A 236,640-nucleotide genomic window follows, 5' to 3' on the forward strand; every position below is an offset into this window, starting at 1 on the left:
CTAGCTTTAGTCTACTTCGCCTCGAGGATTATTACTCTTCTTATATCTCTTTCTCTCTTTCTATAGAGAAAATTATCCTGCAGATATATAAATGAAATGAGAGTGAAAGAAAATTTCTAGAAGATAAACAGTGGATTCTGGGTTTAATATATTTTATTTCGATATCATTGATTATAAGGTCCGTTTTATCTTTCTTCCTAATGTTTCATTGTTCTATGATATATTTATATAATTAATCTCTAATCAACTATATAATTAACCCTTAGAGTATTATAGATGCACATATGCATTTGGTAAAAATTACCAGAGTGGTCTATCGACGCATATACGTGTATGTTAATACTAATTTAAAATAGTTATTGTAAATTTAATTAATTATTTATTTAATATATAATGATATAAATATTGTTAATATTATATTATTTATTTTTATATAAATATTATAAATTTTATATTATATTATTTTATTTTTATAGAAATATAAGTATTTTTATTATTTATTTAATTAATTATTTTATATTAAATTTAATATTTATATTAATTAATTAAATTATATTCAAAAAGAAAAACTTTTATTATTAAATATAATTTATTATTAGAATCTAGTTAATAATAAATTAGTTAAAAGTATTCAGTACTCAAAGGGTTAATTATATAGAACAAAATATAAACTTTTATTAAATATCGTTCATTTTTTAGAATGTATTTTTATACATACTTTATATGTTTGAATCTTTTATGAATCGATAAGAACTCGTATTGCAAATTTAACGTTTGATAAAATGAATGAAAAGAATAAAATTCAAAGTTTTCTATCCGAGAGAGTTGTTACATTATTCGAAAATAAAAAAAGAAGAATAAAAAAATATTAGCATTATCGTAGCAAGATGTAGAATGATTATTCATCGGACGTGTATGTTTAAAGTGCAAAGACCAGGGGACTGTTTTTGCGTCCAGGTGTACGACAAAGTTTTATGGGTTTTCTCGCCGAGGAAACGGAAAAAAAGAATTCACGGAGACGGTCATAAATGTTATGGTGTTAGTTCGCGTTATCCATTACATCGGAAAATATCTACGAATTTGTAAAATCTTTTTTCTAAAAATAAAGAAAAAAAACTTCTTGATTAATTATAAGCATAAGAAAAATTGCAAATTATATCGCAAATCGACTGAAATCTTGTACGACTGATAAGTAAAAAATAGGATAAAGATCTTATACATGAAAGAACCTTAACCTTGGATAATTAAAAAAAAAAATTTTTTTCTTTCTCTCACAACCAATCTATCGATCGATCTACACCTTGATTTATAAGATGTACGAGTCTTATACGAAGTTTTTATAATTTTCTTGTATCGATCAATCGATCAATCGATGACTATGTTGAATAAAATTCATCAGACATTATATGTGTGTGTATGTGTGTGTATGTGCTATTAAATTTTCATCGAACTCATTACTCATTATATCATAACGTATGACATAGTAATCTATAAATATTCATATAAAATATTATAAGATACATTGTAAATTTTAATTTACATGTATGTATATATTTACTTGTATCGTTTTCACAATAATCAATTCTATTTAAAAAAATATTTAATTTATATTTATATAATTTATTATATATATAACGTTAATATATAATATATGAATAATAATATACATAATAATATATATATATAATATATTATATATAATATTAATATAATAATATTGTATATTATATTAATTAATATTTTAATATTATAAGTCATTAATATTAATATTAATATTAATGATATAATATTATATATTATATATTATATACTTTATATTAACGTTATATTATATATTATTAATTTTATTTTTATAATTATTATTTTATATAATTTATTATTATATATAGTAACTTAAATGAAAATTGGTGAAAGTAATATGAGAAAAAAAAAAATTGTTGAAATAATCTTAAAATCTTGAAAATTAAAATAGGTCTACTGTCTGAACTGACCTGTATGGCAAAAGAGGAACCTTCGAATAACATATAAGACACAGCATGTAGCATGCAAATGATGCCGAAGTTCGGAGAATCGAATTCTATCTAAACAATTTTTTGACTACCCAAGTTGATACACAACGCGAAACGATCTCTCGTTCTTCTTCTCCTCATTAAATAATTTTTTCTCAAAGCTTCTTTTCCTCACGGCAGGAGACAACAACGTTGTTAAAGTTCTATTCGAGTTGAGTGGTCTATCGTTATTCATGAAAACTTATTGCTTGGATCTACGAAATAAATAAAGATAGCTTATCGTTAAACATTTAACTAATAAAGATCTCAATCATTTTTAATTACGAAAAAAAAAGAAAAATAGAGAGAGAGAGAGTTCACTGGACTAAGTTTTTTCATCAACGTCGATTAAATTGAAGAATATTAATATTTACCAGAAAAAAAAACATACAACTCAACTATTAATTCAAACAATTTAATTTATCAAGACAGGTGATCGATTTTTAATAGTGTGTTACGTTATTTTCTAACGATCGTTTTTTTTATTTATTATTATTTAAACTCCCATTGAATTGATTATTACATGATATTAAATTGTTAAAAAAAAAAAAAAAAAATACAAGAAAAAGAAAATACAACGTTTATCAATAAACCAATTCGTTTAATTGAAATGAAATGTCGATAGATTTCGGTGTTAAAAAATACATTTCGTTGATTTTTATTTTCATTTTCTTTTTTTCGTGAAAGAAGTTAAGAATAAAACAACCAAAATACATGTATGTAATAATATCTTTTCGTAATATGCGTAAAGAGTTGTAGTAGTAATACTAGTAGTAGTGCCAAGAAGATCAAAGGCGGCAACAGAGGTAACGGCGGTAAAATATAATCAGTCGAAATAGCGGAAACTTTCACAAAAATTTATGAAAGAATACACAAAAGGATACTAACCACTACTATTACTACTTACACGTATATAAAATAATAACGGATATTTAGCAATATCGTTCGGAATATATTGGATTTTAAAATTAAAACGCTCGCATAAACACAAATTTCTTGTTTAAAAGTACTTCAAAAAAAAAAAAAAAAAAAAAATACTTCAAATTAATTCGTAACAAAAATGTCAATTTCTTAAAAATAAAAAAATCGTATCTTGAAAAACATTTATAAGATCAATCGAAAAAGATCGTTCCAAATATAAAAACTTGCACTAAAAACAAAAAATCCGATCTGATTGCGAAAGTCGAAAAAAAAGTGGGGAGTGGGGTGGGGGGGGGTAAGTTCGTTAAAAACAAAATGGTGAGCACTCTTTGATGCGAGACGATTCTTTCGTCTTAATTAAAGCGCAATCCCGAAAAGCCGTTTTTAGCCGGCGGCAAACTCCCCTCTTCCTTCCTCCTCCTTCTCAATGACTGAAAATGGTGGAAAGTGGTCGCGAGAATGTGAGATGATAAAAAGAAACAGAGAGAGAAAGATTGAGAATGAGCTAGTGGGATAAGAAAGAGGAAGAAGGTTGGGTGGTGGGAGAGAAGGGTAGCGATGAAGGGGGGGGAAAAAGACTGGGTGAGTACGAAGGACGACTAACGAGTAGTAGAACGAGACGCAGGAGTTTCGCGTTAATGAGTCTTGGCGCGCGCCACAATATCGTCCAAGCGAATCGTATGGGCGCGTGCGACAGAAAGAGAGAAAGAGAGAAAGAGAAAGAGAGAGAGAGAGAGAGAGAGAGAGAGAGAGAGAGATGAAGTTAAGAAGAAAGATAAGAAGATGGAGATAGAAAAAGAGAGAGAGAGAGAAAAAGGCTCGTGGCTCACCTACCACGAGAAAGTGAAGAAAGATAGAGAGAGAGAGAGTAATATAATGAGAGAGAGTGAGAGAGAGATAGATAGATCTCACACGCACATGAAACGACGAACGGCAGCTGCAACCATACTCTGCCACGCGCCCTCCAACCCGGTTCTTCGTCGAATACCATTTCACAGGTTCGTGTTCTCTCTCTCACTCTCTTTTTATCTATATATATATATATATATATATATATATATATATATATATATATATATATTTTTTTTTATAATACTCGCGAGAGCCCGCACGGTCCTCTCTTTTCATTTTTTTTTTATTTTTTTTTTTATCTCTTTTCGATCTGTCCCGTGCGCGAGAGTTCTTCTTCTTCTTCTTCTTCTTGTTCGTCGAGCCAAAGAACGTCATCTTCCTCGTATACGGTGACACACACATATACACTCATGCGTACGATCCCCTTCAAATCGATACATACGTGTTTATATATATATATATATATGTTAGTTAGTTGAGCCCCCGAAGAAGACCACCGGACTCGTCACCTGCGTCTTAGCAGACTCTACCTCCTTCACCTTCTTCATCTCCTCCTCCCCTCTTTGAATGGTTGTCTCTACGGTCTCTCTATCGACACCTTGACTAAATTTAAAGCTTTTGCTTTAATTACTATCCGACTGATTTTTTTTTTTATCAATACTGTGCTTGATGATTTGACATTTTTATCTTATCGTTAACACGAGAAATGATTTTTTGATAAAAGGGTGGACAGATATCATGGATCAACGAGAGAAATTGTTCAATTTTGAAGAAAAATTGCAATTGAATATATTATTATTATGATATATTGGGATTAATAAGGTACAATCTTGTTTTCAAATTTATTATCTCGAGAGAAATTTGATCTAACTAATGATAATAATTAAAAATGATTTGTCATATTTACTTGTACGTGACAAAGAATTAAGACGATTAAACTTGTTCTAATAATATTTATGGAAACTTTCTCATGTTGTGAGAGTTAGCGGGAATTCTCGTTTAACAAGCGTATATAATACATAACGACCTATAGAGAAACGTTTTAATTTTCGATTATTAACTTTCATAAAAATATTCTTTTATGTTATTATTAAAAAGTCAAATTCATAAATTTGTTTATCCTTTTTTTTTTTTTGGTCTCTTCTTACATGTATTCTTTAAAAAAATAAAATTTTTCTACAAATTAAATAAAAATGAGGAATATTTCAACACAATATTTTTCAAGTACTTTTAATATAACGTTATAAAATTAATTAGACACTTTAATAAATTCAATTACAAATTACTATTTTAACCCTTTAACCTCTCGAGGATTCCGCTACGGAGACAATAAAAAATAAAATAACAAATAGAACAAATTGAATTCAGTCTACAATATATCAACTATGATTTTTCTTTTAACTTCACATATGTCATTTATTTATAATACGTGAATATGATTTTTTTTCTATTAAAAATGCTTTGTAAGTTGTTGATGATATGTGAAATGAAATTTCTCGATTCCCCATTCAAGTGCAAAGTTTTACACTAAATTACAATTACGCTAAAACAATCAATCCAAATAAGGAATAAAAATATAAAATCTGCAGAAAATAATAAAAAAAAAGGGAACATAACTTCCTCCGTGAAAAACAAACAACGTTTAACAAAGTTCGATCTTTGACACATAATTTTCTTCCTTCCCAGCTCACCATGAATCGTTGCACTATGAAAGGACACCTCTAGAAGGATCGAGATCATCGAGTTGCAAGCATGCAAGCATGCAAGCAAGCATGCACGAACGCACGCACGCATGCACGCACGCGCGAAGAAAACTTGTACCATCAGGAACCATCTTTGGGCCCCGATACACCTGCCACCTGCCTGTGGGCCAGGAGCTCGCTTAATGTCACGCGTTACGTCACACAGTCTTCGGACTTAAACGTGGCCTTCTTCTTGGGTCTCCCCTTTTCTCCCTAACCTCCCACCACCTCCTTCTCCCTCTCCCTTCATTCTTCTGTATTTCTCCCGCTTGTTGAAGAAGAGACACGCGCACGACACGTGTAAATAGTTAACGAGGTGATTCCCACACCCACGATTCTTTGAATGAGCGAGAAATTGCGTTCGCGTGTCCGTTCTTTCGAATCCATCCCCACTTCTTTTTCGTTTTTCTTCGTTTTTCTTCGTTTCTCTTCGTTTTTCTTCATTTTCATCTTTATTCTGGTCGTAATATTTCGTATTCTCTAAATGTTCTTATACCATCGATCGCAATGACGATTGCAAAGATGCGGGTCTCGAAAATCGCTGGTAACAGCAACTGCAACTGCAACAACTGCAGCAGCAGCACCAGCAATGGCGAGTTGCAAGCAAGAAGGCAGGCAGCTGTATCCAATCGTTCGAATCGTTCACTACGTACCTATATTTTTCGTTCAGTTATGTAATTTATATATGTACTTTTATTTTATTTATCTTTCGAGATATTATTATTTATTTTTTCGATATATCTATCATTATTTTTTGGATCAATCAATGATTGGTCCTTTTGGCTAATTTTTTTTATTTCTTTAATGTATGTATATATACATGTATGTACTTTGATACATTTAGAAGAATGTTGTTTGTTTTTTTTTATTAGCAATTAGTTTATAAATGAAAAGAATTTATTTGTTAAATTCAACGAAGGGTAAATTATGATATCAAAAATTTGTCGTTTTAATTAAAAAAATAGTACGAATTTTTATTCTATTCTATTCTGTTCTATTCTATTCTATTATTTGATAATATGTTTTTTTTTTTTGGTATCATGGCATATCGTCGAATCCTATATGTTAGTTAGGCACTATTTCGTTCCTTGTAAACAGCTATAAATTTCGAGCAAACTTTCCACCTGCCGTTGCGTTTCCAAGTCGAAGTTTCTTCGTCGTCGCTGTTGTCGTCGTCGTCGTGTGTGTGTTTTTTTTCCTCACTGGTTAAAGAAAGAGAAGAGAGAAAAAGAAACATACTCTTTCTGTCTCACTCTTGTATGTGTATTTTTTATTAACTTTTCTTATTTAACTTGTTCATATTTATACATTTTCTATTGTCTGATTCACTCGTACAATCATCTTTTACTGACTTAGAAAATAACAAAGAATTTTCAAAGAAAAAGATTTATGGGATTTATATAAGAAAAAAAAAGAAGAATAAAAGAAAAAGAAAAGGAAAGAAAATTATGTGGGAAAATTTGAAAAATAATTTTTATTTTACGTTCTAAATTCTTTCAACTTCATAATCCTTAAATAATAATTAATTGTATCTCGTAAAATAGAATTATACCATAAACAAAAATTGGTAATGTTATTATTAAACATTAAATTATATTAAAGAAAGAATAGGAAAAAGGGAAAAATAATCTGACTTAAGTTAAAATTTCACCCTTCATTCAAGAAGAATATTATATATATATATATATATATATATAATATAATAATGTGCGAAAATAACATTGTAACAGGTCAAGAAAACAAGTGTTTACTCTTAAACGTGACACAACATGGAAAAGGATGAAGGGTATGGTGGTGGTGGTTGGGGGGAGTATTGTACAAAAGAGAAAAAATAAAAAAACATGAAAAGAAAGAGAAAGGTATTTTCAGCCGACCGCAGGTATATACACGAAAGTCGTGAAAAAGAAAAGAAAAAAAAAACGTGAACGATTCCTCAGGCGGTGGTGGCAATGTTGGGCATGAAATGAAACCCAAGTGTTGGTTGGGGATAGTAGGATGGGGTGAAAGGAAGATAAAGGGGGAAAAGCCACGAAATTCTTTTTGGCTAATTTTTACGGGTGCCAAAAAAAGAAACAAAACAAAACATCAGGACAATAATTTTTCTTCTTCTTTGGTATTGCAAAGTTGCCCATTTGTCCTTTACAAAAAAAAAAGATATAAAAAGATGGGAATCTCTTATTTTTTTATGGTGTTGGAAAGAATAATATGAACCCGGAATTCGATGGGAAACGAACGAGTAATGGAAAAGAAAACTGGGAAACTGGGAAAATGGGAAAATGGGAAAATGGGGTAGGGGACAAAAAAGTAAAAAAGAATATGGGAAAGAGAAATAATAAAGAAGAAGAAGAAGAAAAGGAAAAAAAACCATAGAAAGAGAGAGAGAGAGAGAGAGAGAGAGAGAAAGAAAAAAAAATACATTAAAAAGATTTTGGAGATAAAAGCAAGTGATCACGCGTAAGTGCTTTGATGTTTCTCCTTTTTCCTTTGAACGTTTTTTTTTTTCTTATTTCGTTTCTACAGGGCACTATGATTCCCTCGCATCGAAGCGTCGTTAATTACACCTTGACCGACCGTAATTATCCCCCGAGAGATAATGAGTCGATTACCAAAGAAGACGACGAAGACGACACAACGACTTTACGTTGCCGCTACCACTTCGTCATCGTCCACCATATTAAACTAGGGACGATTCATTCCTTTCGATATGTGTATGAATTCACAGCTGCGTCATAAATTCAAATCAAACTTTTTCTCTTTTTTTTTTTATTATTATTTTTATTTTCCATGGTATACGTCAATTCTAACCTTTTTGGTAAATTATTCGAATATTCATAATTATTATCTATAATATAACATATATATATATATATATATATATATATATATATATATACGTTATTATTAAATAATTAATAAATAATTTAAATATATATTTTATTAATATATATTTAATAAAAAATGTAATATTGTTAAAAGTAATTAATAAATAATAATTATTTAATTTTAAATATATTAATAATATTATTATTAATATTAATATTATAAATACTATTATAATAATATTAATATTATTAAATTAATATTAAAAAATTAACTAAACTTAATTAATTCTAAATTTTAATAATTAAAATAAATTATTAAAAAAATTATGAAATTAATATTAATAATAATAAGATTAATAATATAATTTATTATATGAAATATATAATAAAATTACTAATAATTATTAAATATTAATAATATAAAAAGAAATATATATATAATGTGTGTTATAAATTTAGTTCTGATTTATTATTTTTAGATAATATTATTTATGGTAGAAAAGTAGTGTTTATGATTGAAATTTACAATTGGTGACATCTTATTTTAGTTTCCTTTTTTTAGAAACATCTGTAACTGTGTTTTTTTATGTTCTTTTTTCTTGTTTTCCAAAGGAAATTATTTCGTCACGATTTAAACATTTAAGTAAAGACGATTCCAGAATTGTTCCAAATTGTTAATAATTCATGTAGGATACTAATGATCAACGTTGATGTACTCTTCCCTATCCCATTTTCCCATGGAATTTCGGACACGACCTCACGTGAGTCGGCATATTTCATGGGAAAAAAAAAGGTAAAAATTATTTGCGAAAGCGTGAAATTGCGCCACCCAATTAGAGGACGACGGCACACTTGCTTAACGCTGTTATTCAACACAACCCCTTTTGCACGCTTTGATAAGTAATCTTCCGCTTTTCTCGTGGTACAATTTGGAAAATTCATATTTTAAAAGGACCACACTAAACCACAAAGAACCATTTAACATATTTTCTATGTTAAATTAGACATAAATTATTATACCAAATCGTTTGATCAATTTAAAGTTAAAATTGAAAGATAAAGATAAGAAATATATAAATTTATATTTCAATGAAATAATCAATAAATATATAAATATTTATATAGATTAATATTATTATAATATTAATATATTAATAATATAAAATAATTTATATTATCATATAATTATTATATTAATTAATTTATAATTATTATATATAAAATAATAATTTATATTTAATTAGTTTATATAAATATTATAAGTATTTTAATTAATATTTAATTGTTATAAAAAACATTTTAAAAGTATCTATAATCATTTATTAATAATCATTCAATTTATTAATGTATTAATATTCATCATGTAAATTGATAACATACAATTGGTATTATTACATTAACAAAATGTATTACACGATAAATCATAATGTTTTAATCACAATAGTAAGTTTATCTAACAAGGAATATTCAATTAATCGACTTACGATATCCTTGTAGAGAAATAAATGCGAAAACGTGCTCAAAAGGATTACGATAAGTAAGCGGGATCAAAAAAATTTACCAAACATCTGCCCGTTCTCTTATTTTGATTCCTTCAATGAATAAAAAACCAAAAAAAAAATCACAGTAAATACGGTAGGATGATTACACTCACGTTACGCAGATGGCTATAATCTGGATGATACTGCGTGATTATTGAGAATAAAAAATACAAAATTTTCTTCGAGAAGATTCACCACTGAATACAATTTTTCAAATGTTAATAATCATTTATAAATATGAAATATATATATATATATATATATATATATATATATATATATATATATATATATATATATATATATATGTATAAATTTTGTAATTATCTACGTCTTATATCAAATTTATTTCAATAATATTCCCTCGTATAACATTTAATAGCAATCCTACGAAAAATATTTATATAAATATATATATTTACAATTTATATAATATTTTTATATAATATACAAATTTTGTAATTATCTATATCTAGTACAAAATTTATTTAAATAATATTCCCTCGTATACCATTTAATAGCAATCCCACGAAAAATATTTATATAAATATTATATATATAAATACAATTTATATAATATATTTTATATAATATATATAAAATAAACAAATTTTGTGTGTGTAATTATTTACATCTAATATAAAATTTATTTAAATAACATTCCCTGTAGTATCTACATGGATACATTGTATCAACAATCCCACGAAAAAAAAATATATATATATATATCATATCTTCTATAAAGTAAAACCAAGATAAAAAATATAAAAAAATGAAAGTAATGAATAAAACAAAAAACCTAAAAAAAATCGAATAATAATGAAAAGAAAGAAAGATTTTGGTTTTTACTACAAACGAAATGAGTCGAAGAAGAAGAAGAAGGTGGAGGAGGATGAGGAGATGAAGGTGGAGGTGGCAGTAGGGTCAGACTGTAGGATGGAAGGTCGTAGGTCAGGAGAAAAACAAGGATTTCGCTCGCGCGCGTACGTCCTTGACCCGAAGGTGAGACCTTGACATCAGTGCGATTATCCCGACCTCTCAGGGTAGACCACATCATTTTGTGAAAGGATAGACGGGACTGACCCGCACATATGTGTGCCGGTGAACACTTATAAAACGTTAAGTCGCCTGTCCCGCCTCTGTTCATTTTTTTTTCTTTTTTTTTCTTTTTTAATTTTTCTTTTACCTGTATGTACTTCATTATTCCAATATCTGATTCTGACATCGACAACGTTAGGGGTCAGTCTGGTCATCCAGGATCGAACGATCGAGAAAACATGAAATATCGTTACTGAAGTTCTACGGTTCCCTTTTCTTAACTTTCTTCTTCTTCCTTCTTCTTCTTCTTCTTTTTCTTTACTTCATCATTTTATCAAAGGACCATTTAAGTAACATAAACGAAAAACATATTTATTGGGTACAGTACAATATATCTCTGAAAATATTAAATATTCAATATTTCTTATAGGATTCATGATTAACTAATGTTTTCTTTTCATACGAAAATCAATTTTCAAATTTTTAATGAAATATAAATGTGTTCGTTTGTTTAAAGGTAATATATTTTATTTAATATGAAAGAATATTTCATTTTGTTATCTTAGATTAATACTTGTTAAATCAATTTGTTTCAATATTTTATATGTGATAATTGTAATCAATGAAGACAATAATTAAGTATAATAAAGAATAGAAAAAAATGAGAAAAAAATATGTAAAGAAGATTGAATAGTATGAAACATGTACATTTGTTTAATTGTTTAAAAAAATGAGATATAATTTTTTTTTTCATTGCAAATAGGCTTACAACACAATATTTTAAACGTGATAATTGTAATCAATGGAGAAAATAATTAAGAATAATAAAGAAAATAAAATAAAAATAAGAATAAATATATAAGGAAAGATGAATGGTATGAAACACGTATATTTGTTTAATTGTTTAATTGTTTAAGAAAATATGAGATATATTTTGTTTCTTATTGCAGATAGGTTTACAACACAATATTTTAAACGTGATAATTTTAATTAATTAAAACAATAATTAAGAATAATTAAGAATAATGAAATAAAATAAAAAATGATAAAAAAAATATGAACAATTATGAAAAGAATAAAGAAATAAAAATCCCCCTCAAAAAAACAAAATAGAAAAGATAGAAAAAGATGTACGAGAACTTAATCAACAACATAATAGACACGTTTAACCTATCGATTTGTCGAAAGAAGATACGTCCACTTACGATAGTCCGATTTTGATCTTGACCCTATGACGGGGTTCGTGTTAAGGTTATTTTCAAGTTACGAGCTTGTATGCGATTGGACACAACCTATTCGTGTACTTTATTATCCTCTGTAGTAAAATTCCTTTCTCTCTCTTTCTCTTTCTCTTTTTCTTTACAAGCTCCGATGTTAAAACCGTTAGCGCAAGGTGTTGTTGTTGCTACGTTCACATCCCCGAAAGGAATCTTCATCATTCCAATGTTCGACGATTATTCTTAGCTTTCACGAAACTATCTAACGAAAAAGAAAAGAAAAAAATACAAAAATCCAGTAACCAATGACAAGCAACCATTCGATATTATTCAAGATTTATTCGATTTTTTATTATCTACTAATTGATTATAAATTTCTTTGCTTTTTCTTTTCTTCTTCGTATGAATATTTTGTAAAAGTATAACAAAAAGATAAAGTGGACACGTATTATACATACGTAAGATAAAAATATGTATTCTTAAATATTTATTTAAAAAAAAGAACAAAAAATAATTAAATAATATGTGCTCCCATTATCAGTTTTATTTTTTTAACGAGTATTTAAAAAATAATATTATTTATATAGAAAAAATTTCAAACTTGTCTTTTACGTACGTGTATTAATAAAAATATTTATTCTATGATATTTATTAAAAAAAAAAAAAAAAAAAAATTAATAATCTATGCTCCAATTATCATTTTTATTTTTTTAACAAGTATTAAAAAAATAATATTATTTATATAAAAAAAATTTCAAACTTGTCTCTTACGTACGTGTATTAATAAAAATACGTATTCTTTGATATTTATTTAAAAAAAAAAATAAATAAATAATCTATGCTCCCATTATCCTTTTTATTTTTTTAACGAATATTTAAAAAATAATATTATTTAAATAAAAAAAATTTCAAACTTGTCTTTTACGTACGTGTATTAATAAAAATATTTATTCTTTGATATTTATTTAAAAAAAAAATATAATCAAATAATCTGTGCTTCCTTTATCATTTTTTTTTAAAGAGTATTTAAAAAATAATATTATTCTTATAAAAAAAATTTCAAACTAGTTTCCTACCTATGTGTGTATTAATAAAGAAATTTGTTTGGTTGCAGGATCGCGTGATTTCATTTGAATGATCGGATCCCGACCAATATGAATTTAATTATACATATGTAGATGTTAAAATAGAAAGAGAGAAAGAGAGTGAACGTTGAATTTACGTTGGTAAAAAAAAAAAAAAAAATAAAAATACAGAAAATCAATATATTCAAATATTATAAGTAGACCATTTATCATCACTTTGAAATAACCTCGATCCACAATATAGACTTAAACTCGATTTCACTAAGTAGCTCACAAATCCGTGCTAAAGATTTACGTAACGAATGCATGCTGTGTCAATTAATAAATCAGGCCCAGTTTATAACGTTCTCTACCTTTTTATATAAATGTATTATACTACTTTTGACATATGTATGTACAATGCATGAAACACGAATACGAATGTATGTAAAAAGAAATTTCTTTTTATTTTCTTTTTGTCTTTTTGTTTTTTTTATTTCGAATCTCATTGCGGTTCATTTTCGAACGATGGGTAAAATTTAATGTATTCAAGGTTCCTTTTGGATTTACTTTGGATACATTGACGCATAAGAACATCGTGACTTAATTTTTCAACGTCCCATGATACACCTGTTGCTTGAAAAAAAAAGAAAAAGATTTGAAAAATAAAAATAAAGATAATGGGATAGACAACGATTGCCACCAAGGTAGTCGGACTACTACCCTTTCCCTTTTCCCTTAATACTTGACGCTTGTAATTAAGTTTATCTCGAATATCTTAGATATTTCGGTTAGCTCATCAAAGATCACTAGGCACCGTTTTTGGTGACAATTTAGATAACTTCGTCAAAAAAAAAAAAAAAAGAATACTTTAATGATTTTCTTTCATCGAATAAATTAAAAATATGTTTAAAATATTTTCTTTTATTTTTAATTCACATCGTTTAAATTATTCTATGCAAAATGTATTTAATTGTTAAAATATAATTAATTTATTATCAGTGAATTTTATAGTCACTTTAAAAAAGAAAAAAGAAAAAAGGAAAAAGAAAAAAAAAATGCCTAGAAATGTTTTGATCGTTCGTTTTTGTAAACGATTGGGAACCTCAGAAATTCTCAGAAGGAAATAAGAATTTGGTTATTCACCATTTTAAAGGGATGGACCTTTAAATTCAATCCGAAACACCACAAATATCTTTTATTCTTGACTTTATTGGGACGTAAGTTACCGTTAAAGATGTTTTTTTGTCATGCATGTTTTGACATATTTGTTAAAAAGAAATTTTAGTCAACAGTTAAAACACCCACATACACACAGTAACCGAAACTTGATTTTTAGATTTATTTATGCGACCATGACCTTACCCAATCCTTAATAGTAATGGCATCTACTGTTACCAAAGTTTAAACTTAACTTCCATTCTTTGAATGCAAATGATCACCTTTTTCTAGGAATCTAGGAATGAAAGGACACCTTTTTCACAATAAGCTTACAAAACCTTATATATAAGTCCGTTTTGTCAACAAAACTAGTGTAAACTGACCCATTTATACTTTGTCATCTATCTTTTTGCTACGATATACGCAAATGGAACTGTACAATGAATGAATCTGCGTCTTAAAAGAAAAGAAAAAAAAAGAGAGGTAAAAAAAAATTTTTAGGTGTAAATCGAAATTTAAAAATACAAAAAAAAACCTGAAGATATTTTTCCAGTTCTCTTTCTTACCATTAGTCACAACTTCCAGGATATATATCTTTATCTTCCTTTTAGATTATGGTCAGACGAAGATAAAAGTATGATGCACAGGAACATCGTGAATGGGTTCGTTGTTATTCGGATGGCAAGTACAGAGTAGGGTGGTACATAGAGAAGCCCTTTATATCGTGTTTCTAATGCACACTTCGATAACAAAGTAGTACACACACTCGTGTATTACGAAATTTTATATTACGCTTTACGAATATACGTACGTTACGAATTACGTTACGTTTAACTCATAAAAAATAATATAACAATAATAATAAAATGTTTTTTAATTATTTTATTTTTTAAATTTTATTATTATTATATTTTTAAAATATTTTAATTTTTATTTTATTTTTCAAATATTTTTAATTATTTTACCTTTTATTTTATTTTTAAAATATTATTATTATTATATTCTTAAGATATTTTAATTTTAATTTTAATTTTTTTTAATATTTTCAATTATTTTAATTTTTATTTTATTTTTTAAATATTTTTAATTATTTTTATTTTTATTTTTTTTAAAGATATTTTTAATTATTTTATTTTAATAATTTTAATAATTATTATATTAATATAATAATTTTAAAATAAACTAATAATAATTATATTATTAAAAACAATGAGTATCTAGTGTTAATAATTAATTTCAATAATATTACGAAAATGAATTTCAAAACATTGCAAAAATGTATTTTAATCTCGCATTAATTTTGTAATTAAAATAATATTATACAATAATTGTTGATCTAACAACGAGTTAGATTTTTTATACATAAAACTGATTATTATTGATAATTGTTATACAAAATAATCGGAAAAATATAAAATAATTATTCTGTATAATGTTGGAACTTTTGCTATTACAATTATTAAGTATTTTCTTGCTGCAATCTCATCTTCTCGACTACTCACGCGATCTATTTATTTTTTCTTTTTTTATTTTTATTCTTTTTTTCCACCAAATGCAGAAAATCTTCTTCAAGTTTCTCTGGCCTGCCAAGATGAACTTCTAAGAATTTGCGTACACTTACATATTATTTTGAGTTTCGTGCTTAAAATTTTATTACACAAATTAACGTAACTCTTAGAGGGTACCATCATACTAAGAATAATAATGTTATTATTCCGATTGTGCAAATTACTCTTCCTTTTTCTTTTTCATCTTTTTCTTAAACAGAAAAGTAAGAGTGAGAGTTGGCACGCGATGCGAGATACGAGAATCACCTTCTATTCACTCTTCGAAGGTATGAAAAAACGAGATTGCAAATGTTAAGAAGCATAAAAAAGTTAAATTACGGGAATTTTAATAAATAATAATAAATAATAAATAATAAATAATAATAATTATATAATAAATAATAATTTTAAATAATAGGGAAAATTTATTTTTAAAAATATTTTTTTTAAATATATAAACAAAACATTAGTTATATATATTACAAAATATGTTATAATTTATTAAATTTTATTCTATTGCATTGTTATTATAGTATATATATATATTTAATTATTTTATTATTATTATATTTTTAAAATATTTTAATTTTTATTTTATTTTTAAAATATTTTTTATTATTTTATAATATTTATAATAAAATAAAATAATTAATAATAAATTAATATTAATATTAATATTATTTATAATTATTTTATAATATTTATATGCGGCGACGCGCGCTCAGCAGCGCCGCGGCCGGCCGAGAAAGGCGCCGCGTCGGAGGCCCGATCTCGCCGGGCCGAAGGCTGCCGATCGACCAGTTAGACTACGACGATCTAAGAGAATACACGCGAAACCTATTGACCTGTACTTAAAGCAATAAACTTATATCTTACTACGCAATTCTACACGGCTATACTCTTTCCTAGCGATCCGGAATTTCTCTTTATTGGAGACCGCACCTCATCCTCTCCAAATATATATATATATATATATTTTATTTATATATTTTATTTATATATTTATTTATTTTATATTTATATTTTATTTATTTTATATTTATATTTTATTTATTTTATATTTATATATTTTTATTTATATATTTTTTATTTATATATAAATTTATAATAAATTGGTTATACATAAAAAATTGTTATAAATTAAAAAATATATATTTAATAATTATAAATTAAATTAATATTATTTATTAAGTTTAATTTTATAAAATTAATATTATATATTAAATATTAAATAATAATAAATTAATTAAACATAATTAATAATGAAATAATAATTAATTAAAATTAAATATTTAAATAATTATATATTTATATATATTTATATATATTTATTTATATTTATTTATATTTATTAAATATAAATTTAAAAAAATAAATAAAAATAAATTTATTACGTAAATCTGTTTGAATATCATTGGAATACAATCGATAATAGAAATAAATTGAACAATTATAATAGTTGTCTACCCAAATCATCACGTAAAATATACAAGAAAAGTTCACAAAAGATCTTCACACATATAACAATAATTCCCATAAGATTGTTATGCTTTATCAGTGAATAGTAATGATTGGTGAAACGGTTTGAAGGGAGAGGAAAAGGGTCAGTTGGAAGATCCTCACAAGGGAATCCTCACAAAAAGTCTAAGTCCAAATACCTCTGCCACCGTTTTCCCAACCTTTTGTAAGATGGGTTCCCATTGTGAGTTGCGTGAAGAAATGATTCATCCGTTTCGTTTCGTCTCGTGGGAGTGGAGAAAAGAAAAAAGAAACCTCGTAAGATTACATGATGAAGAAAGAGGAGGAGGAGGAGGAGTATCGCAACTTTGTAAGGATAAATCTTTGTAAAGTAACAATGTTGCAACCGGGGTATAGTAATCGCATCTTTTCCTCGTATGCACGCGATCGAAACAAACTATACCCTGACAAAGATAAAAAATCGATAAATTTCGAAATATAAACTTCATTTCTTCTTTTTATTTTTATTTTTTTTTTTTTTTAATATAATTTATTGATATCATTTTAAAACATTTTTCTTTTTTTATACCACCTCTGCAGAAATTGTGTCTTATTTTTTATTTCTTTATTTTAATGCAACATAAAGACTTGTGTGTATATGTATAATGCGTTAGAATTATATTATTTACATGGAGATATGATAGTAGAACTAAAAATGATAAATAAAAAAAAATATATGTACGATGTAATAATAACCTATGCATTAACAATAACATTCATAATTGATGGGGTTCGAAAGGGAAGACAACGATCGTTTGTCATTCACGATATTACGTAGCGCCTGCACCAATCGGATTGTGGCGGCGTCGGCGGCGGTGGCACCTGCTCTTGGGCTCGTTAAATGATTCTTGGCTTATTTTCTTCTCAATGCCGTGAAAAATTTCCTTAAAATTGGCCCGAGATGTTGCTGAATGTATAAACGTAATTTTGAATAAAATTTTTTGATTACGAACCCTTCCCCCCCCCCCCAAATAAAACACAGATGTCTTTAAATTATATAAAAACAAATTATGCATATATACATATATAAAAAGTACTACTTTGTAAGAGTGTGTTTAAGGAAGAACATTAAAATATTATAAAATATTATAAATTATAAAAAAATAATAATAAAATAAAATAATATAATAAATAAATTAAATATATTATTTTATATATATTTATTATATATTAATTTATTGATTTATTATTATTAATTTATATTTTAATATATAATCTATATATTACATTTACTATATTATATTATAATATTATATTATTTTTATATATTATTTATTTATTTTTTATTTATAAATTTATTATTATAATTTATATTAATATTATAAATTAATAATATTATTTAATAAATTTATTAGTTATTTATTTAGTAGTTTAGTAGTTTTTTATTTATTAATATTATAAATTTATTAATAAATTTTTAATTAACAATAATATATATATATATATATATAAAATATATAAATAAAATATTAGTATAAAAAAAATATCATATATATTTATATATAGAATAAATAAATAAAACATTAACTATGAAAAAAAGGAAAGAAAAAAAGTAGTCGTCAAGGTTCGAAGTAGATCAATAAATCTTGTTTGAAGACACTTTGTTCATTCGTGTTACTGTGATCGATTCTGACGATGAACGATGACAACGAAGGAAAAGATGTCCCAAAAGGTTGATTCTTATGGTTTGCACCTGAGTATAAGAGATTGTTGTTGTTAAAAGATCGAAGATAAATCGTCAAGGGTTGGAAACATAACGCAAACGATGATAGTATATAACTATGTGTGTAACCTGGTGCCGGTATGAGAAATAAGTAGTTAGATAAGTCAAACGACCGCGTTAACGTGAGTAATAACTATGAACAATAATGAGTCTGCTAACCAAAGAGTAAGGAAAAAAAAAATGAAATAAATCTGACGGGGCCCGTGTACGAAACGACGATAATAATTTTCCGATCATATCCGTGAACACCTGTCCGCCTTATGCTTTCATGATGGACCTCGACAGTCACGAGATTAAGAATCTCGAAACATTGTGAATCTTCATCGAGAATATTTTCAAGACGTGATTCTCTCTCTTCATTTTTATTTATAGTTTTTTCCTTAATTAAAATAATTCTATCGAAATATTTTTGATTGATGAAAATTTAATTTAATCACCAATGTCAATCTTTTCAATATGTCTTATTTTACAATTAGAAAAGTACAAAGGACAGTAGTAAAATGAAGATTACTAATATAATAATTTAAATATTTTTTTAATCTTATTATATAATATAATATTAATTTTAAAGAATATAATTTTTCAAATAATTATTTAATTATATTATCATTTAATTAATTAAATAATTTTTTAAAAATTTACTAATATGTCTTATTTTACAATTTGAAGAGTACAAAAGAAATAGTGTATTAAAGTGAATATTACTAATATAATTAATTAAATATCGTAATATAATATAATTGTCATTTAAGGGAAAAAAATAAACGTTCAATATACAATGATAAATGATAGTTGGAAAATACTCGAGTATAAATATCTATTTGCAATATTTAAAACAAACGTATTGAACTCTTTTCGTTCAAAAATGCACAAGAACCTATAGTGCAATTATAAAGAAATCATAATACTTTGGGCGTGTCCAATGACTATGTTTTATCCCATATAAAATTAATGAAACACGTTTACTTGTTAAACAACATACAAAAGATTTTATCAATACCAATATCGTTTAATATTTAACACAATAAAATATAATCCTACATCATATTTGTTATCACAAATAATTCAATCTAACATACACGTGCTAATATTACAGCCATTATTAAACAATAAATAAATAAAATCAATCTATTTTAATTATTTCATCGATAACTAACTTGAAACAACAACTCTATGTACTACCAACATATAAACGAATAAATATAAGACCCTTATTCGTGAAAAGATTACAAAGAAAGATAAAAGTTAATGCGAGAAAGGAAAGTAATCAACAACAACAACAACGTCTTACAAAATTTGTAAGAGAAACACGTTCCTTTTGTGGTGTGCTTCCACGGAAAATATCTCCATATTCCTTTTACCACCCCTCCCTCCCCTCCTTCCTCTCCTTCTCTGTCTTCTCTCGTCCCTTAGAGACCCCATCTCTCTAATGCAACGTTCTTATGCACGCGAAGGAACGCATGTAGGTGCTAAACTCCTCTCCCTTTCATTTTTATTTTTATATTTTTTTTTTGGAAAAAAAAGAGCACGGGTTAGGATAAAAGTGAGAGAAAGAGTAAGAGAGAAAAGTATAGTTCGTGTCTTTGAATCATTGGTGGGTGAAGGTAGTGGTGATAAACTCGACAAGGTCGCGTGCGCATGGTGCATGGAAAACCGCACACGGTGGTTGGCTCGCGTACACATGATGCATTCAGGATCGTTAATCAACGAGCTCTTGGCGACTCGTGCTCGCCGACAACAGTCCAAAGATTCTTTAAAGAGAGAAAAGGATGATCAGGGAAAAAAAAAGATGGGGTGAGGTAAGGGGAAGAGAAAGTAAGAGAAACAGTATGATGATCATCTAATATGGTGATAGTATTTTCATTTTCTTTTTTAGTTTTTTATTATGGTGTATAATGAAGATTATACACCTTACTAATTGTAAGTAATTCCTTGTCGTAATAATTATTTTATTATTCTTTCCCTTGTCACAACTTACAATTAAATATATTTATGTCATTTATACGATTATTAAAATATATATTTTTTATTATTATATAATAATAAAATATCTCTATTTATATAATTATATTATTAAATATAAAATATAAAATAAATATAAAATAGAAAATAGAAAATAGAAAATATAAAATAAATAATATAATATAAATTTAAATTTAAATATGATTTTATAATATATATATAAGTATAAAATAGAGATTAAAAACGAATATGAAATTATAATCTTGTTATTTTAAACTATAACTTTTCAATATACCCTAATTATAAATAACAATGAAAATGTATTATAAAAATAATTACGTTCCTGCTATGCAAATAATCATAAATACTAATTACGAATGAATTAATCATTTAATTGATAATCCATCGACAAAATTAATTATTTATTTCTAATTAACCCAACAACCTATAGCCGAGAACACCTGTTGATATTAAATACAGTCTCAACTTATACACACACGTTAATTATATGTGTTAAAATAAAACTTCATATCGTTAAAGTTTGATTATATTGAAAGAGTCAATACATTCGTATATCAAACTCGAAATACAAGTACATATATATTTATATCTATGCCTTCTTTGGTAGTAGTACATTTGCACACTTTGTCAATGATAGAATCGAACCTGATACGTGTTAGTAAGAAATAACCCGTTTATATCAAAACGAAGGGGTTAAATACAGGTAAAATGTACAGGTCCACCTCGAAAATATCGATTTCCACGTGTCGTCAAGTCTCGTTTTGCCACCGGCTGGCATATGTTCCTTACTTGTACTTGTAAATACACAGGTACATTCTCTTTCTCTCTTTTTTTTTATGGGGGTTCAAAGTAAAAGAGTATAACGGCGCGAGTATTTCGTGCGTGGAGTCATGTGGGGTTATTCCAGTGTGCCCTGTCTGCGTTGTCTAACCCCCTCCCACTCCACCATCCCCCTTTGATCGACGACAACCGCATATGGTGTTTATGTGCATGCATACTATTCGAAAATGTGACTATGTGTGTGTGTGTAAATGCATGCACTTTCAGAAATACCAATGTGCATTACGACCAACGTACGTCGCATATGTTGTCACAGGTTGTCTGAATACCGACGATATTGACCTCCTGGTTTTTGTTGTGTTTTTTTTTGGGGGGGGGGGGGAGTAATTTTTTATTGGATACCACCTCACTCGTGTTCCAACTCGAAACACTGATCTACAAGGGTAATAATTACGTAAGTATGTTTTTTACAAGTGTGTTGCATTGAAAATGATTTTTTTTACCTTTATAATCTGTTTATTTATTAATCATGATGATGTTTAAGTATAAAATATATAACATTGAAAGATAGTTGTAATATCGATTGTATTTTAATTAAGAAATAATTATTTTTTCAGTTTTGTATTTTTTACAATACAAATTAATACAATTTTCGTTTATTTATGAAATAATTATTACAAAAGATAAAATTACAGGTATGATTTTAGTTCTTTGATTATTTATTGTAAATTAAATAATATTTTTAATTTTTATCCTGTTTTTTTTTTTAATATCTGATTTAAAAGTTCTATTAAAATTAGAAAACGTCGACCTCTTTCAGAATATCGTTTGTTTGTAGGGCAAATAGGAGGATTACCAGTTAGAGGGTGAAAAATGATGAGAAAAGTAATTGTTACTATTCTAAGAGACCGATTATATTTTATCTCTGTCCGAGACTAGAGAAAAAGTTTAATCTCTATGATTAGACATAAGAATGACTTAGGAATCTATTTGAGCCTAGGGCGCTTAAAACACCGCTTTTTGTATTTCCAAAGTCGAATGCATCGGAACATCTAACGATGCACCGGTCAAATATTTTGTTATCTTGCCCATGAACATTTAAAATAACAATTATTTAAAGATTTTAATATTATAATATATTAGTACATTGTAAAATGTTCCTAGACTCGATAGATATTATTAGAAAAAAAAAAAAAAAAAAAAAAAAAATATATATATATATATAGAATATTTTTAAAATAGATATTGTATATTAGAATTATTATATATAATTAAATTTAAACATATATACATTTATAATATTATATTAATTAAATAATAATTTATTATATAATATTATTATATTTGTAATTATAATTTTAAATACATATGTGTATTCTATCTGATGGGGGATTTAAATAAATAAAATTATTAAAACCTCATAAAAATATAATTTATTCTCGGATTATTTCGATCGTGGGTTGTTGGTTACTATATCATTAAAATCACGATAATAATAATAACAAATCACAAAAATATTTTTACAAAAGTTGACACGATTCGTAGAAATAATTAAAAAAAAAAATAAACATTTAAACAAGTAATACGCATGAATCCGACAGATGGAGAAAAATAATTATCTTTGTGTATTCTCAAGAAGAAACGAAAACAAAAAAGTTTTCATTCGTTAAATCCGACACTTTATTAAAACCCGATATAAAAGATAAAACATAGAAAAAAATTGAAGATTTTTCGTATGATGGTAGTGGTGGTGGAGAATAAGAATAGTAGTACATCCCTCATCTTGCCACTCGGACCGGTAGTTAATTTCACGATAATTAACAGCGCGTTGTCAGATGTAGTCAAGTATGCCAATATTCAGGAATATAATTACGGTATAAATTCTTGAGTCAAAGGTTCAAGGTAATAAGGCTATTACGATTGGTCAGAAAAACTTCTTCTTCTTCTTCTTCTTCTTTTGTATATCTTTTAATCTTCTTGTTGTATATCGTTTAAACGTTACTTATATACGTACTTCTATCCTTTTTAAATGGTCCTTCATGCGGGAAGTAAGTATGCGAATTAATGTAGCTGTACCACTGTTCCATTGGTCTTTTTATACATCTCGTTGCGTTTATCGTGATTTTATCGTACTTAAATTGATTTTGATTGTATTTGCTAAGACGACTATTACCAGTGACCATGTCCATTTTTAAACATTGAATTTGATATCTAAAAACAATTCATTTCTAATTTTATTACATCCTGTTAATACCAAACATTCCAAGATATTTATATACGATATAATATCTACGTTAATACTTTTCTATTGAAGTGAAAATTATTCAAAGTATATAATAAAATAATTAACAATACTTAAAGTAACGAAATAAACATTGTTCAATTAGTTAGATACAACACTTTTATTATTAACCAACACTGATACAATTTAGTAGATAAATATATACACTTTTATAATATAATATATTAAACCAAAAACAAAAGTATAAATAAATAAAAAAAACTATATTGCAATTATTATTATCATCATTGCTTTTGAATCTAGTCAAGAAAAAAAAATCCCCCTAGGTTTAAAAGATCAAAAAACCATTCCCTTCCGAAATCAAATGACTACGTCGGCAACGTAAGAAGAAGAAGTGAGACTTCTATCGTATTTATCACAGGACACAGCGAGAGAGAGAGAGAGAGAGACAGATATAGCCTGACTCGAGCCCTTCCAAAAATCGTCCACTGACCCTTCCTGTGCCCCCGACTTTTTCGACAGGGAGAAACAGCACCGAGAAGGATAGAATATAGAGGATAGAGAGTATATACCTGTTCTTGTTCTTTTATATACATTCACATACACACTATCTCAATTCTCAGGTACGTATCACACATTTAAAGGCAACTGGTCGCACGCAGTGTTGTACAATCTTCTTTCCCTCTTCTTTCTTTCTCAGTCCCACTTGGTGGAGCACGCGGCCCAGTAAGCACGCGTACGCTCTCTTCTCTCTCAACCACCACACATATATGTGAATATACATACGTATAGATATGTGTGTTGTGTTCACGTACATACGTACGCACGCACGGCACGGCACGGCACGGCACGCACGTTTCAAGCTTCGAGACTTTACTTTAAGAGATGAGGCCTCGAAGAACGGTGGTGGGGCAAGCAAGCCGCTGGATGGAGGTCGGCATGCGCCACCTAGTTGGGGAGGGGAGGACGGCTCGCGTCACTACTCCCTTCACCCTCCGGGGCCCTACCTTGCAACCCCACCTCTCCCTATCAAATCTTCTCTATCTCTCTTTCCTTCCTTTCTTTCTTCCTTCCTCTGCGACAACCGCCGTCGGCTTTTCGTTTTACTCTTTCTCTTTCTCCCTCTCTCACTCTCTCTCTTTTTCTCTGATGTCTGATGCGTCCGCCACGGATCTCTCTCCACCCTCTCCTTCTTTTGCTTCTCACAAACGCGTCTCGATCTTCTCTCTCCTTCTTTCACTCTTTCAACTTTATCTTTTTCTTTACTCTCTCTCTCGCTCTATCACTCTATCTAACTCTTTCACTCTTATTGCTTCTTTTTCTTCTTTCTCTTTCGTTCCTCTTGACCCATGGACCAGCTTTTCTTTCTCCCGGTAACTGTTCAAATTTCGATCCTCGAGACACAGACCAGCCGCCAGTGGGGATGTTGGTCCCTTCGTACACACTTACATCGCGTCAGTGTCTCTCACGCAACTTTGTTATTGCTTCTGTATTATCACCTAGGTACCAGGGTAGATATACTTTTGACGCTATCAATAGGATGATAACGATGATGATGATAATAATGATTTTATATGCAAATATCACGCCATTTATTCTTTCAGATTAAATTTTAGGATCATTGTATTGGTTTTATTGATAAGCCTAATTTATTGACGTTTATTAATGAAATTGATCTGATTGATTAACGTCGTCCTGTTATTGTTTTAATTCGCATCACCTTCTTTTTAACATTTAACTAATGTTAACTTAACTCAGAGTTAAAGTTAACTAAATATATTGTCTTTGTACACATATTCATACTCGCAATATTCAAAACCATTCAAAACTAAAAAAGGTTTAGGACTTATCGGAACTTGAATATCTACTAAAAAGATAGTAAAATTAGTAGTAAAGGGCACAATTACAGTGAAGATCCTCTGCAAAGAGATGAGAATCTCGGTCGTAGCTGTAGGGTCTTTGGGACCAGTATGGTGGGGGATGGACGGGGTATGAGCAGTGAGGATCGATAGGTAGAGGTAGAGGAAGAGGGGTTTAGGGCCTGAAGTAATGGTGGGGATAGGCGCGTGCCTTTCCGGCTATATAAGACCGAACCCTCCCTGGTAAAGCATTTCGGGAGCCAGAACCGTTCACTGGAGCGTCGAGGGTGCAATTTTTATTCACGTTAACGTTTTTAACAATCTGTTTATAACACGCTTATCAATATACCTTTTTTCCGGTTAACTTTTGATAAAGTGTAAAGACGCTAAATAAACGAAGATAACGAAAAGGGATAGAAAAAATAAGAAAAAGAAAGAGAAAGAGAGAGAGAGAGAGAGAGAAAATACGAACGAAAGATAAGAAGAACTAGAAAAAGAAAGAAAAAGAGAGAAACCGATTGATAAGAAGAGGGTTAGACTTCAAGCGGCAGTCTTGGTTTTCTTACGCCATTACTTGGATACACGTAGAGAAGAGATCGTTCTTCAAGGTCAGCAGGCACGCGCGAGAACTCCTACTTTCGTAGTGGGGGTATCGGATCAGATGACCTTTGTGGGATTAAGGCAGGAGAATTCGAACGTAATGCCCATCATATTGAGCGTGCAGCAACAGCATCATCACAATCACCATGGTCTTGTATCTACCGTAAGACCCATGCAAAATCATCGGAGCAATGTAATTGTTTCGACAAATAGTATGTCAAATAATGATATAAAGAGCTTGCAATTACACTCTTGTAAGAAAACAAAAATTTATGGTCAAACAACGGGTGCTTATGGTACTGTACCTCATCAGCCGGCTTCTGTGGCGAGACGTAACGCACGTGAAAGGAATCGAGTTAAACAGGTGAATAACGGATTTGCCACTTTGAGGCAACATATACCCCAAAACATCGCTCAAGCCTTGGGTGGTAATACAGCTGGGACATATGGTGGTTCTAGAGCAGGTAGCAAGAAGTTATCAAAAGTTGAAACCCTTAGGATGGCAGTAGAATACATAAGGGGTCTTCAACGTCTTTTAGAAGAGAATGATGGTAAGGACATTTCTTCGTCGCTCATCACCCCTTCGCAATCCACTACTTTATCAACGTCACCTACATCCACGTGTATTTCTTCTACCAATGGACTCAATAACGATACCAATCATCGACCTACCGAACTCAGAATATGTGACAATGAATTACAACAACATCACGCTAACCCTACTCTTACATCAGATATTCATATTCATCAGCATCTCGTGCAAAACAATAGTTCGGTTTATGGACCAACATCCTGTTCAGAATCATCGAGTTCACCTACGCCGAGCTTCAACTCAGATTCATCCTCCCCCGGTAGTAAGGGTTACGGAACGTCCACGGGTGATCCTTATGCCTCTCACTATGACGATTACAATTACAACGAGACCCTCCTAGAAATTATATGTAAATGGCAGGAAAGCTAAAACCAACAACGTTTTCCTGATGATACTTCTGTATCGTCTTCAAGGTTGGTGTCATTTAACGATTATTATTGTTATTGGGTTGGCAAGTAAATAATTGTGGATTTTGTCGATAGGTGGCTTTTTAAAATCAATAATGACTTAGTTGCGAACCCAATATTTTTCATTCTATCTATCTATATATTTATTTTATTGTTAGAGCATGCATAACACACACACACACATTTCATTTTATCATATCTTTTAATACATAAAAATAAAAAAAATAATATAAAATCATATTCGTTTGTTATAACGATAAATTTTTGAAATATTTATCATTTCAAAACTTTGTTTCTATTTTCTAAAAAAAAAAAAAAAAAATTATAATAAATCCTCTCACTCTTCTTTTTTTTTATTCGTTGTTTGATATCGGTGTCGTAAATTTTTGATATAAGTATGAACGTTTTTAAAAGAAATCTCAGAATAAAAAATATTACGAGTAAAAAATTGGTGACCTTGCCCTCTCACAATGGTCGTCAGCGAGCCCTTTTGCTAAAGCTTGAACCATTCAAATAGCAGACTCCATTCAAAGGGGGCACCGCATAGAACATGAGAGAGAGAGAGAGAGAGAGAGAGGGAGAGAGAGTGAAAAAAAAGACGCTTTTGTATTACTACTTCTTTTTCCACCTATGTATTACTCATACGCGTGAATTTAGCGTACTTCTTTCGTCGTACACGTGTGCATATATGTGTGTATACACTTACACACACGTTCACATATCAGAGTCGCGTCGTCCTTATTCTCTTATACGTTTTTTCCCCTCCTTCCTCACCTTTTGTCCACGCGCTACCGTTCCATGAACATGATTCGTTCTACATCGAACCTCCTCTCATGCAACCCCCCTCCTCTCATCCCTTGCTACCCCTCAAAATCCTTCTTCAAACGCATTCAATCTTCCTATACTTGTTTTGTTGTTTTTTTTTCTTTTCGTTGTCCTTTTTCTATTTTCTTTTTTTTTTTTTTAATGTTTTTTACTTTTGCTTTTTCTCACTATCATTTTTTTTTCCACCAACTCTCGTGCATATACCGAAAAAAAGTCAAAAATTCGAAAATCGTAGCCACGTGGAAAAATAGAAATTTTTTTTTTTAAAGAATACAACCTACACGTGCACGGGATTTAATTTTTTACAAACTTACTCGGAGATTTAAAATTTGTTTTCCCTCTATTTCTATTAAAAAAAAAATATATCCCTATTCAAAGAAGATTCCAAATTTTATCGAAAATCATTTCATTCGTTACTTTACAACTCCCATTTGTTTCCAAAAAAAAAAAGAAAAAGCTAAAAAATATCTTAAATAAAAAACCTATTCTAGTCGTTATTACATCGTATACCTTTTACTTCTCGAATATTCGATAAAATCTTTTAATCTTGATGGACGTAACTTTTCCTTCAAAAAAAAAAATCCCTTTCTTGAATGGCATAACCTCGCATTCTTTCGGAATTCTTATTTTCTTTTTTTCTTTCGAATCTTTCTTTTTTTCCCTTTAGACGTTGTCGTAGTAAACGTCATAGCTAGTTTCTTCTTTCGAATCTTTTTAATTCCACTACTCCACCCTATAAGTCCCTATATTTCCCCTGCTACCTCCACCCATTTAAAATTTTCTTTTTTTTATTTTCGTACGAAGGAACGAACCAACCCAACCAACCTTTTATTCAAAGGAACGATTTTGTTTAACGCACGTTTAACTTGAATGAATCTCTTTCAGGATACATCATTCCCCCTCTTACCAAATCCCTTCACCCCTCCTCATTCCTATCCTTCCCTACTCAACTTCTGTCGGTTTCTCAAACGGTTTATACTATATATACTCTATCCTTTCCTATTTCTTCCCTCTTTTTACCTTTTTCCTTTTTATTTTCTTCCCTCGTCAGTTTTCCTTTCGCTTATTTCAAACTCCCCTAAAAATACCTTCGTAGTCCTGAAACTTCCCCCTCCCCTCCCAAGGTTTCCCTACGTCTACTTTTCCTTTTCACTCACTACTTTTGTTCCCTTTCCCTCCCAAATCATCATCATCATCATCATCATCATCATCATCATCTTTTACTTCTACTTCTACTTCTACTTCTACTTCTACTTCTACTTTTACTTCTACTTTTACTTCAACTTTTACTATTTATTTCTACTTCTACTTCTATTTCTATTTATTTCAAGACCCTTACTGAGTACTAAAAACTCTAGTGCAACCTGAAAATCATCCAGTATCAATTTTTCTTTTCTTTTATATTTGACCTTATACCTGAAACTTCTATTTCCTTTTTTTTTTGTTCTTTTTTTTATAATCTTCCTTCTTTCATATAAAAAACATTCCTTTCCTATAATAATAATAATAATAATAATAATAATAATAATAACTGACATTTAAATAATATTTTAATATATTGCTGGTTAGGAATTTCTTTTAAAGAATTTATTTCTTGTCACTGACTATTTATAATTGAATTGAAAAGTATAGGAATATAAATATTTTTTTAATAAATTTTCCTTTTTATTACACTTTGAATATTTTTTTGTTCGTATGATAAATAGTATAACAATAATACAAAACAATTTTTACTATTGTAATATTTATTTTCTTTGCATGTTTTCCTTTTAAATAGTGTGATGTGAAAAATAATGATGCATCACGAGTTCACTCGTGATCGGTCAACAAAGTTAAAACGTGATTTTGTGAGCTTGAAATATTTTTGTTGTCTTTTTTTATAACCCCACACTTCCCCCTCACCCTTCCATTTAGTTATTATGATATTATTTTTATATGAATCGTGAAGAAATTGAATTCCTGGACTGACTGGTTGAAACTTGAAACTCACTTTTGGTATCATCCGACTTTCGGGAGACTGATCTAATCGTTGAACTATTCAACCTTTTTCTTTTCTTCTTCTTCGGTCAAACTTCTCTGCGAATGACTGTTTTTTACCTGAAATAGTAGGTGTTAGTTCTCACATGCATTCATTTTTTTTTCTACACAAAACAAATTCATGCAACATTGTTCATTTTATGACAAACTTTTCTATAATTTTTTATTTTTAAGGTTCTTTTTTCTATTATACTAATAAAATGATTATTTCTTTTTGTTACAGAAATAAAAAAGATCGATTGGGATGATTTTGTTAAAAAAAAAAAAAAGGAACAAAACAAAAATCGAGAAGTACGATACAGAAGACAAAGAACAATAACATTTGTTGAAATATCTGTGATACAAGTACAATACCTCTCCTTCTATTTTATGCACATACATGCCTTAACTTGTATTAGTTAATTAAGTTTAAATTTAGAAAAATTGTTTGGGTTTATTGTTCCAATATATTGTAAGATAAATGACGCGTGAATTTTATTAGTATTTTTAAATTGTTTGAATTTTTGACACGTATATCAGGCATAATAACGGTCTGATACTAAAATAGTTGATAACAAATTTTTAACTTATTATATGTGACGATCCTTTTATTTTATTTTTAACTTTAAGTATATTTTTTTGTTTTTCACAAAATTTAACAACAAGGAGATTTATTTAGATGATAGTAGAAATTTTATATTAAAAAAAAAACAAAACAAAAAAAAATTTAAAAAAAAAAACATAAAAAAAAAAAACTTAAAAATAACAGAAATAATTGACAGAATATAAAAAATGCAACCTGAAATCGATGTATGCATGAGCGAGAGAATGTGTGTGTGTACGAGTGTGTGAGATGCTAAAACATGTATAAATATTAGGTCTACCGGAAAGTTCTGTCCATTCTGACAAACACCGGTTCAATGTTTCATCACTAGGAATAAGACATTTAAAAAAAAATGCAATATACAAATTGTTATCAAGTTGTGGTAAGAAATTATAAATAATTATAATTTATAAATATTAATCAATTAAAGAGATATAAAAAAAATTTGTTACTTTTGTTTTATTTTTAAAAAATCGGTCAGAACTTTTCGGTAGACCTAAAATTATTGAAAATTATATAAGAAAGATATTTGTAGATATTTTTATGGTAATCTAACCGATAAAAAGGTTGTTGCTCATTCCAAAGTATTTTAAAATTTTTTACGCTTATTTATATGACCACAATCATACAATCAACTAATTAACTACTCGTATGTTATCTTAAGAATTATGAATTTTCGACAAAATTATAAAAAGTTTATTCAAATATGTTCTGGGCATAATTGTCGAAAAAAATAATTCGTTAAATATATTAACACAATGTTAAAGAAGAATTATTATGTATGTGTTTATTTTTTTAATATCTATCACAAACATCCATTCCTTTCCTTTTGTTTCTTCTAATGTCATAACAAAAAAAAAGGTAATGGTTAAAAAAATTGATGGATTATTATTTAAAAAGTTTTACCAATAATTTTAGTGTATCTTGAATAACTTATAAATATTTTAATAATATTAGTGCGAAATTTTTCTATAAAAATATTTACAAAATCTAAATGTGGTACTTCAACAAAAATTGACTGTGAAATATAATACAAATATTTTTATAAATATTTATTTAAAAAAATATATTTATTATTATATTATAATATATTAATTAATACTATAATAATATAAATAATACTATATATAATACTATTTTAGTAATATAATATATATATTATTTTATAATTTGTATTATTTATAATTTATTATTTAAAATCTATATATATATATTACATTTGTTATATTATTTATAATTTATTGTATATATTATATATTTATATTATTTTATTTATTATATATTTTATATATAATTTTATATATTATATTAAATATATAATATATAAAATATTATTTTAATTTATTAAAATATAAGGGTATTATTAAAATACCCCATATTACTAAAATATTAATTATATTAATAATTTAATATAATAATATTAAAATAATATTTTATATATTATATATTAGATGTATGTTTCATGAATGCTACATCAATACGTGGAATACATCATACAAGAAACATCATTGTAACACTGAAACACAGATAGTCTAGTTTAAATTATCCCTCAGGGTAGACACTAAATTACTAGTATATATTTTACTTCCCAAACGATTATGAGCACAACTAAAAATAGCTCAGGATCATTTTGAACATGCTCACACGATATTTTGTCTCAACTGATACATATATTGTTTGCGGTTTTCTAAAATGCAGAACCACAACCGAAACGATGTTCGACAGTTGAGATTACTGTGATTTCAACTGGTTATTTACTCAAAAAAACCACAAGGACATTTTGACAGGGATAATGGTAGGATGCAACGCCCTATGATGCACCATATCGTTACATAATTCTTTTGCTGGAAATTATATTTTTTCCAGGGACGTATATTATAATGATGTCTCACGTATGTTCATAAATAAAGCACACTTTGATGGAAAGTTTGAAAACTATCTAATTAGAACTGATCACATTTTTTTCTGAACAACCCATTTCTGTCATCTTTCCTGACACTAATCGGTTATACCCATCGTTTACTAGACAATCAAATCTGATCAAAAGAATTTTTTGTACCAAAAAATCATTTCCGTAAATTAACTTTGAAAAAGAAAAAAAAAAGACCCTTAAATCTGACTAATAATAATAGTATTAATAGTTTTAATAATAATTGAAGGTTAACATAGATAATAGTATATTGTATATTGTCTTTTGTTTATGTTAAATAAAGTTAATAATATGAAATATATTTATAATAACGAAATAAACGTGACTATTGAAAACTTGACGATATCAGTTAAATAGAATGAAATTCGAGATACATGAATGACGCATTAAAAGTGATAACCAATGAACGATCGAATCGTTGGGGACCTGTCTTACCGGTGCAACGAGTTAACAGGGCGAGTCTCTCTTCAAGGGTGCATTAACTATACGAAAGCAGATATATGTCCTAACCGGTAAGAAGAGCTTTTGCCAAAGACGAATAACGACCCTCGGTGCATATCTTGTTTTGTATGAAGACACGACGACGACAACGACGTCGGCCAAATCGGATTTAAATTTGAAGGTCATTCTACGAGAAATTCAATTAAATATATTTCAGTCTTATACGATTTTTATTTTATTAAATTTATATTTATTAAATTTTATTTTATTCTATATATTTTAATTTATTAATATATTTAAAATAATATATTTATTATATAAGTTTAATTACATATATTTTAATATTAATATTTTTTTAAATAATATATTTTGTTACATATATATTTAATATTATTATATTTGAAATTATTATACTCTACTATATATATTTAAATATTAATATATTTTATTATTTATATATATATATTATTTTAATTATATTTATTTTAATATTAATATTTTAAAAATTAATATATTTTAATAAATATATATTTAATTATATATTTGGAGAGGATGAGCTGCGGTCTCCAATAGAGAGAAATTCCGGATCGCTAAGAAAGAGTATAGCCGTGTAGAAATGCGAAAACTTAATATAAGTTTATTGCTTTATGTATAGGTCAATAAGTTTCGCGTGTAATCTCTTAGAACGTCGTAGTCTAACTGGTCGATCGGCAGCCTTCGGCCAGTCATCCCAGAGACTTTAGCTCATCTGATCGACACAGGGCCGTCAAATTATCGTACACACAGAAAAATTATCGTACACACAGGAAAAAATTTGGAATTTTGGGAATTCTGGATTTGACACTTATACATTTGTAGAATTTTTTAGATTTAAGATGTTTAAATCAGCAAAAATAGCAAAAAATAATAACAGTTCCAACTTTTACAAAGTTTTTTTTTTTTTTAGGTCCTCAAGTCTTTTTCCGTCTCCTATTTTCCTATTTTCCTATTTTTCAGGGTTTTCCTGACTTTTTATTGGTTTCCGAGCTATATTTAATTGTTACCTAGCTCTCTAATCAATTACAAACTATGTGCGCAAGGGTGCGCTGCAACCGAATCGCGTAAAAAAACAAAATCAAGGTATATCGAATATTATATTTAAATATCGAATAATCGTAAATTATCGTACAAGTTGAATTTTGGATCGTACAGGGCTTCAAATTATGTGACGCGTACGATAATTATCGTACGAATGGGATCACTGCCTTCGGCCCGGTGTGATCGGGCCTCCGACTCGGCGCCTTTCTCGGCCGGCCGCGGCGCTGCTGAGCGCGCGCCGCCGCATATGTATTTTAATATTAATATATTATTTATTTAATATTAATTTATATTAATTTGTATTATTATTAATTTATATATATAATTTAGATTAATATTAATGGATATATAACTTTTTTAAATTATTAAAAAATTAATAAATTTATTATTAAGATTATAAAAGTTATTTTTTAAAACGTAGGTCTCATTATTGCAATACAATGTTACTTTCATTTAAAGATATTTGTAGGATTATTGGGTTCTTCTAAATGAATATTAACACAAAATATAATTTTATAACCAGAAAACTTTAATATTCAAGTGTACAAGGAATAGCACGTCTTTACCGAAGGGCTGTTTCTTATAGACCGAAAAAAGGAACGAACGCTTACATACAATTAGTCCAGTCAAAATAGCCCTGAAATCGGGTTTTTGAGCTATACGGCTGAAAAAATATGGAAATTATTAGAAAAATGCGTACAATACTGTGGGCAAAGTAAAAAAGTTCTCAACCACCGGGAAAGGGGTGAAAAAAATTAAAAACTACCCCAAAATACGATTTTTGGATTATATGTTGAAAATATCAAAAAAAGTTTCAAATAAAAGTTGTAGAGCATAAAATTTTAGGCCTTAGACCATTTTTCCCCTAAAACGCACCCTTTCACCCCTACGACGGTTCAAAGTACTCAAAAAATGAAAATTCAATAAAAAATATAAAAATTGGACTTTTTAAAAATTTTTTTTTTTAATTATCTTTAAAAAACTACAAAGAATAATCGTAGGGAAACAAAAAAATTTTTTTTTCATCCCTTCTATTAAAAATCAAGGGGTGAAAACGGTTTTTGCTCGATATTTCGCTTAAAACGGGTTATTTAAAAAAATTTTCTTTTTCATATGAATTTTTAATTTATTTTTTAAATTTTGGTGTTGAATTTATATTTATAAATATTTACCTGTAGGAAATATCCCAATTTAAAGACAGGTAATTACTCCCTTAGTCCTACGCCTTTGTAGAAAGAAACAGAAAATGAAGCTATCCTGCTCTTACTCATTGTGACGTAGGTCGCCATGGCACGCATGCGCAGACTCTTAACTTCCATGCATGCAAGAGAGATAGACAACCTATTGTTAGCTTCGTCCAAATGTAAACAGTATAACGCGATGAAACCCTTTTTCTTAAATATATTCTCTTTTTCTTCTATATTCTCTATAGCTCGAGAGTCTCGCGCGCATCTGTGACAGCATGATAGATTTTTGAAAATATTTCAAAAAGTAAGCGAGATAAAGCGATTTTGTATTAATTATGTTTTGTAGACAATTTTATTTGCTACAAAAAAGGTTCAGTACTAAAATATTTTATCTTCCTCACTTTTCGAGATATATTAAAAAAATTAAAAAACTATTCCCACCTTTTCTTACATTTTTGAAAATATCTCAAAAAGTAAGCGAGATAAAGCGATTTTGTATTAATTATGTTTCGTAGACAATTTTATTTGCTACAAAAAAGGTTCAGTACTAAAATATATTATCTTCCTCACTTTTCGAGATATATTAAAAAAATTAAAAAACTATTCCCACCTTTTCTTACATTTTTGAAAATATCTCAAAAAGTAAGCGAGATAAAGCGATTTTGTATTAATTATGTTTTGTAGACAATTTTATTTGCTACAAAAAAGGTTCAGTACTAAAATATTTTATCTTCCTCACTTTTCGAGATATATTAAAAAAATATGATTACTCTCTTACCTGATACTTTTTATTAAGTTTCACCACTGACAAGGACAGCGCAAGGTCTTGCCCTCTCGGATTTTGTTCAAATTTTGCAGGATGATAGATTTTGCTTACCTTTTTACGAATATATAGTGTTATAGGAGCTACTACTCAATAATTTTTGAGACATTTGCCATTAAAAATGCTTATGAGGCTATCTAGTGTTTAAATTTACTTCTGAAGTAAGCAATGGTATATAATAGGTTTAGGATAATGACAACGATTCGGCGATTCGTTCCAATAGTGGGCCGAGTCTTTTAGGGTTCGAATCTTGGGAGGTAAATTTTTTTTTTTCTATTTTTATATGTAAAGATACATAATAGAGTTTAAATAAGTTGAAAATGAAATGTCTTAAATGACTAGAAACCTTATAAGAGTTTTTGTTTTTATTAGCATTTGTATATGTTCTCAATTCTCACTATTTTCAAAATAAATATCAATGATTAGAATGCTAAAATTTCTCAAAAAATCACGAAAATATATCAAGACTTTTCTTATTTTTGTAAATTATTAATCTTAATCAGTAATTAAGACTTTCCTTTACTCGAACTACCTATTGATTTATTACGTTTCTCATTTTAACAAGTAACTTGGTCATTTATTTTATTTTATATTTTTTATTTTTTATCAAAGATATTGTACGAGATAAAAATTATAAATTTCACACTTAATTGTTAAAATATAAATCATCGTAAAAATAACAAAAAAAATTAAAAAAGTATAATTAATTACCGATAATTACAAATTCACGATAGAAAATGTTTTACTGACAAAGGTATAAGTTTGTAAACGAACGACAAAACAGAACAGACAGAACTGTATTCGTCAACTCGTCGGTAACATTCTCTTTTACATCCGGTCGAATAATTAGTGGCAAGTTCTTTGAACAGACTTGGCATAAACGACGAACACTTTGTGTTGTTCTGTTAAAAAAAGAAACGTAGAGATCTTTTAGAAAGGTTGACAAGACTTTAGGATCATAAAAGATGATGATGTCCGTCTACTTCTCCCACCCTTCTAGTTTTGTATAATAAAAACATTTTAACAAAGCAAATTTAAATGTAACTTTCAAATCATTTCTTTAAAATCAATCTATTGACAATATTTTTAAAGTATATAACTTGATTTATACGAAAATTTCAAACTTTGCTAATAATGCAAATTTAAATCTAACTTTAAATAATATTTTTAAAAATTAAATTTAATCTCTAAACAATATTTTTTTAACACGTTTACGACGGCGCCGATTTTCAGTGTCTGCGCTGTGGGGTGGCGCTCGAATCTATGGTGCGCTTCATCTGGCGGCGCGCGATTTTTGCTTGTTCAAACCTGTATACACGTTGTATGTTTACTTATTTGTACATTGAGTGCTTATTATGCAAGCTGTTTAACTCGTGCAGTTTTTTCATTCTGTTCAGTATCAAACCCTCCGTAGACGATAAACCTTATATTTTGTTATTTTTTTTTTTTTTTAATATTCACTTTCTGTTAAACAAATCCTGCGATAAGCCTATTAAATAAAATATCATAAAATACGATAGGCAGTAGGTATAAGGTATCGTTTACTTAAAGATTAAGAAATTGTGAAGGGCCATAAGATCCGAAATCATCTAAATGATCATAAAAAAATATTGGTTATAAATTTTTTCAATGAATAAATAGAATAAAAAAATAAATTTTTGGCTTAAGATCTCGAAAGACCAGATCTGGCAACCGGCTACGCTCAGCGTATAATTTCCTAAGTTTCTTGATCGAAAGATCTTCAGTCCCAAGATCACGTGATTTGCGAAGCAGGCATTACAGGTAAAAACATATATATAATATCTGTCGAATTCTTGAAGGCTATTTGAAATTTCCGATTTCTATAGCTACAATAGTATCGGAGGATCTCATCCTTTTCCGAAATTCTCTTCCGATATTATTTTTCTTCTTCTATTTAGTAAAAAAGGAATTCTGATGATTTTACTCCTAGATTTAAAGAATTGAACTAAGAATTGACAGGAATAATACACATTCTTCTTGACCACCCACGACATACTGGGAAAAATGTAAATCCTAACCAATAAGAAGGGTTGGACCGCCCTTTTTGATCTGTCGAAATACTTTTCACCAATCATTTTCCTTCTTGCAATTTGAACCTTTTGGATTCGTTGACTCTTCCATACCAGAAGATTTTTAACCAATCGTAAGGTACTATATTAGAATAGAATTTGAAGATAGATTCGATATTGACTTGTTCAGGTTGAATAACCTCCATTCGTAAAAAAATGGATTCTGTTCGGAATTGATCTTCCAATATCCCAATGAATTCGTTCAACGAATACCTTCCTGATTTTTATATTTTATTTATTTACAACTTTTTCAATTGTTAACAATGTTTTTTTTTTCTTATTCAACCTTTTTTTTCTTTTTTCCACGTTCGAATTAAATACTGTGCACGAACATCAACAAATTTGGATTCTACGCTCGGGTAAGACTAAAGTTCAGGTTGTTTTCATATTGATGATTACAGATATTTTTTATTTTATATTTGTATACTACTGGCTATTAGGTCCAAACTCCAAACTTTTTCTCAATAGTAAGGTTATAATATACAAAAGTATTTTGAAATCCATCTGGACCTATGGTATCCAACTCTGGGGCTCATCTGCCAACTTTAATATTGAAATCCTTGAAAGATTCCAATCAAAGACACTTCGCATTATAACAAACTCTCCATAGTATGTCACTAACAAAAACATTTCTAAGGATTTTGAAATACCCTCTGTCAAGTCAGTTGTTAAAAACTCTGCTACTAAGTACTCTGAAAAACTCCAATTCCACCCTAATACCTTAGCTAATGAACTACTTAACGAAGTTCACGATTTACGCCGCTTAAAAAGATTCAAACCGATAGACAATATAACTAGATTTTAAGTATATTTCAAGTAGTCTGAGTTAAGGTTAAATATATAATATTATATTTTTGTTACATTAAGATATACATCATACAACGAGTTTTAATTATAGAAGAATGTTCCCGGAAACTTTGGGCTGTGTGTGACGTTCTACGAAACAAAATTAATCCTGCACGCTTCCTGGTGATATCAGGCAAAAAATGAGATGGCATTTGTTTGCCATCTTCTTCTATTATTTTTATCTTATATTTCTTAATTATTAATTTTTATTATTAATTATATAATTAATAATTTTATTACAATACTAAATTATAATTTCTATCTTATATTTCTAAATTATTAATTTTTATTGTTAATTAAATAATTAATAATTTTATTACAATAATAAGTTATAATTTCTATCGTATATTTCTTAATTATTAATTTTTATTATTAATTGTAATTAATAATTTTATTATAATAATAAATTATAATACATAATTATTAAAAATTATAATAAATAAGGATAAAAATTACCCTCAGTGTATTTGAAAATGAAGAAATAAGTCATCGATCGTTTAATGATCAAACCCCATCCTCTCCCTTTTGAAAATCACACACTTCATTTAAATATTTTTTAAAATTGTTGTTATATTTTAACGTGTACGGTAGTATAAGGGTCTTGAAATTGTTCGAATGGGCTACTCGAGTAAAGATTGAAAGCGAATATACCGGCGCTCGAAGCTATATTTCAGGTGTTACACGCATGCTACATGCATTATGGTTCCATCTTCTCTTCATGGGGTTTTAAAGATCCCAAAGGCGTTCGCGGTTCGTTAGGTCGTCCTATGTAAGGGCAACTGTCGTCGATCATCTTACTACGAAGCCGCGAGGAGAATAATTTTTGGACGTTCATAAAGAGGAGGCCCAACAACCACCACCACCACCATCACCATCACCAATGGCCTCAAGGTGAAATATATACATTATTCAAGAACAATGAAATCCTTAGTGTTGCTGTAATTATCGTAAGATACCCGTTTCAACGATGCTTCCTTAGAAGACTACCACATTCGAATTTTTACATTTTATTCTTTTTTTTTTTTAAATGTACGTATGTATATTAATATTGGATCCGATGAGTATAATGCCCTTTCAGATGGTACAGAGACAAAAATTAAATGGCAAATTTGTTCTAAATAATAAAAATTATAATATATAATAATATATAAAATACAATATTAATAATAAAATATTATTTTATTAATTAATTAATAAAATATTAATTAATTAAAATATTATTTAATTAATATTATAATATTAATATATTTAAAATATAATATTAGTAATAAAATATTATTTTATTAATTAATTAATAAAATATTAATTAATTAAAATATTATTTAATTAATATTATAATATTAATATATTTAAAATATAATATTAGTAATAAAATATTATTCTATTAATTAATTAATAAAATATTAATTAATTAAAATATTATTTAATTAATATTATAATGTTAATATATTTAAAATATAATATTAGTAATAAAATATTATTCTATTAATTAATTAAAATATTATTTAATAAATATTATAATATATATTATTATTTAAAATATAATAAATAAAATATAAATACTAAATATAATAATTAATATAATAAAATAAAATAAAATATGATATAATTCAAAATAAATAATATTATATTTTTAATGATTATATTTTAAATATTAGAAATAATTATAAAATTGTATCTATTGTGCGAATTTTTGCGATAAATAAGGCTAAATCTTTTATGACTAAATTTATTTAGTTGCAGTGAATTTTTTACGATCGTACCAACATATGGAAATTGTTTTATCTCAAAAATAGTTTGAAAAAAAAAAAAATTCCACAGTAAAGATCTGAAAAGATGACGGGATTGATACTCCAGTTTGAAAGCAGCAGGGATAGGATCCTGCGGGTGACTTTAGACCCTTCTCCCTTTTCCCAACCCTTCGTTCGTTTATTTCATGAAAAAAAAAAGGATTTAAAACTCTCGCACCCGTAAAGATCAGGATCTTTTAACCTAACCAAATTTTACTTTCGATCTAGAAACAAAAGTGATATCCTATGTTCTTCTTTTGGTCAAAGAACAGCATGACGTTCAACTATATAGTGAACTGCGATCGAATTTCTACAGATGACCGATAGCCAACCGCCCGTTGACATCGGTTCCTGACAGTCTACAGTTTTTCCTAAGATCGGTTGTGTGTTGACCACGGATAAATATCTACCAGGACAACTGTCTTCTTTTTCACATATTTTTCTTTCCCTCTATACTTTTTTTTTTATTATCTTCTATTCCTATTTGTCTCAAAAACGTCTTTATAAGGTTGATATTTCGAGATATTTCACTTATCTTATATCCAGTCAACGTATCTGTTGCTTGCAGTTAGTTAAATCGTAACATTTCTATTAGGTTCAATGATACTTCATTTTTTCACTTTTTCACTCTAATCGTTCAATCTTCATAAGAATTATTCAAAGTGATGATGATGAGATCATTTTTTTTTTGGTATAATAATTAGAATATAAAGTTTAGAATATAAGGAAATAATAAATAATATTATTTTAATATAATGAAATTTAGTTTTGCAATTATTGAATTATGTTTTTGCAAAAAGTGCATCCGTACGTAAAATTTTGCAATACGATTTTTGCGTATCAATGACGAGAATCACATCAGCGGTCGCGAATGTGTTAATAATTTTAGATACTCATTCGAATGATCTTCAATTACCAAAAGGTTTCCAATTAATATTTTTTTTAAATTCGTTCGACGGAATATAAAATAAAAAATGAAACTTGAAGAACCCCAAAAATCGTAAAAAAAAAAAATAAAACGTTGCCTAAAAATATCTATAGTGAATAAGGTTGTATATCTCATTGGGGGGAGAATTAAGAATCATAGAATACAAGGAAGGTTTCTTTTAGCGAACTATATAAGCTTGGAAGGTTTCCGGTGCAAGTTTTGTGTGTTAGGAGAAGTTACGAGAAGTACACTGAGGGGGGGGGGGAACACATATAACTCCAACAGTGACATTGTCTGTAGGGCAGAGACACGTCCGTTCAATGAAGAGTCAGCCTTCATTGTCACGATAGATTCATGAATGGATGGGTGTCTCGTTTAACTTCAATTACCGTGGCTCGTCCTTTCATCTTTTAGCACGTAGTGGGAGAAAAGAGAGAAAGAAGAAAAAAGACAGATATAGATAGATAAAGAAAGTGAAAAAGAGAGAATGAGAGATGTGAGTGAGAGAGAAAGAGAGAAACCATTCGCATTATATTATTGTCCTTCTCTTTATCTGCATCTCTCTTTGTTGCGGAAAACCCGTCTATTACGTGTTGAATTATCAAGTCTCGTTAAATTCTCCTTTTGATCGAAAGAACCTTTAGAAATTGGGGTACTCTGTTAGGTACACTGCTGGATACTTCAAAGAATAAAACAGGAGCAAGTCTGAGAGAGAGAGAGAGAGAGAGAGAGAGAGAGAGAGAGAGAGAGAGAGAAAATAAAAATACTTCATGACTATGGTTAAAGCATTGAAAAATTAAAAACAAAAATATATGTATATATAAATAATTCGAATTGTTAAACCCTTTTTTTTATTGCATCATATTAAATTGGATTCATAAGAGAATAATTTTTGTTTAAATTATAAGAATATATATTTATAAGAATAATTTATTTTTAAATTATTCCTCGAATGTAATAAAAGTAATCTCAAATTTTTTTTCTATTTTTATATGAGATAATAAAAGGTTAAATAAAAATAATATAATAAATGAAATGTAATATATAATTTATAAATAAAATTTAAAAAGTATAATAAATAAAATATATTTAATATATAAATAAAATTAAAAAAGTATAATAGATAAAATATATTATTTAATAAATAAAAAAAAATAAAAATAGTATAATAAATAAAATATATTATGTAATACATAAATAAAATAAAAATAATATAATAAAAATAATATTTTAAATTTTTTCCCATTTTTATATAAAATAATAAATTGTTAAATAAAAGGAATTTTTTGTTTAAAATTATTCCTGGAATATATTATAATAAAAATAATCTTAAATTCTGTCACTATTCTTACATAAAATAATAAATTGTTAAATAAAATGATTATTATTTTTAAAAGTTCGTTAATAATACTCATCGATTAAAGATAATTATTTAAATCGAATAAGGTGTTATGTAAACGATATGAAATGTAGAGGGATGGTAGGAGAAGGGGGAAGGTGGGAAGAGAGAGGGTGTTGGAGAATACATATTCGATGTAATTCGAATGAAGATCTATCGTAAATTCGTTGGCGTGTTAGAGACCAATTAAGCTTCCGTGCTTCTTTTCATCAATCTCTACGTGCTCCTCTTCATAAAGGCACGTTCATGAGCCCTCCCTTCTTCCCTTCTCTTCCCTTCCCCTTCATGCGGATCAACGTGTATATTTAGGACACGCATTAGGACGTCTCGCCGTGAACGTGCTTACTTATTACCTTTGCACCGACATTACTCTTTCGTGATACACCTCGTGATTCAAAACGTGATTCTATCCTTTTTTTCCCTCTCTTTAAAGAGTACTATGGCAAATTCAACACAAAAACTACAAATAAATAAATAAATAAAGTAATCAAGAAATTTTTTAAAGTAAGAAACAAAATATTTTATATTATATTTGGTTGAATTAAAATAACGTGTGCTTATTGTATGACTAATTGCATAATGCAGTGTTTTTTTATTTTTAAATATATATAAATATATTATATCTTAAATATACATATAGAAGATCTACAGGCTTTTGACAAGAATGTCATTGATAACAGAAATTTTATTTTATGTAATTTATTTATATTTCTTAGTTTTAAGTATTAATAATTTTAGAATGTACCAGCCTATGTACAGGTAACTATGTTTACCTCTTGTAGGATGTACTATGTATTAACCTTGTTATTACTATGTAAATTATTTCTTTCTGGTATAATAAATAAATAAATAAATAAAATATATATATATATATATATATATATATATATATATATATATATATCTTATCTCTATAAAATTCCCCGGTCACAGTGTTTGTTATTCTTATTCTCCGAAACGACTCGACCGATTTATATGAAATTTTTTGTGTATATTCGGTAGGTATGAGAATAGTTTTTCGTATATTTCTTATACCCCTGAGTAATAAGGGTGACACACCATAATTATTTTTCCTTTAAAAGGATATTAAGAAAAAAGAGAAAAAAAAAAGACAAATGATATATGCGCATATTCAGACAATGTAAAATTATATGATGTGAAGTAAGTGGTGATCTTATGTTACCGCTCATGCGCAGTTGATTCGATATTAAGAAAAAGAGAAAAAGAAGACAAATGTTGTGTGCGTAGATTCAGATCTATCTATAGGTATATTTATTAGCCACAGCAACGCGTGGCCGGAGCATCCCTAGTATATATATAAAATAAAATATATTAAAATATATTAAAATTAATATTATAGTATCGTGTACTTAAATTATGTGTGTTTATTGTATGGCAAATTGTAGAATAATTGATTTTTTTATTTTTTATTTTTAAATTTACATTGAAAATTAAATTTTAAAAAGTTTTAATTTAATTAATTAAAAAATGCCGTATATTTGATTTAACACATATATTATTTATATTATTTTATTTTATATGTATACATTATAACTCAACGTATTTATAAAAATAATAAAAAAGGTAAATTATTTAATGGAAAAAATATTGTTACTAAAAATATAATATAACCTTTTAAGAAAAATCAAATAAAGGAAAAGTTCGTAAAAAATAAAATTTCCAATGGAGAAAAAATTCGAAATATTATATTACCTATTCAACTGTGACACAATAATAAGAGAAAAAAAAATAATAACAAAGTAATATTTGAAAAGGTAAATGTAAAGAATTGAATAAAAATCAGCAAAGTATGTAAGTCATGATAAAAATTACGTCATTCTCGTACAATTGAGTTCCAGTCTGTTTAAAAATTCAATCGAGAATATTCTGGTAAGAAAACCGAGCGAGCGAGTTAGCAAATATTTGTAGTCACTTCCTGCCGATAAATATAATAAAAAAAAAAAAAAACCAAAAGAAAAAGAAAGAAAGAAAAAGCGTGGGAGGTAGACAGAAAAGTTATATACGATTTAAACGATCATTGTTATACATCATTCTATGGGAAGATTCGAATGCATGAATAAGGGCCAGAAAGATAGCTAAAAAGAAATAGGAAACGAGAAAAATAGAAAAAGAAAGAGGAGTAAAGATACAGTTAAAGGTAGAAAAAAGATACCTACATCATTTCTCCTTGATCTTTCTAACCAACTTTTTGCTGTTCATCGTCTTGGTCTTCCTAGGTACGTCGTCAACCTACCCTTCCTACCTATTTCCTTTTTCTTTTTTTTTTTTTTTTCTTTATTTTATCCCTGTTACTTCAACGTACGCAGTTTTTGTGACCTCCCAGAAAGAATTCCCCCAGGTGGGCAAAGAGATACGAGAACGCGATTTCGTTTCATAACGATCCCATTTAATGATCCCTTCTTACATTAGGTTTTATATCAACTTTTACCAAATGCTTGATTAGGATGATCCTTCGAAACAGTAGACGAATTTAGATTGGAGAATCATTTTTATCCTAAGTTGCATCATCTAAATTCTTTTTTTTTTCTTTTCTCACATTATCTCATCTCATATTTCCGATCATTGATTGAATCAGACGATTAGAAAGCAATTAGCGATGTGGTAACGATGCGTTCTATTTTTTTTTAATTTTTTATTATTTTTTTCCCTTTGGTTGTTGCATCGTTAAATACAGTGATCCCAGGACTCCCTACTGTGAATGAATTTCGAAAAAAAAATTCTATTGTTTCGTTCAAAACGAGTTATTTTATCACCAATAAAAAATCTACTACGTTTCAGCAACATAACCTCTTCCGAGATGATATTCTTTTGGCGGGAAAAAATGACTCCATCTTTTTTTCTTTTTCTGTAACTATATGTCGGAAATAACTTTATCGATTGTTTTGAAATTTTGACACAATTTAATATTCGCCATCTGTTGGACTTAGAATTTTAGTGAGTGCACGGAACATTTGAACACAACCTAACTTTTTCTATACTTTATTTTATTTTGTATTTAATCAGATTGAGCTATAGCAACTCGTGGGGGTGAGGGGCGGGGATAGCTAAAATATAAATACTAGCTGTCCCCGCCTCTCCATATATATATACTCTCTATTATATATAATATATAGCTACAACAACTCGTGGGGGTGAGGGGCGGGAATAGCTAGAATATATATACTAGCTATTATTTATTAATTATATTCTAGCTATTCCCGCCCCTCACCCCCACGAGTTGTTGTAGTTATATATATATATATATGTATAATAAAGGTTAATGTGGATTAAAATATACTTTTAGGAGATAAATTGAAGGTAAAAAAGAAGCCAATTTATTTATGTACATATATAAATGTATGTATGTAGGTAGGTAGGTGCAATAAAGTAGAGATATGTAAAAATGATGTAACGTCTGCCAAGTTAATCAAGGAAGCAATAACGTTCCCTATCATCAAGATGACGTCGTTAATAACGATCAAGAGTATAATTAATTACGTTCAACGGGTTACTGGTGAGAAAGAACAAACGCGACAAAAGGGGGCTACGTGAAAGCATAAAAAAAAAAAAGAAAAAACCAAAGATACGAATAAGAGATAGGAAAGAAAGAGAGTAGTGTTAAAAAGATCCATAAGTTATTCGAAACTTTTTTTTTCAAAACGATTTGATACGTGGTTCAGGGGGTTTAACCCTGGTAGGATGTAAGAATATGCTTAGGAAAATTGTCAAGGATGTTATTCCTTTAAAACCAAACGAGAAACCCAGGATTGCGAGGAAAAAGAGAAAGAGAATCCGCGTGGCGTGGTTTTTCATGGTATCAAGTTTTTGTAAGCACCTAAAAAAATATTATTGCAGTATCCGATTCGTGAAGAAAGAAATAAGATGAGATGAGATGAGATGAGATGAGAGTATAGAAGAGAGGTGTCATCGTCCTTCTCATATATATGCACACACATATATACACACATATCTACAGAAAAATAACATGAAAAATATTCTACGAAATAGTATTTCTATTTCCATGAAAACTACTACCACCTGAATTTGTTAATATGACCTTGGCGGACGACTACGCAGACAGAAGTGGATTTTCCTCTCGCCTGAACAAGGAATGACCAGGGGAGGGGGGTTTAGCTGATATGCGCTTCGTAGGAAAGGACGAGACGAGAGTTCAGCACACGGGTGCCGGCTCTGCTTCTAACGTCGAGAGGCGACCCTCAGACTGCAGGGGCAGGGCCGACGCCTATGGTCTATAGCAGTGCTGTCAGATCGTGGGTAAATCTTACCCTCTCCCTGTGCCACTGGGATTGCACACAATGAAAGTTTTCCATGTCCGTGTGTTTGGGATGTCGAGGAAAGCCGAGTGTAACCGAAGTTAGCGGGCACGCCGGAGTGGCACACTATGAAAGCGACTCGTGTCGTCCGAACACATGGACACGAGTCGCTTTCATAATGTGCCACTTCGTGGCCAACCGCCAACTTCGGTTACACTCGGCTTTCCTCGACATCCCAAACACACGGACATGGAAAACTTTCATTGTGGGCAATCCCAGTGGCACAGGGAGAGGGTAAGATTTACCCACGATCTGACAGCACTGGTCTATAGGCACCGTGAGTGATTGCAGCGCCATGGTAGAGCGCCATGGTATCTATGGAACTAAAAGACGCTGCTGCTGAGGTTTTTAATATTTAAACGTATAGGGCTTTGCGATAACAATTCATTTTTGTTATTAAAAACATTTTTTTTTGCATGTCAAACAACGTGACAATAAAATTTCAATCTTGTGCAATTATGATGCAAAAATTACCGCTAAAATGTAAGTATAATTAATAATTTAAAAACAGTATGAAAGCTGTAGCGTTTACTGTAGTAAATAAGAAGTTAAATTATAGAAACAGTAGATCAAACTTTAAATAATATTGGCAAGCAGATAAAGTACGATGTGACATTGTTATAAAAAAAATAAATATATATGTAGGAGAGTTTTAAGTATCGCAGATGTAGACGAAAATCTAGTATTCAGTTCTTTTCTTTATATTTTATTTTCTAAAAAGGAAAACTCTAATATACATTTTTATAAAAATATCATAAAATTAATTGTCACACGTATGTTTTGTGAACACGAAAATAAAAAACACCGTCTTTTACTGCCAAAGTTATCCACTGCGTGCGCTAGTGTCCGTTTCGGCTTCCCCTACCGTGACTTCGCACGGTGCCTATAAAATATTTGCCTTTACTTTTGCCACGATAAAAAAAAAAAAAATAATAATAATAATAAGTAGGAGTAACTTAGGTTCGTTTAAGTCCCATTCTTTACAATCTCAGAGCAGTTCCACTGGAGGAACCCTGGATTTCTGGACGACATTGACCATTGAGAACAATTCATTCTTTATAACGTTTCTTCCTATCCCTATTGTTATCCATAAAAAAAGCTTTAACCTACCTCAACATTCTAACATTTTAACTCAATTTTTAAAAGGAAAAGTTTAAGAAGATAGAACTTACAAATCAACAGCAAGGGATAATACAAAAACGAACGTTCGTTGATCGGTAGGATACAGGAGGAAAACTTCTTTCTTCTCTAAAAATTCTTTATTGTTTGGTATTTTACCTGTTCCCTGTACTGTCCATAGAATAAAGATTATATTCTTCGTTTATAGTATTCTTTCCTAAAGTTATAACACCTCTTCTTTTTTTACCTGAACATTCCAAAAAATACTTTGTGTTGGATTACGCTTAAATTTTACTTTTTCTTTCTAAAAAGTACAATACTTTCTTTTCATTTCATTCATTTCTATTGATGAGTATTAAAAGGAAAGATAGAACGAAGATTACTTATTTGTTATCTTATTCTTTGACCATTTTTTTTTTTATCTACCTCTCTCCGTGTTCAAATGGTCATGGATCGTTTATACCAATCCTATGGTTTTGTGGTTTCTGGCAAGATAAAATAAATTTAAATCTTTGGAAATATTTTACGATAGTTTTCAGAGAAAAATGTATTGAGATGTCTGGCACGGGGAGTGGTCTACCCTTCTCGTGGTTACCTCTTCTTATGTTGCTATGCATTACGTATATAAACAAAATGGAGAACAACGTTTATAAAATTATCATTTTTTCTTGTAATTAAATGAAATAAAGTAAAACTAACATTGCAAGAAATTTGTAAATTTTTTTGGACAAAATCAAGCAATAAAAATTTTGTTGATGGTGAAAGTGTATTAAATGCTGGACATGTGATTAAGTGTGGGCAATTACGAAGTCGTGATTGTAATATTATAAGTAGTTTAGATTTAGTTTACAAACTTCACATATTAAAGATGATCCACATGAAATAATAGGTGAAATATTAAAAAATGGTCGAATAATTGGAATGAGTTGTTCATACAATGCTGGTTTAAGTGGTATTTTTAAACATGTTGTTGCAATATTGCTCTATTGTAACCGGTAAGATATTTTATCATATTTACATTACCTATTGTGATTACTCTGTGACTGTAACAGTTTATTTATTATTATTGTTGTTTATTTTTTCAGAAATGATTTGAAGAGTTTGCAAATGATCACGTGCACTGTCTATTCAACAATAAATTGCTTATAATAACTATCAGCTTTCATATCAGCTTTGATGAAAATTTATTGCATTCCTTAAAAAAATTTATTTTAATAAAATAGTTTATGTGATATGTAAACACAGTGATAAACAAAGACAAGACTGAAAAATTTATACTTTTGTTAAATGTTACATTTATTATGTAATTTATAAAAGTTAAAAAGTTTATAAATTTAAGCTTGTTGACGTTCAGAGATGTAATTAAAAATATAAAAAAATTACTTATAAATGAATTTCTCGTAATTTAAGAAACAAGCTTATCATAATAAAGCAAGTGATAAAATTAAAAATATAAATATTTCTACATAAATATTGTGTAGTTGAAATCAGCTGTCCGCAATTCGGGACATTTAAACTAATTTTGAATTTAACCACCAGATAGCGTATTCAAGTGCTAGAGATCCCAATATAATATTATAACAAACTATTATGTTCTCGGTAGAGTTTCCTTTTCATAATAAAATATATAAATTAAATATTTAGTGGATTCCATATGAGTCCCACGAGTAGTCAGGAAATAAACGGTCCGTCACCACAAAGCCTGTTGCGGTGATAAGGCAAGGTACAATGGGGGGTTGCCCGGTACCCCAAGGGCATCGTTTGCGACAATTCACCCAAGTGCCATCCAGCCATCGGCACGATTGCTTCCACCTTGGCTTGGGGAGTAGTCCGCGGCGTTGCCTTCGGTCCCCTAGGCCGATTTTTACGTCAGCCGGGTCCCTTATAGTCTGTGCTATCCCGGGGTTCCTTAGGCCCCCGTGCCTGGGGTCGCAGTCGCCAATGACGCTCTATTCCCCGCCACGAGAAACCAACTTCATCCCTGGACGTCCTTTTATCCGCCACCTGAAGACGCGCCCGGTTGGCCTCACCCATGCCCTCGGACCTCTTCTCGAGGCCCGGTGAGCCCGAAAATTAAATATTTAATTATATATTAATATATAAATTAATAATATATTAATATTAATTTAATTAGTATATATTTATAAAAATAAATAAAAAATAAATATTATTATATTTAAATATAAATAATAATTTTTATATAATTTATATTAAAATAATATATAAAATAAAAATATAAAAAAAATATATAAATTATATATAATAATTAATAATTAATTTTTATTAATAATTAATAAATATATATATTTAATAAAATATATTATCATATTTTTTATAATAATATTTTATAAAATATTATTAAGTTTTTAGATAATTATAATATTATAGATTAGAAAAATTTACATATAAAAGTTATATACTTTTATATAAAATATTATTGTAATATTATTTTACAATGATAGATCAACGATCTATATTGGCAATAAAAGATTGATAACGAAAGTCACGATCGTTATATAACGATACGAATGTTCATTTTTGAAGGTTCATTTTCGAAGGTTCAATTAAATCTGTATCTACCGACACAATTAGTTATTCTTATCGTAGATCGTCTAACTTGATACAATTTTTACCGATCAACTAACATCCTTCCTTTTTTGAATACGTATCGCATGATTATTATTATAGATTTGCTGACTCAAACATCATATTTTCCATACACGATCATACTTATTCTCTTGAATAACTAATTTTAAAAATCGTACATCCTGACAATAAACAAAACTAATACTTGATGGTTAAAAAAAAAAAGATCAGAATTATTTATGAAATTGGAGATAAGATGAAAACAAAATTACAAAATAAAATAAATCACACATATTATAAATGTACAAATGTACATGCTCGATGTTCGTCTTTAAGTTTGAGTAAATACTTTCGTCTAAAAAAAAAAAAAAAAAAAAAAAAAATAAAAAAAATATCCTCAAGACTTTCGCTCGCGAACGGGAGCTTCATTTTAAAAAGAAGTAAGAAAGAGAATGCGTTAATTATCGATGCGCAAATGGACAGCAATGAGGCGTGCAACGAGCAGCATGCATCCCACAACCACCACCATAAATGGGGAGGAAAGAAGAAGAGGAGGAGGAGGAGGAGGAGGAGGAGGAGGAGGAGGAAGATGCAACGGTAACGAGCGGCAACGGACCTCCTCATCGGAAAAGAAACACACACAAACACACACAGACACATTGGTTTCACGTTTGTGGGTTCATCCTGACGTAGTAGTGCCGGAATATAAACCGGACAGGTTTCGGCAGTGCAATTATTATTGAGAGGGACCAGGATGGAAGAAGAAAAAAGAAAAGAAAGAGAGAGAAAGAGAGAGAAAGGCAAAAGACCCGGAGAGCAAGGAAAAAGTCCGAGGATGCAGAAGGTGGTCCGTCGTCCGTCCGCCCGTCCATTGCGTCCGTCCGTTCATTGCGTCCGCCTTGCTAGTTCAGAGGAACTCAATTTTTTTCTTCTTTTTGTTTTCTTTTTTTTTCTGCTCACCAACGTGTGCCAAGCTTTCTTCTACCGTAATTACGTATTTTCATACGTTTAAATAAACTAATGTTTATATAAATTATATATTAACAAATATTCCTTTCAATTGTTGCATCTAATAATAATTTTTTTTAATATCAATTTCTTTGGAAAATAATTATAACTTTTAGTTATATTTAAAATATATTATATAAAATTATATTATATTTATTATTATAATATATTATTTAATATTATTAATTTTATAATAATTTTAGAATTTTAATTATATTATTATATTTATTATAGTATAAAAAAAAATTAACTTTAAATTTTAACTATAAAAATATTATATATATATATAATTATTGTAATATATTAATATATATTAATAAATAATAAAACTAATAAATTAATATTATATTAATAATTGTAATACAAATATATAATATAATATTGCAATAATTAATTATATAATTAGTCTGTAATAAAAAGTTCGTGCATTTATTGTTTTGTATACTGCATAATGGCAGATTGTTTTTGTAAAATTTACTTTTCAAATATTTATTTAAAATTGCACAAACTTTTGGCTTAAAATTAATACAATTATAATCATACAACCATAACTATTTGAATCGTTATCTAATAATCAATAAGAAACCAAAGAAAAAGAAAGATTTTCAAATCGAATGTAGAGTGGTGCATGTGCACGTGTGTTTCCATTGGCAGAGTCTGTTGCTGACGATGCTTACATACTTCGCGGTTTCCCCCTCTCCTACTCCCTACTCCTACTTTGGTATACGAGGCTCGCGCGAGCGCACGTGAGAATGGGGTCCCACTGGCCCCGTGGCACACGAACCTACAAACGGCGTACGCTTGTTCCTGATCCGTTCGAGGCCTGACGAGAATAAACGCCTCTCTCGTTGTTTCTTCTTCTTCTTCTTCTTCGTCTTCTCCTTCATCTCTTCCCTCCCACCTTCTCCCGCTTCTCTTCTTTTTCATCTTCTTTCACCTCATCCTCTTTATCTCATCGCGTTAGTACACACGTCTATGCAGCGCGTGCTTGGCAGAATAAACAATAGCCCTTTCCATATAAGAGTTGTATTAGCAGTGTAGTAGTAGTAGTAGTAAGTTGTACTTAAGAACCCTCTGAAACCCTAGAGGTCCCATTTCAAAAGGGACACTCGAAAATTAAAAACCATTTTTATTTTTTCTTTCTTCCTCTCACTTTTTCGTTTTTTATTTTGTATTTTTTTTTTTTTTTTTGATTATTATTTCTCTCGTTGTTTCTTCGAGTTCATTTCACGCGTGCATGCATATGTGTTCTCCTTTCAATTCAACATTGCTCGGTACACTCCGATTTCTCTTAAGTCTTTTGCTACTTTTCGACCTTGAAGAGAACCTAAGGAAGGCGGCGATGGTTGGAGGTGGTGGCGGTGGTAGTGGTGGTGCACGTGATACAGCAGCCTTCCTACTCTGAGTACAAAAAGGATCCATTTACATACGATGATTTATAAACGAAATCGTCCGAAACACACATACACATATGTATATATATATATATATATATACACCAGGCTACAAACGGAGTACACTACAGCCCTTTTTCGGCTATCCAAGTGTTCCTATTTTTATATATTAATTATTAATAATACAAAGTTCAATTGGAATTCATCGAGAATGAAACAAAAAACAGGTTTAACCAAAATTTTTCAATAAAAATAAACACACATTTAAACGAAGCCATATGTTTAAAGTTTTTCGTTGACGCAGGATATACGCTTAATGCTTTAAAAGGAAACAAGAAGAAAAAAAAACATAAAAAAAAGAAAAAGAGGAAGAGAAAATAGGGAAGCGTTTTATAGGAGTGCAATAACTGTCATGTTTTATGTCGGTCCTTCGGTATGAAATACATTCCTCGATAATATATCGTTCATAACACAACAAAAGCTTATTTCACGGTTCACGAAGAAGACGAGGAAAATGATGATGAAGAAGAAGAACAAGAAGAAGAAGAACAAGATGATGACGATGAATTTATTATCTCATATGTAAGTCGGCACGCGCTAACATTCGGTAGCGATTTATATTTCACGTACATAAATATATATAAATATAAGCAACTACTCTGAACACATATACGTAGATGAAAATGCAAATACAAATGCATTTATATATTTCTTCTTTTTCATCTTTATCTTCAATTCTATCTCTTCCTCTTTCATATCTTCATTTTCTTTCTGAATTTTTCTATGTATTATAGAAATAATATTATAATTATATAATAATAAAATTATATAATATTATTATATATAATAATATAATTATATTATCATAAATAATTATATTATTATTGTTGTTATTATATTTATATTATATTATTAATATTATATATATTAATTATTAATTTTATTTGTAATTGTATTTTTAATTGTAATTAATATAATTAAGATTTATTAAAAACCCTAGTAGCACAAAATATTGAAAAATATTGAATACATGTGTATATTTAATTTAATATTAAATTTAATATTATTATAAATAAATAAATATATTAAATTTAATATTAAAAAAAGAGATTAAATGTCTTTTTAATATTAAATACGCATCTATTCAATATTTTTCAATATTGTGTACTACTAGGGAAGAATCGAAATAACCCATATAAAATTCATAATTAAATATAAATATCAAAATAATTAATAATAATTATAACAGAAATAAGGCTCACGATGTTGTCTGGAACATACAAGAGGAATGAATGAAAAAAAAGAAAAACATTATTCGTATCGAAGTTTCATCGGCTTATTCGGCATGGTCAAAAGAATTTTGAGTTGAGGCCCAAGTAAACGCGACAGTTTACCGAACATGGCTTACACCGGTTCTTCTTCTTCTTCTTCTTCGTTTTCACTTCACTCCGGTGTACCACCTCTTGGATCGCTTAGCGAATACGGTGTTTTTTTATCTTGAGAAAGAGTAAAACAGAAAGAAGGAAGGGGGAAGTGAGGAAGAAGAGTAGTAGTAGTAGTAGTAGTAGTAGTAGTAGTACTCTTGGTACCGTTGTAATCGTTGTAAGTACCATTCGACGTTTTACTCGTTTCGGCATTACCTTCTTCTTTGCCAAGTACGGTAAACGTTCTTTCTTGTAACCTGTACTTTTTTTTTATTTTTTTGTTAAGATCATACGAAATAACAGCACATGACGGCTATACGCGTGCCATCTTATCTTTTTTTTTTTTTTTATATCTTCTTCTCTCTTTTATCTTTCACCTTTTTAAAATACACCCTTCTTTTCTTTTTTTCTTTTACCTGTCCTGTTCTGTTCTGTTATTTCTTCCTTCCTTCCTACCTTACTTTATCACATTGTCAACTTTCTTTCTTTTTTATCAATACATTGTTATTTTATTTCGTGTTCAATCAAAGAATGACTTTTCTTTTTCCATACCTGGCTACTTGGTGTGTTTCTTCGTTAACTTTCATCTTTTTTTATCTTCCCCCTTTTTTTCTTAACGATGATACTTCTTTTAACGAAATTTCATTTTATTTTATACAATGTTTTACTTTTCTATTTAATATTTATAATAATGTCATATTTTTTAATTGATGCTTATTTACTTTGTTCTTACGCGAATTCTTTGAAATTTTATTTTATTTTATTTTAAATACCTTTTACAATGTTTTTCTTTTTTTCTATTTAATTTAATAATGTTATATTTTTTAATTGATACTTATGTTATTTTTTGCTTTCGCGAATTCTTTGAAATTTTATTTTATTTTATTTTACATATACCTTCTACAATGTAACATTTTTCTTTTTTTATTTAATTTAATAGTGTTATATTTTTTAATTGGTACCTATGTCTTGAAACCTATTTTTTTCTTTGAAATTTTATTTTATTTTATTTTATTTTACATACATCATGTACAATGTTTTTCTTTTCTTTTCTATTTAATATAATAATGTTATATTTTTTAATTGGTACTTATGTTATTTTTTTTTGCTTTCGCGAATTCTTTGAAATTTTATTTTATTTTACATGTACCTTATAAAATGTTTCATTTATTTTCTTTTTCACTACTTGTCTTTGAGATTTAATTTGTTTATTCACAAACTATTGTTACGTTTTATCTTTTCTTTATTTTATTTTATTTTTTTAGGTTTTTTTTTTATAGATCTTTTACACGTGCCAAATGTAGTTTTATACGGTAACAATTTATCAGTAAAGTTACATGCCAACTTTTACAGGCAGAACGAAAGTTTGTTCGTGAGTCGATCAGTTCCGGCGCACTTGCCTCGATTCAAGTTCTTGCAAAGCAAGTGTCTCTCCGTGTGTTGCAGAAATGAAAAGACTTCTTCGCATACGAAACAACACAGAGAACTCATTTCGATCTTACGAACATGGTTTAATTATTCTTAAGAGTTTCCTACCATATATGTACATATATACGAAATAAATATATTGACCAATTAAAATCAAAAAGTAAAACAGTATCAGATACTTTGATCGAATGATATTATATGAATTCACAAGATGCGAAAAGTTAAAGCATGAAATTCAAATATGACATACTTTAATAAAGTTTTATATTTAACAAGCATATGTATATATGTATATATAATTGATATAAATTTCATTAATTGACAAAATCATATGGTATAATATTTAATACACTTTAATAATAATTATATTACCAAATTTTTAATGATATTATTATTTAAAAATAAATATTATAAGATAATTATAAAAAATATAACACTTCGAAAAAAAATCCATCCTTTATAAGAAATAAAATTATTTTATTATTATATTATATATTTTATAGTATATATATATTAAAAATTATTTATATAATTTCAGAATAAAAATTACAATCTTTCTATAAAAATAAATTTCAACTTTTATATAATTTAAATAATAAATCACAACAAATTTAATAACAAAATAGAAAACGAATTTACATAAATGTAAACTCTGTAATACTTACACTTCTCAATTTTAGGAGGATCCACGGTTGAGATGGGAGAAGTGAGGGCATCAGGCCCCGCACGCGCACACGTTCACCGGCCACGCGACCCAGCCACACTAAACCTTTCATTTGTTTTCTTCACTCTTTCGTTCTTTTAACCTCTCTCTCTCTCTCTCTCTCTCTCTCTATTTCATTTTTTTCTTCATCTTCATCATCTTCATCTTCATCTTCTTCTTTATCATCTTCTTGCTTCTACAATGCCGCCAGCAATGGAATGCAGAGGACCCTATCTCGTTCTTTACCTCCACCCTCACAACGGAAAGATTCACCCTAACTGTCTACCTCTCTGCTCATCTTTCCCTCTAAACCCCATTCCACGTCCCCTTTTTTCCCCTCATCCCTTCTAAACCTTTCTTTTCATTCTATTTCTCTCTCTCCTTCTTTCTTTCTTTCTTTTTCTTTCTTAGTGTATTGCTCACTCACTCATACTAATGCAAAAGCGAGTTTTCATTTTTTTTTTCTTATTGTGAAGTTCCTCTGCTAGAGGCGGCAACACAACGGCAGCCCTAACTTCTTTAGGTTCCCACCATAGAAAGAAGAAGAAGAAGAAGATGAAGAAGAAGAGAAGCTCTTCTTATCGTTCCTCTTCTTCCTTTCGAACGACGCACTTGAGAATGGGGCTCCCTATTTTTCTCTTTCTTCTACCTTTTTTTTTGTTGTTGTTCGTTTCTTTTCTTTTCTATTTCTTTTATTTTCTTTTCCCTTCCTTTCTTCCCCTACACCATCAATTGCGGTTGAGAAGAGAAAACTGTTACGAAAAACGGGATTAAATTTTAGTACCTCGTAGGGAGAAATATAAAAAAAAGAAAAAAGAAGTTTGGTTGGAATGAAGTGTATTTTTAGTTTGATTTTTTTTTTTGGAGGGACCGAATATTCGCAAAAAAATTTTTAATTAATATTAGACTATTGGAACTCGTTGATATTATTTTTAAATTTACGTTTTTGTGTGAGTCATGTTATTAATAATAAATGTTTGAATGTTGATATGAATTATTGACAAGTCTAATTAATTTGGTTGGAATGAAGTGTTTTTTTATTTTGTCTTTTTTTTTTTTTTTTGAAGGAACGGAATATTCGCGAAAAAATTTCTAATTAATATTAAACTATTGAAATTGTTTAATATTATTTTTAAATTTTCATTTTTGTGTGAGTCATGTTATTAATAATAAATGTTTGAATGTTGATATGAATTATAGACACGTCTAATTAAGTTTGATAAATATTAATTAAATATTTAATTCATTTGTTATACATACATGGTTTCCTTATCATTGCTATCATTACGATATATAAAAAAAGTGGAAGTAATGTTAAATTTTCCATATAAAAAGAAATCTCCCACTCCATCACCGATTGAATACACTTATTGTCAGTATAAAATTATAAGAAAACAATCAACACTTTCGATAAGCAATATACATCGTCATCATATGTGAATTAACATATAATATTTTTTAAAAATATATTTTTGAATTGAACGAAGAAATGAAAGTAATGCAAAAATGTTAATAGAAAAATACTGTTGAAGTTTGACAAAAGAAAACAAAAAGAATTGTAGTCATCTATCTATCTATATATATATATATATATATATATATATATATATATATAATCGAATTGCATATACTGGATGTACGAATAAAATGATATACGAAAAGTATCTATAGTAAAATTGACTACATTCCTGTAACATGAAGTAATTCGTTCTAAATACCCAACAAGAAGGTAAAAAAGTACATCGGGTTTCTTCGATAACGCGAAATCGTTAAAAAATCGTTAAGAAAATGATGCCGGTAGCTCTTTTATGCCAAATGTAAAAAGAGAAACAAAAATGAGTAAGTAAAACGAAAAGTCAAATACGAAAGAAGAAGAAAAATAAGAATAAATAAAAAAAAAAATAGAATAAGCGAGAAAAATGCGAATGCAATTTCATGCGAAAAATTCCAGTTCGCAGACTGGCGCGAGCAACAACCGACGAGTAGTGTGTCCACTCTCTTTTTTTCATTGAACTTAAAGTTTCGTAGAGAGAAGGGAGGGGCGTCTGACACGGGCCCAGTTCGGGGGCCTATCTTCCCCCCTCTCTTGATTCCCTCTCTCATACTCAGCCCGCGATGTATCATTATGGACTCGCGTGCGCTGCCCCCGGTCATTCTCGTCTCATCTCGAGCAAACTTTTACCTCTCTCTTTCTCTCTCTCTCTCTTCCTCACTGTTACATTCTCTTTCTCTTTTTACAGGTCTCAACCTTCTTCAAGCTACTCTGCTCTTCTTCTTCATCTTCTTTTTCTTTTTCTTCATCTTCATCTTCTTCATCTTCTTCATCTTCTTCATCTTCTTCTTTTTCGTTCATCTTCTTCAACTTCTTCTTCTTCTTTTTTTCTTTCATCTTCTACTTCATCTTTTTTTTCTTTCATTTTCTTCAACTTGTTCTTCTCCTTCATTTTCTTTCATCTTCTTTAACTTCTTCTTCCTTTTTTTCTTTCATCTTCTTCAACTTCCTCTATTTCTTTTTCTTCTTCTTCTATTTCTTCCTCTTTTTCTACTTCTTCCTTTTCTTCATCTTCATCTTCATCTTTATCTTCTTCTTCTCTTTCTTCATCTTCATCTTCTTCTACTTCTTCGTCTTCTTCATCTTCTTTTGCTTTTTTTACTTTTTATTCTTTCAGTATCAGCCATCCCAGTTTCGGGTTAGCTTTCGTGGTCAAGATGAGTAAAGTTTTTTTTGTCTTGGCACCCGTGGCGAACGGACAAGGTAGAAAACCGATCGACGACGACGACAACCAAAAGACGACGAAAAGGAAGAAAGTGAACTTCAACATAGCCTCGAATATCAAAGTACGACCTAACCGAGTGCTTTAGAAACCGATCGATGTCTATCGCCTTTAAAAAAGGAAAGAAAGATCTTCGATTCTGCGTGGCCCACGTGAGTAATGACGCATCTCGATCGAACGACGTGTTAACGTATGATAAGATCTTAGAAATAATTCGAGGGCGTTAACGCTAGCTCCACTATCTTCTTCTTCATTCTTCATTCTTCTTCTTTTCCTTTTTCTTATTTCTTCTTCTTATTCATTTTTTGTTGTTTCATTTTTTTATTCTTTTACCAACTAATGAACAACTCGTACCAATATGTTCTTTAAATAATATCCTAACTATATTCAACATTACTAGGTGTCTAATTAATTGCAAATCGTTTATTAATCTACCTACTTAAATATATTACTAAATATAAAACCTAACTAAATGGTTTATCAGTTAATAATTGCATTCAGGGTTTCTAGGTGCAATAGAGTTACTATATATGCTGATAGTAAAAAAATTCAACGTTACTAGGTGTCAAATTAATTGCAAATCAATTACTAATCTACCTAACTATAGTTTATCATTTATTAATTGTGTTCAGTGTTTCTAGGTTCAATAAAGTTATTAGATATGTTGATGATAAGAAAATGTTTGTAAATGTTGATACACTAAAGTTCTTTATGACCAATGTTATTTAATTAAAGATTTTATTATTTATATAACACGTTTGTGTGTATATATATATACTAATTAAAATATATTTATATATATAATAAAATATATTTTAATTAGTAACAATAGGTACTAATAACCAATTACAATTTGTACAATAAATTTATCGGAATATTTTCTTTTATATTATCATATAAATCAATAACCACATTTTACTTCGTTATAAAAGGAAACGTAAACAAGTCGTTCGTAAGAAAATCAAAAAAGGGACCTTTACAGTCTCGTGCCCATTCATTCAAACTAAAAAAAAAATAAAAAAAGGGAGCTAAGGAAAATGATTGAAATAAGAAATAGGGAAGCATGGTGAGAGAGGATAGATACGCGTAACTGCAGAAAGCAGATTTTATCTGTGAACGCGAATAATGGGGCCCTATAGCTCGGTGGAAAAGAGAATTACTTATTACGATGGGATGAGGTTGAGGATGAGGATGAAGTAGAGGATGAGAGAAAACACTGAACGTGGGATCAGGTCTTTCTCAAAAGATCCATTTGGATAGAAAATAATGGGAGTCCGTACCTTTCCCTTTGTGTAACCTATTTATTAAATACACGGTTTCGTTCCTTCAACGAATTTGGGCCTTAATTTTCTTTAGATTCTCTCCTTTCTTCTTACATTAAACTGAGGATTGAAAATCATCTATACGAATTTCTTCACCATTTTCAATTTTAAACTATGTTATTATAATTGATTATTGCTAATTTATATATATATATATATATAAAAATTATTATTAAATTATTAACATTGATTAATCTTATAATATAATTAAAACTATAATATATTAATTGAATTTATAATATAACAATAAAAAAATTAATCATAGAATAATTAAATATTAAATAATCAATATTTAAAATAAATTTTTATTATTTTATTACATAATTATTTTCTTTTATTTTTATTTCTCTCTCTCTCTCTCTCTCTCTCTATATATATATATATATATATATATAACTTTTATTTTTATTACCCTAATTTTATTACCAATATGATAAAAAAAAATAATCCTACAAAGTATAGGAATTATTTCTAAGTTGCATTATTTTGTCGTCCTATATTATACATTGATAAATTATACTAAAAAAATAAAAAAAAATAAAATTGAAAATAACATAATTAGAAATAATTTAGATGTATCAATCATAAGATTGATTACTCCTATAATTATCCAATAATATCTATGATTCAAACATGTATTAATTTTTGTTCCAAAAAAAAAAAGAAAAATTCACGATACATTTTCTCTTGTTTTCTACCATTTCGAAAATTTGATACGTGTTTTTAGTTAAGGCCTCATAATAAGTCATGTTGTCAGTGATCGTTCGACGTAATTACGGTTCTATCTTAAATCATTAAGATTGAACAAAATGAAGAAAAAAGAAAGGAAACCTCGATAATAATAATAATAATAATAATAATAATAATAATAATAATAATAATAATAATAATAATAATAATAATAATAATAATAATAAAATAACGTTCATACTCGTTAGTTAACATAAGTCAAAGTGGCGCTAGACTTAACTCTAAAACATGAAAAATAAATAAAGGAAAAAGAAATAAAAAAAAATAAAAGAAGAGAAGAGAAGAGAAAGATCGTATTCAAAGATACGACGTCGAACTCGTTCTCATTTCTCAGTACGTATGTCGGAGAAAAGATGAGATAGCACAGTTTCTACATCGGTAAGACCCATCTTGATAATAACACCCCGCTGGTAGACAATTTGACAACGAATTCATCTTCCAACGCGGCAAACTTATCCAAGACTTTTCTCTTATTTTTTTTTTTTATCCAATAGAGTCTTTCTTTCTCACGAGAAAGTTCAATTTTGAATTTACAATTTGAACAAAACTGCATGTGAAAGAGATCAAAAATTGTACTTGCACGATTCACTAGTCTGATTTTACATGAGTATATTTGTACGATAATTTATAGTAGATCATTTTAAAGCCTAATTTCATACTTGTAAGATTTATTCTCGTTTTTTTATCCAATAGAATCTTTCTTTCTCACGAGAAAGTTCAATTCGAAAGAAACTGCATGTGATAGAGATTAAAAATTGTACTTGCACGATTCACTAGTCTGATTTTACATGAGAATATTTGTACGATAATTTATAGTAGATCATTTTAACGCTTAATTTCATAGTTGTATAATACAGTCTCGTTTTTTATCCAATAGAATCTTTCTTTCTCACGAGAAAGTTCAATTCGAAAGAAACTGCATGTGAAACATTTTCGGGATTTCGATATTTCGTACATTGAACAATTTTTATTTGATTTGAAATGAAACAGGATTAAGGGAGATGGGAGGGTATAATAGAAAGAGAAGGAAGCCGTATCGTAAAAAAAATAAAAGAAAAAAAAACACTTAAGTAAACGGTAACGAATGTTGTTACTTGGTAACGTCGTCGTCGTCGGTAAGATTTTTGTGAAATTACGAAGCCATAAAATTCGGCTTCTTTACGACGGTTGTTCTTACCGCTTTGCTCAGACGGCTTCGGACAAAAAAAGAAACATCTCTTTGGTTAGTAGTAGTTGTAATAGTAGTAGTAGTAGTAGTTGTTGTTGTTGGGAGAAAAGATATTCGAGAAGACGACGTCCTGCACGCTCAAGTGATATACGATCGGCGAGAAATCGAGATGACAATGAAAGTGGTCCTTCTTTCTTGAACGTTTGAACGTTATTACGCGAGATTCCTAAATGTCTAAGAAGAAAGGCAGAATATCTTCGTTGTTAGACATAAAAAACAACATCAAGTTAGGTTTAAAGGATAGAATTATAGGGTCATAAGGGATTCAAACTAATTCAGTCGTTTACAAGTTATAAAATAATTTTAAAATATTAATATTATACCAATATTTATATGATATAATATATATAATACAATATTATATTATAAAAATTATAAATAAATATTATACCAAAATTTATATAATATAATATAGTATTGTATCATATTATATAAATAATATAATATATTATAATTATAATATAAGTTATATAAAAAATTATAAATAATACGGTACAATATTATATTATATTATATAAATATTTAATAAAATACGATATACAATTTTGATTGGTAGAATTAATAGATGAATCTAACGAAAGCAAAAGAAATTATGTTTGATTTTTGTTTAATTTTTTTATTTTTGTGTGCTTTAATCGATATTCCAAAAAAGGGATCGTTCAAGAGGCTAAAAAATAAAAAAAAAGTGGAGCAAGTTCGTGATAAAGAGAATGCAGGTCGGCAATGCAATTTGCTTTTTACATTTGTGCATAATAATAGGATATTGGTGAGATAATTTCTGACGAAGGAAATTCTTCTTTTGCATCTTTGCTTGTATGGATCAAACACGTATATATATAGCTTGAGGAAAATAATAACAGTGATTTAAATTAATTTCACTAATTAAATTGGTCGTAAACCATAGTTTCGTCTCGGTCCATTGTCCATACCAACACCCCACCTACCTTTATACTTGATGATTATTCGTACGGTGAATAAAACCTCCTTTTTTTATCATTTCTTGCTGTATAATAAAAGCATTGAAATTAGAATGAAATTATATAGAAATACCGTCTGGACTCGATTCGTTCTCTCTTAATTATCTCTCACCGACTATATTAATTAACGTGTGGGCCCAACTAACTGTAGATATATTCAATTATTTGTCACGAGTGGGTTCATTATTTCGAGGATGTTTTTTTTTTCAAATTCGTCTCTTAGAAAATATTTTTCCAATCGTTTGAAAAACATCTTTACTAAAATCATAATGATGAGTTTATACTATAGTAATCAGAAAGACTCCTAAACATGTGCAGTAGACTTCTTCTTGCTGTAATCAGGTACTGCTATTGTTTAGGGGCCAATCTTTCTATGTTAGAAATTACAACATATACATATTATCAATTAAACTTTTACTAAAAAAAAATAATAATAAAAGATTATCATAGTTACAACCAATAAAGTCAAAAACAAACCATCGTACATATAACTAACCAGATGAACTGTAATATATTCTAAATAAAATAGTCTGCTAATTAGTTATAAGAATATACAATAAATTAATATTAATAACAATTATAAAAATTAATATCGAATTAATAGAAGAATAATATACTATCAATCAAACCTTTACTAAAAAAAAAATAAATAATAAAAGATCATAGTAATTACAACCAATATATATATATATATATATATCACTAACAATATAAACTGTAGCATATTCTAAAAAGAATGGTTTGCAAATTCGTTAAAAGCATATAAAATAAATCAATAATAATAATAATAATAATAATAATTATAATAATAATAATAATAATATAAATTAATATCGAATTAAATATAAGTAAATAAAAAAAAATATCAAATAACGGTAGATACGATTAATCTACAGAGATGACAGTGTACAAAAAGGACAAGTAAGAAAGTCAAAGAAATAAAAAAAGGAATAAAAAATTTCTTATCTTCTGAAAGATAAGAAAAGTATTGCTAGCAAACGTCGAACGGTTCGTGGTTGACTATCGTGCAGAAACGGCAGGGAGTCCGAATATTCCGGAGCGATTATTTCGTTGCCACGTGCCTCAAACTCTCTCTCTCTCTCTCTTTCTCTCTCTCTCTTTCTCTCTCTCTCTCTCTCTCTCTCTCAAACATATACAAGGATACACTTATATGAATAAAAGAGAGAGAGAAAGAGAAAATCTCTCGGCATGCGTTCCAACGCGTTTCGTAGCCGTCGTGCGCCGTTCTCGTTATCGGACGAGTCGAGAAGGACGGAAGGAAGGCCCTCGGAAGGAGCCAGAAAAGGACAGGAACTATCGCGATGCACCTGTCCTGTCGCGAAGGTAAGGTGCCGGGCCTGAAGGCAACGCTCGACCAAACGCGATACGAGTGCGTGCTCGCTTGCTTGCTTGCGTGCGTACCAGCACGCGTGCGTACGTGCGTGCGTGAGCTCGTGCGCAAGCGCACAACTCACCGAAAATTCAGCTCGTTGCTTTTGCTCATTCCCGATCATCGACAGTACCCAACTACCACCACTCTCTTTTCTGCTTGGTTACCATCAACTTTGTTCGGTTCTATAATAATACTTGCATATAAATATATATTAGGCAGTATATATATAAGTAGTTGGTTTATTGGATATATTTATATAATTTATATATAGAATTGTATATTTATAGGTAGTAGTTTTATATATATATATAATCTAATAATATTATATATTATATTATAAATATGTATAAATTAATAATTCAAATAATATTATAAATATATATATGGTAGTAGTAGTAGTAGTAGTAGTAGTAGTAGTAGTAGTAGTTGTTGTTGTTGTTGTTGTTGTTGTAGTATATATATTATAGGTTCGTTAAACTTACAATATTTGGTTTATCGAATATATTTATATACAGGATTGTATATTTATAGGTAGTAGTTATATATATATATATACGACCTAGATTAAATAATTCCAAGAGCATGCATATATGTATTTATATATATAGGTAAATGTAATATTCTTTTATCGATTCTTCGCAAACTCAATAACATCGAAAGCCACTTTCCATTCTTAATGGAACTTTAAAAAAATGTGTGCCAATAGTCTGGATTTGTAGGTTGGAACTAACGATTCGAAAAATCAGGAAAAACAAGCACGTAAATTCGATCGAAACGTAAAGGTTTTTTTAATTGATAGTTCCCTCTCTTTCTCTCTCTCTCTCTTTCTTTCAATTTTATTCGAATCATTATAGAATTTAAAACAAAACGAATTTCAAAATAAAATCGTATTTCAAATTGAATTATATATATATATATATTTAAAAAATGAATATAAATTCGAAAAGATTCGACAATTTTTCTGATTATTTAAAAAAAAACAGTCTGATTAAACCTTTGCAACAAATTTAACAATGATAATGACCGAGCATTAAATACTTCTTGTATATGTCAACGATGGTCAAACTTGCTTCCAGGCATCCCTTAATTATATCGAAATTCGGAAGTGATTGGTGGAGAGAGGTTAAAGAAGAGGAGGAGAAGCAAAAGAATCGAAAAACAACCAAAAGAAAACAAAAATATTCGACCAGAGAGACCCCATGTGTCTGTGTATCTGTGTATATGTGTCTGGCTATGTGCATATGTGTATAATGAAAATATATGTGTACGTATGTGAACATTTATATGTATGAGAAATATGAAAGAGAGAGAAAGAGAGAAAGAAGAGTGTGTAGAATGGTGAAGAGGTATAAGAAAAAGACAGAAGAAGAGAGAGAGAGAAGAATGATTTTTGAGGAGCGGCTCTGGTCATGAAGAGGTCGTGCACCTGCTGTTCGCACGCCACTAACCTTCCATCCTCTTCTCTCTTACTTTGGCTGGTCCTGATCTCCTTCTCGCTCGTGCCAGTGCACGTGCTACCGAACCATCTTTCTCTCTTGTAAACTCTTTTTATTCTCATCTTTATCTTTCTTTCTCCTTCTAATATCTTCTTTCGATACCACACACACATATACAGGTATACATACACGTAGACATATACATACAACCAAAAACCGATTCGATGTCACTTTTCTCTTTCTTTTTCTTGAGATAGACAGAAAAACTAAATGAAAGGGAACATAGTTGTTCGTTAAATTAGAGAGAGAAAGTACCTTATTATTTGCACAACATTGTTTATTATTTTGTTGTTCTTTTAACAAAGGTAAAAATAAGGTTTGTGATAACCCTTTACCTTTGAACAGCGATCGTTTTTTTAAGACGTATTTAAAAAATTTTTTTTAATAATCGCAATTTCAGAATGTTAATTAAAATAATAAATAATATTAATTAAATTAATTAATTATTATATATTATTAATATTATTATATTATATTAAGTAATTATAAATTAATAGATTATAATTAAATAATATTCGTTAAAATCATAAGATCGTAACTCGTAATTCATAAAAATATTTGTAATTGTTGCAAAAATAGTTCTATTTGGTTAATATGAATATCATTATACGGTCAATTTAATTTTTGGTTTTTTGCATTTTCGTATTATGGTGGTTAATGGGATAATAAACAACAACAAAAAAAGAAAATTTCGATAAGAATTAAAATGTGAAGAGACATTTATCGAATAAATTGAAGAATGATAAAATTTATTTGAATTATTATTCAAAATCGATCCTTATAAATCAACGAGATAAAAGTTTGAAATATCGCAGATGAGGACAAGAGAAGATGGCGATCTCTAGAAAGAAACGGTTGAATAAGGGTGGGGAAAGACGACAGTAGGAGAGGGAGAGTGAAAGGGAAACAAGGCGCGTGCCAGGATTATTCCTTACCCCTACCAATAACCCTAACCATACTTTTTCTCTTCTACCATGTATAAATGCATATACATATATACATATATATGGCATATATAAATTTAACGCGCAAATACATATAGATATTATCTTTTAGTTTATATCACCTCACCTTTATCGATATTTTCTTTTTCCGTCAAATTTAATTAAATTGCTGAAATTTTATATCCTTTCTTTTTTTTTATTTATAATAATATTATACAGTTTTCTATTTCGTTTGTAGGGTCGTAAAATATGAACAAAATAACAAATATACCGATCTTTGAATTAATAAGATAAAAGATAACGAAAAATATGATAAGGTTAAAAATATAAACAATAATTTTTATCATGGATACTTATATATATATTGAATAATAATAAAAATTATGTATAATATGTGTATCTCGCATGTATTATATTGGAAAATTGAAATGCAACGATATTAAATTACTTTTATTATTTTATAAATTATTTTTTATATTAAATTATTTTTTGATATTTATTAAATTACATATAAGTGCTATTTTGTTTCACAACCTTTTCTCCATCTTTAAAGTTAACCTAAAAAATTTCATCATTCCAGAACTTTTCAGTTATTTTCTAGCAAAAGAACTTTATGCCATCTATCGAAAATCGTCATGAACTTTCCAGACAACCCAATAATATAAAACCCATGAATAGAGACGTCTAAAAATCGATGCAATTTGTGGTCTACGATTATTTAACGTTCATCAAAATTGTTACGAAAGGAAGTTTCAATGTTCCCTTTTCAAAAACTTCAATCATCTTCTACCCGAATCGAATTGATCCTTCAGTATCCTTCTTCCTTTCTCGTGACTAACATATTCAAGTTGTTTTTCTCTCATTCTTTCACTGCATGGATGCATGCATGCATGCTCTCACTCACTCACGCACGCGTACGCGTACACGCGCGCGCGTGCTCACGTCTTCAAAACTTTTTTCCTGTTTTTACGCACCGCTCGTTTTTTCCCTTCCGAAATATAATTGGCGGTGCGATGCACCTGTCTCTCCCTACTACCTTTCCTCCACCTCCTCCTCCTCCTCTAAACGTTCCCACTCCTTCTACGAAAAGAACATCGTCCACCTCCCCCTCCTCCACCTCAACCCCCTGTTCATCTCACAGGTACCACCTCCTCGAGTAGCACGACTTCTCAACGACGCGTGCCATCTCTTACTCTCCTTTGAAAAATATCGATCGAGATACACATACACTTCTCGGTTATATATATATTTATAAGTGTATTTGTGTATGTATCGATCGATCGATCGATCAATCGATTCTTTAAATCGCTCGAACGTTTTCAATCGAAACGTGATCGTGCGGACCGATTAACTTTTCGTTATGTATTGCAACTTTCGGATCACTTTTGTCACCTCGTCTGTTTTTTTTTGTGGTGGTATTTCTCTTCTTATCTGGTTCCTTTTTTTTATCATTTTCCATTCCTTAAATGCCATTCAGTTATTTATATGTATATATGTATATATTATATTATGTTGTATAATTATAATATTATATACGCAATATTATTTATATTATAAAAATTTTAATTATTGATTAATAAGTTATAAATAATTATTAAATTATTTCTTTTATTTAATAATTTATTTATAAGTAATATTTATTTGATATTTATTATTTATTTTTTTATTATATTTTATATATTTATATATTTGTATTTAATGTTTAATATTTAAATTATTTTAATTATTAAATTTAATTATTAAAATGAAATTGCATATACTATGATAACTAATCGCGTAACTTAAATCTCTTATTTTATTTTCATTTATACTATATAAATTTTAATTATTGAGTAATTAATTATAAATAATTATTAAATTATTTTGTTTATTTATTGATTTATTTTTAAATAATACTTATTTTATATTTATTATTTATTTTTTTATTTTATTTATATTTTTTTTAATTATATTTTATATACTTATATATTTGTATTTAATATTTAATATTTAAATTATTTTAATTATTAAATTTAATTATTTAAATTATTTTAATTATTTTAATTATTAAATTTAATTATTTTAATTATTAAATGTAATTATTAAAATTAAATTACATATACTATGATAGCTAATCGAGTAATTTAACATCTTTTAGTTTATTTCTTACAAAAATATTCTTTCTACTTGTTTTTTAATTCTTACAATTATTTTTCTCCCTCATCTTCTTCTTCTTTCTCTTATTCTTCTTGTTATTATACACTTCCTTTATATTTCTTACTCCATTTAATTTGTTTACTTGTTTTTATTTTGGGGTTTGCATCTTTCGAGTAATTAAGATAGAATCATCGTAATTTGCCGTATCTCTCGAATAAGTTCCGCGTAAAGAAATAAAAAAAATCAAATAAGTAGGTCTACTGTTTCTCTCTTTCTCTTCCTCACTCTGTTTCTTCCTCCTTTTTTTTTCTCAAAGTACAACACGGTTAAGTTCAAACGAACTCGCGTGAAATACGATGCTATTAAAAATAATCGTGACGATTCATTAGGACATTCTAACGGATAGTTTGCCAAAGGTAGAATCGTGTCTCGTACCGAAATTATGTCTCTCAATGACGATGAGAAAGAATCGAATCTCTCTTTCCCTCTCACTCCCTTACGTTTTTATATGGTCACCATATAACTACGTTCTCTTACGAGGATTTGTATCACTTAAAAAAAAACAAAAAACACAAAAAAATTAATATATGTATATAAGGACTCAGGTATATGTTTTATCGTACCTCAAATCTTTCTTGGTGGAATGTACCCAAAGTACCAAAATAAATCACAATTAGCGGTTAACAAAATTGCACATCGTGTAATGAACGATGTCCCAATAATGATCGTTCGAGTATTTACCTATAACGATCTAATTTGCCATCTGTCGATCTTTTTCAATTTTTTCGAAGACGGAAGTTGGCACAGCTATGCAATCAACCCCCCCCCCTTTATCCTTGCTTCTTTCTACCATCATCTGTATGGATTAATTTTGACAAAAAGATTTTTCTCAAATGGCCTTACAACATGTTACAAAAGGTTCAGGTTCAAAGTTCAAATATAAAAATCCCATGGGGAAATTCTAAAGACGTGACCGATCCGTTAGATACATCCTATATTCTAGATATATCCTAGATATATCCCTAGATCACACAAATCAAAGAAAAAAAAAGTGTCAGTTTTTCTTATATGCCATATGTCGGTACTTTTTCCAATTCTTATGCCTCTCTATTTTTATGGGGGAAAAAAAAAGAAAAGGAAAAAGGAAATACCTCATTAAGACTTGTAATTCTCAGATTTACGTATGAAGAAGAAGAAGAGTGTTCTATGAGAAAAAGAATAACCGATTAGGAACTTTCTAACAAACCTACCACCACTCAAGGACATTATCTGACAGATCTAGTAACTATTTACATGCCGAAAGTCAAAGGGAAAGAAAGAGGAAAAAATTTTTAGGCTAGTCCTTCATCTTAAAATCTTCTTCTTCTTCTTCTTCTTCTTTTTCACAATCCAACCAAACATCAAAAAAAAAAATGATGCCGTTACCTTTTATTCTTATTTTTCAAATAAAAATTTTGTATCTATTCACGAAATAATGTCTTAAATGACAAAATAGATGAAATAATAATAAAAAAAAAAAATATGAAAAATCAAAAATATTTTTTCAATGGAAAATAAAAAGGAATATTTCCATCCATCATTTTATTTTTTTTTTTATTTATTATTTTCTTACTATTTATTCAATCACGTAAATTCTCTATTTTATTTTCACAATACGATTCAAAAATGGATTAACTAAAATACAAAAAAAAAAGGAATTTTCTCTTTTCACACTGATCCGTTAGAGGAAGCGTTGTCAGTTTTTAGGATCAAACGTGTTAAACAGTAAATACATCGTCTGTCATATATAACAGACATAGCGGTCAAAAGTTAAAAGTAAGCTCAGAAATTGTTATGTCACGTTTGTTTTGTCCAATACAGTCAGTCATAGTATGCGATCTTTTGTTCTCATTCTTCTTCTTGAAATTTTTATAAGTAATATTTTTTCTGGAAAGGACGTGACAGGATAAAACAATTTAGGAACCACTGAATTAATGAAATGTACAAACTCAACGTTACTGTGTAAATATAAAAAAGATGATGATTTTAATTTTATTTTAAACCGTGACTTTTTATAATCAGATAAACCCACAAATTCTTTTCTTCATTAAAGTACAGTCCGTGTCTAATATGGAGATTTATGTTCGTAGATAAAGGTAGCACCCTTATTATTGGGTGCATTTCAACTCTCTTTCTTTTGTATTTTCTATTGTATTTAGTCTTTTTTGTTTTTTTTTTCCTATTTTTGTCTTCTTTTTTCTTTTTTCTTCTCTTACTATTCCATCGACCGTTTGATCTTCAATTCAGTGACCTTTTTTTTTCTTCTTTTTCCCGATGGGTTACTTTTCTTGCAATCTTTCATGTAATCGAAAATTTTAGGTAGCATGAACTATAGGAAAATTTCCAGTTAAGAATCTGAAAGAAAAAAAAATGTGTTCGTCTTTTAAAAATAGGTTAAAATTTTCTGTGAAAAGAATATAGATGTGGGATTCCCCCTCCCCTGTTAGTCTTTTGAACAGATATTTAATCAAAGATAGGAAGGAATTCCGCGGTGTTGTCAAAGGTTGACATAGAAAGAAATACCTCTCTTCACGGATATGCAATATTTAATATAAAAAATAATAAGAATACAAAATAGTTGATAGTATAATAAAACGTCTTTTCTCTTTGGCCGCTAAAAGACGACTAACTCTCACTCGCTTTTCCTTAATTTTATGGATGATAGAGGTAAGGAGTAACATCTCTTATGGGAGAAAATGTGAAAAAGTGTCCAGCGTTTTCTATAAATAATAGTTCAAAAACCTTCCAGAAAAGCGTTGGTTCAGATAGAAGGTATAGTATGAATGTAGCAATTGTAAACGAATTAAAGTATGCCGAGTTATGTAATAATGTAGTAAATATACCATGGAGACTACACAAGGAGCACGAACTCAAACGTATTAATTGCACAAATCTGTCCACGCAAATCGTATATTTAAGTTTTCTTGTGTCACGACTAGGGTCGCTAATATGCCCTTTGTACTGTTTTGAATATAGTAACATACTGATGCGTGAAGTGAGCAAGCAAATAGTTCTTAACCCTAATACTTGTTATTTATAACTTAAAAAATCTTCTTAAAATATATCTCATCAAGAAAATGACGACTTCTTTTATACGCTACAACTCAGTTTTCCAAATAATAACTATTAGTACTAGTATTTTTCTTATATTTTTAACTTATATTGTAAATAATTATTGAAAAAATACAATAACCATTACTTTTGTCTGACTAAATTTTATTATCAATAAAATTTACGTTTAATACTATTTTTTTTTCTAAATGATTAGGACTTAATCTAAATTTAATATTATTATTTGTTGCGTATTGCGCAACGTGTGGTATGGAGTGTGTGTGGGGTGTTGTTTGGCGCGTTCTCGGGCGATCAAACTTCTGAATAGGACACAGGGAAGCGGGACATGCCTACGCCGATCCTTTCGAACACATACGATATCACAAGTGCAACAGCGCTCCTTCTTTAAAACAAGGTCCTCCCGCGCAGCTTAGTTTCCCTCTACGACCCTATTCTCGTCAGCGGACCATGGAGAGTGACCCGACGGTCATTGGCCAATCAATTTGGGGAGGGGAGTACACAAGCGACCTTTTCCCTATAAAAGGCTTCGGAAAATCGGCAGTTCATTCATTTTTTCAACCACGCTTCTCGCTTCACATTTACTCAACGCATCAAGAACAAGGAATAGTATATTACTCACCTAGGGAGCAAAGTATGGCATTCCGACCCGGGTTGGGATGTCATACTTTTCTCCCGTGGTGAGTATACATTTTTTCTCACACCGGTATCGAAAGTTTGCTTGTAATTAAATAATAATATACTAATTTTCTTCCCGGGCGAAAAGTGCCTACTTTTCTCCCGCTGCACCTGTAAGAAACGAAGTTGCCGCTTTCCGCCTTCCTCTCTTCCCGCTGTGTAAAACGAAGTTGCCGCTTTCTTACTATACTGTCCTAGGTATGTAATATACTATTTTATTTGTTGTCAATTAATACATTTTGCGAAGATTATGCAAATTTAACAACAAGCAAGGGGTCCAGGGGTGAAACCCCTGACGGGAACCTGGGGGCGAAGCCCCCGAAAAAGGAATCAGGGGGTTCCGGGGGCACAGCCCCGGCGGGGGTTGAGGGGGCGGAGCCCCCACTTAAAAAAAATTTAAATATAAAAATAAAATAAAATATAAAAAAACTTAGAAACAAATTTAAATATAAAAATAAATAAAATATAAAATTAGAAAACAGATTCAAGCGGGCGGGAATGTGGCACTTTGCTCCCTGAAAACGGGGAGCAAAAACGAACTTTCGATCCAGGTGTGAGAAAAAATTCATCGGCACCCGACAAAGCAGCCTAGCCACACCAGCAACGCAATCATCAGGCAGCTCAGCATCGGGGCGATAGTTCACAAGCAACAACGCATCAACGTGCTATACAATAAATAAAGGAACAACAATTATTCACACTGATTTACCTTCCTCCACAATTTCAATTATTTATACTTGAACAACCTAAATGATTACCCTTTGTTTCCTATAATAATTTGTTTTTAAATTGCCGCCTTATTCCCCTTCCATTTTGGTACAAGGTAGAGACCCTATAGGAGGGACGCGCCATACATATTGCTGGGGTTGCTATTGGCTGAAAATTTTGGAGGGGCAGCTTCCGATGCAACGCGCAGCCATGTTTATTTTTAGTATGTATTAACGGCTGTGGTTAGTTTAAGTTTGGAATACTTATAGTTTTTATTGTGATATTTATGTTTAATTATTTTGGTTTTTTTTCAGTAGTTTTCTATAAGTGTAAATTTAATTTACTCATTAAATAATTACAAGTATAAATGTACAACCTAACCTATAACTTATCGTTTGTTTACAGACTAAAATGTTTGAATCATTCGCGCGCAATCACGTGACTACATAAGTTCCTGTCCCCCAAAATTCTTTGGTGCGTCCTCCTACAGGGTCCCTAGTACAAGGCGAACACGGACGCCCTCTTATTTTTATATCCCATTTGTATACATGGAGTTCGTGCTCCTTGTCTAGTCTCCATGAAATATACCCTTAAAGAATTATTATGAGAAGACGTGTAGCTAGAGTGATTTTATTTTGTGAACTGTGAATAGTACGTTTATTGATTTTTTATCATTTATGAAAAAATATGTGAATATCAAAACAGTTATGGGTAAAATTTGTGTTGTAAAATTTGTGTTCCTTGCTTATTTCTCAATCCTACTCTAATAATATTTGGCGCTTCCTTTAAAATTTACCCTGTAGCTACTGTGGCGCCACCCTAATTGAATGCATTTCGACGGACACTTTTTATATAAGAGATATTACTCGTTACCTCTATCCTCTATAATTGAGGTTAAGGCACCAGTTGTTGACTGATTAAGAGACATTTTGATCTTAAACAGTGATAACTTATTGTATTTTTATTGAATAGTAGATCCCAATGTGTGAAGATATTCTTTAAATTTCAGAAGTCATATGAGAAAGGATATTTTTCGAAAAAAGTTGTTTTATACAAAAATTAGGGATCCTATAGGAGGGATGCGCCATGTATATTGCTGGGGGATCGGAACTCGATTTTGCGCGCGAATGATTCAAACATTGAAATAATTATGAAATAATGAATTGCATTAAATACAGAAAAAAATGAACTATATTTAATGATAATTAAAAATTTATATTAAAATAGAATTGGTTACACGAAAAAATTATTATAAATTCAATAAGAAAGACTTAATTAAATTTGATTTAATAAAAGGCATTACAGTGTTTTGAAATTTCAAAACAATTTGTAGGAATTTATACAATCTTGATAAATATAATTATCTACTATATATATTAATAATAATAATAATAATAATAATAATAATAATAATAATAAGACAAATATATAAAACAATTAAAAAACAGATTTATTTTAACATATTTTTATTTCTCAATGTGGCACATGGTCATAATTATACTCGAACTGAGATTTGTTTGCTTAAAATTTTGTAAATTTTTGCGATTATACCTACGCGATGGTATAAGGTATTTACGGTCTTGCGTAGTTCTTGTTGAACTTTTGCAGTAATTAAGAATACACTGTCGAACCATGATTATTCATCACAAACAATAAGTCTGTAAACAAACGATAAGTTATAGGCTAGGTTTGTACATTTATACTTGTAACAATTAAATGAGTAAATTAAACGTACACTTATAGAAAACTACTGAAAAAAAAACAAAATAATTAAACATAAATATCACAATAAAAACTATAAGTATTCCAAACTTAAACTAACCACAGCCGTTAATACATACTAAAGATAAACATGGCTGCGCGTTGGATCGGAAGCGGTCCCCCAAAATTTTCAGCCAATGGCACATGAGCTGAATATGAATGGCGCATCCCTCCTACAGGATCCCTAACAAAAATAAGTCAATCACGGCATCTGTAGTTGACCATTCGTGAAACTGGAGAAACCTGTAATGTCGAATCTAATTCAGGTACAGAGTAAATATTTCACCTCTTTTGCTCGTTATGATTGGTTCATTAATATGAAAAAGTATATTTTCCCATTTGTAATGTAATACGTCTGGAGTTCCTATCCATTTCCACAATCCCCCATGCTTTTGCATAGAAGATACTATAGTTGCTTTAAGTGTCAGTAACAAATAGAATTTTCCCAGGAAAATATTCACCTTAATATAAAAATATTACATGTTCATTAACATCTTTTCAAAACCTTACAGGTAGAAAAAAATAATAATCGTACGCGTGTCTCACGCGTGTTCCTGATATCATGTTGTTTACGGTACGATGCATTTGACACCACTGATCGTATCGAAAAAACAACGACTATGTTCTCAAAATAATAATAATAATAATAATAATAATAATAATAATAATAATAATAATAATAATAATAATAATAATAATAATAATAATAATAATAATAATAATAATAATAATAATAATAATAATAATGTGGCAACAAAGGCACACTTTTTCATGATTATATCAACGATATCTTTCGAAACTAGCGGCTTATTAATTATGCATGCATACACAAGGCTAATGCGAATGCATGAACCCATTGCTCGTACGAGTTTGCTTGCTGACCGGCCAAGGCCTAATCCCAATTTGCATCCCCCGAAACTACGACTCGATCCAGAAACCTGACTAGCCCTTACGTGCTCCCTTGATTTTCGGTATTCAGGTGGCATATGTCGCCCTCCCCCCGTTTGCCCAAAACTTATACGGTTTGAGATACGTACGACCGAACACGAATCGTGATCCGGCATAACTGCAGTGATCTTCTACGCTAGTGTGCTGTGTGTTGGTTCTCAACGGTTGGTTGTTTATTTTTTATTTTTATTATTCGAAACATTTTTCTTATGTTTTATATTATTTTATTTAGATATTTTGTTATTTGTTAAATTTCTGAAATGTTGAATTAGGTAAATTATAATTGTAATGTAAAGAATGATATTAATGTTATAATTTATATTCTATATAATAATATTTATATTTTTTCTTTTTATTAATATTAATATTTATAATTTATATGATTTATTATTTATAATATAATTTTAATTTATATTATATAATTTTTATATTTTTTTATTTATATTAATATTTATAATTTATATTATTTATAATAATATTTCATTAAAATATTTTTAAATAATAATATACATTCAAAGTATTTATATACATATTAAATAAATGAGAGGTTATGTTTTGAAAGAATTTTTCAAAATATCTACACCAACTTTTAATTGTACACTTCATTTTACTTTTTGTTAAATTTAAACATTTTAAAGTTTATAAATAATGTTTACAATCTTTCTTTTGTTTATAAATAAACCTGTATTATTTTACTTTACAATTTTTAAGACAACTAACCTAAAACATTTTTCCATTTAGTCATCTTCAAAAATAGTACGATTACATTAAAAAATATATCAACTTATCTTGCAAAAAATTAACCAAAAATCGTATTTATTATTAAATAAAAAGAATAAATGAAATAAAAAATAGAAAATGAATGACAGAGAACCACTGATGTAACAAAAGCGTATGTGCTGGCACTCCGCTCCAAAAGACTGTGAGGGTTACGTAGCACCCCTTGTGCACGAGTATACTCGAAGGTAGTGTAGGGCCCAAAGAAGGGTACAGCGGTGAGAAGGACGGGACACAACGCACGCGCTCTCACATATCAAGAGTAGGTATAACCCCGAAGAAGGTTGGGGAAAGGGGAGAATAATATAAAAAAATAGAAAGAAAGAGAGAGAGATAAGGAATAAATAAATCCATGTATAAGAGAATAAGAAAGAAAGAGAGAGAGAGAAAGATAGAACTATGGTGCGACTATAGGGTCGAAGGCACAAAAGAATAGCGTCGCATGCCACGAGGCACGATCCACCCCTAACATTCTCTTTCTCTTTTTCTTTTTTTTTCGTGCTTTCCTCTCTTTCCGATGCTTGTGAAAGGTTGCCTTATATCCCTCTTTTAACAAAAGAAAGAGAGAGAGAGAGAGAGAGAGAGAGAGAGAGAAAGAAAACAATCTTTGGAAAAAAGAAATGAGAAAGAAAGAAATAATTTTTTAAAATAATAATTTTAAATTAAAAAAATTGTTTAAATAATATAAAATATACTTATACCTATAATTTTGGTTTTATAAAAAATAATATTTTTAAATAATATATATATATATATATATAAACAATATTTTTACGCATATTAATAAATTGTGAAACCCTGAAAAATGTACGTTACGGAGTTCGTCGTTGTCTCTTTTTAATTTTTTTTATTTTAGGGGTGTTTTTTTATTTTATTTTTTTTTTTTTACTTTCTGTCAAAATCTAGATACGGTTTTTTTTAGATCGGTGAGATAAATTTTCGATCATCGTCGTTGTCGACGTAAAGGGAGGGATATGAAACGAGAATGGGAGTACGTTAGCGACGATTAAAAAGAGAAAAAGGACAAAAAAAAAAGGGGTACATAAATTATTCTCAATGCACGGCAAATTATGCCAAGTTCACTTACTTGTATTCTCTTTCTTTCTATCTGTCTGTCCATCTATCTATCTCGTTTTTTTTCTTTGACATTTGTAGAGGGATGAAAAAGGGATAAATGGGGTGGGGTAGGGACGGTTGAGAATCTCGCGGTCTTGTTTTGCGAGACACGATCGTTGCATTTTTCTTCTTTTTTTATTTATCTATCTCTCTTTTTCTCATACTCCCATTTTTAAAAAGCTTGTTCCTATGCAAATCTAGACAATTTTTCCCATCGACAGAAATTATATTATAAAATAAACTAACTGTACACTGGCACGCGTTAATGTAGCTGCCAAAATGTTGCGTTGCCGTATAAGATGTTTCCACTCATCGAAATCTACAACCAACAGATGGCACTGGGCTTATCCCTATCTTTTTCTTATTTTTTTTTAATTAATTAATTATTTTATAAACAAATTAATGTAATAGAAACCAAGCTGTATGCAACTGCAACATTGTCTCAAAATTTCAAGACAATCCAGTAAAATACTTCTAGAGATTATGGAGACTAGACAAGGAGCACGAACTCTACGTATACAAATGGGATATAGAAATAAGAGGGCGCCCGTGTTCTATTTGTACCAAAATGGAAGAGGAATAAGGCGGCAGCTTAAAAAAAAATTATAATTCGAAACAAAGGGTAATCATTTAGGTTGTTCAAGTATAAACAATTGAAATTAAATAAATAATTATTGAATAATCGTAAAAAAATGAGTAAATAGTAATAATAATAAATTTAGATTAAGTCCTAATCATTTAGAAAAAAAATAGTATTAAATGTAAATTTTATTGATAATAAAATTCAGTCAGACAAAAGTAATGGTTATTGTATTTTTTCAATAATTATTTACAATACAAAGTTAAAAATATAAGTAAAATACTAGTACTAATAGTTATTATATGGAAAACTGAGTTGTAGCGTATAAAAAAGTCGTCATTTCTTGATGAGATAGATTATAAGAAGATTTTTTAAGTTATTAATAACAAGTATTAGGGTTAATAACTATTTGCTTGCTCACTTCACGCATCAGTATGTTACTATATTCAAAACAGTACAAAGGGCATATTAGCGACCCTAGTGGTGAAACAAGAAAACTTAAATATACGATTTGCGTGGACAGATTTGTGCAATTAATACGTTTGAGTTCGTGCTCCTTGCGTTGTCTCCATGCTAGAGATTACCGATTATATATACATATAGATAAAGGTTAGGTTATGTTCAAATGTTTCCTGCCACTCACTGCAATCTACGGCCAGTAGATGGCACTGAACTTATTCAAGAAACTTTTGTTTACTCAAAAAAACAAAAAGAAAGAACACCTCATTTACTTAACAATAAATCTAACTAATTCAAATAATTCTAAAAATATAACTATTTTCAACAATATTTCATTTAAAAATAGTTAATTCGTATAAAAATTATTAATCGATCGAATAGGAGAAAGCGTTGAAAATCTACAATGATTTTTATTTCAAGGTCTCGTATATTCCGGACTCCACAAGTGGTTGTTGGAAATCTGGGAGAGAGAGAGAACCACTGCACACCTGGTCGATGAGTGTACGAACACTAAGATAGAAAGAGAAAAATAAAGTGAAAAAGAAAGAGAGAGAGAGAGAGAGAATTGGATGTTGGATGAGTCTCCGGATATTTTGGGGTTGGCAACAGACAAGAGCACTCTTCGTAGAGGGTGCCCCGGGCTTTTTTTTCAATCGTGCAACCGAGCGAAGGGAGATATATGAACAGTGGTGGTGGTGGTGGTGGTGGTGGTGGATGCAACTAGAAAGAAAGAGATAGAAAAAGGGAAGTGGATATACATCAAAGTAAGTAAGTAAGTATAAGTGAGTGAGTGAGTGAGTGAGAGGAGGGAGGAAAAGGGCAAGAAAAAGAGACAGAGGGGAGGGAGGGTACATGAACGAGAAGGGAAGCAAGAGGAAGCAGAAACCATCTGCCCGCATATGTTATGGGCCCACACTAACGTAGAACTTCATATATATGTGTACCTTTTTCGTAGAGAAAAGAAAGAATCGCTCATCCAAAACAACCAGGAACCTAACAGGAACAGTGTGTGAGTGGTTCCGCCCGTGCCAGGGTGTTCCTCTTTGGGCCTAAGGAAGTAGTGACACAACTCTGAGAATATCAGGAAACGACTGCTTTCGTAATTAAGAAAACCAACCCCTCCCCATCCCCATTCCTCACCGCATTTCACCTCAGTCTTCGGGGGGTGGAAACACGCGTGTGGACGACGAACACGCGACCGGATGACCACCACCACCACTCGACAGAAAAATATGAAAAAGAAGTAAAAGTACACTGGCTACATTTTATGTATCAATACGTCATACATTTGTTTTGGGAAAAGACTTACATGACGTTCTGGTACGCCATTGAAACTGTGACGAGAATTTAACTAATTAAAATTAAATTAAATTAAAATAACATTCTCGTTTATTTAAAAATAATGCGTAATTTTTATATTATTATCATAAATAAATAATTATAATAATAATTAATTATATTAATTATATATTATATATTAATTATAATTATACTATATATTTATTATATATTATAATAATTAATTATAATAATAATTATTTAATATTATATTTAATATTAATTTAAATTATCTTATAATATTTTAAAGTAATTTTCAATTAAATGTGTACCCAAAGGGTTAAAGAATTACATTGAATTTAATTTAGTTTAAAATAATATGCTGTGCAAAATAATTGATAAACTCAATTTTTTTTTCAATTTTGATTTACAATTAGACCATTTTCATAATTATGGGCACATATATATATATATATATAAATGCGTAGTGCGTTAGAATAGAATTTTATTTTTCTTCTTCTTCTATGTAGATATAGGTAGGTAAACAAATACTGCCTCACGTGTTCGAAGCGGTATATTTATCCTTGAGAAAATGTAGAAATCACTTCCCCTCACCACTACCCCGGGCCATTTAGTCGCGGTAAGAATATCCCATCGATAGCAGCGAGCAAACCATTCTACAAGTTTTAGCAAGGTGAAAATGAAAGAATAGACAAAAAACCTGTTCGCCTATACAGCGAATCCCGTTAGGTCGAAATCGTTCCTTCGGGCCGAGGATTGTCTAACAACAAATCCCTCCTGTCGAGGTATTGGACTTTTCTTCAGAACGCCAATTTTATTATTATCATTATTATTATTATTATTATTATTATAATTATTATTATTATTATTGTTATTATTATTATGCGGGATTTATGAAAAAGGAAAAAAAAGTCTTTTTATATTTTCTTCTTCTTCATTCTGTAAAAGATTTCCACCTCAAGATAAGTTAGTACAACTTTTACCTGTCACTTACGTAAAGTATATATTTGTTTTTTAATGTGATTCTATTTGTATTTTAAATAATTCAAATATGTTGCTAAATAGTGTAGTATCAAATACCATCACGTATATATATATATGCATATAATTTATTCTTTCCCGTTAATTGTTTTCTTAAAATTAATAAATGCAAGAGGGGAATTGACGTAAATGTAAATAATCGTAAAATTTTCCTTCTACTTTAATTTCTGTTAATCATTTTTTTTTTTTTTTTTTTTATAGTAAATGCTTTTAGAATGTGTAATAGAAAGTTTGTCAACAATGATATTATAAATTTGATTCTAGATTTATCGATCGATTATTCTACGTTGTTCAATATTTTTTTTCTGAATCCAGGTGTGAGTGTATACATTCTTTTTTATTTTTTTTTTTACACCTGCGTTTACATCCATAAGATTCTGCAAGTCAACAACCAGCAGTAAGTGCATTTCATTAAAAAAAAAAAAAAAAAAAACGTTCGAGCTATCTCCAAATCAGTGCAGATGACGAATCATTGTATTTTTCTTTTTATTATTACTTTCTCTGTCTTATCCTCTCTCTCTCTCTCTTTTTCATTCACATTTTTTTTCTTTTTTGATCTCGTATAAAACGTGTGTTATTACGTAAGCACTGTGTTCGTGCACAGCTTTTGCACAAACTGTTAGCGATTTTCGTATGAAATACGTATCCCCGCCTTTTTTTCGTATAGGGACAACTTTATGAAGTTCCCTTCCACATGCACATGTGAAAGTTACCAATCTTGAAATTTTGAAAGTATTGAAAATAAAATGGTAACGAAAAACATCTGCAATAATTGCCTCCATTAATGGCCAATTTACATTAGATACAATTAACAAAATATATAATTTATTTCCCTTTCTTTTTCTGTCAAATATGCTCACGAATATTTTTAACAATTAAATTTGAATAATTAATAATCAAATTAACTATTACTTTTATTACAAAATTTTACGCAGTAAATTATTTTCTGTAGTAACCTTATTTTGATATATCAACTAACCAACTAATACAGGTAATAAATATAATAATATTTATTAATATTATAATATTATAATTTAATTTAATCAAATATGAATTTTATTAATTATTTATAGCAATAATTTATAAAATATTATTGTATAATTTATAATTTATAATTTTATTTTTTAATTAATAATTTATTATTTATTTAAAATTTATTATTTATTAATTTTATTAATTATTTTTATAATATCTTATTATATATTATAAAATATATATATTTATATATATATATATAATATAATAATAACATTTAAATAAATATCGTATACCAAACTTATTGTTAGTCAAATAATTTCCTTAATTCCTAAAAATCGATTTAATTTTTAACAATGTTGTAATATTAATTGTAAGACGATGTTAATTAACAATTGCAATTAACATTTAATTATATTTTTATTTCATTTATTTAACAATTAATTTTACAATTGTAAAAGGTTAAAGAAATTTAATTATTTTAACTTTGAGTTAGGTGTTAATAGAGTCTTAATTATTTTAACTAATTATATAATTATGATTTTAATTATTTAAAAAAACAAATTAATTATTATAACTTCCAGATAGGTATTAATATTTACGTATATTATATTACGTATATATTAATATAGGTTACGTATATTTTATCGATTGAGTGCAAGTGTTTGTTGTAGGAATTGTTATTATTAATGTTAAAATGTTAGGTAAATTCGTGTCAAGGTTTTTATGCTTTTAGTATAATACTAAAATATAATTATTATACAGGTAATTTATTTAAATTCCTATTTATGCATTAACTTTTTTTTTAAATAAATTCAAAAGGGCATCAATTACCATATTGATAATAATAATAATGCAAAAATAAATTATGAATGCTTAATTAAAAGTAATTTGTTATCGTGTTTCTATAAAATTATTAATATAATATTTTATTATTAATTTATATTAAATTTAATATATTAATTTATTAAAATATAATAAATAATTAATTTTAATTTAATTTATATAAATAAATTTAATTTTAATATAAATATTAAAATATATAATATAGATTAATATATTATGTTAAAAAAAATAACTCACATAGAATAAAATATAATAAATAATAAATTCATACAATAATATATATATATATATATATATATATATTTATTTATTTATTATAAATCTTAAACATAAATAATAAATAAATATTACGAATGTTTAAAATGTTATATGTTTAATACATATATGTATATATGTATTTTAAACAAAAACCAGCATCGAGTTTGCTAATAATATTTATCTGCCCACGTGTGTGTTCATAATGCATACGAACAAAAGTGATCCCTCGTCAAGAACAAACACGTCATTGCGATTTCAACGAACAACGTCGCTTTGGTATCTTCCGAGGTTGTAACAAAAAATACATTCCAGATCCGTTGATGATGCGGGTTAACCTTTACCAAGCCAAAGACGTTCCGCTAACATTTACGACCCGACACAACTAAACGACGATACGGTCACGAAACTTGCCGTCCTTAGACGTATCGGTTTTTTTTCCTTTTTTGTTTTTTTTTCTGCTATTGCTACGACAAACTTACGACAGAAAATGCTTTAAATTTTGTCTAAACCATCACCACCACCAACATTTAATTTTTTCTAATATTCGTCATTGTTAATAACGTAATTGTTTAGTTATTTTATAAATTGATACAAATATAAATATATTAAAAATAATTTAACAATATAAATAAATATATCTATATGTATATATAATATAAAATTTATTTAAAAAAAGATACAGGTAAGTCTAGCACCATCTGTTGGTCATAGGTTTCGATAAGTGCACGAAACATTTGAACATAACCTAAGCTTTATTTATCCCACAATGTCATATTTCGACTCAGATGAGCCACAATAACTCATGGAGAGCCACAGCTACTTAAATATAAGTTATCAATACAAATAAACATATTAGAAATAATTGAACAGTGCGATCAAATGACCGTGTTCTTTAATTTGAAAAACAATTCAGTAAAAAGACATATAAAATATATAATATAATCATTTATAATTAAAATAAAGTATAATATATATTGTTCACTTTCTAATTAACTAAAAAATCTTTAATATTTAATAATAAATAATAAATATATGCTTCTTTTAAACCGGTCATTCGATTAGTGCAAACGGTAGGAACAGGTACGCATAAACTATCACTAAATTTTGTATTAAAAAAAAGAAAAATTGTTTATTATCTAATACAAACTATTTCTAATCCCTTATAATCCTACCTTCTTTTTCCAATGAAAAAAAATTTCTAAAAGAAATTATTATTCGATAGGTTGAAAACGTAGAATTCGTTCAATAGTCGAGATTAAAAGTATCGTTTACGTAACTAAATTAAAAACGGGAATGAATCTCTATTCATAGATAGAAAAAGAAGAAGATCGATTGTACGAATAATAGAGAAGGGTAGGCAGAGGAAGGAGGGGAGTAGGGAGAAGAAAAAATAGAACGAAGGGAGGGTACGAGTGAACAGTGAGCTTTAGGTGATCGTATAATTTTGCACATTGTAAAGGTTGGGTCCTATGTCGAGTAGAAGAAAAAAAAAAGAGAAAAAGAAAGAGAAAAAGAGAAAAAGACTATGATGGAAAGGGGAGGTAGAATTACCTTTTTGAAATTGAATAGAAACGCACCTACGTAGGCACGTAGAACTAGACGAGTTTGTAGAATGAACGAGCAAACGCGTAAGTGCGTGCCAAATCAGGGGTGGATTGATCTACACTAGGGTGAATCTATTCGTATATATATAAAGAAAAAGAAGAAGAATATAAAATAAAGAAGAAAAGAAGAATGGAATAGAGACACAGAAAAGAAGAAGAAAAGGTCTATCGAATCCCGAGTTCTTTTTACGTTTCTGTCGTTTGGATTTTACCAATCGTCATTTTGCTTTTGATATATCTCCGAGTTTGATCTGTCAGTTCGTCACGTTGCTTTAGTGATAAATAATAACTATGTATATAATATAATATAATAAGTATAATAAATATAAAACTTGATATTAAATTAAAAAAAAAATAAAATAAAATAGAATCGTTGAATTTGATTGACTATGTTTATTTTATATGCGAATGTTTTGTTTTTTCTAGGATGCTTAATTAATTATAAGATGTGACAGAGAACGTGTCATAACAACGGAGTAAGATAGAACGATAAAATATATTTTATAATTAAGTAAATAAGTATGTGTGTATATATATATATTGTAAATTTATATATATATATCTTATATATTTTAATATTATATATATATAATATTAAATCAAATTTTCATGTGTACTGATTTTTGTCTCTAAATATCTTTTGAACGCTTAATTTAATCGCCAAAGCATAAGACACCATTTTTATAGATCAGTTAATTTCCTACAAAAATTTGTATTGTGCACTTTTTAATAGTCATTTATTATCGAGTTATAAAACTCTTAATCAAAAATGAAATTTGTCTAAAAATTATCAAATTTAAATCTTCAATATCATTCAAATGGCGAGGTTTACGAAAAAAATATAAGATACCTCTTTCGTAGAGCATTAAATTTTCTACAAAATTCGTCTAGAACATTTTTCTGTACAATCAATAAATAATGAAGTATGAATTTTAATCTATTAGACTGACAAAAAAATAAAAACCTGCGATGCGGAGGATCTTCCTATTAAAATTAAGAGCTCATATTTGGTGCGAATTGTTTTAAGGTGTCTAGCAACCCATTTTTCCGTGGCACTTGAAAAAAAAGAAAGTCATTTTTTTGACCCATCCTAATATATATATATATATACTGTATAATATTCGAATAATTATGTTATTTTGTAAAACACAAATTGATAATTGTAATTAAATAAAATATATTATAAAATTGATCGAAGCAACAAAAAAATATAATCAAGTGAAAAAAATTTATAAAAAGTAATTAATTATAATTCTTTAATTATTTCAAATAAAATTATTAATTATACTAAAATATAATATATTCTAAAAATTAAAATTAATCGAACCAAAAATAATATAATCGAGTGAAAAAGATGTATAAAAAGAAGAAAACACCTTTCCCCCAAACAACAGAGAGAGAAAAAAAGAAGAAAAAAGTTAAAAATAATCATTTAAACGCGAATAACGAAACGAAATAAGCTTTGTCACCGTATACTCACGCGAGATCGTAATTTGAAGACTTAATGAGATCGTTGTACGTAAATAAAACGTTTCTCACGTTCGTTCGTTCGTTCGTATATTCGTTCGTATATTCGTTCGTATATTCGTTCACGTACAATTTAAAGTTTCGTACGAGTTCGTAGCGTAACAGAAGTGCGTAGGCATTGGTCGTGCACACGTGCACGGGCACGCGTCTTAACAAAGGTCCCGCACCGTCCCACCCCACCCCCTTCATCCCCTCCCAACCTCCCAGCCCTTTTTACTTTGCCCTCAACCTTTCTCTTTCTCTTCCCTTTCCCTTTACCTTTACCTTCACTTCTACTGTGACTGCTTTTCTATCCCTGACACTATCTATACACATACACGTATACGTATATATATATATATATATATATATGTATACGTGGCTACTATCCAATTGGTTAAACGGCCGAACTTGAGCATACATACTCCTGTTCCTATTAGCACTTTTTTTGTATTTTTTTTTTTTTTTTTTAAGCATTCAGATTCCCGCGGCGCCTATTCCACCATAGTATTTTTCAAATATAAAAGAACCCGAGCACGCATTAGTATCGATCGAAATAACACCGAACCCGTACACACTTTTATCGATCATTTTGACTATTTTTAGTCTGTGTTCTCTTAAAATTATGATCTTTTCGATTAAACCTGCACAAAGATTTTTTTTTATTTTATTTAGGGAACATTGAAGTATCGTAATTCATGAATTTCGAATGGGATAATCATTGTAGTAGAAATATTTCGATTTTATTGTGTTTTATGAACCATATATTTGGGGAAATTAGTATCATTCTTACAAATGAATAAACATTTGTTAAAAATTTAGGATAATGGAAATTGTTCATTGGTTGATAAACTTTTATTTTACTTTACAAATGAATAAACACTTGTTAAGAATTTAGGATACTAGAGATTGTTCATTGGTTGATAAACTTTTATTTTACTTTACAAAAGAATAAACACTCGTTAAGAATTTGGGATACTGGATATTGTTCAATGATTAATAAACTTTTATTTTATCAAAAATAATAAATTATTTTTAGAATTTCATTTTTTTCCCGTATCCTATTACGATATTTATAGAACATCATTCAGTGTAAGATAAATGGTAATGGTAATGTTTTTTGTACTCATCCTTTTTTAGTTTCTATCTTTTTTTGTCATCATAGTTTACCAGATTTTTAGAAAGGATGTGAAAATCTTTCTATTAATCCACGTGAGAAACGGATATACTAGTAGTAAAGATGAGAGACACACGCGTCATGGACTCCACGTGGCGTTAGTTAACAGTTTCGAACAGGCGTAGATATAATGGTAATTTATGAAACGAATCTGCCTTCATCTTTTATCTCGTTTCCTTCGTATTTTTCTTTTTTGAATACATACCAAAAAAAAATAATATTTTAAAATAAATCATATATAAATATAATAATATTTTATAAATAATTCTGTCTTGTATAGTATATATTATACATGTACAATATATGAAACATTATAATTTTCATATAAAAATAAATAAATTTAAAAAAAAAGGATAGAGAAATTCAATGATGGTCGTAAAAAAATAAATACTATGAAATATAAATTTAAAATAAATAATATATCATATAATAATATTTTATAAATAATTCTATGTCTACTATATATAGGAGATAATAATTGATTGATATAATAATATGAATAATGATATAATATACATAATATAATATACGTATATACGTATATTAATTATTTAATTTATTTTATAATTATTAATTAATTATTTAATTTAATTTAATTTATTATTATAATAATATTTAATTAATTATTATAATATTATTATAATAATAATTATAATAATATTTATAATAATATATAATATATAATTTATAATAATATTTTTATAATAATAAATTATAATTTATATATAAGATAAGAATTTATATATAAAATTATATATATTTATATATAATTTTCATACAAAAATAAATAATAAAATTCATTGATAGTCGTAAAAGAAAAAAAATAAGACGATACTACTTATGGTTCCAAAGAAGATATCTAATTTTTTTGGTAGAACGTAATATTATAATCAATGACAAAATATTTTCACCGTGTGCCACCTTATTCCACCTACGTAATGATTCGAATTAAAAGACACCATTCTTGTTGATCCGTATTTACGCGTGCAACATAAACGAAATTTTTAAACTTCGTTTTTCTGCATCGTCTTCTCTTCGATAAAGCCTTATGGTTCGATACGTAGGTAGTTGCATATATATATATATATATATATTACAGAATCTCGTTGTTATCCAACAGTGGCAGAAAAGTATCGATTCGATTATTATATTTGACCGGTTTCGCGGTTTTGATAGCTCATCCGCATTATTCGACTCGGTCGAGCAGAGAGAGAGAGAGAGAGAGAGAGAGAGAGAGAGAGTCTCCCGAACAAATAAAAAAAGAAAAGAAAAAATCAGTGGTGTGGGCTTTTTACGTTTCTCATTCGAACGGAGTTTCTTTTTACTGCAAGAAGGGAGGAAGGGAGGGTCGTCGTTTCAAGGTTTTTAACGATTTGCCAGGGATTTCAAAGATCGACGGTGAACTTAATCCCCCTACTCTCCCCCTTTCCCTCCCCCCGAATACATGGAACTATCTTTATCGTGGGACTCAGAGATTCTGCTCTCGAATATTCTTTCGCGCTCTCTCTCTCTCTCTCTCTCTCTCTCTCTCTCTTTCATTGCCTTCTCTTCTTCAATCAGGGCCGTCTAAATTTCAATCATTTCTTGTTTATCTACTCTGTTATAAACTACGAATTTGTTTACGAATATTATATCAAATATTATTTTCAAGATTAGTACATTAAAATTAAAATCGATGAATAGATTAAATGATTGATCAAATTTGAATTCGTTATTTTATATTTTCCATTATGTTCTTATGACAAAAAATTGGTTCAAATAAAAATAAAAATTTAGAATTAATATTATACAAATATATATAACGTAGAATTATTCAAATTTGTTACTTAATATTCGTCATAATTATTTTATGACAAAAAAATTGGTTAAAATTAAAATAAAAGTTTAGAATTAATATTATACAAACATATAAAACGTAAAATTATTTTGCGAATACTTATTTGTGTATTTTTTTTTGTTATAAAATAAATATAGATTTAAACACGACACAAAGAAATTGTTTAACCATAAAAAATTAAGTAAAAAAAAAATGTCAAAGAAAGGAAAGAGGGGTTATTTCCAACGTTAGACGTTAGGTTAAAATAAAATTAATTTAAAAAAAAATTGTTTATCGTAGATTTATTTTCACAGAACAAGAGCAGTCCCCCTTTTTTCAATATAAAATTTTTACGTACGATCCTGCCACGAACTGCCACGAGATTAAAGATCCGCAGGAGGGTTCTCGTGAGGCCTTACCATATATATATACGTATTTTGTATTATAAATTTGATCAAGCCCCCCACTTTTGGTCGCACGGTCGGCTTACGACTGCTTCTCTCTTCTCTCTTTAGATTTTAGGTATACATAGATTCAAAGAGAGTAAGAGAGATAAATAAAAGGTAAACTAGATCTAGGTCAGGTCGAATCCTGAGCCCTTACGGTTTTGCGAACAGAAGGATAACCCTCCTTTACCTAGGGAAATGTTAATGGAAAGAGAGAGAGAGAAAGAGAGTTGTTTTTTAAATCTTGATTTATAAACGACCTAGCTTTAGCAGTTGGGAAAATTCCCGTCTGTGATTTTATTATTATTTTTTTTTTTTTTTTTTTTTTTTTTAAGCTGTTAGATATACCCAAAGATTATGGGCATTCGATAAAGTTTAATTTTATGTGCAATTTTATTTTTATATTTTTTTTTTTTACAAAATTCAATCTCTATTTCGTATGACAATGACAATAAAATGAAAAATTTTTACAAGGAAGAAAAAATAAAAAAAGGAGAGAACAACAAAAGGAAAAAAAGATCTATGAAAGAATGAAAAGGACAGAAAAGAGAAAGGAAATGGAAAGAGAAAGAGAATCGTGAGATATATCTTATTTAATTGTAGAAAAGCTCCCCCCATTGGTGCGTAGAAATGTACCGCCTGGAAACACGAAACTTCCGTGTCTCACAAATCCGAAATTCATTCGTTCTTCCTGTCCTTTTTGCTGAGTTCGTGTGTTATATAAAAATGGAAGAAGAAATATCTTTATTAGAGTTAGTATAAAAAATATATATATATATATATATATATATATATGTAGTTTCTTTCTTTTTTTTAAACATAGCCGATGGTTATGGGATATGATAAAGAAAAAATCGTCACAAGTGAAAGTAGACGCGAGAAAGTAGTAATAAGGATTGGTAACGAATGGTAATATATTTTAGAATCGAGTGAAAATAAAACGAGTTATGGTTGTTATAAATTGATCCAATATTTTCGTCCAATATTTAACTTATAATTAAATAAGAATGAAAATATATTTGGACTAAAGTCATGTTTTATCTCTTCATGGTCAATATATTCGTTCGTTTACGTATCTCTAACTGTATATTGTTCAAACGATCAATAACAACGGATTAAGAGTTAATGAAAATGGCAAAGAAAAAGAACCTTTTAATCTTTGCTCTTGGATTTACGATTAAATTCCTAGAATGATCGATTGAACGATTAACGAGCAATGTCTATTCATAGTATTCTTACAATTTATCTAACGTGACTAAGATAGTATACTATAAACTTTAACTATGATGTAACGTTTAATAGAAAATGAAGTAATACAAAATAATTGAGATACAGACAAAATAAAAAATTAAATATTTAATTGTTTTTTAAAGTAATTCATAAATATCTAAATAATTTCATACAAAAATTGATTATACAATTACATAAATTAATAACACTTTTAATTAATTGTAATAATAAACAATATATAATTATATATTAAAAAATAAATTAATTCAACTAGCTACCACTAAAAACAAAATAAAAAATTACCCTAATTAACTAAACCAACAAAAATACATTTTCCAACTAGAATATTCCTATCACTCACCCCCTATTTTTATTAAAATATTTATCTCTTTTTTCACCTATATATTTAGAAGTACAATTTACAAAAAATAAAGGGGTATACATTTTTAAATAATTGTAATAATAAAGAATATAGAATCCTATATTAAAAAATAATTAATTCAACTAGTTATCACTAAAAACAAAACCAAAAATTACCCTAACATACTAAACCAAATGAAATACATTTTCTAACAAAAACAAAAAGGGGTATACACTTTCAAATTAATTATAATAATAAAAATTATATAATCCTATATTAAAAAATAAAGTAATTCAATAAGTTACCACTAAAAACAGACCAAAAACTTATCCTAACTAAAATAAAACCAAACTATTATAAAATAAACCGAAAATAAAATACATTTTCCAACTAAAAACCTTTCCATCTTCCACCCCCCATTTTTATCATAATCTTTATCTCTCTTCTCACCTTTATATTCATAAGTACAATTTAAAAACAAGGGTACCAATCTAGTACTTATTTTCTCAAGTACTCAGAATACACTCTACCAACGATAAAGTTCATCACATCCTACCCATTGGACTCTAAACATGTTTCCTACCAATACTCCTGTAAAAATTTCGATTTTTGGTGGCTTAAAAACTTGGATGTTGGTTGTGCGCGTGCGCGAGTGCTAGCGCGCGCGCCTGTGTATTCGCTCGTGCGCTTACACAAGAAGGGGCACACAACTGGCGCACGCCTGTTTACTCCCCTTGGCATATGGCGCGTATACGTGGTCCCCCTTTTTTTCCCAGTTCCTCTCGGGGGAAGAAGGAAACGTAGAAGGGGGCTGACGGCGCGTGCTCAAAATCCTCTCACCACTCACTCACTCTTGTTCTCTCTTTTACTCTTACGTGACGCCTTATTCTCTTCTCTCGCTTTATCTTACTTAACCACACATATATATAGACATACACTTATGCGTCAGACCCGTACGAGTTCTCTCTCTCTCTCTCTTTTCTTACTTCCCTGCACACAAGCAACTCCCCTTCCACTGGTGGTTTCACCGTGTCTACGACGACGACGTCGACGTATTTGCCCCAGCTCTTTCTCCCTTTTACTCTCTCTCTCTCTCTCTCTCTCTCTCTCTTTCTCTTTATATATCTCACTTTATCTTGTTCATTCTATCATTCTCTCTCTCTCTCTCTCTCTCTCTCTCTCTCTCTCTCTGTTATTCTCTCTCTCTTGTTCTCTTACTCAGGCGGTGCGGCAAAATGCTGAAACCTAACCCATCTATCGGATGTCCGCGCTCATTCTCAATGCGGACGCCATGCGTTGCGTAACGCTTAGATCGTATCCGAAGGGAACACGCGAAAATAGGTAACGAACAATATTTCCGATTGTTTTTATCTTCATTTTTTCTTTTTCTTTTTCTCGTTAATATCATTTACTGATCAAGACATCAAGTGTTGATATAGGTCGCGAAATTTTTTTCGTCTCGATCGTATTGTGCTGTAATCTTTGTTTTGAAGATAATACAATCACTGAGAAAGAAATCACATCGAGTTCGGTGAAAAAAAAGGGGGGGATATTGAAAAAGTAAAGTGTGATATCGAAAATAGTTTTCCTTATTTTTTTTTAAAATTATTCATTAGGTGTCAAAAAAGAATAATAAAAAAGAAGGAAGAGACAACAAACAGTGTGTTTACTCGTTCGGTGAAAAAACAGGGGTGGGGGGTAGTGGGGGAACTAAGAAAGTAAAGTGTAAGATGGAAAATAATCTTCCTTATTTTGTTGAGGATTTTTTATTTTTTATTCCTTTCATATAGGTGTGAAAAAAAGAATAAAGAAAGGAAGAGACAACCAGCAGTGTGTTTACTAGTTCTGTGGTTAAACTTTTGACTATGAGAAATCTCGACGACAGATGAAAAATAAATAAATCATCGTAGGTGTGACTTCTCATTCATGATTACTATAGGATATAGGATGCTCCTATAGGACAGCCAGGACAATTGGGATCTTTGAATCGGTTCGGTCAAGATCCTTCTGGGAATTCTTTCTTTCTTCTCTTGCTGATCTTCATCGATGACTCGTATACAATCCTATTGTGTAAGATCAAGGACAACTACTAGAAGAAGAAAAGTCAAGTTTTTTCGGTGTAGAAAAATCCTTTACAAATACCCATAAATAAAAGGAATATAAAATAAAATAAGAATGAGTGTGGTCAAAAAGAATTGTTGTTGTTGCTGTTGTTGGTGTTTTTGTTATTGTTGTTGTGTTGTTGCTGTTGCTGCTGTTACTGTTGAGTCAAATATTTCGTTTCAACATTAAACTCAGATACTTTTAAATCGAAGAAAAAGAAAAAGAAGATTCATCATCTTTGTTTCCGACGGTATAGTGCGTGTTTTATTTATAAGTCCCCGTTCAATTAGTCCCGTCCTTGAAAGACATTAGAGTCGATGAGCGGACCGGTCAACTCGGTCCGTTGTTCCACGCGAAAAACGTCCAATATTTTTCACCCTCGTACACATGATCGATAAAAAAAAAAAAGGTTTCTCTCTCTAACTACCTGATTCGAAAATATAAGAAAGCTTTTTTTTCCCACGAGACACGACGTCACGGTTCGTCGATCAAATTAACCTAACGTTCGTTTCTACAAGAACCCGATGATCAACGTCGTAGAATAAGGGATAGGGGAAGAAACAAGAAAAAGGTATGAGACACGAATGAAATTCTGAAACAGGAAATTAGAAAATCATTAAAGAAAGAAAGAGAAGAACAAAGAGAGAGAGAGAGAGAGAGAGGGAGGGGGGAAAGGAACTAACCCAAAAATTCATACATCGAAATGATGAACATGGGTGTAACTGTATACGATAACAGGGTTCCAATAAATGCAAATGATCCAGAACAATTGATGCTTCTTAGAACCCTGCAAGATAACGAGAGCAATATATTAGGAAATCAGCCTCATTTAATAGCTCCAAAAATTAATAATAATAGTAGTAATAATAATTATAACAATACTTATAATAATAATAATATCTATAACAATAGTACAAGTGGTGGTATGCCAGCGGTTAACGTTTTACCTTCTTACGATTCAACAAGGTTGACAAAACATGGGAAGTATGGTCAACCACCACCGGTTGCCGTAGCTAGGAGAAATGCTAGAGAAAGAAATCGAGTTAAACAAGTTAACAATGGTTTTGCACTCCTAAGACAACACATACCGAATCATATAACTGCGTCATACGGTGATAAGAGTAAAAAATTGTCAAAAGTTGAGACACTTAGAATGGCTATCGAATACATCAGAAGTCTTCAAAGATTACTCTCTGAAGCGGATTCTATTGAATACGATTCAAACTCTGCTTCGGGATCACAATATGTTCCTTCACCATGTAGCAGCATTGTATCGTCCCATCATAATTATTCTGGTGAAAAATTAACATTAGAGGACGACGTACTTATCAGTGGAGATGTCGATGAATACGAACTTGACGATGATGAGGAAAATTGTCAAAATCAAATGAATTTACTTAAGTAAGTTTATATTTTTTTTTTGTTAATTATTTATATTTTTTGTTTTTTGTTAACTATTTATGAATATTATAATATTATCTTTATAGAAGAATCAAATTACAATTAGAATAAAAAACTGGACAAACAAAAAAAATTAAAATTATATTATAATTATTAAATTATATTATATTATTATTATATTAATTAAATATTATATTAATATATAATATTTAATATATATTACAAATTTTAATATGTTATATATATTAAAATTTAAATATATATTAAATATTATTATTATATTTAATTAAATAATATTATAATAATAATAATATTATAATATTGTATAATAATATAATATATTATATATTTATTATATATAATATTATAATAATATTAATATATTACATTTATATATTAAAAAATTTATAATATATATTATAAATTATATATAAATATATTATAAATTTTATTATGTATTATATAATATATTATTATATTAATTATATGTTAAATATTATGCTATATTATTATTATTATTATATTATAATTGAAAATTATATTTTATTTAATTTGATATTTATTTTATGGTAAATTTAATTGAATAATAATAAATAAAATTCTAATAATAAATTATTTTTTATAATTACAGAATATCACCTAATCGAACAGGCATATCATCCCCTCACGATTATCGTGTATCTTCAATGAAAGAAGAAAAAGACGATGAAAATGTAGAACCACGTGGTTTATCGTCAAATAACGTTGGACAAAATGTGTCCCGATTATCCCCTAATTCCGTGGCATCACCGCCATCAGAATATTATGGACAAAACGAAGAAAACATGGAACCTAGAATACTGTCCCCTTATAGCGGTGCTGGTGACAGTGAAGAAGGTGCTACGTCCGTTTACGCGGCTAGTCCTGAAACCTTTTCAGAAGCCCTTTATTGCAAACAAGAAGTAGCTGAAACTCGCGAATTTATGGACGTTTTCAGTTGGTGGGAACAGGAACAGGGCAGACTGGTGCATCATACTAAACAACACGCTCAAAGGTTGGCACACGTGTAACTTAAAGTAAGTTTAGTAAATTTTGTTTAAATGCTAAGTGTTTGATAGTTTATTTTAACAAAATATCATTTGATATTTTTGTTTTTTTTCCCCTCTTTAACAAAAATGGACATTTTTATAGAAGCTAATATTGTTTTGATTAAATTAGTAAAATTCAAACAGTATTATAGGAAATGTTTTATAAAATAAAATATTTAGCAAATATTTCAGGGATTTACTGATAACTTTTTTTATTATATATAGGATTATATAGGATCCTATTAATAGGATTTACTTATTTATCAGATAATACTTATCTATAAATAAAAACTATTAACTAAATAAATAAATAAAATAAATAAATAAATAATAAAACCATTAGAAAAATATTCTAAATGAATCTGTGAGTGTTAATCTTAAAATAGTTTAAGAAAAAAATATAAAATATTAGGATGAATCAAAAGTTCTTGCATTTATTGTGTGTTATAAATTGCATTCTAAACTGCACAATTGCACTTTTTTTATAAAATTTATTTTAGGAATATAAATTTAAAACAAATATACCAACTTTTACTTCTACTTTCATCTTCACCATGATAAATTGATTTCTCATTGAACATATATTTCATTATTAACAATATAAATAATAAATTCTATCGGATAATATATTAGGATGGTGTATTGATACATACACCACCACCACCACCACTACCACCGTCTAGTTTTGGATATGGTCGAAGAAAGATCTCTGTGAAGCATATGGCAACCGTCCGTTTAGTTCTCTCGATCGTAATGCTACCCATATGGCTTCGTTACCCTATGCAGTTTCTTGTCGTCATTTGGTTTGAACCGAGTGCCGATACGCGTGCATACACCAACACACATATACACATACATATTATATATCTGCTGTTGCTGTTGGTGGTGCTGCTGCTGTTACTGGCTGCATGGCACGTGGTTTAGTAGACGACTCGTTTCTTCGGAAACGTTGACTTCTATTTGCGGCATGGGGGCTGCCGGCCGGCCACTGGACTTTTTTTTTATTTATATTTTTTTTTCTTATTCGATTCTCACGTAGCTAAGACGCCTAACACGTACCAATAACAACGGAAGTATCGACATTTCTTCTTCTTCTTCTTCTTCTTAGTTATTTCCCTTTTTAACCCATGTAAGCCAGTTCTAAAACTGAAGTTGAAACTATTTTTGCGAATGACGTGTAAGCTATTTCATAAGTTTTTATTTCATATGACCAATAGGATAAATTCAATTGAAATGAAATGAATAGATTATTAAATATTATAAGTATTTAACATACTTATAATGTATATACTTATAACATACTTATAAAATAACATATTATGTTATTATAGGGATATTTATGGATTATTTATGGTGTATATTTTCATTGATATGTATGTATTATTATATGTTATATATAAATAATATTTACTTTTAAAATCATATTAAATTATAATTTTTATAATATATATATATATATATATATTATATATATATATTATTATTATTATTATTATTATTATTATTATTATATATATTATTATATATTTAATATATATTATAAATAATAATTTATAAAATATAATTGTATATAATTTAATTAAAATATATTATTTTAATTATAATTTTATAGGATAAAATATAAATATAAAAAATATAATATAATAAATATAATAAAAATAAAAAAAATATTTATTTTAATTATAATTTTAAGAAATTAATTTTTGTAAAATTATATTTTTATAAAATTAATTTATTTTATTGTTATTTATTAATTTTATAAAAATATAATTTTTTAATTTTATAAAAATATAATTTTTTAATTTTATAAAATTATAATTAAAAATAAAATTAAAAAATTATATTTTTATAAAATTAATAAATAACAATAAAATAAATTAATAATGAAAAATATTACAAATTAAAAATAATAATAATTAAAATATTTCTAATATAATTTAGAATTATATTAAATACAATAATACTTAAAATTATAATTTTATAAAAAAGAAATTCCCCACCATTAACAAAACGAGACTGTTACCCATACTTAAGTTTAAAAAGCCCGCGTAACGTTTTACGATGTAATAGTTGATCCTAACTATGAAATGGATATACCCGCAGGACAAAGATAAGGGAAATGAAAGAAAAAAAGATCGTGACATTCAAGTGTCACGTCGGCAGGCACTTCGCAAAGTGGTTAGGTGCATAAAGTTTATTTTCGGGCTTGAAGCCAACGAAGCACGTGTTCAAAAGGGAAGCACCGAACACGAGTTTCCACTTGGTGGCTTCCTCTATCGCGTTCGTCACGTGCGCGCATCGCATCCTCCTCTTCCTTCTCTCCCACCCACCCTCTTTCTATCTTAAGAGTAAAAAACAAAAAACAACGAAAGAGGAAACAATTCAAGGAACACTTGTAACCCTTACAAATTAATTCTGATGTTAGTGAAATCATATTACGTACCCTTTCATTTCATCTTCATCAAATTCATTAGAAGTTTTTCGAATTTTATTTTTTTTATTTATTTAATATTGAAAATTAATTATTCCTATTGGTTAATTAAACTCGTCTTATCTTTACGATACGATTCAAATATGAAAATTATTTATACGTTTTGATATTTTAAAATGAGTTTGTGTGGAAAAATATGTCGTCGGTGTTAATTACTTTGATCTTTTGTAAAAGGATAAATGATTTTGAAGAAAAATAATTAATTATTTTATTGAAAAAGTAAAATAAGTATATTAAAAATAATAAAAATATAAATATAGTAAAATAAATTATATTAATAATAAAACTGAATAAAAGTAAATTTAAAAAAATTAATTAATATTAATTATAATATAAAATAATAAACAATGTTTTTTATAATATTATAAAAGTAAAAATAAAATATAATATTTTCTAAATAATTAATAAAATATTATTTGAAATTAATAATAAATTTAAAAGTAAAATTATATTTGATTGAAAACTAAGTAGAATAAATGATACAAAAGTAAAGGTCAATAAAAACAAATAGTTCGGTAAAAATTAACTAGAAGAAAGTGATAAAATGATAAAAGACAATTATTTGACCTACCGGTCACACAGAAAGAAAGAACTTTAACTAATGAACATAATTATTAGTTAGAATAATAATAATTCGGGGAATGAAGTAGCGCGGTATATCGTTGGTAGTTTCTGAGTCAAGTTGAAAACTACGAAATAAGAAGTCTCACGCAAAGGGAGAAACAACTTTAAACGCACAAGTAGCAAGTAATTCTCGACAATTATAAAGTGAGGTCATCTACGAAGTTTACGAGATGCGTCGTCGTGGCAAATTAATTTAATAAATTCCTTTCTTCGTCTCTACCAGTCGTGTAGTTATATATTATATCACCCTTGCTTTCGCGCCTACTTACTTTTGTGAGTGGATAATCTTTCATTTTCAAAAATTATTTTTTTTTACTGAAAAAAAAATATATATACTTCCGTACATATGCACCTTACGTTATAAATCTTTTATAATTATTTGAAATATATCAACCGAAAACTTAAATCATATTCTAAATTAATATAATAATTTTTTATACGATTATTATATTTGTCCTCGCATATTTCTTTGATGATATAATTGAAGATAATATTTATATTAAAATATTAATTATATTTGTATTTGTTGTATTAAAAGAAATATTACAAATCTATACATTTGTGGTATTCATTATACCATAAATTATTATTAACTTTAACACACATTTAAAACAAAAAATAAGTATTTGATAAACTAAATGAATAGAATTAAAATTAAAAAAAAAAACATTATTAAAAATTATTATAAAAATTAAAATTATAAAAAGACAATAGTATACTAAATTTGGTAATTGGTATACGTGACATTTTTATAATAATTTTTTATACAATTATTATATTTATCCTTGCATATTTTTTTAATACTATAATTAAAAATAATAATTATATTAAAATATTGAATATATTTTTATTCGTTGTATTCAAAAGAAAATTTACAAACCTATACTTGTTATATTCAATATACCATAAATTATTATTAACTTGAACACACACATTTAAAAACACAAAATAAAAACAAAGATAAATATTTAATAAATGAAATTAAATTAAAAACAGTACAATCTATGTTTAATTTGATAATTGGTGTGTACGTGAAAATCGAATGAGTCAAACTATTATATCAAAATACGAACCAATAATATTTGACTTTCCAATAAGATATGCTTAATATTGCAGACAATGCAAATTGAATTAAAAGTAAAAAAACACAACAAAGCATTTTACGTCAGAGTTGTGTCTCGTGGTTTTACATAAATACGTGAAGAACAAAGGAATTCAATGAGCTGTTGGATACTGACAAAACCCGCATGTTGACTACCTTACCTTATCAATATACATTACCAGCATGGTAATTCTATTGCATTCAATTTGATATACCAATCGTTTCTAGACGATTCATTTTCTTTACGCTAAGTCACACATCGACATATTAATTATTATCATTTTAACATTTTTATAAAGAAGTTTTATAAAGGTAAAACACACTTAGACGATTATTTTCATTTTTTATTAAATATATGATTATAAAATGCACATTAAATGTATAATGTTAATATTTGTATGGTTAAATGTTAATGTTTATCAAATATGTTGATAAAAGAACGAAAATTTGAATTTATGTTTAATTATTAATATTTTGGATGATGTCAATTTTGATATTTTACAATTTCGGCGTTTTACGTAACATATATATTATTTATATATGTAATAATATATAAATTTAATAATTATTATATATATAATTAAAATTATAAAGAGATAAAAATATATAAAATTTAATTTTAATATACAAATATTAAAAATTATATAATAATATATAAAAATATATAAAATTTAATTTAATTATTTTAAATATTATATATTTAATATAAGAAATTATTTAATATTAAAAATATATAAAATTTAATTGAAATATATAAATATAAAAAATATAATAATATGTAAAAAAAATATATAATAAAAATTATATAATTTTGTATATATATATAAATATATATATAAATATATATATATATAAAGTAAATAATAATAATAATAATAATAATAATAATAATAATAATAATAATAATAATAATAATATAATATATTTTAATTATACATATTTTTTTATCAATTTTAATATATATATATATATATATATATAATATATATATATTATATATATATATATATATTATATAATATATATATATATTATATATAAATATTATATATATATATATATATATAATAAAATATTATATATATATATATAAAAATATATAATATATATATATATAATAAATTATATTATAAATATATTAATTAATTATTATATGTAATATGTATAATATATTATATTGTATATTAAAAAGTTTTAGGGAGTTAATTAATACCAAGTAATCTAATTTTAAAAGACTCTTGTGGTTTTTTGATAAAATAAATGACTTTGTCGGCTTTTAAGATTTCCAAAGTGCCACTACTTCGAATTATCTTTTCTGTAATAAAACAGAATCTCTTCATAGCCACATCTTAAGTTAGAAGATTAAAAACACACGCATACATTGAAAAATTGTTGAAGATATTATTTTTCTTGTTATTCATATCAACAATATAAATCTGATGAAATCAATCTCAACGGAATTTCGTGGTTAAAGTAAAAAGCAAAAAAAGGGGAACATTTGTTAGGACAAAACTTTTTACTCGATGTCCTAGCAAGTAAGTACTTTGACAAATCTTTTGAAAGGCAAGGAAAAAGATGAAGGAAAAAAGCTTTATGTACGTTAGGGAAAAGCATTGTCCTACAGTTTCATTGTACTAGTAGATATATTCTTTCCTATCGAATGGATTCTTATTTACCTGGATTCGATAGAATTAAATTTGGAAACGTTTCTTTTTCTATGTATCTTTTGGACATTCATAAGGACATAGCTCGTGGGAAAAATGTGTATTTATAGTGAAATAAAATGGGGTGGAAATATAGGGATTGGGAAGAAACAGAAATCTTCTTCTTCTTCCTGGTATTCAAGTTTCCCTACTGGTTGTCCTTTTAAAAATGAAGAAAATGATGAAGGGAAAATATTCTTCAAAAATCAAATTCTAAATTCAATACCCTAAAATCGAAAAGGTTTATATATATATATATATATAGGTTTATATAAAGGTTTATATATAAAGAATAGTATAGTGAGATATGGTATAGTAATATTTTATTTATTATTTTACTAAATATATTTTAGGTTATATATATTTTTTTAATATTGTATATTAACCTAAAATAACCTAAAATATCCTAAATAACCTAAAAAACCTAAATAACCTAGAATATATTTAGTAAAGTATTAAATATAATATATATTTCATATATTAACCTAAAATAACCTAAATAACCTAGAATATATTTAGTAAAATAATAAATACAATATATATTTATATATTTTATATTTATTTATCGATTTAATTCGATAGAAAATTATTTCAATGCATTTCATAAAAATTTGACATACAATTTTATGCAATTCGAAATAGAAATTTATTTTATTTATTAATTTTTTTAAAATAAACTATACTAATAATATTATAATAATGTTTTCTATTACTTGTTGTGTTACAGATTACTTTAATGACTATTAGCAAGAAGAATAATCGAGCATTGCAGCAAGTTTAAGTGTCTAATGATCTCACGAAACTGAAAAAAGAAAAAACAAGAAAAATCGTCGTATGATAAAAACTTTGACGAATTATTTATAAGTACTTATCGCACAAAAAAAAAGTATTTTCTTTCTCGACCACTGCCAAAAAACAGTCTTTACTAGAAGATTTTTTTCCTCCTATTTTTGTTCTTCGAAGATATGATATTTTTAGAGAAATACATTGTCAATAGTATTACTTCCTAATATAAATAAGAAAAAAAGAAAGAAAAAATTATAACAAATGGATAATGACAATCGTTCAAATGATGACAAAATTTTTAATATAATTATTATAATAATATAATAACGAAAACTAAATGGTTTTCTTCAAATATTTCAACGTATACATAGAAAAATACATTTGTAAATGTGTTTGTTACTAAAGATATTTTATAGAAAAACATTGACAAATTTTACTTAAATATTTATAATTATAATATATAGTGAGTGCCTTAAAAGAGTGATGTACAATCATAATGATTCGTGGACCAATATTTAAATAATTAATATATATATATATTATCGATTAACCTACGATTATGTTGCCAAGTAATAATTTTTTAACTGAAATCATTTAAAATATTTGTCTTTAACATTTTAATGAACATATATGTTAACAATATATTAAATAAGAGAAAATGACAATTATTTAATAATTATTGAGAAATTTTGTAATGACTGAAAATATAAAACAAGGCTGGCCATTAAATTTTACAACATTTAACATATTCATAAGACGATATAAACAAATATAAAATAAAATATTTATTAAATACGTACATATTTAACAAAAAATAATATCTTAAAAATACACATATGACTAAATTGTTGAACATTTGTTAACAAGCAAAGAAAATGTGTCCTGGTTTTAAAGTAAAATAAAATGTTAACCCTAAGTTAAAAATATGAAAGAGAATCAGAAAAAATCCCATGTCAGATTTCTCATTCTTATGGTTAAAGGAAATATAAAAAGGGATGTGTGAAAGAAATAGGGAGAAAATTCTACAAGTATTCAAAAAAATAAAAATATAAAAGAAGAGGAATATTTGTATAGAAAAATAAAATATAAAAGAAATTGAAAAACATTACAACTTAAAAAAAATAAAAAAATAAGTGATATAAGAATCAGAATAAATAAAAAAATTCAATAAGCAACAAATATATTATATATAATATAATATATATATATAATAATATATTATTTAATAATTGTATATTATATAGTAATAATATATTATAATAAATAATGTATTATATATATAATCATTAATATATATATATATATAACAAATATATATATTATTGATATATTATATATTATATAATATATAACAAATATATTATATATGATAATATATTATATATATATATTATTTATTAATAGTATATTATGTAGTAATAATATATTATATTAAATAATGTATTATTTATATAATAATTATAATAAATTTTTTTACAGTTGTAAGAGAAATACAAAAATTACAAAAAATATTCAGAATGGGAAATATACTTCAAATAAAATAAAATAAAACCATGGACAAAGATACAAAGTATTAGGCAAGAATAATCATAAATTGTTGTATGTTACGTAAATCGATAAATTAATTATGCATTCCATTATATTGGTTTATAAATAATGCATGAAAGAAAGTTTGAAAAAGAACTACTCATATATGTAAAAAAAATGAATCAAAAAAGTGTTTGTTTAATTAAAAGTTCAATACCAAAATATATGGCAAAAATATACACAAAGTAAAACAATAAATAATAAACGAAGTTGAAAAAGAAAATGCAACGAAATGAAGCAACTAGATGCATAAATGTTTATTTATAAAATATGTGAAGAATGTTTTAATTATATCCCAAAAAAAAAATAAACCTAAAACATTTATGAACAATGTAAATAATAATAATTATTATTATTATTAATTATTATTAATTATTATTAATTATTATTATTATTATTATTATTATTATTATTATTATTATTATTATATATGTAAATTAAAATGTTTTTCGTTTACCACATAAAAGATTCTCATCAAAGGGATTCTGCTTTTATTAATCTATTATGCTGTTATATTGTGAGAAATGAACGATTTGCAGGATGAGTTCACATAAATGATGGTAAAACTGAAACTAAAGTTTAAATCATCTCTATGTATACGTTTTTAAAAAACAAAACAAAAAAAACGAGATATAAATATCAAAAGAAGAGAATAAATAATCAAAAGAATTTGTACATAAAAGTGCCTTAATTAAAAATGTAAAGAGAAAAATAATCTCTCTTGTTAGTTTATAATTCATATTTTTTTTACTACTTCCTATTTTATATAAAATTTAATAAAATATTTCAAATTTGTGTCATTTTATATTTATATTAAATAATTATATTATTACGTTGTCCATCGATTCTAATGTACAATGTTTTAATATGTATCAGGTATAACAATTAATTCAATTATTTATTCAATTTTAATATTTATTTATAATGTTTATTATATATATAATAAACATATATAATATATATAATAAAAGTATATAATATATATTTTTAGAAATAATTATCAGTATATTTTTGATAAAGTTCGATTCATCTTTTGGACAATTGTCGATTGTTTTGATAAAAAAAAATGCAATTAGAGCACTGAATTAATTATTATACCTAATACATATAAAACGATAAATATATTATATATATAGACTACGGATGTTTATACATTATAAATATATTAGAAACATGTGAAATTTGTGCATAGAAAAAAAAATTCATTTACTTATTTTTTACTTTAATCAGTATAAAATAATGAAACTTAAACTTACCCACCACCACCACCACCACCATCCAATTAAAATCAATTCTGATGAAAAGAAGAAATATTTGATAATGACATAATTAAAATATTTGATATTAGTATTTAATTTCGTATTGAAATTTTTGGGATTTTAATACGAAATGAAATACTTTTCACAAATATTTTCTTCTTCATTGATTTAATAATTTAAAGATGATTTAAATTTCTTCGTCAAATAATTTCGTGCCAATTATGAATGCAAACGATCTATCGTAATTGGCACGAGATATCGATGTATAATATAAATACAATTTTTTTAATTCCTTTGTTATAAAATCGGTGCTACATTTTTACATGTTGTAAATAAAAGAAAAAAACTTTGCCTTTTACTTAATAATTATTGTGGATAAATCATGCCATTCGATAACATATGGCTGAACTGCATAATTAATTTCTTTTATTGTTTCAAAGTATAATAAAATATGATTTCATTGTTCTGAGTAAATAACAAAATTTTCCTTTAAATTTCATTTGCAATGTATTTCAATACTGGTTTTTTTTCCTGCCTGTGGTATCATTTGATTTAAAAAAAAAAAAAAAAAAAAAAACTAACACTTTAATAAAATCGTACAATTTTTTCAATAGCATCGAACTAATTTAACTTTACTATTCGATACATGTGAAATATATTCAAAGTATAAAATGCAAAATAAAAAATAAAAATATATTCTTAATACAATTTGATTATAAAAAGTATTTGTGTTTTGTTATCTGCTTTTTTATTTTTTTTTTTTTTATAAAATTATACATTTGTATAAACATCCAAAGTCTAATTATATATAGTAGAAAAAAAATACTTCATGGAACATTTTAAATATACGATAAACAAATGTGCCCATAATTATGAAAGTGGTCTAAATCATGTATCTCTTGTTTCGAGATATTTAAGGATTTCTATTTGAACATTATATGAATTCTATGTAATATTGAAAAAATAAACATTATTTAACGATTCATTTTTGACAATATCGTGAAAATTATATTGAATTTATTTAGTTTAAAATAATGTGGTGCGTAATAACTAATAAATTCATTTTTTTTTTAATTTTGTCTTAGATCACTTTCATAATTATAGGCACAAATGTTTTGTACAAATTACAATGAGCATTGTTCAAAAATCATATCGTTTGACATTAATTAAAAAAAAAAAAAGAATACCAGATGACCTGTAAATACAAGTGCCTTATTTTAAGATTTAATGATAAGCTGTTTCATAATATATAAGTGAAAGGAGGGGGGGGGAACACACACAAACACATTCTTTGTACTTGATATTTTTTATAAAATATTTAAAATACATCTTAATTATTTATACAAATATTATCTCTAAGCGAATTTATTTGCAACAAAGAAAAAAACACACACACACCTTCCTTTAAGATTTTCCAAATAAATCTCTCTAATAAATAAACAACGGTATTGGTTAAGGTGAAATTACAAATTACGTTAATTTTTTTCTTTTTTTTTTTAATAATAGTTCAACGTTCTTTTTATTTCTTTGTTCTATCTCACTCACTTTTTTGTTTCAATTTTAATTTGCATAATTTAAAATACTCTGAGAATGATATTCAACAGTCGAGTTTGCATTTAACAAAGTCAATCGAGGTTATTTATTAATAGCATTTTTTTCTAATTTTATTTGCAAAAAATAGAAGAAGAAAAAAGGAAAAAGAAAAAAGAAAAAAGAAAAAAGGAAAAAAGGAAAAAAGGAAAAATAAATGTACGAGTGTAGTAATACGTACAAATTAAATCCACTTGCCAAATAACAAAAATTTGATGTTTATCCTTTAAACGATGATAACAAAATATGTCCTCCCCCCCCCCCACCCCACCCCCCATCCTTGTAAATTTATACTCTTATTATTTTTGTATTTTTTCTCTTGATGAATAATCATGTTAAACCGGAAACGAGTATAGTAGCAACTAACCACCGGTAGTAATAAAGGGTGACCATCGATAATTCCATAATTTCGTGAAATTGCTCTTGCCCTATCACGAAAGGGAACGAAAAGGAAATTCTTTTATTTTTTTTTTTTATTTTTACTATCTTCGTTCCGTTCATTGCGTATTATCTTTTCGTCCCTCCCTATTTTTCGTCTTCCATGTTGTTTTTTCATTACCACTCGAAGGGTTATTTTCTGACACACGCGTTCTATGAACACAGGGAACGGGGTGGTTTACCTTGCTTACATCATTTCCTGAAATATATTATTGTATGCTTCGATAATTCAAAAATCAATTATATGTTTTAATACGTTTTTCTTGACTCTTTTGAATAACAAATATTCCAACGAGGAAGGTCATAACATTTGTAATTAATTCTATAGCATTAGAATGTTGACATTAATTTCAACGATTATTTACAAAATGATGCAGCAAAGTTTTCGAATATAATTAAAAATATTTCGATTAATATTACGTATACTTAATGATTATAAATTAATATTATTTATATAATAATAAATAAATATTATATTTATTTTGAAAAGATAACAAATTAAAATTACCGCACTTAATATATATTTATATAATACAATTTTATATATTTATTTATAATATATATTACATAATTTATTAATAAAAATATTTATTATCTAAATATTAAAATAATATAATATAAAACAATAAATTAATATTATTTATATAATAATAAATAAATATTAAATTTATTTTAACTACGTAACAAGTTAAAATTATTACAATAAAATTATTACATTATTACAAAATTATTATTATATATACACATATATTTTTATAAACATACTTAAAACAATTATAATAAATAATTAAATCGGTGAGACAATAATTAAATAATTAACGTTAAATTCTAATAATTACTTTAGATTAGAAAACCAAATGAATAATAGATAGGCTTGAAATAAAAACAAAACATAAAAAAGAAAAAGAAATAACAATGAATATTCAAAGTAACATATTGTGGTATGACGAAAAAAGATATTCCATTACGTCGTTTTAAAAATGTAATCCATTGACGGAAAAGGTTTAAGTTCAGACTATAATTTACACAATAATGAATTTTGCCGTTATTTCCTAAGTTTATAAAATATCTGACGCGAATAAAGCTAGTCATTATTAAGTGCTTGTTCGGTGAGTTTAATTCGACGTTGTTGTTCGATCGCGATAAAAAGACAAACGACATTGAAAAGAAATAATTAACCATTGGATTTTTTCTTTTTCGTCGTCCTTTTGACGAAAAGTTGTTTAAACAAAATTATCTACAAGTTTTTTATATCAATAATAAACGTAATACAATTATTAATTATATAACAGTGAATAGTGTGTTCCGTTCACGTAATTTCTTTTCTTTTTTTCTTTTAAGTGTTTTAGATTATTCAAATATTTCGTTTGGAAGAAATATACAAAATTTGGTTAAAAAAAAAATTAAAAAATGGAAACAACTTCAGTTACCTCGTCATTTGTATCATCTACGGGATTTTATTCGTTGATAATATTAACAATAGTTTTAACTGCTATTTATTTCTATATGGAATCATCTAGAACAGTTAGATATGGAAGAAAATTACCAGGTAATATATATATATTGTTTTATTTAACAATACGTAAATAATAATAAAATAATTTTAATTAAAAAAAAGCGCAAATATATTTTGTTGAAATTTATCTTTAACGATTAAATCGTTCAATTATTTTTCATTTCAATCCGAACACAATAATCTTATTACATTAATTATTTATATATATATAAAAATACAGTAGAGCCTTTTTTGTGCGGAAGATAGGGACCGAATAAAAAAAATCGCATAAAAAAGGACCGCACAAAAACAGGCTCTACTGTATATATATAATATTTTAATAGTCGTATAATGATAAATAATAAAAATACTTTATATTATATGATATTATATTATATATTTCTATAATTTGTTTAAATCGTTCAATTATTTTTAATTTGAATTCGTATATAATAATTTTATTATATTTAATATATATTTTTAAAATAATTAAATAGTATAACGTTGAATAATCGTACTATTACAAATAAGATATTTTTTTATATCTTGAATTATTTTTAATTTCAATCCAAACACAATAATTTGATTACTATAACATATATTTTGAAAATAATGAAATAGTAATGAATTAATAATTAAATGTTAATAGTTTTGAATAGTCGTATTATTACAAATGAAAATATATTTGATATTATATTTAATTTTACAATAATTTATATAATAATTTTTTTCTTTAGGACCACGAACTGTTCCATTTTTTGGAAATCTTTTATTAGCATTAAATATTCATCCTAGAGATATACTATCCAAAATACTTGCATATGATATTTACGGACCCGTTGCTCGTGCTTTTGTAGGAAAGGAATTAGTAGTATTTCTCACGGATCCACGTGACGTTGAAATAGTTCTTAGCAGTCATGTTCACATAACGAAATCACCGGAGTACAGGTTACAATAGCGAATGTTAATCCATTTTTAATCATATACTAAATTATTCATTCATTCGTAGTTATAAATAATAATAAGTAATTTTAAATCAGTTATCTAATCTTTAAAATATCGTTGAAAATATTTCTAATTTTATTTTAAAATATAAAAATATTTTTTTTTACATATTAAAATGATAAAAAAAACTTATATAATCAAATTCTATATAAAAAAAAAAATATATTTATTTTGTAGATTCTTTAAACCCTGGTTAGGTGATGGTTTATTAATTAGCAACGGACAGAAGTGGTATTCTCATAGAAAATTTATAGCACCTTCATTTCATATGAGTATACTTAAATCATTCGTACCGTTGTTTTACGAGAATAGTTTGACTTTGGTTAAAAGATTGAAGAATCAAATTGGAAAGGAATTTGATTGTCACGATTATTTGTCAACGATAACTGTCGACATATTGGTGGAAACTGCTATGGGTGTTAGAGGAAAAAATAAAGAAAAAAATGAGCTTTGATTATGCTAAGGCCGTTATGAAGTACATATATATACATATATTTTGATTATTACGAAAATATCATATTTTTTGTTGTTGCTGTTGTTTATTTTCATCATTTTAATTTGAACAATTTTTCTTTTGATTTTTTTAATACAGAATGTGCAATATCATTCATATAAGACAATATAGTATATTCTTAAGATTTGACAAATATTTCAAATGGACGAAATATGGAATGGAACAAGAAAAACTTGTCAACACTGCTCACAGTTTGACATCGCGAATAATAAAAGAGAAAAAATTAGAAACGTTGAATTCTAACGTCGTAGAATCAACGAATAAATCTGAAAACGTTAAGAACACTAACGATAAACCGGAAAAAAAATATACTAATTTACATTACGTCAAGGATGATCTCGATGAAATTGATGAGAATGATATTGGATTGAAAAAACGTTCGGCATTCTTAGAACACATGTTGGAACTTGCCAAAAATGGTACGAATTTGACCGATGAAGAAATTAAAGAAGAAGTTGACACCATAATGTTTGAGGTAAAATTTATTTTAATTAAAAAAAGAAAAAAGAAAACACATATTAACATATGATTGATAAATTTATGTAAATTAATCTTTTTTTTCTTTTTTTATTTTCAGGGTCACGATACTACAGCAGCAGCTTCAAGTTTCATACTTTGCATCTTAGGGGTTAATCCAGATATTCAGGTATACCAATTAATATTGAACAAGTTTGTGGTAATACAATATCGTCAATTATTTGTTATAAATACGCGTAATAATTCAAACGAATATTTTTTTTCTGCACTATCGGGTTTATTTCAACGTTTTTAAAAATTCTATTATATCTTTGCGATCTTCGCTTTTTCTAATACCAACGAATACCATTTTGGTGCCTGGAATAAATTTTCTCGGAAATTCCAAATACGTGTCTAATGTATTTTCATCCCACGTGCATGCTTTCCTTTTCATAGATTCCGTGTATGCGAATCCGGACGTAGCTATGAACAAAATTAATTACCGACATTATTAAGAAGAAAAAATAATAATAAATTACGATATATGGTTATGATGAATTAAAATATAATTATTATAATTAAAATTAATTATATTAATTATATTTTATTATTATGTAATATTTTATATTTATATGAAATTATATTTATATAAATTTATATATAATAATTATTATTATTAAAATATAAATAAAAAAATATATATATAATATAATAATAAAATAATATAAATATAAATTAATATAAATTATTATATTAATTATTAAATTATTATATTAATATATAATTATATATTATATATTAATATTATTATATGATTTTCTATTCTATAAAAAATAAATCGTATAATATTATATTAATTAATGTAGAACAGTTGTTGTTGTTGTTGTTGTTGTTGTTGTTGATGTTGTTGATGTTGTTGTTGTTGTTGTTGTGTTGTTGTTATTGTAATTATATACGTACTGCCACATGTTTTGCCAACGATTCCAAATAGATTAGGACCTAATTTATGTTTGCCATCTTTTTCAAACGTATGACACATTGTACAAAATTTTTTAAATAATAACTTTCCGTTCTCTGCATCACCCATTTTTCTATGTGAATAAAATTAAATCCTTACAAATATACAGGTTATATTAATGAAAGTATATACAGAAGTATGCTACAAATAGAATTTTAATTCAAAATGACTATCGCACGAGTTTCGATATTCCCATAGATGTATTAACTTTTTTACACATTTCGTTGTTTAGATAAATTTTCATGTAATTTGATTAACTGTATAATTATTCATTGATTTAGTTAGATTTTTTTTTTTACTCGAATGACTAATATTTTTATTTATTTTTCAGGAATGTGTTATGGAAGAATTAAATACGATATTCAATGGTTCAGATAGACCATGCACATTCCAAGATACATTGGAAATGAAATATTTCGAAAGAGTCATTTTAGAAACCTTGAGACTTTTCCCACCAGTTCCAGCAATAGCAAGAACTCTTAACGAAGATATACAATTAGGTAATCGTATAATTATTATTATTATTAATATTAATTGTCATTAGGAACTCGAAAGTTCATTGCAGCAAATACCAAATTCCGGCCTGTGTTCTCGTCCCTGAGCTTGACCACGTCCATTCGCGGTCTTCGTAGCCTATTTATTTAAGATCTCGAAATAATATTGTCCTCCCATCAACTTCTCGGTCTACCCAATGGTCTTTTCCCGTTGGTATACCAATCAGTATTTTATGTGCCATTCGATCCACCCCTATGCACGCCACGTCACCTGCCCATCTTAATCGGGGTGATTTTACGACCTTAATGATGTCCGGTTTTGTTGTACAGTCGGTGTACTTCTACGTTATCGGGGTTTTCTCCATTCGCCCGTTTCCTCATCGCGTTTTGCACCGAACATTTTACGAACAACTTTATTTTCGAAAATCCTCAATTTCTTTTCGTCCTGTAACGTAAGTGACCACGTTTCGCTACTATAAAGGAGGACAGGTAGGATGATAGTCCTGTATATCCTGAATTTGATAGCAACAACGAGTTGAGTAATTTATTGACATTGCTTAAATTGATTATTTTCTTAAATTCTTCGTTTATTTTGTTCGTCTGGTTTATGATCGAACCTAAATACCTAAAGTTGCTGATCCGTTCCAAAATTTGATCCCACACAACCTAAGTTTTAGTATTAACATTTTGTTGACCGGTCCCGAGTTATCTCGTGTTTCTGTGGCCGAACGTTGCTGACCAGTCACGAGTTAACTCCTGATGCGCTTTTTATTCACAACACGCTATTTAAAATATAATAATAAGTAAAATTTATTAAATATTACTTATATTGTTTTACTCTTCAATTCAATGACGAAGTAATAGCTGGTGACATGGGATAAATTCTTAAAAAAATAGCCGGTCAACAAAGTGTTAAGCACATTCTGAATTCTATCTGTGACCATATATTTCGTTTTTAGTTAATCGTAATTCGACTAAATTATTACATTAATATTTTCGTTTATTTATTTATTTATATATAAAAATTTTTGATCGAATATTATATTTTCAGTCAGCAATAAGAAAATTTTGCCAGCGAAATGTAGAGTAATAATACCTCAATACAAAATTCATCGTTTGCCGGAATATTATCCAAATCCTGAGGAATTCAATCCGGACAATTTTTTGCCAGAGAAAATGCAACAGAGACATTATTATTCTTATATTCCTTTCAGCGCAGGTCCAAGGTAAATCATTAAAATTAAATAATAATTTATTAACGCATTGATGACGGTTATTATGATAAATGAAAATATATTTTTTTTTTAAAATATCTCAAATCATTTAACAAATGATTTAAATTTTATTTATTATTATAAATCATTTAATACATAATTTCAAACTTTAATAACCCTTTGACTGCGGCGCGTTCTCGAACCAATCCATTAATATGAACGGCACGATTTTCGCATGTCAGTCGCTGCGACTGTTTTTCTATTGACTACTGACCAAAACAGATAATAATGGCAAATAAAATAAAAATATGAATTTTAAAAAAGTTTTTTTAAGTAATTTAGTTGCTATGTTACATATCACAATAAATTCCATGTTAAATTAATCGGTAAAACAGCAATATAAAGGTGTTATAGTAAAAAAATACAGAGAGTGTATATTTACGCCTTTCGAGTATATTGATGGATTTGTGAGAGCGTATATATACGCCTTTAGCAGTCAAAGGGTTAAATATATTTTAGATCAATTGATAAATGATTTAAGAAAAAAAAAGACAGATACAAAAATACTATATAATGTTTATTATTATTTTATAATTAATTATTAACATTCAAATGAACATATTTTAAATATTTTCATTACTCTTTTATTTTATCCAATTATAATTTTCGTCTTTTTTTTACATAATACAATATGAAATACATTTGGTCATGCATTTCGCAAATTAATGCTTTTCAACAATTGGAAAAATATAAAAAAAACAACGCTGATTCGCATTTTTGGTTAACAATATCTTACTAATAATTATACAGGGTGGATCACCACATTTTACCATCTAGATTTACGTTATTATTATTACGCGTAGCAGACAATGTTTCACATGGAGTTGAATGGCTTTAAAAGGGGCTCATATTGATAGTACTTTTTTTTTGTAGGTGGACGTTTAAAGGACATATGGAGGTCATTAATGTTTTTTTAAACGGAATCATATATTTTTTATTGCATCATATGATGCTCTTTTATATTATTTACAAAAAAGTATTAACCTATTTATGTAAAAAAATTATTACTTTAGGAGATATTTTAATTTTCATGTCTATTTACAAAGCACAAATACCATTCATATAATGTATCAAAGGCTCAAGAACTGACCGCAAATGACTGTTATCAACGTTTAGAATTTTGTAATTTGGCTCTCACTCAAAGAGACAACTTTTTTAGCAATGTTATGTTCACGGACAAAGCAATGTTTTCTAAAAATGAATCAATGAATTTAAGAAATTCCCATTATTGGTCAGCGGAAAATCCTCATTGGTTTAGACAAATGGATAATCAACATCGATGGAGTGTAAATGTTTGGATGAGCATACTCAGCGATAAACTTATTGGTCCATACTTTATCAAAGGATCACTAACCGGACCAAAATATGCAAATTTTTTATCAAACACTCTATGGAAATTTTTAGATTATTTACTATTGCATAGACGACAAATAATGTGGATACAGCAGGATGGATGCCCTGCTCATTATTCAAGAATAGCAAGGGATACATTAAATCAAATGTTCCCAAATCGTTGGATAGGACTGGGTAGGCCCATTCATTTTCCGGTTAGATCACCAGATCTAACGCCCCTCGACTTTTTCTTATGGGGCTACTTAAAAAATAAAGTTTACACTGAGTCTCCGACTACAATGGCTGATATGAAGGATCGTATCGTCAATGAGTGCAAAAAAATAACATCAGATACATTAAGAAACGTTAATGAGTCATTAATTTCTCGTTTCAGAAAGTGTTCTGATGCAAATGGTCGCCACATTGAACCTTTTTTGTAAATAGACATACAAATTAAAATATCTCCTAAAGTAATAATTTTTTTTACATAAATAGGTTAATACTTGTTTTTAAATAATATAAAAGAGCATCATATGATGCAATAAAAAATATATGATTCCGTTTAAAAAAACATTAATGACCTTCATATGTCCTTTACACGTCCACCTACAAAAAAAAGTACTATCAGTATGAGCCCCTTTTAAAGCCATTCAACTTCAATAACAACTCACGTTTTCCGTTAACAATGTTTTAATAATAAAATTCTTTTTTTTTACTTAATAATTTTAAATGAAATTTTTTAAAACAATAATTACATTAATTAATTTTGTTTGTGTGTGTGTGTGTGTGTTTTTTTTTCAAGATCTTGCGTGGGACGTAAATTTGCATTGTTAAAATTAAAAGTACTTATATCAACAATATTGAGAAACTATAAAATAATGGCTGATATACCTTATACGCAATTTAAACTACAAGTTGATATTATCTTGAAAAGATCCGATGGTTTTAACATTAGAATCGAACCACGACAAAATATTTCTTCAGAAATTCCAGCTTAAGATCAGTTATTAAGAAAAAATTTTTTTTATTTTTTTCATAAATAATTATGGTATTTCACAGTAAAATCATATCAGATAAATTTTAATTAAGTTTATATAAATATATATATACATATTTATATGTGTACTATTATACATATAATATATATAATAGTATACTTATAATATATTAATACACATATATATTAATATTATATTATAATTTAGTCTTTAGCTATAACATAAGTTAACGTATATAAAAAAAAATATAATGGTAATAATATATTAATATAAAAACAAAAAAATAACAATAAAAATAATAATAATAATAATAAGTACTTGTTCTTCATTCGTTCATCTTCATCTGATCCGATAAAATTATTTTAAAACATATATATATATATATATATAACAAATTGGTGATATTCATTTAAACGTCACATTTTTTTTTTTTTAACGCGAGCAACAATATCTTAATCTAATAATTCTAAATATATATATATATATATATATATCTTTTATATTATATTATGGTAATATAATATAATATATTAGTAATTAATACTTATTTTAATTAATGGTCTTTCACCGTCTCTCTCCGTTTACGTTAAATTTGAACAATTAGATAAATTAATGTTACATCGTTTTTTCTTCCATTCTTTAAAATCAACAAAAAAGAATTGCAATATCCATGGAAAAATGCATACTGCATGTACACCTAACGTAATGTATTGAAATATTTTATTACTTTCTGTCCAATCCCTGATATTTCCTATAATAAATAATATACATGCATATATTAAAATATAAAATTATTATAAATATTGTAATAATATTATAATATTATTAAAATTACAATAACAATTATTATATTACAAATATTTATATTATATATAAATATAATAAATTATATTTGTCATTATATATATTAAAATTTAATTCTATATTTATAATAAAATTTTTGTAATAAAAATTATTTATATTATAAATATAATAAATTATATTTTTTATTATATATATTAAAATTTAATTATTTATTTTTAATAAAATTCTTTTAATAAAAATTATTTTATTATTAATATAATAAATTATTAATATAATAAATGTATTAAATATAATAAATAATTAATATAATAAATTATATTATATATATTTGAAATATTTTTATTATATTTATTTAAACGACGTACCAAGAACGGGTGATAAAATTAAGGAAGTGGCACCCATAATAAATCCAAAACATCCAATAGCAGATGCTAATTTGTCTATTTGTACGGATTCTATAATAACTAAGGTTTGTGGTACCAACATTAAAGCACGTATCATACCGATCAAAGCATTCATCACTAATACAGCCATTAATGAATCCTCTAACATCATAAATCCTATAAAAAAGAAAAATTTTGTATAAACTCTGATTTAATTTCTTTTGTTATTCAAAGAAAAGAAAAAAAACAGGAAGAAAAGTATTTTACCTGCTTTAGCAAAGGACATAGCAATCATTGCAACGAAGAACAAATATTTAGATTTGACTTTGACGAAAAAATTAAAAATGGCTATTAATATTCTAGCAAATAATTCTGCTACACCACTAACTATAATAGCCAAAGCAGATTCACTTCTGGTATATCCATCATGAAACATCATAATTGGTAACAGTGAAACGAACGTATAATCGCAGGTTATAGCAATACTGACACCGAAACATAAATTCAAAAAATATAAATCTTTCATCATAGAAAGATCCATAATTTTGTTAAATTTCTTACAAAACGATCTATAAAAAATAAAATTTTAAATTATTAAATATATATATATATATATATATATATATATATATATATATATATATATATATATATATATATATTATAATAAATAAAATAAAAATTAATAAGAGAGTGGAATATTATATATATAATTTAATATTTATAATTATATTATTTTATTATAATAATATATTAATAAATTAAAATTCAATAAATAATATATTAAATTATAGTATTATATTAATTTAAATAAAAAATTAAAATTAATAAATATATATGTATTATATATTAATTATAATATAATATAATAATTAATATATATTTATTAATTTTATATAATATATATAATAAATAAAATTAAAATTAGTAAACATATATATATATATATAATAAAACATTTAAACAATGAAACAAAATTTATAATATTTGTTATACAACTTACTTGTATTTATCTCGATTAGTATCTTGATTATCATCTACATTTTTGTCAACTAATACAACAGAATTACTTTTGATATCTGCTAATGCACCAATACCACTTGCCAAATTTGTAACACTTGATGAAGAAAATACGTGCAATCTTCTGTTTAAAACGTCTCGAACTGACCATGACCATGATCTAACCCGATATTCTTCATTTTCATTGGTATTTTCACTTTCATCTGTTAGTTCAGTCTGAAATACATTTTATTATTCGATCATACTCAATCAACTTTCATTCTGAAGACAAATAAAAAAGAAAACTGTGCAAGGATTAGCATAAAAAAAAGTAACCTTTGGATTATGTCGTAAACTACGTAAACTAATCGATTGTCCTGTTGAATCTTGATGATGGTCATTTGTGATTGAACTTTGTTTCCTGTTTTTCACATCACTTTTCGTAAGAACCTTTTTTTTATCTTTGATATGCCATTCAACCGGTTGCAACAGAAGCACAGCGGGAATGCAATGTAAACTTACCGCACCTATTATACCAACAGTTCCTAAAAATAATACAAACAAATATTTTACTATGAAACAAAGAAAACTTTGCATTTTTTTTACTAGTTGTAAATATTAAAAATTAATACTTTATTTATATCTTTATATATTAAAATTTAGTGTCATATTGTCGGTTTCTAATCAACTTCAAAATTACTGAAATTAATTACTACTGAATTTAATGAAATTTTTATTATTTTGTGTGATTTTGTTCAACTTAGTATACAGTATAGTTTTTATCGCGATTATTTTGTATTTTTTATTGCTAATTTAAGGATTTATTATTGTTTAGAGGTTATCTAAGTCTTTAAGTACTGTAAGTTTTCAATAGATGGTGTTGTATTACAATTCAATTATTTCCTAACCTTGCTTTTTATATTTTTTCCTGTGTTACATTGAAATAATATGGTATTATTTATGTGGGTATTATTTTGTGTGTGTTATAATTTACTAAATAGAATTATTTAATAAATTTATTTTATAGTAGTAGTTATAGTAGTAGTTATACCTAAATAACCTTTAAATAAATTTATTAAATAATTTTATGTAGTAAATTATATTATAGAGTAATTATAGTATTTAGTAAATTAATAATTATATTATATAAATATATTATTATTCTATTTTTATTAACTAGAATTATTTAAGAAATTTAAAGTTATATTAAATCTACATTTTATAATAAAACCACAACAACGAGTGACCTGTTCATCTTAGTATACATATATATATATATATATATGTATTACATTATTGCTTCATTACTTTATCGATAATTTTCATATTACTTTTCTTTTATTTTTTTTTTATACAATATAATTAAACGTAATTACATACATCTTTTTCTTGTTTATATAACAAATCCTTTCTTTTTTATTTTCTTTTTAAATACATTACCTACCTACCTTCCTACCTAATAAAAAATCGTCGAATATATAATATATATATATATGTATAATAGTATACTTTCTTTATACGCGTAATTGGATTAAATAAATTACCTCGAAAACCGTACAGTGGCATAATTTTGTCGATGACATAGGGATAACCAATGGAACCCATACCGATGATCACTTGGGCCAGGCTCATTATCTGAGACATCAAATTATTTTCGATTGAATTTTTTTGCTTTACGATTTCCTTCTCTCTCAAAATAAAATAATGAAAGTATATATATATATACACATATTAACATATATATATACATCGTTAAGATTGGAATTTCGAATGTTTCGTTTTCACTTACTCGAGCACGTTTTTCCACGAAATATGCATTGAAATTGGTGTTACTTAGCGTAAGAAGAAATCCTACTCCTATTCCTTGTATCAAATATAAAAACATCATTTGCCAAATATCTGTTGCAAGTGCAAATAAAATATTTGACGAGGAAAACAATATTGCACCCATTACTGCCACCGATCTCAACGTATATTTCTGCATCCAATAATTTGCCAGTGGACCTAAAAAATAACATAAATCAAAATTTACAATTACATAAATACATATACACATATACGAGTTCAAATTAATGTCATTAATTTGTCATTTTTTCCTGATATATCCAATAAATAATTATATAATAATATACGAATATACAATTGTTTAAATAAACTTTGTTTAACGTTCTTGCAGATACAAATTTTGTAATTTAAAATGTTATTAATTAAAAATCGGTAAAATTGTCTGTTCTTGAATTATTTTACAATCTTTTACTGCTACTCGTTATGGTACATCATCATATTCTTATCATCATTGTGTTTTCCTCTTTTTACCACGGTCTACATTTTAATCCTCGTGTAAATTGACGACGTATGCAAGTATAAATGGCATTTTCGATTATCCGATATCATTTTATCATTTGAATTGTTTCATTGCCTGCCTGCCTACCTGCTTGCCTTCTCCATTAAACTCTATAAATAATTTTAATTCACATAGAAGAATTTTTCAAAGTAATATATGCGTACGTAATACAAAAATTCAATTCGTTGTTTGCTGTTACGAGAAAAAAAAAAAAGAAAAAAAATACTTCGTTCAACTTATCTTAAGCTATCATAAAAACTTAAATCTTTCTGAAAAACTTCTTTCTTTTTTTATTTTTATTCTATCTGTATATTTGAGACAACAACACATAAATACGTCAACGAGATCGATTATCATCTTTCAACAATGACAATCTTTTTTTAATGAACAATGTAGAACAAGGATCAAGTGTACTACAGTGTACACATCACTGTAATGGAAGTATGATATGTATACTTATTTAGAAATAGCATCTTACATATATATATATATATCTTACGACACGTTAGAATAGTATTCTGTTTGTATGCAAATATTCTTCGTATCTCGACCTCTTCTATTTAACTATTTCTAATCTTGGCGCCTAATGAAAATCGTAATACAATTCTATCAACAGTAAGAATCCCATAGATAGATACATTCGTTCAAAATATTTTCAATTTATAAAATGTCGTCGTTTCATTTTTATCAATAAATATACAGTAAGAATCCAATGAATACAATTCATACGTATAAAACATTTTTAATTCATAAAATGTTGTCGTTTCATTTTTATCAATAAATATACAGTAAGAATCCAATGAATACAATTCATACGTACAAAACATTTGTAATTCATAAAATATCGTTGTTTTCATTTTTATTCAATGATAATGATAATACTTTTCTTGTTAATAATTATATATGCAATTTGAAATATGAAAAATAAATATTCATGATATGTTTATTCATTATTATTATATCAAGTTGAATTTAAGTGATTTCTCTTTGAAATATCGAAATGTGTTCATAGCGTTTCATAAAATTCGAATGTATCTTTTTTACGTAATTATAATTAATTTTGTGATGTTGTAATTCGTATTCGTATAAAAAGAAAGTATATATATATATGTAATTACATGTCAGATTTTAAACTTACTAGAGACTGAGAAAGTAACGCTGAAAAATGCACCAAAAAGTGTCAATAAAAGTCCAGCTTTACCGGTAGGCTCAAGAAAATCACCAAAAACTAATCCAATCGATGGGGCTGGTCCTATAACCGTAATCTACAAAAATAATTTTTAGGATTTTTAGAAAATTCAAATTCATTTTGAAATAATAATAATAATAATAATAAGGTTTGAAAATAATTATACGTTATATTATAACGAAATATATATAAATTACTTTGATTAATATTATACATTTTGATTTATATAAAATAATTAATTAATTAATTAATATAATTTATTAAGTTACGTAATTGTTCTAAAAAAAAATAAATAATTAAATCACTCAATAAAATCGTATTTCGAAAAATTATTATTATAGTATTTTATGATATAGTATTTTATATATTATTATTATAATATTTAAAAAAAAAATTAATAAAAATCTGAGAGTTTAATAATAAATTACGGTTTGTGTAAAATTATATAAAATTATATATTATATATCTTATGTTTAATAATAAATTATATTTAAAAAATTCGAAATTTTGTAAAAATTGTTTTCGAATTAAGTAAAAAATATAGAATGATTTGAATTATAAACATACAAAAATGACGACCATCGCTGAAGTCACGATCCATCCCCAACCACCTTCCGGTGCTTCATATTCCATTTGAATATTTTTATCCAATCTATCATTAATTTTATCATTATGTATTAATTCTTCTTCTTCTTTGGACTTTTCAGCACTTTCATTATACGTAACCTCAGCCATTTCTGTTTTTATTTATTATTATATACAACTTTTTCTCAATAGTTATACAAAAATTCTTCTTACAATTTCTTCTTGGCCGCGATGAAACTTTATAACATTTAAAATTATAAATCTATAATAACATTTCGTTTCAAAATTTAACAATTATTTGTATTTTATTATTTTCTTTATTTCTTTTTTTATTTTTTTTTTTTTTTTTGAAATTAACACTCACAATTGATATCTCATTTAAAATAAATATTGTCGATTAACAAGAACAGTTTCGCGTGAAGTAAGAAAGACAGATTTCGACTGAAAGAGACAAGTAGCAAAACGATTTTTCAAATTCTGTTATCTGTGTACTCGACGTCAACGCATTAAATACCCATCATTATTATGAAATATTGCTTATGATCATCTAATCTTATGAGAATAAACGAACAAATACGAAAATCATTTTAAATGGTAAATTTCTAACCGACTTTATGCCGAATAAATTGTTTATCTCTCTCTCTCTCTCTCTCTCTCTCTCTCTCTCTCTCTTTGTATCTTTTATTTTGTTTCTTATAAAATATAAATAATGTACATGTGTAAAATGATTTAAGTATCCATATAATTCATACTATTGCACATTAAACAATCTTGAGATAAAATGACAATTACTAAATAGTATAAATAATTAAAAAAATATTACACAATTTAATAATACTTAAACGTAATACGGAATTTGTTTAAAGACACTTTTTAAATAATAAATATCTAAATTAAAATAATATTTAAATAATAAGTATCCAAAATATGTTAATTATTTATAAAGTTCGAATATATCTCTTGATTATCTTAAGATAATAATTTACTTTACGTAATTTGATATTTGGTATTATTGTTATTGTTTTGAATAACGATTTGATTACGTATAATAATATTACTGAAAGTCGAAAAAAAACTTTTTAAATTAAATCTTTAAATACTCTATTCGATATATAAATATAAATGATATATACGTTAATAAATAATTAAATAATAATATATTATAATTGTTAAAAATTTAGTTTAGAAGAATTGAAATGTTAAAATAAAACATATTTAATTTAATTTTAAATATTCAACATGTAGTATTAAATTTCACATAATTTAAATCTTTATTTTATTAAACATTGTTTAAATAAATATTATATAATTATATAAAGCATAATTTAATATAAAAACATGTAAAAATCATCATTGAATCGATTAGTTCATTACTGACAGATTGTTTACTGCGGTTGCCCCTTATGAATGCTTCTATTTTCCTCCAATACTTCCATGTTAACGATGCGTAGTGGTTGCATACTCCTTGGGGCAATCTTACAAGAAGAAATTGACAAAACATCTTTATTGGAATCAAAAATATATTCTTTTCTGTACAAACAGTAAGAACTAATACTCAACTTTTTTTGAGGAAACATAGGGAAAAATTTCACATGCATTCCCTTATACCAATTATTTCCATGTTATATAGAAAAGTAAATTTTATTGTAGTATAATTCAAAAAAATAAAAATTGAAAATATGAGCTGGAAAATTATGAGCCTACTGAAATTAAAAATTACAACACGTGAACACAAAACTTATAATAGTATTAAAAAGACAGAAATGTAATTTTATTTATTTTGCTACTAATTTCATAAACATTTAATTAAATATATATAAATAAAAAATAATAAAAAGCGTATGGTAAATATTTTAAATGTATCAATTTATTGGACGATTTTAAAAATCATCCGAGATGTTAATGAAAAATAGGTAAAGTGTCGTATAAAAATAAAAGAAAATATAAACTATCATGCCAGACAAATGAGTCCTGTGGTTGACTCATATTCTATTTGAGATTATTGGTTGTGACAAAACATAGTACATTTCCACTATTAAAGTCCGATGCTACGGAATAATATCGTATTTCTTATTATACTCTGTAATATCATTTATTATGTTAGGTATCATCATTCCTGCAAAGGAATTACAAAAAAAATGTTGATCAAATGTTTTCAAAAATGTATCTGTTATTATTCAATAGTACGTATATCTATATAAAAACCAAGAAATTATTTAAAACGAAAAAAAAAATATATATATATATATATATACTCTTACACACTTATAAAAATATACATTAAACAAATACATACGTAGAGACACAGATAAAAAAAAATAATAAAAAAAGGAAGGAGACAGGAATTATTTAGATTTGTATGTTAAATAAATTCAAAAGAATTCGTAAACCGTAACGAATTATTCAACTTATGTATTTATATGTACATACATATCTCTCTATTTGACTTGTACGATACATATGTACCCACATACATACACATTCTTGGCGTAATATCTTAATACTCTTATTCGACCAAATATATTATAATTGTGTGTGTATATATACGAGTTATATTTTATTCCTTTACGTATCTTATACACAACCTCATAAAACCGCCTTTCCCTTATTAGAGTTTCTGGTAGGTGTAGCAAACGAGTTTTTCGGTCGCACATTTATCCAATTATTTTATTCGACTTTCCCCCACTCTTCTCTCCTCACTCCCACCACCCATTCGGAAGTCTTTTTACTTTGTCTGAAAATAAATTTCACCTTCAGAGATAAAATATTTTAGTTGCATAAAATAAAAAATAATACGATGATTATAATAATAATAATAATAATAATAATAATAATAATAATAATAATAATAATAATAATAATAATAATAACAATAATGAAACAAAAAATACGAATGAGTAAATGAAAAGAATAAAAATAGAGTACAATAAAACTTTGATATATTTTTTACCAATTTTGTCAATTATTTATAACGTTTTGCAATAATAAATAGAGAAAGATAAGCTTTTGGAAAATTTACATCTAGTAATTATAATATATAATATACAATATTAATGTGTATATTTTATTAATACATATATTTAATTATTATTATTTTAATTTAATTATTATTAGTATTTAATAATTTTGAAAATAATAATATAATAATAAATAATTATATAATAGAATAAATATATTAAATATAATATTTATATTTAATACGTATATTTATATAATATATATTTATTTAATATATTATTTTAAATATTAAATTTATTAATATATAATATTATTTTTATTTTATATATTATTTATATAATACATATTTATTTGATATATATTTAATATATACCCACATATTAGATATAATATAAAATATAAAAAAATATATAATATAATTTATAACATATAATATATATTTAATGTAATTACAAAATACAAAAATTTGATTATTATCATTTATACATATTAAATAAAATTAATGTTTAATTACATTGTTCCAACTATGTCAATCATTTAATCTTATTCGATTGATAAACTTATGCACAGATAACATAAATGTTATTAATTATTATTCAGGCGATTACAAAATTTATGCAAAAGATAATCATACGTTTAACGAATACAAATAAATGTTCACAAGATAAATGAATAAAAATTAGGAGAAAAATGTAACAAACCGTGAAGTGATAGCATCGATGATTAACAAACTCATGCTGATTCTCGTTGATCACGTGTATATATATATATATATATTTTTTTTTTGTTCTTCGTTCCGTTCATTATTGTTAGCCTTCCTTCCTTCCTCCTTTAGCGACGTTTGCACGTAGTTTATGAAACGTTGAGACAAGAAGGTCATCCAGTAGTAGTGGCTAGCACAATCACATTAGAAATAGTCGTAACAGAACACACGGGTAAGTGTTATCAAGTTCTTCTTCTAGTTAAAAACTGTGCAATCAAGTGAAATTCATTTAGTTCATGCAGTAGATATTAATCGTGCTACTTATTGCAAAAAAAAAAAAATACATAAATCATAAACATTAATTTTTAATTTTTCTTTGTATTTTTTTCGTATATCTTTTAAATATTTGACATAATGTTGAAACATACGAGAGTGCATTGGTGTAACTTATATCGATATATTATATCAAATACGATAAAATATTTTAATCATTGAAAATTGATACGAACTATAATAACAAGATATCAATCGTTTTGTGTTTTGATTACAGTGAATGAAAAATATAATAATTATACATATATATTATAATTCATACATTGATAACAAAAGTATATTCATTTTTTTTTTGTATAAAAGTGTTATTTATTGCAACACAATAGTAATTCTCTTTTTTTTTTTTAAATAACTTGATTGATCTTTTAAAAAAAAACAATAATAAAAATTGTCTAATATAATAAATTAAAAATATAGTGATTATCATAATAGTTGGAACATACTTTTTTCGATTATCGATTTAACAAATAACATTGTTAATATTTTTAATAATTTACGGATTGTGTGAAAAAATTATTATTAAACGCGAGAGTTAATCTTTTTAACGAATTATCTTTGCCATTATGTGATAAATATATTGTGGAATATATAGATAAAAAAATTAAAAAAAAAATGAACGATAAGTCTCGAATGAATCAGTGTGCAAAAGTGTGAACGAACAAATGGACGTTTGGCTTCACGAGCGAACCAACGTACGAAATTGTGATTTACATTGATATTATATTAATCGTATTTAAAAAAAATAAGTATATATCGATAAAAGAAGTGAGAAAAAATAGATTAGGTATATCTATTAATCAGTGATCGTTGAATAAAGTGATAGTTATCATTAGTAAATGACGATGGTTTTCATTCGATCATGTGATCAAAAGCAGAAATCATTCTACCATTAATACCTAAGTAAGTCTTATTTAAAATTGTGTATAACACGTGAACATTCAAATTCAAATCAGTTTAAATCGTAGTCAAAGTTTGAAGGAAGACTTCTGCACACACGCACACACACACACACAGAGACAAGAAATTCAGTGATTTCTTCTTCTGGTAATTTATAAAAATGAAGAACATATCACGAGATGAAACGAAGAAGAAAGCACCAGATGGTGGTTGGGGGTGGTTCGTTTGTTTAGGCAGTAGTTTAATATCGGTAAGTTAAAATATTTTGTTATTTTACATATTTCATCTTTATTAATATTGTGATTATTTATTTAAATAGTACGATTAGTGTTCTGTTATTAAGTAGTAAGTTTAATTAAAGTTTTGTTGTTGTTATGGATAAATTTAATTCGTATCGTTACATTATTTTAAGTGTTGTAAAAAGCAACATTATTATAAAATATTATTATTATTACTTCAAACATGAAGTTTGAAAGACAATTACTTAATTTATGGATTTCATAACTTTTTTAAAAGATTGAAATTTTCTATTTTTGTTAACACACATATATATTTATAATAATATATAATATAAATTATTATTATTTATATATAATTTTATTATCTTTTTATTAATTCTTTTAATTTTAATTAATTTTAATAATTTTATTATTATAATATTATTAATAATTTTTTTAATTATATAATATAATTTAATTACATATATAATATATAAATATATATGTATGCACATTTTTGTCGGTTCTTTATCTATCACTTTACATGCGAACCTACGTCATATCTTTGTTATTATATATATTTTAGATATCGATGTCAAAGTTACGATAAAAATTATATCGATATTTTTTTTAATATAAAAATTAAATGATATTATATCTAAACAGTAATTATTGTAACATTTTTTCTTATTTTATTTTCTTATTTTATTTTTTATTTTATTAATTGTGAAACATTAAGAAAAATAAATCTTATTAGGAAATAATAATTATTTTAATGTTATACATAGTGATTCGTAAAAAAACAAACAATATTAAATTTTCAATGTCATTCATAAAATAAGTGTTAATTTAATTATATACAATTAGCTTTCGTTGAGATCTCTGGATCCATCTTTTGGTCTACTCTTCCAAGATCTTTTAGAAGAACTCAATATTGAATCTACAGGAACTTCAGTGATAATGAGCGTACTTGACGCTATTGTTAATTTTTCAGGTAATTGTTAATTAATTGTTTTTTTCTGTTTTTTTTTTTTTTTTACAATTTTCTTATAACAGTTGATTATTTTCATATTTAAATTAAATTGAACTGAAATCCAATTGATGATCTAATCTTCGATTTGATGATCTAAAAATCGTAAAACAAAATGAACTTTTTATTTTTACAGGTCTATTTGTTGGACCATTGTTGAAAAAATATTCTTACAGAAAGGTTGCATTTTTTGGTTCACTTTTAAGTTGTACAGGTCTTATGTTGACATCCAGAGCAGACAGCATGCCTTATTTGATTTGTACTTATAGCATTTTAGGAGGTGAATTATTATTATTTTAATTGTATTAATTTCAATCATTTGTTAACTCATTAGAAAAAGTTAAATCAAACCTGTTTATTGTTAGATTTGAAATTGTAGAATAAAAAAAAATATTATTTATAATAGCAATTTATCGGTTTACGTATAGGCTTTGGTACAGGAATAGCAATTGCATCCGCGTTCGTAGCCTTGAACACTTTCTTCGACAAGAAACGTGGACAAGCGGTTGGTTTCTCAATGGCTGGAACAACCTTGGCAATGATGTTAGTACCGCAGGTTAGTAAATTGATTCGTGTATTATAATTACTAATCCACATAAATGTGGTGTCGTATAATTACATGTATATACAAATCAATATCTCGTAAACTATTGACATTTCGATGACCTTCACTTAATACTTTTTAACGCAGAATTAAAAAAAGAATCGAATAGTGTAAAAAAATTATAAAGTTCCATTTAAAAAAAAAGTGCAACTGCATCTAGCGGGTGCATCGATGTATTTTCGAAAAAAGTAAGGTCATAGAAAGTTGACCTTTGTTGTGCCATATAACTTTTTCCTTTATGATTTTTTTCTATTGTTACTTAAAAATAAGTTATAACCCGCCTCCGTTCCAAGAATCACCCTGTATTGTATAATAATTTGTAATAATAGATTATTATTTAATTTCTAATATAAATAATTGTAATATCAAATGAATCATAAAAACAATAATTTATTTTTTCAATTGTTTCTGAACTTATAATCCATTATAATAATAATCAATCATCACGTTATGTATAATCATTTTATTTTATATTTCTATGTTCACAGCTTGTTCACATATTATTAAAATCTTACGGATTTCGTGGAACTATGATGATCATAAGTGCGTGGGCACTTCATTCAGTAGTCGGTGCATGTCTATTGAGATCTCTGGAAACTAAAAAAAAAGATACTCCGATATCCAAAGTAACGTAAAACTAAATTCATGATATATTTCTAAAAAAAAATAAAAAATCATTAATTACTTCGATTAAAAATAATAATAATAATAAATGTTCGATATTTCGTAAAATAATTAAATTTGTAAATACGAACAACAAGTAAATGATTTATAAAGTTACATATATATATATATGAAAATAATTAAAATTTATTTAGAAAATAACTGAACCTAAGGAGAAGGATGCTTTGTTACAAAAAACTTCAACTTCCATGCGTAAAATAACAAATGGTACGAGTCACGACAACGGGGATGGTAGAAGAAAAAGTGAAACCAAAATGACCGATTCAAAAATCGTCGAAATTGAGGATGACGAGAATAAAAAATCTACTACAACAACAACAAAAACAACGTTCTTCGATAAAATAAAGAAAACATTTGACTTGGATTTATTGAAAGACACCATATATCTGAACGTAGTTATTGGCACTAGTCTGTATTACGTGGCAGAATCAAATTTCAAGCTGATGACTCCATTTTTCCTCTCGAGCATCGGTTAGTATCGACTGGCAAGAGAAATTCACGAGTACGTATCGTAGCAAGGATTTATCGGTGGTCCGTATCGATCTCGTTAAATTTAGTTAAAAATCTTTTTTTTTTATTTTATTTAAAATAAATCTAACGTGTGTTTGATGATTTTTGAATTAAATAAATAAAAGAAAAGAAAAGAAAAAGAATTTACAGTGCAAACACACACGTGTGCTCATGCGCGAGATACGCGGAAAGTGAGAACATAAAATGGAAAGAAAAAAACAAATTAATATTTAAAAGATATTGAAAAAAAAAGAAAAAGGATAAAATAAAAGTAATAATAATGGTGATGAATGAATTTAGAGGGTAGTTGATATAAATGATCAAAATCGACCATCTAACCTCGCTACGGCACTACTTAGAATTTAGCTAGACTCCTCGAGATACTTGACGATCAATAGGAATGACCAAGGCGGAAGTCGCTTTTTGTTTATCCATCACCGCCTTTACGGACATCCTTGCACGTTTGACGTTACCAACCATATTCGATAGACTAGGATTGAAGAAAAGATCGATATTTTGGATTTGTTCTATTATGGTTGGATTTGGACGTTCCGGTAAGTTTTTCTATTTCTTCTCCTTATTTTTTTTTTTTTTTTAATTAACATACATAACAAGTTTATTAATTATCTCTCTCTCTCTCTCTCTCTCTTTTATATATATATATATTATATTTATTCTCTTCTTAATATTAGAATTACATTAATTTATTATTATTTTAATTTAATTATTTTTATTTTATTATTTTATTAAATTAAATTTATATATAAATATATAAATATATGATTATAATTATATTTAATTTTATATAAATATATAAAATATATAAATTTAATTTATATATTTATTTTAATTATTATTATAATTCAATTATTTATTTTAATTGTAATTTAATTATTTATTTATATATATAATATTGATATTAGGGTGAACCAAAAATTCGTGAATTATTTTTTATTAATATTTCCAAAATAAAATTTATTAAAAAAATAATTCATTATGTAATTTATAATACAATTTATAACACACTATAATAAACACGCGAACTTCTCGTTCACTCTAATATATTATAAATATTATTTTATATGTTTACATATTTTATTTTTAATTTTTTGTTCAGTACTTGCCGAACGTACGAAAGGAACAACCCTAATCATATTATTCGTAATAATTGGATTTTTACGTGGAGCCACTTTGGTCAATTTAAATCTAAGTATTTCTGAATGTTGTTCATTAAAAAAATTACCAAGTGCATTTGGAATATTTATGGTCTGTAAGGGTATCTTCGTTGTTGCTATGAGTCCACTTATCGGTAAGTTGTTTTTTTCTTTTCCTAAAAATATTATTCTTATTCAATATTATTTTCAATAGATTTATTATCATAATTTTATTATCATAATAATAAAATATTTTTATATATAAATGATTCATCTATAAGAATAATCAAAATATTATATTTCAATGAAAATAATTTAATATTGATTGATTAATATATATATACAGGATTCATACGAGATTATACCCAGAGTTATAGAATCTGCATTCACGTTATGACAAGTTTAATCATTATGACATTTATCTCGTGGACTATTGAATTTTCATATTTCGGTCTACGTAAAAGGAAACTAAATTTTATTGAAGAAACTCAAAAAAATACGATAGAATAATCGACATGTTATTTATTATTAATAATAACGAATGACACGAATTATTTATTTTGTAAACAATTGATCGAACAGATTTTTAAAGATTTATCTTGACAAAATTTAAACGAACAATTGTAATTATTTTTTTTTTGTAATAATAATTCAAGTATTAAAGATCAACTTGTAATTTTTGCTATTAAATTTTTGTAATTTATACGCTATTAATTATAGTTTATTACACGTTGTCAATATTATAGAAAAAAATATATAATAATAAAAAAATATATCACGGATTTGAATTATTTTTTAACACCCTGTGTATTCCATAAATTAAATTCCTAATATTTAATTATTTAGATTTGTTTTATATTTATAACAATAACGAGAATGATAATAATTCATATTTCAATAGAAATCACATTACAGATAAGATTAGGCGTATGTAAATTTGAAACCAAGATTATGGCATTAGATTATCCGATTAGTATTCCTCTTTCAATGTTATAATGATTCACAATTACGAATTCTAAGAAGTTTAAACGTATTATATCTTAACGTTGATTTACAATGTTACATCAGAGATCTATTATCATAGTTACGATCTTTTTTTATCTTTTTTTTATCAGTGTTGAAATAATTCCTATAAAACAGATCAATTATTTATAATAACGAATAATGATAAAATATTTGCTAAAATATTACGAGTAATGAAATTTTGTTTAACATAAAGTTAACATAATAATCAAATTGTACCTAAATACAGTAAATAATTAATTATTAATGTAAAAAATAATTTTATTATATTAATATTTAATATATTAATATATTACAATTATTATATAAATTTTAAATATATTATTATTTTAAAATTTAATTATTTTATAAATTTTAAATATTAATATTTTAAATTTTAATTATATTTTATAAATTTTAAATATATTAATATTTTAAAATTTAATTATTTTATAAATTTGAAATATTAATATTTTAAAATTCAATTATTTTATAAATTTGAAATATTAATATGTTAATAATTAATTAATTATTACTATTATAAATCTTCGATATTATTTAAAAATAAATAAAACTATCTAATATTTCATCCTAACACACGTAAATAAATAATATTAAAATAAAAATCAATTACATTCCTTCTCATTAATAATATACTTTAAAAACGGTATTATCTTTATCAATGTTATAACAGATGTTATCCTTAAAACTGATGATTAATTCTATAAATATTAACAAATTAAATACTATTCATTCGTCAAAACAATTTGTAAAATGTTCAATGTTCTTTGAACTATAAACAATTATATTTATTTAATTCGATCGATAAAGAAGAAATGTTTAAATCGGTTTCAGTAATAAAACTGAAGGAGTCGTTTCAAGCATAAACCGGCTTACATGTTCCACGATCAACTCACGTAGGTGTAGTAGATACGTATAACAAGTATATGTAGTATAAAACGAAGTATAAGAATAAGAAATAAGCAGCACACTCTGGGATCTACTTTACGAAGCCGGTTTTCAAACCTTATTCTCGTCTTCATTGACCAACTCAACCAGAATCAGTCTAACAAAGATTGCAGTTCGTGTTGATACGTACATATATATATATATAATATATACAGTGATCATATGTGATCATATGTTTATTGATTTCATCCACGTGATTTTATTTTTATATTAAACGTAGAAAAATTACAAAATCGTGAAATAATAGTTAACAATGTGTAATTCAACATTATTTGTGATATTTTTTTTCCTGTTGAATATTAAATTAATTAAATAACATTGTGAATTCATGAATCCAGTGAATTTCCTACGAAACGTTTAAAATACTTCTTCTTATTATTATTATTGTTTATTATTATTATATGAATCAAGTGAATTTTCTACGAAACATTTAAATCCTTATTATTATTGTTATACCTTTAAGTTATTTAAATAATACGTGAACAAATATACGAAGAAAAGATATGTTAATTGTTTGACAAATAACAAAACGAAGATTAAACAGAGAAATGGATAAGAGTTACCACTTATGTTATTTATAACAAGGTAAAGTATTCGACGTTTAAAAACGAATAATCAAACTTATAAATATTCAATTATTTTACGTTACATTAACGTTTTGAAAAAGAAAAAAAAGAACTTATATCAAAATAACGATTAACGAGATAATCTTAGATAATATGATAATTTCGAGTGGCGAGTAAACAAAAAAAAAGAAATGAGAAACATCATTCGATCGATGAATTTTAAGAATTAATATTTTAGCAATAATAAATTATTCAAGTTTTGTGTTTTAATGTAACGTAAACAAATGTACTTATCTATATATAGGTAATGTTATCGTAAAATGTTTTTTTTTTGTAGATTAATTTAAATAATTAATTGGACATGTCAGACGTTATTTGGATAAAAATTAGTCGAGTTTTCAGTTGACATGGAACGGTAAGACTATTATTAACTGTCATTAACCAAAAAACTAGATCAAATAATATAACATAAGTATACACGAATAATAGTAGAAGCAATTCAGCCGATTAAAGTATCCCATTTAAGATATGTGTGTGTGTATATATGCTTCGTTTTATTTCTACTCGGGTTATCTAACGTTGAAGTGCTATCAACTACTATATAGTAATAATTTGCCATTTGAGTACTATGCTGTAATTGTGCACTTTTTTTTCTTATTCTTCTTATTTTTATTCTTATTCTTATTAGTAATAAACAAAAGTATATGTTATTGTTATTGCATGTGAAATATTTTCAAATATTCATATATTTATATCATAGTTATTATTATTTTATATTTAATGAAAGAACATAATTATATTCTTTATATAAAATAACTTTGTTTAATTATATTATTTATTTAATAAGTAGTATAATAAATTAAAGCATATGTTATTTTAATTCGAATTTTATCACAGCATATTGAACATTTTATTTTTATTAAATTTATAATATATAATATATTATATATTTTATATTATATATATATAATATTAATAATATTATTATATTATTAATATTAATAATATAATAATTATAATATTAATATATTATATATTTGCAATTATTATAATTATTATATATTATAAATATATAATATATAGTATATACATTTATATTTTATATTTTAGTATTATTATTAGCAGTATATTTAATATTATTATTATAGTATATTTTAGAATTATTATTATTTAGTATTTTATATTTTAACAAAGAAAATAATTTTATTTAATTATATTATTTATCCAATAAGTAAATATAATAAACCAAAGTACACACATACACACACATGTTTATCTTTTGTCAAATACATCTTTTAAGTTCAATGACCAATATTGTTAACTATAAAACAGGTCAACTAAACATTTAATAAAAAAATATTGTTAAAATATATTCTCTCAGATTTATTCCAGCATAAAATTATTCTAACTTTAGATTAACAAATAAAACTTGTTATCTGAAGTACATATTATAATTTGGACATTTAAAAATAGGTATAAGAGATTTGAAGTGTTATTATTTCAAAAAAAAAAAAAAATAGACTTATCAAACAAAACACATTTCTTTTTTCTTTCTTTCTCTTTTTACTCTTGTTTTCTATCTTTTAAACATCCTATCAGAAGAAAGAGAGTCATCGTTTATCTTATCGTTCGTTACATCCCGAATTATATACTACTACTAATCAATTTTCTACAGTCTCTAGACTACTCGAAGACGAGCCTTCAGAGAGGAACGATAGGAGACCAAATTTTTTTTTTTACCATTCAAAAGAATTTTTGAAGATTCATCTTAATTATCATGACTCGTTTCGAAACTGACAAAGGTTGGGCTTGGATGATAGTTTTAGGTGCTACTATTATAAACGTAAGTTTTATTATTCATCTTTTCTTATATTTTCATTCTTTTTTTCTTACTTCAAAGTATTTTATATTATTGTATACTATTTATATAATAAACAATCTTAATTATATTATTATTTGTATATATATTTATTTTTATATAATTTTATAATTTAATTATATTAATTTTATTTATATTTATATTTATGCAAATATAATAATTTTATATTATATTTATATTATATTATATTATATAGTAATATATTATAAAATATATTAATAAATATTTATATAAAACAATTACATTTACATTTATATATACAATATATATATTAGGGTGGGTCAAAAAAATCAATTATTTTGTTTTTTACAAGTGCCACGGAAAAATGGGTTGTTAGACACCTTAAAAAAATTCTCACCAAATATGAGCTCTTAATTTTAATAGGAAGATCCTCCGCATCGCATTTTTTTATTTTTTTTTCAGTTCAATAGATTAAAATTCATACCTCATTATTTATTGATTGTACAGAAAAATGTTCTGGAAGAATTTTGTAGGAAATTTAATGCTCTACAAAAAGGTATCTTATATTTTTTCCGTAAACCTCACCATTTGAATGATATTGAAGATGTAAGTTTGATTATTTTAAGACAAGTTTCATTTTTTTTTATGAATTTTATAACTCGACAATAAATGACTATAATAAAATGCACAATACAAATTCTTGTAGGAAATTAACTGCTCTATAAAAATTGTGTCTTATGTTTTGGCGATTAAATTAAGCGTTCAAAAAATATTCATCATTAGACTTTCATGTGTACTGATTTCTGTCTCTGAATATCTTTTGAACGCTTAATTTAATCGAAAAAACATAAGACACAATTTTTATAGAGCAGTTAATTTCCTACAAGAATTTGTATTGTGCATTTTATTATAGTCAATTATTGTCGAGTTATAAAATTCATAAAAAAAAATGAAACTTGTCTTAAAATAATCAAACTTACATCTTCAATATCATTCAAATGGTGAGGTTTACGGAAAAAATATAAGATACCTTTTTTGTAGAGCATTAAATTTCCTACAAAATTCTTCCAGAACATTTTTCTGTACAATCAATAAATAATGAGGTATGAATTTTAATCTATTGAACTGAAAAAAAATAAAAAACTGCGATGAGGAGGATCTTCCTATTAAAATTAAGGGCTCATATTTGGTGAGAATTGTTTTAAGGTGTCTAACAACCCATTTTTCCGTGGCACTTGTAAAAAAAAATAATTGATTTTTTTTACCTACCCTAATATATATATCATTGATTATTTTAAATTAATTTTAAAAAAATAATTCTTTTAAAATAAATGCAATTTTTCTTTTTGTTTCTATAAAGAAATAAATAAATTCTAGTATGATAGAAAAAATAAATATTTGTATCTAGTGTTACAGTGATATGATATCTATTAGTAAATCCTATAACAAAGTGTTATATTATACTTTGTACAAGAAAAAAAAACAAAGTGTAAATAAAGGAAGTAACGATAAAAGTAATTTTCAAGATTACAAACGAGGAAAATTTTTTTTTTGTCTTTTTTTTGTCTTTTTTTTTTTTTAATTATAAGTAGAACAATTAAAAATGACTACATAATTTTGTTCGTTTGATTTTACAGCTTTCTGTACTGCCAACTCTACAATGTTACGGTCTTATCTTTAAAGAACGTTTCACGAATTTGGGTATTACTGCTACGCAAATATCTTTAATACTCCATTTAAATGGTACGATATCCTGTAGCCTTGGATTGATAAGTGGTCCCATGATGAAAAAATTTTCATTCCGAAAAGTCACTTTTTTTGGATGTTTTATGGTTGTTATTGGAGTATGCGTCACTGCGTTTGCTTTAACACTTCCTACAATCATTATTGGATATTGTTTTATTTTAGGTAACTAAATTAAAAATTATTATTTATTTACATATATATAATTATAAAATCATTTATTATATTATATATATTTAGTTTTATTTTAATTTATATTATACTGTAATTCAAATTTATTATATAATAATAATTATTATTATATTTAATATATATTTAATATATATTTAATATATTCAATATTTAATTAATTTATATTTAGTAGTTTGATATATTAAATATTTAATAAATTATTATATATAATTATTATATACATTAGGTCATTAAATATGAAATGTCTGATTTTGATGTGAGAATAATACGAGTAATCAGACATTTCATAGTTAATAACCTAATATTATTTTATTAAGGAATATATATATATATATATATATATATATATATATATATATATATATATGTATTTTTTGATATTTTTATTAATAATAAATAACATTTTCTATTATGTTACTTTTTTGAATTAGGTATAGGAGTAGGCATAATTTATTTTGGTACGAGTTTAGCACTTAATACGTATTTTAGAAAAAAACGTAACATAGCAATGGGACTTTGTGTAACCTTCACAGGTCTTGGTCCAATTGTAATGCCACTTTTGATAGTGAAATTATTAAACGAATACGGTACTACTGGTACTTTATTAATATTCACCGGAATAGCTGCCAATTCTTTCATTGGTTCTTGTTTATTAAGACCTTTCGTAAATAATAATGAAATAAACCCTAAGGTAATTTTTACATATATTAATCAATATTTTGTTTACATATCAGTGATCGTTCATCAATCATTTAATTTAATATTATTTCGGCAGGATTCAATTATTTCTGAGAACAATGTGAAAAACGAGGATACAAAAAAAATGGAAATGGAAAATAAAAAGGACGTGGAAAACCATGTTGAGTGTCGATTATTAAACAATCGTGAACAAATAGCAGAAAGAAATGAAGAAAGAGAAGAAAACGAAGAAGAAGATAATTTGGCAATTAATTGCGAAGATGTTAAAGCAACGAATACAAAAAAACGTAACATTTTGAATAAAATCTCGACAAATTTAGATCTGAAACTTTTACAAGATCTGCGTTACATTTTAGTGGTTTTGGGTAAGTAAAAACATTTCTTATACATCCCTTATATTAACCCTTATCGGTCGTCAAATTTTTATATTGATGATTCTCACTAAAAGTTGTAACTCTATGACAGTTTCAGTTAATTAATGTAAATGTAACAAAATTGTTCAGTATTACAAGAATAATGTATTATTTATTAAAAATTATTATATTATATTTATTTATTTATTTTTTATTATTTATTATTTATTTTTTTGAAAGAGTATTGCAAATATATGAAATTAATTATTATTTAATTAATTATAACATTTCTAGTTTAATTTATTATTCATTAATTTTATTATTTTTATTATTCTTATTTAATTTATTTTTTTTTTTTGAAGAGTACTACAAATATATGAAATTAATTATTATTTAATTAATTATAACATTTTAATTTGTAAGTCCCTTCTTACGTGACTGACGACCAAGATAAGAGTTAAATTAGAAATAATTAAGAATAAAAAATATACAGAAAAATTATTTCTTATCTCATTTATAAGAAAACAACCACAACAAATAATAATAATAATAATAATAATAATAATAATAATAATAATAATAATTTAATAAATAAAAAAATAGGTATGGGAATATCGTTGGTAGCCGAGACAAACTTCAATGCTTTGATACCGTTCGTCCTAGAGAAAGTTTCAGGATTAAATATAAATGAGATTGCCACTATAATGTCTATCCAAGCTGCCTTTGATATATCAGGACGTCTTTGTGTTCCTTTGCTCGCACAAAAAGCCCACTGGACACCGAGATATCTTTACGTGATATCCTTGATAGGATCCACTTTAGGAAGGACGAGTACGTAAAATCAACGTAAACAAACAAAATATTTGGAAATGAGAGAATGATAGAAAATGGAGAAAAAAAAATTAAAAAAAAAGCTCAAGAGTGTTTTTCATCTCGTGGTGGGTTGATTTAAATAACACACAAACATTTTTTTTTATCAAACATAACATTAATTATCAAACAAAATCCTCAGTGATTGTTCGATTTTTCATTTATTGATTTATTTTTATGTTCGTTTTTTTTATTTTATTCAACCACCAACGATTGTATTTTATCAAATTAGTCATATTTATATTTAATATTTTATTTATATATAAATTTTTTCTAAATTTATGTATATAAATTTTATATATAAATCATTAATATAATAATATATTATTAAAATATTATAAAATATAATATAATAAATAATATAAAATATAATTAATATATTATAAAATATATTATTATATTAATATAGTATAAAATATATTACAAAACATTAATATAATATATGAAAAATATATAAAACATGAAATCATATTATAAAAATAAATTTTATTTTTTTATTCATTCATTTCAAAGTAAATTCAATGATTCATTTATTTATCAATGTTTTCTCTTTTCTTTTGTAGTTCTATGTAGTTGGGGTGAAAATTATCCAACCGTAATCCTAGTAGCTGTAATCGTAGGAATAGCAAAAGGTACAAAGGCTGTATTTCAAGCCTTGATCATACCAGATTATGTTCCTTTAGAACGATTGCCAGCAGCATCAGGTATTCAAATGGTTGTCAGTGGCATTTTGTCTATCAGTATGGGACCGATTATAGGTAAATATTTAACGATCATATATACAGAGTGTTCCATATAACTGGGTCATGCTACACTAGTTCGTTGAATTCGTATTAATACGGATTAAAATATCGTGAGATCAAAAATATAGGGTGTCATTAAAAAAATTACATTTTTATTGCGATCTATAATCAAACAAAAACAGTTCAACTTTTGTTTAAAGTATCTTTTTTGTCAGGTTATTTCAAGTACTTGAATAATTGTTTGTGTGAATACAGTTATATATAACACCCTGTATATTATATTTGTTAATATAAAATTAACACACGTATATAATATATATAATTAATAATAATATAATATTATAATATATTAATATGATATAATATATTATTAAAATAAAATAATATATTATTAAAATATTATATATATATATATAAAATAATATATTATTTAAAATTAATAAATTATTTGTTTGTTAATATAACATTAATTCATTCATTTAATTGAGTTATTAGTTTAATTTTTTAATTACTTTATATATTTATAAAGTAATTTTAGAATTTTTTACTTTAACAATTTTTCAATTTTATTAGTTTATTTATTTAATAAAATATTTTCAGGTATGGTGCATGATGTTACTGGAAGTTATATCGGTTCGTTACACTTCACTTCAGGAATGAGTATGTTTTGCGTATTGTTATGGTTATCAAGTGGAGTATGGTTACCTTTTGGTAATCGGAAATTTGATAAAACAAATGAAAAACATTCATCGGAAGAACAAAAAGAAACTATTGAAGTTTAATGATACGTTTGTTTTTATAAATTTAATCACAGTTAACTCTGCGGCGTCTTCGTTTGATAGCGCCAGAATCAAGCCATGACGAATATACTCGTTAATCACACAAAATCGTTACACTTCTTTATGACGAGTATACACGTCAATTACAGTTAACTGGTTAATGAATTGTTTTATAGATATGATTGTATCGTTCATAACATTTTTTTCTCACTTGTTCATTACGTTATCATTGCAAATATGTATAATATTTCATTGTACTATATTTTTTATAATATTATAGAAAATTAAGTAACTAAAAAAAGGAATTCAATGTAATATTATAAGTATTATATAATAGTATTCATATTAAATTGACACAGTATGCATTTTGTAAACCTGTGTTATAACTGGAAGTAATGTAAATTGTTTGTTATTTAATTTCCAATGTAACAATAACAAGTAACAAATTTTGTAATGTAAATTAAAGAGAAAATTTTTTTTATGAATTATCTGATATTAAATTGTAATCTTTTATTTTTTATGAATTATTTGGCATTAAATTGTAATCTTATATTTTTTATTTCTAATTAAAATGAAAATATTTAAATTATTTTTTTATAAATCAATTTTCTTTATTGTATCAATCACACATTCCCACATTTCTATTTGCATATTATAACAATTTTAAAATAGTATTAACACGTGTATAAAATTTTCCTATCGTATTAATTTTTATATTTAATCGGCCATGAAAAAGGGATCTTGATAGAGATTGTCATAGTTATAATGATACCGTTTCACGTGTCAGTATCTAGATTACCTATTGCATTAAGACTTTAACAGTTGATTAATCATATGATTCACCTTATCTAAAGAATCTGTTATCGATTCGATAAAAATCATAATAAAAAATTATTCTTTTGTATTACAATGTTGAAACTAAATTTGTGCACAATTAATTAAAATTAAAATTAATTAATTAAAATTAAATTTAAATTTATATAAATGTTTTAATTTATTATTATTAGTATTATTAATAACTTATTAGTATTTTATCCATTTATAAAATTTATAAAATTTTTATAAAACTTATTATTAATGTTTTTAATTATATATATATTTTATTAATAAATTATTTATTTATTATTATATAAATATATAATTTAAATATTTATATATTTTATTTAATAATAAAGTATTATAAAATATAAATTTTATTAAAATATTATATATTTTACTTATTAATAAAATGTATAATAAATATATTATTATATATTATATATTTTACTTATTAATAAAATATATAATAAATATATTATTATATAATATATATTTTATTAAATAATTGTGATAACTTTTAATTAATTTAAAAATTAAATTGGAATTTATCCGAATATTTTAATTTATTCTATATAATACAATACTTATTATTAACAATTATTAATATTTAAATAATTACAATAAGTTGTGAAATGTTTAAAAACTGAATTTGAAATGAAATTACACCACCTCATATTTTTGACACTTAATTAGTATAATCGTAGAACAATAATACGCCTATAATGATGCAACGATGCAACTAAACACGCATTTATTGTAGAATGTAAACAGTTTGCCTTTTTATTCACGTTTTATTAATAAATCAATTTTAATTTATACACGTAAACACGTATTACATGTTTCTCATACTAAACTAGTATATAAAAAATGATAATTTATTTTGTTATTATTATTATTCTAATCACTATTGTCCAGCATTATTCTCGAAGGTCATTTAACGATAATCTTCTATCGAGAGTGACGGAACATATTTTGTATCGAGATTAGATTATGTTCCTACTTATCTCAGAACACCAATTGAAATTATTGATCATTCTCTGTCTGCTAAGTGTATTACACATAATTGCAAAACGATGCACGAGATCGGTCGGTATTATTGGTTATAAATCTTTTTTTTTTTTTAAATTGTGCATAAAAAAAGAAAAAAAAAGAAAAAAAGAAAATGAAAAGTTTCAAAGAATGAAAAACAACAAAGTTGAAAGAAAACAAAAAAAAAGAAAATTAAACTCGACACCGATTGTTAATCAGAAAAATATTTCGATCAATACAAATAAAGATAAATATATAAACACGCAGGTGAACAAAAAAAAAACACGTGATTGATTTTCAACTAAGAATGGATTATTATTTAATTTGAAAATTTAAATTTAAAAAAAAAGTTAAAAGTTTAAATATTAATAAAAATGGGTAAACTCGTACCACCTGATGGAGGATTCGGATGGATAATCGTCATGTCTTATGCACTTAACAGTGTAAGTTTTATAAATAATTATTTTCTAAAATTTATTTAAAAATAATTAAGATTAATAATTAATATTATAATATTAATATTATATATAAGTTATTATAATATTTTTAAATTATTAAAACATTTATTGTAAGTTTAATAAATAATAATTATCTAAAATTTATTTAAAAATAATTAAGATTAATAATTAATATTATAATATATATATTAATATTATATATAAGATTATTAATATTTTGAAATTATTAGAATAATTTTGTTTGTTTGTAGCTTGCAATGATACCTGTAATGCAAGGTTCTGGTTTAGTGTTCAAAGATTTGTTTCCATTATTAAATATAAACAATACAGAAGGTAGTACAATAATTAGCGTAAATATGGCGTTTGGTATGATATTAGGTTTAATCAATGGTCCATTACTTCAACATTTTGGATATAGAAAAATGGCTATAGTTGGTTCATTATTATATTTTGTTGGTATAACGCTTACAGCATTTTCAAGAACGTTTACTCTTATAATAATCACTTATGGTTTGATAGCATGTAAGCAATTTATTATTATTATTTTTCTTTTTTTATTTTTCATTAAACAAATTCATCATGTTGACTTTCTTTTTGAATTTTTTTAAGCTCTCGGATTGACAATAGCATCATCAAGTTTTTCTCTAGCACTTAATAGTTATTTCACAACGAAAAGAGGACGTGCAACTGGTTGGGCGATTACTATGATGGGATTAGGTTCAATTTTTATGCCATATGTTACCACAATCTTACTTGATAATTATGGTCCTCAGGTATTTCAAATTTTTCATTTTTGATTTTATTTAACTTTCAATACCTTTATCTTTATTGTTCATTATCTTTATTGTTTATTAGTCTATACTATTATTTTAGATAACGTTGTATAAAATATCGAAGACCATTTTTTGTATTTTGTTTTTCTTATTGAGAAATTATTTATTATACAAATATTTTTTCGTATTAATCATTTTAATTTAATATTTTAATATTTTAATATATTTAATTTATTTTATTTAAATTTCAATACCTTTACCTTTATTGTTCATTAATTAATAGTATTATTTTAGATAATGTTGTGTAAAATATCGAAGACCATTTTTTCTATTTTTTTTTTCTATTGAGACATTATTTATTATACAAATATTTTTTCGTATTAATCATTTTAATTTAATATTTTAATATTTTAATATTTAATTTATTTTATTTAACTTACAATACCTTTACCTTTATTGTTTATTAGTTAATAGTATTATTTTAGATAACGTTGTGTAAAATATCAAAGACCATTTCTTGTATTTCATTTTTCCTTATCAAGACAATTGTTGATTATAAAAATATTTTTTCATATTAGTCATTTTAATTTAATATATTGTATTTTTATAATATTATACAATATGGAACTTCTTGTTCTCTGTTAGCTAATATACTCATGCATAAACATACAACTTCATAAATTTATACCACATGACACTTATCAATATAGGTCAGTATCTCTTTTCTTCAAGAATTATTGTTTAATGTCCAATAACCAATGTTTATATTATTTAAACACACATTATATGATATTTTTATTTTTATTTTTAAATAGGGTACTCTATTGGTATTGGGTTCTTACTCATTACATTCGATATTAGCATCGTTAATGTTACATCCAATAAAATGGCATATGAAGAGATTACCAAGTGTTGAAGAAAGTGATAAACATATTATTGAAATCATCGAAAAGGAATCACATGTTGGTAATTATTCGTTTGTTTCTTTTTTTTTTTTTAGTTGAATAAATTAATTTCTAAAGATTAATTTTTTATTTTTTAAATTTGATTATTTTATTAGATACAGATAAACAAAATGAAGTATCAGAAGACGATGATACTTTTCATGATGCACCATTAATGGAAGAACATCAAAGACATAGAAGATTAACCGTATCAAGTGTCAATCACGATGTTGAAGGTGTTAGCATCTATGGTTTCGAAACACCATTGTCACGACAAACCTCAGAAACTGCGAGAAGTTTGTAAAACTATAATATATTTTACATTTATTTATTTAACTTGAAAATTTTTCCAGTATATTACTTTGAAATATCTTTTTTTGGTTTTTTATTTTAGCTGTTTCGCAAGAGATGAATTTAGATGGTTGGTCATGGATTAATAATAACGAATTGAATAATAAAACTATTTTTCAGCCGAACCATTATTGGTGGAATTCGAGTAAATATTATTACTATTTTTTTAAATTAAAAATCTGTAATTATCTATATATGTATATTATAGTATATATAAATAATATAATTTATCTATAATATAATATATTATAAAATTAATTTTATATACACTAATAATATATTTTATAATATATTATAATTAATATATTATATTTATAAATAATTATAAAAATTTATATTTATAATTTAATTTATAAATTTTAAAAAATTAATAATATTATATTAAATAAATATATAAATAACATATTATAATTTATATTATAATACCATATATTATAGTAATATATTATATAAAATTAATTATTTATATTGTAGATAGATAGATAAGAAGTTTATTTCAGGTATACCCTTTTAGGGTGTTTACCCCGGAGGCCCCCCCTACAATATTTATATTGTAATATAAATAATTTATATATTATACTATAATATAAATATTATATATAATAAATATATAATATATATAAATAATATAATAAATTATATATGTATATAATATAATTTTTTTTTTCAGATAAAAGCCTAAACAGTATCAATCTTAGTAGTAGTTTACAAATTTTCAACGAGGATTCAATTTACCAACCTTTACGAAAAAATAAAAGTTTCAATAGTATGAGTAAAATATCAAAAGCAAAAAGTTGTCAAAGTATACCAGAAAATGATATCATTGTACCAAATAAAAACGAAATGACTATGAATGATAATAAAGTTGAAAATCAAAACGATGATATCTGTGAAACGTAAGTCAAATGTGATTGAACCTTTAAAAATTAATTTATTTATATAACATTCAAAATTTATTAAAATGGTATTTATAATTATGTTATATGTTTTATACCAACAGATCGAAACAAAAATCAATCATTATACGAATACTAAAACGTATAGTGATCTTTTATGGTCTTGATATTTTACGTGACGGTATATATGTCAATATAATGTTGGGCATGTCAATTGCAATATTCGCTGAAATCAATTTTTCATTATTGACACCGTTCATTTTGGCTGATAGAAATTTAACGACTAATGAAATTGCAATTATTATGAGCGTCATTGCTACGGCTGATCTTATTTTTCGAAGTATTGCTCCTTATGTAGGAGAATGGTTAAATTTAACACCAAGACCAATGTACACCATTAGTTTGATATTTCTTATCATCAGTAGAACAAGTAAGATTTATATTTTCATTAATACTAATCTTAAATCGTATTAACCCTTTGCATTCGGAGTGGTTTTTTTGACTCAAAGCAACTTTGTGCCATTTTCGTGTTGGTTCATCTGAAAAATGAACTTCTGTTTCACACAAAAAAATCTTAATGTTATTATTAATTTATTTATTTATTTAATTAATGTAGTTTGTGATAAACAAAAATGGAATTTGATATTTATGTTTTGTATAAATATAATTTTAAACACACAATTTATTATTTACATAATTTGTATTGCATATTATATATAATACAATATTATTGCATTAATTATAACTATAAGTAGTCTTAATTACTTATAGTTATTTTAATATTTAAATATAAATATATTTATAATAAAATCTGTATTTATATTATAAATATTATTTAAAATTTAAAATAATAAATTAAAAATTTTAAATTTTAAATTATAAATTTATATATTATATTATAACTTAATATATCTTTATATTACATTATAATTATATTAAATATATTTATATATATATTAAATATATTTATATATTAATATTAAATATATTTATATATTATTAAATATATTTATATATTTAAATATAATTATATATTAATACAAAAATAAATTTATATTATATTATATAATATATAAATTTATATTTATATTATATTAATAAAATATAATAAATATAAATATTATATAAATTATATTAATACAAATATAAATTACAGATATTTTGAACACAGAATCTTCTAATTATTGAACGCAAAATTACACTTACTGTACCTGTTTTTGTAACTGCACTGAAAGCTACTGGTGCAATAGCGGCATCTACAGAGTTGCAAAGGGTTAAAAAATACAACAATTTACATATTATTATTATTTCTTATAACAGGTCTATTCAACATTGTTTTTTTTTTTCTATTATAAAACAGGTTTAATATTTACGCGATCCCTAACAGAAGTAATAATTGTTGCCGTTGGTTTGGGTATTGCTAAAGGAATAAGATCAGTTTATATGACACTTGTAATACCAAGTTATGTACCAATTAAAGATTTACATTATGCTTCTGCTATACAGATGACTGTAAATGGATTCATCATGTTAAGTGCTGGACCACTTTTAGGTACAATTTTCAATTCTTTTTTTTTTTTGTATTTTTATTTTTCTTACCACGATTAAGTAGAAAGCGTAAAACAACAACGTTGAGTGAATATTCTTTGTACCATAGGTGTAATTAGAGATGCAGTGGGAAGTTACACACCCTGTATTATAGTAATTAATAGTATGTCGGCCTTGACCGTCACTATATGGCTAACGGAATTGATCATTTTACGTAGAACTAAACTTAGATCGAAAATATTGCAACAAGATTTAACCGAGGAAAAAACTTGACGAATAAATATCAAAGAAAAAAATCATATTTATATTATACATTTATTCGTTTTGTAAATAAATTATTATAATCAAATTTTAATTTATAAAAAATACAATAATAATAATAATAATAATAATAATAATAATAATAATAATAATATTTCGAATGATTTACTTTTTTTCTTCTTCAATTCTTTTCCTGTCATTTTTCAAAATGAAAATAAAATACCGTCTCTGACAATGATGACCTTAATTAAAATCGTGTCCTTGTTATAATTACCCCATTTATTAAAAGAAATGTATCTAATTACAAAAGCAAAAGACGAAGAAATTGAGATGCCACGTAGGAAAACAATGGGGTTCATTTATTTCCCACGTTTCATTCGTAACGAGATTTCTCACGCGTGCAAAACGTGTGATTTTATTTATTAAAAGTAAGAGAAAAAAAAAGGTTGAAACACATCGTGAAAAAATGGGAAAAATACTTTTCCTTCCATTTAAAAAAGATATGATCACATATATGTACCCATAATTATGAAAGTGGTATAAATCAAAATTAATAAAAAATGAGTTTATCAGTTATTACGCACTACATTATTATAAACTAAATAAATTCAATGTAATTTTCACGATATTATCAAAAATGAATCGTTAGATAATATTTGTTATTTTAATATTGTATTATTATCATTATTAATAACTGGCATTAGGAACTCGAAAGTTCATTGCCGCAAGTACCAAATCCCGCCATTGTTCCTGTCCCTGAGCGCGATCCTTCCATTTTTCAATATTGTATAGAATTCATATAGTGTTCAAGTATAAATCTTTAAATATCTCGAAACAATAGATACATGACTTAGACCACTTTCATAATTATGGGCACATGTATAGTATATACTATTAAAATTGAAAAACAAAAATATATAATTGTATTTTTTGACACAAGAAAATGACACACAATTTGTTCATTCTACCCTTTAATCAAGTTAACTGTGATTGACAAGTATACTCGTCACGTAGAAGTCGTATTGACGAGTATACACGTCATAGCTCGATTCGAGGACACCACAGTTTACTGGTTAATAAAATTTGAAAAAAAAAAATAGTAAATATTTATTCATACGAAAATATGTGAAAGTCTTTTGTTTTAAAATTACAGGTAATCTTGAAATAATGATTCATCATCGTTGTATAATTAAATTAAATTACTATGTATAAATATAATATGATATTATATTTAGTAATGAGTCATTAATAAATTGATAGTTTAAAATAAATGTTCATACTGACCCAGCTTGATAGGTAACTTCTAATAATTTGTCCAATGTTGTAGTAAAATCACGCACTAACATGTGTTCATGCGTTCCAAATATGTCCGGATACTGTAATTTCTCCTTTCACCATAGAAAATTCAGTATAAACCGATGTCAAGTCAATTATTACATTTATGCATTTATGCGTTGCACGCAACAACAACGACTGATATGTTGTTTAGTTAAAATATCACCTGGTATGATCACCTTTTTGGCTGGCGTCCAGCATTTTATTTTTTTCGAAATCGGCGAAAGTGACTTTACATCGAAGTAAAACTCAATTTTTTTTTGTTTTTGAAACGAATAGAAAACAACATGTCACACGTAAGATCGATGAGATAGGAATCACAATTGTCGAGTTTCTTCATGAATATTTCATACACGTATTATTTGTTCAAGATTTTACAAATATATAAATATATAATATATATATATATATATATATATATATTGAAAAAATAATTTCTCTCGTGTTAAAAATTAATTAAATGAAAAAAATTAGATATAAAGATGTAAAATTAAATTACATCTTAATTTATTTAATAATTTATTTCATAATAAATTGTTTTATTATTAAATTATTTTTTATTAAATTTACTTTTATAAACAAATTATTATTTTTTTTTTAAATGTATAAAAAATTTTTAATGATTTTATTATGGAAAACAAAAAAATTCAATGACCCTGAGAAAAAGATACAAATTTTTAGAAACGAATGGAAATGAATACAACGTAGTATAGTGAGACGTATAAAAATATTTAAAATATTATAAACGCCTTATTATTATTATTATTATTAATTATGGTCGCAAGTCTGGCATTTGAAATATTTTTTACATATTCGAGATAAATAACTAATTAATATTACATAATGTATTGGCTGATAATAAAAATAACAAAACACTAATTATTAGTGTTTGATATTCTCAACTTGTCATCATATTCATCAACATCATTATCATAATCATCATTCATTATCAATCACACATTCGAGTTTAATACTAATCTTAAATATAATTACTCTTATCGATTTATATTTAAATTAAATATCTCAACTATGAGAAATTGTGGTTTGTCCGTGTTTTCTTGACTTACCACCTGACCGACTTCTTCTTCTTCTTCTTCTTTTCTTCTACATCATCATCATCATTATCATCATCATTATTTTCTTCTTCATCATCATCATCATCATGTTCACATCGAACGGAAAGTTTTAATAATTAAGAACGTTTCTCGACGATCGTGCAAATATTACTTATCTATAATACGAGTTGCACAAATTATATCAGAGATAAAACAAAAGCACATAATGTCTTTATCTATACAAATCAAACATCCATTTATCTAGTCATCGTCTAGCACGTGAAACCTAAAATTAAAATAATAATATTATTAATAATAACATATATAAAACAATCGATTACGGTAACAATAATTAACACATCAGTTATTATATAAAATTATTTGAGATGAATCAAGAAACAGTCATATAATAAAATAAAATATAAATAATAAAAAAAAATATAAAAAATATATATTTAGAATAAATTATAATATAAATAATAATATAATAAAATTAAATAATAAAAAATAAAAAAATGTAAAATATAATATATAATATTATAAATAAAATATAAATAATAAAAAAAATATATATAAAAGAAATAATATAAAAAAAATACAAATACCTTGGAATGTCCTGAATAAAGGATAGGTGCAACAATCGATTCATCATCATTGTTCTCGTCAGGATTCTGTGTCAACGATGCAAATTCTTCATGTTCCATTATACCCCATAAAGGAAGGTTTTCAGGACCTGTCGAAGCAACTGCTAAATTATTTACAGCTTGAGGTAAAACTTGATAGGCACGTTCTATCTTTTCAAATTCATCCTGCTTGTTTTTTTTCACATTATTCGTATAAACTTCTTTATTATTATTATTATTATTATTATTATTATTATTATTATTATTATTATTATTATTATTATTATTATTATTATTCTTTTTTCTGGGAACTATTTATTATGGTAGATTTATTTTCTTCCTTTTGAAGTTTCATTGCAATTGTCGTAGTTGTTTGAGGTGTCACCACGTATACTCGTTCTTTATCGATCGTTGAAATCGATACTGGAAAATCTTTCCAAGAATTTTCTGATTCGTTGGATTTCGATTTATTTTCGTTTACATTAAACTCATTCGATTCATTTTTAATCGTTGGATTTTCTACGCGTACAGTCTAAACCAGAATAAAAAAAATATTATATATTTCATATAGAAATTTCAATATCAGATTTTGTTTCATCAGACAATTTCAATAGAAGTGATTAAACAAGTATTTTATTTCATTTCAATTTAAAATTTAAATTTTTTAGTTGAAACAATTCATTTAAAATTCAAATTGTAATATCAATTTATTATTAATTAACTAATTTATCTCATATATATTCTTTTTTTCTATATTTTGATAATAATAAATCAATAAAGGTATCGTTATCACCTGTATTCGAGTTTCTTCGAACGAATTAGGTCCCTCATCTTCGATATCGTTAAAACTAAATCCAGCCAATGCAAATGATTTAACATTTTCTTCATGATCTTTCGATGGTTCCACAGATTCAGTTGTCGTAAAATATTCGTGGGGTATTTTTTTCGATGGTTGTAAATATGGACGAGAAGAACTAGGTAATATGGTACTAAACGTTGTACCACGTGAATATTCCTAATCAAAAACAAAATTTCATAGAAAAGTATTTTTCTTGTTTTATATTATTAATAAAATTTCCATACCTGTATAGTCCAATTGTCAATATTTTTTTGCAATCTATGAACGTCTATAGAATTATTAAACTTTTTCGTAATAATATTAGAAATGGGTTGAGTAGTTGTTTCAATATTCTTCGTATGATCGTTCAACGTATTAAAATCATTGGTAATTGTCACTGGTTCTGGTAAACTTATCACTTTATTCTCATTTCGAGATTCTTGACTGACATAATTGTCACGATTGGATACATCGTCAAACGATATTGTTCGTGATTGTGTTCGTTCAACGTTATCTTTATTATCGTAAGATGAATGGAAAGGTAATGGCGTGTATTGTGACGTATATGGAATTATTACCTGTACCTAATATCAAATTAAATATCATATTACAAATATTTTTATCTAATTCAACGATTCAATTATTAAAATAAAAATTAATCACACACAAATTAATTTACTAAATTTTCATTTTTACCTGTTTATTTCTCTTTCCACCGTATTGTTGTAAACTATGATTTTGTACATTAGCATAATTGTTATTACCTAAATTATCTAACAAAGTTTCATCCTGGATTGTTCTCATAGTTGTCGACAAAACAACCAACCAGGAATCAGCAGCTGATTGAGCTTGCGGTGCAATGAACGAAGTTTCCAAATTTTGCAAACCTTTGTTAATCAACGTATTCCCTTTATTATTATTATTATTATTATTATTATTATTATTATTATTATTATTATTATTATCATTATTTTTATTATTATTATTGTTATTAATCCACTTTTGTTCATTAATTGGATTGATTCCAAACAAATCTCTGATTACGGTACTTTCTGTTAAATAATTAGAATAACTACTATTATTATTATTATTGTTATTATTGTTGTTATCCAATAATGCCAATCGATTAATTTCATCTTGGAATGGATTCGAAGTTGTTTCATAATACGTTGGTGTCTGTGTACTCAATTTTTCATCAATATCAACGAAACTAGAAGATGATGATGATATTGTGGGTGAATCCGTACGACTTTCACTAGTTTTAGTTAAATCGGTCAATGGAGATTGTTCGAAGTATATCGGATTTTCAACATTTGTAAAACCATCGGTACCAGATGCATGAGAATCTTTCACCGTACCAATATTAGACGAAATAATATCACCATTGTAAGTTTGTTGTCCCGATCCTGTATTACTATAAACGTAAGACTGATCGTTTCCTATTGCAGACGGTGAAATTGTTTGATCTGTCCTTTGAAAATCCAATCCTGAAGTATCAACGAATTGTTGTTGATTATTACCAAAATGTTCAGGTTCAGAAAATTGATTTATTCTAGTAACTTCATCAATGTGTTGTTGTTTAATCAACGTGCCATCATTTTCTTGATTGAGATTTGGATAAGCTATGGATCCTTGTTGATTATTATGAGAAGCACTTGAAAATGAATCTATTTGAGCTCCACTAGAAATTTGAGTATTCGAATAACCTTGATTAGCAAAATCATTTTGACTTAATCTCGTATCGGACACTTGATGGCTTTCATAAATGGTTTGTCCTTCTTGTGGAATACCCAAATTCTTATCACCAGAATTGTTAGATTGATAGATCGGTAGTAATGGTAAAGATGAACTACTTTCAAGTAAACCACTTGATGATACAGGTATTTCATGGTTTTGTAAATTTCCATTAACTGGATAATTCGATTGTGAATTATAATCGAATAATTCTGCTTTGAATAAAGGTGGCATTGGTCCTGGATACAAATGTGGATTAGGTAATGGTCCTATCGACGAATGTTGTCCATTTTGTTCAGGTAACAATGGTGGTGCGTAAAAGAAATCAGGTACTTTAACTTCTTGAGATGCAGCAGCGATTAATCCTTGATTATGAGGTGGAAGATATGTTCCTTGATAATTCATGGGCAACCATGGAGCTTTGTTGCAAGGATTACAATTCTTGTCTTTAACTTGTGGTTTAAGTTTGTTGTAAATATCCGAAGGCGTTGGTGGTTGCGGTAAAGGTGGCCTGTCAAAAACAGGAGGTATTGGTGCATTGTAAATTTGTAAAGTTGCTAATGGAAATCCAGAAGACGATGGTATTGATGGTGGTTGTACTGGTGGTAGTAGTGGTCCAGGTTGTTGTGGTGGTAAAGGTGGTATGTGCGATTGAAGAAACTTTGGTGGATGAAGCGTATCCGGAGGTGGAGGTGGTGGTGGTGGTAGTGTTTCAACAGAAGTACCACTTGCAAATGGATTAAACCAATTAATAAACTTTGAGAAGTAACCGGGTGATTCAACAGGGTGTGGATTAGAAGTACGGCCAGTCCTTCCTCCGGGAAATACGCGTGATGGCGTTTGTGGTAATGGCGGTGGAATCAGAAATTCGCTTAAGGCGTATCTTCGATTTCGTTCTACCGAATTTGGAATGGCCCGATCGTTGTTGCCCGATGATGAAAGTGTACCAATGACACATGTCAACAATACTAACAACACCGAGGCCTAAAAAAGAAAGCATTCGTGTAAAATGTTAAACGTTCTTGTTTTTGCTTTATATATATATATATATATATATACTAGGATACTCCCACACGTTGCTGTGGGTTTTTTACAAAATAGTGTTTTCATATAATATTAAATTTATTAAATAATTCTATTTAGTAAAAATAGAATATTAATACATTTATATAATATAATTATTAATTTACTAAATAGAATTAATTATTAAATTTATTTAGAGGTTATCTAGGTATAACAACTATATAAAAATACTAACTATATAAAAATAACTAAATAAATAATAATATAGAAAAAAATATAAAAAGCAAGGTTAGGAAATAATTGAATTGTAATATAACACCATCTATTGAAAACTTAGAGTAAGTTTCTAAAGACCTAGATAACCTTTAATTAATTAAATCCTTAAATTAGCAATAAAAAATACAAAATAATTGCGATAAAAACTATCTTATGTACTAAGTTGAAAAAATCATCTAAAATAACAAAAATTTCAATAAGATCGGTTCAGTAATTTCGAAGTATATTGAAAACCAACAACGTGACACTGAATTTTTATGTTATATGCTTATAAAATATACTTGACACCTGCATGAGAATCTCTCGAATGCTTTTTTTACTTCCAATTTGAAACGCATCGATCTTATTTTATATATTCAAAGTGGATCTCGCATTCTCTGCTATGTAACGCTTACAACATGCTTGCGAATATGTTCCGCATGACTATGCGAAATACTTTACACGATGTATTTTCGCATAACCACTTTGGTACGCTTGAAAATTTATGAAAGTTCGTACGTTCGTACATTTACAACGTTAAAAAAAAAAAAAGAAAAATTATGTATGAGTATAGTATATCGTAGCAGTCAATGGCATACGAGTATAACAAGAAGTGGGTCACTCCGTGAGAATCATTTCGAACCTTCCACAGATTATGTGTGCCGTACGCGGAACTAGACTCTTCTTCCTACTCACATATATTACCATATTCTTCAATGAATCGATAATTATTTTTATTAAATATAATCAATCATATTTCAAAGAATAACTTCTTTCCTTCTGAATGGTTCAGAGTTCATAATATCTAAGGATTTTTTTTCTTTTAATGAAAGTTCATTTATAATATTCTTTTATATGATCAGTATTAATAATTATTATAAATTAAATAGATAACACATGTTACAATTGATTAAATATTATATTGATTGAATATTATATATATGTGCATTTATTTTAATAAATTTTATTAGAGATACGTGTTATAAATTTATTTTACTAATATAAATGTGTCAAAAATATTCTAAACAATATCATCCTATAAAATATTATATCATTAATAAAAAAAAATATATATATAATAATAATAAATATATTATTATTTTTTATATTTATAATTTTTTAAACAATATTATATATTATAATAATAAAAAAAAAACAAATAATATTTCCAAATTATAATAAAATCCAATTAAACTTAATATCTTTTGTAATATTAGCATTCTATAAAATATCATTAATAACATAATTAAATATATTATATTAATAAAAAATAAATAAATAATATTTCCAAATTATATGTAGGGGGGCCTTCGGGGTAAACACCCTAAAGGGGTATACCTGAAAAATAAACTTCTTCTTCTATTTCCAAATTATAATAAAATGCAACTAAATTTAATATTTTTTATAATATTAGTATTCTATAAAATATCATTAATAACACAATTAAATATATAATATTAATAAAAAAAAAATAATATTCACAAATCATAATAAAATGCAAATAAATTCAATCTTTCCTATAATATTAATCATTATGGTACTATTATTATTATTATTATTATATATATATATATATATATCTTCTTCATCCTAATAGTATACATACATAAATAAATAAATAAATAATTAAATAAAATATGAAAATGAAGAAATCTATTCCATTCCAAGATTCCTAATTCTCATCCTTTCGCCTATTCGCATTCTACTTCCTCCCCTTTTCCCCCCTGTTACTATTCGTGTAGAAAAAAGGAACACGCGCGCGTACATGAGTTGATCTTAACGTTAAAGGCTACGAGGAAAACGAATCTCTCTGACATATGTGTCCGTATTCATATCAATGTATGTGTGTGTGTACATGTGTGTCGATGTGTAGGTCGAGAACGAGTCGATTTGTGGCCAGGCTTTGAGACTTTCTCACACGAGAATACAGATTGAATGATTCTCTTAGTGAGCTTCACGTGCCATTTACGTGCCAAAGAGAATACACGTATATGTACCTCATATGTTGTGGTGTGTGTGTGTGTGTGTGTGTGTGTGTGTGTGTGTGTGTGTGTGTGTGTGTGTGTGTGTGTGTGTGTGTGTGTGTGTGTGTGTGTGTGTGTGTGTGTGTGAGAGAAAGAACGAGAGTAGTTGCGTTCACGCATGTATAAACACACATACATACACACGCAGTGTATAATCTTAAAAACGTGTTTTGTGCGTCAAAGAAACCGGAAACTACATAGGAAAGTGAAGGAAACGAATATAAATGGAATGGTATAGATCGGATTGTGTATTATGTACTAACTAACACCCCCCCCCCCCTCACTCTTTCGTAGGGATTACACTAATACATAGGAATAATGCAAATTTTTATAGGAACTGCTTTCTTCCTCCCTTTTTTTTATCTTTTTGTCTCACATTTTTTTTCTTCTTTTTCTCTTCCTTGTTCTTTTTTTCTTTCTTTCTCTTTGCAGCACTGTAACAGCAATTTTAACTTACAATGGGGAATAAGAGAATCCTCGCACGTTATGGTATTGCGATTTCAACGTGCCAAGTAGCAAAAGAGATTTCACTGATTCGTTCCGCTCGACCCCACTTGTTCCTTCCTTGTCTATATATATATATATATATTTATTTCTTTTCTTTTATTATTTTTTTTTATTATTGTTATTAATATTACAAATATCTGAATTAAAATAAGAAAAAATGATTCATTAAATTATCATTGAGTAAAATAATACGTTAAAGATCATTGCCACTTTGATTTTCACAATTTTTTCTTGTAAAAAAAAAATATCAAAAGATAAAATAAAAATAATAAAAAATAAAAAATAAAATAAAAATAGAAGAAAAGACGACTTGAATTTTATCACATTATAAATTTTATATTTAATAGAAAAAGATAAAAGCATGGAAGATTCGAATCTTCTGTAAAAAAACAACGAACTTCAGAACATAATCAAATCTAACCTTATTAAAGAAAAACAAAAAAAAGTAAAATAAAATAAAAAATAAAATAAAAAAACAAATTATTAGATTTTTATAAATAAATTTATATTAAAATATTAATATTTATATTATTATAAATAAATTTCATACTAAATAGAAAGAGATAAAAGTTTGTAAGATTTGAATTTTCTGTAAAACAAAGAATTCTGGAACATAACTTAATAAAACTAAACCTAACTTAATTAAAGAAAAACAAAAAAAATAGAATAAAATAAAAATAAAATAAAAGACAAATTATTAGATTTCTATAAATAAATTTATATTAATATTCATATTTATATTATCATAAATAAATTTCATATTAATTAGACAAAGATAAAAGCTTAAAGATTATAAAATTCGAATCTTCTGTAAAAAAACAACAAATTCTAGAACATAACAATAAAACTAAACCTAAATTAATTAAACAAAAACAAAATAAACATAAAAATAAAATAAAATAAAAATGAAATAAAAAACAAATTATTAAATTTTTATCCTATCATAAATGTTTTATTAAATAAAAAAAAGATAACAGCTTGTAAGATTCGAGTCTTTTTGTAAAAAAAAACAAATTCTAAGAAACAATAAATTGTTGATGAAGATGATTTTTTATTTAATGAAAAAATCGTAGCTTCAATCGAGGATGAAATCGTGATCGAATATCACGAAACACTTTAAGATCTCACCAGAAAGAGAGAAGTTCGTGATATTCAGTTATATGTTTATAATATATATATGTGTATGTGTGTGTATGAATGTAGATGCGCGTGCGAGCTCAGCAATGTAGGTAAGTAGACTGTGGGGATTATGAGAGTCGACCTACGGGGAGAAAAGACGATGTAATGCGCATGTATGTAATATGTGTGACGCATATCCTTGCTTTTATGTATTGGTGACCACGTGTATCTCTCATCAAAGAACGCGCCAAACATGAAAGTTTTGTATGAAAAGGATTCAACCGACTTTAATCGACAAGAGAACAACCTCTAATAATATAAAATAATTAATAATATTATTAACATATGTTAAACACATGTTTTTTTTTACTTTATCTATTTATTAAAAAAGAAAATGATATATTATTATAAATTATTATATATTAGTATGTTTGTAAATAAATATTAATTTATTAATATTTATTAATTTAATAAAATTAATAAATAATAATAAAAAAATTAATAATATTATTATTAATTTTATGTTAAGTATTAAATTAAATAATAGTTAATTTTATAAATAATAAATATTAAATTACTATAAATAATTAATAAATATATATTAATATATTATTATAGATTAATATATATTTAATTAATATATAATTAATTATTATAGATTGTTTTAATTTTTAAATTATTTCCATTAATGTTATTAATTGACAAATAAACGTATATATTCTAATACTAATTTTAATGATATTTTCGACACAAAACTATTATTTTATTTCTAGTAAAATGTAATAAATTAATTCCTGATATTAATAACTTTAATCAAAATAATGTAAGTGAACAATTTTGTATTAATTTATCCTATAATTTTAAATAAAATTAACGAACCGATCACTTTCATCATGCGTTGAATTTTAATCAATGTATGTAGTAATTATTATTATTATTATTATTATTATTATAATGTAGTACCATCATACTACGTATATCTTCAATCTTTTAAACTCTCTTTCTCTCTTTATCTCTTTTAATAAATTTAAAATTAAAAAGTGAAATATTTTTAATGAATATACAATGATTACGATGGATGAAGAATAATCCGAAATTAAATCGGCCGAGTAACGTGGGAAATTGTTAAGTGAAAATTAGATCTCTTGGATGATTTTATAGAAAAGACAAGAAACCACCGAACGGTTGTTGTCTAACGGGACTTTTACGAAATTACGCGAACTGATGAAGATAATTATAAGATAGTACTGAATTAAATGACGTAGGAAGAGTTTTATCATTTTCATCTTATACAATGTTCTAAAATGTTCTAATTTTGACATATGTAAATCTATTAATAAAAAACGGCACACACACACATATATATTATATTATTATAATATACGTTATTAATAATATTTTTATTAATTATATGATCGTAATAATATTGAAATTATTAGTATTAATGTTATTTTAATTTTATTCATAATTATATTTAAATTATTATTATAAGTTATATTAATTATTATTAATATTATTAATAATATATATATATGTAATAATAAATAATATATATATTATTTCTTATTTCCAAAAGGAAAAAAAATAAAATAAAAAAATAAAAAAAATGTTAACAATTTTTGGTAAAACGAATAAAAATTGTATAACAAATACCCACACACGTGTTTTGATTATCTCAAAAGAATTCCTAACTTCCGTTTCTCGAAAGAAAAATAATGAATATAATTATCGAGAGAAAAAAATCATTTGTCTTGACAAATTAGAAAAAAAAAAAGAATGTTCTAATTTATATGATCGTAATTAATGAACACTAAGAGAAAGCAGTGTACCAAAAAATGATCTAATTTAATTTACTATTCTCATTTTTTCTATCTGTATGTGAGTATATGTTTGTGGATATATGTTAACAAATTTATACAAAAATTTAAATAAGAGTATCCGGTTAAGATTTGACAAAACTCCTAAACCGATTTTTACAAATTTTATTTGTTCATCGATAAGGAAGATGAATGAACTCAGCAAACGGAAAGTGACACATTTCGATTCTTCGACAAAAGAGTTTCTCTTTTTTACTGAAATCATGACAGAAAAAGAAAAAGAAATGACATATTATACTGTATCTTTAAATTAACAAACGTTTCATTATCGATAAATAACATTTAAATTATAATACTGACAATAATTTATGATAAATACGTGTGTACTTTAAAATAAATTTTATTTATAAATTTTATTAATTCCGGTAACTTTATTTACCGATAATTATGACAATTGATCGAATAAATAATATATTGTAATATAATAATAATTAAATATTATTATATTATATTAAAAAAATATATTGTATAAATATTATTATTATTATTATTATTATTATTATTATTATTATTATTATTATTATTATTATTATTATTATTATATTTGGTATTTATGGCAATGAACTTTCAAGTTCCTAATGCCAATTAATAATAATAATAATTAAATATATAAATCACAAAAAAAATAAATTGATGATTTATCTAATTGCAAAAAAGAAAAATATAAGAAAAAAATATTAATAAATAATAATGAAAAAAAAAATAAAATCGTAAGATTTACAAAAATCATTATTTTATTTTCCTATCAACAAATTTGTAAATCGATAATAGTATGCTGTCATAATTAACGGCACGTATTTATAACAGAAAGATTTGAGATAATTAAAAACACTCACGCGATGAATGTCCATCTCTATCTTTCTCTTTCTCTCTCTCTCCCTCTCTCTCTCTCTCTCTCTTACTCTCCTTCTACCTCTCAGGACCTTCTTCTTTTCAGCATATCACACTTCGAATAAATAAACGAACCGAACAACAACAACAACAACAACAAAACAATACACACTTTACGAACTAATAAAAATAATTTTCAACTTCCTCGATAAGGTTGCAGAATTAAACCCCCATAAAAAAAAAATTGTAATAAAAAAATTAATAATTATTAATAATTAATACATATATATACGATATTGATCATATAAATTAAATTAAATTAAATTAAATTAAAAAGAAACCAAACAAAACCAAAACAAATCAAAGAAAAAAATTAAATATCAATGTCCCATAATAAAAACATATTAAAAAAATTAATAATTAAATTTATATATATATAATTATATATATCTATATTTTTTTTTAATAACAATTTAAATTTTGTCAAATATAATAAAAATCCTTGGTGGGTTTACTGTGACAATGAGTATCGACGCGAGACGAGATACAAATGACGTTACAACGAGAGCACGGTGAAAACTTAGCAGGAAGAGAAGGACTACTACTACTACTACGGATGGAAGAACACCATGGAAGTGGAAGAAGACTACTACTACGACTACTAAGACTCGAGGAACACTTTGGAGAGGGGAAACGAATGAGAAGAAGACAAAAAAAAAGACAAGAAGAAAGGTGTTGTGCACTTGACCAGGGTCAAAGAGAGAGTCCCAATGGATTCTCTTATGCACGAATGACTTATATACATTCGCTTCTTCCCCCCCGTTCCCCCATAAACCCCTACCCCTCCCCAACCTTTTCTGTTTCTTTCTCATCCTTTTCTCCCTCTTATTCTTCTTCTTCCTTTTTCCAACCTTCCCCCTTTTTTCCTATCGGAAACGTTTCATCTCGTCATCGACCACCTACAGATACCATTTTCCTCCCCCCTAACCACTACCTCCTCCCCCGCTCATTCTTTTGAACATTATCTATAGCGTTTCTAATGATTCTCTTTCTTACCTGACACTGACATCTTTACCTGCTGAACCCTGCTAAATATCCTGTATACGAGTTGGACATATACAGATACACAAACTCATAAATTTACGCACACACACACGTATATAAAAATTATCTTTACATATTTTTTTTGTTTTGGTAAAATGGTTTTTTGAATTTTTGTTTCTTCTTCTGAATGACTAATATTTCGTTTATTTTATTTTTTGGTTTTTTGTTTTCAACTTATTTAAGTGAGTTATGGTGAAAAATTTTATAATTATTGTTAATATAGATTGTAGTATTTGTTATATAAATATAACAATAAATATAATAATAAATTATTATGATAATAATAAAAAGAAGAAGAAGAGAAAATGGAAAATGAAAATAAATTCATAGAAAATAAATATTTACATATCTTTACGACCTATCGTTTACTAAGAATGCATGAATAGTCATTCAGAAAAAAAGGTCTCCACTGAATATTTCGGTTGAAAAAATTTCTTACCTGAGCTTCGAAAAAAGGTTTTGACGATCGATAGATATCACTTTCGTTTTTAGGGAATGTCTTTTTTTTCTTCTATCCTTTCCCATAATCGCAAAATCTAAATATTTTTCTAAAATAGTTTAAATATATAAAACATCAATTTTTGATTTGTTTAAAATATAAATATTATATTTATATTATTTTATATTTCTTATATATATTAAATATCTAATATTAAAAAATAATATATTATTTTATTATATTATAGTAAAATATATTATATTATATATAAATATATATTTAATTTTAATTATATTAAATTTATTTACTATGTATTATTATATAATATTATTATAAAATATATTTTATATTTATTTATATTATATTTATTATATTATATACTATATTATAACTTATATATAATTTTATTATATTATAATATACTATTTGTATTATACATAACAAACACACACACAAATTGAAAGAAAAAATAATTAAAAAATACATGTACGAATAACAAATTATCTAATAATAAATATTAATCAAAATCACATTGAAATAACATTAAAAAATTGTTATATCTTCTAAATATCAAAGAAACTAATTATCATCATCATTATTATTATTATTATTATTATTAATACTATTATTGTCATAATTATAAATCTTTGAACTAACTTCGTAGTTCATCTTACAAGGTGAAACGTGAAATGATCCGAAATGTCGGAAGACTTAACGCAACTTTACGTATGAGGTGGAAATCTTAAGAGAGAGAGAGAGAGACGGAGAGGGGAGGTGTAGGGTAGGGGGGAAATCGAGGGTGAATCCGCGGAATACAAAATCGCCAGAAAGTTACGAGAAAGTTTAACCGAGTTTAATGCTCCAAACGCATAACATCGTCACGTTTATGGTACCCACCATACACCAGCAACAGCAACAGCAACAGCAATAGCAACAGCAACAGCAACAGCAGCAGCAAAAGCAGAAGCAGAAGCAACTGTTAACAAACTCGTAGTCAATCGTTTCTGCATACACGAGAGAGTGTATGTGTCTTTCAGCAACCTACCACGTCGTGATTATGCATCCAACTAAATGGGTTACTAGGATCCTTGAAGAGTCTCGATGTCATGAAACACTAACATAAACATAAACCTAAGAAAATGATGAAGAAGAACTCTCAAGGACTTATGTTTAGAACAAGTTTTGGTATCTTCTCTTAAAGCTTATCATCAAACTTATATCATCTTATTTGCTAATTTTAAGTTGTTTATATGTTTTATTTTCATTCATTTATAGTGTGTTTTGTTTTGGTTTAATTATATGAGATCATATTTAGGTTTCTAGATTTTTATATAAAATGCGGATAATGTTGGATTTTTTAGTTAATGATAATAATGTTAAATTAATTAATAAAATAAGGAAAACTAATTAATACTAAACCTAAAGATATTTCTAAATATATATATATATAAAAATATAATTATTAATTATATATAATACATTATTAGATATTTATATAATTTATTACATTACAATTTTAATTTATTATATTAAAAAAACTTATATTATATATTATATAGTAATAAAATTTAATAAAATATTTGTTTTAATTATATTATAGTAATTTAATATTAAATTAAAATTTTATATAATAATTTAAATAAAAATTTATATAATATATTTTTAAGTAAAATTTTATATATTGTATGTAATATAATAATTTTATATAAAAAATGTAATATTATATATTTAATATAAGAATTTATATATATAATATAATAATTAAATTTATTGTATTAATTTAAATTCAAATTAAATATATTACATTAATAAAATTATAATATAATAAATTATATTTTCTTACGTAAATTACTAGAGACATTTGACAATGCATGATGGAATTTGAGTGTTAAAATTGTGAAAAATGTTTCCACAGAAAAATTCATTAAAATGTTATTGCATGTTCGCAAAATTGTATACGTATGTATACATATTTATTTGAGATAGGTAAAACAAATTGTTTTACGTACACCGGTTGAAAGTATAATAGGATTGCGTCAAGGTGAATGATAAATTTGAGTACTAACGGTGAAAGTGATCCTCGTCACGACCCCTATAAGACCAGGAGACAAAACACATAACAATGTCAATGTGTTATATTATATAACAAATTAAAATTAAATTATTATCTTTTCAAATATTAACAAAATAATTCTATTCATCTAATTAGCTTTAATAATTATTTCATGTTCGTTCATATTTACGCTATCTCTAAAAAATAAGAAATTAATTCATTTATTGTTAGATATAAATTACTAATCATTTTACAAACATGTTGTATTATCTATGCAACCTCTACTTCCTAGCGAATATTTATTTAAATTACCATCCATTGTCATAAATATTTGCCACCGTGTTTAAATAAAACCGAACACGAAACACAGAAATTATAATAGTAATGGCAAAGCTACGTGATCGAAAGTAGCTTATGTCTCTCAAATTAGAACAATGATTAAATCTAGTCGTCAAATAAAACAACGAAACTTTCTTTTTTCTCTTTTTTACAACAAATTTCACTCAAGGACATTATATTATTGGCGTTATCGATAATTTTCCTAGAACCCTTGTCTCTTCACGTAATTTTGTTCTACTTTCTTAAGCAATGTACCACACATATACATACTCAGTGTTCAAATAACGCATTAAATCAACTTAAATCAAGTTGACTGATAAAGTAGATAAAAAAGAAAAGAAAAAAATATCAACGTGACCTATAAAACAGCACGAAAGGAATGAAACTCATGTCAGTATAGTATAATATTACCAACGTAATTCATTACAGAACTATACAAATGGGTGTTGTTTTTGAAATTATTTTCAAAGTTTTCTTCTTAACACTTTGGATATTCGTTTTATCAGTGAAATCACAGCTTACCTGTACCATACCTGGTTATTATCCATTGGAAGATACTACTTGTCAATATTATTATCATTGCAATTCTGATTCTACAGTTCAGATATATAAATGTCCCGATGGTACCGTATTCGATCCAAACAGACAAGCATGCGTATTACCAACACAATATCCTTGCATACTAACTACACCAAATCCTTATCAGTGTTTAACAGCAGGTCGATTTCCCATAATCGATCCAACTTGTAAACAATTCTACTTTTGTTATTGGAATAATAATGGTTACGTTAAGAGAATATATAGATGTCCAAATGAAACTATTTTCGATCCTAAGAGACAATTATGCGTTTTACCTACAACTTATGTTTGTAGTGCAACTACTACTACTACAATGATGAATATCATTGATAAATAAATAAATATGTAGTAGTATAAATTTTATTTTAAAAGTGTCCGCAAAAAAATGTCATTTTAATTATTATATATTGTATTTATTGTATAATTGATTTTGAAAATGTTTAACACTTTAATGGCCGCTCACATATTTGTGTGATAACTGGAACAACCTTTATTGGCTGTTATTTATTTATAAATTTATATATTTACAATTATATTAAATTAAATTTGTTGCTTTTTGATTTTTGTTAATTTGTCACGTGAATTTAATACAGTATTTTAAATTAATTCTTCTAAGATATGGCGACGTTTAATTAACAACATGTGTGTGATAAACGGAACAACCTTTATTGGCTGTTATTTATTAATAATTTTATATATTTAAAATTATATGAAATTAAATTTGTTTTTGACTTTTGTTAATTTGTCACATGAATTTAATACAGTATTTTAAATTAATTCTTCTAAGATATGACGACGTTTAATTAACAACATGTGTGTGATAAACGGAACAACCTTTATTGGCTGTTATTTATTAATAATTTTATATATTTAAAATTATATGAAATTAAATTTGTTTTTGATTTTTGTTAATTTGTCACGTGAATTTAATACAGTTTTTTTTTAATTAATTCTTCAAAGATATGGCGACCTTTAATTAACAACATGTGTGTAATAGACGTAACAACCTTTATTGGCTGTTATTTATTTAAAAATTTATATATTTAAAATTATATAAAATTAAATTTGTTGCTTTATTGTGTTTTGTTAATTTTTTCTCATGAATTTAATAAAGTTTTTTTAAATTAATTCTTCAAAAATATTACCGCCACCTGGCGACGTTTAACTGCGTAGACGTGCGGCCATTAAAGTATGGCAATAAGTTGCCATAACGTTTTGTTTGTAATTATTAAAAATGAATAAAAATTGAAATATAAAAATATTTGCCATGTACAGTCACTTTACCCAATTGATGGAGCCAATGAAAATTGTTTAATTAAATCAAATTCGCGTAATTGCATTAGAGTTTAACTTATCACAATTTTTGTGCATTATTCATTTTTCAAAAAGAAATTCTTTATGCGATTTCTTTCAGTTAGAACACCCTGTATATCTTCAATATTTTTATTGAATATTTTTCAATTGAAATGAGAATCATGTGTAATCTATAAATGAAAGTAATCGAAAGAATTTTCTTTAATAATACATTGATAGTTAATAGTTATAAAGAAATTTAATTAAAAAGTACACGCTTATTTATATAACTATATAAACATTGTAAAAACTTCCGCAATGGTTTTGTACGTAAGAAAAAGAGAGATTAACATGAGTATACCGAAGAAAGTGTCATAGTATGCAATATTAAACTTCTTAAAACCGGACGAGGTCTGCAGCTGCTGCATGAAGTGAAAGGAAAAATTAGTTTCGAACTGACTCGCTAAGCGGAATGTCACGAACGTTATTGTTTTAAAACTATACTTTTATAAATAATTATTGTATATTAAAAATAAGGAATATTCATTAAAACTAGATGCATAAAAAGTTTCATGTGAAAAATGTGGTTTTACTTCATTAATACGATAATCATATTATTGTTCGTTAAAATAATAATTGATCGAACAAAATCAAAAAATTTACCGCCAGGTATGTAATTATTATTTCAAAATATTAATTAATTATTAAATAATAATAATAATAATAAATATAAATTATATTTTAATTTTATGGCATATATATACTATATTATATAATATAATATATATATTTTTTTATATATTTATATAATATATATTATACAACACAGTATATATTATATACTTTTTGTGTCGGAAGAGTCAAAAATTACAATTTACAAAATTTCAAAGTTTTTAAAAAGCCACAAAATTTTTTCTTGCCAACAATAAATAGTAGTTGCATAAATGAAGTTTTTTGATAAAAAAAAAAACTAATCTATTTATTCATCGGTGCCTAATCCTCGTTAATCAATTCATAACGATTTTTATATGTTTCTTTTTTTTTTTAATAAAATATTATTTGCGTATGAAACTAAAGAGTTACAGTTTTACATCCAAAGAGCCGCATGTGGCTCGCGAGCCGCAGGTTGCCGACCTCTGTACTATACTATACTGTATATATATATATATACATATATATATAATATATAGTATATATATATAACATAAAATTATAATATATAATATTATTATAATATAATAAAATTATATTTAAAAATTAAATATATTAATTTTTAATTAGTAATTATTATTTAATATAGTATTAATATTAAAAAAATAATTATAATAATTATAAATATATTAAATATAAATACTTAAATTATTTTACTTAATTAAAATATTAATTTATAATTTTATTATATATACATATATAAAAAATTTAAAATATTTTTAATAAAATAATATTAATAATAATTAAATTAAATAAATTAATAAAACAAAAATATATAATTAATTTATAAATATTAAATTAAAAATTATATATAATATAATAAATACAATAAAAAATAATAATATTCGAAATAATAATCTAACCTAAAAAAAAAAATGTAAATATATCCTTTAAGGTCCACGAGGATTACCAATAATCGGAAATATATTGGACATTAAATCATTATTAAAAAAAATACGATTGCACGCACGTGTTTGGTGTCATTTGGCTAAAATTTATGGACCAGTTGTACATCTGAAACTTTTATTCGGTCAATCTCTTATAATTGTTTCCGGAAGGAACGCTGTAATACAAATGTTAAGTAAAACAGAATTTGATGGGAGACCAAATAATTTCGAAATACGATTAAGAACCGGTGGTAAACGTAGAGGATTGATATTTAACGATGCAGACGAATGGTCGGAACATAGACGGTAATATTTATTTAAAAAAAAAAAACTTTTTAAAATTGTATCAATTTTAATTTATATTATTAATATAGATTCACTGTAAAAACTTTGAAACATCTTGGTTATGATAAAACAAATATGGAAGACATGATATTAGATGACACTGTATCTTTGTTAAAAATGATTGAAAAATTGGCAGATAAAAAAGAACCAATTACTGAAATTTATGATCTCATTTCTATCGCTGTTATTGCAAGTTTTTGGTTTCTTATTACAGGATCGAAGTAAGTATATTTAACACTAAACCGGTCAACTAAACCTTGACCGGTCAAATAACAAGTTGTAAACTTTTTATTTGAAAATTCGCATAAAATGTTATCCCTTTTCCTCATTTGATTCATGACATTTTCTTTTAAATATACACAATTAATTTAACATCATTTTTTTATATTTTTATTTGTTAAATCTGAAAACACATGTAATACCTAGCCGTTATTTACCACAACAGGTCATTTGACCGGTTGCGGTACAAATAGATATATGGACCGTCTATTTTGAAAGTGGTGTAAGTCCACTTTCTTTTGTTTCTAGAAAATTAAAGGTTTGCATATCAATTCTCATTCAATTTCTTTTACCGGCCAATTTTAAATTGTACAAAGCATGAGCACTTTTTAAGAAATTAAATATTAACTATTTATTCATTAAAAGTTTACCTTAAATTAAGCATAAATTACGTGATCTCTCTTTTTTTTTTTAACTAGACTTACACCACTTTCATAATAAATAGTCCATATATTAAGTCTCAGTACACGTTTAGTGTTAATTTAAATAAATGTTTATATTTAATAAAACTTATATTAAATATATTAAATGAATTAATTTCAATAATTATGGATAACAAATTGTATTAATTTTTCATCAGATGTCAATGTGATCAAGAAAATCCGAAATTGAAGGAAATTATAACGATAATGAAAGAAAATGTAAAAGATTACAACACGTCAGGTCATATAATAAATTATTTACCTTTTCTAAGATATATTTTTCCAAATTTAACGGGATTTACGCAAATGCAAGATCGCTATAATCGAATGTGGCTATATTTCAAAGTAATACAATCAAATACATTAAAATAAAATTAATTGTTCTAATAAATCTATGTATAAACAAATATTTTATTAATCGTAGAAAATGATAAGGAAACAGGATGAGACTAAAATACAAAATGAACCGACTAACCTAATCGATATTTATTTAAATGAAATAAAAACACGTTGCACGAATTTATCTTCATCTTCATGTTTCAATGGTAAGAATATTATATTTGATATTAAAACATCTTAATATCTACATATATATTGTTTGTGTGTGTTTAACATTTATTTAATTTGATTTTGAGTGCATAAAATTATAAAATATAAATTAAAAAATATAATAACGATTGTTTACAGATGAAAACTTGATTGCATTAATCAGAGATCTTTTTGTTGCATCGATTGAAACAACCAGCAATACCATTGGTTTTGTTATAGCATTTCTATCTGTAAAACAAGATATACAAAAAAAGATACACGAAGAATTGGACGATGTACTTGGGAAAGATATTTTACCATGTTTAGCAAATAGAAATCGGTATTATTTGATATTGTTTTTTATTTCACAATTTCTTTTTTTATAACACTATTATTAAATCATAATTGAATATTAACATAATAAAAGAAATAATATGATTTATCATATTAGTTATACAGTGTAATAATATAAAAATGAATAATAAATCAAGTGAACTAAGTGTAATCTAGAACATAATAGAAATCTAGTACGATATATATTAATTCATAATAATGAATTATTGTTGTTTCTATTTAAAATCTCATATACACATACATATTCATAGATTGCCATATTTACAAGCAACTCTTGCGGAAGTTGCAAGAATGGGAAACGTAGGACCGACTTCTGTACCACATCGTGCTACAAACGATGCAACATTGTTAGGATACAATATTAAAAAGAATTCAATTATGTTGGCAAATTTCATGAGTGTTCATATGGATGAAAATCATTGGGGTGATCCTGAAGTATTTCGTCCAGAAAGATTTATCAATGAAATGGGAGAATATTGTGATGATCCTTGGATAATGACATTTGGATTAGGTATTCCATATTATTTTTAGTTTTTTTTATAAATTTATCTAATTATTATATATTTTTACTTTGTATTTTGCTAATAATATTTATATTCTATAATTTACTAATAATGATATTTGGATTAGGTATTTCATATTTATGGAATTATAATTTTTTCTTTTTTTATAAATTTATCTACTTATTATATATTTTTACGAAGTACTTTTTTTTAGTTTTTTTTTAGTTATTTTTACTTTATAAAAATATATAATAAGGAAAAATTTGTATTTATTAATTAATTACTGTATTTACTAATAAAATTAAATTATATATACAATATATCTATATATATAAAATACCTAATATTTAATATTTTAATTATTACAATATTACAATATTTCAAAATTTAATATATTATATATAATATAATATTTATATATATAATATAATTTTATTAGTAAATTATAGAATATATATAATATTATAATTTTATTAGTAAATTATAGAATATATAGAATATATATAAAAACAAATTATATTATAATATAATTATATTATATATGTATATAATATAATTTGGTTTTTTCGTTGTTATTACAGGTCGTAGAAGATGTCCAGGTGAAATTCTTGCAAAAAATATACTCTTCTTAGTCACAGCTTCCATGTTGCAAAAATTTAACTTTGCCCTAGCATCAGGATATCCCGAACCTAATTTATTGGGTATCGATGGTTTCACCATTTCACCCCCACCATTAAATCTTGTCATTAAAAAACGAATATAACAAATCGTTAAACACTAATATAAAAAAAAGAAAACCTAACCTCAATGTATCTAATTATGTATGAACAATTGCAAAAATATCAAGTAAACAAACAATACAATAATTATCATTATATTACTTATTATAAATAAATAAAAAAAAGACTGATACGTAACATGCCATTTATAATTTGTAAAATTGTTATTTACTTCGATCTACGATGTCATTTTTTTACAGTCAATCCTGTTAAACGATGAAACGCATAATTTTTGAAGAAGAAAAGTTTTCTTAAAAGAAAAACAAATCGAACAATGGAATTTACCTTTATTATTTTTCATCTTTTAAATACAAGAATCTTATTTTTCTTCAGATCTCATTCATGACAGTCTATTTACATTCGATAGGCAAGTAGTAATAGTAATAGTAATAATAGTAGTATATTCTTGTATTTACAGGTAATATATTCGCCGTTAATAATAATAAGAAAAAAAATATATTAAGGCGAGAAATTTTTCTCTTTCTTCCTCAATTATAATCAGCGATTCTTTATTTTTTTATTTGTTCCTACGAATATGTGGAGTAAACTTCATCAAGATTAATTTATAATAAAAAAAAAATTATTTCACTTTGTTACTTTTTTCTACGATATAATAATATTTCATTCAGCGAATAATTCATTCGATATATTCGCATTGTCTCGTCATAATAATAATAATAATAATAATAATAATAATAATAATAATAATAATAATAATAATAATAGTAATAATAATTTGACAAAACTATAGTAAATCGAATGAAATCATTGGAAGACTTTAAAATATCGCCTTTCAGTCAACGAAGTCATTAGAATATTTATAATTCAGCTTGCAGCTAAATATTTGTTTACTTCGTTTGCAACATGACAAAATTTGCTAATAATAAATTTTTTAAATATCGAAATAGCAAAATATCATTATATTATATATATTTATATATATATATATAACGAACAGTTAATTGAAAAAACTTTTCAGAACTGTTACACGTAAAAAGGCGCGTAGAAAAATTGGAATTGTGTGTGAATTGTTAACCCTTTGAGTAGTATGGACGCATATATGCGTTTAGTAAAAATTACTAACCTTATCGTTCGAAACATAAGTGTTTGTTATTAATATTAATGTATAATAAAGTAATTTAATATTTATATTAATCAATGAAATTATATTCAGAAAGAAAAATTTCAATTATTAAATATAATTTATTTAATTATTATAATTTATTATATTAAATATTTAAAATAATAAATTATAAAATAATTTAATTATATAATAATAATTTAATTATTTTAATTATATGTATTTAATTTATATTAAAATAATTATTATTTTATAAAATTAAATTATATTTTATAATTTATTATTTGAAATAATAATTATTTTATTATTTAATAATAAATTTAATTTAATTTAAATTAATTATAATATTATAATATAATATAATATAATAATAATATAATATAATATAATATAATATAATATAATATAATATAATATAATATAATATAATATAATATAATATAATATAATATAATATAATATATATACATATAATTAAATTATATTAATAAAATTATTATTATTATATTATAATACAATATTAATAATTAATTATTATTAATTATTATTTAGGTTAATAATTAAATAATAATTATATTATTCTGTTACTACAAAAACATTTTAGGTAAAAGTATTGAGCACTCAAAGGGTTAATTGGCTAAAACGGAGCATCTAAATTATTACAATTCGGAAGATTATTATCTGATGACAATTATATATCAAAATAAATTAATTAAAACGTTTTATATAATATGCACCTTTTTTTTAAACAACTTGCAACGCATACGTTAATACGTATCAATAATAATAACTAATAAATTCTATTATATCGCACATTTGTTTAAACGAATTTTAAACTAACTTCGCTGCTTTGTTATATATATAATAAACGTCTACGACGAATGCAAGAAAATACATCAAATGATTTCTTCTCTACTCTTGTATTTTTTTTTTTTTTTTAACTATTCAAAGATTCCTCTGGTCCACATAAAACATTATTCTCTTCTTTTTTTTTTCTTTTCTTTTTTTCTCTCTTTTACTTTTATCTACAGGTAATAATATCAATAATGTATACTCACAAATATATAACAACGAATATCAACATTTTTTTTTTTTAAGGGACGATCGCTATGCGTCGTATGCCCTATCACCCCCTACCCCTTTTTTTCTTCTCAAGTTCTTTTTTTCTCATTGCACAAACGTCCACAACATTTTCAATGTTTATTCTATTATTTAATCGTATAAAGTAATATAGATTCAAAAAACGTCATTATTTTTCTTATATACATTTGTCATGTTGGGAACTTATCGATAACGTCTAAACAATTGCCTCTTTATTTCTTTTTTTTTATGCTTTTTCATATTTTTCTTCTCGTTTTTTTTTTATTTCTTTTTTTTTTCTAAGATCATTCACAGCCCCTTGAATCAATTGCATTGTCGCTTTTTGTCATTATCTTTCCCAATTGGCAATAAGTGTTAATCTAATATACTAAATAGCGACAGTAAAATAGAAAGATAGAGATAGATAAATAGAGAGAGAGAGAGAGAGAGAGAGAGAGAAGAATATATACGAAATAAAAATGATTTCATAAATCGTACAACCCCAATACTCTCATGTCAACAGAAGACAACTATTATCGATCGTTACTTTACGATCAATATTATTATCTTACTTTAATCCCCATTAACAAGTTGAGCGCCATGCGAATTCTTATGGAAATCTTTGTCAGACCACATGCTGCAAAACGAAGAGTTGAGCCAGGCATCGGTTCTTGACACGGCTTGAACGTGAAGTTCAATGTCAATCATTTATGACTGACGTGACACTCAAAGTGTTAAACTACTCTCTCCAATCATATTTTTTTTCATTCCTCCCTCTTCGATCATCCAAAAAAAAACATAATAATATTTTCTAGGTCCGTGTTTACGGCCGTTATATTTCCAGACTAGATGAAATTCCCTCCTAGAAAAATATTTCAAGATGAAAGCACTAAGCCCAAACGAGCGAACACCATCTCTTTACGTAATCGTGTAATTTCCCAATATACGTCGTGAACTATAACAAAAGAATTATTTTATGGTCGAAGTATAATTTTAAAATGGTAATATGCAGAATTGTTACATTGATAATATAATTTACCTGAACTTTTAACAAGACCTCGTTCTACGTAACGTAAATAATTGAGAAAATCACAGACCGCTATAATCTAAAAAAAAATTAATGTTATAGGAATTATTATTAAATTATATCAATGATATAAAGATATAAATTATATTAATTTATTATTATAATTATTTTAATTATATTAATAAAGATATAATATATAAAAATATAATATATTTAGTTAGCAACTAAATAATTACAAATTTTGTCGATAGATGGCTTTTTAAAATCAACCATAACTTAGTTGCTAACCTAATATAAAAATATAATGTATAAAAATATTTTGTATTTAAAATATATTTAAAAACAGAACTACACTAACTCGATTGCGACGAATTATTAAATTATATCAATGATATAAAGATATTTAATATATAATTATATTAATAAAAATATAATATATATATATATATATATATAAGGTTAGCAACTAAGTGATTGCAAATTTTGCCAACAGATGGCTTTTTAAAATCAGCAATGACTTTAAACCCAACCCAATATAAAAGTATAATGTATAAACATATTTTGTATATAAAATATATTTAAAAAAAAAAAAGAATACTAACTCGATTGCGACAAATTTGAGAGATACAATGCCATTGGTTCTCCTGATCACCCAGTCTCATACGATAATGACATTGTCTTGGCGCTTCCAATAGTGCACATTTTCTACAAATAAAATAACAAATACAATGTTAACAATTCTTATCAAAAATTATGAATAATATAATGTTAATATTAATACATACTTAGGAAAGGCAAGTTTGGTTTTATCACTGACAGCCTCAATGAAAATGATTCCATCGAGAACAGCTTGTCGGACTCTAGAACCAAGTTCTTTATTAGGAAAATCTAAACAAAGATCAATGTCTTCTTTGAACACTCTGGCAACAAATGGATCGCTTTTATCAACGCAAGGATTTGCCTTCCACCTAAGAAATTCCGTATGAACTCTAGGATCAACTTCTAATCCTAAATCCTTACAATCCTTGTCTCTATCCTTTTCACGATCCTTCTTCCAATCCCTGGTTAAGGTTTCTCTATCGCTAGGTAATGACGGCCTTTGTTCTTTGACAGGTGATTCTGGTGGTGAATTTTCTCGACCATATTTAAGATTGAAATGCGATGGCGACCTTTTTTATCAAAAAGTTTAATCAATATTTTTGTTTTTTGTTAATAATAATTAGTTAACTCTTTGAGGTACGAAATTTTAGAAAATAAAAAGGGCACCCCAATATATGTAAAAGACTCCCATTATGTGTTTTAGAGAAATTTGATTTTTTTTATTTAATATAAAAAATTATATAATATATAATTTTATTATAACTTTATATAATAAATAATTTATTTATTAATATATTAATTTATTTATTTATTATATAATTTGATTATAATTTATATAATAAAATATTATATAATATTATTATATAATTTTATATAATTATTAAATTAATATAATATATATATATATATAAATAATAATAATAATTTAATATTGCAAATTTATGCATAAAAAATGGTAGATACTGGCGTACCTCAAAGAGTTATAATTCATATATTTGTTAAATTTATAAAATTTCTTATTAAATTGTTTCGCGCTTGTAGATAAGAAAAAAAATTTACCTTCGATGTTTTTTAGCAAAAAGACTTTGTTGAGATTCATCATTCGAACACAAACGAGATCTCGTATCGATCTGAGGATGCAAATGAGGATTTGGTCTTGCCGGTGTCGAAGTTAAAACCAAAGTTTTTAATGCCGTCACTTCGGCAGCTAAAACTTCAGCTTTCATTCGACTTTCCTCCAAAAGACGTTCAGCCGTTGCTTGACGCACGTTTGCTTCGCGCACCATATTGTGCGCTTCCTATAAAAATTTCAATTTATATCTTCCAGTATCTGATATTTTTTCATATCATTTTCTTTCTTTTTTGTTTTTTGTTTTTAAGATCTTCGAATCTCCGAGACACGCGACGTACTTGAAACAAACTTGCGGTTAATTCCTCCAATTCGGTTTCGACATCCTGCCGAATTCTCGAGAGCCTAGCAACTTCTTCGTCCTTCAATTTCAATTCCTCGTGAGCTCTCTTCAATTCTTCCTGCAATTTAGCGACAGCGTGTTCTTTTACCTCAGCCACGGCTCTACCCCATTGTGCGGTAGTCGGTGAGGGTGGATTTTCAATTGGATCCTTCGTTATAGTAATTTCTTCCTTAATTCTCGTATCAACCTACGTTTAATCAGATATTTATTTATTTTCATTATTCATTTGAATAATAACAACAATAACGAATCTTTTCAAATATTATGATATTTAATACTTGGAATTATTTTCTTTTTCTATTAAAAAGTTCAACAAATGTTTTGAAACATTTTAACGATGTTTACAATGTGATTTGAATTATTATTTACCTCATATTTTTTTCTAGATGATGTTATATCTGACGATGATGATGCTGAACAAATATCTTCTTCCCATTTATTAATTCCTGTATCTTCTTCCATAACATCATCTATTTTCTCATCACCCAACCTAACGTCCAAATTAGTCATAGTCTGAGTAGCAGGTACCTGAATATCTGACTTGTACGCATGCGTGTTTAGGATAGACTCGCTAGGCTTCTTTTCGTTCATTGTCGTCGGACTTCGATGCCTCGTTAAAACATTATGAATCTTGTCGTTGTATACGAACAGTGAATTTGATTTGGCTAAACTAGAACTAAATGTAAACAAAACATCATGTTCAGTTATATAAAAATCAATTGTAAGAAAATATTTGCATTTGTCACAATTCTTCACAAATTAATCCTTTTACTTGGAACCTAACAACCCTACAATTGTTTCAGAAAATGTGCAATAGAATTTTGGAAACAAGTAATTTTTTGTTTACAGCAATTACAACAATACTTTAGATATTGTAAAACATATTAATGCCAATAGAAGATCAATATTTAAAATTTCTGTCTGTCAATGTTTGACACTTTAGTCAAATTAATATTTTTGGTAATATGCTTGTTATTTTTACTTTAATTAGGTTATAGTAATTTGATTTATAGTTTTATTTAACTCTTTAGGGCACGGTGGGATTAAAATATTTTATAAATTTAAAAAGATTTATTATAAAATTATAAAATTAATAAAAATTTTATTAATTTTATTTTTATATATTGTATTTATTATGTGATACTTTTATTATTAAAAAAAAAAATACCAATATTTTTATAATAAAACGTAATAAAATTTCTATGCAACATACTACCATTTTACGTTACAAATATATAGTTAAACTATTACTCTTTTTTTTATATTTTTATATTTTTATATTACGTGATACTTTTATTAATAAAAAACAAAAATATATACCAATATTTTTATAATAAAACGTAATCAAATTTCTATGCAACATACGACCATTTTACGTTACAATAAAATAAATTTAAATAATATAATAAATAAAATAAGTTAATAAAAAAAAATACCAATATTTTAATAATAAAACGTAATAAAATTTCTATATAACGTACGCCCATTTATTTTATTATCTGCAATTCTGTGCCGTAAAGAATTAAACATGAACATCAAGCAAAAATAAATACAAGGTGTCAAAAATAAAAAAGCCTCTATTTTGGGGGTGGCATCAGATTAAAATTAGCCAACTAACCTGTTGTTAAGAAATTTGTCATCTTCGTCAAAGAGACTCGTAGGTTCTTCTTCCTCACCCTCCCTTTTATTCGCATAACCAAATAAATCAGTCGCAGCTCTTGCAAGATCGGATTTAAGAATCGGATGAGGTGCATGCAAGGTTGAACCGATCGGACAATCAGCTTCGTCCGGATAAAGCTCATCTTCATCGGTGGTGTATTCCTCATCTCCGGTAGTACCGGTACTTCCGGCCCTTCTATGTTTCGTTGTCAATGGTCGATAGGCGTACTCAATCGAAGAGGCGGAAACCGATTCGTTGGATTCTATCGATTCTGGTTGTTGTTGTTCTTGTACCGCCTTCATCGCTAATTTTTTATTGTTTACTTCGTCTCTTTTCTATCGGCAACTATTAATAAACGAACAAAAAATTAATTAATTAATATCAATGATTATTTATCTTTGAGATAAGCTAAGAAGAAAAAAAGAATAGGGGTGTTTCTTATTTCGATATTTAATTAAAATAAATTTGGTTAATTAAATTAAATTTATTTTTTTATTTTTTATTTATTATTTTATTGTATTTTTTATTTATATTTTTATTTACTATTTTTTTATTTTATTTTATTTTTTTATTATTTATTTAATTAAATTAAATTTAATTATATTATAATTAACATATAATTATTATAATTTAATATAAATATTGTTACATTCCTAAATTATCTTATTTTTTTGTATTTTATTTTATTTTGTAATTTTTTCTTTAATTAAATTAAATTTAATTATATTATAGTTTAATATAAATATTGTGTCCTTCCTAAATTATCTTATTTTATTTTTGTATTTTATTTTATTTTTACAAACATATGTTTTAGATAAATTAATTCAAAAGATTAAAATAGTATAATATATATAATTATTGTAAACGTATGTTAAAAACAATTTTTAAAGCATTTAATCTAAGTAAGTAATGATTTATAAACATAAAATGTATTTATTTTCAAAATGATTAACAAAAACATGAAATGAATTCGATGAAATGTTAATAATATAACTGTTTCAAAATTAATTAAATATTTCACTCAAAATGAAACATTTTCTATGGGAAAATATTCAAGTACACAGATATCTTTTCCATCGGTAGAGTTTTACCGAGCGTAAAGGAATTTCAAATGAATGAATCTTTAGATTTTGTTAGTAACGTGAAAGATTACTCAGCAATTTGATGATTTTGTTCTTTTTTCAAATGAAATTTTCCAAGTGTTTTAGTTCAATCTTCGTGCTCACTCAACGATGACTCCGTTACATTATTATATACGTCTTTCGTACGTGATTTCTTACATTTTGTAGAAACAAACGTATCGAACACAAAGTTCTTTTTTGTAGACAATGATATCAAATAAAAATGACAAAGATTTGTTATATGCTTTGTAACATTGGGGTAAAGGGGTTGGGTGGGGAGATTCGTGATACTTTCAGTTCAAATCGACACGTAAACGAAAAAATATTCTTTTATTTTCTTTGTCATTTTTTGCTAACTCAAACTTCGTACCTTGATACCTGATTGTTTCTACGAGTTCAGCAAAAAAATGAAACAAGAAACAAAAATTCAATACCTAGAACAATTCGCGTTATCATATTATTATTATTATTATTATTATTATTATTATTTATGCAGACATAAATATTATTTCTTTGTTATTATTATTAAAAAAAAAAAAGAAGAAAGAAATTAAATGAAACAACGTATCGAATTTAATTGGAAAGATCGGAAAGATTAAAATTAATAACAAATTAATTCCACGAGATTGATTTATATCAATTTTGCAACAATATAACTATCTATGCGATTTTTAATCTTTAAAATAAATAAATAAATAAATAAATATAAATATATATATGAAAAAATTCGCATTTTGTAAAAGCACACGAGGTTTGTTTATTTTCCCTGTTACGAGATACCATCGTACAAATTAACTCGATTAAAACCACGAAAAGTGAAAACTATAGATATACGATAATCAATAATAATAATAATAATAATAATAATAATAATAATAATAATAATAATAATAATAATAATAATAATAATAACAATAACAATAATAATATAATGATTGTCTTGAAAATACTGATACAACGAATAATACAACGCCTATGTAATTTATTGTGTTTATATTCAAACTATGAACAAAATAATTTCAAACGATATCATAACTCGATAAATTACTTATTTAAAAAAAAAAAAAAGAAAAAGAAAAAAGAAAGGTTACGGTATAAACCTTTCATCGTGAGTTTAATGCCAAGGAATTCAACTAACTTAACATAAGATCGATTAGTAACGTCGTTAAATCAACGCTAAAAGGAATGGTAGAAAATAGAACAAATTTATCAGATCCGCCATGAGCCATCTTACCGTAACGATCTAACAACGTTGGCATTCATCGTTGCAAATTACAAAAAAAAAAGAAAAAATAGAAAAAAAACGTACCAACGTTAGAAAAACTTCGATTAACAATAATTATTGAAATTGTGTTCTTATTAATTATTTCAATCTTCCTTGAGATTATTTTTTTATTTATAAAGTACAGTAGTTCATTTTGTTCAAGTAGTTCGATCAAAATGAATTCTTTTTCCCCCACTCTTCTTCCCAATCTTTTCTTCCCCCACTCTTCTTTCTCATCTCTTCTTCCCCCACTCTTCTTCCCAATCTTTTCTTCCCCCACTCTTCTTTCTCATCTCTTCTTCCCCCACTCTTCTTCCTCACTCTTATTCCTCATTTCTTTTCCCCCCACTCTTCTTGCCCCCCTCCACCACTCGATTGAAATAGGGGAATTAGTTCTGATTTTGCTAATGAAAAAAAAGAATCAGTTAATTTTTTTTTTCTCTTCGTTTTTTTCTACTCGTTAGAAGTAAAAACGTATAGTGGCAATTAGAAGATGAGAAAGAAAGAAAACGATGAAGAAAAAATTAGAGGGAGAGAAAAATGAACTATACGCCTCGTTTCTTAATTGACTTAATTCAGGGTAAAGTGTGGGTGGAGGGAGGGGGGATATAAGGGGGATAGAAAAGGAATGCTATGACCGGTTAATTCCCAAGTACCGTTTATGCAATGCGACTGACTGAGAACGAGTGACGTGATGCAAGAGACATCACACTTGTGCTTGTTGTTGTTGTTGTAGATCGCAGAGAAGAAGAAAAAGAATAAGAGGTGCATAAGAGACAGAGAGAGAAATGTTTAACCAAGGAGAGAATAAAAGAAAGATCGAGGTTTCCAAGTTGGAGTATCTCGGTTCAACTCGGATTACTCGTTTTTGCGATTTAACGATCAAGAAATATCTCGGTCATGGTATTTTTGTTTTATTACAATTTGTATAAAATAACGAAGGTTTTTCATTTTATTGAAAAATTTGTAATTAATTAATTAATAGAATAATTTAGTATATATTTAAATATATATGCACGAAACATAATATTTTATATTTTATATTTTATTGATTTTATTTATCTGGAGATTTTTTTGAATATTTATTTATAGAAAAAAGAGGAATAACGAAATGTATACGTAATCACGATTTTTAGTTTATTTTTTTATCGAGGAATTTAAAGAAAAAGGAATTTGTGGTACGTCTCAACAGAGATGGTTCGTGAAAGTTTCGAAATATTTAGGTCGATGATAGTGTACAGTGGGTATCATTGTGCATAGCACACACTTGTATGCAATAGTCGGACCGGATACGTCCAGTCTCTCTGTTGATGATGATTTCGTGGATCCGTGTCACGCGAGTAGACTACGATACTACTCCCTCTCAACGTCCTGTCACGAATGACAAATTATTTCTTTTACGTATAAACGTCATCGTCTGTTTTAAAATAAACCAAACAAAAAAAAACACACACACATACACACAGAGATACACACAAGGATCAATTTACGATATTACTTTCGTTGAAAATAACAGTGTGGATTCTTTGTGAAGTTAATAATTTTATCTCTTTTACTTTATAACAACAACAAAAAACAGATGTAACTCGATCTTCTATTGATAATAATTAAGCTGATATCAAATTTCATTGAAAAGCACTTATCGTATTATATTATACTTATTAGACAAATTTAGTTTCATCTCTAGTAGCACAAAATATTGAAAAATATTGAATACATATTTTTAATATTAAATTTTTAATATTAAAAAGACATTAAATCTCTTTTTAATATTAAATACACATATATTCAATACTTTTCAATATTTTGTGCTACTAGGGATTATTTTATTAATTTAATAAATATAGTATAATATAAAAATAATATTTCCACTTTAAACAAAATTTTTCTTCGATTAACACTATGCCATCCACAAATAATAGTAGTTTGGAAATTTTGGATTTTTCAAAAATTTCGAAAGTGGCGGCAATATTTATTGCTTTAATTAAAATATGTTATCCAAAAATTGTTCTTACCTAATTCTTGGTTAAATAATCACAACTTTATAATTATTATGGTTCCCTAAACACCCACGAAATATAATTCAAATGTTACTTTTTGGTTTTTTTAAATGGAACCAAAGTGGTACCACTGACATACAACAGATAGTTTTTGTATCGTACCAGCGTGGTGCCACCAGACGTCATAGTTTTAATATAACATAAAAGAAACATGAAAATATAATTTCTAAATGTAAATGTTATGTGAAAATTGCCTCGCAGGAAGAAGAACGGAAAAGAAATACACGAGGGAAGAAGAAGCGTGGAAAAAGTGCGAAGGTGTTTCAAATCGCACGAGTCTCTTCAAAATACATACATTCATACAAACACACACACACACATGCATATACATATACATATATATAAGGATATATATATCCTTGGGTTCGTCAAATGGGACATTCATGCGAACATTGCGTCACGGTTCACATCGAGATCGTACGCTGGAAGGTGGCGAATGGTACGACCGGGTACACTGTACTCCTCGTGTAATGACGCTCCATTCACGCCCATACAACACACAACTAACATAAATGATAAAGCCCAGTTTCTCTTGCTCTCTCTCTCTCTCTCTCTCGCTCTCTCTCTCTCTCTCTCTCTCTCTCTCTCTCATACATATACATATACACAGACATCAACAAAGGAATCCCGCCAAACGCTAATTTGCTTTCGAGCATCCCGTCTCGAGTGGCACTCGACTCTCGCCAGCCGTGATATGCTGATGCCTAGGTTCTCCAAAGTCTTGGCTTGCCTGCTTCACTTCATAACGCTGACTTTAGATCCGTTGATTTAGTTTTGTATAACGAATTTTATATTCTCTTTCTATTTTTTGGTTCTTTTTTTTTTTAACTATTGAGTTGTTCTGAAAGTAATTTCATTTTTTTCTGACGCATTAGTTGATGCAAACTGACAAATAACAGCACGTGAGATCGATGAGAGGTTCAATTTATTAAATTCAACTGTTTATGTCCATTTAAAAGGCCTAGATTTAACCTCAAATCAAAAATTTACTACAGAAAAACAAAATTACTTTCCGAACAATTCAATATATGTTGGATTCTGATACGTGTTACTTGTTTTTACATTGTAACATTCGTATTTTTGGGTAAACTTAACCAATTAAACCTCTTAGACTCTACGCATCATTATAGTGGTTTTCGCGGATGCCATCTTCCGGTACGATGCACCATTATAATGGCTTTCGAAGATGACATTATTTAAAATATATATTATCATATCTAATTATATTATAATTAATTATTTAAGTTAATTGTTTAGGTTAATGTATATATGTGCAATATATTTTAATAAAAAATTGTAATTTAATAATTAAATTCAAATAATTGTGTTGAACTCTGCGGTATAGAAAAATAATTCCGAGCAACATTCAGCAGTGCTTAAGAAGTTAAATAATTTTAAATAATAATTTGTTGTTGTTAAGAATAAAATATATTTGTTAATTTTTATTTAGAAATTGAAAGAAAATTTGAATCCCTTAAAGAAGATTTTCAAATCATTTTTTTAAAAAGAAAATGGAGAATTAATTTTTTCTACATTTTCATCAGCATATCAATGATTTTTAATAAATTAAATTTTTTGTTATTAATTAAATTATTATTAATAATTATTAATAATTTAAAAAATAATTAATAATTAATAATTTAATTAAATTTTAATTAAAAAAATGTTTGCTAATGTAGTACCTAAAAATCGTATTAAAATATGTACACACACTCAAATACACCGCAACATAAAAAATAGTAAAAAAAAAACTATTACACCATCTACAATACACCTTTTAAATATTTTTTCAAATAACATTAAACTAACAGTTCACAACACAAACGAAAACTTCGAATAAGCTACTTCCCAAAATATCTTTCTTATTCCTCCTTTCTCTTCCTTGAAGAATACATACATATATATATACACATATATATACACATATATATAATATGTATACATGTGTCCCCTACTCCTATTGACCTTCGATGCTTTCTTCGGAGAATTTCTATTCTCAGTAACTTCGTCATATTCTTCACACGAATCGTACACACACATAATCATCATATATATATGTGTGTATACACTTTATAGATATAAGTTACAATTAGTAAACATAGTTTCTTTGATGCATCGAATGATCTTTCACGTACAAAATGTTCTCATCTACTACCCATTATTGAAATTATTATCATATCATTATCTACACTTTCATCTTAGCATTCCAATTATCATTGAAACCCTACCCACCTAGTTATAACCACCATTTCCATCGGTACAATAATAAAAGCTTTACTTGGTACGTGCTACGTTTCAATTCTACTTTTACCATGCATATAAATCGAACCTGACTTGCATATATATATACATATATACATATATAATATAATATAATAGAAGGACTATATGTCGGTTGTTTTGTCAGTTTTTATTCGAACAAAATTGATTTATCCTTGTGACGTTATAAAAAACGTGTCGGTTTCATCAACGTTTTGAATTTCACTTGACATCACGTTTATCATCAATTGGGTGAGGTCTCTTTTAATAATATTTATTTTTAAACTGTAACTATATATAGAAATGGTAAATATGAATTGTAAAATATAAATTCGAATAAAAAAAAAGCAATCCTTAATTTCATTTCAATTACGTTTCATAGTTTTGTTTACTTAAAAAGGTATAGAACTTTCTTTCATATCATCATCGTTCTCATTTTATATAAGTTACTTTCTATATACAAATAATAATTGGTTCACTTGATTCTATGGTTTGTATATATAACATTGAAATAAATTAGTTTTACAGTCTTTAACAAGAACTTGGCAAGTATCGACGGAAGCATCATAAATACGAATAAAGAGTTCCCACAATATACGGCCCTGGCCTTGCAACTCTCTCCCTATTAAAGCATATATATACACGTCATTTTAAGTCTCTGCTATTTAAAAAAAAAAATGCTTTTTATTTGAGATTCTCTCATGATGTTAAAAAAAGGTTTTCTAAAGTTTCTGTTATACAAGCGTTTTTTTGAGTGTGTATTTTTAAATATTATATAAACGTTTTATTATTCAACTAATTATAAGATATCAAAGACAAATAATAAATATATATATAATATAATATAATTATATATACAATATTATTGTAATTAAATTATTTAACTATATTAATATTTATTTAATAATTAATTTAACTATTATCTAAAAATAGATAAATCTTTAAATAGTTTATTTTTAAATATAATTTTTTATATTAAATATAAACTATTTTAAAATAAATTTATTATTAAATTAATTAAGATATAAAAAAAAGTAATAAATATATGTATATTAAATATATATAGCAAAATTTTTTATTTAATTTAATTATTATCTAACCTTTTAAATAGTTCAATTTTAAATATAAACGTTTCATTATTAAATTAATTTGAAATATCAAAAAAAAATACAAAAGTTCCTCATATAAAACAATAGAAATAATACTTTCATTTAAAATAAAAAAATAAAAAAAAATAAAATACTTGACGAATCAAATTAAAAGTAAACACAATGGAGCAGCAAATTCCGAATAATCAAGCCTGGACTAGCCCCTACACTTACAACATTAACAAATATACAACCACACTATCACCATCAAGAATCCTTTTTCGTGTCAAGAGAAATTTGGCCGTAGCTCGTCGAGCAATTATAATTAGAAGATTACCGCAACTCTATTCATTAGAAGGTACTTTTCGACTGAAAGCAAGGACTTCCACTTCGCTGTATCTCTCATCCTGTTCTCTTCGAGATGACGTTTCAAAAGAGCTCTAACGAGCACAGTTTCGAGCTCGTGCACTTGCTCGAGCCGACAAGTGAGCATACATGCTACATGAAGTATACATATATATATATATAATGTACATAGCTGAGAAGAACGGGTTGAAAACGGGTACAAAGGGAACAAGGGAAAAATTTTCGATCGTTGCTGCACCTATCTTCAACCCTTATACAGTTCTTCAAATTTAAAGTATAAAATTTTGTATTACATAGTTCCATATAATTTTCAAATCTATCTATCTATATATATAAAAGTGTAGATTGTCTTGAAATTTTGATACAACGTTGCATTCGTATACAGCTAGCTTTTTATTACAGTAATTTATTTAGAAAACAATTAATTAATTTAAAAAAATAAAGAAAAAGATACAGGTAAGTTCAGTGCCATCTGTTGGTCATAGATTTTGGTGAGTACGCGAAACATTTGAACATAATCTAATCTTTTTCTGTATATATATAATCGGTAATAACCAAAAGTATTTTACTGATTGTCTTGAAATTTTGATACAACGTTGCATTCACATACAGCTGGGTTTTTATTACATTAATTTATTTAAAAAAATAAGTAATTAACTTAAAAAATAAAAGAAAAAGATACAGGTAAGTTCAGTGCCATCTGTTGGCCATAGATTTTGGTGAGTATGCGAAACATTTGAACATAACCTAAACTCTACCGTATAAATTCAATTATACACCACTTCATATAAATATTATATTTTTACGATTGGTCATCAATTAAAGTACACTTTGATTGTACTACGTTAATGTTTTAATACTACTCTATCATATTTCATTTCCATTTTTTTTATACTTTTGGTTTCCAATAGAGGAAATCCTGTGGGAACGAACAACCTCTTTTCCTAATGAGTAAACATTCGTGAAGAGGTTGGTTGGTTGGTTGTCTGAGTGACTGACCGAAGGGTTCTCTTGAGTAGATTAAAATGATTAGAGTAGTCATCCGGAAAACGGAAGAAGACCCCGAGTTCGAATACCCAACCCAATTTTACTACACCTACCTAACCTACCATTTTCGAGACCACGAATTTTTTTAAACTCGCATTCCTTTCAGACACTTACTATACTACTATCTCTTACGTCATATTTCAGACAACTCACAAATTGACACCAATGAAATCATCTTTAAAATAAACTAACAAAATGATCACTTAAAAAAATCGTTTTTTTTATTAATGCATACAACATAACTAATAATCAAAAAATATAAATAAACGTTTTATTTTATGACACATAATTGAATAAAATCAATTATTATTATAAAATATTTCTATAAAATTTATGGTGTGGCACATTATTTAAATTTAATATAAAATATAATTAAATAATTTATAAAAATATTATATTTAATTATTAAATTAATTATTTTATTTAATTATTATTTTAATTATTCATTAAATTATTAAATTATTAAATTAAATTAAAAATTATTATTGAAATAATGAAATAATTTATAAAAAAATATAAATGATATAATGTGTCCACCATAAATATGGAAATCGTACGACTATGTGAGAAAAATTTCTACCCTGTGTTAAGTGCACTTCGAGAACATTAAAGGTTGGGAGTAGAGTGATGGGAGGGGGGTTGAGGGGGGAGAAATAGGCGGAGCAAACGAAATTTTTCCTTTTACCCCTTTGTGTGATACATCCCGGAGGCGATCTTCTCATCAAATCGCAATACATATACCTGTTTACGATCCACACATACAGACACACAGACACGTACACCAATGCAAAAAAAAATCACACGAATACTTCGCATTCTCTTTCATCTATTGTTTTTCTTCATTCGAATTAATAATCTTCACGATCTCCCCTTTTTTTTATGTTCACGATCCGTGAATGTTGTTTTCAATGTAATTTCGAAAAATTCATTTAAAAATCAATATAAACTAACACACGTTCACTAACACAATATAAATATAAAAAAAGAAATAAATATGTATATAATATAAATATAATTAATTATTAATTATTGGTAATATATTAAATATTTAAAAATATAATAGTATACAATAAATAAATAAATAAAAAATAATAATAATAATATTCTAATAAGATATAAAAATAATTCGATATTGGCATGCTATGTTTATTTTTGTTTTTGGTTTTTTTTTCTATTTTTTTCTTTCTATACCAATGTTAAATAAAAAACTAAGAAAACAAAAACGAAAAAGTGGTTGTTTTGTAACACCCTATGTTTATTTTTTTTCCTATTTTTTTTCTATACCAATGTTAAATAAAAAACTAAGAAAACAAAAACGAAAAAGTGGTTGTTTTGTAACACCCTATGTTTATGTTTGTTTTGGTTTGTTTTTTTGTATATTTTATTGTTATACCAATGTTTATCGAAAACTAACGTAAGGTAAACAAACAGGTGCTTTGTTTTGTAACATGCTAAGTTTCTTTTTGTGTTTTGTTTTTTTTCTATGTTTTTTTCTATGTTTTTTTTCTATACCAATTTTAATAAAAAACTAAGAAAACAAAAATAAAAAAGTGGGTTGTTTTCAAACGATACCTTTTTTGAATCTTGATAAGACGAATACGATGACAAGTATTTTAATATAAATATAATACTCAAAATGATCACTCAATATAAACACTGTTGTTTTTTAAATTCATATTTGAATGTATATATGTATATGTATATGGATAGTAATAGGATAGTATAAGTAGTCCGCCTACGAGGACGGCTCACCACTGACTGACCATACGTTCTCTTTCCACTTGGCCCATTGTCAGCTAGCAAACTTTACTACCCCTTCCACAGTCCTTTCTCATAGACTCTCTTCATCCACCTGCTTCTCTCAACGAGAGAATTACAGGGCTGCAGAAGGAGATAATGTTACACGTGTAAATATAATTTTCAAATGTAATTATACATGATTTTTCATTTATAATATTAAAAGAATAATATTTTTTTAATTATGTGTGTCAAATTTTAAATAAAATTTAATGTGTAGATTTTTAAAACATATAGTACATATAATAAAAATATGAAATTTTTAAAATTAAATATAGATTTTTTTAAAATATATTAAATTTAAATATAAATTTAAATTATAAATTTATTAATAGATATAAATTTAATTTATAATTTTAATATAAATTCAATTATAAATATAAATTTTATTTAATTTATAATATAAAATTTTTAAAATTTAATATATATATATATCTATCAAATAAAGACTATTAATCTAAAAACGATAATAGAAACTCCTTTTTTTATATATATATATACATAAACGATCGATAACAATTTTATCAACGATACTTCGTGGTATTAATCTAAGCATTTTTTCAAATTAAAAACAATCTATTCTGTGTTTTTAATATTGAATATTTTTTAAATAATATATCTCTCGTTACGTAGAAAAAACGTCAGCTGTTTTCTTCCTCTTTTCATTTCAAAAAAATTGATTATTATTCTATCAAAATTCTACACATATTTTGTATAAATATAATAACAATATTCCATTTTACGAAATATAAATACATAATTCATTGATAAAATATGTTTTGATCTGACTCGTACCCCTAGAGTGGTATATCAAAGCTATAAATTGCTATGATAATCAGCAAACTCAGTAATATGTCAGGCTTATGTCCTTATCTAAAGCTCTTCAGTCTAAAATAACTAATTCGTGTCAGATGTTATTTAACAGATTATACCCAAAAATTATAATATTGACATTGCGATAAATTTTCATTTCAATGAATACATTTTACAAATTTCATTTTTACATTCAATTTTTATTAACATTTAACGTTTCTTATTTTTTATTTATTTTTTTGTTCTAAATTCATAACGAATAAATAAGAAGAGTGATAATCTTCATAGTTACATTCTCATAGATAACATAGCTTTTTTTTGATGAGAACAATTGGCCACTATCTATCGAACAATTCAACAATCATTCCTATAGTTACAATAGTACTCAGTAATAGAACCAAATGGGGTGGTACGTTAATCGTGTCGTCCGTAATTCAACTTAATAAGTCTTAATGAGATAAACGTGACCCTTGTTATAATCTTATGACCAGACTATTATTGCCACTCTGATATCGTCGTCATTCAACGTTTCTCTATCATCAATTATAATCATTTTAATAACAATCCTTTTTAACTTCTCAACTATTCATATATATATATTTATAAAGAACAAGAATAATATATTAATTCTAATCATTCACATATATAACAAAAACACGTACCTATATATATAGTTATTATTTTATAATTTATAATAATTTTATAATAATTATATTGGTTATTTATATTATATACTAGAATAATATATATAATTAATATAATAATATTATATAATATATTAATAATTATAAATTAATATTAAATATAATATATATAAATATAAATTATATTAAATATTATATTGTAATATATTAAAATATATTAAAATATTATATATTTTAATTTTGTTTTATTTTATTTTATATAATTTAATTTAATTTATATTTTAATATATAATATTAGTAATATATAAATTAATATTATATATATATAGTAATAACATATATAATAATATTTTTTTATTTAATTTAATTTAATTTATATTTTAATTTAATTTAATGTAATTTAATTTATATTTTAGTATATAATATTAATATTTTATAAATTCCATGTATCCCGAAAGGGAATCATTATTTTAAATAAAAAAGATATTTTATAAATTAATATTATATAGTAATTATATGTATTATATATAATATAATTATTATTATTATTATTATTATTATTATTATTATTATTATTATTATTATTATTATTATTATTATTATTAATTGGCATATATATAATCTAATCAAAAATATACACCTACATACGCAACATACATTACGTATATATTAAATATAATAATGACGTAACGTAACATATACCCATATGTTATTTTTTTCATACATTTAAGGATGTTAGAAGAAATAAATAAAAAATAAAAAGAAAAAAATATTGAACCATAAAAGGGATCCTTCGGAACACACCTAATGCGAATTTTTGTTCAGGTCGCTTGCGTCCCTGACGATGCAACACGGCGAACGTGAGAAAGATTTCTTCGTACATCCTGCTTACACTTAACTAACACATGAAATTCCTCTATCTCTGCAGCCCTGCAATTCCATCGAGGTGGTTCTCTCTATCTTTCTTATGGTGTATGAACTCGCACACAACATCGTTGAATGGTCTTCTCTACCGAAGTTTAAACCGCCTACCGCAGGTATCAAATAGATTGGTATGTGTATGTATGTGTATATGTTAGTAACGTAGGTAGAATGTAATACACACACTTTCTTACAAATTACATACGAAAAAAAAAACAAACACTCACGTACGCACGTACATTCGTGTGAATCTGTGGTTTTCTTCTACTGGGTGTACGAAAATGGTGATGAATGGAAGGTGGGGAGGTGGTAAAGTTTAAAATCCTATAAAAAGAATAATAATATCAATTTTAAATAATTTAATAATAATTTACATGAAGTTCACAAAATATTTTACAGTATTGTTCATCATAATATTCTTATAATCCAATTTAAAATCGAACAATACACAAATGTAACATAAAAAGGGGCTCTTATTTTATTTTATTTTATTTTAGGTTATGTTCTAGTATTTCGCGCAATTACCGAAATGTATGGCCAACAGATGGCACTAGACTTAAATGTATCTTATTTCTTTGTTTTTTTTAAATTAATTAATTATTTTATACTTATATATTTATAATTAATATTTGTATATTTATATTTATTAATATTTATTAATATTATATATCTATTATTTATTAATATTATATATTTATAATTAATATATTTATATTAATATTTTATATATTAATATAATAATAATATTATTTATATTAAATTTTATATTTTTTTATAATATTTTATATTATAATATTTAATATATTAATAATATTATTTATATTTTAATATATTTATGTTTATATTTTATATATTAATATATTAATATAATTAAATTTATATTTATAATTAATATAATATATATTATATATTTTTAATTAATATCTTTATATATATATATAGATCATTAATATATTTTGATATCAGTTAATTTTAAATATCAAAAAAAAACAATCATAAAATAAATTTAATTAACAATATTTCCTATCAACTTTTTATTAATTAACTATTAAAATTAATATATCTTCTCTGTATTTACAAGACACCCTGTAAATTCTAAACCAAATCGAATATTCAAAGATGCTTTGAATACCACTACATCCTCTGGCTTTCCCTATCAATTGAGTCTTTGGTATTAAACCGATTCATCGTAAAGTTGTTTCTCATGCACGAAATCCCATGAAGCTTTTACGTGATGTAGAAGCACCCATTGGCTTCCCTTTTACAACTAACCACTACTATCATACTATTTCTACGAATGAGATCTAGATCGGTTTAATCCGCTCGAAAACGATAACCAGGAACGTTAAGGTAATCGGAGCTTATCTCTATGACTAAATCCTTATAAATCCTCTTCAGGTAATGTCATCCTCAAACGTTCGAAGGACATGGGGAATTGAGGAGAGGAAATGAGGAAAGTGGGGAAATGAGAAAATCAAGGAAATCAAATCTCCTGTAATTTCCTTCTATTTCTACTATCGATATTATTACTAATAAGAAAATAACACTTTTACTATAGAAAGTTTTTTTCTATAAAATTTCATTAACCCTATTACCCGACACAATACGAAAATGCAAAAAAAATATAATTAAATTAACTGTATAATTATATTCGTACTAACCAAATAAAACTATTTTTGGAACCATTCGTTTTTTTTTTGTTTTTTTTTTAATTTATATTAATTAATTTTAAATATGTAATAAATAAATATAAATTATTATATAAATTTAAATAACTTTATTAAAATATTATATTTATTTAATTAATATTATTGGGCTGGCAACTAAATCATTGCTGATTTTAAAAAGCCATCTATCGACAAAATCCACAATTATTTACTTGCCAAACCAATATATTTATTATTATTATTAATTAATTTATATTATACTAGGGGTGCCCCGCCACGTGGTGCTGTGGCTCACAATCAGTCCGATACACACGTCTTTAAGTCAACGAATTACCTTGTACCGCCATCTGTTAGAATCTTATCGAACTAACAGAGAAAATCATGACTTTTTGTTAATAAACAAATAATTCGCAATAAAATGATATTACGATTATAAAATGAGATATAAACTATCCTATCTTTCAAGTTGGATGAAACTGCATACAGTGTGCAAAATTTTATTAAAATCGGTTCAGTAGTTTAGGAGTCCATTGCGGACAAACAACGTGCACGTAATTTATATATATTAAGATAAGAAGATAATAATTTTTTATTTAAATTTATATAAATTAAGTTTAAATATATTATAATAAATAAATATAATATTTTTCAATCAATTTATTTCAATTTATATAATATGTTATATTTATTTAATTAATATTATATTTTTTATAAAAATGTTTAATAAATTTTGTCAAGCACATAATCGCGTTTAAAAGGCCTATATATATATATATATATAAATTACATATATGTGCATACGTACGTCATCATATGTGAAGATATTAAACGAATGAGAACTGATAGTCGACTACTTGCATTTAATTTCATCATACTATTCTCATCCTTTCGACAACTTACGATTAAACCTCGCAGTTATATTGTACTAAAACTTTGAAAATTATTAACAATGATATATGCGTTCGTGTTCATTGTTTAACATTTAACTATGAGAACGTACTTGCTTCAATTGTAAAAAGAACAAACGTATGATTACGTAAAAAAAACTTCCTTACATATTTTTTATTAGAATTACATAAACAAAATGAAAGAAATGAGCAATTTTTGATTTTTAATTCTATTAACATTTGTATCAGGTAATAATTATTAATAAAAAAAAATAAATTATTAAATTATTAAATTTAATTATTAAATTAAATTATTCTTTATTATTAAATATTAATTTAAAAAATTAGGTAATAATTATTAATAAAAATTAAAATACAAATTGCATAAGTAATAATTGTTAATAAAAATAAAAAATAAAAATTGTTATATATATATATATTTTGGCTCTCACTAAGTTCGTTTATATAATAAAAATGTAATATAATTATAATTATATAATTGTGCAATGCAATAATAATGATATATGTATAATCAACAGGTCATAGGTTAATTTAGATTAACTGTATTAATAAAAAGAATAAAATCCATATAACGTGATCAACTGTTATCAAAATCTATTCGAAACGGCACACGCATACCGGAAAGAGCAATGAAATTCTACAAGAGAGAGAGAGAGAGAGAGAGAGAGAGGAGATAGGTGTACCAGGTACGACTGTACTAACATAAATGAAACTCAAGGTTAGTATCCGTTCAGCTATGAGAATAAAGGAATGTAACGAAGGAAGAATACTTTCTATGCATAAAGATAAATATTAATCATTTTTTTATATTGCGTTTTCTATATTTAATAATGTGATTTATATTTATAATAAAAAATCTATTTTACTATTAATTAATAATAAATTATTTATACTGTTCACAATTACAAAGTTGGAATAATAAATTTTTGTCTATTATATCTTGGATAATTTTTTTTATAAATTAAAACACATTTATTTCGCACACATGTAATATATATATATATATATATATATATAAAATAAAATTCATAATCACGTTGTGAGGAATAAGTAGAATAAAATTGATTTATAAGAATTTAAAAAAAGATATATATATGTATATATAATTAGGATGAAAAAGGTAAAAAATTGGAATTAAAAATAATTATTACAAAAAATTATTTCCTTAATAACAGTAACCTATAAAATACTAACGAAATACGAAATAAATGTGTATACATATATATATATATAAATGAGCGAGTAATTGCACCGTATACTAAAAAAGGTGCATCTCTCTAAAAAAAAAAAAAAATGACACTGAGAACAACGAGGACAAAGATTACGGACAAAAGTTTCTCCCGAAATAAAAGATAAAAAAAAGAATTAAAAAAATAAATAAATAAAAAATAAAATGATTATTCATCACGATTACGGTATGATAAGCAATTATTTTACGGTCTCTTTTTTAAAACGTTTCTTTGAGCCTATTTCAAAAGGAATTACCATCGTCTCGTCGATTACACACACACACACACACGCATGTACATTTTATTATACATCTCTTAAGAGAATCTCATATATATATATATAGAAAGAAAAAGAACGTGATCCTAAACAGTATCTCAGGGATTCGAAGTATCATAAGCGGTTAATAGTAGTAGTCACGCACGCACATATACACGCATGTATGCACGCACGCACGTATCCATTATTTAATATATATACATCTCTTAAGAGAAGTATAATATATATATATTTATCAACCCATTCCACTCATGCCACCTATCCCTCAACTCCCCACCCCCAACCCATTTTTTATAGAATATAGCGTGTCAGTCTGAAGGTGAATTTCGAGGAAGATGGTACATAGATCATATATTCCGATGTTTTAAGCATCACTGGACACTTGCATCGATTAATTAAGAATTATTTTAATAATCTAATGCACTTTTTTTTTATTGTAGCATAATTTCACCCTCGAAGTCATTAATGTGTAGGAGTGGTCAAATAATTACATTAGAATGAAAAAAATGATTAAATTAGAACGTTACAATCTTAAATTAAAATATTAAATTATAAGAATATTATTACCGTTGCACACATACGTAATGTTCGGAATATCATTTAAACCACATTGAATAAATGCATTTTCATAGATGACCATTTGTCAGTCTGAAGGTGAATCTCGAAGAGAACGATACTCCTGACATATATTTCGTACTTTTAAACATCAATACACATTCCCATCGATTAACTAACAATTATTTTAATATTCTAATACACTCTACTTATATTACAACATAATTTGATCCTCGAAGTCACCATTATGCAGGTGTGATAAAATAATTGCATTAGAATAGAAAAAATACTAAAATAAGAACGTTTAAATCATTAATTCTCTTTATTAGGAATATTATTACCATTGCACACATGAGTAGTGTTCGGAATGTCATATAAACAGTATTGAATAAATGCAGTTTCATAGATAGCCATTTGTCAGTCTGAAGGTGAATTTCGAAGAAGGTGGTGCTCCGAACATATACACGGTGCTTATAAACATCTATACACATTCCTATCGATTAATTAACAATTATTTTAATATTCTAATACACTTTACTTATATTACAGCATAATTTGACCATCGAAGTCATCACTGCGCAGGTGCGATAAAATAATTACATTATAATGCAAAAAATACTAAAATAACGTTAAAATCTTAAATTCTATTAATTAGGTGAATTATTTTCGTTATGCACATGAGCTACATTCTGAAAGTCATATAAACAGCATTGAATAAATGCAGTTACATAGATGACCACTTGTCAGTCTGAAGGTGAATTTCGAGGAAGACGGTACATAGATCATATATTCCGATGTTTTAGGCATGACTGAACACTTGCATCAATTAATTAACAATTATTTTAATATTCCAATGCACTCTACTTATATTAGAATAATTTTTATATACGAATTATATACAAGGTGTCCAAAAAAAAATCATTTAATATTTTTTTCTGAACATCCTGTATATAGATACAGAACGTGATCCTAAACAGTATCCCAGGGATTTGGAGGACCGTAAACGAGTGTAGTAGAAGGTAGACACGCGCATGCACACGCGTACGCACGCTCTCACGTTCCTCCCGGGCCGTGACCCGACTGCGCACGAGCCGCGGAGAATTCCATCGTGAAAAGGGCTTCGCGTGTTACAACTACAAACTTAACATCTAACACAATACACAATATAGTATACAACATATATAAAGAAAGAGAAGACCCTACCCATATATACAATACTTACACATATGTATTTGAGAAGAAATAAATCCTACATATGTGTATGTATATGTATATATATATATATATAGATATACATACTTGCTATTAGTCAAGTGAAAGAAAGAAAATTGCCCGACAAACAAAGCAGCACCCCAACCCAAGAAGACAATACACACATGATGATGTCTGTCCTTCTTCCACGACATCCAAAATAATTTTTTTTACTCCTCTTTTCTTTTTTACGAGTTCTCTTGGCAAGATTGAATATACAATTCTTTTTTTTTCTTTTTTTCCATTACCTGTTGTGTTACATGTTAAGAAGTAAATTGTAATCTTACGTATATTATAAGGAAAGGAAACGTATTATTATTATTATTATTATTATTATTATTATTATTATTATTATTATTATTATTATTATTATTAGTTAAAAAAAGAAAAAGAAAAAGGAAAAGAAAAAATTAAAATTAGTTTCTACGAAATGCAAGATAGATTATTTCCATTTATTATTAAACGTCGATAATTTTCTATCATTTTCATTATTATTTTCTCTTCGTCACTCTAATGATATCGAATAAAAAGAAAAGAAAAAAATATCGTTGAACGTGCTGATGTAAAAGAACAATGATAAAACGGTAATAAAAAAAGAAAAAAATATCCTTTAAAATAATCTCATGTGTATGAATAAATACATTAGTTAATTATACGATGAAGATTTCTATATGGTAATCGTGGGAATAATATCGTAGACATAATTATGATAAATGTTATTCAGATATATCTTATTCTTGAATAATTCATGCACGCGTTTCTTTTCCTTTCAATTTGAAAAAAATAATAATTAACGAAAGTATTGCGCATGTGTGTGTGTCTGAGAATATTTTTTAATATTTAACACTAAAATTATGATTTATTTTATATAATATTTAATAATATTATTAATTATTTATATAATAATATTTAATATTATTATTAATATAATTAAAATAATATTATTTATTTAATATTTATTCAATACATTTGTCAAATGATTAATTTTTAATCAAAATTAAATCTATTACAATTGTGTGAATGCACATAATAATTAATTTTATACTAATTTATTTTAAATAATAAAAAAGACAATATTTATAACTATAATCATTTGACAATAAAATAGAAATAACTAATAATATTGAATATAAAATGATATATATTACTCACACCTCTAGTATCAATATTTCGGGGATTTACATATACACCTACGCACTGTATATATGTATTATTCACCAACGATACACATACACACACTTGCGCAAATCCGTATGCATATCATTTGCATAGCAACTAACAACGCACACTTATACGCGAAATAAATTTGTTAAAATCTTATATCGTTGTTGCGTATCCGAAGACTGGGATAAGACTAATAGTAAATTACGAAACTCCTACGAACTAAATCCGAGGAACACCGAACATACACGAAGGTCAAAGTTCGTCCGATGAGATTTGTTATAGAATTCTAAACGACGACAAAAGCCGACCGAAAACCGAAGTAAAACACCTTGGCCGAAAAGTACGATATGTAATTTATGTTATTTATATATATATATATAAACCAAACGTTAAATGATCTAAAAACAATTCATTTCGTAATTTTGACCTATACTCATCCCCTTTTCTTTTCAGTTGTTATTCTTCACAGTTTTCAACAAGACGTGTTCCTGTACTACGTATTATATACATCTTTTTTAATAATATTCTAATTAATAATATTTTTAATATATATATATATATTAAATTTACATATATTTCTATATCTAATATTTATATATGTATATATTAAATTACTATAATATTAAATTATTATAATAAATTATTTTTTAATATAATTTTATAATTTATATATATATATATATATATATATATATATATAATAAATAATATTATATATAATTATATAAAATATATAATATATATTATATGTATATTTAATATTATAAATTAATATATATAATTTATATAATATATATAATATAATTATAATAATATAATTATAAAATAATAAATATAAAAATATATAATATATAAAATTAAAAATATTATTATGATATATATTATAAATTATAATTAAATATATATATAATAAATTTAAAAAGTTATTAAAATAAATCGTTTTACTTCTTTTACTCACTTTTTTTAATGATGCACCAATTAATAATATTTTTAATATTCATATATATATATTTTTTTTACAGTTATTAAAATAAATTATTTTACATACACTAGCTCTCTTTTCATACGTCACTAATTATTTTTTATTCATAGTAAAATATCATTAAAGAGTTAGTTTCCAAAATGATGTCTTAGAGTAATACAAATTTAATATTTATTTGGTTGAGGAAGAACATATTTAAAAAAACTAGCAGCATATGAGAAAATATCTAGGTTACATATGAATTCACAAAAGATAGAGATAGAGAGAGAGAGAGAGAGAGAGAAAGAGAAAGAGAAAGAGAGAGACTTATGTAGTCAAAGTAATGGGTACGGTTCAAACTCGATAAAACAACACGACTAACAGGAAAACTATTTTTAAAAGACAGAAACAGAGATAAGAAGTAAGATAGATTAACCCATTTTTTTCCTTTATTTTATTTTTATATTCATTTTCATTTTCATTTTGACAGTTTTCCAGAAAGAAATCCAATATATCAAAATCCTTTAAATCAATAAAAAAAAAACCAAAACTCCTCCTCTATCCTTGAGATGAGATAAAGTTTTTAAAACGAACAAACATATTTTCTTTCATCGGATTTAAAACGTTTAATGTGATTGACGAGTATACTCGTTACGTAGAAGTGGTATTAACGAGTATATTCTTCATTGCTTAATTCTGAAGACACAAAACGGTGCGTGTTCTATTAAACAAGGGTACGACAATTAACTGTTTAATAAACAAATCATTTGAGAAATAAATGTATTTGATAAAATAATATCTAACGTGTGTATACGTAATATACATATATAATATAATAAAAATAATATAGATATATTTAAATATAATATAATATAAATATAATATACATATAATATAAATATATAATATAATATAAATATAATATAAGCAAAAATATATAAAAATAATATTAAAAAAAAATATATACAAAATATATAATAAAAAAAAAGTAATATAAATAAAAATATCTAAAAAGAGAAAGTGGAAAAGGGATGAAGGGTAGGTAGGGTGAAGGGAGAGAGTAGTAGGTATTAAAAGGAAGAGGGGTCTTTGGCCACGATGTGATCGAAGTAGTATTTTTATGTCGAACATAGGGATAGGTATTATCGGAGCTTTATGAGTTACGAGTACGGGAAGTTCTCTACTTATATTAACACACACATACACACACACACACACACATACATAGGCAAGAAGAGCAACAGCAAACGCGACCATGGGGAACCTGCCGTACCGGTTTCCAACTGGATTCCACTCTGTCGTACGCATTGATGGCATAAAGAACCTCGCAGAACGGTGTATTCCTCGATCCCTGACCGATCAGAGACGAGATCCAATCGAGAATAGATAGAGTACACCAATTTCTAATAACTTTTGAACCAATCATACGATTTTCATTAATTATGCCATTACTATTACTAACTTTACTTTTACAATCGGAACTTGAATCACAATCGACAAACTTGTAGAATTTAAACCAAGGTTCCTCTCGTTAAACTTCATTTACTACGCTCTGATTAATTTCACTCTTTCTATCTTTCTTTAACTTTCTATTTTATATATATAGAAAATATTTGAAACATTACATTTTTCAATTAAATAAATATTTAATAATATTAAATTTTGTAATATTAATTTTATACTAATTTAATATTAATTTTATAATATTAAATAAATATAATAAATATTTAATATTATTTATTCAATTTTTATAATATAATTACTTTATTTTTTTTTACTTTTTATATAAATTTTTTTAATATGAAATTTGAAATATTTTTTATTTACATATATATAATATTTATATATAATAAATATATAAAAAATATTTTAAAATATATATAAAATACTTTTAATATTTTATATTTTATTTTATTTTATAATAAAAATATTTTTAATATTTTAGTTATTTTAAAATATTTTACTAAAATATTTTTATATTTTTTTATATATTAAATATTTTATATTTTTAAAATTATTTTAATATTTTAATTTATATATATATATATATATATATATATATATATATATATATATATATATATATATATATATATATATACATACGTATTTACTTTTTATTTTTTATTTCTTTCTTACAAATTTATACAATATATTTTGTTTATAACGTGATTCTCTTTAAGCTAAATCCAATTACACATTACACAAATGCATTAGTACAAACCATTAACTATTATTACTATTATTATTATTATTATTATTATTATTATTATTATTATTATTATTATTAGCATTAACCATAAGCTCGATTTTATGAAATTATGCTTAGAAACAACAAAAGCTTCTATACTTGCGATTATCCTGCTCCAATACTTTTATCGACTGCAACATTGTATACACACATGTATGTATATATATTTATTAGAAAGATGTATGTAAGTGTGGATGTAAATATATAGTATACTTATATTATGTTTGCTACTTCTATTGTATGCACATGAACATGCATCGCATAGAAGACGTTATTGTTCTAAATTTTTCTAACTCATTCGTCATTGTCATCATTGTATCGATGACGTAAAACATATCTTATGTTAGATGTATTAGAAAATAATCGATTGTAGATATTCGTGTATATAATTCTGAAAAATTTATTATAAAAATTGTAATTAATTTCTTTACAATATATTTTTTTTATTAATTTTCATTTGAATTTATTTTTATTTCAATTTTGTACGACCACGGATAAACTCTTTCAAGTTTACCACGTACGTTAAATATTTTAACGTTAAAATAAAATAAAATAAAAAATATTAGGTGTATTATAAAATATCCATCAACAAATAATTGAACTAATAATTCTGAAAAATTTATTACAAAATTTGTAATTAATTTCGTTACCATATATTTTATTATTCTATTAATTTTCATTTTAATTTACTTTTTATTTAAATTTCGTACGATTACGGGTTATTGATATGATTGTATTATTGGATATCGAAAATAACTCTTTCCAGTTTACCACGCACGTTAAATATTTCAACGTTAAAATAAAATAAAAATAAAATAAGAATAAAATAAAAATAAAATAAAAATAAAATAAAAATATAAAATCGTCACACCAATAATATTTGTTTGTTTCCACTAAAACTACGTTGATCCTTTAAACAAAAAAATAAATACGTGAAAAAACTATTTCATATTTAAATTCCGCTGTGTATTTCAATTCAATATATTTCCTAAAAAATATTTAATTCGCAAACCTGTGTGTACGATGATATTTTTCCAAAAAGAAATTGTTATTAAAAAAAAATACGAATACTCTTATCGAACGAACAAAATAAAAATTTCGTCTTTAATCAAATATTCATTTTGCAAATAATCGTGGAAGAAAAATAATATAAAAAAAAAGACAAAAGAAATGCGTTAACGCTTGAATAGAATAAAATGTGTTTTTTCTGTTTTTAATTAAAATCTTATCGGTTTTAAACGTACGTTTAAATTTATGTCTCAAGCAAACGATCGATCAATGACTTACGAAGGATTACGAGTAACCAACAGCAACAGCAGCAGCGTACAGCATACGTATAACATATGTTATGTACATACATATGTGTCTATACACACGCATGTTATAAAGACGGAAATTTACTTTCAAGCTATGGAAAATTTACCGACCTACGGAGAAAGTTTCGATTATCTTGAACAATTTATTTTCCTGATAAAGTTGAGAATTATTATGGAAAATAAAAAAATAACAAAAATTAAACCGAACAAGATCAATCCCCTTTTTTACGTTTATAAATAAATAAATAAAAAAGAAAAGAACATGTTATATTATTAATCAGTGTTTATTTCGTAGAATTATTATATTATATGAATTTATTATAAATTATTATTTATTGTAAATTTATTACATATTATTATATTATATTTAATTCCGGATGGTGGATGGGAGAAGGCGTTGAAAGAGAAAATGATAGTAGAGATGTGTGAGGTAGCGAGGTTTTTCGAGAGGGTAGCGAGGGGAAAAGAATAAGAAATAACTAGATATAAGAAAGTAGTATAAGAGATGTATGACACTGTATGTAGCAAGGAGGTTATGTTGAAACCCGCGAGGGTAGACATGAAAGTATCTGTACATATCTATCTATATTATATTTAATTATACTTTTATATATATTATTTAATATATTATATTAAATTTAGTATATAATATTATTGTATATTATATTTAATATTTATATTTTTATTTTATTTATTTATTTATAAATTTATTACAAATTATGTTTAAGTTTTTAAATTTAAAATTATTATTTCTAAATGTACTATAAATTATTTTTAAATTATATTATATATATATATATATATATATATATATATATATATATATATATATAATTTAATAAAATAAATTATTATAATATTTATATAATAATAAATAAATTATTATTATATTATTTATTATAAATATATCTGTTAATAAATTATTAATATAGAAATTAATAAATTAATAATATAGAAAAATTACATGTCATTATTAATCACTGTTTATTTCACAGAATTATTTTTAAAAACTTTTCTAGTATTTGTCATTCATTAATATTTGTATCATTTTTATGTTTAATTTCAAATATTCATGTGTTTATATCTTCCAAATGTTACCTGAAAAAAAAAATGAATATTTCCCAGATTATTATTAAAAATAGATCATCATAGATAATTTAGTATAAAATCATACGATATACTTTGGTAACTTAGTTCGAAACTCAACAACCTTATGATTTCTCTCTCGTATACGATAGCATTCACTTTGCTCAAAGTGAAAGTCGAATTACTGTACACCGTTGATATATAGAAGGTGTCCCCCCTCTTCCCTCGCCCCTGATGACATCTTCGCGAAACGATTGACGATAAGGAATGGTATTCGTTTTCGTCAACGATAAAGCAGTTAAAAGAAAATAGGTCAATAATGTTGAAATGAAAACAAAATAAGTATTCCCGTTAAACTAGTATTAAATAAAAAATAAAAAAAAACATGAATAATAATAAATAAATTGGCCAAGCCTCAAAGTATATATACATGTATATATATTTTATCAAGTTTTATCATCTATCATTAATTTAAAAGTTATCCCCATGTGCGTAGAAGGTATTTAATATAATTATATATTGAACGATATATATATATGTATATAGGTATATAGGTACCCGGAATCTTGTTTGAAAAAGAAGAAAAATAAAAAATAATAATAACAGTGTACAAATTAAGATAGATAGGTGAGAAAATCTGAAAATTTTGCTAAGAAAGTTAATTGCTTATGAAATTACATTTTATTACAATAATAAATAATCGACGTTAGTTGAGGATATAATAATTAAAACGATATATATAATTACTATGCAATTAATTCAGTTGTAATTTTATTTTTGTAATTTAAAAATCAACCGTATTATGTATAAATTATCATTGAACAGTCTTTTTTTTTATAGGTCTTTGAAATATCGTTTCTAATTCGGTCTGTTACTCACCATTATAGTTTTTATTCTTTTTTTTTTATATTATTTTATAGACAGATTATAAATAAGTGCATTACTTACTTTCTCCAGTCTTCAAAATCTCCCTTCAATCGTTTCAATCACACGAGCTGCGTCGTGATTTCTCATGTACAGAATAAAAGGATCAAGTAAACTAATGCAAACTTTATTTTTCAATTTTAAAGAGAAAATTTACTTTTGAAAAAAATTTCTCACACATGTTTTAAACGTGCTTAAACTAATAATTATTTTCTATATTTTACATTTTACAATTTATTTACATAATGATGTTAACATGTTCCGTGCCAAGCCCTTTTTTACCTGACTTGTCATTCAAGCCATTTAATTATGTTTTAACAAAATCAACCATTACATGTAATTATTAAATTATTATGAATATTTTATATAATTTTCAATATAATAATTGAACAAATTTATACGCTTCTTTTCTATACTGCATATAATATATGTTCTATAATGCATCAATATTTTAATAGAAATATTATTTTTTACAGAATTCAATTTATTCTAAACATATATTTTCAGTGCATTAAGTAAATATGTATAATAATAATATATAAATAATATATTAGGTCGAGTCATAAGTAACTTCCGATGCGGCTATGTAGAATCTATTTTTCGTATTTACCTACTATAAGTCACCGAAACAAACGGATTTTTAATATCACTATATAGATGAGGATTCATTTAGTCTTCTGTTAACTTTTTTATGCAGTCAATGTTACATTTAACCGTTTTTCTTAACCACAGAAATGGATAGTAAAAAGTGCATATTCGATATGTAATGCTTTAAGAATTTAAACAAGGCAATAGCACTGAAGTGGCAACTGAAAAAATATGCAGCGTGTACAGTGCAGGACTGATAACTGATAGGGCAGTCAGAAATTGGTTTGTAAAATTCCGTTCTGAAGATACGATCTTAAAAGATGAACCGAGTGCAGGACGTATTTCCGGCTTTGACGAACCTTTTAAAGATAATATTGGAGCAAAATCCAATAGATACGTTTAACAATTGCAAAGAGTGCAAAAAAAACTCTATGAAAAGTGTTTTGCACTTATCAGTCGTAGAAACACCGTTCATTGTCTCATAAAAAACGGAAGTTATTTATGACTCGACCTAATATAAATAATAAGTAATAGTATAATATGTAAATACATATAATAATATTTTAATAGAAATATTCTTTTATGAAATTCAATTTATTATAAACATATATTTTCAGTGCATTAAATAAATATGTATAATAATAAGTGTACCACCAGTAGTACACATGGCCTGAAGAACAAGTTTAACGTGTACCACCGGTGGTACACGTGGCACGAAACGTATTACCAGTTATTAATATTGTCGTATAAAAAAAATAAATAAATGATAAATTAACTTTCATGAAATCATTACTTAGTTACTTTTTATCATTAATTAATGACTAATCCAAAATAATACATTTGTCGTATAAATGATACAACTTTCCCGTTATTTTTTTTATACGTTTATTATATTACTCCTTTTTTCTTTTCTTTTTTTTTTTTAAATCTTGAAAGAATTACGATCGAAAGGAATAAATATAATATACACGTACATATCAACGTATGTGTGGTGTATATTTACTTACTCGTGATCGCTTTCGTGCGATTAGAAAGCACGGAGAGAAACCTCTCTTTCGATCCTAGCAAATAACAATAATGATTACACTTTGAAACGTTACAAAAGTTATTTCTTTCATTTTATTTTCGTTGTAGGATATCCAAAGAAGAAAAAAAAGAGAGGAAAAAAAATGAGTTGTAATTTAAATCGATAATGTGTATAAAAAAAGAAAGAAAGGAAAAAAAAATCATTGACGAAGTATCTTAGAGTGCAAGGACCTCTCTCTTCAGTCATCTATATGTATATATTAATATGTATATGTATATGTGTATATATATATACCACTATATATACTGTTATAACGGTATCAAGCATCTCCCACTTTATTTTTCACACGACGCCTCTGGTTATGAAGAGAGCCTTTCGTGATTTACTGTTTACCAAGCAAGCGGTTGCTGATCCCTTTTGTAAAAATAGAATTTTATTCTTTGATAAGGTAAAAACACCGTCCTACGTCTTTTCTTCATACCTTTGAAACATGTTTTTTTTTTTTTTTTTTTTAATAAAAAAGAATGAGAAAGAGAGAAATAAGAAATAAGAAATAGGAAATAAAAAAGGAAAAAAAACGTGTTAAGACTTTCAAAGAGTAAGAATTTTCTGTATTTGATTATCATTCGAAATAACTCTTTCTACTGTTTCACGATTCCCTCGAGTTACTCTACCAAGGATTACAATGCTTTCAAATCGTTGGAATTTAACATTAACCCTTTCGCTTCGAAAAATATATATATATATATACAGAACGTGATCCAATAACAGTTGCTTGCGTAAAAGAATTTTCATTATAGTCAAGTATTTGATAAATATTCGATATGTTTTTTTTTATGAACAAAATTATTATTATTATTATTCTTTTTTATTATTTATTTTATTTATTACTTATTTTTATATATTTATTATATTATTTTTTTATTTATTTATTACTTAAGTTAGATATTTAATTTATTATTTTTTTTTATTTATTACTTATTTTATATATTTATTTTATATTATCCTTTTTTTATTACTCATTTTATATATTTAATATATTTTTTTTTATTAATTACTGATTTTATTATTCTTTTGTAATAATTATCAAATTAAGTGTAATCAAACTTATTACAAAATTTACAAACTAAAATACTCGATTATGTTTTGTACGTATTGTCCTTTTTTTTTTATTGGCTCTTATTCTTATTTTATTACCACACATAATAAATAATTAATTTAAGTATATTTTTAAAGGTTCATTTTTTTGTTTTGCTTTTTTGTATAAATTATTTTTCAAATAGTACGGAACAAAAAAGAAAATGGTATTGATACAGATTGGATTTTTTATTTTGCGTAATATTTTCCAAGATTATAATTCTAAAGTTAGGTGATAATCCAAGTTGAGGTATCAATGAGCACATGTAAAACGATAATAGTACAAGACCGTGTAAATTTGCACAACGTCAGGTACTCGGAATAATCCTTCGTTTGTTGGTTAAGCCGAGTTTAAGCTTTCACTACTACAACGTTGAAACAGGCATAATAAAGTTATCACGTATGACACGTATGATAAAACGATTGACAGGATTTTATGATGAAATAATATCCAACCTTCGATTTTCTTTTCTTGTTCTTAAAAATAAAATTACCAATCTCGAAGGATACTATTTACAATTTTTTATTTTTTTTCATTGAAGGTATCCTAAAAAAATATAACAGAAATCGTGTAATTAAATAAATTAATAATTTTTAATTTTTTTGTATCTGTGTGTTGAAAAAATTCTATATACATATTTCCATTTTTTTTTTTTTTACTTTAATTGAAAGCATCCTAAAAAAATATAACAAAAATCGTGTAATTAAATAAATCAATAATTTTTAATACAATAATTTTTTAATTTTTCTATATCTCTGTATTTTACAAAAATTCTATATACATATTTCCAATATTTTTTTATTTTAATTGAAGGAATCCTAAAAACATATACAAATATAACAGAAATCGTGTAATTAAATAAATCAATAATTTGTAATAGAATAATTTTTTAATTTTTCTGTATCTCTGTATTTTACAAAAATTCTATATATCTACATAGTTCCATTTAAATTTATTGTCATGAGTCAAAAAAGAGAAAAAAAAATAAGATAAATAATTCAAAGCACTTGAAACGATTGAAAGCTATTCTACTCGTAGAACATTTTAAGGACGAATATAAAGAAAGATCTTGAAAGTATTGAAAGAAGTATATTATACATTTGAAATCGATATCAATATACGAAATGGACCCACTATTCAGATCAAATACATACATATGAAAAAGAGAGATAGTGACACGATGAGAAAAATATCTTCAAGATTAAGATACAAGAGAAACGATCCATTCATCTCTGTGTACATATATCACATATATATATATATATATATATATATAATACAAATGTAATACCAATATAAATATATACATGTATACATAAAAATATAAATAGATAAATATATACATATATGCATAAAACAAATATAAATAATAAAGAGAGATATGTGAGTATACACACTTTACACATATACATATAAATTACATAAATACGTATAAATATAATATGATGATTTTTTATAATTTAATTAAATAATTTAATTTTAATATTTAATTCAATTAAATATATGTTTTTATTTTATTATTTTATTTTATTAACAATAAGTTATAAGCTATATTACATAATATTATGTTTCTTAGTTATAATTGTTTATTATTTATTATTATTTTTAATTTTATTATATAAATAATTAATATAATAATATATGTATAATTAATATATTTATAATATTTATATATAATATATTATCTATTAATTAAAATTATATAGTAATTAAATTATTAAATTAAATAATTTATGATTTAATAAATTTTTATTAATTTTAATTAAATTTTAATTAATGAATAATTTAATTAAATAATAATTTTATTAATATATAATATTAATATATAAACTTATTTATTATTTTTTTATTGTCAATTTTTGGAATATATTATTTAAAGATTCCTTAGTCCCTTAGTTTCTTAGTATACAGTAAATGGCGCTTTATTATAATTTTATTAATTTCAATTTTTTATGGTTACAATTTACTTTGTCTATATTCTTTTAAAAGAGATTGAATTTTAGATAAACAAAAGCATTATTTTAATTTAACAAAAATTATAAATATTACAAAAAATGTATGTTTGCAAAAGTAGAAGTTTCTCTTTCTCTATTGTTTCTTAGTTACAATTGTTTGTCCGCAATTAACATCGAAACTAATATAACGATTTAAATAAAAATTGATTTATTTTATTTGATTTTCTTTAACTTAAAAGATAGATTAGTTTATTTAGCTATTTATAATTTTTTTATTGGCCAATTAAGAGATATTAAATTTAAGGTTACCTTAGTTCATATAATATAAATTCATATATGTATAAACTCGTTTTGTTCCACGTGAGAGCTTAGGTCAAGGACTTTAAAAAGATCGGTTGGTAAATACATATATATGTATATAATGTAAATCGAAAAATATATTTGCAATTCGTTCGCTTACTTTCTCTCAACTTGACGACCGTATTATTTATTCGTATTCGTAATATGCGAAGAATGCCTGGCACGCGTTCATTGAACGGAATAAAAAGATCTATGGACGAGTTCATATCGAAACGATGTGTAAGTGAGTGAATGTATGTGTATGTGTGTGTATGTGTATGTGTATGAGTGAGTCGTTAAACCACTCGTCGAATTGAACTGTCATCCCCTTTTATGCAAAACCTTCCGGTTCTCGATCCAGGAGAGATTAGAAAGCCTCTTATACGGAAGTGCCTCGTGACACGATTTAAACAGAAGAAAAAAAAAGCAAAAGAAAAATAATACCTGTACAAAACGCGTTACGTACGATCGATCGATCTTCTTCTTCATCTTCTTCTTCATCTTCTTCATCCTCGTTTCGAAATCAAGCAAAAGAAGATGGAGAAACACCGTCATGCTCCAACACGTTTGAATGATTGTACTTTTAACCTCACTTACTATCTAACCTACCTAACTACTACCAACATTACAGACAAAATGATTTGATAATATAAAACGAAAATTTGTTTTATGTTATATTATTTTTATTTAGTATTTTTATAATAAATAAATTGCATATATTTATTAATATATGAGAAAATGATTAGGTAATGTAAAACGATTAAAGTTGTTTTATATTATATTATTTTGATATAATAAATAATTTTTATATATTTATTAATTTATTTATTTATAATTATATTATATTATATTTATATAAATATATTATATAACTTTATTTAATAATGTATTATTTATTAAAGTAATATTTATTAAATAAATATTATTAAAATTAATTAGCTATTATTATATTATATAATAATTAAATTAGTACTTATTATTTATTTAAATAATATTAAATTTATAATAATTTTTAAAAATTAACTCTAATTAATACATATATTATATAATTTTATAATTTATATATTTATAATTTTAATTTAAATAAATATAATATATTATTATTATTTATATAATAATTTATATAATATTATATAATATTATAATATATTATTATTATATATAATATATTATATAATAATATATTATATAAGATTATATTATAATATAAGTTATAAATTAATTATATTTTTATTAAAATGTTACACGTGTTTTTTTTGTTCTTTTTTATTTTCTTAAATATTCTTATCTCATCAACGATATTTCGTTCATTCTAAGGAAAACTAAAATTAAATGTGCACTAACTAAAAATAGCTATGAACGAATATTGGAACTAGTTTAATATAGAAATAGAACTTATGCGTAATACATTTTAAATTAAACGACGAAATTAAATAATTCTTTTCACACACACACAAAAAAAACAAAAATCCAACGAAAAGAAAAAAAACTGTTTGTATTTCTCTCTATCTCTTTCTCCAATTTTCGTCATTTTTTGTTTTAATCAAATTTGTTATGTCACGTTCTGAAATAAATTTAAAACTTTTATTTAAAAAAAAAAATTGTTTAGAAAAATTCGCATATCTGTCTTATCCAGGACATTAATTTAAACACATCATCATCATTTTTCGTAATATGCTTGATAATTGAAAACATTTCTAAAAAAAGAAGAAACGTAATATCTTTCTGTATAATGTATAGAAAAAAAAAGTAAGGTAAAACACAGTGAAATATTGTGATGATCATTGAAATTCAAAATGTGACGATGCATTACTCAAGAGCTTTAACTTCTTTGAGTTACATTGAAGAAGACCTACTTTTATCGGAATGAATAAAAGGTACGACTTCATTTTCATTTATTTTCGTTTGCGAAATTTTTAATTGTACAACGAAACGCGTCATATTTTTTTAACACGATAGGAATATATATATATACATATATACACGTATAAGAATTAAATATTTTATTTGAACTCAAAACATGATTTCGATACTATCGCAAAATATACGCATAACTATCTTTAGCGTATATGTAGGTGTATAATGTGTGTAATGTTTATAAGTATCTATGTTTACACTCGTAAAAAAAATACAAAAAAAATTCTCGACGAAATGTTAATAGAAGTTGTATGTGTGTGTGTGTGTGGTATTTATTTTTGTTCAACTTAAAACAATTTATACTCTCGTATAGTTTATACATATATATAATTAATATAATATATAGTTATTAATACATAGTTATATGATATATATTACATATACAGTTTATATATATTATATAAACTATTATTAGTATTATTATACTATTATTAATATATATATATATATATATATATATATTAAAAATATATATATTATGAAAAAAAATCTGAAATATTCAATGAACCAATCAAATAAACGTATTTACAACTTGATTTTACAAATAGAAAAGAATTTGAATTTCTAAGTACGGGGTTGTAAAAAAAAATAAATAAAACCCCTATAAAGAAAAATGTCGTCATCCAGCATCCAGTTTAAGTTAGTATATATTTAATAAAAAAATTAAATATTCAATGGACCTATCAATTGAACGTATTTAAAAATTGATTTTACAAATTGAAAGAATTTGAATTTATATGTAAGGGGTTGTAAAAAAAAATAAATAAAACCTTATAAAGAAAAATGTCGTCATCCAGCATCCAGTTAAAGTTTTGAATTCATCAAGAAGACATGAAGAAAAGAGTGAGTATCTCGTATCGATCGTAAAGTCTGTTTCTAATAATGGGAGCGACCAGAGAAGAAGACTTACGAGAAAATATTCGTGATTCTTGTGACATTGGCGTGGCCAGCCAAGAGAGGATGATAAATACACCAGTGGTAACGATAGCCTACGTTACGTCCTTGTTATTGGATCTTCAATATTATTCTTTTAAACAACAGCACACATACACACGCGTTAATACTTTAAGATAGAGAGACAGAAAGAGAAAGAGAGTGAGAGAGACTGACAGACAAACGAAAATAATATAACACAAATAAACTTACATTTTTGATCCGCGACACGGGCCACGGACCACGACTGAAACATATCGCAAGCTTTCATCGCTACTAACCTCTCGCAGCGCTACTATCGGTAAAGGTAAGAACTAACAATCAACAAATCGATTATCAGCAAATAACAAATATTTTAAATGATCGAATTTATTTATTCCTTTTTTTTAAGTATTTTTTTAATTAATAAAAGAAATCGAGACAAATTATAATACCATCCAATTTTTTACACTAATTCGTACAAATTTTATTATTATATCTTTAAAGTGGGAGAGGAAAGATTTTTAAAAATAGGATGCAAAATTTAAAAAAAAATTAGTCAATTCAGATACTTATGATTTTATTTACAACTATTTATTTATTTACTTTTTCACGTATATATATATATATATACGTATTTCCATAAACATTAAACGATTTTTTTTTTAACAGACTAAATCGTATTCTTCCTTTTTTGTAATAATATTTTTAAATATGTCAAATTTTTTATTTTTTTCGATTATTATTATAAGAATGGTACTACTTTAAAGCAATTTAACACAAAAATACGAAAAAATAGGTTCTCTAATCCCATATATACATAGATGAAACATAATAATTTGAGGCGGTAATGGTAATTCCTACAAAAAAAAGGCATGTTTTTGTGATTTTTTTGTGACGACACAGTTTAAATCTCTTTATTAAAACCAATGGTACATTAAAGTATGACATTCGAAGAATATTGTATAAAATTTTCAGGAAGAAATATTAAAAAATACGGCAATAGCAGCAATTATACCCCTCCCTCCTTAAATATAATACAAAAACATGTATATTAACCGCAATGTCCAGATAATTATATTTTATCAGTCTATCCCAATATCAATTTACCCCAATCTCTTCTGTAAATTTAATTTTAATATAAGAAAAAATATTATAATATTTAATTATCAAATTATTTAAAATTCACCTAAAAAATAGTAAATAGAAATACAATTAAATCATCATAAGATTATCTTTATATCTTTACACATGCTCGATAAATATTAATTCATAAAGATATTGTCTTATTGTTATTAAAATCTTGAAAAATTTAACAATTACCTTAAACTTCATTTGTATATCGTTTCATTGTTTGAACTACTCTATCGTTAACTAACCTTGGTGCATCAATACCAACAAGAAAATCAAAATGATTAAATTTTTTAAATGGTATCTTATAATTATCCGCGAGATATTTTAATTCATTCGATAAACGAAGAACATCCTGAAATAAAAATAAAACAGAATAAACAATAAAGAATTTTTTTCGTAAACGTTTTGATACAAATTACTTACCGTAACATCCGAAAAAAAGTCGTTTTCAGCATAATATAATGCTATAGGTACTGAAATTTTCGACGTGTCGTAATCAGGAGGTGTTAAACTGTTATAAACTTTTAAATTTTGGATCGGTCCGTAATCAAACTGTCGAAACTTATCAGAAGATATTATTTGTTTATAATGAAGTATTGTTTTATAAGATATACTGTCAGGAGTATGACCTGTTATGACAGGTAGTAACGTCTAAAACAATATAAAAGTTTAACATATTATATCTCATCTTTACATTTGTTTAACAAAATAAATACTGAAATTTAATACTATTAGGTCGAGTCATATGTAACGTCCGATGCGGCTATGTAGAATCTATTTTTCATATTTACCTATTATAAGTCACCGAAACAAACGGATTTTTGATATCACTATATACATGAGGATTCATTTAGTCTTCTGTTAACTTTTTATGCAGTCAATGTTACATTTAATCGTCTTTCTTAACCACTGAGATGGATAGTAAAAAGTGCAAATTCGACATGTAATGTTTTAAGAATTGAAACAAAGCAATAGCACTAAAGTGGCCACTGAAAAAATATGCAGCGTGTACAGTGCAGGACTGATAACTGATAGGGCAGTCAGAAATTGGTTTGTAAAATTCCGTTCTGAAGATACGATCTTAAAAGATGAACCGAGTGCAGGACATATTTCCGACTTTGACGAAACTTTTAAATGTAATATTTGAGCAAAATCCAAAAGATACGTTCAACAATTGCAAAGAGTGCAAAAAAAACTCCATGAAAGGTGTCTTACAAAAATCAGTTGCAGAAACACAGTTCTTTGTCTCATAAAAAACGGAAGTTATTTATGACTCGACCTAATAAAAAAATAAATACTCAAAACTTACATCATTATGTTGAGCTTTATCGAATCCAACAAGAGTATCAATTGCTAAAAAACATATATTATGTGCAATGAGACCACTATCGCAAAAATATCTGATTATAGGCATTATTAAACCGTTAAATGGAAGAAATTCATTTTCACCAAATGTATGAAAAATCCTCTAGAAACACATTGCATATTTTTTTATTAGTAAATATATTCAACATATCAATTTATTTGAAATAGGTAAAAGTTAATACTAGATACCATTATATCAATTGACATAGGAGCTAGAATATCTATAAGACTGTTTAAATGGCCCATGTAAGCAACAGGAGCAAGACTGAACATCATTTGAACTTTGCTAGCAATATCAGATCTCAAGCTGGACATTACATAAAATGATGTTGTTCCCATAGAATGACCAATATATGTTAAATTGCTTTGTTTCACATTTGTAATATATGATATCATTGCTGGTAAGTCGTATATACCCAATTCGTGAAAACTATTATAAAAAATATTATATAATAAAATATATCGTATATAAATCTAAAATTTAAATAGTAAAAAATATTATTTTTATTAAATATATAAAAATCTATCTCGAACAAAACCGAAACTCTCCCTGTTACCACAAACTTATTACACGTGCTAATAAAATCCTACAATTATACAGAAAAAAATATATAACCAAATAAGTATTATTATTATTATTAACTGGCATTAGGAACTCGAAAGTTCATTTCCGCAACTACCAAATCCCGTCATTATTCCCGTCCCTGATCGCGATCCTTCCATTCGCGGTCTTCGTATCCTATTTCTTTCAGGTCTCTTCTAATATTATCCTCCTATCTACATCTTGGTCTACCTAGTGGTCTTTTCCCGTTTAGTATACCGACCAATATTTTGTGCGCCGTTCAATTCTCCCCCATGCGCGCCACGTGACCAGCCCATCTTAATCGACGTGATTTTACGACGTTGATAATGTCCGGTTTGTTGTACAATTGATGTACTTCACCGTTATGGAGTTTTTTCCATTCGCCTGTTATATCATCGCGTTTTGCATCAAAGATTTTACGAAGAACTTTGTTTTCGAAACCCTAAATTTCTTTTCGTCCCATAACGTAAGCGACCACGATTCGCTACTATAAAGAACTACCGGCAGGATGATTGTAATGTATATCCTGATTTTTAATCGCCTAGACAGCAACCGCGTGCTGAGTTATTTGTTAACCGAATAAAAACATTAATTGCCTAGGTTTATTCTTTTCTTAAGTTCTTCGTTAATATCGTTCGTCTGGTTTATGATCGATCCTAAATATACCTAAAGTTGCTGACCCGCTCAAAAGTTTTATCGCGGACGACCAAAGTTCCAGTACTAAGCATATTCTGAACTCTATCGGTTACCGTATATTTGATTTTTTCCGCTCCTATTTGCAGTCCCAAATCTTTAGTATTATCACCAAATAAATATACATACCTAAATTCCCAAAAGGTGGGATCTGCTGTTGACTTATTCACATGAGCTTTTGTATTAACGTTACCACGAAAATTACCAATCCATACGTCATACCCATTATCAGCTAAATCAAAAGCTGAACAAAAATTTATATTTTTATGAGTTATTAGATTAGTATTTAAATAAAATGTAGTAATTTAACAATTTCATTGTTTTTAAGAATCGTTTAATGAAACACAAATTTGCAAATTAAGATTTTCATAGAACTTTAAAGTAAAATTAAAACATTTCATTACGATCAAAACACTTATCATGACGATGATTGAAACAATATAATTAAAATGTGTTAATAGGTGTAATATTTATTCAATATATTATTATTATAAAACAGGACAATTAAATTAAGAAATAATTATTAAAAGATAAAAAACAAAATATATACCAAGAGCATGTTTTGGACCGTTGATTACCCAATGGACGGAACTACAAAGCATTCCATGTTGCAACAGAACGGGGTGAGATTTAGATTTCCCTGGAATTCGATAAAGCGTTAAAAGGTAACCATCCTCCGTTGATATGAAATGTGCTTCAGAGGGATAACCATGTCTTTGTATTATTTGTCCCTAAAAATATTAATAATGTTAAACAAACATATACTGTAAATAATAAATTAATGTTCAAGCACATTTTCACAATAAAAATAAATGTAAATGAAACGATCTAATTTTAATTGGATTTTCTTGAAAAAAAAAAAAAAAAGAAAAGAACTTCACGGATATTTCAAAACCACTCTTTAGAAAAAACATTTAAAATATTTTTAAATTATTTGTTTAAACATTAATTATACACCCCATGTTCACTTTCAGCACTGAATTTAACACTTTCGTCGAATATGCATTTTCAATTATACGAAAATTACTGTTTAAATTATATTACCACGATGAGAAAACAAGATTTTCTAGAAAATAATTAATTTGATCAAAATGAAAAATACTCGAAGAGAAAAAAAGACATTAAATACTTACAGTATTGAGATCAATATTCGGATTATATTTTCCATTACTTCCATAACGACCGATTGATAAAATTTTATTAACTGTTTTATAAATTAGAGAATTATTTATCTGTGATGTAGTCAAATTAATAAAACCATAAACAATGACAATGTGTAAAAAGATTTTTTTCATTTTTAGTACAATATTTACTATGGTGTTTTTTTACTTTGTCTTACTTTTTTTGTGAACACGTAAAAATTTAATTAAAACATGAAAAATATTTCATATACATTTGTTATACGACTAACATTAAACGCGACAAATGTTCGACTATAACATTTATATCAAACCAGAACGTTTATAAAGGCGCTATCAGGATACTTTGCAAAAACGATACATATAATTGTGAACTAATCAATCCTCATCACATCAGTCATTACATATCAACATATATCTCGGATTGTCATCAAACATCAGATATGTACAATAAAATATAGTATTGACAAGAAGGGAACAACGAACGTATACTGCATACATTATTTTATTTTGGCCACGAAAAATATTGGTATTGTTAAATAAACGTGCTCTATCTCAACTTTTAATGTCAAATATTTCAGACGTCAAATCATTTCACCAAGCATTCATATATCTTTAAAAAAACCTTAAATATTTACACAATGTTCAAATAAATATTGTTCTATTTAAATAAGTTTGTTTTTATATTTAAAAAAATTGATAATATTTTATACATCGTTGATATAGGGATTGTTTTCTTTTTATTATCTCTAATTGTTTTATTTAAAAACAAAACATTATAAAAAATAATATCAATGTTTGATAATATTATATAAGTGATAAGAGTAATGAGAGTTCATTCTTCATATATAATTATATATTTAACAACACTATTTCTTATTTACATGTTTATTAGGAATATTGATTACGGTTATACAGAAAAAAATGTCTACATTTCAATTAATATATATAGGGGAAATACTAAGTCCACTGTTATTCATTCTATTCATCTCCGATATGGAGAAAGCCCTTAGAGGAGCTGACTTGGGCGGTATAAACATTAACGGAGTGAACGATATTATACTACTGCTATTCGCGGACGATGCTGTAGCTCTGGCTAGAACCCCAGTAACCTTGAGGAAAATTATAACAGTCCTAGAAAAGTATTGTGCTGCAAATGGTCTAGAAGTAAACACGTCGAAGACTGAAGTCTTAAATTTCCACAGAGGAAGCCGAGCCTCAAAAGAAACCTTCGCGTTTAATAAAACCCCCCTCAAGGTCGTAAAGGTATACAAGTACTTAGGCATTCAGTTTTCCTCTTCCGGATTAGGTAGAACAGCGAGAGAGTCAGCGGTCCGAAATGCAAATATGGCGATAGGCGCAACGTTGCAAATACTGGGCAAATCCAAGGCGGACTCGTAGGGGGGCGGGCGTATAAAACTGTACAATAGCCTGATTGCTTCGACACTTCTGTATTCGGCTCATATTTGGGGGCTCAGACATTTGAACGAAATGGAAATAGTACAGACGAATTACTTCAAAAGGGTCCTGGCACTGTCGAGAAGTACACCTAATGGGCTGTTACGCTTAGAATTAGGCCTCGTAAAAGTGGCGCTACAAGTTTTCAAATATGCATGGAAATGGGTAAGTAAATTATTACAAATGGATCAACGCAGACTCCCACGACTCTGCTTGTTACGCCAGATACACCTATTTGGTAACGATAATACGATAAATGTAAAATACAACTGGGTAGCCCAATTCAACAAAATGCTAGAGCCAATAGGTTTAACTTATATGTGGGAAAATTTGAACCCAGAATATTGGCAAGAAAAGGAAAGTTACGCATGCGAAAAGTTTGCACAGTTACTGGGGGCTCAGGATCTCAATAAATGCCTCAACACAGAATCTTTAACATGTAGAGTGTTGAGAGTAACCCAAGGTACGGCTGCTAAGTACTTATATAACCGAAATATGTTCCACACTGCAAAGATCTTAGCGCAACTAAGACTTTCTACTATCCATGTATTAAGATTTTCGTACAAGGGCGAATCATATTTAATCGACCAAAGAGTGTTGTGCTCTATTTGCAATTTAAAAGTTAATGAAACAGCCAGCCACTTTTTATTCGAGTGCCCTACTTACCGTAGCATGCGAGAACATTACCTGGAGAGCATCATAAAGAACTCTGCGAACTCTTTAATGACAATTTGTAATCTAACAGAAACTAGAGACTTGAAGGCTTTTTATGCATATGTTGTGAATGCGTTAATGTTAAAGGCTTCTATCATGAACGAATAATTTACCCTCTTACATTCTGACCGTCAATTACGCGTGCGAAACTTTCTGATTTTAAACATTTTTAATTATAGATCATAAATGAAAGTACAAAGAACTCACTCTGCTACGAGTATGTAACTTATAAGCAGAATAAACGAATTGAATTGAATTGAATTGAATTGAATAATAATTTTTAAAAATTAACTCTATTTAATAAATATATTATATAATTTTATAATTTATATATTTATAATTTTAATTTAAATAAATATAATATATTATTATTATTTATATAATAATTTATATAATATTATATTATAATATAAGTTATAAATTAATTATATTTTTATTAAAATGTTACACGTGTTCTTTTTGTTCTTTTTTATTTTCTTAAATATTCTTATCTCATCAACGATATTTCGTTCATTCTAAGGAAAACTAAAATTAAATGTGCACTAACTAAAAATAGCTATGAACGAATATTGGAACTAGTTGAATATAGAAATAGAACATATGCGTAATACATTTTAAATTAAACGACGAAATTAAATAATTCTTTTCACACACACACAAAAAAAACAAAAATCCAACGAAAAGAAAAAAAACTGTTTGTATTTCTCTCTATCTCTTTCTCCAATTTTCGTCATTTTTTGTTTTAATCAAATTTGATATGTCACGTTTTGATATAAATATAAAATTTTTATTTAAAAAAAAAAAATTGTTTAGTAAAATTCGCATACCTATCTTATCCAGGACATTAATTTAAACACATCATCATCATTTTTCGTAATATGCTTGATAATTGAAAACATTTCTAAAAAAAGAAGAAACGTAATATCTCTCTGTATAATGTATAGAAAAAAAAAAGAAAGGTAAAACACAGTGAAATATTATGATGATCATTGAAATTCAAAATGTGACGATGCATTACTCAAGAGCTTTAACTTCTTTGAGTTACATTGAAGAAGACCTACTTTTATCGGAATGAATAAAAGGTACGACTTCATTTTCATTTATTTTCGTTTGCGAAATTTTTAATTGTACAACGAAACGCGTCATATTTTTTTAACACGATAGGAATATATATATATACATATATACACGTATAAGAATTAAATATTTTATTTGAACTCAAAACATGATTTCGATACTATCGCAAAATATACGCATAACTATCTTTAGCGTATATGTAGGTGTATAATGTGTGTAATGTTTATAAGTATCTATGTTTACACTCGTAAAAAAAAATACAAAGAAAATTCTCGACGAAATGTTAATAGAAGTTGTGTGTGTGTGTGTGTGTGTGTGTGTGTGTGTGTGTGTGTGTGTGTGTGTGTGTGTGTGTGTGTGTGTGTGTGTGTGTGTGTGTGTGTGTGTGTGTGTGTGTGTGTGTGTGTGTGTGTGTGTGTGTATTTATTTTTATTCAACTTAAAACAATTTATACTCTCGTATAGTTTATACATATATATAATTAATATAATATATAGTTATTAATACATAGTTATATGATATATATTACATATACAGTTTATATATATTATATAAACTATTATTAGTATTATTATACTATTATTAATATATATATATTAAAAATATATATATTATGAAAAAAAAATCTGAAATATTCAATGGACCAATCAAATAGACGTATTTAAAACTTGATTTTACAAATAGAAAAGAATTTGAATTTCTAAGTACGGGGTTATAAAAAAAAATAAATAAAACCCCTATAAAGAAAAATGTCGTCATCCAGCATCCAGTTTAAGTTAGTATATATTTAATAAAAAAATTAAATATTCAATGGACCTATCAATTGAACGTATTTAAAAATTGATTTTGCAAATTGAAAGAATTTGAATTTATATGTAAGGGGTTGTAAAAAAAAATAAATAAAACCTTATAAAGAAAAATGTCGTCATCCAGCATCCAGTTAAAGTTTTGAATTCATCAAGAAGACATGAAGAAAAGAGTGAGTATCTCGTATCGATCGTAAAGTCTGTTTCTAATAATGGGAGCGACCAGAGAAGAAGACTTACGAGAAAATATTCGTGATTCTTGTGACATTGGCGTGGCCAGCCAAGAGAGGATGATAAATACACCAGTGGTAACGATAGCCTACGTTACGTCCTTGTTATTGGATCTTCAATATTATTCTTTTAAACAACAGCACACATACACACGCGTTAATACTTTAAGATAGAGAGACAGAAAGAGAAAGAGAATGAGAGAGACTGACAGACAAACGAAAATAATATAACACAAATAAACTTACATTTTTGATCCGCGACACGGGCCACGGACCACGAATGAAACATATCACAAGCTTTCATCGATACTAATAGGGATCCTGTAGGATTGATGCGCTATTCATATTTAGCTCATGTGCCATTAGCTGAAAATTTTGGGGGACCGCTTGAGTTTATAATAATTTTTTCGTGTAACCTATTCTATTTTAATATAAATTTTTAATTATCAATAAATATAGTTCATTTTTTCAGTATTTGATGCAATTCATTATTTCATAATTATTTCAATGTTTGAATCATTCGCGCGCAAAATCGAGTTCCGGTCCCCCAGCAATGTACATGGCGCATCCCTCCTACAGGATCCCTAGCTACTAACCTCTCGCAGCGCTACTATCGGTAAAGGTAAGAACTAACAATCAACAAATCGATTATCAGCAAATAACAAATATTTTAAATGATCGAATTTATTTATTCTTTTTTTTTAAGTATTTTTTTAATTAATAAAAGAAATCGAGACAAATTATAATACCATCCAATTTTTTACACTAATTCGTACAAATTTTATTATTATAGGTTTAAAGTGGGAGAGGAAAGATTTTTAAAAATAAGATGCAAAATTAAAAAAAAAATTAGTCAATTTAGATACTTATGATTTTATTTACAACTATTTATTTATTTACTTTTTCACGTATATATATATACGTATTTCCATAAACATTAAACGATTTTTTTTTAAACAGACTAAATCGTATTCTTCCTTTTTTGTAATAATATTTTTAAATATGTCAAATTTTTTATTTTTTTCGATTATTATTATAAGAATGGTACTACTTTAAAACAATCTAACAAAAAAATACGAAAAAATATGTTCTCTAATCCCATATATACATAAATGAAACATAATAATTTAAGGGGGGTAAGGTTAATTCGTACAAAAAAAGGCATGTTTTTGTGAGTTTTTTGTAACGACACAGTTAAAATCTCTTTATTAAAACCAATGGTACATTAAAGTATGACATTCGAAGAATATTGTATAAAATTTTCACGAAGAAATATTTAAAAATACAGCAATGGCAGCAATTATTCGGACGTGTCTCGGAAAAAAGTAGAATTGCGGTGCCCCTCAACTACTGCACCGATCCTTTTGAAATTTTGAACACTATTTCTGTACATAATTTACGAAGTAATGCTGAAGATTTTTTTTCAAATTTGTTAATAATTTTTATTTTACAATAACAAATTAGCCAATTTTTCGCAAAAAATCGGTTTTTTTCCCTTCAAAGTGTTCCAAAAAAGTGAAAAATTGAAATTTCGAAAAACCTCCCTAGAGTTACCTGGGGAAAACTATTATCTAACGAATGAACTTTGATTTTTTGATTTCAAATGATCCTGCACTAAGTTATGACGGGCACCGCAATTCTACTTTTTTCCGATACACGTCCGAATAATTGCTGCCATTGCCGTATTTTTTAATATTTCTTCGTGAAAATTTTGTACAATATTCTTCGAATGTCATACTTTAATGTACCATTGGTATTAATAAGGAGATTTTAACTATGTCGTCACAAAAACTTTACAAGAACGTGCCTTTTTTTGTACGAATTAACCTTACCCCTCCCTCCTTAAATATAATACAAAAACATGTATATACACCGCAATGTCCAGATAATTATATTTTATCAGTCTATCTCAATATCAATTTACCCCAATCTCTTCTGTAAATTTAATTTTAATATAAGAAAAAATATTATAATAAAAAAACATTGTCTTATTATTATTAAAATCTTGAAAAATTTAACAATTACCTTAAACTTCATTTGTATATCGTTTCATTGTTTGAACTACTCTATCGTTAACTAACCTTGGTGCATCAATACCAAAAAGAAAATCAAAATGATTAAATTTTTTAAATGGTATCTTATAATTATCCTCGAGATATTTTAATTCATTCGATAAACGAAGAACATCCTGAAATAAAAATAAAACAGAATAAACAATAAAGAATTTTTTTCGTAAACGTTTTGATACAAATTACTTACCGTAACATCCGAAAAATAGTCGTTTTCAGCATAATATAATGCTATAGGTACTGAAATTTTCGACGTGTCGTAATCAGGAGGTGTTAAACTGTTATAAACTTTTAAATTTTGGATCGGTCCGTAATCAAACTGTCGAAACTTATCAGAAGATATTATTTGTTTATAATGAAGTAGTGTTTTATAAGATGTACTGTCAGGAGTATGACCTGTTATGACAGGTAGTAACGTCTAAAACAATATAAAAGTTTAACATATTACATCTCATCTTTACATTTGTTTATCAAAATAAATACTGAAATTTAATACTATTAGGTCGAGTCATAAGTAACTTCCAATGCGGCTATGTAGAATCTATTTTTCATATTTACCTACTATAAGTCACCGAAACAAACGGATTTTTAATATCACTATATACATGAGGATTCATTTAGTCTTCTGTTAACTTTTTATGCAGTCAATGTTACATTTAATCGTTTTTCTTAACCACTGAAATGGATAGTAAAAAGTGCAAATTCGACATGTAATGCTTTAAGAATTGAAACAAGGCAAAAGCACTAAAGTGGCCACTGAAAAAATATGCAGCGTATACAGTGCAGAACTGATAACTGATAGGGCAGTCAGAAATTGGTTTGTAAAATTCCGTTCTGAAGATACGATCTTAAAAGATGAACCGAGTGCAGGACATATTTTCGACTTTGACGAACCTTTTAAAGATAATATTAGAGCAAAATCCAATAGATACGTTCAACAATTGCTAAGAGTGCAAAAAACACTCCATGAAAGGTGTCTTACAAAAATCAGTCGCAGAAACACCATTATTTGTCTCATAAAAAAAGGAAGTTATTTATGACTCGATCTAATAAAAAATAAATACTAAAAACTTACATCATTATTTTGAGCTTTATCGAATCCAACAAGAGTATCTATTGCTAAAAAACATATATTATGTGCAATGGGACCACTATCGCAAAAATATCTGATTATAGGCATTATTAAAGCGTTAAATGGAAGGAATTCATTTTCACCAAATGTATGAAAAATCCTCTGGAAACACATTGCATATTTTTTTATTAGTAAATATATTCAACATATCAATTTATTTAAAATAGGTAAAAGTTAATAGTATATACCATTATATCAATTGTCACAGGAGCTAGAATATCTATAGGACTGTTTAAATGGCCCATGTAAGCAACAGGAGCAAGACTGAACATCATTTGAACTTTGCTAGCAATATCAGATCTCAAGCTGGACATTACATAAAATGATGTTGTTCCCATAGAATGACCAATATATGTTAAATTGCTTTGTTTCACATTTGTAATATATGATATCATTGCTGGTAAGTCGTATATACCCAATTCGTGAAAACTATTATAAAAAATATTATATAATAAAATATATCGTATATAAATCTACAATTTAAATAGAAAAAAATATTATTTTTATTAAATATATAAAAATCTATCTCAAACAAAACCGAAACTCTCTCTGTTACTACAAACTTAATACACGTGTTAATAGAACCCTACAATTATACAGAAAAAAAATATATAACCAAATAAGTATTATTATTATTATTAACTGGCATTAGGAACTCGAAAGTTCATTGCCGTAAATACCAAATCCCGTCATTGTTCCCGTCCCTGAGCGCGATCCTTCCATTCGCGGTCTTCGTATCCTATTTCTTTCAGGTCTCTTATAATATTATCCTCCCATCAACGTCTTGGTCTACCTAGTGGTCTTTTCCCGTTTAGTATACCGACCAATATTTTGTGCGCCGTTCAATTCTCCCCCATGCGCGCCACGTGACCAGCCCATCTTAATCGACGTGATTTTACGACGTTGATAATGTCCGGTTTGTTGTACAATTGATGGACTTCAACGTTATGGAGTTTTTTCCATTCGCCTGTTATATCATCATCGCGTTTTGCATCGAAGATTTTACGAAGAACTTTGTTTTCGAAAACCCTAAATTTCTTTTCGTCCCATAACGTAAGCGACCACGATTCGCTACTATAAAGAACTACCGGCAGGATGATTGTAATGTATATCCTGATTTTTAATCGCCTAGACAGCAACCACATGCTGAGTAATTTGTTAACCGAATAAAAACATTATTTGCCTAGATTGATTCTTTTCTTAAGTTCTTAGTTAATTTCGTTCGTCTGGTTTATGATCGATCCTAAATATACCTAAAGTTGCTGACCCGCTCAAAAGTTGTATCGCGGACGACCAAAGTTCCAGTACTAAGCATATTCTGAACTCTATCGGTTACCATATATTTGATTTTTTCCTGCGCTTATTTGCAGTCCCAGATCTTTAGTATTATCACCAACTAAATATACATACCTAAATTCCCAAAAGGTGGGATCTGCTGTTGACTTATTCACATGAGCTTTTGTATTAACGTTACCACGAAAATTACCAATCCATACGTCAAAACCATTATCAGCTAAATCAAAAGCTGAACAAAAATTTATATTTTTATGAGTTATTAGATTAGTATTTAAATAAAATGTAGTAATTTAACAATTTCATTGTTTTTAAGAATCGTTTAATGAAACACAAATTTGCAAATTAAGATTTTCATAGAACTTTAAAGTAAAATGAAAACATTTCATTACGATCAAAACACTTATCATGACGATAATTGAAACAATATAATTAAAATGTGTTAATAGGTGTAATATTTATTCAATATATTATTATTATAAAACAGGACAATTAAATTAAGAAATAATTATTAAAAGATAAAAAACAAAATATATACCAAGAGCATGTTTTGGACCGTTGATTACCCAATGGGCGGAACTACTAAGTATTCCATGTTGCAACAGAACGGGGTGAGATTTAGATTTCCCTGGAATTCGATAAAGTGTCAAAAGGTAACCATCCTCCGTTGTTATGAAATGTGCCTCAGAGGGATAACCATGTCTTTGTATTATTTGTCCCTAAAAATATTAATAATGTTAAACAAACATATACTGTAAATAATAAATTAATGTTCAAGCACATTTTCACAATAAAAATAAATGTAAATGAAACGATCTAATTTTAATTGGATTTTCTTGAAAAAAAAAAAAAAGAAAAGAACTTCACGGATATTTCAAAACCACTCTTTAGAAAAAATATTTAAAATATTTTTAAATTATTTGTTTAAACATTAATTATACACCCCATGTTCACTTTCAGCACTGAATTTAACACTTTCGTCGAATATGCATTTTCAATTATACGAAAATTACTGTTTAAATTATATTACCACGATGAGAGAACAAGATTTTCTAGAAAATAATTAATTTGATCAAAATGAAAAATACTCGAAGAGAAAAAAAGACATTAAATACTTACAGTATTGAGATCAATATTCGGATTATATTTTCCATTACTTCCATAACGACCGATTGATAAAATTTTATTAACTGTTTTATAAATTAGAGAATTATTTATCTGTGATGTAGTCAAATTAATAAAACCATAAACAATGACAATGTGTAAAAAGATTTTTTTCATTTTTAGTACAATATTTACTATGGTGTTTTTTTACTTTGTCTTACTTTTTTTGTGAACACGTAAAAATTTAATTAACACATGAAAAATATTTCATATACATTTGTTATACGACTAACATTAAACGCGACAAATGTTCGACTGTAACATTTATATCAAACCAGAACGTTTATAAAGGCGCTATCAGGATACTTTGCAAAAACGATACATATAATTGTGAACTAATCAATCCTCATCACATCAGTCATTACATATCAACATATATCTCGGATTGTCGTCAAACATCGGACACGTACAATAAAATATAGTATTGACAAGAAGGGAACAACGAACGTATACTGCATACATTATTTTATTTTGACCACGAAAAATATTGGTATCGTTAAATAAACGTGCTCTATCTCAACCTTTAACGTCAAATATTTCAGACGTCAAATCATTTCACCAAGCATTCATATATCTTAAAAAAAAACCTTAAATATTTAGACAATGTTCAAATAAATATTATTCTATTTAAATAAGTTTATTTTTATATTAAAAAAATCGATAATATTTTATACATCGTTGATATAGGGATTGTTTTCTTTTTATTATCTCTAATTGTTTTATTTAAAAACAAAACTTTATAAAAAATAATATCAATGTTTGATAATATTATATAAGTGATAAGAATAAGGAGATTTCATTCTTCATATATAATTATATATTTAACAACACTATTTCTTATTTACATGTTTATTAGGAATATTGATTACGGTTATACAGAAAAAAATGTCTACATTTCAATTAATATATATATGCTAATTACGCATGGAAAATTAGTTATTATTAACACTAAGGTTGTATGAATACAAAATATAACAAAAAAACTTTATATGCTAAATGCAAAATGAATATTTCCAAGGTTGTTCTTTCAATAGATAAGATTTATTACAATAGTAAAATATTTTTATTTTCAACGTAAAAAATTATGTCATTAATTTTACTTTTTATAACAGTAGAATAATATTTCCATTAGTTAATAGTTAACTCGAGAATGATTTGTTTTTAATTATCAATTTGTTTTAATCTCCTTTCATTGTACGTAGTATTCTACTATAAACTAATTTCGGTGCATCAACAGCCCACATGAAGTCCACGTGATTAAACTTTTCAAATGGTACTTTGTACACATCAATGACGTTTTTTAATTCCTTTGATACTTTAAAAAGATCCTAAAAATGTCAAAAACATTATGTAGAAACAATAAATGAATAAAATGTTAATATGTTTAAATATTATGGGGTTGTCCGGATCGTTCGTGCCGATTTTGATGGGAAAGATTGAAACGCAACGGATTTAAGTTTTTATAAATATTGGGATCTCTAGCACTTAAATACGCTATCTGATGGCTAAATTCAAAATTAGAGTAAATAGGTCGAATTGCTACGCCACGTAGGATCTCTAGCACTTGAATACACTATCTGGTGGCTAAATTCAAAATTAGAGTAGATAGGTCGAATTACTACGCCACGCCCCTACCAGAGATATATATATATATATATATATATATAATTATATATAATTTAATAAATATATTTTATAATATATTTTATAATTATTTTATAATATATTTATTAGATTATATTTAAGTGCCATTATGAAAGGGAGATAGAAGTACGGAAATCAAAGTGGGAAGTAGAGAGGATGAAGTTCAAAGAGAGGATAGCGCAGGACGGGGTGGAGGTGGTGGAAAGGTGGGATGAGATTGAGAGGGAGGAAAGAAGGCGACAGGAGGTGGAGAGATGGGAGAAGATATTGGAGTCGAGATACAACATGTGGTACAAGACGGTGGTTGCGGAAGGTTTGCCAGGATATTGGGTAGGAAAGTGGAGTGAAGAGAGAAAAAGAAGAGTGGCGAGATTTAGATTGGGGAATGAGATGAGGGAAGGGAGATACTGGGAAGAGGAGGAGAAGAAAAAATGTAGGGTGTGTGGCTGGGAGAGAGAGACATGGGAGCACGTGTTGGAGGGCTGCAGTAGAGCGGTCGGGGAGGAGGACGGGAGAGGAGTGGAAGAGAGGATCAAGGAAATTTTGGATGAGAGTGGAATGGGGGAGGAGTGGATGAAGAGGATTGGGAGCATGAGAGAGAAGAAGGAGAGGCAAGGAGGGGAAGAGGGGAGGAAGAAGTGGAGGTTTGGAACGGGTGAAGGGGGAGGGGAAGAAGAGGAAGTGGGGGAGAGGGTAGTGTTAAGTTAGGTTAAGGAGATAATTGTTAATGGAGTGCAACCCTTCGGGGACGCAGTAACTATCTATCTATCTATCTATCTATCTATCTATAAGTGCCATTATGTTCCACAAACCTATCTCCATCTTTATGGGTAAATTCAAAATTTCATCTTTCCAGAACTTCTCAGGTTTTTCCAGCAAAAAAAAACTTTAATACATATACAATACATACCTTAACATTAATAAACCAATCATTTGAGCCATAATATAATGCTATAGGTACTGTAATTGTAGAAATATTATATTCAGGTGGTATAATACTATTATACATTTGTCGATTCTTTTTCGTGCCGTAATCAAATTGTCGAAATTTAGCAGATTTAACTTCTTGCAAAAAGTGTATCAATGTTTTAGTTGAAGCTCCAGCTGGTGCATGAGACAAAATTACAGGTAATAACGTCTAAAAATAAACAAAATATTTGTAATATTATCAAAATGTTTTTAAATCGATAAATAATAGAAACAACTAACTGTGTTCATTTGAGCTTTATCAAATCCAGCTAATAAAAATACTATGTTACTGCATACTGCAGTTCCCAATGAACTCAAATCGCAGCCATATTTAACGAGAAATTTTATTACAGAACTTTGTGGAAGAAACTCATTTTGTCCAAATAAACGTGTGAGAAACTAGAAAGAAAAAAAAAGAAGCAGATAACATTCGTTAATTATGTATATATGTATATGTATATATTAAAAAGTTAGTAAAGATTACCTGTAAATTATTAGAAAAAGGTGCAAAATATCGTGCAGGACTTTTCATTTGACTCAAATAAATAGCTGGTCCAAGACTAAACATCATTTTAATCCTACTAGTAAGATCAGATCTCATGGTTGACATTACATAAAATGCCGTTGATCCCATAGAATGACCAATATAAGTTAAATTACTTTGTTTCAGATTTGTAATATAAGTTATCATTGCTGGTAAATCGTATATACCCATTTCGTGCCAACTAATATAAAAAAATATTATTAAAAAAATATATATATTTTTATTTTTTATGTATATACCTAAAATCCCAAAATTTGGCATCATTCGGTGACAAATTTTGATGTGCTCTTGAATAAGTGTTACCACGGAAATTACCAAGCCATACGTCATATCCATCGTCGGCTAATAAATAAGCTAAATAATAAATAAAATAATTATTTGACGAAATGTACCAAATTTCGAAGAATCTTATCATTTAAAAAACATGTTTATAATAATTTAAAAAATTGTTAACGCGTACCAAGACCTTTTTTCGGACCGGGAATCACCCAATCTGCAGAACTTGCTAATAAACCATGTTGAACTAATACAGGGTGTGAATTTGGTTTCCCTCGAATTCTATGAAGTGTCAAAAGATAATAATCTTCTGTTACAACAATATGTGTTTCAGAAGGATAACCGTACTTTGTTATCAATTGTTCCTGAAATAATTATCAAAAAATTTAGATTCAAAATATAATCTTATATTATTCTTTAATTTCGTAACTTCTACAGAATAATGTTTTTTTCTTTTTTTTTTTTTTTTAAGAAACAAGTCAACTTAATAGTTTCAAATTTAATTCTAGTAGAATACAAGAAAATTCTAGATATTACAATTATTAGTCATAACAAATATATGAATCACAACATATTTTTATTTGAACTCACAGTAAAATGATAAAGTGTACTTTTATGTAAATTATTTATGAATCATTTATCATTCGTTCATCATTCACAAAGAATAAGAATTGAATTTATTGTGAATAAAAAAGATATTAAAAAATTCATAATTCAACATTCATAATTCTTAAAATTTATTAATGTTAATACTCACCGTATTAAGATCGACATCTGGATTATGTTTTCCGTTAAAATCAATATAATTACTTAATTCAAACATGTCTAATACTTCATTGTTTATAGAAATATCCTCCAAACATTCGACAAAATTAACAAGAATATAAATTGTACAAAAATATACGAAAATAAGTCTCATCTTGATAAAAATATTTTAACACATCGAACAAGGAATTAAATTAAAAATAAAATTATATTTTAAAAAAGGGTTATTGAATACTATTTACAGTCGTATCTTTTTCACTTATTTTCATTATATAAATCCATCAAAATAAAATATAAAAATATAACATGTTCGACCTATGCTCTATTGAAATTGATACGACTTCAACGACAAACGTATTACTGTCGAATTAATCTCTAACAAGAACGTTTTATAAATGTGCAGTCATATTTACTAACTCAAGACAGAAATAACTTATCCCTTATGATAATCGTTATCAATAATTGTCGGTTTTGATATAATTTTAAAGGTTAATTTGTTTCCGTCAATAATTATAAATAACATTCTTTATCATTAACAATTTTCTATTAAATAATTTGTTAATCTAAAGTATAAATCTTGTTAAATTATTTTGCTTAGAAAAAAAATAATATATATTTTTTTATAAAACAAAGGGTTTGTTTATTTTAGAAGCTTATAGTACTTGCCAAAATGAATAAACAATGACGAATTAACTTCTATGATTTATGAACATTCAATACACTAAATAAATCTCTTGATAATATATTTTAAATGTTCATAAAGGAATTTACTTAGAAATACACTAATTCAAAATTATTAAAATAGGTTTATTTATAAATCATATATTATCTAGTTGAAGTATGTAATACTGTTTTATTTTGTATTTAAACAGGACAGTATAGTTATGTCAAGATTTAGCTAATTATATGTAATAAAATATTATTACATTAGCAAATAAAAAAAATTATGTAAATTCTCGACAAAATAAAATTTGTTATGCTATATAATAACATTTTCTTTTTATCGTATCACATATCATTTTGTTTTTATTACCGTCTTTGTAATCACATGTTACAATCGTGATAACGTGCACCTGCGATTTCAAATCTTACACTTCTGGTTTATCTCTTTTTTTTTTAATTTGTATTATAGTTTACAGAAAAAAAGACAATAAAAAGTAAAGAATTGGGTTAAATGATTTATCGTCTTTTAAACCCATTATCGAATTTGATGTGTTCTTAATCTGTTTACATTTACTGAGATAATATTGATTTAAGACTAAACAAAAATAGAATAAAAATCATATCAAATTCCTAAAAATATTTAATCAAAAATTAAACAACAACAAAAAATATATACCTCGATCAATTTATTATTAAAAAAACTATTGTATCATTCATTGGAACAAGTGTGAAATTATTTGTTAGAACACAAATATAAAGTATTCTTCATTAAACATAATTAATCTTCTTCGTATACGCGAATGCAATAATGTAAAAAAAAATTTAATTTAAAAGTAATCGACGAGATATCTCATCCAAAGTCTAACCTTATCGTATTTCTATGCTCATTCATATATTTATCTTGTTAATAATTACAAAATGGTAAAAACCACATTGAAAACAAAGTCTCGAGTACAAAAGATTAAAAATGCATACGACTTAAGATAAGATCATATACATAGATTTATTAAACTTAGTATGTTTCACTTTAG

General features: G+C 26.2%; 15 protein-coding genes and 2 long non-coding RNA genes across 35 annotated transcripts; 9 read left to right on the top strand and 8 right to left on the bottom strand.

Moving 5' to 3' along the window:
- The first annotated feature begins 26,597 nt into the window (after positions 1-26,597).
- LOC107070141 (uncharacterized) lies at positions 26,598-27,619 on the top strand. The gene has a single exon (XM_015328049.2). The coding sequence runs from the start codon at positions 26,720-26,722 to the stop codon at positions 27,617-27,619; it is 900 nt and encodes a 299-aa protein (XP_015183535.1). The 5' UTR covers positions 26,598-26,719.
- Positions 27,620-76,572: 48,953 nt separating this feature from the next.
- On the bottom strand, positions 76,573-77,065 carry LOC107070147 (uncharacterized). The gene is made up of 2 exons (XR_001476217.2): positions 76,859-77,065; positions 76,573-76,781 (listed from the first exon to the last, which is right to left on the bottom strand). It is a non-coding gene; the product is annotated as an uncharacterized LOC107070147 (long non-coding RNA).
- Positions 77,066-94,568: 17,503 nt separating this feature from the next.
- LOC107070172 (uncharacterized) lies at positions 94,569-105,767 on the top strand. Of its 2 annotated transcripts, none has more exons than XM_089176843.1 (3): positions 94,569-96,827; positions 97,459-97,860; positions 104,542-105,767. In XM_089176843.1, exons 1-3 carry the CDS (start codon positions 96,130-96,132, stop codon positions 104,549-104,551), a joined length of 1,110 nt encoding a protein of 369 aa, XP_089032969.1. In that variant the 5' UTR covers positions 94,569-96,129; the 3' UTR covers positions 104,552-105,767. The 2 variants fall into 2 exon arrangements, with proteins under 2 accessions (XP_089032969.1, XP_015183595.1); XM_015328109.2 differs by having other exon boundaries at positions 94,570-96,827; positions 97,459-97,882.
- Positions 105,768-110,568: 4,801 nt separating this feature from the next.
- On the top strand, positions 110,569-118,374 carry LOC107070166 (cytochrome P450 4g15). The gene is given in 10 exon segments (XM_015328102.2): positions 110,569-110,739; positions 110,816-111,023; positions 111,707-111,917; positions 112,152-112,419; positions 112,421-112,449; positions 112,567-112,963; positions 113,066-113,134; positions 114,294-114,462; positions 115,508-115,682; positions 117,865-118,374. Coding segments are annotated over 9 exon segments (1,653 nt in total). The 5' UTR covers positions 110,569-110,739; positions 110,816-110,884; the 3' UTR covers positions 118,061-118,374.
- Positions 113,146-114,286, bottom strand: LOC107070168 (cytochrome c-1). Its single transcript, XM_015328103.2, has 2 exons — positions 113,905-114,286; positions 113,146-113,427 (listed from the first exon to the last, which is right to left on the bottom strand). Exons 1-2 carry the CDS (start codon positions 114,029-114,031, stop codon positions 113,243-113,245), a joined length of 312 nt encoding a protein of 103 aa, XP_015183589.1. The 5' UTR covers positions 114,032-114,286; the 3' UTR covers positions 113,146-113,242.
- A 164-nt stretch (positions 118,375-118,538) lies between the features above and the next one.
- LOC107070143 (uncharacterized) lies at positions 118,539-124,581 on the bottom strand. Its single transcript, XM_089176820.1, has 9 exons — positions 124,347-124,581; positions 123,729-123,855; positions 122,036-122,250; positions 121,791-121,881; positions 120,583-120,791; positions 120,251-120,483; positions 119,515-119,816; positions 119,230-119,424; positions 118,539-118,811 (listed from the first exon to the last, which is right to left on the bottom strand). The coding sequence occupies exons 1-9, from the start codon at positions 124,512-124,514 to the stop codon at positions 118,642-118,644; spliced, it is 1,710 nt and encodes a 569-aa protein (XP_089032946.1). The 5' UTR covers positions 124,515-124,581; the 3' UTR covers positions 118,539-118,641.
- A 3,570-nt stretch (positions 124,582-128,151) lies between these two features.
- Positions 128,152-134,222, top strand: LOC107070157 (monocarboxylate transporter 12). 4 transcript variants are annotated; one of them, XM_015328089.2, is made up of 10 exons: positions 128,152-128,257; positions 129,324-129,505; positions 130,341-130,467; positions 130,640-130,783; positions 130,932-131,059; positions 131,596-131,733; positions 131,926-132,262; positions 132,700-132,855; positions 133,419-133,610; positions 133,802-134,222. In XM_015328089.2, exons 2-10 carry the CDS (start codon positions 129,416-129,418, stop codon positions 133,963-133,965), a joined length of 1,476 nt encoding a protein of 491 aa, XP_015183575.1. In that variant the 5' UTR covers positions 128,152-128,257; positions 129,324-129,415; the 3' UTR covers positions 133,966-134,222. The 4 variants fall into 4 exon arrangements, with proteins under 4 accessions (XP_015183575.1, XP_015183574.1, XP_015183573.1 ...); XM_015328088.2 differs by having other exon boundaries at positions 128,216-128,257; positions 129,312-129,505; XM_015328087.2 differs by lacking the exon at positions 128,152-128,257 and adding an exon at positions 128,870-129,258 and having other exon boundaries at positions 129,312-129,505.
- A 1,248-nt stretch (positions 134,223-135,470) lies between these two features.
- Positions 135,471-143,603, top strand: LOC107070158 (monocarboxylate transporter 9-like). Of its 3 annotated transcripts, none has more exons than XM_089176791.1 (9): positions 135,471-136,016; positions 136,330-136,407; positions 137,668-137,835; positions 139,470-139,740; positions 140,199-140,458; positions 140,543-140,831; positions 141,423-141,650; positions 142,253-142,447; positions 143,033-143,603. In XM_089176791.1, the coding sequence occupies exons 3-9, from the start codon at positions 137,770-137,772 to the stop codon at positions 143,212-143,214; spliced, it is 1,491 nt and encodes a 496-aa protein (XP_089032917.1). In that variant the 5' UTR covers positions 135,471-136,016; positions 136,330-136,407; positions 137,668-137,769; the 3' UTR covers positions 143,215-143,603. The 3 variants fall into 3 exon arrangements, with proteins under 3 accessions (XP_089032917.1, XP_089032916.1, XP_089032918.1); XM_089176790.1 differs by having other exon boundaries at positions 135,471-136,011; XM_089176792.1 differs by having other exon boundaries at positions 135,471-136,011; positions 140,301-140,458.
- A 1,456-nt stretch (positions 143,604-145,059) lies between these two features.
- LOC107070156 (uncharacterized) lies at positions 145,060-150,444 on the top strand. The gene is made up of 10 exons (XM_015328085.2): positions 145,060-145,502; positions 145,769-146,039; positions 146,127-146,290; positions 147,106-147,256; positions 147,351-147,530; positions 147,629-147,730; positions 148,256-148,481; positions 148,586-148,911; positions 149,842-150,033; positions 150,139-150,444. The coding sequence occupies exons 1-10, from the start codon at positions 145,434-145,436 to the stop codon at positions 150,300-150,302; spliced, it is 1,845 nt and encodes a 614-aa protein (XP_015183571.2). The 5' UTR covers positions 145,060-145,433; the 3' UTR covers positions 150,303-150,444.
- Positions 150,331-163,733, bottom strand: LOC107070144 (uncharacterized). Of its 2 annotated transcripts, XM_089176789.1 has the most exons (7): positions 163,517-163,733; positions 154,838-156,859; positions 154,387-154,725; positions 154,097-154,318; positions 153,632-153,835; positions 153,286-153,561; positions 150,331-152,966 (listed from the first exon to the last, which is right to left on the bottom strand). In XM_089176789.1, the coding sequence occupies exons 1-7, from the start codon at positions 163,529-163,531 to the stop codon at positions 152,946-152,948; spliced, it is 3,099 nt and encodes a 1,032-aa protein (XP_089032915.1). In that variant the 5' UTR covers positions 163,532-163,733; the 3' UTR covers positions 150,331-152,945. The 2 variants fall into 2 exon arrangements, 1 of the variants encoding a protein (XP_089032915.1); XR_016178048.1 differs by lacking the exon at positions 153,632-153,835 and having other exon boundaries at positions 153,286-153,413.
- A 3,181-nt stretch (positions 163,734-166,914) lies between these two features.
- On the top strand, positions 166,915-169,286 carry LOC107070145 (peritrophin-48-like). The gene has a single exon (XM_089176813.1). The coding sequence runs from the start codon at positions 167,886-167,888 to the stop codon at positions 168,360-168,362; it is 477 nt and encodes a 158-aa protein (XP_089032939.1). The 5' UTR covers positions 166,915-167,885; the 3' UTR covers positions 168,363-169,286.
- Positions 169,287-169,415: 129 nt separating this feature from the next.
- On the top strand, positions 169,416-174,861 carry LOC107070163 (methyl farnesoate epoxidase). Its single transcript, XM_015328097.2, has 8 exons — positions 169,416-169,987; positions 170,925-171,222; positions 171,291-171,482; positions 172,121-172,307; positions 172,387-172,507; positions 172,650-172,830; positions 173,096-173,355; positions 173,929-174,861. Exons 1-8 carry the CDS (start codon positions 169,900-169,902, stop codon positions 174,108-174,110), a joined length of 1,509 nt encoding a protein of 502 aa, XP_015183583.2. The 5' UTR covers positions 169,416-169,899; the 3' UTR covers positions 174,111-174,861.
- A 1,195-nt stretch (positions 174,862-176,056) lies between these two features.
- Positions 176,057-216,168, bottom strand: LOC107070161 (guanine nucleotide exchange factor for Rab-3A). 5 transcript variants are annotated; one of them, XM_089176810.1, is made up of 10 exons: positions 215,890-216,168; positions 194,666-194,750; positions 181,005-181,391; positions 179,756-180,062; positions 179,325-179,573; positions 178,974-179,212; positions 178,100-178,483; positions 177,917-178,019; positions 177,327-177,393; positions 176,057-177,242 (listed from the first exon to the last, which is right to left on the bottom strand). In XM_089176810.1, the coding sequence occupies exons 3-10, from the start codon at positions 181,346-181,348 to the stop codon at positions 177,163-177,165; spliced, it is 1,773 nt and encodes a 590-aa protein (XP_089032936.1). In that variant the 5' UTR covers positions 181,349-181,391; positions 194,666-194,750; positions 215,890-216,168; the 3' UTR covers positions 176,057-177,162. The 5 variants fall into 5 exon arrangements, with proteins under 5 accessions (XP_089032936.1, XP_089032934.1, XP_015183578.1 ...); XM_089176808.1 differs by lacking the exon at positions 194,666-194,750 and having other exon boundaries at positions 215,890-216,167; XM_015328092.2 differs by lacking the exons at positions 194,666-194,750; positions 215,890-216,168 and adding an exon at positions 201,466-201,657.
- Positions 198,256-201,141, top strand: LOC107070162 (uncharacterized). Its single transcript, XR_016178055.1, has 3 exons — positions 198,256-199,529; positions 199,612-199,644; positions 199,718-201,141. It is a non-coding gene; the product is annotated as an uncharacterized LOC107070162 (long non-coding RNA).
- A 482-nt stretch (positions 216,169-216,650) lies between the features above and the next one.
- On the bottom strand, positions 216,651-225,693 carry LOC107070696 (lipase 3). Of its 7 annotated transcripts, none has more exons than XM_089176908.1 (8): positions 220,800-221,091; positions 220,217-220,397; positions 219,796-219,910; positions 218,580-218,820; positions 218,335-218,493; positions 217,449-217,676; positions 217,215-217,377; positions 216,651-217,012 (listed from the first exon to the last, which is right to left on the bottom strand). In XM_089176908.1, exons 1-7 carry the CDS (start codon positions 220,959-220,961, stop codon positions 217,216-217,218), a joined length of 1,248 nt encoding a protein of 415 aa, XP_089033034.1. In that variant the 5' UTR covers positions 220,962-221,091; the 3' UTR covers positions 216,651-217,012; position 217,215. The 7 variants fall into 7 exon arrangements, with proteins under 7 accessions (XP_089033034.1, XP_089033033.1, XP_089033032.1 ...); XM_089176907.1 differs by having other exon boundaries at positions 216,651-217,080; XM_089176906.1 differs by having other exon boundaries at positions 216,653-217,377.
- A 221-nt stretch (positions 225,694-225,914) lies between these two features.
- LOC107073624 (lipase 3) lies at positions 225,915-230,987 on the bottom strand. 2 transcript variants are annotated; one of them, XM_089176914.1, is made up of 8 exons: positions 230,704-230,987; positions 230,123-230,303; positions 229,702-229,816; positions 228,480-228,720; positions 228,235-228,393; positions 227,350-227,577; positions 227,116-227,278; positions 225,916-227,025 (listed from the first exon to the last, which is right to left on the bottom strand). In XM_089176914.1, exons 1-7 carry the CDS (start codon positions 230,863-230,865, stop codon positions 227,117-227,119), a joined length of 1,248 nt encoding a protein of 415 aa, XP_089033040.1. In that variant the 5' UTR covers positions 230,866-230,987; the 3' UTR covers positions 225,916-227,025; position 227,116. The 2 variants fall into 2 exon arrangements, with proteins under 2 accessions (XP_089033039.1, XP_089033040.1); XM_089176913.1 differs by having other exon boundaries at positions 225,915-227,278.
- A 586-nt stretch (positions 230,988-231,573) lies between these two features.
- On the bottom strand, positions 231,574-235,532 carry LOC149031051 (lipase 3-like). The gene is made up of 7 exons (XM_089176919.1): positions 234,939-235,532; positions 234,366-234,546; positions 234,145-234,259; positions 233,846-234,086; positions 233,602-233,760; positions 233,303-233,530; positions 231,574-232,076 (listed from the first exon to the last, which is right to left on the bottom strand). The coding sequence occupies exons 1-7, from the start codon at positions 235,098-235,100 to the stop codon at positions 231,927-231,929; spliced, it is 1,236 nt and encodes a 411-aa protein (XP_089033045.1). The 5' UTR covers positions 235,101-235,532; the 3' UTR covers positions 231,574-231,926.
- Positions 235,533-236,640: the final 1,108 nt, after the last annotated feature.

Source organism: Polistes dominula, unplaced genomic scaffold (genome assembly GCF_049000335.1).
Source record: "Polistes dominula isolate Pdom_NZ unplaced genomic scaffold, Pdom_raw_medaka contig_12, whole genome shotgun sequence".
NCBI classification, from domain to species: domain Eukaryota; kingdom Metazoa; phylum Arthropoda; class Insecta; order Hymenoptera; family Vespidae; genus Polistes; species Polistes dominula.

Coding starts and splice junctions, on each gene's coding strand:
- LOC107070157 (XM_015328089.2), top strand. CDS start 129,416: ATGAAGAACATATCACGAGATGAAACGAAGAAGAAAGCACCAGATGGT. Junction 132,263..132,699: donor ATTTTTCCTCTCGAGCATCG/GTTAGTATCGAC, acceptor GACGATCAATAG/GAATGACCAAGGCGGAAGTC. Junction 133,611..133,801: donor TGCTATGAGTCCACTTATCG/GTAAGTTGTTTT, acceptor ATATATATACAG/GATTCATACGAGATTATACC.
- LOC107070168 (XM_015328103.2), bottom strand. CDS start 114,031: ATGGGTGATGCAGAGAACGGAAAGTTATTATTTAAAAAATTTTGTACA. Junction 113,428..113,904: donor CGTTGGCAAAACATGTGGCA/GTACGTATATAA, acceptor TTTTGTTCATAG/CTACGTCCGGATTCGCATAC.
- LOC107070144 (XM_089176789.1), bottom strand. Junction 154,726..154,837: donor GTGGAAAGAGAAATAAACAG/GTAAAAATGAAA, acceptor ATTTGATATTAG/GTACAGGTAATAATTCCATA. Junction 152,967..153,285: donor TTTATTCAGGACATTCCAAG/GTATTTGTATTT, acceptor TTTTAATTTTAG/GTTTCACGTGCTAGACGATG.
- LOC107070163 (XM_015328097.2), top strand. CDS start 169,900: ATGTGGTTTTACTTCATTAATACGATAATCATATTATTGTTCGTTAAA. Junction 172,308..172,386: donor GAATGTGGCTATATTTCAAA/GTAATACAATCA, acceptor TATTAATCGTAG/AAAATGATAAGGAAACAGGA. Junction 172,831..173,095: donor TGTTTAGCAAATAGAAATCG/GTATTATTTGAT, acceptor ACATATTCATAG/ATTGCCATATTTACAAGCAA.
- LOC107070172 (XM_015328109.2), top strand. CDS start 96,130: ATGATGAACATGGGTGTAACTGTATACGATAACAGGGTTCCAATAAAT. Junction 96,828..97,458: donor AATCAAATGAATTTACTTAA/GTAAGTTTATAT, acceptor TTATAATTACAG/AATATCACCTAATCGAACAG.
- LOC149031051 (XM_089176919.1), bottom strand. CDS start 235,100: ATGAGACTTATTTTCGTATATTTTTGTACAATTTATATTCTTGTTAAT. Junction 234,260..234,365: donor CGGTCCGAAAAAAGGTCTTG/GTACGCGTTAAC, acceptor TTTATTATTTAG/CTTATTTATTAGCCGACGAT. Junction 232,077..233,302: donor ATTGGTTTATTAATGTTAAG/GTATGTATTGTA, acceptor TGACATTTTTAG/GATCTTTTTAAAGTATCAAA.
- LOC107070156 (XM_015328085.2), top strand. CDS start 145,434: ATGGGTAAACTCGTACCACCTGATGGAGGATTCGGATGGATAATCGTC. Junction 147,531..147,628: donor AACCTCAGAAACTGCGAGAA/GTTTGTAAAACT, acceptor TTTTTATTTTAG/CTGTTTCGCAAGAGATGAAT. Junction 148,482..148,585: donor AACGATGATATCTGTGAAAC/GTAAGTCAAATG, acceptor TTATACCAACAG/ATCGAAACAAAAATCAATCA.
- LOC107070143 (XM_089176820.1), bottom strand. CDS start 124,514: ATGGCTGAGGTTACGTATAATGAAAGTGCTGAAAAGTCCAAAGAAGAA. Junction 121,882..122,035: donor TCGTGGAAAAACGTGCTCGA/GTAAGTGAAAAC, acceptor TTGATGTCTCAG/ATAATGAGCCTGGCCCAAGT. Junction 119,425..119,514: donor TATGTCCTTTGCTAAAGCAG/GTAAAATACTTT, acceptor TCTTTTTTATAG/GATTTATGATGTTAGAGGAT.
- LOC107070158 (XM_089176791.1), top strand. CDS start 137,770: ATGACTCGTTTCGAAACTGACAAAGGTTGGGCTTGGATGATAGTTTTA. Junction 137,836..139,469: donor TAGGTGCTACTATTATAAAC/GTAAGTTTTATT, acceptor TTGATTTTACAG/CTTTCTGTACTGCCAACTCT. Junction 140,832..141,422: donor TTACATTTTAGTGGTTTTGG/GTAAGTAAAAAC, acceptor ATAAAAAAATAG/GTATGGGAATATCGTTGGTA.
- LOC107070161 (XM_089176810.1), bottom strand. CDS start 181,348: ATGAAGGCGGTACAAGAACAACAACAACCAGAATCGATAGAATCCAAC. Junction 179,574..179,755: donor CATCTAGAAAAAAATATGAG/GTAAATAATAAT, acceptor GATTAAACGTAG/GTTGATACGAGAATTAAGGA. Junction 177,243..177,326: donor AGGTCTTGTTAAAAGTTCAG/GTAAATTATATT, acceptor CTTTTGTTATAG/TTCACGACGTATATTGGGAA.
- LOC107073624 (XM_089176913.1), bottom strand. CDS start 230,865: ATGAAAAAAATCTTTTTACACATTGTCATTGTTTATGGTTTTATTAAT. Junction 230,304..230,703: donor CGAATATTGATCTCAATACT/GTAAGTATTTAA, acceptor TAATATTTTTAG/GGACAAATAATACAAAGACA. Junction 228,721..229,701: donor CCCACCTTTTGGGAATTTAG/GTATGTATATTT, acceptor TTTTTATAATAG/TTTTCACGAATTGGGTATAT.
- LOC107070141 (XM_015328049.2), top strand. CDS start 26,720: ATGACCTTTGTGGGATTAAGGCAGGAGAATTCGAACGTAATGCCCATC.
- LOC107070145 (XM_089176813.1), top strand. CDS start 167,886: ATGGGTGTTGTTTTTGAAATTATTTTCAAAGTTTTCTTCTTAACACTT.
- LOC107070696 (XM_089176908.1), bottom strand. CDS start 220,961: ATGAAAAAAATCTTTTTACACATTGTCATTGTTTATGGTTTTATTAAT. Junction 218,821..219,795: donor CCCACCTTTTGGGAATTTAG/GTATGTATATTT, acceptor TTTTTATAATAG/TTTTCACGAATTGGGTATAT. Junction 218,494..218,579: donor CTATGTCAATTGATATAATG/GTATCTAGTATT, acceptor ATGTGTTTCTAG/AGGATTTTTCATACATTTGG.